Source organism: Peromyscus leucopus, chromosome 1 (assembly GCF_004664715.2).
Source record: "Peromyscus leucopus breed LL Stock chromosome 1, UCI_PerLeu_2.1, whole genome shotgun sequence".
Classification (NCBI taxonomy): domain Eukaryota; kingdom Metazoa; phylum Chordata; class Mammalia; order Rodentia; family Cricetidae; genus Peromyscus; species Peromyscus leucopus.
In genome coordinates this window covers 162417084-162687801 of record NC_051063.1, presented here as the reverse complement: position 1 = coordinate 162687801, position 270718 = coordinate 162417084, and the positions used below count along the sequence as shown (strand labels likewise).

Sequence of the window (270718 nt, the reverse complement as noted above, 5' to 3'; positions counted from 1 at the left end):
CTTTGATGAATATTTACTACTTATATGGCTATAGTTCTCAGCTCTGTTCTCTCTCTATTATATCTCCTCACTATATGTAAGTGGTCTCTGCTGATATATTTTGCCTATATCTCCCTTTTTAAAAATGTTATCATTTTTAATTTTAGGTGATGAGTGTCTTGCCTGCATGTGTGTCTATGCACATGTGTGTGCTTGGTACCTATGGAGTTCAGAAGAGGGCATTAGATCCCTTGGAACTGGAGTTACAGGTGTCTGTGAGCCACCTTGTATGTGCTGGGAACTGAATCTGGGTCCTCTGCAAGAACAGCAAATGTTCATGAGCCATCTCTTGACCCTCCATATGTCTTCCACTTCAGTGGAAGGGGCTGGGGAGAGCTCAGTTGTAAAGTGCCTGCTTGCTGAGACTAGAACCTGGCGCTGGGCAAACACTCTACTGCTGAGCCACACCCCAGGCCTCAAAAGAATATGGCAGCTACTTTTTTTTTTTAATTATTTAAATTTGGACAAACACCTTTACCTACTGAACCATCTCACCAACCCATGGATGCTGTTTAAGCCACTGGGTTTTTGGTGTTTTGGTCTGTGTCAAAGGCCGCCTAACACAGGGTGAGCAAACTGTTTCATCTATATCTGTGGACTTCACAGAGGAAGGAGACTACTGTCATTCTTGACATGAATGATCATCACCCAGATCACAGCTAAGATGCTATAGTCCTTTGTTTATTTGCAGATTCATCCACTCATTCATCTACCCATCCATTCATTCATTTTTTTCACCAGATATTTATTTGGATCCTGCCAGCCACCTAGGCTCTCTGTGCTGTGCATACACATGCAGTTGATAAGATGGTAAAATCGTGGCACTCATCTAGACACGATTGTGGTGGTATTGTGTTCCCCCAAATATTGTGCACCCTAATAAACTTATCTGGGGTCAGAAAACAGAACAGCCACTAGATATAGAGGCCAGAAAATGGTGGTACACATGCCTTTAATCCTAGCATTCCAGAGTCAGAGATCCATTGCGATCTCTTTGAGTTCAAAGCTACACTGGAAACAGCCAGGCATGCTAATAAGAGCCTTTAATCCCAGGAAGTGATGGCAGGAAGCAGAAAGGTATTTAAGGCATGAGGATGAGGAACTAGGCCTGGTTAAGCTTTGAGGCTTTTGAGCAGCAGTTCAGCTGAGATTCATTTTGGATGAAGACTCAGAGGCTTCTAGTCTGAGGAAACAGGATCAGCTGAGGAATTGGCGAGGTGAGGTGGCTGTGGCTTGTTCTGCTTCTCTCATCTTCCAACATTCACCCCAATACCTGGCTCTGGGTTTGTTTTTATTAATAAGACCCTTTAAGATCCGTGTAATACACGATGGCACATATCTGTAGTTCTGTTAACTTAAGAGGCTGAGACAGAAAGAGTGCTTGGCACCAGGAGTTTGAGGCCAGCATGGGCAATATACCAAGACTTCGTAGAGGGGTTGGAGAGATGGACTTTTGGCTAAGAGCACTATCTACTTTTGGAGAGGACCTAGGTTCAGTTCCCAGCACCCGTATGGCTGCTCACAATTGTCTAACTCCAGTTCCAGTGGATCTGATCTCTCTTCTGGCCTCTTTGGGCACTGCACACATATGGTACACATATATACATGCAAGTAAACACTCATACACACATCATAAAAAATATATAAATTCAAAAAACAAAAACACCTCATCTAAAATAAGATGAAGTTCACATAATTTAAAGTGCAGTTTTAGTGTGAGAATAGCCGTTCTTGATAATATGACACTGAACAGAATGCAGTGTCACACCAGCTGGATTTATGTCTGAGCCATTTGGGAGAACAATATCAAATTGGGGCTTCATCTTAACATGATAAATGAAAATAAATTCCAAATGGACTTGGGTAAAACGTGGGTATTCTATTATACAATAAAAGTGTAGAAGATGAAATAAATATTTAATAACCTCTTCTTACAGAAAGACTTTCTGTACTTCAAAGTGGGAGAATGAATTGCTAGGGAAAAGATGGATGCATTGGACTGTGTAAAGAGTTGATTTCCACATGTCCAAAAAGAACATGCTTAACAAGATAAAGTTAAAGTAATAATAATAATGAAAATAAAAATAATAATAGAGATTTGCAACAAGATAGGAAAAATGGTTAACATCCCAAATGTAACAAAGATAAATTGCTGTGAAATTAATAAAAAATCCACTAGCCCAAAAGAAAAATGGGCAAATGTAGGGGAAGATAATTCACAAGAGAAATATAAATAATTTCTCTATGCACAGATATTCAAAGTAGTCTTTGACAGCACATAGACCAGTGGTTCTCAACCTGTGGGTCATGACCTCTTTGGAGAAAAATGACCCTTTCATGAGGGTTGAATATCAGATATCCTGCATGTCAGATATTTACATTATGATTCATAACAGCAGCAAACTTATAGCTATGAAGTAGCAATGAAATAATATTATGGCTGGGTGGGGGGTCACCACAACATGAGGAACTGCTGTGGAATAATCCTCTTCCCCTTGCACACTGTAAAGATTTGCCACTCAAATTGGTTTAATAAAATGCTGATTGGCCAGTAGCCAGGCAGGGAGTATAAGCAGGGTGATGAAACCAAGAATGCTGGGAAGAGGAAGTGGGGAGGCAGGAGTTACCAGCCAGACGCAGAAGCACAAGATGAGAAAGCCATATTTAGAAAAGGTACCAAGCCATGTGGCTAAGCAGAGATAATAATTATGGGTTAAGTGTAAGAGTTAGTAATAAGCCTGAGCTACCAGCTGAGCATTTATAAGTAACGTTAAGCTTCTGAGTCAATTATTTGGGAAGTGGCTGTTGGGTATTTGGGAGTTGCTGGTTGATCAGAAACTTCTGCCTTTGAGGAACTGTATTAAAGGGTCACAGCATTAGGAAGGTGGAGAACCACTGACAGACTAAAAGGTCAAATCCAAGTTTACCCCCAGCGATATTTGAATGACGGCTACACAGACACTGAGACCATCCTTGTGAGCCATTGACAATGTGGTTCCCACAGTCCAGAGATGCTCAGGGGAGTGAAACCTCGCTCCTGGGACTGGGGTGTGAACAGAGTAGGCTGTTCTGGAGAAGATTCGAGGAACCCAACTACAAAGACTGAAATTGTTTGTGTTTTCCTGGAAGTCAGTCTCTGGAAGCAATCCACACACAGGGAAAAATCTCATTCTAAGGATGGTCATGTATCATTTCAAAATAATATTCAAATGACAACATATTTAGGCAGAACAGAACCCAAAGAATGTTTCTATATATGTTATACAGATAATATATAATATGTATTGTAAAGAACTGTGCAGTTCAACAGTAGCCATTTCCACAAAAGAGAGGCAAGAACCCCATGGCTACTCAGTCCATGGGGCCAGCTGCTTTAGCAGTCCCATCCTGAACTGATGGTGCTCCCGGAAGCACCGCTGGCCTTGAACTGATGGTGCTCCCTGAGCACCGCTGGCCTTGAACTGATGGTGCTCCCGGGAGCACCGCTGGCCTTGAACTGATGGTGCTCCCCAAGCACCGCTGGCCTTGAACTGATGGTGCTCCCCGGAGCACCACTGGCCTTGAGTCTGGGTCGGAAGCTGATGAAGCTGGAGTGTGATGGTGGCGGCAACCGATGCAACTGCTCAGGAGGCGAGCAGGGACACAGCGCCTCTCGTTAGGACCTCTTTATACACTCCTTGTCCTAGCTTGCTCTCTGTTGCTGAGATAAGTGCCACGACCAAAAGCAACCTGGGGAAGAAAAGGTTTTTTGGCTGACGCATCCTGATCCCTGTCCAGGGGAATTCAAGGCAGGAACCATGGAGGAAAGTTGTATGCTGGCTTGTTCTCAGGCTCACATTCAGCTACCTTTCTTACATAACCCAGGACCACCTGCCCAGGGGTGGCATTACCCCCAGTGGACTGGGCCCTCCCACATCAATCATTAATCAAGAAAGTGCCCCCACAGACTTGCCAAAGTCAATCTGATGGAGGCAATAACTCAGGTAAGATTCTCTCTTCCTGGGTGTCCCCATACACCCACAGATACACCCAAAGGTGTCACTCCTAGGTGACTCTAAATGACAGGGAGCTGAGAATCCAGACCAGCCATTACACACTGGTAACAGGCACTCAGCTTACCAGCCTTTGACAATGAGCCGTGAAGAGAAAAGAATGCTTTGCTAAATGGAATGTGGGCAAAGCTGGCTTTAATAAATTTAGAAGAACTGTTAGTGGTAGTGATTTTCATTTACACTCAAGAGCCCATAACTGTATAAGAAAGTATGGGATATTCCTTTACACTGTGTGAATATGTGTCACTGTGATTGGGCTAATAAAGAAGCTGACTAGTCAATAGCTGGACAGGTAGAAGTTAGGCAGGACTCACAGACAAAAAGAGAATACGAGGAAGAAGGGAAGGAATCTGAGACTCTCGAGAAGATGGAGAGAGAAGGAGATGAACTTGCCATACTGAGAAAAGATACCAAGCTGCATGGCAGAGCATAGATAAGAAGTATAGGTTAATTTAAAATGTAAGAGTTAACTAGTAACAAGCCCGAGCTATTGTTGTCCAGGTTGGCCTTGAGCTCCCCAAGTATTGGAGAATGACCCTGAATTTCTTCCTGCCTCTGCCTCCTGAGTGCTGGGAGTCTAGGCATGTACCACCACTCACCATTTCTGTGGTGCATTCTAGTCAAGTGCCAGCTCAGCTGCAGCTGGCCCTGGGAGTCCTTTCTGAGAGGAGATCTTATTTACAGACCTTTTCTTTCAATATATTATAAAAACAGTCATATTTTATTATAGCTGCACTTAATCTCTCAGTGTTTAATTTATAAATTAAACCTTGTTACAGATTTATATGTGTGGGAAAGTCATGGTATCTCTAGAGCTCATGGGCTGGCAATATGGCTCAGTAGGCAGAAGCACTTGCTGCCAAGCCTTAAGACCGGAGTTCAGTCTCCAGGGACCATGTAGTGGAAGGAAAGGCCTCCCTCGGGTGTCTTCTGACCGCCACACAAGTGCCACAGTGCACGCACTCACACACACACACACACACACACACACACACACACACGCACGCACACGCACACACACAGACACGCGCGCACGCACACGCACACGTGCACACACACACAGACACACAGACACACGCACACGCACACGCACACACACAGAGACACACGCACACGCACACGCACAGACACGCGCGCACGCACTCACACACACGCACACGCGCTCGCGCGCGCACACACACACATGCACGCACGCACGCACGCGCACGCACACACAGACAGACAGACACACACGCACGCACGCACGCACGCACGCACGCATGCACACACAGACAGACACACACACAGTTGGGGGAGAATAAGTAAACTGTAGCGTTGAATACTATTTCAGTTTCCAGGCATCTCCTGAGGTCTTGGGAAAGCGTCCCCACACAGACAAAAGACAGCTGCAGGGCAAAGAGTTGAGGGGTCTGATAGAAGCCCCATAGGTCTGCTTCCCTCTCTGGCCCCACCATCCCGAGGTGAGTGCCCTGGCCTGTCTGGGACAGGATGGCTCCCACCACGTGTGCACTGCACGCGGTAAGAACTGGAGACAGGAAATAGGTCCAACGCAGTGTACCACTCTTGCTAAACACAGATGAACTGAGAAATGAAATCTTAGCCTTAATTTATTCGGCCCCAAGGACTGAAGGGTTGCCTCTCCACTTACTTTCCAGGACAAAGAACCAGTGTATAACGGAGAGGTCAGCTCACAGGGGAGCAGCCAAAGGGGAGAAAGCTGTATTTCCAGGTTAATACAATTTGGGGAAAAATGACTCAGCTAAGTACAGCTGTGCACAGCTGTGCACACCTGTATTGCCAGCACTAAGGAGACTCGGGCAGGGCAGTGATGAGTTTGAAGCTATTCTGGGCTCTGTACAATGAGAGTCCATCTCAAAAAACAAAACCAAACAGGCAAAGCAGAGAGAAATTTAATGAAACATTAAGGCATGTAGTCTCTGCTTACAGTGATTTATTTTCTTCTTTGTATGTTGGTGTATTTTTCAAATAATGGGCAAGCATTGTTAGCTCTTTGAAGCTTTGCTCATTGTGATGGGGTGGGGGGGGGGCGAGTAAATATACAGCAAACAAATTTTAGCCAGGTATGGTGATGTATGCTTTTAATCCCAGCACCAGGAGACAGAGGCAAGAGGATCTCTGTGAGTCTGAGGCCAGTCAGGGCTACATAGTAAGACTCTGTCTCTAAATAAATACTCAGACATCTAACTCTGCATGAAGAAAGAGGTCATCAGTATATTCTAGTAAATTCTCTTTTTCTCTTTTTTAAAATTTGTTTAAGACAGGGTCTTTCTTTTTTAAATAAATTATTTATTTTTATTTTATGAGTGTTGATTGGTATTTTGCCTGCATGTATGTTTATGTGGAGTTACAGACAGTTGTGAACCACCATGTGGGTGTTGAGAATTGAACCCAGGTCCATCTGGAGGAACAGCCAGCACTCTTAACCAGTGAGCCATCTCTCCAGCCCCAAGAGACAGGGTCTTTCTATGCAACCCTGGCTGTCCTGGAATTCACTATATAGATCAGACTGGTCTCTAACTCATTGAGATCTGCCTGCCTCCACCTCTCGAGTGCTGGGTTTAAAGGCGCAAACTACCATGCTCAACTGGAAGTTTTTGTTGTTGTTGTTCTGTTTTTTTGTTTTTTGTTTATTTGGTTGCTGGGTTGGTTGGTTGCTTGGTTTGGTAGTCCCAGCTATTCTGGAATTCACTATCTGCCCCCCCCCCAGTGCTGGGATCAAAGGTGTGCAACCACCACAGTGGACTTTTTTTTAGACAGGGTATTGATGTGTAGGTCATGCTGACTTTGAATCATGGCAATCTTCCTGCCTCAGTCTCCTGATTGCTAGGATTGCAGACATTTGCTGCCACATCTGGCTCTGTTGGCCGTCAGATAGCTATTTGAGTCCTGATGGGAGGGAGCCCTCTCTTTCCTTAATATTTTACTCTCATATATATATACTTCCTAAACACCATAGTCTAATTTGGGCTATTTTAAAAGTCTTTGGTTGTTTTTTCTTTTTCAGTGCTGGGGATAGAAGCCAGGTCCTTGAGGATTCCTGGCCAGTATTCTTCCACTGAGCTACATCCTTAACCCCAAATATTGTGTAAACAGGAATCGCACTGTAAGAACTTTTTGCATATAGTTTCTTCTTCCATCCAACATTGTCTTTGCGAGATAAATGCAGACTGTGGTAAAGAGCTCAAGAGTGTTTATTCTGCTTACCATACAGTGTTCCATTGTGTGACTATGTCATGGAGTGTCCCTTTGTCCTGTGTGACTGTCATGGAGTGTCCCTTTGTCCTGTGTGACTGTCACAGAGTGTCCCTTTGTCCTGTTCCATTGTGTGACTATATCATGGTGTGTCCCATTGTCCTGTAATGTCGGTTGGGTTGGATGTCAGGTCTGTCCCTACCCATGGCACCCATCTGTCTAGGGTACAGATGGGGCAGGAGACTGAATTAATTACCCAGGAGCACAATGCCAATTGGTTTTGAAAGTGTCAGGTGTTGAAGAGATGGCTCAGTCAATACACTGCTTCCTGTGCAAGGATGAGAACCTGAGTTTGGATCTCCAACACCACAGAAAAGCCAGGCATGGGGGTGCATGCTGGTCATCCTAGTGGTGGGTAAGTGGGGGCAGACAGATCTCTGTGGCTTCCGGACTAGCCAGGCAAGCTCCAAGTTAGTGAGGAACCCTAGTAAGACGGAGAGTGATAGAGGTGGCCTAACACACACACACACACACACACACACACACACACACACACACACACACACTAAGCCGCTGATGTCCTTCAGCTTTTTATGATGTTCTGTGGCGTCACATCTTCATCATATCTGATGCTGTCAGATTCCACAATTTGTGATTTTGGGGGTAAACAGAGGGTGAGGTGTAGTTCTGTGTTTCCCACGGAAGTTGAGCATCTTTTCAAAATCTTTGAAATTCACACTTTCTTCATGCGCATTTTTTTAGGGGGTGGGTGGGTTTCGAAACAGGGTTTCTCTGTGTAACAGCCCTGGCGGTGCTGGAAGTCACTTTGAGATCTGCCTGCCTCTTCCTCCCAGGTGTGCGCAGTTGTCCTCGAAGTCCAGAAGAAAGTGTTGAATCTATGTGTGCATCATTTGTAATAATACCACTGGGATTAAAAACATTTACTTTTATTATTTTTAATCATGCATATGTGTGTCTTTGTGAGTGTATGCACATGAGTGCAGGCATCTTTGGAGTCCAGAAGAAAGTGTAGAATCCCCAAAAATGGAATTACAGGTAGTTGTAAGCCACCTGATGTGGGAGCTGAATTCAGATCTACTACAAAAGCAGTATGTGCTCTTAACCACTGAGCCATCTCTCCAGCTCTAAAAATGAAGTTTTGATCAGAGAAATGCAAATCAAAACGACTCTGAGATATCACCTTACACCTGTCAGAATGGCTACGATCAAAAACACCAACGACAGTCAATGTTGGAGAGGATGTGGAGCAAAGGGAACACTCCTCCACTGTTGGTGGGAATGTAAGCTTGTACAACCACTGTGGAAATCAGTATGGCAGTTTCTCAGAAATTAGGAATTGAACTACCTCAAGACCCAGCCATCCCACTTGGCATATACCCAAGGAATGCTGATTCATACCATAAAGATACATGCTCAGCTATGTTCATAGCAGCACTATTTGTAATAGCCAGAACCTGGAAACAACCTAGATGCCCGTCAACGGAAGAATGGATGAAAAAAATGTGGTACATATACACAATGGAGTACTACTCAGCAGAGAAAAACAATGAAAGCATGAAATTTTCAGGCAAATGGATGGAACTAGAAAAAATCATCCTGAGTGAAGTAACCCAAACCCAGAAAGACAGTCATGGTATGTACTCACTCATAAGTGGATTCTAGATATAAAATAAAGAACAATCAGACCACAACCCATAGAACCATGGAGGCTATATATATAGCATGGAGGTCCCTAGGACGACTGTGGCTTATAATAAATTTCGGTTTTACTCAATCATTGAAAAAAAAAATAGCCAAATGAATGGAAACACATGAACTATGAACCAAAGGCTGAGGGGCCCCCAGCTGGATCAGGCCCTCTGAATGGGTGAGATAGTTGATTGGCTTGATCTGTTTGGGAGGCAACTAGGCAGTGGGACCGAGTCCTGTGCTCATTGCATGAGTTGGCTGTTTGAAACCTGGAGCTTATGCAGGGACGCTTGGCTCAGTCTGGGAGGAGGGGACTGGACCTGCCTGGACTGAGTCTACCAGGTTGATTGCAGTCCTCGGGGGAGGCTTTGCCCTGGAGGAGGTGGGGATGGGGGTGGGCTGGGGGTAAGGGGAGGGGGTGGGAGGGGGGAGAACAGGGAACCCATGGCTGATATGTAGAACTGAATGGTATTGTAAAATAAAATAAAAGGAAAAAAATGAAGTTTTGAGGCTGTGATGTACTCAGTTGGCAAAGTGTGTACTCAGCATGAACAAGGCACGTGTAAAGTCAGGCATGGTGGTGCACACCTTTAATCCCCAGCACTTGAGAGGCAGAGGCAAGTGGATCTCTGTGAGTTTGAGGCCAGCCTGGTTGACATAGAGAGTTCCAGATCAACTAGTGCTATATAGTGAGACCTTGCCTCAAAGAATAAGAATAAAAACATTATAAAAACATTAAAATGACTGGGGAGTGTGACTCAATAGTAGAGCACTTGCCTAGCATGCAGAGGGCTTAGAGTCAAAGTCAATCCCACTTACACACACACACACACACACACACACACACACACACACACACACACACATACACAGTAGAATGTAGTGAATTCCCACACACTTGTCACCAGCTTCGATAACTGTCAACTCCTGGCCATTTGTTTTTTGAGACACAGTTTCACTATGGAATCCAGGCTGGCCTCAAACTCACAGCAATCCTCCTGCTTCTGCCTCCCAAATGCTGGGGTCATAAGCATGTATATAATGTGGGGCCAGCACAGAAATCGTTTTAAAAATGGTATCTATTTGTTTATTCATTGTGGGATGGGGGTGTTAGCGTGCATGTGAGTGCTGATGCCCCAGCACACATGAGGAGGCCACAGGACAACTGGAATTGGATCTCTTCTTCCACTGGGTGAGTCCTGGAGCTCCAACTCGGTTGCCAGGATTAGCAACTCGTGCCTTTACCCGCTGAGCCGGCTCGCCAGCCCTAGAAATCTTTTGAAGAGTGCAAATTCTCAATTTTTTTGGAGACAGGGTCTGTATAGCCCCAGCTGTCCTGCAACTTGCTTTGTAGACCAGGCTGGCCTCAAAAATCAGAGATCTGCTTGGGCTGGGATTAAAGATATACACCACTACACCCAGACTTCCCGATGTTAATTAGTCAATGTATCACTTTATTATAGTCAGTATTTGGGGTGGGGGTCTCGATGCAGAACTGTTTTTCTTCCTTAAAGTTACCTTGTTCTAAATTATCCTAAATTTCTCCCCTTTTCGTGTCGAGGTCCATAATCTACCTATAGTTAATCTTTGCGCTGGGTGCACATCGTCCACACGTGTGGAGGTCTGAGGACAACTTTCAGGTTCTCCCTTCCACTCTGTGGATCCTGGTCGTCAGACTTGGCAGCAAGCACATTTTCCTGGTGAGCCATCTTACCAACCCTAGTGGCATTTTTAACCGTTTGCCCAAACTGGCTTAGCCTGTTTTCTGAGAAGACCATCTTCCCTCCATTCAGGTGGCCACGTATACATAAAGATATTTCTAGACTGTTCTGTTTGGGGTCACCAAAAACCATGTCAATTTCCATAGCTTTACAGTAGGTTCCCACCCCACCAGTGTGTGTGTGTGTGTGTGTGTGTGTGTGTGTGTGTGTGTGTGTGTTCATGTATGTAAGTGCCCCAGCATGTCTGTGAAAGTCAGATGATAACGTTGGGTGTCAGTGTTTGCTTTCTACCTTAAGACAGCATTTTTTAAAAAATATTTATTTTTTTTCTTATTTTTTTAAAATTTATTTTGTAATTTAATTTTACATACAGCCATGAATTTCCCTGTCCTCCTTCCTCCAGCCCTCCCCACCCTGCGACCCCCTGCCTCTCCCCCCCCCACTCTCTCCCCAGCCCCCCCGCCCCATTCCCATCTCCTTCAGGGCAAGGACTCCCCTGGGGATTCAGCTCAGCCTGGTAGATTCAACTGAGGCAAGTCCAGTCCCCTCTTCCCTTCGCCCAGGCTGAGCAAAGTGTCCCTGCATAGGCCCCAGGTTCCAAACAGCCAGCTCATGCACTAAGGACAGGTCCCGGTCCCATTGCCTGGGTATCTGTGTGTGAGCCTCTGCATGAGAGTGAGGGTGCCCGTGGAGGCCAGAGATGTTGGATCCCCAGGATCCAGAAGTATAAGTGGTTGTGAGCCACCGACGTGGGTGCTGGGAACTGAACTCTGGTCCTCTGCAAGAGCAGTCCATGGGCTCGGCCATCTCTCCAGATGTCTCCTAAGACACCCTTTCTTGTCTGTAAACTTTCGGGGATCCTCCAGTCTCTGTCTTCCACCCCTCCGTAGGAGGGCTGCTAGAAGCACACTACCTCATCTGGCCTAACATGGGTTAGGGATCTGAGCTCTGTCCTCGCTCTCGTACGCCATCTTCCTGGCCCTCCCACAATGTCTTGGTATCAGGCGGTCTGATCCTCTGGCCTTGTTCTTCCTTCAAAGCATCTTTCTTGTACTTGATTCTACAAGTCTGTGTAAAATATAAGTCCCAAAGAGAAAAAAGCAAAACTTTCCATTTGGATCATAAAGACACCAAATACATAGGTTAACTGACATTAACCCAATAAAATGATATATCATGCTATTTATTTAGGTTTTTTAATTTAAAAAGTCTTTCTTAATAAAGTTTCTTTGTACAGGCTTTTCATCTAGTTTATTAGATTTATAACTAGGTATTTGACCATTTATGAATTTATGATCACATAGATGGTTAGTTTTCTCTGCTTTTGTTTGTGACCAGTACATAGCAATAAAATTGATTTTTGTATATTGATTTTTGAAACTCATTAACCTACTTAAATTCTGTTATGAATTTTAAGAAGTTAGTCTACTGAGACTTGTAAATTCTTCTATAACCCAAACCTATTATTTCTGAATAACGGTGCTGGAAACTTTCACCGTTTTTTCTGCTTTTGTTTTATGTGTGTGGGTGTTTGCCTGTGCATCTGTCTATGTGCCACGTGCATGCCTGGTGCCTGGGGGAGCCAGAAGAGGGTTTTGGATCGGCTGAGACTGAAGTTCCAGGCAATTGTGAGCAGACGTGGGTGCTGGGAATCAAACCCGGGTCCTCTGTAAGAGCAGCCAGTGTTCTTAACTGCTGAGCCATCTCTCCAGACCTCACCTTCACCTTGCTTTACGACAACCTTAAAGTGTGTAGGATAAAACCAACAGTCTTTCTCATGCCAATTCTCAGAAGAAAAGGGGTTAGCATTGAGCCATTAAATGCTTCAATATTTACATGGTAGTGTAAACTATAGTTCTCAGAATGCTAGTCATCAAATTAAGAGGTTCACAACTCTTCTTACTTGGCTATTATTAGTTTTGAAGCAGGGTCTCAAGTATCCTGGGCTGGACTCCAACTCACTATGTAGCAAGAAGGACTTTAAAATGATCCCCCTGTTTCTATCTCCAGATGTCTAGCGTTACAGGCATGTGCCGTTACACTCGGTTTTATAAGGAGCTGGGACCTGGGACCTTGTACATGCTAGGCAGGTCATCTACCGATCGGGCTACACCCTCAGCCCCTTTGCTGAGAAGTTTAATCATAAGTGAATTCATGTGATGTTTGCATCTGTTGAGGTAAGAATATGATTTCCCCTCATTATGCTGACAATGTGTTGATTTACATTAATTGGTTCTCTGATATTTAACCAAACTTATGTATATTTTTTATGAAAAGTCTTTATTACAGAGAGTTGGCTCAGCTGTGAAGAGCCTCCATACTTTCTCCTAGAGGACCCAGGTTCAGTCCTTAGCACCCATGTTGGGAGGCTGGGCAGCTCACAACTGCCTCTGTATCCAGCTCTAGGGGATCTTCTGGCCTCGGAAAACACTGTACTCAAGAGCACAAGCCCATATTCAGATACACATACATGTAACCAGAGATAATGAAGATGAAAATTTTAGTGGCTGGAGAAATGGCTCAGAGGTTAAGAGCACTGGCTGCTCTTCCAAAGGACCTGGGTTCAATCCCAGCACCCACATGGCTGCTTATAAATGTCTCTAACTCTTGTTCCAGGGGATCCAACGGCTTCTTTATCACCACTGTGGGCACCAGGCATGCCCATGATGCACAGACATGCAGACAAGATACCCATATACACAAATAATTAAAAACTAAAGTTTTATTAGCTGCATTAATTATACAAAATAATAGGTCTCATGGTACTTTCATATGTGTATTTGATTATACCCCATTCTCTCTTGACTCCTCCTGCTCCTGATGAACCTTCTTCTTCCCAGCCAGGCCTTTTATTTTATTTTTTAAGATTTACTTTAACAGGGCACAGTGGCACACGCCTTTAATCCCGGCACTTGGGAGGCAGAGGCAGGCAGATCTCTGTTAGTTTGAGGCCAGCCTGGGCTACAGAGTGAGATCCAGGACAGCCAGTCAGGGTATGTAGAGAGACCTTGCCTCAAAAAACCAAAAGAAAAAAATACAGATTTATTTTACATATATGTATTTTTTCATGTGTGTATGTGTGTGTGTGCATGTGCATGTGTGTCTGTGTGTGTGTGCGCCTGGGACCTGTGAAGGGAATTGGATCCCCTGCACTGGAGTAGGAGATGGTTGTGAGCCATCTTATGGTGCTGGGAATCAAACCCAGGTTTGCTGTAAGAACAAATGCTCTTAACCACTGAACCATCTCCCAGGCAGTCTTCTTTCGCTCCTTCCCCCTTCTCTCTTCCTCTTCCTCCTCCCCCTTCCTCCCTCTCCCTTCCCAGTGAGTGGGGTTACTTACAGGAGCATGGGCAGTGACTTTACCACTGAAGAAAGTATCTCCTTTCCTCAGCAACCATTAACTGCCATTAGTTCCTCAAGGAGGGGTGCAGCCTCATGATCCCCTCCCTCCTTCAGCGTGGAATGATGTCAGGGGCCAAATTTTTTGTACAAATCCTGTGCGGGTAATCACAGCAGCTGAGAGTTCCGGAGTTCAGCCACGTCACCCCTGGAAGACAGTGCTCCAGGACACTTCCTCCCACTCTTGTACTCCTCCCACCCCCCTCTTCAGTAATGTTCTCTGGGCTTAGAGGGGGTGACGCAGAGGTCCCATTTAGGCTAAGCATTTGGCGCTCAACTTGTTCTTAGAACTTGGATCAGTTATATCTCTTTGGTAAACTAGAGCTCACTACACACACACACACACACACACACACACACACACACACACACACACACAAAAGCTACACTGATCCCCAATTTACAGACATAAACATAGTTATCTAGAAGGCAATTTGGTAGGTACACCAAGTCCACTTGGCAAGACAACAATAGCACTTTACTTACTACATGCGATGCCCTGATTTTGAACAGGTGTTTCAGTGTGAATTCTTGCCTATGGAGTGGGCACCAAATCCAATGAGAAAGAGGTTGGTTACACACATAACATCACGCCACTATTACGTTTGTGGACACATATTGTTTGACAGATCTATGGTATAGCACACAGGTCCCACAGGTGAGTAAGGCTACTGATGACTCCTCTGCCCCAGCAGCCTGTACCGCAGCCCAGTCTAGTGCTAAGAAAGCAAACCAGCAGGAGGAAGCTTCCAACTCAGTTCTGACCTGGTTTCTCTACGTCCAGCAACAACGCGTGTGGTGTCTTCAGCAACAGAGTCTTTCCACACAGTTCTGGCTGGCAACCAGGAGCAACGGCAACAGCCTGTACTGTTTTGGGGGCCTCGGGGCCTTCCATGGTGAAGAACTCGTGGGGGTATCCCACACCTGGCATTGCAGTTTTACAGTCTGGCTGTGACTTGACTGTGATCTATTTGACTATCGCTGGTACCCCGTTCTCCTGGGGCTAAGGTAAAACAAGTTAGACATGCTCTTTCATCCTATGTATTTTCAGTATTTTTTCCTCTACTGAATTTTAGACTAGCCTTTTTTTAGAGCATTCATTTCTGTTAAATATATCCATTGAATTTTAATTTTGGTAATTGTACTTTTTGTTTCTAGAATTGCTTTTTTGGCATTCCCTTTGCTTTTTATGGTTTCTAGCTCACTGACAAGACTTTTTATTTTTTTTTTTAAGGCTTATTTTTACATTCTAATTATGTGTGTGCGTGTGTGTGTGCATCTGTGTGTATTGCATGTGAACACAGACATGCACGGAGGCCAGAAGAGGGCATCAGATCACTGCAGCTGGAGCTGCAGGCAGCTGTGAGCTGTCTGATATGGGTGCTGGGAACCAAACCTGGGTTCTCTGCAAAAGCAGTATGTGCTCTTAACTGCTGCGCGAAGGCAAAGATTGGCAAGATTTTTGGATTTGTGGTTTGTTGTTGTTTGTTGTGAGACAGGGTCTTAGTGTTGGCCTAAAATTTGCAAAGTAGCCGAGGAACTCCTGATGCTCCTGCCTTTGACTCCAGATGCATGCTCCGTCTCACCCAGTGAGTAGTGCCGGGGCTCAGGCACAAGGCTTGGTCGTTGTTAGGCCATCATTTGATCAGCCCACGGCTTCTCATTACTAGTGTCTTTGATGTTTATGGTTTTCATTTCACTAACACACACAAAAAATATTTTTTCGAGGCAAAGTCTCCCCATGTGACCCACACTATGGGGTCAACCTCGCAATCCCCCTGCCTCTGCTTCCTCAGTGCTTGGATTACAGATGTTCACCCCGGCACCCACTTGACCCTACTCACCTTCATGTGAACTTTGTGATTTTGTTTCTCTCGGGTAAACAGTAGTGGGATTTCAGAATCACTGGCGAGGTAAATACTTAGCTTTATAAAAACCCCCAAACCGTTTTTCCAAATGTCAGCTCTTTCAGCTTCCTGCCAGAGTGAAACTTCCAGTTCCACATCCCCGTTACCACCCAGTGGGTCAGCCATTCCAGTGGGTGTGTGGTGGCGTCTCTCGGCCTTCTCACTTGTATTTCCCTGGTGACTAACGATGTCTAATGCAGCTTCACCTCCCGCTGACTGGCCATTAGTGCCTCTCCTTCGTGAAGTGTCTATTCGAAACTCTTTCGGCCGCTCAGGTAAGGGCAGGCCTCGTAGCACACTCCTGGAATCACAGCACTTGGGAAGGAGAGGTGAGAAAATCATTTGTAGGCTGAGATACTGACCGAAAAAAACAAAACAAACAGGTAAGCGAGCGGAGTGGTTCTCTAATCCCAGCATTCCAGAGGTGGAAGCAGAAGGGACAGAAGGTTCAAAATCACCCTGGCTACATAAGTTCAAGGCCAGCGTGGGATACATGAAAAAGAAAATCAGGTTATTTGATTTTTTTTTTCCTTTAGTGCTAGAGACAGAATCCTAGGCCTTGGACATGGTTATTGAACCCTTTACCCCTGAGCTACACCACAGGTCTGTTGGTCTGTTTTTCAGAAGCTTCACAGGCTGCTGTAGGGAGGGTGGGTTGTGGCAGCCACAGAGCCGGCGGATGCCTGAGGTCTGGGAAAGTTGATTTTTCCATTCCGCAGCTCTGGCCTGCTGTTTAGAGAGGTTGGGCCATTTTACAAACCCCAGCCCAGCTTCCTGCAGCCCGGCACCATTGCAGAGCAGAGCCCACCAGAAGATTGCTTACACTGCCTCCCCTTCCTTCTCCCAGAGCGAGAACCCGACCCGCCATCGGGCCTGGAGACGAGCACGCCTGCTCCTGCGGCCTGCTCCTGTGGCCTGCTCATCTTCTGTGGCCTGCTCCCGTGGCCTGCTCCCGCGGCCTGCTCCCGCGGCCTGCTCCCGCCGCCTGCTCCCGCCGCCTGCTCCCGCCGCCTGCTCCCGCCGCCTGCTCCCGCCGCCTGCTCCCGCGGCCTGCTCCCGCGGCCTGCTCCCGCGGCCTGCTCCAGTGGCCTGCTCCTGCGGCCTGCACCCCCACAGTTGTAAAGGCATTACAAGATGTTGCTCCTGAGCTGGTCGTGGGGTTCACTCCTTAACATTGGTGTATGGATGTTAAAGTATGAGGACTGTGGGCTCAAAGCCAGCTGAGATACATAGAGTCCTGGGCTATCCTGAGCTACGTGGTGTGACTGTGTCTCAGAAAGGAAGGGAGAAAGGAAGGAGAGAGGGAGGGGAGAGGGAGGGAGGGAGGGAGGGAGGGAGGGGGAGGAGGGAGGGAGGGAAGGAAAAGAAAAAAAAGGCAAGTTATAGAAATGACTCAGTGGTTAAGTCTTGTTTTGTTCTCTATTCACACATGGCAGCTCACACCTGCCTGTAACTCCAGTTCCGGGGGATCTCACACACTCTTCTGAGGGCACCAGACATGCCATGTGGTGTACATGCGTACATTTAAGCACTCACACGTATACATAAAAATAAAATAAATCTGAAAGAAAAGAAGGAAGCTGGATGGATGGATGGATAGACGGTTAGGTGGGTGGATGGATGAATGGATGGATGGATGGATGGATGGATGGATGGATGGATGGGTGGATGGATGGATAGATGTGATGATCTGTCTTTTGGTCAGTGAATAACCTGTCCTTGGATCTGCGAAGGAGGCTCAGTTGATAAAGTGCTGGAGGACCTGAGTTTGATCCCTGGGACCCACATAAAAGACTGGGCATCGTGGCTTACACTGTGTTTGTAATCCCATAACCAGGGAGACAGAGATGGGAGAATTCCTGGGGGTCCAACATGGCCTACTTGGTATTTTTCAGACCAGTAAAAAAAGAAGGGTAGACAATCCTGAGGAATGACACCTGAGTTTGTCCTCTGGCCACACACCCCGAAGCACCCTCATGCACACACACACACACACCCCGACACACACACACACACACACACACACACACACACACACACACACACACACGCTCAGCCTGATCTTAGCTCACATCCCACAAATGTCCACCAACATCTCTCCCTTGAGACTCCTAGAACTTCCCATATCTTAGCAACAGAACCCCACCAAAGCCCAGCACCGTGCTTGCTCTGTTTTGGGTGGTGCCCCAGTATCTCGGCTGTTCCATTGCATGTGTTCTGGGGACAGGTCAGGCACGGCCGAGTGGGAGGAGGGGTCAGAAGGTCCCTGCTGGGAAGCTGGGAATGGGAGAAAGATTTAGGAAGGGCAGACCATAGCTCACCCCTGGACATGCTAACCCCCCACCCATGAGCGTTAATTAACCTGCTGTGAGTATTCACAATGTGTTAGGCACAGTTCTAATGATCCTCACAAAGTCCCAGGAGAAGCTGGCCTTGCATCCTTCTCTGATTCAAGTCCCCCCATTCTGCTCACAGCCAGAGGGAGTCTTGACCCCCAGCAGGTCCAGGTCTGCCTTGCCCATAGCCCGACTCAGGTCTCTAACTGTCCGTCATTCACCTAGCTCACACCCCCATTGAGAGGCCTCTGGGCACAGTGGGCCTCTTCCTCCCATTCCAGCTCTAGACCTTAGGAAGACACTTTTGGATTCTTCAGGGCCCAGACTCAGCCTGGCCTGGGCAGTAGTGGCCATGATTCTCAGAGACCCTCCACCCAGCTCTAGAGTCCCTCCCTCCCACAGTGGTGTCAGCTTCTGTCCCATGACCACCATCCAGCTTCCCCTTTCTCCTGCACCCTGGGTGCCCACAGAGTGTGACATGAGTTTGGGGGAGGGGGCGTCCTGCATCTGGCTCATGCCCAAGGGCTCCAACCTCAGGTTCCTCCTTCACCGGTTCCAGCTTAGGCTCCCGCCAGGGACTAAAATAGTCCCTGCCTCTTCCCCCCACGAGCTCCCTCCTCACTGGCTCCCAGCGGCTTCCTCACCCAGCAGCGCAGCCCGTCAGACCCAGTGGTCACCACATGGCCACCAGCTGCCCCACCTCAAACCCCGGCTCTGTCTCTGTGGTGTGCACATCTGTGACAGGAATCCTCACCCTCTGTGCTTTGCTGGTGTTCTCTCTCTGCCTTTCATCTTTTCCCCTCTGTCAGTGAAATGGCCATGTTTAGGTGCTGGGTCCCGGATCTGTCTTTGCTGTGTGGTTGTGGGCTACTGTCTTTACCTCTGTGAAACGGGGAAAAGGCATCTACCTCAGATAAATATTGGGGAGACGAGGTGACAACATTTGGGAGTTCTGTCATGAGTGTTCCTGCCCAGGACTCTCTTAATGATAGCCTGTGACCGTGACAAGGGTCTTGATGCTTACAAGACAGGTCAGTATTGGACTTGCTCTAGGAACGTCAGCTGGTAAATGGCCCAGCAAAAAAGTACGGTTTTACTCTCAATCTTGTGGACGAAAACAATCGAGGCCCAGAGAGGCTAAGTGACTTCTTCAAGGTTGCCCAGCCAGAAGAGGCTGAACTGCTTTCAATTCTTGTCAGCCCCTGCCCTCCCGTTGCACCTGTCCTCTGTGGAGATGGAGATCAAGGCCTGCTGTGAGTGTCCCTGGTCCTTTCTGCCCAGCCCGTGAGGACTGTGTATGGCACAGTCCCTTGGCCACATTCTTGTCATGTCTGTCTGTCCCTCCTCCCTGCTGCTGTCCCCTCCTCCCGCTGCCACCACCCACCTCAGACTTCCTCCTTCACTTGGTTGGACGTCACACCACATCCCACCAGCCGCTGGACTGTGGTGTCCAGTGCACGTCTGACCACCATGGGGGCCCTGGAGCCCTCCTGGCACCTTCTGTTGCTTCCTGCCCTTCTGACCGTGGGAGGTGAGTCGGGGGCTTCTGCCGCTGTCCTGTGTCTTCAGCTCAGGGCCAGGGCTGGGCAGAGAGCAGGAAGGGACAGGACAGCCGAAGGGGAGGGCTGGGCGGAAGAAGGTTCCTCTAGGGCCTCTGGGTCTCTGCCTGAGCTGGAGGCCCCACGATCTGGGACCTGGTAGAAGCATTGGGAGGGAAGATCTGAACCAGACACACTGACACAGACCCTGCACACTGGCCAGTCGCCCCTGTACCGGCCCCGGGGGCCGCGAGACCTACCTTCTCCCGAGTTCTACATCCCTGTCTGGCTGGGCCTCAGTTTACATCTTCTTTTGGATATAGAATCTCATATAGCCCAGGCTAGCTTCAAACTTGCTATGTAGTTGAGGATAACCTCAGTCTTCTGATTCTCCTGCCCCTGCCTCTCTCCGTTTACCTAATTTTTTTTTCCTCCTTAGGATTAAGTCCCGTCCAGGCCCAGAGTGGTAAGCCATGACACCCCCAATCTTTCACCCTTCCCCTCAAAGACTCCTCACGTCACCCTTCTAACCCTCTCTCTGCTAACACCCAGTCCCTGACTGTCAACCTATGTCGCCCTCCTCATCCTCCTGTGACAATTTCCCAGATTGCAACTGCTCTCCGGTGAGCCCGGGTGTGCTGGCTGGGATCGTGCTGGGTGACTTGGTGCTGACGTTGCTCATCGCCCTGGCTGTCTACTCTCTGGGCCGCGTGATCCCTCGAGGCCGAGGGGCAGCAGAGGGTGAGTGGGGCACTCAGGAGCTGGCCTGTTGGAAGAGGGGGTTGGGGGAACCTTTCAAGCTCACGGATACCTGAGGGCTGGGGATGGAAGGGCTGATTTGTTATTGTCTCTTCCCTTAATGCTGAGGACCCAGACAGGGACTCCCATTTGCACTCAAGCTCTTCCTACCAACTGAGATACTCCTTCAGGCCAGAAGGCTGGCGGCTTGTTCCTCTCTTACTTTATATATACATTAATTGTTTAATTTGAATAGTTTAGTGTCTTCCAAGGCCAGAAAGTGGTGCCAGATGCCCTGGACCTAGAGTTATAACGTTGGTGCTGGGAATTGAACTTGGGTCCTTTGCAAGAGCAGTACCCACTCTAAACTGCTGAACCATCTCTCAAGTTGCTCAGAAGGGCTGGTTTAATAACACTCAAACAGGAGCAGTGGTGGCACACACCTTTAATCCCAACACTTGGGAGGCAGAGACAGGCAGATCTCTGTGAGTTCGAGGCCAGCCTGGTCTACAGAGCGAGATCCAGGACAGCCAGGACTACACAGAGAAACCCTGTTTCAGAAAACCAACCAACCAAACCAAACCAAACAAAATTAAAAACCCAACAACAATAATATAGTCTCAATTCACAGCTTAGTCCATCTTTATACCCTGTGTCACTCTCTGTCCCTTTCCAGGGACCCGGAAACAGCGCATTGCAGAGACGGAGTCACCTTATCAGGTAAGAACACCAAATCTTTCTCTACCTTCACTCCTAGTCCCAACCCCCCCACACACACACACACAAAACCCTTTCCAGCACCTTAAGGTCCCTTCCCCAGCCACACCCCCAATCTTGAAAACAAAGGAGGCACCTGTCTGACATGTTCAATGATTAATCATGACCTCTATGCTCATCCTCAGATGTGTGGGAGCAAAGAGAGGGGCTCTGTCTTTGTTAGCCTTGCTTTGATCTGGGGGAAGCCTGGCCCTCGGTCAGACTGGGAGAAGTCCTTGGTGAGGCAGGGAATAGAATTTAGTGTGGGGTCTCTAAAGAGAGGAGCTCCACCGGTGTTACGGTGTTGCAGAAGCAGGATGTGAGCACTGGACATTCCTTTGAACAGCTGACCAAAGCTAGGCTGCTCAGAAAACCCCACACAAAACGTACAAAGTGATCCCAGAAGTTGGGAGGCAAGATGATGGGAAGTTTGAAGCCAACCTGGGCTATTTAGTGAGTTTGAGATTAGCCTGGGCTACAGAAAGAGACCCTGTCTCAAAAAAAGGGGTGAGCGTAGGGTGTCATACAGCATGGTGTCATACAGCATGGTGTGGTACAGCACGTGGCTGCCATTTGCAAAGCTCTTTATTTAATACCCAGGACCAACATAAACATTAATAATCATTAGCAGCTGTCTCAGGATTTCAGAAGCTAGGCAGGAGGACTGTGAGTTCAAGGCCAGTCTAGCATATATAGATAGTATCTCAAACATACCACACAGAACCGGGCATGGTGGTACAAGCCTGCATTGTCTGCACTGAGGAAGCAGAGGCAGGGGGATCCCTGTGGGTTTGAGGCCAGCCTGGTTTACCTAGAGAGTTCCAGACCAGTGAGGACTACAGGATGAAACCCTGTCTTGTCTTTTGAAAAGGAAAATAAATTAAAAGTGGAATGGGATGGGAATGCGGCTCAGACTACACTCATTTAGCATGCACAAGGCCCAGGATTCAACCCAATAAATAAATAAATAAATAAATAAATAAATAAATAAATAAATAAATAACAGAATTAATTCAAATGAAAGTAAGTCAAAGTTATGTATGTAAGCTAGAGACAGTGCAAGCAGTCTTTAAATTCATCCCTAAAAACCATAATGTAGTCAGTCACGTGTGTCAAGACTCTATTATGTGTGTGTATGTGTGTGTGTGTTTGTATGTGGTGTGTGTTTGTGTGTGGTGTATGTGGTGTAGTGTGTGTTTGTGTATGTGTGTGTGTTTTTGTGGTGTGTGTGTATATATGTGTGTGGTATGTGTATGTGGTATGTGTGTGTTTGTAAGTGTGGTGTTTGTGTGTGGTGTATGTGGTGTAGTGTGTGTGTTTGTGTATGTGTGTGTGTTTTTGTGGTGTGTGTGTATATATGTGTGTGGTGTGTGTATGTGGTATGTGTGTGTTTGTATGTGGTGTATGTTTGTAAGTGTGGTGTGTGTTTGTGTGTGGTGTGCGTGTGGTGTGTGTTTGTATGTGGTGTGTGTTTGTATGTGGTGTGTGTTTGTATGTGGTGTGTGTTTGTATGTGGTGTGTGTTTGTATGTGGTGTGTGTTTGCAAGTGTGGTGTGTGTTTGTGTGTGGTGTGCGTGTGGTGTGTGTGTGTATGTGTTTGTGGTGTGTGCGTGCGCACTTGTGCAGGAAGGCCATAGGAGGACTTCAGGCCTTATTTTTTAAATTGCATTTATTTTATTATTTATTTTCGGGTGGATGTGGGTGGGGGTGGGTGCTTATGCTTTGGCAGCCATGTGGAGGCCAACATGTGGGAGTCAGTCAGTTCTCTCCTTCCACCTTGAGGGTCTCAGACCTCTAACGCGTTGTCAAGCTTCGCAGCAAGAGCTTACCCCCAGCCATTTCCCCATCTCAGGACTCCTCCCTAACCTCGGGGCTAGGAGCGAGGGGTTAGGAAACTCTGGAGTCTGCCCCTGGAGCCACAGACCAGTGCCTTCTCCTCCCTTCTCTGGAAGTCGCCTTACCCCTGCAGCCAGCTCTACCCACAGGCCTCCCTGCTGGAGAAAAGTTTTCTTTGCAAAGTGTAAGATTCTTCAGTTTGATGCCCACCAGTGGTGGCGCACGTCTTTAATCCCAGCACTTGGGAGGCAAAGCCAGGCGGATCTCTGTGAGTTCAAGGCCAGCCTGGTCTACAGAGAGTTTCAGGACAGCCAGGGCTACACAAAGAAATCATGTGTCGGAAAAACAAACACACAAAACAAATAAAACAACCTCAAGTTTGACCACTTGAGGCTCAGAAGACTGAGGAGGCTGTCCAGTCCCTCAGAACCAGGAAATTTTAGGGCCAATGTCAGCCCAGCTTATTTATTTATTTATTTATTATTTATTATTTATTTATTTATTTAGTGGCTTGGTTGAGACCTACATGGGTCAGCACAAGCATCCTAATTGGAGAGACTGAAATGAAGCATTTGGGGGTGATATTACGAAGAGAATAGAACCAGCCAATGTGGTAATGGTGGGGTTGAGAACGAAACTAAAGACAGGGAAGCTGAGAAATATCCAAGCTGAAAGGGTGAGAAGGAGGCTGACAATCTAGGGAGCTGGCTGCCCAGGCAGAGAGAATTGCGAGTGTAAAGGCCTTGAGGCTGGGACTTAATGTCCATGCAGAGAAGTGGGGAACTGCGGGCATTTGAATAAAACCTGGATCTCTGTCATGATTTTAAGTTTGAAGAAGCTGCCAGGGACCTTGAAGGTCATTAGGAGGCTAGATTTCTTTGGCTTGCTGGGGCCCCTCCAATGATGGCCTCTGTCTTTTAGGAGCTTCAGGGCCAGAGGCCAGACGTCTACAGCGACCTCAACACACAGAGGCAGTATTACAGATGAGCCCACACTATGCCGACCAGCAACCTGATGCCTGAATCCAGCCATTCCTGATGCCTACTCAACATGCCCTCCCTGGGATACAGATCCACAGAGTGCTCCCCCCGAGATGTCTGACCTCTCCCCACTTCTGTCCACAAATAAATGACGGAGCAAAAACCATGACTGAATTATGCTACCTATGAGGGTAAACAGTGGGGCCCCAAGAATGCTCTAAATCGGGAAACAGCTACCTGGTTAGACGGCAGACTTTGGGAAGAACAGACGAGAGGCATTTGAATTGCTTTATTCCAGTCGGGAAGGAGTGTGTTCCCAGGCACCCCCTCGTGATCCAGGACGGGAGAGCCAGAAGTTGCAGAGGTCAGCTTCGGCCAGGCATGTTGATGTAGACTCTACTATCTTCTGGTGGATGGGGTAGAGAGAGCATGAAGCATGACCACCCACATCACCTTCCTGGGAGACCCCCTGCCTCAGGGGCTTCCTCAGGGGTTCCCCAGATACCTCCCCCAGGGTTTCCCAAGCACCTCCTCCAGGGCTTCCCCGGGGACCGCCTTTGTGGGACCCCCTTCTTCCCTAGGGACTGCTACCCACTCTCCAGGCCCCGCCCCAGTGTTTGGTCACCTTGGGCAGGCCCGCTGTGTGGGCGCGTGCATACAAACACCACTCCCACGATTATGAGTGACAAGACCGCATCTGCAGCCACCAAGCCTGCCAGGAGCGGCAGGGACAGAGGCCCACATCCTGAGCAGGAACCTGGGGGTTAGAGCCCAGACAAGCAGGCAGCTGAGACCGGTCTCTTTGCCGAGACCACAGGGCGCCCCTCTCCCCGCCCCCAGGTGCCACAGAGTGGGTAGATTTGGGGGGATTAGGGAGTAAAATGAGAGGGGGGAGCTAAGAGAGGCTGGGGAGTCACAGAACCACGAGGACTGTGCCCTGGGCACACCAGGAATCTGTTAAGGAGAGTCTCGGTTCCCATCACTCCAATTGGGTGGTGAAGTCAAGATGGACCAGAAAGGGCTGGGATTAAGGCAATGTCAGGAGCCCTCAGGGGAGTGCTGTGGGCCAGACTTCGGGACTGGAGGCAGCTGTTGAAGTTCATCCCTCACCTGCTGGCGTCTGATCTGCAGCCACTGTGGAAAGACAGAAAGTGGATAGGGGTCGGGGAGTAGTCCCCAACACGGGCTCAGGGCGGGTGGGATGCTTGAGACCTAAGCTCCACACTGGAGAGGTAAATGAGAAATGGAGCTTCCTGGAACGCAGAGAGTGACCAGAAAAGGGAAACAGAAGTGACCTAGCGGTGAGGAGAGTTCACAGCTCCACAATCCCACCCCCCACCCCCAAGGACCCAGACCTTGAGACACAGTGACTCTCAAGAAAGAAAAGGGCACAGGGAGAAGGCTTGTCCTCCGCACCCCGATATCAGATGGCAGCCTTTCTGTCCCCTCAAACCTTAAGTGCCCGCTTCACCTGGGAGCAGAAGCAGGAACAAGAGGTGGCCCGGAGGGGTCATGGCGGGCCGAGGACTGAAGGGATCTGGCCAAAGACTGTGGTCCTGAGAGGTCCTGAGAAGACTAGAGAGGGAGGAAGCCAGAACGGATGTCACTCTGCTGGTGACTGTGCTACATACTTCCTGTGTGGGGGTACATGTGTGTCCCTAAGACTTATTCTGGGGAACAAATTTGGGGGAGTCAGTGCCCAGAGAAGCTTCTGTCATAATTCGGGTGGGAGTAGCAGGTGGACCATGGTGTGGGTACCAGGGAGACTCTGGAAATATTTTGGAAGTAAAGCCAACAACATTTGGGGCTGGAGAGGGTGTGTGCTATAAAGGGGACCAGGGGTGACTGTAGCTTCTGGCCTGAGGGAGATTAGAAAGATGGAGAATTGGGTTGACAAGAGAGTTTGTTCGGAAGAGCTGGCTAAGGAGGGAGAGGGCTGCCTACGTTTGGGCACACTGAGTTGGAGATCCTGACAGAGCTCTCTGGAGATGTGAATGTCCACAGTTGGGTTTCAGGGACGCCTGGTCCTGACATGTAAATCTGAGAGGGCTGATAGCTAAAGGATGGCATTTAAAACCAACCGTAAGACTGAATGAACTCACTAACGAAGTGCACACACACACACACACACACACACACACACACACACTGTCGGCAGAGAAAGGGAACCAGCAGCCAGCTAGGGAAGCTGAGGGCAGAAGCAGGGGAGGGAGAGACCCAACACCAGGCAGAGTACTGAAAGCAGGAGAGAAATTTGGTCGCTGCAAATAGGTGCCAAGGAAGGTCACCAAGTGGGAACTGAGAATGTCAGTCCCTCCTGAGGGCTGGGAAACCCAGTTTGGTTCACACCTCTCTGTCCCAAGCACCCAGCAAAGTGTCTCTCCTCCATGCTAACAGAGTTTTTCAACTGATAGTGAGCTGGGCATGATAGCCTAAGCCTGTAATTCTAGCCTTAGGGAGCCCAAGGGAGGAAGGTGGCTGAGTTCAGGGCCATCCCTGACGTTTGGCATCCCAGGCTGGTCATGGCTATGTAGGAAGACCCTGCCTGCCTCACAGACAAGGAGAGGTGAAGGCACTTGGCGTGGGCTAGAGCCCCGGATCCACACGAAAGGCAGTGTTTCTGCAGCAGGCTGAAGAGCACACATTCTCTGACCTCCGGGGAGCTCACACCCAGCATTTCTTAAAAGCAAATATTAGAGCCGGACGTAGTGGCTCACACCTTTAAGTCTTAGCACTTGGGAGACAGAAGCAGGCGGATCTCTGTGAGTTCAAGGCTAGCCTGGTCTATGTAGTGAGTTCCATGACAGCTAGAGCTACATAAGGAGACCCTGTCTCAAAACAAAACAAAAAAGCAAATATTGTTGTTTGGATGTGGTAGCCCACACCTGTAATCTGACATTCGGGAGAGAGAGCAAGAGCGGCAGGCAGAGTTCAAGATTATCCTCAGTTACCGAGAGATCTAGGCCAGCCTGCGCTACAGGAACCCATGTCTGTCTGTTTCTCTGCCTCTCTGTCTCCGTCTCTGTCTCTCTCATACACACACGCAGAAATCAAAACTGAAACCAACGGGGGAGGGGGGTTATAAATGAAAGTTGACTCTAAAGAAGGGAAAGGCCACGTGGAAAGAGGGAGCGATTTAAGTCACCCTTGCCTAAGGACTTCTCCAGGAGGCCATGGGGTCCAGACTCTCCCCCAGCACCCAACAGCACTGCTCTGTCTATGCACAGCCAAGTCAAGGCCTCCAGCATCCCCTGGGCCAGAGACTCAGAATTCCAGGACCCAGTGTCCCCTTCTTCCTGGAGGCAGGACCCCTAGCACCCTCCTTCCATGGATCAAGGTGATCAGACCCTTCAAGGTCAGCCCCTCCCACTCAGAGACAAAGTTTGCTCTAGCGCTAAACCGGGGACTCCCAGAACTGTGGGCGGGGTCCTCTTTGAATGGGCGTGGTCAAAACCCCAATTTAAAAACTCGCGGGGATCCTGGCTTTAGATCGGGGGACCCGGCGGCGGCTCCGCGGGGGAAGCAGCGAGGCTGGCGCAGCGCCGAGGTCGCGGGCCTGGGGGCCCGCAATCTGCACCCAAGAATCCGAGAGGTAAGGATGGGGTAAAGCGGGGCACGCGACTTTCTGAGCGCTTGAGGGTTGGCTGGAGCATTAAGCTGGGCCCGGAGAGTAGGGGTGTCCTCAACGTTTAAGGGAGAGGGCTGAAGAGAAGCGGATGGGATTCTGGACTCCTGAGTCTTCAGAGTGATGGAGATTAAGAGGGAGATCTGGGATCTTGGGGTAGGGGGTTAGGGTGCAAGGGTTGGGAGGCCTGATCCTGGGATCCTGTAAGAGGACGAAGGGACCCCGACTCTTTCCCCCAAGGAGGGGGTTGCACTGTGGTTATGGTTGCAGATTTGGGTCCCAAAGGTCCGGCGTTAGACCTCTCCGGCCGGGACCTGCCCCGCCCTGGGATTTCCCAGAGCACCACCGGTGCAGGGACCCCGGGCGGGACAGGAATTCCCCGTGCGCGGGGATTCCACGGGCGCAGCGCTTCGCTGCGCGCCCCGCCTCCGAGCGGGACACCTGCAGCGCGAGTCTGGAGCGGAACTGGGAGATGGAAGATTCCCTTGCGTGAGCGCGGTGACGTCAGCGCGTGGCGTCCCGCCTCGAGGTTTCCGAGTCAGCCCCCGGCTTGCTTAACCCTTTGTGCGCCTGAGTCTAAGCCCGGAAACCTGAGCTGGGGCATTTTTCTCTTCTTGGGGCTTGGGAACCGGACTTCCAGGTCCTAGAGAAGGAGACTGAGGATCCGGACTCTTGGGTTCTGCATGAGAGGGTGCGGCATCTATGCGACGCATGGGCGGGATGGTGGGTCCCTGCAACTCCCAAGTCTGCAGAGGTGGGGGCCGGAGCTTTGCGACTCCAGATCTCCGGATTCCCGAGGAGCTAGTGGCTACTGATTTTGTAGACCCTGGCAGAGAGGATGGGACAAGAGTGGTGGCCCCCAGAGTAGCAGCTCATCTTTTTTTCAGTGCTGAGGACGGTAGGCACCCCTCTACCATCCACTGAGCCCCGCCCCGAGCCCCACATGTCAGATTCTAGAATAGAGAAATAATTTGTTGTTCTGAGGCAGGGTCCGGGGTAGTCCAGGCTGTCCTCTAACTTAGTATGAGATGAGCACGTGATCCTCCTGTCCCCACCTCGCGAGTGCTGAGATTGCTGGAGTGTGCCTCCACTCCTAGTGTAAAACAGACATTAGGAACCTGTGTATGCTTTTTCAGGAAGTAGAGATTAGCAGACCCCCAACCCTCCCCTCCAAGCCTCAGGAGCCTAGGTTGGGATTTTTTTACGGATGTGGCGATGCTTCAGAGGAGTGGGGTGTAGAGGAAACAGATGCTTCAGAGGAGTGCTAGCCTCCCCACTTCCTCAGTTTCCACTACGCTGGTGGAAAGTTGGGGCAGAGGAAAAGCGTGGAGTAAAAGGAAGGAAATGGCGGAGGCGGGCCCTGCACTCAGCATCTTCTATTGGCTTTGTAGTTCTCCGGCGGCATCAATGTGCCAGATTTTCCGCGCGGGAGAGAAAGGAGGGCGCCCACGTCCACTCCTCGCTGCCCACTGCTGCCGCTGAGGGTACATTTGGGTGACTTAAACATTCCTGATGACTTCCTTCTGCCTTCCCCCACACAGTGAGTCGGACTGAGCGCAGCCACTGCCCAACACAGACCGTGAAGAAGCTCCTGGAAGAACAGAGGCGCCGTCAGCAGCAGCCTGAGGCTGGTGGGGTTCCGGTGAGTCTCGGGAAGTCCGGGATAGGACCGCACACGCAGCCACGTGCGCTCCGGGGCATGGGAGTTGTAGCCCTAACTCTGGTGATCTACAGGTGGGGAACAGACCCGAATCTTCCAGATACATAAATTCACTCGTGCTTTCATTTTCTTTACACTTTTCAGGGCCACTTCTCCCCTCCCCTGGCCCAGCCACTGACCCCGTCTGTGAACGAGGCAGAAGCAGGTAAGAATAGAAAGCTGGTTCCCCGCCCCAACTTCTCTTAGACGCTTAGATACCCCAGCTCTTAGAACTTTGGGGACCGAGGGGTTCAGCCTTCATTGTTGTTGAGACACAGGAGAAATTTTGATGGACAGCCTTCCATAGTTGCACATGCCTGCTCCCAGCACTTCAGAAACTGAGCAGGGGAGGAGTGCCATTGGGTGTGAGTTCTAGGCCACCTAGAGCTATCTAAGACACTTTGTCCCCAAAAAGAAAACAGAACAGAAACCCCTGGGATTTCACATTGGTTTTCTGTAGCCCAGTAGTTTGCATATAGTCCTTAAAGGACCCAGAGTTCTGCGATTCCAGGAGTCCAGGTCCCAGCTGCTTCAGACCAACTTGTTGATTTCCAGGATTGGAGGACCCAGCTCCTTCCTCAGGGTCTCCAGTCCCAGCCCTCCAGGTTCCCTGACCTTGGGACACTCCAGGTTCACTATCCCTGGCTCAGGTTCACTATCCCTGGCTGTGTCTCCCAGTTTTGACCTTGGGACACTCCAGGTTCACTATTCCTGGCTGTGTCTCCCAGTCTCTGACCTTGGGACACTCCAGGATCACTATCCCTGGTTGTGTCTCCCAGTTTTGACCTTGGGACACTCCAGGTTCACTATTCCTGGCTGTGTCTCTGACCTTGGGACACTCCATGTTCACTATCCCTGGCTGTGACTCTGACCTTGGGACACTCCATGTTCACTATCCCTGGCTCAGGTTCACTATCCCTGGGACACTCCAGGATCACTATCCCTGGCTGTGTCTCCCAGTCTGTAATAACAGGCTGGTCCCTGCCCATCCTCTTCCTTTCAGGCCACACTCACTTCCCCACCTTCCAAGAGACCGTGGATTCAGGACCTGGCAACCTGGCTCCCCCTTCAGGCTTTGCAGACTGGGACCCCAGCACCCATGCTACTTATACAGACAGCTCTTGCCCATACTCTGCTGCTGAAGGCTTCCTGACTCCTGATTTCTACCCACCGTCAGACCCAGGGCGCCCAGGCCCATTTCCCCTGGGGATGGAGGTAAATTATACACGGGGACATATGCTAAGGGCCCCCAAAAAATTCCCAGTTGTGCTGAGCCTAGCGATCTAAGCCTGTCATTCCGACTGCTGGGGGCAGAAGCAGGATTGTAAGATGTAAGACCTGCCTGGGCTACAGAATGAGTTCACGGTTGCCCTGAGCGCGTTAGTAAGACCTCATCTTTAAATGAAAGGTGGAAAACAGAGAGTGTTGGGGAGTATTGCTCCACGGTCAAGCTCTTCCCTAGCATGCAAGAGGCCGTGGGTTCCCCATGAGAATCTCAGTTACATCCCTGCAATAGTCTACGATGTCAGGGGCTGGTTTAAGATCCCATCCCCCACCAGGTGTACTGGCTTATACCTGTGGTCTCAGAACCTGGGAGGCAGAGGCAAGAGGTTTGCCATTTTGAGCCAACTAGTTGTGAGTTAGAAGCCAGTAGATGGGCAACACCAAACAAACTCTGGTATTTTTGGAGGGGTTTTGTTTCATAATGTTTTGTCTGTTTTTTTCTTTTTTTCCTTACAGATCTTTTCCTTAAATATTATGGTTTCTGATTTTGTTTGTATGGATTTTCTGTGTGTGCAAATCTGTGTGTCTGTCTATATTTCTTGTACTTCTTTATTCCTGTTTGTTTTTGTCCTATTCTAGTTTGTTTTTATTTTATCTTGTTAGTATTACTATTTTTTACATGCCTGTTTGTATTCTAATGAGAGAGAGAGAAAGTGTGTGGATTTGGGGGAGTGGGAAGATAGGGAGGCTCTGGGAGGAACTTGGGGAAGGGAAACTGTAATCAGAATCTATTGTGTGAAAAAATTCTATTTTCAATTAAAAAAAAAAAAAACCAAAACCAACACTGTGCCTGAAGCATGGCTCTGGTAGTTTCTGATGTATCAGATTAGATGGGACTGAAGAAGACGGAAACAGGACTCAAGTGTACTAACTGATTTCTTGAATGAAAATAATACTTAGGCTGGAGAGATGGCTCAGAGGTTAAGAGTACTGGCTGTTCTTCCAGAGGTCTTAAGTTCAATTCCCAGCAACCACATGGTGACTCACAACCGTCTGTAATGAGATCTGGTTCCCTCTTCTGGCCTGCAAGGATACTTACAGGCAGAACACTGTATACATAATAAATAAATAAATCTTTTTAAAAAGAAAAAAAAAAGAAGAAGAAGAAGAAGCCAGTCTAGGCTGTATAGCAGAGCAGAAACAAAAACAAGCTAGGTATAATAGTATATGCTCATAATCCCAGCACTCAGACCACTGTGGCAGAATTGCTTCAAGTTCAAGGCTAGCCCGGGCTTCACAGTGATATCCTCTCTCAAAAGACAAAAGCAAGCAGAAAACAAAAAACTCTTCTTCCTTGTGGCAAAACTGAAGTCCCAGGGTTCAAAGTCAGCTCCTGGTCTCACCCATTTGACCAGGGGCTGTGTGCTGTGTGTGAGGAGAATTCTCAGCTGACCGACTCTTCCCACCCCCTCCCCGTACCCCTCAGGACTCTCTGGATACCCGGCTCTACACAGAACCCTCCCTGTCACAGGTAGGATCCTGGAGAGTCTCCAGCCTCCCCCCAGGATCTCCACAGTTGCCTCCATCCACTGGGCCCTCCCTGGAGACAGCCCGAGCTCACATACTGGCTTTGGGGCCGCAACAGCTGCTGGCCCAGGATGAGGAAGGAGACACGTGAGTAGAGGGGGACAGGGTGATCTACAGACTCCTGGCTTCTCTGGGCGGGCGCTCCTCTCATGCTGCCCCCACCCCACCCATCCTCAGGCTCTTGCACCTGTTTGCGGCTCGGGGACTACGCTGGGCAGCGTATGCCGCAGCAGAGGTATTACAGATGTACCGACAGCTGGACATTCGTGAGCATAAAGGCAAGGTGAGGGCCGGGAGTCCAGACTTTTGCACCTGGGGAAGAGGGCACCTGACTTTCAGAAGGGAGGACTCTGGGAGTCCAGGCTGATTTTATTGTGACTTACAGACTCCTCTCCTGGTGGCAGCTGCTGCCAACCAGCCACTGATTGTGGAAGACCTGCTGAGCCTGGGAGCAGAGGCTAACGCTACTGACCATCAAGGCCGTTCTGTCTTACATGTGGCCGCCACGTACGGGCTCCCAGGAGTCCTTTCGGTATGGGCAGCAGGCAGAGCCAGGGTGTCTGGGGTGGGCTAGTTATCCAGAGCCTGGTTTCCAGGACCAGGTTTAGGGAGACCCTTCCACAGCTCTCTTCCTCTTCCCCTTCTAGGCTGTGTTTAAATCAGGCATTCACGTGGACCTGGAAGCCAGAGACTTCGAAGGTGAGCTGATCATGGCCAGGGCTGGTGTGGCAGGCAGGCAGGCTGGCTGGTCAGGGTGGATGTCCAGGTGCAGGTTCCTCACTGTTCCATTCCACAGGCCTTACCCCCCTCCACACAGCCATCCTGGCCCTCAATGCTGCTACGCCCCCACCTAGCGTCTGTCCGAGGATGCTGAGTTCCCAAGCCCGAGACAGACTGACTTGTGTGCAGATGTTGCTGCAAATGGGAGCCAGTCACACCAGCCAGGTGAGCTTGGGTGGCAGGGGACGGGCAGGCCCATAGGAAAGTGTGAGCAAAGGGCCACCTGGATGCCCAGGGGCCTAACAAATGCTGGCACTGCCTCGTCTACCTGGGTAACCCTGAGTTTGTTCCTCCACTTCTCTGAGGCCTGCTCATCCATGTGGATATTATTGATCTTAGCTTCATCAAGCATGGAGTGACTTAGATCAGCCTTTGTCCACCCCCACCCCCCACCCACCCTTCTAGGCATGTATTCTTATTTTTTATATTTTACTGATGAGAAATCTGAGTCCCAAGGGTTCAGAAGTCCCATAGCTTTTGTGGGAATTAGACCCAAGGGATCAGGAATCTGACCCTAGAACTTGGCTCCTAATTACATTTTCTTTTTTTCTTTTTTTTTTTTTTTTTTTGGTTTTTCAAGACAGGGTTTCTCTGTGTAGCTTTGTACCTTTCCTGGAACTCACTCTGTAGCCCAGGCTGGCCTCGAACTCACAGAGATCCGCCTGGCTCTCCCTCCTGAGTACTGGGATTGAAGGTGTGTGCCATCACCACCTGGCTCCTAATTACATATTTAACCCTTTTGTACTGTCATAGTTATGCCTTCATAGGCAGGCTGAGAGAATTCCATATCGTTTCATTTTAAACATTAGTTTTTTTAGTTCAAGAGTTTTGAGCATAGGATGGAAGATGTACTGTACTACTACCCAGCCTATTTCCCCTTTGGCCCGTATTTAATAAATTGTTCTTCCAAAAACAGATTTGAACATGGGTTAATTGCAAAGACTGTCATAATGTGCCCTCGTGCCAGGATTGTGTCGGTGATCAGCAACCACAGCGACCCCCATCATCCCATCCTCTCGCCCGCTTTCCTTTCAGGTTTCAGTTTTTGCTGGTGCTGAGGATTTAACCCAAGTTCTAGTGCAGGCTAGACGAGTTCTTCACAAACCTATATCATTATTTATTTTTTTGTCATTACAAAAGGCACAGTCTCTTTATGTAGCCCAGACTGACCTCAAACTCAGCATCTCCTGCCTCAACCTCCCAAGTGCAGAGCTGATAAACTGCATCACCAGGGCCAGTCCTGTGCTGTCTTTGAGCAAATACAAGCCTGTAATTATTTCTATAACTATTTGTCCTTTCCTCCTTCCTTTCTTTTGTTTTTTTTTTTTCTTTCGGTTGCTGAGAGTGGAACCTAGAGCTTCCTCATGCTTATTACAGTGGTAGAGCCCCTGCCTAGAATCCCCCAGTGAGGGGCTGGGGTGTGGCTCAGTGGTAGAGCCCCTGTATAGAATCCCCCAGTGAGGGGCTAGGGGTGTGGCTCAGTGGTAGAGCCCCTGCCTAGAATCCCCCAGTGAGGGGCTGGGGTGTGGCTCAGTAGTGGAGCCCCTGCCTAGAATCCCCCAGTGAGGGGCTGGGGGTGTGGTTCAGTGGTAGAGCATCTGCCTAGAATCCTCCAGTGAGGGGCTGGGGTGTGGCTCAGTGGTAGAGCCCCTGCCTAGAATGCTCCAGTAGAGGGCATAAAAGCTGAAGACCCTAAGGCTCCTTGAAAGCATGTAGTAAAGTTTCATTTTAGAAAACTTTTTCCCCTGTAAAACAGCAGTTCTCAACCTATGGGTCATGACCCCTTTGCAGATCATATATCAGATATTCTGCATGTCAGATATTTATATTACAATTCATAACAGTAGAAAATGACAGTTATGAAGTAACAGTGAAATAATTGTATGGTTGGGGGTCACTACAACATAAGGAACGGTATTAAAGGGTCACAGCATTAGGAGGGTTGTAGATGAATTGCTAAACAGTCTTATTAATAAAAAACCTGGAGCCAGATATTGGGGCGAATGCTGAAAGATCAGAGGAATAGAACAAGCCACAGCCAACTTCACCTTGACAACTTCTCAGTTGATCCTGTTTCCACGAATCCTCAGACTGGAAGCTTCTGAGTCCTCACCTGGAAGGGTCTTAGCTGAACTGCTTAAAAGCCTCTAGTCCAGGGTCCTCTGATCTCTGCCTCTGGAATGTTAGGATTAAAGGCGTGTGTGCACCACTGTCTGGCCTCTCTGTCTAATCTAATGGCTGTTCTGTTCTCTGACCCCAGATAAGTTTATTAGGGTACACAATGTATCACCCACAGAAGGTTGAGAACAGCTGCTCCAAACTATGAAGGCCAGTGTCCTACATGGACATGTCTGCTGATTAATGCCTCCCAGCTCCAGTACTTAGGATACAGTACAGTGTGTATGTAACAGGGTGCATTTTAGTGTGTGCAGAGGACACCAGGTGACCAGGACAACTCCTAGCCCAGAAAGCTCCTTTGAGGGACTGGGAAAAGCATCTCCTTTTTTCGGAGACACTTGAACTGGAAAATTGTCATATTAAATGTGTAGTCCTATGACACATATGTTACAAATGGCCTCCCTTAGTCATGTCTTCCTACATAGTACACAACACATACATCTGTGCAAGGCACTCCTGGTGGCTGCCAGGGCTGTGGATGGAAGGCTGGCCTGACCTCTGCTGTTCTTCTCCTCCTAGGAGATCAAGAGCAACAAGACCATTCTGCACTTGGCTGTCCAGGCTGCCAACCCTACCCTGGTTCAGCTGCTCCTGGGGCTGCCGAGGGGGGACCTGCGGGCCTTTGTCAATATGAAGGTAGGGCACAGGCAGAGATTTGTGGGTGGTTTGAGATACAGTTGCAAGGGGCAGGTGAGCACTGGGGTCCTGTGAACTGTGGATGTGCAGGGGACAATATGTGGGGTGTGAAAGGATTGTGTATTCTGTAGTCGGGTGGCGGAGTGTGGCTGTGAAGGGTGACATGTGAGCTGTGGATGTGGCAGGATCCACAAGTGTGGCTTAGAGGACCCAGGCACTTGGATCTTTGTGGTTACAGGCCCATGGGAACACAGCCCTCCACATGGCCGCTGCCCTGCCCCCTGGGCCGCCCCAGGAGGCCATTGTGAGGCATCTGCTGGCTGCTGGAGCAGACCCAACACTGCGCAACCTGGAGAACGAGCAGCCTGTTCATTTGCTGCGACCTGGGCCGGGCCCTGAGGGGGTAAGCACTGGCCTGACTTGAGCTAATCGGGGGTCCCCCAACTGCACCAACACTGATTTAGAGGATGGCATCTAGTCTCAGAAGGTGTCCTCGGTCCCTGTCCACTCTTCCCTTCAAAGAGTGACCTATGCTGAGTACTACCCTCTGATAATCCCAACTCTTGAAAGACTAAGGCAGGAAGAGTGAGAATTTGAGCTAGCCTGGCCTACGTAGTTAGACCCTGTCTCAAAAATGAAACAAACAAACAAAAAACCCCAAGCGGTGACCTTTGACCTTAATGTCTGACCCTTTCTTCAATATGACAACTCCTTCTGACTCCCTTTCTTTGTCCTGTGGCCTTCAGTCCCCTAGTGAGACCTCTGAATTACTGTTCCCAACCCTGGATCCTAGCCTTAGATGTAATTTCTGACCCTGACCCCAAGATGTGAGCCCTGCCTAGCAAAACCTTCCTGGTTTCTGGGTGTCTACCAGAGTCTGAACACAGGTTCACTCCAAACCTCACATGGGTTTCAGTATATAGCCCAGGATGACCCCTGACTCCCAGTTCCCCTGCCTCAGCCACCCAAAGTAGTGGGGTGACAGGCATGGGCCTCAACCCCTGTCTTGACTTTAGACCTGTGGCCTTCCAACCCCAGTGACCCCACTCGGTTTCTCCCTTGTCGGTAACCCCGCCCAAGGCACCCCTCAGCCTCCCATGTGTAACCCCAGCCTTTGAAGGGCCTCCTGCGCCCCCACATACCTCACGCTACCTCATCTGTCCATAGCTCCGGCAGCTGTTGAAGAGGAGCCGTGCGGCACCCCCAGGCTTGTCCTCTTAGGACTGAAACCCAGAACCTGGACTGATTTTCCAGTCCCCACCGTCCCGTGGGACAGTCAGCGTATGCTCATGTCGCAGATTCGTGATAATATGTGTGGAATATCCTGCCATTAGGGTCTTACATTAAAACCCCAAAGTGGCACTGGGGGAGGTGAGCAGTCCCCAATATTTGGGGTCATGTGATACCTCCTCCCTCTACAAGGGGCTATCTAGATGATTTCTGTGAAATCGAGCCCACTTGACTGTTTCTGTGAAACACCCCAGAAATCTTTAACTTTCTCCTACTTGGATCAGCCGTGATCACCTCCCTAGACTCAGTCTTACACCCCCAGAAACTCCAACGGAGCCTCCACGGGGTTTGAGGCATCCCAGTACCCTCACATCAGCGCTCCTCCCCAGGATGTCAGAAAGGCCCTCCGAGATTGTCGTGCCCTGAGTTCTGACTGCACTGTCGTTTAGAACTCAGTGTCCCAGACCCCAGCATCCCCGCGGAATTGTTCCCCTTGATCTCTGTGTCACTGGAGCTCCCAATTAAACTCCGTTTGGCCTCGGGCTGTGTGATGTCATTCCAAGTGGAGGGCATTGGTGCGGGAAGGTGGTGGTGGTGACCCCTTGAAAGGCCACGTTTGGGTGATAGAAAGGCTAGGGAGTCAGGATCAAGACGCCATCAGATCTGATGCAGACATTAGGTTCTGGTTTTTAGATGGCCTTACCCTTCCTGCTGCTGACATTTGCAGGCATCTGGTGCCCAATCTCCTGTGTAAACTATTGAGAAGACAAGCTGGGTATGGTGGTGCACACCTTTACCCAGCACGTGGGAGTCAGAGGCAGGCAGGTCTCTGAGTTCAAGGCCACCCTGGTCTACCTAGCAGGTTCTAGGACAGCCAAAAATACACAATGAGACTGTCTAAAAACACTATGTTCCATCTCTAGCCCTAGCCAAAAGCCAACCAAACAAAAATTTTGGGGTGATGTCACACTCATATAATTTCATCATTCATGTTTGAGTCAAGTCTGGGCTATAGAAGGAAAAAAAACTTATCTCAATTTTTTTAATTTTAAAATTAAAAGGAAGGGAGAGAAAGAGAGAGGAAAGAAAGGAAGGGAGGGAGGGAGGAAGGAAGAAGAATCTTTGATTCCCAGGTTGTAGGTTTCTCCGCTGACACAATGAGCCAAATTAAAAGTAAAGGGCCAGGTTTAATCCGAGCAAAGCACTAAGGAAGGAAGGAAATCAGTTCTGGGGTATCATGTCCACTTCCTGCTCTAACCTAACTAATGACGACCAGGAGGTGATGTGTACAGTGCCCCAGGCCCCACGGCTACCTGTTACATTTAAACTCTGAAGTGCATTTTGCTCAAGCTCCCTGAATCCCTCAGCGGAATGACGCTCTGGCTCCTGGTAACACAGCCTCTCTTTCCTGGCCTCCCCTAGCTGAGGCTATTCCAGCCTCCTTACTGGTGTTCTCGCCCTGTTACATGCCTTCAGGCATTCTCAGCATCTGCTTCCAGAGACGGTACCTGTCAAACCAAGACAGGATCTCCACCAAGCCTGCTTCTCAGATCTGCCCTGGAGTTGTTGGTCTGTCTACTCCACTGAGCTACAGAGTCCCCTCTCCAGAGAGCCCCTCAACCCACCAGAGGCCTCTTGCCTGTGGACTCTCGTAGACCACAAACCAAGTCATATACAAGGGTCCCTTCTGTCACCTTGACTGGATTAGGAAACTTTTAGGAAAGGAAGGACAGCTCTGGGTGTGTCTGAGAGGGTGTCTCCAGAGATGAGGTGGTCAGAGCTCTGAGAGAGTACATGGATACACCCTTTGATAGATTCCTAATACAACGGCATTCCTGGGAAATGGCCAAAGGTCAGGCGGAATCTAGTTGGACAAATCCTGTCATTGGAGACATGTTCCTGCCCTGGCCTCTTCCTATTACCTCTTTTCCAGCTCCCTGTTAGCCATGAAGAGGCTTTTCTGCCATACGTTCCTAGTGCCTTGACAACTCTGACTCACAGTGGGTCTGTGGACCAGATTCTCTGAAACTGAGCCAAATACGTCCCTTAAGATGTTTCTCACAGGTCACAGAAGAAAAAAAAGTAACTACTACATTACATTAGTGCATTTTAAGGCCAGTGCAGCCCAGCATGGGGCATCAAACACTTACCTCACAATTGCCTGAAGCTTTGCAATCTGGACTGGGCTCAACTGGAAGCATCTTGCTTTGGTCACTCAAATGGCCAAAGTAAGCTGGAAGCTTACGCTAGAACCCAATACTGAATCAGTCACAGATGTGATAACTCAGATGAGTACTGGCAACTGTTAGATGAACCAATCTCTTCATGTGGTCCAGGAGGGCAGGCGGCTCTCTACATGGTGAGTTCCTAGTTAGGGTCACTATTGCTGTGATGAAACACCATGCATGACCAAAAGCATCTTGGGGAGGAAAGGGTTTATTTGGCTTACACTTTCATGTCCCTGTTCATCACTGAAGGAAGTCAGGACAGGAACCGGAGGCAGGAGCTGATGCAGAGGCCATGGAGGAGTGCTGCTTACTGGCTTGCTCTCATGGCTTGCTCAGCCTGTTTTCTTATAGAACCCAGGACCAGCAGCCCAGGGATGGTACCACCCACAATGGACTGGGCCCTCCCCCATCAGTCACTAACCACGAAAATTCTCTACAGGTTTGCTTACAACCTGATCTTATGGAGGTGTTTTCTCAGTTGGGGTTCCCTCCTCTCAGATGACAAAGCTAGCCAGCACAGTGAGTCCGGGCTCCAAGAGACAGCATCTTGAGAGGAAATATCCCTGCTTGCATCAGGCTTACCTTGATCTGCTTGCGTCAGACCAAAGTCACATGACTAAATCAGGCATGATGGTGCACTCCTATCATCCCAGCTCTTGGGAGGCTGAGGCAGGAGGATCAGGAGTTCAAGAGGATAGGGAAGAAAACTGGGAGGCAGAGTTACCAGGGCCAAGTGTTGTCTCCCATGTCAGCAGCCTCATGCCAGTGTGTGTGTTCCTGGATGTGGTGGTGTTGTGGCTGGCCCATGAAGAATCCATATGAATGTGCTGTATTTCATACAAGAACTTACCTACAATTGGGAGTTCTTTATACAGTCTATTGTGAGTTATAGTTTAGGGACCCTGTTTAAAAAATAATCCAGTTAAAGACGAAGGCTGTTTTAAGGGCACAAGGTATCAAAAGAGCAATGGCAAATACTTTAATGATGGTATTTGTGCTAGTCTGAATGTAATTGGCCCCCATATTCCCTTAGGGAGTGGCTTTGTTAGGAGGCGTGGCATTGTTAGGAGGCATGGCTTTGTTAGGAGGCGTGGCTTTGTTGAAGTGGGTGTGGCCGTATTGCAGGAAGTGTGTCAGTGTGGGGGTGGTCTTTGAGGTTTCCTATGCTCAGGATACTGCCCAGTGTCTCAGTCGACTTCCTGTTGCCTGCAAGATGTAGGACTCAGCTACCATCTACCTGAAGTCTACCATGCTCCTGCCATGATGATAGTGGACAGACTTCTGAAATTGTAAGTGAGCCACCACAATTAATGTTTTCCTTATAAGAGTTGCTGTGGTCATGGTGTCTCTTCACAGAAATAGAAATCCAAACTAAGGCAGTATTGTTTTAGAATTTAAATTTTATTTATTTATTATTATTATTATTATTATTTGATTTTTTGAGACAGGGTTTCTCTGTGTAGCTTTGCTCCTTTCCTGGAACTCGATCTGTAGCCTAGGCTGGCCTCGAACTCACAGAGATCCACCTGGCTCTGCCTCCCGAGTGTTGGGATTAAAGGTGTGCACCACCACTGCCCGGCAGAATTTAAATTTTTTAACTGTATGTGTGTGAAAGAGTATAGATGCCCATGGAGGCCAAAAGAAAGCATCAGATTCCCTGGAGATGGAGTGCACATGGCTGTGAATTAACACAGATGGGTATTGAGAACCAAACTGAGTCTTCTGGAAGAATGAGAAGGTCTTTTAACAGCTAAGCCAGCTCTCCAGCCCCTAACAACAGCTTTCTAAAATTAATAAACAAAGGCCTGGCATGGCAGCACATGATTTTTATTCTAGCACTCAAGAGACAGGAGCAGCAGATCTCTGTGAATTCGAGGCCAGCCTGGGCTACAGATCAAGATCCAGGACAGGCACCAAAACTACACAGAGAAACCCTGTCTTGAAAAACCAAAAAAATAAATAAATAAAAAATAAAATTCATAAGCAGGGCTGATGGGATGGCTCAGCCAGTAAAGGGGCTTGCTGCCACCAAGCCTGATGACTTCAATATCCACACCCAGGACCCACATCAGGGAAGGAGAAAACTGACTCCTCCAACTTCCCATATAACTGTGGTGTATGCTGACGTGCACACATTCGAGTGTGCCTGTGTGTGTGCGCACACACATACACACACACACACACACACACACACACACACACACACACACAAAATAACCAGACATTGTCATTAGAATATAAAATTAACTAATTAGATACAGGGTCTCATTATGTAGCCTAGAACTTGCTATGTAGACCAGGCTGACTTTGAGCTCACAGAGATCCACTGGTCTCTGCCTCCTGAGTGCTGGGATCAAAGGCGTGCACCTCAACACCCGACTTAGAATGTAAACTCTATTAATCATGTATGGTTGTGAGGTGTTTTTTTCCCCCTCCCGGCATTGGTGGGGAGTGTGTGCCTGCCGCCTCTGGGTTTAATAAAGATGTGACTAGTGTAGGACAATGATGCTAACCAAGTTCTCTGATGCACCATGGTGTGGTATGCAGCACACATTATCACAGGGGTTCCCTTTTTACACTTGCTTGTGTCTATTTAATATACAAGACCTGTATTGACATGGATATTTTATGAAGAGCCTCTGCTAACTCATAAGGCCTTTGGGAGAGTTAGAAATAGATACTCCCTCCCCAAGCCATCTGTCAGAAGAGCAGGACTCACTAAGGCAGCGGTTGGTGTATGACTGCCACCTGCTGGGCAGTTGGGTAAAAAAGGAAATTTATCCTGTTCAGGAAGAGAAAGGCCTGGAATTCGGCCATGCACTTTTTAAAATTTATTTATTTACTTGCTAACTTACTTACTTACTTTTTAAATTGGGGCCTAGCACAGGGTGGGCACCATGAAAACATGGTTTGGGTTTTTGTGTGTTTTGAGATAGGGTCTCAAGTGCAGGCTATTGTCAAACTCACTATGTAGTGGAGAATGATGTTGAATTTAAAGAAAATTTTTATTGGGATTAAAGAGCTGGCTCGGTGATTAAGAGCACCAACTGCTCTTGCCAAGGACCTGGGTTCAGTCCCCAGCACCCATACTGTGGCTCCTAACCATCTATAACTCCAGTTCCAGGGGACCCGTGTCCTTTTCTGGGTTCTGCTGGCATCACCACAAATGTGGTTTCCACACAAACATGCAGACGAAAGACTCACACAAATACATAGAAATAAATATCTTTAAAAAGATTTCTTTATTTACTCACCCGGGGTTTCATGTACTCTCAACTGGTCTGGAAGCTGCTACATAGCTGAAAATGTCCTCTCTCTCTCTCTCTCTCTCTCTCTCTCTCTCTCTCTCTCTCTCTGTGTGTGTGTGTGTGTGTGTGTGTGTGTGTGTGTGTTTGATACACACCCTCTCTGTGTAGCCCAGGCTGTCCTGGAACTCACTATGTAGACCAGGCTGTCCTTGAATTCACAGAGATCCACCTGCCTCTGCCTCCCGAGTGCTGGTGTGTGCCACCTTGAACTTCATCTACTGTTACATTTATTAATGTGTGTATTTACTTATTTGTGTATATGCCTGTAGGGGGAGTAGGGGTGTTAGAAGCCAGCTCGTGAGAACTGATTCTCTCCTACCATGCAGTTCTGGGGGATCAGGTCATTAGGCTTAGCAGCAAGCACCTCACCCCACTGAGCCCTGTCACGCACCGACCTTGAACTTCTGATCCTCCACCTCCCAAGTGCTGGGATCGCAGGCAGGTGACACCATGTCCACTTTATACAGCAGTGGGGGTTGGGCTCGGGGCTTCGATGCGTGCTTGGTAAGCACTGAGGCCTGAGCTACAGCCCCCAGTCTCTGCTTAATGTTTTAAAAGTCACTGGGCGAAAACTTGCTAAGTAGCAGGTACTGTTAAAATACCTCCATGCATCACCCCTGACTCCTCTGAACAGCTGTCTTGGGACAGGGGACAGCATGTGGAGAGGGCTAATCCTAACATATCACAAGCTGGAGTGTGAGCATTCAGCAGGTCCTGCTGGGACACTGGAGTGGATTGCCAGGGCCTGGAAATGTAGCTCCATGGCAGAGTACATGACTAGTATGCACAGGTAGACCTTGGAATATCCACTTAGGAGACAGAGGAAAGTGGATCTCTGTGAGTTCGAGGCCAGCTTGGTCTATATAGTGAGATCCAGGACAGCTGGACCCTGTCTCAAAAAAATTTTTTTAAACAAGCATGCATATATTTCCAGTCCTTCATTCCCAGGGCTGGAAGGTTGGAATGGGTGCGGTGTTGACTGTAAACAGAAGGCTGGAGAAGGGCCTTGGACATGGCTTATCGGGTAAAGGTGCTGGCCTCCAAGCCTCCCCAGGACCCACATGTGGAAGGCAGTTCCTGCAGGTTCCCTTCTCACCTCCACTCACACAGCGTGGCACGCATGCCCCGCCACGCCCCCAATTTTTTTTTTTTTAAGTTTATAGTGGGAAAAAGAACCAGAGGAAAGGGAAAGAGGGGGCTGAGGCGGATTGTCCACCCTGACGACTCTGAGCTTGGAGTAGCGACCCATTCAGCACCACGGAAAGCTCCTCGGCAGGCTGGAGGGAAAACCGAGCCCAGGCCTCTGGGTCCCGCCCCTACGCGGTCGTCTTTTCCACAGGCCCCACCCAGATTTAAAGCACCCACATCCAGGTTTGTTTGGTTTGGTTGTTGTTTTGTTTTTGAGACAGAGCTTCTCTATGTATTCCAGGATGTCCTGGAACTCTCACAGACATCTGTCTGCCTCCTGAGGGCTGGGATTAAAGTTGTGTGTCACACCCACCCCTCACCCAGTTTAAAGACCTTCAGGAAGTCTGGGCCGAAAAAGATGAACAGCCATCCTCCAACAGAAACACGGGACGGCCTGGTGGTGGGGAAGACGACTTTATTGGGGTGTTAGTGAAGAAGCATGGGATGGATTCCGGGGAGCAACACACAGTGGGACCCAGGTGGTGGTCACCTTAAGGAACAATAAATTAACATAAAATAAATTAAGGTGAGGAGGTCCCTTGTAGGGCGGAGCTGGGAACTTTTAAGTGGGGTGGAATTTGGAACTGGGAAAGGGGAAATAAGAATGAATTTGTCAAGTTCTCCCTCCCCCACCGGAGGCTGGGAGTTGGGACTGAGGGCCAGGAAGAGGGCAGTCTGGGCTCAGCGGAAGGCAGCCGGGGTGGGGTCAGGGGGTGGGGTCAGGGTCGTTCCTCCAGGAAGCGGTAGGTGGGGTTCTCATAGCCATGCCGCTGAAGTTCCCGGAGCTGCTGCTCCTCCAGGGTCAGCATGGGGTCCACCTGCAAACAGGGAAGGGCTCAATGCACGGACTGAGCTCACTGCACTCCTAGCCCACCATGATGGCTACACCTCTCACCTCCACCACTCCATGGCTGATGGTCCCGTAGGGCTTCTTCTTCCGTAGAAGCAGCAAGGACAGAACTATGAGTGAACCCCCTCCAGCTCCCATGATCAGCAGACCTGACACAGCCTCTCGGGATACTCCCGTCCCGGCGGGGGCCTGTGGGAGAGGAGTTGAGACCAGGAGTATCACTGAGGCCCACCAGGAGCCAGGGCAGCTTTGGAGGACACAGCCTGGACGCGGACCTCTGAACCCCCGCCCCCCAGGCTCAGCCTCCTCTTACCAATTCATCCCGCTGGATATCTGATGAGTGGAAGGGGAAGCCCCTTGGGACAGATGCATTCACCTGGGGAGCAGATGTCACTACCCTGTTTTATGACCCCAAGGCCCAGGAGGGTATTTCTGCACCCAGCAACACTCAGTCCACATCCCCAGCAAGCTTCCAGAACCTTCCCTCCCGCCAGGGTCCAGAGCCTCATTATCTCGGGAGACTGAGGTCCCGCTTACCTTTTGCTCATACTGCTCCGGTGGGGACAGCTTCTCTTTCCCAGAGGAGGAAGAATCTGGATCTGTGGACCCCACCCCACCCAAGTCACATCTCAGGGGTTCGGACACCTCCAGAGGGGTCAGAAAGGGCACCGACCCCACCCCAGGAGGCCTGGGCTTCCTGCTGTATGCAGGCCTTTCCCCTTATGGCTTAGGGCTCAGTGGGATTTAGTGGCTGGGGTCTCTGCTGTGTGACACTGACCTTTTGGAAGGGTCACTGGGGTGTCTGCCGGCAGGAGGAGACAAGATGATGGGAGAAACGGTCAAGAGAGGAAGTCATGAAAGGAAGCGTAGAGAACCCCCAGGACCAGGAACCCTACAGAGGCCCCACACCCCCAGAGATCCCTCCTTACTCCTCCCCGCCCATTGTGGTGGCACATACCCCCAGACCTTGGAGAATTAGAAAGAAGGTGGCATGCTGGGTACGGTGGTACACACCTCTGCAACCTCAGCACTTGCAAAGCTAGGCCATGAGTTTGAGGCCAGCCTAGGCTAAATGGTGAGTTCTAGGTCAGCCTGAGCTACAGAGTGAGAGCCTGTATCAACAATCTGAGAGCTGAGTTGGGCCTCCAGGCACATGCCTGTCATCTCAGCGACTAGGGACGCTGAAGTGGTAGCATCAAAAGTTCAAGGCCTGCCCGGGCAACTTAGACTGTCTTAGAGGAAAAGCGGGGAGGGCACAGAGGGCTGGCGCTGAGTGGAAGAGCGCTTGCCTAGTGTGCACAAAACCCTGGTTCCTCAACGGCCTCCTCCTTCAGGCCAAGGGCTCCAAGGCTGCAAAGGAACCGAGGCTTGACTCCCAAGGCAGCCAGCCCTTCTGTACCCAGGTTTACTCACCATCCTTGGCTTCCGGAAGCCCACTCTTGTCCTCACTGCTGCTTCCGGGCACAGAGGCCTCCAGCTCACTGGGACCCAAGTGTTCCGAGTGGAGAAGCTCCTCTGAGGGAACATGCAACATGCGGAGAGATGGCTGAGGTGAGTATAACACCACAGTGGTGCAAGCACAGGGCACCCTGGCAGTGGGGGGGGGGAGACGGCAGACGGCAGAGGTGGTGTCCTGGCAAACAGCCCTAAGTGTGACCTGCAAGGTGGGCAGCTGGGGGAAGGTGGCCCCAGCGGGAAGATGGGGGGAGCTAGGCCTGGGACATCTGGAGGGAAGTCACAGCCCACTGAGGGCAATGCAGGGGATGCTTTCTGGTACTCTCGATCTGGTGTAGGCTCAGCTCCCTCTGTTGAATCTGGATTTGACTTGAGACTTACTCTAACAACAGAATATCGGCTCAACAATCCAGGGGTGTAGCTCAGTGGTACACACGCCTAGTGTATAAAAGGCCCTGGGTTCCATTCCCAGTAGTATCCAGTTAGTTAGTTAGTTTCTTTTTGAGACAGGGTTTCTCTGTGTAGCCCTGGCTGTCCTGGAACTGGCTCTGTAGATCAGGCTAGCCTCAAACTCAGAGATGTGCCTGCCTCTGCCTCCCAAGTGTTGGGATTAAAGGTGTGTGCCACCACACTGGGCACTATCCAATTTTTTGAGGTGGGTAAGGCCAATGCATGCCTTGATCCCAACACTGGAGAAGCAGAGGCAGGAGGACTGTGAATTTGAGGCTGGCCTAGCTACATGATGAATTCCAGGTGGCTAGCCTCAGTTACAGAGCAAAACCTTGTCTTAAAAAGCCACTGGGTAGTGGTGGCACACTCCTTTAATCTCAGCACTCAGGAGGCAGAAGCAGGTGGATCTCTGTGAGTTCAAGGCCAGTCTGGTCTACAGAGTGAGCTCCAGGACAGCCAGGACTACACAGAGAAACCCTGTCTCCAAAAAACAAGTAAACAAACAAGCCAAAGGCTGGGGATGTGAGTTATGGGAGAGCATTTGCCTAGCAGACACACAGTCCTGGGTTCCATCTGAAGTACTATATTTAAAAAAAAAAATCTCACCAGGTGTGGGGTTACAAGCCTGTAACCCCAGTACTTGGTAAGCAGAGGCAGGAGGACTGCTCAAAGTTCAAGGCTAGCCTGGTCTACACAGTGAGTTTCAGACCAATCAGTGCTACAAAGACCCTGTCTCAAGAAACAATGAAAAAAATCCAACTGTAAAATGACCTTACCACCAAAAGAACCTGAGCTGAGTCCAGACCAGGGATAAGGACTCCATTTAAATAAGTGCAAAGAAAAAAGGCTCTTAATTAGAACCACCGAGTTCTATTGTGATTTAAGTGAAGAACATGGGGTGGAGGGTTGGGAGTCAAAGCTGGCCCTCAGAGAACTGAACTCCGCACAAAGGCAATGGGCACTCACGGATCTGGGGCCGCAGCTCCTGCGCCAGCTGAGGGTTCTGGTCCAGCAGCCCCAGGCTCTGATTCATCCGCTCTTCAATCACCTGGAGGTGCGTCTGTACCTGTGGGAGTGTGGAGGGTGAGGTGGGCGGTGCCCGGCTGGAGAAGAGCAGGCCGAGAGGGGTTCCATGGAAGCCAAGGAAATAGAACTGTAGACTAGACAGGAAGTGCGGCACAAGGGTCAGACACCCAGCCACGGGAGGCGGTGTGTGTGTGTGTGTGTGTGTGTGTGTGTGTGTGTGTGTGTGTGTGTCCGAGGAAGGAGAGCAGGATCCAAAGAGAAGGAAGAGATGTGTAAGAGCAGGGCCTCTGGGAACCGGAAGCATGTGTGTACCTGAAAGCGCATCTGCTGGGCCTTCTCGGGATCCACGGCGGCCACGTGCTGGTAGTGCCTCAGAGTGTGCCTCTGTTCCTTCTGCTCTGCGCGCAGGTAGCGCCTCAGGGCCGCCAGAACTCGCTCAGCCTGTGGGAGGGAGCAGGGCTGTCTGGGCCGATCCCAGCTCTTCTTCTCAGCGGCTTGCCCTGAGCCCTCCTTCCATACCTGAGGTGGGTCGCCCTGCAGCGCGGCCAGGAAACCTTCCAGGGCAGCTCGCCGCTGGTCGTTGATCAGCGCGACGACTCTGGTGGCGTGGGTCTCCACCAGGCGCTGCCGCTCACCGGACACTTGCTCCTCCAGGGTCTGCAGAATGGACTGGAAGTGCTAGTGAGGGGTGAAACAGTAGGGGAGAGAGGGGGACTGGGGTAAATGTGAGTCGAGGGCAAGCAGGGTGGGCCTCAGTGGGTCTCCTTCCTCCCCGCGCCCATCTGGGGCGGGAGGCTCGATGGAAGGATGGGATGCAGGATCAAGCGGAGTTGGGGCGCGGCTGGCCCACGGGAACCGGCTTGAAGGTGTAGGCTGTAAGATTAGGTGGGAACAATCTGAAAACAGAACTGGTCAACTTAAGGTGTAAGGGAAGCGTCGGGCCGCTCCGATGGAGAAGACAGGCTGGGCCTCCACAAGGCGGATGGGCGAGGCCCGGGACTGGAGGCTGACCTACAGGAGACAGGCTGGGCCTCCAAAGGCGGATGGGCGAGGCCCGGGACTGGAGGCTGACCTACAGGAGTCTCCTTGGGTAAGTTTGCACAAGACAGCGGCAGTGAAGCGGAGCCAAGCAAGAGTTAGGAAGCCGGGTTTCTCAGACAGGGACCCAGAGAAACAGGAGGCTCCATTTGAGAGAGGGGTCCAAAGGCAGCCCTCACAGGGCCTGCTGACAGCGGGCACCAAGCCCCAGGCTCCATCCCCAGCAGGGGCAAATGGGAGGGGGCTGGGGGGGCCAAGGTGAGTAGGAAGGGGTTGAAATGGATGGAGTGGCCCCTGTGGTGGACAGAGGCATGAGTAGGACTCAGAGGAGGACATCCTACCTCATTCAGGGCCTGCCTGTCGGCTTTGGGCAAGTTCTTCGACTGGTTGTCGGCCATGGCCCACTCACGCATCACCTGGGAGTGAGCAGAGGGACTTCAGGATCCCTGGAGCTACCCTGGTCCCACAGGGAGCCCCCCACCCATCTCCAAGGCTCAAGAAGATGAAGATCACCTAGTGCCTCTGGACTTTGGATTCCCAAGAAGGAATAGCCAGAGGATTCTTTTTTTTTTTTTTCTTTTTTTTTGAGACAGGTTCTCATGTAGCCCAGGCTGGTCTCAAACTCATGTGTTTGAGGCTGGCCTTGAATTTCTCATTCTCTTGCCTCAGCCTCTCATGCGTAAGGATTAAGGCACATGCAGTTATGCCCAACCAGCTCCCAGGGAATTTCAAGTGGATTGTGCCATGGACACTAGTGTCTCTAGTGTCTGGTGGCATTTCAATGATCTGCTAGGTGGGTAAGTAATCCAGCGTCATCCTAGAGAGTGGCGTTGGGTACTCTTTCAAGGCGGTGTCAATAAAGAATTTCCCAAGCCTTTAATCCCTGCACTCAGGAGGCAGAGGCTGAGGTAGGCAGATCTTATGAGTTCGAGACCAGCCTGGTCTACAGAGTGAGTTTCAGGACAGCCAGGACTACACAAAGAAACCATGTCTTGAATAAAAAAAGAAAGAAGAAAGAAAGGGAGAGAGAGAGAGAGAGAGAGAGAGAGAGAGAGAGAGAGAGAGAGAGAGAAGAGAAAGAAAGAAAAGAATCTTCCTGTGGAGTCATGTGGTGATGCTGGGTTTCCTGGTATCGTCACCTCATTAATCTGGCGCATCCTACGCTCCTCCAGGTCCATCTTGGCCCTCAGGAAGCCCTCATGCTCGCTGATTTCCCCAGGCATGCCAAAGTAAACATCCACACCATCAGTGGGCCTTGGTGTGGGAGTGCCTGCAAGACAGGGATGAGGCAGGCCAGTCACTTTTCCTCCCCGAGGAGTCCACTTCCCAGGATGCACCAGAGACGAGCAGGCATGCAGTCTAGCCACGGTTGTTATCTGGCATCATGGTTCCAGGCCTGACCTGCGTCGGCAAAGTTCTGGGAGCATTGCCAAAATGAGCCCCCTCTTCCCATCACTCCTTTGCAGTCCCCCCCCCCTTCATCACGGACTAATCTACCTCTACCGTATCCAAAGCCACTGCATCTCTTCCATTTACCCAGTTGTGCCCCTCACTACTGACGCACCCCCACGCTCCCCCAAACTGCCCTAAACACAAATGGTGAAGAGAGCCCAGGAGACTACCTCACCTTTGCTGACCATGGCAGGAGTGTGGGAGCTGGGAGGTGGGACTCTTTCCTTCTCCTCCTCCTCCTCTTCCTCAGCCTGAGGGGGCTCCACGAAGTAATCATCCACTGGCTGAGGGAAGGATTCCACCTCTTCCTCATCCTCACCTCCCTCTGCTCTGCCCCCCAGGGGCCAGGACCGGGTAGAGGGGTCACTGAAGGACAGAAGACTCAGGCAGTAAGATCCCCAGATAGGCTCCCAGGCTCCCATCCCCTGCCTCAAGAGCCATGGGGAGGGGATGGAGAGTCCGCTGTCACTCACCCAACTGCCATCCCGGAAGGGTTGGTAGTGGCCGGAGCGGGGCAGCATACATACTCCACACCTCGGAACCGATCAGAGCCGCAGGGCAAAAGCATGCCAGAGCCGTGCAGGATGAGGCCCTGGGAGCTGCAGGCCTGCAGGAAGACAAGGCCCAGAGACCAGAAGGGCCTGGTTGGAGGGTGTGGACAGGGAGCCTGGAGGCTGTGTTCCAGAAGGGAATGAGAGATCCCTACGTCCCAATCGGAACTCTTGGGTTCTGGAAGGAAGGGCCCAGATTCCTAGGTCCTAGGGTTAGGAGACAGGCAGAATCAGTCTCACCTCCTGCGCCTCCTGATGCCTCCTGCTGGAGCTCTCACACTGGTCCATGCGCTCCTGGTGTAAGAACCGACAGCCTTCAGGCACTAGCAGGGCCTCACTCACGAATTCACCAGCTGGGGAGTGGGAGACACCAGAATCATAATACCCCAGCCCTGCCCTCATCCTCAGGGGTGTCTCTGCCTGACACCCGGACTCATCTCTGGGGGACTCCCACGTCACCTCAGTTCCCGTCCCCCAGCAGGTGACTCACGCAGGCAGTGGAAGGGTACGACCTCACGGTGGGGGTGGGCACATCTGCCGCTTCGGGTCCCACCACACCAGCGCTCCATTGGGATGGCCTGTGCAGCCTGCTCCACGCGAGCTATGTGTAGCTCTGGGTACATCTGTGGGCACCAGGAAGTGGAATCAACCTGCTGCCACCCCAGCTCTCGTTTTGCAGGACTAGGGACCCAACCAGGGCTCCACGCTCGCCAAAGCAAGTGCTCTATCACTGAACTATACGCCCAACCCTCTTTTTATTTTGAAACCGGATCTCGATAAGCGTTCTACACTGGCCTTGAACAGCCCGAGTAAGCCTTCAATTTGCGATCCTTGGCCTCTCCAGCAGCTGGGATTACTATACTCAGCCATTCCCTTGTCAGTTTTCTAGTGTTCATAAGGACCCCCCCCCCCCAGGTCTTCCTCTCTTGTCTAAAGAACTAACAGGTAGCTAAGCCTCAGGTGCCCTCCTTAAGTTCACCATTCTCAGGAGGTCTTGGTGAACGAGGCCGGTTCACGAAACTCAACTTCTCCAAGCCCATTTCTCAGGGCAACCCTGCCCCTCAATCAGGTTTCTTTCTTAAAATAGCCCTCTCTCGTGCCCTGCCTTCCTCTGTTTTGCTTCTAAGTAACTCTTCTCTTTGTATTAGCTCCGCCTTTTCATTTCACGCCTCCTTGGAACCCACTCTCATTGGGCTCCACCGCTTCCCGCATCTTGTTGGTCTAAAGCTCTTTTTATCTAAGCCCAGCCTCTCCTTTGGCCACGCCCACTTACACTCCCACTTTTTCTAAATAGCTCCACAGATTCCTAAGCCTAGCCACTCTTGAGCCGATCTTGATCAGTCGACGTTTTTGCAGTTTTTTCCTCCTCCTAATATCTCAAAATAGGTTCTGCCCTGGCCCCGCCTCGCCTCCTCGCTGGACACAGACCCCGAACTTGCCCAGGCTTCCCAGATCGTCTCACCTCCCTGGACTCGGCCTTTCTCAAGTCTAGCTTCATCAAAGGGCGACCCCGCCCCAGCTTGGACCCACTGACCACTGACCACGCCTCTGGCCGTGGGTCCCGCCCACCTGTCTGCAGTACTCCAGCACTCGCTGCGGGTCCAGGAGACAGCGTCGTGATCGCTGTGGGTCTGGTTCCCAGCGGCCGGTGCGCAGGTCCCGGTGAAGGGTTAGACGCCCACATAGTCCAGCCACCTGAGCTGCCCCTGGAGCCTGGGAGTGGAGGCAGATGGGGCAGTGAGGGGCCGGGGAACACTGGCATGCTGGGTCATCTGGTCCCTTGCTCCCTAAAACCCAGATGGACACCTGCCCCTAGCACCAGATCCTTCTACGCTCTCCTGGGTGGAGGGACCGTTCCCCGGGAAACAGATCCCGTGGGGCGGGAGCGCCCCAGCTCTCCCGTTGCTATGGTGAACCCGGATCCCCACCCCCCGGGTTTCTCGCGGCCTTGTAGCTGAGAAGACAGGCTCCGCCCCCGCCCCTGCTTCTTGGTTCTAGAGCCCGAAGGGGTTAAAACTTGAATCGTGGGGTGGGGGGCAATCCAGGCGTTCTGGCCCCTCCTCCCCGCCCCCCCCCCGTCTCCAGTTCGGGTTCCCATTGAGGGGGTGCAAAGACGAAAGGGCCTGGCTTCCCTGAGGGCCTTGCACATCAGGCCGTAAGGACCAGGGAGCTATATCCGGATTGAGTAGTGGGTGGAGGCCTGGACTCCTGGGTGTTTGGGGGGCAGGGGGCTCATGTGGGTCCAGAGGATACAGGGACCCGGATCCTTAGATCCAAGCGCCTGCTGCCTGGTGGGTCCCACGTTCAGGTGGGCAGGGCTTGTGGCTTTGTCGGCTTAGCAGTGAGCTGGATTTCTAGGGCCAGGGGCTCTTGGAAAGACAGGTCCGACGATGCGGGTGGGAGGGGGCAGGGAAGTGGGACGATGGAGGAGCCCAAGAAAACCTAGAGTTCGGAGAGCATGGGGCAGGCACCTGGCTAAGAAGGACAGCGCTTTCGGCGGTGGCCGTGCCGCGTCCCGGTCCAGAGGCCCGGTCCCGCCCCTTCCCCCATCCCCAGGACCCGGCCGGGCCTCACCTCGGCCGCGCTGGGGCTCCCACCGGCCAGGCTCCCGACGGCGGGCTGCGTGCGCAGAAGCAGCAGCGACAGTGGCAGCAACAGCGGCAGCGGCGGCGGGCCCCGGCGGCGGCCCTGGCCGCGAGCGGCGGGGCTGGCGGGCCCATGTCCGGGCCTCGCGCCCTCACGTCCCCTGCTCTCCCGCCCGGCCCAGCCCGGCCCCAGCGGTGACAGGAGCTCCCAGCGCCACCGCCACCGCCGCTGCCGCCGCCTCCTCCTCCCGCCGCCCCCGGGCTGCGCCGGCGCCGCCAGCCCCGCCCCGCGCCGGCCCCGCCTTCCCGGCCAGGACAATAGCGTGGCGGCTCTGCGCACTGCGAGGCTCGGGAACCCCGGGAGGGAGCCTGCGCCATGCCCCAGCCCCTGGAGATTCCAGGTGTCACACCCCACGTTAAGGCCCAGTCACGAGGCTCAGTCCTGGGCTCAGTCGTTTTGGACTCTGAGCTCTCCCGTGGGACTTCCATCCTCAGCCTTCTCTTCTGGCAAACCCAGACACCCACTATCAGCTTTGTCCTCCTCCAAGGATGCCAGAATCCATCGGAGGGGGGTGGGGGGTGGGGGGTGGGGAGCGGACACGGGACCCCTCCATAAATTCCTCTCTTGAGATCCCAGGAATACAGACCTCCAAAATGTCCCCAGTCAAGAACATAGAAGAGGAGTGTGAACGCATGCCTGTAATCCCAGCACTTGAGAGATGGGGGCAGGAAAAGGGAGTTGGGGGCTAGCCTGCCTACCTGAGACCCAGGCTCAAAAGACAAAACAGTAACTTAGAACTGGTCTCCTCTAGGCCTCTTCTGTCTCGGGATCAGAGAGAGACCAAGTCTCCCGCCCTTTCATCCTCAGACCTAGGAATTCAGTCTTCCTGCCCTAATTGCCAGGTGTCTGGACCTTCAAATTCTCCATCCAAAAACCCTTTCTTTAAAGATGACTTAGGTCAGGTGCTGAGGACCACGGTGTGGAGCCCCGCATTCCCACTCACTCTAAGGGCTCACTGTTTTGTCTCTCAAGTAAGTGTAGAATGTTCTCTTTTCCCTGACCAATGGAGGCAACCCAGCTCTGTGTGGACATCTAGGTGTGTGTCTTGTGGGAACCTGCCCACATTCGTCTGTCTTTTTGTTTTCAACTGTGTGTGCATCAGTGTGGGTGTGGGTGAGGCAGGGGTGTGTTATTAAAAAAGTCTAAAGTAGGGTGGTGATGTACACCTGTAATCCCAGTGAGTGAGTGTGGGGGCTGAGGATGGAAGATCAAGAGGTCCAGGTTAAACTCTACTGAGAGAAGAATCAGTGGTTAAAACACTAGCTGCTCTTCTGGAAGACCCGGGTTCAGTTCCCAGTACCCACACCGTCTGTAACTCCAGTTTCGGGGGATCTATCACCCTCTTCTGGCCTGGGGGACCAGGAACATAAATGGTGCACAGAAATACATGCCGGCAAAACACCCACACAAGTAAAACAAAAGTAAGAAGTCTTTAAAAAACAAGAAGAAATGAAAGTGCCTACAGTAGTAAGCAGCTAGCAAGACCTGAGAAAGGACTTAGGACTCTACTCATGACTCCCCGCTGCTAGGGTGGAGGGAGGGCTATAGGACAATTGTCATGGGCCTCTTCATTCATGGAAAACCCAAGAAGACTCCTCCAAGCACACTTGCCTCTTTGCCTTTTTTTCTAATTAAACATAAATATTCTTAGCCCAAGAATCCCCTTTTATCCCTTTTTTTCTTATTTATTTGTGTTTAAAGATTTATTTATTAAGTATACAGTCCTCTGCCTGCATGTACACCTGGAGGCCAGAAGAGGGCACCAGATCCCACTAGAGTTTGTAGTGAGCCACCATGTGGTTGCTGGGAATGGAACTCAGGACCGCTGGAAGAGCAGCCAGTGTTCTTAACCTCTGAGCTGTCCCTCCACAGACACACACACACACACACACACACACACACACACACACACACACACACACACGCCTTTATCTCTTTTATTCTCACCCCATCTCCACTCCTTGGATTTAATCCTTTCTCTGTCTTCAAGGAAGGAATCAAGAGAGTGGTCATTCTGAGTTCTCATAGAATGAGCAGCCATATTGGCTATACTTTTATTGGCCAAAGTTCCCCTCCCTGGGAAAGCCAGGACTGGGTGTGGGGAATTATTTCTTTCATCTTGACTTGTCTTGTGCTATCATTATTCTTGCTGCAGATGGCCATTTTCAAATATCTTCTCTACTGGCTAGAAACGCCTTCCATCCATGCCCTAACTCCCATCTCCTCCCGTCTTCTGTCCCTCTGCAAAGAGTTTAGTCGCCATCTTGAATGTCTTTCTCACGGGAGAATAAATGGGTAAAGTGGTCATATTGCTCCCGCTTGGAGCATCCGTTTTGGCTGAGCTGACTCTGCATCAATGATGCTGACATTGTTCCCCTCCTTTGGTACTCCATTTTGGAGGAATAGGTCATCAACTTGTCCTGATTTCTCAGAAAGCTGGACAGGACATGACGGCAGGTCGAAGATCTCAAGACTCTTCAATTAGAGAGATGTCTTCACACGTGAGTCTGGAGACGCTGGTGGCTGGGTGGAGACAAGGTAGCGTAGGGGAAGGGGGGAGTCCCAGAGCTCAAATCTGGGGGTCCAAAGGATGTGGGTTTCATGTAGCTGGTGAAAGCGCGGGGATGAGGCGTGGTGAGGTAACCGGCCCGTGCTCTGTACAGTCTGCAGGGGGGTATTAAGTCCAGGTGTGGCTTGAAGTCATAGTAAGTAGGAGTCCCTGGCAGTCCAATCGGAGAGGAGGGTGGCAAGAAGAGGCCTCCTCCAGGGGCTTCCCCAAGGCTAAGGCTCACACTGACTCCTCGAACCTTGTAGTAACCGTTGGTTGGATCCTGGGGAAGAAGTGAGACTTGGTAAAGAATGTGAGGGTATAAGAAGGCAAGAATCATGGGTGGACAGACACACGGAGCTACAGACAGACCTAGAGAGAGGCATGAAGGCAGAAAGCAGAAAGAGCAGGAGCAGAGACTCTGAGACAGAGAGAGCTAGGCACATAGACCGGCAGAGACAGGAGAAGTGTTGACTTCCTAGAACAAGCAAGGTCGGGCTGAAGTTGGGGGAGGAGGGAGAGAGGGAGGGAGAGAGGGAGGGAGGGAAGGAGGAGGCAAAGAGGGAGGGTAGATTTCAGGTCAAGAGAAAGGCATGGTCAAGTATAGACAAGAGGCTTTAGCTGGGGCTAGGGATGTAGTTCAGCTGGTAGAACGCTTGTCTAGCATGCTCAAGACCCTCGGTTCGATTCCCAGCTCAGTGTGGTGGCACATGCCTTTAATCCCAACACCCAGGAAGATAAGCAGGAGGTCAAGATCATTCTTGGCTACAAGCGCAGTTTGAGGCTAGCCTGAAATACACGAGACTCTATCTCAAAGAAAGTCAGGGAGGGGCTTTAGAATGGGGGCCAGGGTTGGAACCAATGCCTCTATCCTGAGATAGGACTTCAAAGCGGGACTGTCTTTGGGGAATGTGATGCTAGGGTGGGACCTAGTTGGAGGAAGGCAGGCAGGCTCCTGGCTGGCAGAGAGCAGCCAGAGGGACACCTAGAGGCATGAAACATGGCTGACAGGGAAAGAAGGCCTGGAGACCAAGGAGAAGTGATAACACAAGCCGAGGCTGTGGAGCCTGTGCCCCGGTGAGCTGGCTCAGGAGAGTCCAAGGTAGCTCTTTTTTTTTTTTTTTTTTTTTTTTTTTTCAAGACAGGGTTTCTCTGTGTAGCCCAGGCTGTCCTGAAACTTGCTCTGTAGACCAGGCTGGCCTCAAACTCACAGAGGTCCTCCTGCCTCTGCCTCCGAGTGCTGGGATTAAAGGCGTGCGCCACCAGCTGGCAAAGGTAGGTCTGAAGGCGAGAGAATCGAAAGAGGAGGACAGCGGCGGCAGAGCAGCAGCCAAGTGTGGTGCTGAGGTGGGAATCTGGTTTGTAATCCCAGCACTCCAGGGGCTGCAGGAGGAAGACCGCCCGAGTCCAGAGCCACCCTGTCTCCACAGAGATTTTAAAAACCTGTGAGTGGGAGGAGGTGGAGACTCAGTGACTGATGGTGACCCCCCCACCCCCCCAGTACTCACCGTTGTCTCCAGAGCCTCCTTTTCATCAAGAATCAAGTCACTGTGCTCAGTGTGCACAATGGGACCCTGAGGTAGGAAAAATAACACAGGCACTGGTCAGAAGATCATCCTATTCCCCTGCCAGATCCCAAAGGCCTTCCTTTGGAGGCAAGGCTGAAGGAGAGACATGAAGGCTAGACTTAAGATAATAAAGAAGGCTGTGAGGGCATACGGAGCAGAAAGGATACCTGGTCAAGGTATCCTTTGCAAACATATTTGCAATTGTGGGGATACTGTGGATCTAGGGTCATCATATTTAAGACAGGAACCAAGCTGGGTACAATGGTGCAGGCCTTTAATCTCAGCACTCAGGAGGCAGAGGCTGGAGGATCTCTGATTTGGAGTTTATGGAGTGCTGGGAACCGAACCGAGGCCTTGAGCATGCTAGACAAGCATTCTACCGGCTGAACTACATCCCTAACCCCAGTTAAAACCCGTTGTCTATACTTGATCATGCCTTTCTCTTGACCTGAAACCCACCCTCCCTCATGTCCCCCTCACTCCCCAACTCAGCCAGGCCTTGCTTGTTCTAGGAAGCCAGCCTGGGCTACAGAGCGAGTTCCAGGACAGCCAGGGCTACACAGAGAAACCCTGTCCCAAACAACAGCAAAAGGGCTAGGGCTATACTTGAGCTTGAGAACGGGTTAGACTAGGTTGTTATTTTGGTCTGGACGCAGAGTCGCATGGACACCCAGTGTCTCACCCGGTCTTCTCTGCTGCCTGTCTCCTCCTCGGGGCCACGTGAACTGGAGCCGTCACTGCTTCCTGGGATCCGGACCAAGTTCTTTTTCTTGGAGAAAGAGCCTGAGGCCCAGGACGGTGAGAGGCAAGTGAGGTCATATTTTGTGAAGACCGATACTTGGGAACAGAGCTGACTGGGCAAAATGGGCTAGGAAGGCTGGAAACCAAGGAGAACCCCGGCCTGGGAGAGATGGAAGGAGATGGGGGGGGGGGCCCTGAGGAAACTGCAGCCAGGGAACTTGAACCTGGGATAAGTTGAACCCTGTGCAAGCTTAGGGAGCCAGGAATGGAGCCAAGTCCCAAGGCCAGGCTGATACTTGCCATGGCGCCAGCAGCAGAGGACCACTCCAGTGATGACCATAAAGAGCGTGGTGGCTGCGGAGACTGCTCCAGCCACAATCCGCACAGTGGGCAGCAAATCTGTAAGGAGCAGGTGGGATGTCCTCAGAGGGCTGATCTGAAGGCGGCTAACAGGGAAATGGGCTCGGGGCTTGGGTGTGGGACCCCTGGGTTCAAAAGGCTGCCAAGTTTGGGATCCCCAGATTTGCAGTGTGCTAGGTTTGGTGTCGAGGACTGGTGAATTTGGGGAGTCACAGTTGAGATCCCCCTGGCCAGTCACACCTGTAATCACAGCACTTGGCAGGAGGGCTGCCGGTAGTTCCAGGCCAGCTAGGGCGAGCTGAGACCCCAGCTCAATAAACAAAACACCAATAATAAACAAACAGGGCTGGCAAGACGGCCCAATGAGTAAAGGTGCTTACTACCAAGCCTAAAGGCCCGAGTTCAATCCCGTGGACCCACAAGATGGAAGGAGAGAACTGACTCCTACAGAGTTGTCTTCTGACTTCTACATATGCACTGTGTCAGGAGTACGCCCCTCCATAAACAAACAAACAAACAAACAACTAAATAAATAAATGTAAGCAAGCACCCTAACTTTAGGGTTGCTTAGAACTTGAGAGCTGGGGCTGGAGAGATGGCTCTGAGGTTAAGAACACTGGCTGCTCTTCCAGAGGTCCTGAGTTCAATTCCCAGCAACCACACGGTGGCTCACAACCATCTACAATGAGATCTGGTGCCCTCTTCTGGCCTGCAGGGATACATGCAGACAGAACACCATATATGTAACAAATAAACCTAAAAAAATAAAAATAAATAAATAAAAACGAAAAAAACTTGAGAGTCTTCTATTTTCCAATTTCCCAGATTTGTGGGTTCCTAGTATGGAATAGCCTTTCCACTTAGGGCTCTGTATTTGAGAGAATTTCTTGATCTTTGGGTCTTGTGATTCAAGAAATTCATACTTTTTTTTTATAGTAATATTTAGTTTTATTACAGAGTTTTTGGCGAAAGTGAGAGTAAGGTCTTGCCAGTTGAAGTGGCCAGTCCAGTACTGAAGTGAAAGTAAAGAAATTAATAAGGATGGGTTTTTTTATTTTTATTTTTTATTACACTTCAAATGTTACTGTTTGTACATATATGTGGGGAGGGGCATACTACAGTGTAGGAATGGAGGTCAGAGAAGAACTTTTGGGTATTGGTTCTCTCCTCCACGTGGGTTCTGAGGGCTGAACTGGGGTCATCGGGCTTGGTGGCGAGTGCCTTTACCTGCTGAGTCATCTCACGGACATAGTTTAGAGACTCACTAGGTTTGGGGAGTCTTTGCATTTGGGAACCTTATGGTTTGCTGGCTTCAGTCTTGGGAATCGCTGTGTTTGTGGGATTCGGAATCCCCAGGTTTCGGGTCTTTGGGTCAGTAACTCACCTCTACGGCTCAGGTGGACCTGTGTTCGCCCCTCACCCAGGCGGTTCCTGGCGGTGCAGTTGAAGACCCTGGTAAAGTCGGACTCCTGGGTCCCGGAAATGTGTAGCACAGAAATAAGACCTGGGCCCTGTCCTCCCTCCACTTCCGGGACTGAGAAGGCCTCCACCAGAAACCTGCCTAGTGAACCTGACTCCAGGAAGCCCTCGTCCCAAGACCAAACCTGGGAGCCAAAAGAAAAGGGAATTAATTAGAAGCCTGGGGAAGCATAGAGGAGCTGGTGGGGTGTGGGAGACGTCAGTGTCAGGAGTGGGAGGGTGGATATTAGGGATGGTGTGTCAGAGGGGTGAGGGCTCTTTTCCTTACCACGGAGTCCGGGGCGGGAGAAGCAAACACCACACACTGGAGGCGAGCAGGGCCCCTCAGGAAGGCTGGCGCAGGGTGAGGGGCCGTCACTACCGGGGGAGCTGGAATGGAAACTCTGCACCATGAAGCAGAGGTCTCGACCTCCCCAAACCCAGTTCTGAATGGGGCGAGGTCAGACCTGGTCACTGTGGTTTCACCCTTGAAAAACCAGGCCACACCACTCTACAGACTAGGATAGACCTGTCCCCCCCCCCCCCCCCCACACACACACACTTCAACAGTTCCAGCTCCAAACCTCAGTCCCACAGCCTATAACTTCCTTCCTGGGCCACGCCCTCTCGGCCCACCCCCTACTCCGAGACCCTTGGGGTCTCTCACCATTCACTGTCAACCTCGCCTGCGCGGTGCCGCCTCCCAGACCGGAGCGCCGCGGCTCAGCCCTGCACACATAGTCGCCCGCATCCTCCAGCGCCACGGATGGGAGATGCAGTGTGGGCCCCGAGCTCAGCACCTGGCACAGGGAAGGGGCATCAGAGACAAGACTCGGGGAGGAATCCCAGCCCACTTCCAACTACCGCCCCAGGTCCCAAATCGGACTTCACCTGAGAGCTGCCGAGGCGGGTCCAAGTAATCCGTGGAAGTGGGTTCCCTCGCCAGGCACAGCTGAAGGAGGCGTCTTTCCCTACGTCCACGGACACGGACTTTGGCTTTGCCTGCAGAATAGGTCCATCTGGAGGAGAGAGAGGAGTGGGGTGGAACGAGCCCCTGACACAGGATCCGCCAGCTACTCCAAAACACTAGCAGGTACAAGTGTGGGTCTCCGGGCAACACCCGCCACCTAAGTCCGCCACCACAAACCCCGCCCCGCCTCGCTTAGAGGTTGATCTGGCCCAGCCAAACCTCGCCCTGCTCCCTGCTCTAGCCCCGCCACCGAGCACAGCCACGCCCACCTCGGCCACACCCACGGCCCCGCCCCTGCTCACACAGCACTTCCAGCGCGGTGCTTCGGTTGGCGCTTCCCACCGCATTGCTGACCTCGCAGGACACCGGCTCTGTCAGGAACGTGGCGTCTGCTACGACCTCCAACCGTGGCCCACGTGCCCCGAGCACCGGGGATCCCCCCTTTGCCCACCTGCGGAGACAGTGGCGATATTAATATAGCCCATCCTATCCCTCCTCAAGATCCCATACCCTGCTAGAGACAAAGGGCGTTTGTCGTCACCTGTAACCGGTGACAGGAGGCTGGGCAGTGGCTTGACACCGGAAAGTCACCTTCTCTCCCTCCTGCACAGTCTGGGGCTCAGCAGACAGAGTCACCACTGGGGGATCTGTGAGAGGAAGGCAGGGAGGAGCTGGGCTTTCGGTACCGATCCCCCAGGTATCTCAGGGTGTCCTCCTCCTGCCCTCGCCAGCTGGGTCAGACCCAGGAGTCAGGCCCACCCGGGTCTTTCCCGGACCACCTGCACTCACACTGAAGGATCAGTGTAACGGCTGTGTCCTTCCCCGTGGGCAGGGCCTGGCTCCGGGCTCTACAGATCAAGGTGGCTCCATCATCGTGACTGGAAGGCGTCAGGAATAAGGTGTTTTCCACTGTCCCAGTGGTCTTGTCCTTCAGTGTGGTCTGGAGGTGATCGATAGGCAATAATTATTTCTTTTCTTTTTTGGACAGGGTCTCACTTTGGAGCCAAGGCTGGCCTTGAACTCATGACCCTCCTGCTGCAGTCTCCTGAGTGCTGGGGTTACAGGTGTGTATTACCACACCACATACGGTTTCATCTATAGCTTACACGGGTAGTGCTTACAATGTATTGGATACTTTTAGACATTTACATGCTTTATTTAATTCTCTATATTATCCTAGGAGGTACTGCTACTATTTTCCCCATTGTATAGACAAGGAAACTGAGAGACAGGGAAGTTAAAGACCACAGACAAGAGCAAGCGTTAGCACATGACTGAGCCGGGAAGTCTGGCTCTTGACCTGAATCATATTTCAACCCTGAATGGCTGCCATTCTCCCTTTAGTGATCAAAGTGGACCTTGAGTCTCACTGAGTGAACAAAGAATGGCAAAGAGATTTAAACCTGGTGGAAGGTGGTCCCATCCAGCCGGATCCCATCCCGGAACCACAGTAGTTCAGGGGCAGGTTGGGCATCCCCTCGACTCCGACAGGTCAGATTCCCAGGAACTCCAGCAACCAGAGACACTTCGGGGCCACCGAGAACCTGGGGGGGTTCTGGAGGGACTGTGTGGCAGATCTGGGGTCAGAACTGCATCCTGGAAGCAGAGCCTCTGATCCTCTCCGCTCCACCCACCACTCTCCTAGGGTTCCTAGACCTCCCAAGTAGTCCTCCACTCCCCACCCACCCCCACCCCACCCGGCTCCCAAAGCACAACGGGCTGGGTCCTCACCCATCACATGCAGCTGGGCAGGCCGTGATCGGAGGCCCACTTGTGAAGCCTGGCACTCATACGTTGCTTCATCTTCCAGTTCCACAGGCTTAATGTGGAGGTCATGATGGCCACTGGCTGCATTCCCTGATATCCAGTACCGGGACCACCCTGAAGACAGAAGAGACCATACATAATTCTGAACTCCTGGCCTCAAGTCTCCATCTCCAGAATCCCACCTCAGGGAGCAGAGTCAGAACACATTCCACGCTAAAACACCATTAACACATCCGGGCTGGGGGCAAGTGTGGTGGTGCACATCTTTAAATCCCAGCACTTGGAAGCATGAGGCAGACATATCTCTATGAATTCGAGGCCATCCTGATCTGCATAGGGAATTTAGGCTGGCCAGGACTACATACTGAGACACTGTCTCAACAACAACAACAAATAAACAACAACAAAACAACAAAAAAAGCCGGGCGGTGGTGGCGCACGCCTTTAATCCCAGCACTCGGGAGGCAGAGGCAGGCAGATCTTTGTGAGTTCGAGGCCAGCCTGGTCTACAGAGCGAGATCCAGGAAAGGCACAAAAAACTACACAGAGAAACCCTGTCTTGAAAAACAAAAACAAAAACAAAAACAAACAAACAAACAAAACAAAAACAAAAAAAGCTAGAGGGAAAAGCTGGGTCCAGAGAGATTCTAAGCCTCCTGCCAATTTATAGTCGCCACAAATTTGGGAGTGAAAAAATCAGAAAGGAATACAAGAAAGCAATTCCCATCAAAGTTAGCTTAAGCCAGGTGTGGATGGTGCATGCTTGTGATTCCAGCACTCAAAAGGCTGAGGCAGGAGGATCTCGAGTTTGAAGCCAGCCTGGGCTACAGAGGGAGACCCCCAACTCAAAGAAGGAAACAAAACAAATAACCAAGAAAAAAATTAGATAAAACACTACCTTTCGCCAACCACAGAGGAAAGTTAATGGGGGCGGGGCTTCTGAAAAGCTCACAATAGCGTGTGCATTAATTACATGTAATTATTGGTAAACTATCTACGCATTTATATGATGTTTTAGAATAAAAATGATAGTCCCTAAACACAAGAAATCACATCCCCCGCAAAAAACAATCATTTTAAAACTCGGGGTTCCCAAATGTTCACTGGGAGGCCACCCACCAATCTCCAAAGTAGAAACTGTCAGAGGCAGCCCATGCCCAGCCCCCCGCCATGCTGCCAGCCCTTCCCAGAGTGGAGACCAGACTCACCTGGAAGGTCTCTTTCGCCCCCTAGAGCCAGCCCATCCTTAGTCCACTGCACGAGCCCCCGGTAAGCGCCCAGAGCACAGGGTAGCCGGGCTTCCTCCCCCAGCAGCACCACCACGTCCTCTGGCTGTTGCAGGAAATGGGGCGATGGGCCTAGGAGAAGAGGGGACGGTACAGCTGTGCTTAGGTCAAGAATCCCCTTATGCAGGACCCAGGGGGTCCAGTCTCCAAAGCCCTCCTTCCTCAGATTAGAAGCCCTGGCTTCTAATCTCTCACACCCAGGAGTAGGCGCCCTTAGCTACTTTTCCCAATAAAGGCGGACAGATAACCCTCCCTGCTCCCTCCGGGGGTACCTGCAAGTCCTCTGAAGCAACAGAGGAGGGCGAGGAGGGCGGGACCCAGCATTCCGAGTGTGTGTACCCCAAGATCCCGCAGACTTAGGGCTGCACTGGTCCCCTCCAACTTCTTCCTCGACAGCACGCCTCTCACCACGCTGGACTGGAACCCCTCTCTGCACCCCACTCTCCCCACCCCAGGCTGGAAGATCCTATGTCTGGCTTGGAGTCCCCGAAATCTGGCTCATCCGCCGCCTTCGATGCTCAACACCGCGGGTTGCACGCCCTAGGTCTGCGAGACCCGCGGGAGGGCGGGATCCTACTCGTCCCGCCCCCTGGATGCCCGCCCTCTTCCCATTGAGAAACTCCGGCCGCTTGAGTGCCGAGACTGTGGGCGCTCCGGCTCGCGGTTCGCGCAGCAGGAGGGCGCCCCTGTGTTATCAGGGGGTCTGAGAGCTGGACCACCTGGATCCAAGGAGGGGACCCTGTTCGAGTTGGACACCTGCGCCCTACTGAGGCTGAAGGGGAGGGCGGGCACGAGGAGGAGGAGGAGGAGGAGAGAAGAGAGTGGAAGAAACTTGCTCAGCCCGGACTCAGGAGGGACTGAGCTGAGTGGAAACCGAGCTATAAATGGGAACCCCTGGGACTTCGCCAGTTTCCGTGCCCTGGGGAGGCGGGGCCCAGGCTCCCGTGAGCCTGCGGGTCGAGGAGAGGGCAGTCAGGTGTTGAAGAACTACTTGGGAACCATGAGAAAAGAGGGATTCAGCTCCCCACTTCCCCAAATACCCACCCCACCCCCGCGCTGCCTGGTTATCGCTACAAGCCTAACACACCCTAAGATGTAGGAATCCAGCCCCGCCCCCCGAGTTCCTCTTTTCCCAGAACTCAGCAGTACCCAGCCATCCCCTCTCTCAGTCTAGCGGTCCCGGGCCGCTCAGAGTGGTTGCTGGGCGACGGCTGGGAGGCGGCGGTACTCGGGCTCTGGCGGGCAGGGAGGCTGGGAACCGCGCAGCTTGTCCTGACAGCTCCGGGGCAGCCCAGCTGGGGCGTTCCCACGCTGCGCAGCTGGCGGAGCAGGTGGGAGGGACCCTGAGCTTACTAAAGGGGCGCGCTGGGGGCGGGGGGGGGGGGAGGCTGAGGTCCCAGGTCTGACATTCCTGGACCTATCAGAATTAAATGACCTTGAGGGCTCAGACTGGTGTGTCTAAATGTCAGAGGGTTGGCCTTCAGGGAGAGGGCGGTTCAGACCTCTGCTGGCTGAGAAGCTGGTGGACCTTGCAGTCTGCAGTATGGCGCAGTTGGGCCAGGTTCGGGATATCTGGTCTTAAGTCTTAGAGCTACTGGATTTAACAACCAATCTCATTCTCACTCACTCCCACTGGCCCGGGAGGATTGGAAAACCAACAGACGGAACAGCTGTGCTGAGTCCTATAGGAGTGTCGGGGAGGGGGCTGGGGGGCTGGAAAAGAAGGTCCTGGGGTTCTAGCTCTGGGGGAATCTGGACTCCCGGCTTCTGTGTTTTGAAATAGGACAGGCTTGAGTCTTGGGGAGGAAGTCAGGTGACGAGGCTGTTTTCCAGACACCTGATATAGCTTCCCTTTCCTGGCACTCTGGGGCCACCGGCATGGAAAAATGGAGAGCCTGGAGTCCCCAGAGCGTTCGGAGAAGGAAAACAGCCAAGGTTGAGTGTAGAAGGTGTGCACTAATTAAAGGTTCCAGCAACTGACAGCTCTACACCTTGGCCTCCAAGGGTACCATCTGGTAAAGGCCCCGTGGCAGACCCTTCCTCGGTTGGGTCTGTATGCAATCCGTTTCCCAGGAGGTGCTGAGGGGCTAGAGAAGGGAATGAGGAAGGAGAGTGATGAATCAATAATGGGGATGGGTGGGAGAGAAAGACCAGAGGGCTCAGCCTTGGTAGATAGCTGGGGGGGGGGGGGCAGGCCAGATGCCTGGGCCGCCTCCTGGAGGAGGAGCCGTGGTGGGGTAGGAGATTTGTAGGGAAGACAGAGGGGGGATGGGGGGTTGGAACAGTTGCAATTCCTTCAGGAGATAAGCAGGCAGAAGGGGCTTATCCCTGGCGGAAGCAGCTGTGCACCCGGGTTGGGAAGGCAGGCCAGCCAACATATGGTTCTAAAATTCAAGGATCAGAATCAGGCCTAGAGCCAGGGAACTGCATAAGAAAGGCACGGAGATAGGCTGACGGCACGCTGTAGATACTGAGTTCCTGTTACTGAGTGACAGTGGGGGAGGGCAGTAAGAGTGACAGGAATGAGAAGAGGAGGGAGAAGAGGGGGGGCGGAGGAGGAGGAATCAAAGAGATGGAGAAGAATAAGAAGATAAATCACCTTGGCTGGAGAGACACACAGAGAAAGGAGGAATGGCATTAGAACAGGACCCTCACACAGCCTTGGGACTCAGATGTTCCGGCTCCCAGAGACCCCACTCTGTGTTTAACTGTGTCACCAGATTTGCCCACACCGAGGTCTGTGGACACAGTCCTACCAGCTGCCCCAGTACCAGACATTCCAAAAATGTTCACAGATGGAAATCCACCCTCACCGTCCCTGGAACACCCACACTCTCACACCCACATGCACACAGTTGGCTTCCCTCTCTCCCACAGTCTCGTGGTTTCAAACACACTCTTGCACTTTCACCAGCAGAAGTGTCTGATGTCACCGAGGGGAAGAAGGGACTTGCCACAGTCTGGGATGGCGGCTGGGGCGGGGGTGGGGTGGGGGTGGGGGGTCCTTCCCACCCACACAGGCCTGGATCTGCCTCCCATCCTGAGCTGGGAGGTAGCTCTGGCATACCTGCTCTCCCAGGCAAGGCCTTGGGGTCACTGGAGCTGGGGAGGCACCAAAGAATGTTCCTGGCATGTGCTGACAGGGGATTTCATTGCTCGGCTGGGCAGACTCAGGAAAGACTTGGGGGAAGCGGCAGGGTGCATTCACACTGGGTCCAAGAAATGGCTCTGGTGGCTCCACTCTGTGACTGACTGCTTTGGCTTTCTGGGTTCAGGAGCTCCCTGGACCCCAAGTATCAGTGAGCAGCCAATCCTGTTTGAGTGCCTGTGAGTGGGTGAGAGGAAGATAGTAATAGATAAAGAGAAACAGAGACTGTCAGAGGAGAAAGAGAGAGAGAAAGGATGCATTTTTGAGTGCTTGGGGTTGGAACTCAAAGAACCTTTAACAGGGCAAGCTTAGGGCAGAAAGGAGATTCTGTGACAGAAAGTCCAGGACAGTCAGAGACGAAGATGGGAGTCTAGGGAGAGAGACAGAGACTGGGAGAGACAGAGACAGAGAGACAGAGACAGAGACAGAGAGAGAAGCAGGGAACACAGAGAGGCTCAGACAAGACAACAAGCCAAGTGGCTGGCAATGGGCACTAAGGGAGCCACCGTCAGAGGCCCTGGGGTGAACCTAACACACAGGACTTTCAGCATGACTCCCCTGCTGCTCATGGGACTGCTGACCACAGGTGAGTGCAAGACTGGCCTTGTATTGCCATGTGGCCCTCAAGTGCCACCTTTGTCTCTTAGTGTCAATCCTCTGTGTCCCCAGGCCTGGCCCAGTCATCAATCCCTGCCTCCGTTCCCCGGGGCTTTTGGACTCTGTCTGAAAACCTGACTGTGGTGGAAGGGACAACGGTTAAGCTGCCGTGTGGGGTCAGAGCCCCTGGCAGTGTGGTGCAGTGGGCTAAGGATGGGCTCCTTCTGGGTCCAAACCCCAGGATCCCAGGCTTCCCAAGGTACAGCCTGGAAGGAGATCCTGCTAAAGGTGAGAGACCAGAGCCTGAGATCTTGAGCCACCAGCAGAGGTGTGGCCCTGACCTTAGGGACTCCATCTCCAGGGGAATTCCACCTGCTTATTGAAGCCTGTGACCTCAGTGACGACGCAGAGTATGAATGTCAAGTTAGCCGCTCAGAGATGGGCCCCGAGTTTGTGTCTCCCAAAGTCATCCTCTCCATCCTAGGTATGGGTGAGAGACTCCCCTCCAGGGCCCTTTTCTTCCCTCCCAACCAGAAGCCCAAGCTCCCGTGACCCTCCCTGGGTGGTCTCATTTCCTGAACTCTTGCCCAAAACCTCCACATATACCTCTGAGCAGTGGCTAACCCCAAACCCTTTCTCCAGTTCCCCCCAAAGTGCTTCAGTTGACGCCTGAGGCAGGAAGCACAGTCACCTGGGTAGCTGGGCAGGAGTATGTGGTCACCTGTGTGTCTGGGGATGCCAAACCAGCACCTGACATCACCTTCATCCAGAGTGAGTGTGGGTGGGAGGGAGGTGTTCTTAGGGGCCCCCCAAATATGTCACTCCTGAGTACCATCCCAGGTAATGAGGCCAACATGGATGTGCGGGATAAGAAAGGGATACTGTGGGGAGACACCCAGGAGAATGCAAGACTGCTGACCTGAGGTAGAGAGAGTGTGTCAGCACTAGGGTGAGCTATGAGTGCCAATGGCCATGCAGGAGTGAGATGCTGCAGACAGGGTGGGGGTGAGGAGGAAGAGAGGCCCATGATGCAGCCCTGAGAACCCTGGAACTCAGGGGGTCCTGAGTGTGTGTGAGGACAGAACTTGCACCCCAGCTTCTTGTCCTCCAAAGCCGATGGGGGGCGGGGGTAGGGGTGCTGTGTCCTCCCTGAGGACTTCCAGGGCCTGCTGCTGGATCTGCCTTGGAGAAAAACCCAACATCTCTCAACTCAGCTTTCTTGTTGCCCCAAGGTGGACAAGCTGTACTGGATGTCTCCTATAATGTGAATGATGGGTCCAAGGAGAAGCTCTTCATCACAGAGGCTGAAGCCAGGTGTGCAAGCTGAGGTTTTTTCCCTGTACCCTGACCTCCAGGTTATCCCACATGAGTTCCAGGACCCAGTGATGCAAGTATGGAAACAAGTTGTAGGAATACCTGGGACCCAATGCTTCTCCCTGACTCCCAAAACTTCTTGATGGTAACCTCAGTTTGTAGGTATTGAGTAAAAACATTTAGGCCAGGTGAAGACCTTGGGTACTCCTATTCTCATTGTTGAACCTCCAAATCTCTCCCAGGGCAGTCCGGATCTTAGAATAAATCAGTATGCACACTTGGATTTGGGATGCCCTCCTCTGTATCCTGGCTCCCTAAATTTCAGACGATGACTCTGATTCCAGAAACCTCTGTTTCCAGGGTGACACCCCAGAGCTCCGATAATGGGCAGTTATTCGTCTGTGAGGGGTCCGGCCCAGCTTTGGACGCTCCCATCAAGGCTTCATTCACCATGAATATTCTGTGCAAGTGAAGGGTGGGAGGAGTTGTGGGCGTGGAGGATGGGCATCCCAGGAGGATTTGGGAGCACGGGGGATTCAAGAATGGCAGAAAGTTCAGGCATTGTCACCAGCCATGGTGTCATGTGCCTATAATCCCAGCACCTGGGACGTGAAAAGATAAGGCCAGCCTGGGCTGCTGAGGACTGGGCAATGCAGCTCAATGGAAGAATCCGGCCCTGGATATGCAAGGACCCAGATCCCAAACCCAGCACCGGAAACAAAAGCAGACCGTCAGGAGAAATTTAAGATATTATTATTATTATTATTATTATTATTATTATTATTATTGTCATTATTGTGCATGCATGCGTACGTGTGCGTGTGCGTGTGCGTGTGCGTGTGTGTGTGTGTGTGTGTGTGTGTGTATACACATGGCAAGTGGAGAAGTCAGAGAACATCTTTCAGGAGTTAGTTCTCTCCTTCCATCATGTAGGTTCCAGGAACTGAAGTCAGGTCCTTGGGTACATTGGCAAGTATCCTTACCTCCTGCTCCATCTCCCTTGCCCACAAGAGGAAATTAAAAGCAGGTTATGGGACCCAGAGAGAATAGATGGGCTTCCCAGGCCCACTGAGTGTTCTCTGCTCTCCAGTTCCCCCAGGACCTCCTGTCATTAATTGGCCAGGCTTGGATGAGGGGCATGTCCAGGCAGGGCAGAACCTGGAGCTGCCCTGCATGGCCCGAGGTGGAAATCCTCCTGCTACCCTGCAGTGGCTGAAGGTGAGGGTGGAGGCTGACATGAGGGATGGAGAAAGGACGGGGACCAGGAACTGGTACTGAGACAACTAAGCTTGCTTCCGTGTCCAGAATGGTGAACCAGTGTCCATAGCTTGGGGCACAGAGCATGCCCAGGCAGTGGCCCACAGTGTGCTGGTGATGACTGTGCGCCCTGAAGACCATGGAGCTCGGCTCAGCTGTCTGTCCTACAACAGCGTATCTGCAGGGACCCAAGAGCGAAGCATCACACTGCAGGTCACCTGTGAGTCCAGCTCTCCACCTCAGTTCATAACCAGAGAGCCCTCTGTGCCTTCACGGCAGGCCTATCTGATGCCAAAGACCTGGTCATCAGTCCCCACCCCCATCCGTCTGGGTTGGTCTGTGAAGACCCCCACCTACACTCCCATCTCTCCTTGTGCTCTGTCATTCAGTTCCCCCCAGCGCCATCACCATCCTGGGATCTGCATCGCAGTCTGAGAACAAGAATGTGACCCTCTGCTGCCTTACCAAGTCCAGTCGCCCACGGGTCCTGCTGCGATGGTGGCTGGGTGGTCGGCAGCTGCTGCCCACTGATGAGACAGTCATGGATGTGAGGATGTGGAAGATGAGGCTTTGCCATCCCTTGAGGCCCTGGACCCTGAAGAGCCCAGACTGAGGCCCCAACTCCTGGGCCTCACGGAGGAGGGTGGGAATGCTTTGGGGTCTGCTGGACCCAGGCCTCTGCTTCCATGGGTGAGGGCTTCTCAGTCCCTAAATCTGAAGTTTGCTCCTTGCTAGGGCCTGCACGGTGGCCACATCTCTATGTCCAATCTGACACTCTTGGTGCGGAGGGAGGACAATGGCTTGTCCCTCACCTGTGAAGCCTTCAGCGATGCCTTTAGTAAGGACACCTTCAAGAAATCACTCATCTTGAACGTGAAATGTGAGCCCTCGCCTAGAGCCCAGAGAGTCCTCAGGCTTCACAGATGTCACCCTGAGGCTCCAGCCCAGACAAACATGTCTTCTCTTTCCCCATCTCTCACTAGACCCTGCCCAGAAGCTGTGGATTGAGGGACCCCCAGAGGGGCAGTACATCCGAACTGGGACTCGGGTAAGGCTGGTGTGTTTGGCCATCGGAGGCAATCCAGACCCTTCCCTCACCTGGCTTAAGGTAGGTTCCAAGCAAGAGTTCCCCCTTCCTTCCTCCCTTCTTCCCTTCCTTCTTGTCTTCTTTTTTTCTGTTTTTCTTTTTCTCTTTTGCTGGTGTGTGTGTGTGTGTGTGTGTGTGTGTGTGTGTGTGTGTGTGTGTGTGTGTAGGTGTAGCATAAACCTCAGGTGTGTGCAAGAGCAAGCACACACACACTTTACTGACTGAGCTATCTCCTTAGCCCCTATTTTCTTTCCGAAGACAAGATATTATGTAGCCCTGGCTAGCCTAGAACTCACTCTGTAGACCAGGCTGGCCTCCAACTCACAAAGATCCGCCTGCCTCTGCCTGGATTGAAGGCGTGCGCCACCAACCCTGTCCAGCCCTACACTTTTGATACTCTCGTCCCCTCCACTCCCTCGGAACATGGAGAAACCCACATTTCTTGGAAAATGCTAGAGATTCTGAAAAGACACAAATGCCATGAGAATTAATTAAACCCCAAGGACATTCCAGAAAATCTGGAAAAATAATTCCAAGATGAAAGAAGGAATTTTGAATTAAAATTTTAGAGATAAAGCAATTATAATTCCATTCATATTAAAGAAAATTCACTTGTATTAAAATTAATATTAAAGAAAATAAGGAAGAAGGGAAGAGAGAGTGATGGAGAGAGAGAGAAGGAGGGAGAGAGGGAGGGGCGGGGGATCTAAGGGGTAATATTGGAATTAGGGAAAAGGTCAGAGAGTGGAAAGTTTCTGAAAGTTTTAAGTTTTATTTATTACTTTTGATGAATATTTTGCCTGCATATATGTCTGTGAACTACATTCATGCCTGGTCAGAAGAGGGCTCAGATCCACTGGAACTGGTTGTGAGCTGCCACATGGGTGCTGGGAATTGAACCCAGGTCCTCTGGAGGGCAGCCGGCGATCTTAACTGCTGAGCCATCTCTCCAGGCCAAGAGCGGTGTTTAAGAAAAATAACTGTCAGGGTGAGGTGGCTCACTTGTTATCCTAGCATTTGGGAGGTGAAGGCCGGAGGATGGGGAGTGCAAGGTCATCCTCGGCTACCTTGGAGGTCAACCTTGGCTACATGAGATCAGTCTCAAGTAAACCAAGGCAAAAAACAACAGAGGCAAAGGAAAGTGAAAGACTCCTGTCTTGGGTCTGGGGATTTCAAGGGAGTTTCCTGGCTCGCAGAGTTCTGTAAATATCACATTTATGGGTTTGGGGGTGTGGGGCCTGTAGCAGGCAGGGGGCTGGTGAGGTCGGGGGTGGGGGTGCACAATAGGCATCAGGGTCCCCAAACCATCGAGGCAGGCAGGAGAGACTAGGACTGGAGATACTCAGTTCCAGTCCTCACTCCTTTAAGGTACTGGGGTGCTGGTTCTTGAGGGAGCCTTTGTCACACAAAGGCCCTGTCTGGGCTGGCCACCCACCCTGTTTGGGTCCTCAGGACTCCCGCACGGTGAGCGAGCCTCGGCAGCCCCAGGAGCCCCGGCGCGTGCAGCTGGGCAGTCTGGAGAAGTCTGGCAGCACGTTCTCCCGCGAGCTGGTGCTGGTCATCGGACCCTCAGACAATCAAGCCAAGTTCTCATGCAAGGCCGGCCAGCTCAGCGCGCACAGACAGTTGGTGGTGCAGTGTGAGCGCACAGGCCGGGCGGGTGGGGAGTGTTGCGGAGGGAGCGGTATAGACTTGTAGCTCTGGCTCCTCAACCTCTGACTCTCTAATCCACTAAGTCCCCCCAACCAACCTGACCATCCTGGCCAACTCATCCGCACTGCGCCCGGGCGATGCCTTGAACCTGACCTGCGTCAGTATCAGCAGCAACCCCCCAGTCAACTTGTCCTGGGACAAGGAGGGAGAGAGGTGAGCTTACAGGACGTCCCGTCTGGGTTCCGTCCTCTCCTCTCCCAACCTGCCCCTCTGTTCCTTAAGCTACTGTCCTAGGACCTTGTTCTCACATCTGAACCAGCCCGGTCCTCACCCGACTTGGGAAACTTGCACAGGCTGGAAGACGTGGCCGCACCACCCCGGAGCGCCCCGTTCAAAGGCTCCGCTGCATCCAGGAGTGTTTTCCTTCGAGTGTCATCCAGAGACCACGGCCACCGGGTGACCTGTCGGGCTCACAGCGTGGCACTTCACGAAACTGTGAGCTCCTTCTACAGCCTCAACGTTCTGTGTAAGTGCGCAGGCCCGTCACCGCCCCTCCCGCCCGGATACCTTGCAAACTCCCGCTAAAGGAGTCTTACGGCTAGCCAGAGGCTGTAACTTCCCTAGCCTTCATCCTGACCTCAGGCTGGTACCACCTCCAACCCACGCTCTCCATCCTCAGCTTCACCCTAGCTGCTATCCTTTTGCAAAACTGGATCTTCAATTGTCAATTTTTAAATTTCTTACTATGTAGTCCTGGCTGACCTGGAACATGAACTTGCCGCAATCCTCCTGCCTCTGCCTCTGCCTCAGGAGTACTAGGATTGCAGGCTTTAACTACCATGTGGCTCCGCACATTTTTGCTGTTTTGTTGTTGTTGTTGTTGTTTGGTTGGTTTGGGGTTTTGTGGGGTTTGTTTGTTTGTTTGTTTGTTTGTTTGTTAGTTTTCGAGACAGGGCCTCACTGTGTAGCTCTGTCTGGCCTGGGACTCACAGAGATTCGCCTGTCTCTGCCTCCCAAGTGCTGGGATTAAAGGCATGCTTGGGTTTTGTTTGTTTTTGTTTTGTTTTAAATTTTATTTGATTGCTGTGTGTGTGTTCCCGATTGCCCGTGCAATGGCGAGGGGGTGGAGGAGCTTAAGGAAGCTAGCTGGTTCTCATCTCCACCACGGAGTTCCGGGGTTTTGAACTCAGGCCCTCGGGTCTTTCAGTAACCTCCCTTTCCTGCTGAGCCATCTGGCCAGGTTTTAGCTTCTATCCAGAGCCTTGTCTCAGATCTCAGCTATAACACTTACCCTGTCCACTACCTTAGTCCTAGCCACGACCCTAGCTTTGACCCTTGAACTCACGCCTTAACTCTCTCTGGAACCCAACTTTACCAACACTCTTGACTTCCTGGGGCGCCCCCACTGAAGACCCTCCAGAGTTCCTGGGGGAGCAAGTGCTGGCAGTGACCGCGGTGGAGCAAGGCCAGGCGCTGTTGCCTGTCTCGGTGTCTGCTAACCCCGCCCCGGAGGCTTTCAACTGGACCTTCCGAGGCTACCGCCTCAGCCCAGGTGGGGTGTGGACCTGGAGAAGGGTGCAGATTCAGGAGGATGGGCGAGCCTTCCAAGCTCCTTACGCTGGCCTTCCCCAGCTGGCGGTCCCCGCCATCGCATCCTGTCTGGCGGAGCTCTGCAGCTGTGGAATGTGACCCGAGCTGATGGTGGCATCTATCAGCTTCACTGCCAGAATTCAGAGGGCACCGCCGAGGCGCTGGTGAAGCTGGACGTGCATTGTGAGCTCCCTCAGAAACTAGGAAGAGAGGGTTTGGGGAGGAGCTAGTTTTACTGTAGAAATCACGCCCACTCAAGGGGCCTTGCTCATCCTGGAGTCTCCTCCTCCTCGTGAAAGGACCGCCCAACCAGGGATAACTACCCACCCTAGAGCCCTCCCCTTCGGAAAGCTCTTGCTTTGATGGCTAGGGAGACCCCAGGTGGAATCTGCATAGAGAGGGGGCTTCTTACTTGGGATCTCCTCCATCCAGAAAACTAAGTTCTCTTGAACCCCACTCCGACACTGTTCTGGTACACCCCCAACCCCACCACACACACACACACACACACACACACACACACACACACACACACACACACACCAGACTCTAATAATACAGAGTATAAAGAGGGTGAGGATCGCCTCACCGCTCGGAGAATCCCCCTCCATAAAGGGTAAATTGTATCCACCTCCATGCCATTCCTCTAAGACCCCCTCCTCCTGGAGACCCCCTCCTCCTGGAGACCCCCACCTCCTGGAGACCCCCTCCTCCTGGAGACCCCCTCCTGTCAGGGCCTAAGCGCCTTCTCCAAGCCCCTGTCTCCCACTAGATGCTCCCACCATCCGTGCCCTCCAGGACCCCACTGAGGTAAATGTTGGGGGTTCCGTGGACATCGTCTGCACCGTTGATGCCAATCCCATCCTCCCAGAGATGTTCAGCTGGGAGAGACTGGTAAGTACCTCGCCTTTGGAGGACGGAGGTGGAGCTAGCAAGAGGGAGCCTCTTGGCTATGAGTGCCTTGGGAGTGGATGCCACGAGTGTGAAGCCATATGTGACTATGCTGGTTAGGATAGCTTTCAAGAGCTGGTTTTGTTGAGTGTGAGTGTGTGTGTGTGTAAGTGGGTGCATAGATGAACAAAAAGTGGGTGGGTGAGTGAAAGAATGGATGGATAGGAGGATGAGCGGTCCCAAGCTTGATGGAGACAAAAGAGTGGATAAGTAGAATTAGAAAGGAGGTGAGTGGGGATAAGTCTAGAATGACGGCTTCTCTGAGAGAAACGTCAATGGGGCGGGGTATGAATAAGTAAGCAGGTGCACGTATTTATGAATGTGGACACAGACGAGTGAAAAATGTCATGAACGAGCGCTGCGAGGTGGATAGCTTGGCGCCTGGAAGGACGGCAAACAGGCACACAGGGCGGACGAGGTGGTGCAAGCATGACGATGTAGGTTCAATCCCAGACCCCACGGCAGACAGCGGGAACTGATCCTCAGAAGTAATTCCCTTGCACGCTGCTGCACACATGTGCCCATGCTCACACGCATACATCATACACACACACCCACAATTAATAACAAAGAGTGTTTGAAATTGTAAAAGAAAAAAAGCAAATGGTTTGTTGAACTGAGTGGATGGAAAGATAAATGAATGGGTAGGCAGATTTTGGGGTTTTTTTGTACATTTTGTTGTTGCTGTTCTAAGTTTATTTATTGTGTGTATGTATAGTGCATACGTGCTATAGTATGTGTGTGAAGGTCAGAAGATAAGTGTGAGAATCAGTTGTCTCCTAACAACTGGGTCCCAGGAAGCAAATTCACATGATTATGCTCAGCCCGGGTGTCTTTACCCACTGAGTTGTCTTCAAGGCCCATTGTTTTTGAGACGAAGTTTGATCAACCTTCCTAATGCTACGACCCGACCCTTTAGTACAGTTCCTCATGCTGTGCTGACCCCCAACCATAAAATCATTTTGTTGCTACTACATAACTGTCATTTTGTTACTGTTATGAATTGTAATGTAAATATCTGATATGCAGGGTGTTATGTGACCCCTGTGAAATGGTCGCTTGACCCACAGATTGAGAACCACTGGTGATGTAACCCATGTTCTCAAGCGTGCTATGTAGCTGAGGCTGTCCTCAAAGAACTGAATTACTCCTGACCTTCCTGCCTCCAACGTTTAAGTGCTAGGACGACAGGCCTGAGCTACCATTCTAGGACGTATATATTTGAGAGAGGGTCTTGATAAGTAGTCTAGGCTGTCCTAGAACTTGCTATGTAGCCCAGGTTGGCTCCGAACTTGGGATTCTCTTGCCTCTCTCTCCCAAGTGCAAGTAAACCACCACATGCAGCCCAGTCAGTTTATTTTTTAGTGCTTGAGACAGAATTCAGGGCATTGAGCATGCCAAGCAAATGCTTTTCCACTAAGCTGCACCCTGTCTGCAGAGGGTTCCAAGCGTGATGAGTGTTTAGACAAATGTATGGATGGATGATTGGCTGAACTGGTGGATGAACGGATGGACTAGATTAATGGTTGTGTGAGTGACAAGAAACATCCCCATCTCATTGACTTTGTGCAGGGGGGTTGTAGTTGGGAGAAGCTGCTGGTGGGATACAGTTTGGGGGTGACCTGAGGACAGACTGGGGACAAGCTCCTGTATCTTGGGATGCCAGGGGGAAGATGAGGAGGATCTGAGCCTCGATGACATGGAGAAGATGTCAAAGGGACACACTGGGCGTCTGCGGATTCACCAGGCCAAACTGTCACAGGCTGGTGCTTACCAGTGCATTGTGGACAATGGGGTGGCCCCAGCAGCAAGAGGGCTTGTCCGTCTTGTTGTGAGATGTGGGTACCTTCAGGGTCTGCCCATCACCCACAGCTCTCCCATGCTCCCGCATTCCCCATACTGACCGTTCAACCTGTCCTAGTCGCCCCCCAGGTGGATCGCCCAACTCCCCTAACCAAAGTGGCTGCGGCTGGGGACAGAACCAGCTCAGCCACCCTCCACTGCCGGGCCCGAGGTGTCCCCAACATTGACTTCACTTGGACCAAAGATGGGGTCCCTCTGGATCTCCAGGATCCCAGGTGAGCCTGGGTATGGCCAAGTGTTACCCTAGCTCCGGTCATCCAGCCCTGGTTTTTCTTTCTGAGTCCCACCACACCTCTCTTCAGGTACACAGAGCACAAGTACCACCAAGGTGTTGTCCACAGCAGCCTCCTGACCATTGCTAATGTGTCCGCAGCCCAGGACTACGCCCTCTTCACATGCACAGCCACCAACGCCCTCGGTTCAGACCACACCAACATCCAGCTCGTCAGCATCAGTACGGTGGGAGCGGCTGGGGGATGTTGGGGACTGCTCTTTGCCAATTTCCTGGTTGGCCAGAACCAGGAAGTGTTTCTGATCTTTGGGAGGTGTTTATGCACGAGAATGGAGTTTTGTTTTGTTGAAACAAGGTCTTGCTATATAACTCAGATTAACCTCCGGCTTGCTATGTAGCCCAGGCTAACCTCAGGCTTGCTACGTAGCCAACCCTGCCTCAAAATGGCCACCCTTCTGCCTTCACCTCCAGAGGGCTGGATTACAGCTGAGCGTCACCAGGCCTGGCTGGTTTGTTTTATTTGGTGGTAGTTGGGGTGGGGGGTGTCGCAAGATGTCAGATCCAGGCCTTGAGTATGGGGTAAGCTCCTTATCACTGAGCTACACCTTAACCTGGGGATGCCCCTCTTTCTACCGACTGTGGAGATACTAGATGTGTGCCTCACTGGCTTCTCCCCACCTTCACACTGAGTGACAACCACCTGTGACTCTACAGGTACCTGGCACACAAGCAGCTCACAGATACACATGCATACACAACCCACACACAGAGAATTAAAATAAATACAAAAATTTTTTAAAGTTCACCAATACTGAATCTGAACACTCCAAGTGTTGCTTCCCGAAAAGTGCTCAGGGAGGGCAGTCCTTGCCACAGCGGCTTCTTCCCTCCTTACTCGGTTGTCTGAGACAGGGTCTTCCTGTGTGGCCCTGGCTGGCCTCGAACTCACAGAGATACGCCTGCCTCTGTCTCCCCAGTGCTGGATTTAAGGTGTGTCACCACACCGGGCTTCAAACAATTTTTTATTATAGTCTATGTATTTATTTTTGTTGTGTGTACGTGTGTGGGAACAACTTGTGGGAATCAGTCCTCTTCTGTCACCATAAGGATTCCACGGATGGAACTTGGGTCACCAACCTTGATAATAAGCAGCTTTACCTACTGGGCCATCTCACTGGTCCAAATGATTTAAATTTTTTAAAATTTATTTATGTATTTTTTAATGTATGAGTGCTCTGTCTACATGCACACCTGCATGCCGGAAGAGGCTGGATGTGGGTGTGGGAACGAACCTTGATCCTCTGGAAGAGTAACCAGTGCTGTTAACCACTGAGGCATCTCCCCAGCCCCCTGGAGGTGAACTTACTGAGCACAGCACCATCCGATCCAAATCATTCTTAGGAGACTCTGGAGGGAAACTTCTAGACCCCTTTTGTACTCCTAACAATGCCCTCCCTTCTCTCCCAAGGCCGCCCTGACCCTCCTCTGGGACTGAAGGTTGTAAGCACGACCCCTCACTCGGTAGGGCTGGAGTGGAAGCCTGGCTTTGATGGAGGTCTGCCTCAGCGGTTCCAAATCAGGTGGGGCCTCCACCGAGGCGGGTGAAGCGGGCCAGACAGTGGAGAGAGACACTTGGCTGAACTGACTGTTCTCACCACGCAGGTACGAGGCCCTGGAGACCCCAGGATTCCTCTACGTGGATGTCCTGCCACCCCAGGCCACCACCTTCACACTGACTGGACTGAAGCCTTCTACACGATACAGGATCTGGCTGCTGGCCAGCAATGCCCTAGGGGACAGTGGATTGGCTGACAAAGGGATCCAGGTCGCCATCACTACTCCAGGTGGGAAGAGGCAGTCCTGAGCAGGGGAAAGTTTTATGTTGTTTTGTGGGTTTTGTGTGTGTGTGTGTGTGTGTTTTACAATGTTGGGGGATGGTAGAGCAAAGTAGACAGTTATTTCTCCTACTCACAGATGAAAGAGCTGGGGCCCAGAGCAGTTAGGAAAATTGGCCAGGGGTCACAGCTAAGAGGAGCTGGAGATAAGCCTTGAACTCAGGCGGATGTGATTTAGGGACCAACTTTTAGCCACTGATCTGTAATGACTGGGGAAGGAGGAACTAGGGGGATTTTTGTTTTGTTTTTGAAACAGATTCTAACTGTGTATCTCTGGCAACTCAGAACTGCTATGCCTAGACCTCACAGAGATCCACCTGCCATTGCCTCCTGAGTGCTGGGACTAAAGGTGTGCGCCCCCGCACTCAGCAGAAAATAGTTTTGAGTGAAAATAAAACATAAAAAAGAGGATATAGCTGAGTCAGTGTATAACATAAATAACATAGCATATTATCATATCATAGCATGAATAGTTTATATTATTAGAGTTAAAAAAAACAAAAAAACAAAAAAAAAAAACCAGTGGGGCCAGTGAGATGGCTCAGTGGGTAAAGGTGCCTGCAGGCAAGCCTGAGGACCTTAGTTCGTTTCCCAGGATTCCCATGGTGGAAGGAGAGAACTGATTCCCACAAGTTGTCCTCTCCTCCACATGTGCCTCCCACCCACACAAAATCAATAAGTAAGTAAATATAAAAGACAGACAGACAACTGCAAACCAGAAAGATGACTGGTCAAAGAAGACCTAGTTAAACCAAATCTGACATCGGGAAGAAGACAAAAGAATGAGCAGAAACAGCCAAAAAAAAAAAAAAAAAAAAAAAAAAAAAAAAAAGTCAGGGAAACCCAGTTCTTTGCAGAGATCCAGAGAATTTATAAAACCAATCAATGCGCGGTGGCGCAGGTGGATCTCTGTGAGTTCAAGGCCAGCCTGGTCTACAGAGCGAGATCCAGGACAGCCAGGACTGTTTCACAGAGGAACTCTGTCTCAAAAAAAAAAAAAAAAAAAAAAAAAAAAAAAAAAAAAAAAAAAATCGAGGCCCTCAGTTAGGGCCCAGCAACACAAGAAAATGACCAATGAGAACACTGAGATCTGACAGATGTTGCAGCGCATGCGTTAAGTCTACACGACTTGGTTTACAGAAGCCTGAAGCTTACCACTTCCCGGTTTTGTAGCCTTAAGCAAATATCTGTTTCTAAAAGTAGTTTTTATTTGTGTTTTGTTCTTTGATTATTGAGACAGGATCTCAGTCTGCAGCCCAAGCTGGCCTGGAAGTGCACCCTGCCTTCCAGGCTGGCTTTTCACTTGTGAGCGCTGGGTCTGCCCTATGAGCCACCGTCCCAGCTGGAAACAGACTTTCCTCCCAGAGTTCTCCACCCAGGTTTCTGGAAGGAGGTTCCTCTCGCTCTTGTGAGGATTAGAGGAAGTGACGTTTCTTATGTGCTCTTAGACTGTGCAAAATTATGACCTGAATGTAAAGGAGACGTCCCGCTCTGCTTCGGCTTGCTTTGCCGGGAACGCCCCGGTTCTGTCTTCCTCTCACCGACCAGTGTTCCTCCTGGTCTCCCCCACACCCCGCCATGCGCTCCTTCCATTCCAGTCCTTACCCTTGAATACTAAAACACAAACTATGTCCACCTCCCTCGCTCCAATGTCTAGTTCATACCTCTGCTGTGGAACTCCGACAGAGACGAATACCCTTAATTTTTTTTCCAAATTCATTTTTTCTGTTTAAAGACATTCTTGATTTTTAATTTTTTAAGTATTATTTATTTTTATTTCTAAAAATTTTATTCGTGTGGGTGTTTTGCCTGCTTGTATGTATGGGCACTCTGTGTGTGCTTACTGCCAGCCAAGGACAGATCCCCTGGAATGGGAGTTACAGAAAGTTGTGAGCCACCATGTGGGTGCTGGAAACTGAACCTGGGTCCTCTGGAAGGGCCTGCTGAGCCGTCTCTCCTATTGTCCCATTTTTAAATTAGAATATAATTACATCATTTCTCCCTTCCCTCTCCTCCCTCCAACCAAATTCACGGCCTCTTTGTCTTTCATTATTATTGCTTCTTACATATCTACATATAAATGCATAGATATATCTAAGCTATTTTAAGTGTTTTTTGTATGTATGACCGATTGTGTGTGCATTCATGTACACAAGCAAACATGTCACGGCATGCTGTGGAGGTCAGAGGACAAGGTGCAAGAATCAGGTCTCTTCTCCCACGGTGTGGATCCAGGGATTGAACTCAGGTCATCAGGCTTAGTGAAAAGCGCCTTTACCCACTGTGCCCCCCCCCACATCCTTTTTATTAATTCAACAAGTTGGTGATTCACACTAAAAGAACATATACACTATAAAACACTAGTTAATAATTCATTGTTATTATTGGCACAGAACTGCTGTAATGTATCGTTGTCTTTAAAACGTCACAGAGAGGGCTGCGGAGGTGACTCAGTCACTAAGAGAACTGGTTACTCTGGCAGAGGGTCTGGGGTTGGTTCCAGCACCAACCACCTGAGCACCAGTCATGCCCATGGTGCACACACATACACATAGGCACAACACTGATACACATTTAAAAAAATCTTTAAAAAAAAAAAGCCAATAAAATAAAATGTCCCTAAGAAGCCTCCCGCCATTTCTGTGATCTTTTAAGTCAGCTGAAGAGCTTAAGACGTGGAGGCTCCTTCGGGCTTATCCGATTCCTGGTATTAATTTAATCTCTCTCCACCCGCAGGCCTGGACCAGGCTCCTGAAGACACAGACCACCAGCTGCCCACAGAGCAGCCTCCAGGCAAGCGCTCCTTCCCTGCGCCTCCTCTCCGCTTCTCTTCACTCAGTCTCCTCCCTTGTGGTCACCGCTGCCAAAGACTTAGCTGAATCCCTGCAGACCCCCATGTGTCCCGTTCCGCTCTTCTTGCTGGAAGCGATAGCTTTTCTCCTTTCCTGAGCAATTCTGCGATCACACCCGGGGCCGCGTCTCTGCATGCCATATCAGCACTCTGCGGATGAGATGCATCCGCAGACCCACTCTTTCCTTTTTGTTTTTGAGACAGGGTCTTGCTATAATTTGTAGTAATCTTCTGACCCCGGCCTTCCAAGTGCTGGATTTACAAGTACGAGCTATTGTGCCCGGCATAATTTGATGCTGTGTGTGTGTGTCTCCTCTTTTGGGAATGCAGAGGCCTGAGGACCACATTGGGTGTCCTCACTCACTCTCTGCCTTGGTCCCCTGAGACAGGGTCTGTCTGTGAATCTAGAGATCTCTGTTTTATTTTCTTAGGATGTAATAATCATTACTATTTACTTTTTTAAGGTGTGTGTAAATGGCAGGTGTGTGGGGGTGCCCACAAAAGCCAAAAGAGGGCATTGGATCCCCTGGAGCTGGAGTTACAGGCAGTTGTGAGCCACGCAATGTGGGTGCTTGGAATCAAGCTCGGGTTCACTGAGCCATCTCTCCAGCCCCCTCTGTCTGATGTATTTTAGCTAGGCTGCTCTGCTAGCAAACCCCAGAGAGCCTATCTCCATTCTGCAACACATGCACACACACACACTTGCACACATGCACTCTCTCATACATACACACTCACATGGGCTCTCTCTCTCTCTCTCTCTCTCTCTCTCTCTCACACACACACACACACACACACACACACACACACACACACACACATGCACATGCACACACCATAGCCAGCGTTTGTGTGGATGCTGGAGATCCAAACTCTGGTCTTCGTGCTTGGACAGCATGTGCTCTCTCTCCTGCACCGTCTTTGCAGCCCTATCTTAATTCTAAAACCATCAGCTAGCCAGTGCTCGCCTACACTCCCTGCACTCAGAGGCTGACATGAGGATCACAAGTTTGAAGTTAGTCTGGGCTGCATATCGAGACACTTCCACCCCCAAAAGAACAGCAACCACCAAAAAGAACTGGCCACATCCACGCTGTCACGGTGAGGTGGCTGTATCAGTTAGCTTCAGCTGTGTGACAAACTACCCCAAACACGGAGCTGCTTAGCAACATACATTTCCCATGATACTCTGAGTCTGCTGGGACAGCTCTGGCCTGGACTCATTTAAATCATCTCTATGGTCAGCTGACCACTAGACTGTGACTGATCTCAGATGGCTTCCTCCTCATACGATTTCAGTCATCTGGCTCAAGGTTAGGACAATGGAGGTAACTGCTCCTTAGAGTGCCCACATGGAGATGGCCAGGGCTCCAAGAACAGCGAGAAAGGTGAGCTCTGATAGCTCAAGCTTCGAATTCTGTCATATTAGCCACTGCCCCCACTGGCAAATGGCATACCTTAACATGGAGCCAGTGTAGAGGGGGATTCCTGTCATAGACAGGGCTCTGTGGAGGTGGAGGGAGGGCCTGCTGCTAACAGTTTGACTTGAGGAAGAAGCCATCTGCCTTTGGGTGGAAAGTATGGTCCAGGGACTGGGGAGATAGCTCAGTGGGTAAACACTGTCATACAGGACCTGAGTCCAGCTGTGACCGGGGGCTGGGAAAGAGGCAGGTGGACCCCAAAGGCTTGATGGCTAGCCAGCCTGGCTAGCAGCAGCTCCAGGTTCAGTGAGATGCTGTCCCAAAAAAACAAGACAGAGGATTCAGTTCCTGGCCATCAGATGGCTCACAACAGCCTGTGTCTTCAGCTTCAGAAGATCTAGCGCCCTCTTCTGGCCTCTGCAGGCACATGCATGCACTTGAGAGAACACGCGTACACACTTTCAAATTCAAGTAAATCTTTCTTTAGGGCTGGAGAGACTGCTCAGCAGGAAAGAGCCCTTGCTGTTTTTTCCAGCAGACCCAGGGTCAGTTCCCACCACCCACATGGTGGCTCACAGCCCTCCATATCTCCAGTTCCAGGGGCTCTGCCCCCTCTTCTGGTCTCCTGGGGGCACAGCACACACATTGTGTACATACTTACATACAGGCAAAATATTCATCCACATAAAACAAAAATAAATCTTCGTAAAAATTAAACTGGGAACTGAAGAGATGGCTCTGTGGTTAAGATCACTGGCTGCTCTTCCAGAGGACCTGGGTTTGACTCCCAGCAACCACATGGAGGCTCACAACCACCTGTAACTCTAGTTCTAGGGGATATGATGCCTTCCTCTGATCTCCACACACATGATCTGCATACATATGTGCAGGCAAAACACTTAAACACATAAAATAAATAAACTGGTATATATGTATATATATATGTGTGTATGTGTCTGTATGTCTATATGTGCATGTGTATATATGTATATATGTTTGTGTATGTATACATATGTGTGTATGTATGTATATGTACATATGTGTGTATATGTATATGTTATATATATGTATATGTGTGTATTGTGTATATATATATGTGTGTGTGTATATATGTATGTTTTTAAAAAATAAGGCAGAGAGCAATAGGGGAAGACACCCAACACCGACCTCCAACTTCCACATGTGGGCAGCCGCACATGCGCACTCATACATATGCTCCCACACATTACAACAGATCACTTTTTTAAGAACGGGTGGAGCTGGGGTCATGGCCTGTTTGCCTCTTTGACCTTGGATCGCTCTTGCCATCACCTGACCAGTCAGCTGACAGGAGGGCTTATGAGGAGGCAGGCTTTGCTTCACTCACGGTTTTGGAGGTGTCAGTGCGCCATGGTGGGGCGCAGCTCAGGTCACACCATGGCGTTCCCAGCCGGGGTGGGGGGTGCCACCCACCCTGAGGCCTGACCCTCCGCTCTCAGTTAACCCTTTACACTGCGTCATCACACCTGAAGTGCGCTGGGGCACCGATCTTCAAGGTGACTTAGGCACAGTTAGGGCCCGGCTTTCTCAGAACCCAGCTCCCAGCCTGCATCCAGGCGTCGGGGTTCACCAAGGGGCGTCTCCCGCCCCCAGGACCCCCGAGGCTGCCCCTGCTGCCCCTGCTGTTTGCGGTCGGTGGTCTTCTCTTGCTCTCCAACGCCTCCTGTGTTGGGGGACTCCTCTGGCGGAGAAGACTGAGGCGCCTGGCTGAGGGTGAGGAGAGACTCCCTCACTACTGGAGACTGGAGGGGTGGGACCCTGGGGCTTCTGCACAGCACAGCTCTGCCCAGGTCCGGGACCCTGGGGCTTCTGCACAGCACAGCTCTGCCCAGGTCCGGGACCCTGGGGCTTCTGCACAGCACAGCTCTGCCCAGGTCCGGGACCCTGGGGCTTCTGCACAGCACAGCTCTGCCCAGGTCCGGGACCCTGGGGCTTCTGCACAGCACAGCTCTGCCCAGGTCCGGGACCCTGGGGCTTCTGCACAGCACAGCTCTGCCCAGGTCCGGCCCCTGGGGCTTCTGCACAGCACAGCTCTGCCCAGGTCCGGCCCCTGGGGCTTCTGCACAGCACAGCTCTGCCCAGGTCCGGGACCCTGGGGCTTCTGCACAGCACAGCTCTGCCCAGGTCCAGGAGGGCGGAGTCTCTGAAACCCCTTTTCCTGTTTCTCTCAGAGGTTTCAGAAAAGACAGAGGCGGGGTAAGCGGGAGAGGCTTGGGAGTGCCGCGGCAGGGGTGGGGTGGGATGGGGGTGGGATGGTGGGGAGGTGGGGGGTGGGGGGTAGGGGTTTGGGGGGCAGGCTCAGTACCAGCTTTCATCTACTCTTTCTTTCTTCCTGGAAGGTCGGAGGAAGACCGAATCAGGAACGAGTATGAGGAGAGTCAGTGGACTGGGGACCGGGACACGAGAAGCTCCGTGGTGAGTGAGGCCCCCCACCCCAATCCCACCCCCACCCCCACCCCCACCCCACTCCACCCCAACCCGGCAACCTCCAGCCTCAGCTCCAGGCTGATCATTGTCATCTCCTGGAACCAGCGAGTCAAGGGAAATGACCTTGTCTACTGGTTTTGTGTGTGTGTGTGTGTGTGTGTGTGTGTGTGTGTGTGTGTGTGTGTGTGACAGGCTAGCACAGCGGAAGTGGAACCACATTACTACTCCATGAGGGACTTCAGCCCCCAGCTCCCCCCCACACTGGAAGAGGTGTCCTATCCCCAAGGTGAGTCATAACCACACCAGGACTCCCCGTTTCCAGGTACTCTGACATCTGATAGTCTTCCTTCCAAGCTACATCAGTTACTTTTCTGTATTACTGTGACCAAAATACCCCCAGAGAACAGCCTGAGGAGGCCAGATTTCTATTGCCTCACTTCAGAGGGTTCTATCCATGGCTGCTTGGCTACAAGCTTGTGTGGTGAGGATAGCTGCTCATTTCATGGTGGACAGGAAGCAGAGTGAACCAGACAGGAAGGTGACCAGAGGCAAGAGACTCCCCACCCCAAGGACACATCCCAGTGACCTACTTTGTTCAGCTAGCCACACCCTCCACTGAAGTTTCCAGGACCTCCCAGACCTCTAGCAGTGGCTTGAACCTCCAACATGTGAGCCTTTGAGGGAGATATTTTCCCATCCTAACCCTAATGTCTCCCAACTCCAGCCTTCACAGGTACTGAAGATGAAGACATGACCTTCCCTGGACACCTGTATGATGAGGTGGAGAGAGCCTATGGCCCACCCGGGGTCTGGGGACCCCTCTATGACGAAGTCCAAATGGTGAGGAGATTCTTATCAGCAGGTTGTCTAGGCTGGAAGCCCACCTCCTACCGTGTGTCAGTTAAGGGTACGCCACTGTGACAAAGAGGCCCAGCCTCGATGCAGTGCCAGGAAGAGCTACATGATACATCCTGACCCAGGAATGGTGGCACATGCCAGAGAGGAGGAGGAAGGGGGGTGAGTTCAAAGCCAGCCTTGTCTACATAGTGAGATTCTGTCCCCTCCAAGTGAAAAATGAGAACTTTCTTCTCACATAGCTGCCCAAGTGGAGTCCTGCTGTGCCCGGTGATTTAGAATCCAGAGTTCTCTCCCTGTATTCCCGCCATTTTCTAACACACCCATTGCTGGGGGCTGCAGGCATAGGTCAGTTTACCAAGGAGATGGGAGGATCAATCAGCTAGAGGAGGACAGAGAAAGAAGGTGCCAGAGAGACCCAGAAATGGTCACCTGCCCCTCTGCCCTCTGATCGATGGGAACGTGATCCCAAGGCTCCGTCTAGCCACAGGCTCTGGGAGTTGTTGTCTAAAGTTCTGCCACTGTTGGAGAAGGAAGGGATAAGTTGCCTTAGGCATCTCCACCACACTGGCTAAGCTGCGCGAGAGAAAGAGTCTTTGAAAACTAGTTTATTTATTGTCATGTGTGCATGCACAGCGTACATGTGAATGTCAGAGGACAGTTTTGTGGAAAGCTTTGTGTGGGTTCTGGGGAATCAAACTCATGCCACCAGACTTTCATGACGTGTGCCTTCGCCTGCTGAGCCAACTTGCTCCTCTAAGGAAGAATTTTTTGATCCACTCAGCTGAAAAGCTACATGCTAGAATCGTCTATGGGCACAACAGGACTCAGAATTTCCCCTAACTGTTTCCTGTAAGAGAGCCAGCTTTCCATCCTGTTAGATTTAAAATCTTCAAAGAAAGAGAATGTCTCTTTTCCAAGTAATTCCCAATGCACGGTGCTGGCACACACTGATCCACCTTTGGCCAGATGCATTTGTTGAACCAACCACTGAGACACGATAGAATATATCATTTGGTTTTGGAGATTTTGTTTTGAGATAGGACTTATACAACCCAGACTGGACTCAAGCTTACTATGTAGCTGAAGATGACTTTGAACTCCTGATTGCCCTGTCTTCATCTCCCAAGTGCTGGCATTACCTGTGTGAGCCACCACATCTAGCACATTATTCCATTTGGATAAGCCTGGGTCGGCGTTCATCTACGGGGCCAGAGGTTACAGGCCAGCATTGTTCAATACGCTGGGCTGAGAGTGGGAGAGGGTAGAGAGCCCAGAGTGAGTGAGGGTGGTGGCTGGGCAGGTACCAACGACGGGCAGGCACCTCCACCTCCCTCCCACCCACTGCATCATGCCAAGGGAGATGAGAAACATGCCTAACGTTCAAACTGAGCATGGTGGTACCTGCTCGTCTTCCCACACTCAAGAGGACTAGGAGTTCAAAGGCAGCCTGGGCTGCATATCAAGACTCTGTCTCAAAAAAAAAATCCATCAAAACAAAACAAAAAGCCGGACTCTCCTCTGAGCCTGACCAATACCCCAGCATCTCTGGGCCGAGGATTTCCCTTGGTGTCAACCCAAGGTGTGGACATGAGTTCTACTGTCCCAGCTCGGATGACAGGGCTGCTGAAGCGCTGTCCGTGGTGCTGGACCGTGTGTTTCCTGGGAAACGCTGGTGGAATACTCTGGGTGTCTGCATCGGGTCCAGAGAATGAATATTTGGGGCTTTGGAGTACATATAGCCTTCCTCTAAGCTATTCACCGCTGTCACAGGGTAGAAGTAATCACAGCTCATGTGTATATGAACGCTCCAGGCTGTGTTCCAAGGAGACTTTATATTTGGATGTTCAAAGTTGAATTCTAGTTTGTGTTTGTTTATTTTGTTTTGGTTTTGAGGCGGTTTTTTTTTGTTGTTGTTGTTGTTTTGTTTTTTTGAGACAGGGTTTCTCTGTGTAACAGCCCTGGCTGTCCTGGAACTCACTCTGTAGACCAGGCTGGTCTTGAACTCACAGAGATCCTCCTGCCTCTGTCTCCAGAGTGCTGGGATTAAAGGCATGTGTCATCACCTCTCAGTAAATTCTAGTTAATTTTTTCTAATTAATTTTTATACAGCACAAATACTATCATTCTCCAATTTTTCCTGACAATTTATAATTATCAACCATCTGCAGCTCTTGATGCAGATGAGAGCCTCCTGTTTACCTCATGTTTGCCTCGTGTTTGCCTTGTGTTTGCTCTGGGATTTGCTGAACTACACATGCCTTTTCCCTGAGTCCTAGAACAGAGCACACCCCCAGAAAGGGCCACCCTCTATGACCTTCCCCCACTTAATTGATTATATGTGTGCATGCATGTGCATGTGTATGTGTCGGTCAGAGGGCAGCTGGTAGAGGTTGGTTCTCTCCTCCCACCATGAGTCCTGAGGGTTGAACGTGGGTTGTCAGCTTGGTGGCAAGTGTCTTTGCTTTCTGAGCCATCTCACAGTTTCATACTTTTTAAAAAAAAAAAAAATCCAGCGTCTCACTGTGTATCAAAGACTGGCCTTAGACTGGCAATCCCCCTGCCACAGTTTCAGAGAGTGCTAGGATCACAGTTGTGTGTCACTGCACTGGACTGTCTTTCATTTTGATGGGGAAATGTATTAGGGGCTGTGAGACAAACAGAGGTGAGACTCATCCTGAGATGCCAAAGCTGACATCATGAGGGTTGTTCTTATTAGTCACTTTATTATTATTTATCTATCTATTTCTATTATTTATTTATTTATTGAAGCAAGGTCTTTCTCATTCTGTAGCCCAGGTTGACCTTGAACTAATGACAATTCTCCTGCCATGACTTTCAAAATATTGGGATTACAGGCTTGAGCCACCACATCTGGCTCTCAGCTATCATTATTATTATTATTATCATTATTATTATTATCATCATCATCATCATTATTACTGGGTATTATTGTTTTGCTCTGTGTTGTCTATCTATCTATTCATCTATCTATTTATCTATCTCACTATGCAGAGGCCAATGTAGCTCTTAACTCAAAATCCTCCTGCCTCAGATTCCTGGATGCTAAGATTTATAGGCAGATGCTACCATACCCAGCTTTAAACCTCAATTATAGAGAAGACCCCACCCACACAGAGAAGTGATTATAATGAACCATTTTCATGAACTCCTGTCTGCTTATCTTCTAGCTTCAACAGAATCCACCCTCACCCCACCTTGACTGTTCTCAAATTCCACTTTGAGACAGATAGACAGATAGAGAACCTTTTTGAGGTAGGGTGGGTCCTTGTTATGTAGCCCTGGCTGGCCTAGAAGTCACTATGTAGACCAGGCTCTCTTCAAACTAAAAGCAAGAGCCTCTAGGACACTAGAATCACAAGTATGATCCACAATAGTTTATTTATAATGGTTTCTGGCTTCATTTTGGTTTCAGCAGCATGGGGGGGGGAACATTGCCCAGAAGGCCTTGTGCATGGCAAGCAAGTGTGCTAAACCATTGGGCTTAAAAGGAATCTCATAGGGATGTGTGTCCCCCAAAACTGCAGTGATATCCCACATTGCATCTCTCTGTGGCTCTGACTCCACTTTCTTGCCTGTTAGGACCCCTATGACCTTCGCTGGCCTGAGGTCAAGTATGAAGATCCGAGAAGACTCTATGAGCAGGTGGCAGAAGACTTAGGTGCTGCGGAACCTAACTCTCTACCCTTTGAGCTGAGGGGACATCTGGTCTGAGACTCTTCGTGACACCCGTTTCCGACAGCCACTGTATGTCTTGCTCCAGTGGCCCTGTGCATTCCTGTCCTGCTGAGCTCATTCAGTGAGCCCTGTGTGGTGCTAACACATGGTTACTTTTCAGGGGAAGACATGAAGGAAGGCGTGTGAGTGACAAGAAGATTCAAGTTGACATCTGGGATAAGCAAGGCTCCTTTTATAGGAATGAAACTTCTCCGAAGGAACAGAGCCACTGGAAATGACATCTGAACAATGAGAATCTATTTTAAGAATCATTATACTTTTCAAAAGTAAAAATTTTAGAAGTAGGAAAGACCTATTAAAATCCCATTCAGAGCCTAGGGATGTGCTCAGTGGGAGGGTGTGTGCTTTGGCGTGTGTGAGGTTCTGGGTTGCAGGCTGCAGCCAGCCTTGGCGTTACACACACAAGGCTGGGCATGGCAGGCCACCCCTATCATTCTGGCTCCGCAAGATGCTGGGGCAAGTTCAAACACAAGTTCAAAGTCAGCCTGGGCCACTGAAAGAATAGGGGCGGGAGAGATGGCCCGGGGAGTCAGAGCTCGAATGGCAGCTAATGCTCTGAGGACCTGAGTTTGGTTCCCAGCACCCACATCAGGTGACTCACAATCGCGTCCCTCCAGCTCTAGGGAATCTGATGTTTTCTTCTGACCTCCATGGCACCTGCATTCATGTGTACATACCCGCATATAGACACACACATATACACACAATTAGAAATAAAATAAATCCAACCTGTGTGGCGATCTACATCTTTAATTCTAGCAATTGAGAAGCAGAGGCAGGCCGGGCAGTGGTGGCACATGCCTTTAATCCCAGCACTTGGGAGGTAGAGGCAGGCGGACCTTGGTGAGTTCTAGGCCAACCTGGTCTACAGAGCGAGATCCAGGAAAGGCTCAAAGCTACACAGAGAAACCCTATCTCAAAAAATCAAGAAGAAGAAGAAGAAGAAGAAGAAGAAGAAGAAGAAGAAGAAGAAGAAGAAGAAGAAGAAGAAGAGGCAGAATGATCTCTATAAGTTTGATGCTCACTACTTAGTGAGTTCCAAGCTACATAGTGAAAACTTAACTCAAAACAAACAATACTTTTAAAAGCTTCAAAATTAAGAAGTGTGCTGTGGAGGTAGCGTCATGATAGAGCCTCTGCCTAGAATCCCCCAGTGAGGGGCTGGGGTGTGACTCAGTGGTAGAGCCCCTGCCTAGAATCCCCCAGTGAGGGGCTGGGGTGTGGCTCAGTGGTAGAGCCCCTGCCTAGAATCCCCCAGTGAGGGGCTGGGAGAGAGGCTTAACGATAGAACTCTTGCCTGACATGCACAAGACCCTGAATTCAATCCCCAGTATAGCAAAAACAAAAGCCCCGTTCCTTTTGAGTTTAGTTATATGTGAAACAGCTAATAATAATGATAGACCATTGCCAGATTTTAGCTGTTGTTTTATTTTCCATAGTTTGTGAAATGTATAAACTGACAGCAAACAGGAACAGAATCCAGCAAAAGAATATAGTTGTGAAAGAATGCACACTTATGGTTTCATTTATGGGCACAGCTTAGGAAGCATGCACTAATGTATACTAAGGATTAGATGGTATGGTACCTTCCATTTATTTTCAAAATAAAAAGATGCACATTTACAGAGACAGAAAAAGATAAGGTCAAACTTAAATGCTGACACTGGAGGAATGTGGGCAATACAGAATCAAAATCAAAATTAAAGACTGGATGTAATGATGAACGATGACATCACAGAAGCCAAGAGCATGGTGTGCAGCTGGGCCTCGGGGACCATGGAATTCTAGGTGTCCTATTTTGAGGAAAAATACCACACATTTATTTATTTATTTATTTATTTATTTATTTATTTATTTTGTGTGTATTGTGCATGTGCATGCTCGTGGGCTTAAGAGTGTATGCCACCATGCACATATGTGAAAGACAGATTTTTTTTGTTTGTTTTTTCGAGACAGGGTTTCTCTGTGTAGTTTTGGTGCCTGTCCTGGAGCTCACTCTGTAGACCAGACAGGCCTCAAACTCACAGAGATCAGCCTGGCTCTGCCTCCCGAGTGTTGGGATTAAAGGTGTGCGCCACCACCGCCCAGCCAGGATTTATTTTTATTTTTAAATTATGTGTAGTATCTACAGCTGATCTTAGCCAAAAGGTTGAGAAGCGATATGTGTAGCATCTGTATTTCTGTATGTCTGTACACCATGTCCCCAAGGGAGGGAAGAGATACCCTGGAACTGGATTACAGACAGTGGTGAGCTGCCATGTGGATGCTGGGAACTGAACCTGGGTCCTCTGCAAGAGCAGCCAGCACTCCTAACCACTGAGCAACCTCTCCAGCCCTCAGATGACAACTTCTGAGAGTTGCCTCTTTCCCTTGGGCCCTCAGTCTTGGCAAAGTGCTTCTACCTCCGGCCCATCTTGCATGCCCAGGACTCATGGGCTTTTTCTCTTCCAAACCTACTACAAAACAACAGTAATCAAAACATTCTGGTGCTGGCACAAGGACAAACATATACATTATTTCATTTCTTTATTTTATTCCAGAATATTCTATGGACTAGACTAGAAATCCAAGACATAAGCCCTCTTATATATGGCCAGACATTAAAAAAATTACTTTTATTTTACATGTATGAATGCTTAGCCTGCACATATGTATGTGTGCCATGTGCATGCTTGGTGCCTGAGGAGGCCAAAGAGGGCGCTGGATCCCTGGGGACTGGAGTTACAGATAGTTGTGAGCTACCACATGTGACTGAGAACCAAATCAAGACTGTAAGAGCAACAAGTTCTCCAAATTGCTAAGCATCTCTCTAGCCCTGGCCAGATGTTTTTTGATAAAGGAGCAGTACTGAATTATAGGCATGCACCTCCATGTCTGCGCATTAAAATAACACTTTGGGGGTGGGATAGCCAGTGAGCTTATAGAACACATGGTTTTTGCATGGCTGAGATTGGTGAAGAAGGGACCAGCCTATTAATGAAGCAAGAGCAGATGTTTGTGCAATTTCCATAATCTCCACCAGGGGGGCGGTACTAGCGCATTTGAAAAGACCTGCTCTAGCTGGGGCTTGTTACTCATATGTGGTGCACTCTGGAGGTTTGAGTTAGAGCTGGGGTGAGACTAAACCTGGTGAGGGGGTGTCTCCTATAGGTAAACCGTCCCTGGCCCCAACATCAAGGTCAGAGGCCATGCCAGCGTTGAGGCAGGATTCCAGGAGTATGTTAGTGGGAGGGACCTTCTCGAAACTCATTTCCCCACAAAATTTTGTTCAGGAATTTCCCAGGAGACTAACGTGGTGGTACACTCCCCTTATCCCAACCTTTGGGAGACTGAGGCAGAAGGATCATGAGTTCCAGACTAACCTGGACTATATAGTAAGTTACAGGCCAGCTTAGGCCTCAAAACAAAACAATCCAAGAACCTCCCGCTCCAACCACTGAGCAGCCAGCCCACTGAGTTATGTGCATGCAGGCAGGCACTGGACGCTCCCTGAACAGCCTCTGTCCATCTTCCTCACACTTGTTCTCAGCTTAACTGGTTTTTTAATTAATAAATTTATTTATTTATTTTATGAGAATGTGGGCCAGCACACACGCCACAGAGTACATGTTCTAGTCAGAGGACAACTTGTGGGAGTCAGTTCTCACTGTCCACCTTGTGGGTCTGGAGGATTGAACTCCAGACTTGTCGACAAGCTCCTTCACCCATTAAACCATCTTACTGGCTCTATTGTATTTATTTACTCTCTCTGGATGTGAGTGTTTTGCTTGTATGTGCATCCAGAGGTGTCAGATCTCCTGGAATGGAGGTTTCTGAGCTGCCATGTGGGGACCAAACTCAGATCCTCTGGAAGAGCAGCCTGTGCACTTAAACATTGAGACACTAACTTATTTTTTATTTTTTGCTTTTGATTTTCTTTGGCTTTTTGAGGCAAAGTCTTAAGGTCACCTTCCCGCTTCATCCTCCTCAGTGCTGGGATCACAGGTGTGCACCACCATGCCTGGTTCATTTTCCAGTTTCACACGCCCCGGCCCTAGCTCAGTGCCGCCAGAGTGTCAGGATGCTGTCTTCCTCCAGAGCCATATTTATTCCCACCTCCTTGTTTTGATGTGTCTGTGATCCCCACAGGAGTTGCACCCAGTGAAAACTGAAGAGTCTGTGTCATCCTCAGGGCTCACATATTAAACACACACACACACACACACACACACACACACATCTTGGGCATGGTGTTGCATGCCTGCAATCCCAGCACTTGGGAGGCTGAGGTGAGACAGAAGAATTGCTCTAAGTTCAGAGCCTGCTGCGGGCCACAGGAATATAAGAACTCAGCTGGTTATGGCAAAGTCACTACCTGGAAGAATCAAGGATTTCCTCCAGAGGAAGCCAAATTCCAAGGAGCTTTTGGTGTTACTTGGCTTGTCATTTATCAGCTGTATTCTGTTATGAAAATCATATGTGCCTTCATAGTTTTCCCAATTGGTTTTTCCCTAAGAAGGGCTAAGGTATGGACTGATCACTCTCTAGACATACACATTCCAGGTATCTGGAGAACAGCCTCAGGGAAAGGCTTTCTCTGGAATCAGATATCTCCCTTAGCCACTTTCAAGGACTAGCAGTAATAACAGTCCATATGCTAGTCTCCTGATTTAAGGTAAATTCCACAAGGAGACACCACCTAGGTCAGGTGGATGTTAAGTAATAGCTTTACACAATTTAGCTTGGACCCTCTTTTCTTACATCCTTACTAACTTTATAGACCTCTAACTCCTTACCCAACCACTTCTAGGAATATTTAGATAACCTTCTGTGCTGACAGCTATACTCAGCCAGAAGCCCAGTTCAAGCCTCCCTGTAATTATCGTCATTGGCAGCATCCGGCCAGGTCCATCCCCAGATGGAGGAGAGTACCTTATCAGAGATACCTCTGTACTCTCTAAGAACAGACTTAAGTATCCGGGCTACCTGTTTGAGAAGGCCTGGCAGATGTGCCAATTAAGCTTAACTTTCTCCTTTCCCAAATCTTACCTCCAGTTCCAGATCTCCCTTAACTATCACCAGAGGCATCTAGCTGTACACAGGTTGCCTAGCGACTGAGCACACTTTCCCCCACCCTGCAGAAAAATGGCAGATAGCTTGGACAGATAGGAGCCACAGGAAAAAAGAAGACAGATTTATTTTCTCCCATTGGCCTAGCAACTTAATGATTCTTAACATTTTCTACCAATCACGTTTAAGATTATAGTTGAACACATAAGAGCCCTCTTCTTAGATATTACCTGAATTTAGCCTGTAGTTAATTCATTTCCCCATTGGTCACTTCCCTTTGGGGTTGCAAGTGATAATTAATGGTTATTGCCTCACTGTGTGATTCTTATCACCCCTCCATTTGACCCTGGAAGCCTGGCTTTGCACTGCTAAGGGAATACTGCTTGTAAGTGTATATATACCAGGACTCCCAGGGCACGTGGAGGACAGAGAAGAGAAAAGAGAATGAAAGAACTAGATGGGTAAGAACTTGAGAGGAACAAACTGAGATGGGGAAGAAGTAGATTGAAGGGCTAGAAGAGAGGACTAGAGGAACGAGATGGAAGATGAGGAAGAGCCATATGGGGAAGAACAAGATGAGAAAAAACGAGATGAGGAGAGAGAAGGAGATGGGAGAGGAGATGATATGGGAAGGAACAAGATGGATGAGAACCTAGAAGGGGCAGAACTAGACGAAGGAATTAAGATAGAACTTAGAGGGGATCGCAGACAAGTGCAGAGAGAAATCAGGCTAGAAATGAGCTAAACATGAGAGCAAAATATAAGCTTGTAACTGACACAGAATAATAAAGTATATGGACTAAGGAGTTTCGTGTACATAGATTCATTTCTTCTCATCAAAGATTAATTATCAGCTGGTTGTAGATTCTTCCCGGACCCTGGGAGGGGACTATCGAGGGGCTGGACTCCCATAGTCCACGATAAAGGCCGGCCTGGGCTACACGGTGAGGCTGTTTTGTTTGTTCGTTTAAATACTCTAACGGGGCTGGAGAGATGACTCTGGGATTTATGATCCCCGGCTGCTCTTCCAGAAGCACCCATGTCAGTTGACTCACAGATGCCTGTCACTCCAGCTTCGGGTGGATCTGAGGCCTCTCGATGGGTACCTGCACGCGTGTACACAGACAGACACACGTGTAATTAAAGTGATTAAAAATAGTTCTTTTAAAAAAACCACTCTAAGGGCAGGCATGTCATTGGATGAAAGGGCTTTGCAGGGCAAACCTAACAACTTGGCAAATAAGAACAGTTCAGGGCTGGAGAGATGCCTTGATAGTTAAAAACCTGCAGCGAGGGCACTCAAGTTAGGTTTCCCACACCCACATGGTAGGTCACAACCTTCTGTTAGCTCCAGCGCCAGTGGATCTGATGCCCTCTTCTGGCCGTTGATGGAACTGCATGCATGTGGTAATCAGAAGTCCGTGCGGGGGGGGGGGGGGAATCCTCATATAAAAAACAAATAAAATTTAAAAAAATAAAAGAAAGACTTGGCAGTGTATGAATATCTCATTCTTTTCATTGCCCGAGTTCCTCTTCCTACACCTCGATGTCATCATCCAGTCCCGTTTGGTGGATATTTGGGTCGCTTTCACTTGGGGTTAGTGTCCTTACGGTCATTTTTCCTGATGCCCATGTTCAAGTTCTGTAGGCTGCATGTTTAGCACGGGTAGCGGGGCTGTGCAGTTGAAGTGTATGCAATAACTCTACTGCTGCTCCCTGTAAGACGAAATCGCTGCAACCGAAGACAACTTGAACCCCAGTCCCCTGCTCCTGAGTCAAGCTGCTTATTCAGCAGCGCAAGTTGGGCGCCTGAGATCTGTTGTCCTGTCAGGCTGAAGGTTATTGGGGGCTGTCACTGGGGGGTTACCTGTCCTGTTACTGTTATTCTGACCTCTGTCCCTAACCATTAATTATTAACCTCCCCCTCCCAAAGAGCCTGCTATCCTAAAGACTTGCCCAGTTAATGAGTCACTGCCCCCCAGCTGGGCAAGGGGCATTTGATAGACCTGCTTTCTGCCCCTGGTGTGGTGTGTGACCAGGGACTTAGCAATGCTCTGGACACGTCTGCCCCTCTACGGCCTCTCCAAGCCCTCTACAGGTGGCTGGAAGCCCCTGCTTTTTGATGGTGGGGCCTTCCATCTCAAGGGCACGGCAGAGCTGGCCCGGGCTTGGCTGGTGCTTCGCCTATGCGCCTGGCCCCCCTTGGTCACCCATGGACTAGCGGTGAGCAGTTGGCACACGGCCGGGCCTGGAAGTTGCCCACACCGGGCTCTGAGTCCTCACTCCCTGTCACCCAGGTTCAGGCCTGGTCTCAGCGACTCCTGGGCTCTCGGCTCTCGGGCGCACTTCTCCGAGCATCCTTCTACGGACAGTTTGTGGCCGGGGAGACAGCAGAGGAGGTGAGGGGTTGTGTCCAGCAGCTGAAGGCCCTGGGACTCCTGCCTCTGCTGGCGGTGCCCACAGAGGAGGAACCGGACTCCACTGCCAAGACCAGGTGAGTAGAGAGAGGCGGGGTCCAAGGGAGGAAGGGATGAGGACAGGAAAGGGGCTCGCAAGGCTCTGGAAGCTGACCCCCACTGGCCGGACAGTGAAGCCTGGTATGAGGGGAACCTCAACACCATGCTACGTTGTGTGGATTGGTCACGAGCTCTCGTGGACACCTCTGGAGCAGCCAGAAACAGCCTCATGCAGCTGAAGGTGACGGCGCTAACCAGCATTCAGCTTTGTGTAAGTGACGAGAGGGACGGGGACACAGGTGTGGCCGCCCACCAGGCCACCCTCACCATGCCAGCCACCGTCCCATTTTCAGAAGGAGCTGTCGGCTTGGATCCAAAGGCCAGCCAGCTCCTCGGAGCTGAGCCCTGAGAGGCTGGCAGAGGCCATGGAATCAGGCAAGGTAAGGAATGTAAGTGGCTGTCACTGAGGATATGGTTGACATGGATAAATATGGGTCACATGGGGTCCTAGGGGAGGGGTTTGGGTGAGAAGCTTTCCAGAGGAAGGATCAGGACAGCAGCACCTTCTCCACAGAGGTAGGGACATGAGTATTTGGCTAGCTGCTGAGCACAGCACTGTAATCCCAGCACTTAGGAAGCTGAGGCAGGAGGATTAAGTCCCTGAGGTCAGCCTGGGCTACATAGAGAGACTTGTCTGGAAAACACAGAGTCGAGAGATGGCTCAGCAGTTAAGAACACTTGTTGCTCTTGCAGAGGACCCAGGTTTCCAGCACCTACATGGTGGCTCACAACCACCCATAACTCCAGCTCCAGAGAATGCAGCTCTCTATCCCAACTGCAACGGACACCAGGCATACCTGTAATGTGCATGCAGACATGCAGACAAAACATCCATATAATAACTTAAAAAGAACTATACATGTGTTTTTGGTGGTGGCGGCGGTTTTATTTTTAAGACAGGGTCTTGTGTACCCCAGGCTGGTCTTGAACTCCTGATCTTCCTGCCTCCACCTCCCAACTTGCTAGAGATACCTGCGTGTGCCCTTGTGTCTGGTTTAAAGAAAATATTTTTTAGTCAGTCAGCAGCTACACTGGCGTGTGCTTGCTGCATGTAAACTCTGATAAGACCAGTGAGGTTTTCCTTTTGTCTTGTTTTGTTTTTTGAAGCAGGATCTCGCCACGTGGCCCAGACTGGCCTGGAACTTGCAATCCTCCTCCTCAGCCTCCCCAGTCCTGGGGTTACTGTTTGCTGTCATGCCTGATCCTGATGAGGTTCTTGCTTCATTCATTCATTCTTCCATTCATTTATTCCTTTGTATTATTCCAATATCTTATTTATGCATGTGCACATGCAGTGTGTGTGTGTGTGTGTGTGTGTGTGTGTGTGTGAGAGAGAGAGAGAGAGAGAGAGAGAGAGAGAGAGAGAGAGAGAGAGAGAGAGAGCATGCATGTGCAAATGTGGAGGTCAGAGGTGGCAAACAGATATATTCCTCTATCACTCTCCATCTTTCTGTTTTGTTTGAGACAAGATCTCTCTGCACAGCCCTGGCTGTCCTAGAATTCTCTATGTAGCCCAGGCTGGTCTCAAACTCACAGAGATCCGCCTGCCTCTGCCTCCGAGTGCTGGGATTAAAGCCACACCTGGCTGTCCCATTTTATATTTTTAACAGGTGCTCTCACTGCCCCTGGAGCTCACTGTGATGGCCACATTGGCTGGCAGAGAGCCCCAGGATCCCTTGTCTCCATCCCTGAAACTCTACTAGGATTACAGACATGCTGTTTCACCTAGGTTCTCACGTGAGTGCTGGGAAGCAGAACTCCATCCTCATACCTGTCCAGCACGAACTTACCCCCCAAACTATCCCCTTAGCCCCTGTGGACACTTTTTTCTTTTAGCTTTTTAAAGCAGCCATTGGCTCTGAATCTTTTTTTTATTTACTTTTCTCTCACACCTCCTGATCACAGTTTCCCCTCCCTCCACTCCTCCCAGTCCCCCCCCCCACACACACACCTTCCCTCTCCCCTACATTTCCCTTCAAAACAAAGCAGGGCTCCCAGGGATATCAACCGAACAGGGCCTAACAAGTTCCGATAAGACTAGGCACAGACCCTCATATCAAGGCTGGACAAGGCGACCCAGTAGGAGGCAAGGGGCCCTAAGAGCAGACAGAAGAGTCAGACACCCCTCACTCCCACTGCTAGGAGTTTTGTTGAGATTTTTGGCATGACAAATGTATACTGTTTTGAGGAGTATATTTTCCTAACTCATTCCTTGAGACAGGGTCTCACTATGTAGCCCAGCCTGTTCTGGAACAGACAATCCTCCCACCTCAGCTTTTCCAGTGCTGGGATTACAGGTATTTGCCACTGTATCTGACCTCCTTTTTACTATTCTATGTGTTTGAAATTTTTCATAACAAAATGTTAAGAAGCAAAGCACAGCTGTGCACATCTAGATGAGAGGCTGATGTGAGCAGATCTCAAGTGTATGGCCATCCTGGACTACATGGTGAGGTCCTGTCTCCCCCCCCCCAAAAAAAAAAGAGCTATGGAATTTCCCTAGAATACATCAGTGAGGGGCTGGGGTGTGGCTCAGTGGTAGAGCCCCTGCCTAGAATCCCCAGTGAGGGGCTGGGGTGTGGCTCAGTGGTAGAGCCCCTGCCTAGAATCCCCAGTGAGGAGTTGTGATGTGGATTAGTAATATAGAGCTTGCCTGGTCTTTATCCTCAGCACTGCAGAGAAAACATTTAAAAAGTGAAAAGTTCATTGTGCAGTGACCACCCACACACTTGGCCACCTTTAATGTTTAGCCACACCATCATCCCCGTAAACTGCCTTCAGACTCCAAAATCTGAGGGTCCTCAAGTCCCAACATGCAAAATAGCACCATATTGGCCTGTACGCTGTGCACAGACTCTCCTGCACTTTAATCCTCTCTGGGTGGCTGGTCACATCGAGTGCAGCATAAATGCTCCATACTCAGCCACTCTGCAGCGTGGGTAAGGATGTGTCGAAGTGTCTTTTTCTGGTGCTGTGATAAAATACTCTGGTTGTTTGGGCTTCCTAATGTGTGGTGCAGTCCATCATCCGAGAAATGAGGGCAGCGGGAGGTCATGGGGCATCCAGGATCAGAAAGCAGGGTGCCACAGCACTAGCTTCCTGCTGCTCAGCTCCCTTTCTCCATTGTGCAATCCAGGGTCCCCACCAAGGACCATATGCCACCTCTGTGGGTGGATCTCCTCGCCTCAACACAAGATAATCCTCCACAGACATGCCCAGAGCCTGCTCTCCAAGACGACTCTAGATTCTATCAATCTGACGGTGCTAACCATCTCAGGGAATAAGGACAGCATATGACTGTCTGTGCTCAGTGCAAATGCATGGTTTTTCATTTTAAATAAATAGTTTTATTTTCAGTGTGTGTGCACCACGCGTGTGCAGTGCCCTCGGTGGCCTTAAGAGGGCGGTAGGTCTCCAAGAGCTAGAGTTACATGCGTTTGTGAGCCTCCTGCTGTGAGGCTGGAAACCGGATTCCGGCAAAGCAGGACAGATTCTCTCCAGCTCTGCAGTGCTTTTCTGAATATTTTTGACCTGTCATGGGCTGAATCCATGGAAACAGAACCTATAGTTTGGGAGGGTCAACCGCACCTGCTTAAAATCTGACCTGTCTGCCCATGAATCCGTCCTATGTTGTGACACATTTCGACGGCTGACATCAGTTTCCTCCTCTACCAAGGGCTTCAGTCTGTGAAGGGCACAGCTTAGAGCTTCCTAATTATTTCAACTAGTTTTGCCTTTTGGGCTAAAAAATTTATGTTGAATGAAAACTACAAATCGAAGCAGGTTTGGTTATAAGCACCTTCAAGCCGGGCGTTGGTGGCGCACGCCTTTAATCCCAGCACTCGGGAGGCAGAGCCAGGTGGATCTCTGTGAGTTCGAGGCCAGCCTGGGCTACCAAGTGAGCGCCAGGAAAGGCGCAAAGCTACACAGAGAAACCCTGTCTCGAAAAAAAAAAAAAAAAAAAAAAAAAAAAAAAAAAAAAAAAGCACCTTCAAACCCAGCACTGGGGAAGCAGAGTGGGGAGGAACAGAAGTCGGAGATCATCATTGCTACACAGTAAATTCTAGGTGAGCCTGGGGGCCAAGTGGGGGGAGGGGCAGAGATGAACTTCAGCAAACACACACAGTAGGACCACACAAATCCCCTTCCATACATGGACCCTTCCCATCGCTGCAGAATTCTCCATCAGTCTGAGGATGAGTTTTGGGTTTGTTTGATCTTTTCTTTTCTTTTTTTCACTTATTTATTTTTTTAGGTTGTGTCTCATATAGCCCAGACTGGCCTTTCACTCACTTTGTAGCCCAGGATAGCCCTTAGCTCCCGATCTTCCTGCCTTCATCTCCTGACAACATTACAGTGTGCACTGCCATGCCTGGTTTATGAGGTGGTTCTATTTCTTTTCTGAGACTGGATCTCTTCTTGGCTTTTCTCTCCCTCTTTCTTTCCTTTTTTATTACCTTAAAATTCTGCTACATTTATTTATTCATTGTGTGTGTGTGTGTGTGTGTGTGTGCGCGCGCGCGCGCGCGCGCACACACACACACACACACACACACACACCAAAGCATGGAGTGGAAATCAGAGCACAGCTTCCAGGACAGCAGCCAGCCAGCTGTCTCCTTCCACCGCAGGGGTCCTAAGACTTGAACTCAGGTCATCGGACTTAGCAGCAGCTCTTTTCAGCCACTGAACCATCTCACTGACCCTCTTTCCTTCTCACTGGATAGATCGGCCCAGGTTGCCTCAGCCTCCCAAACTTCAAGATTACTGGCGTGTGTTACCATACCCTGCGAGTCACTTTTCTGATTTCCCACAAATTCACACGCACGCACACACGCACGCACGCACGCATGCACGCGCACCTTACTGGTGGGAGAGAAGACTCCGGTCCTGGCGGGAGCCCGCAGTTCTGAGCAGTCTCCCATTCCCTGATGGCCCTTAGAACCTCCAGCTCTCCTACCTCAGCGCCGAACAGAATCAGCACCTGCAGGCCTCTCTCAGCCGCTTGCACCGCGTGGCACAGGTAACGTGTGGGTGGCCTGGCTCCCCACCCCCTGGACGCCGCTGGCCCTGACGTCTTTCTCTCCCCCTCAGCATGCCCGGGCCCAGCATGTGAGACTCCTGGTGGATGCTGAGTACACTTTCATCAACCCTGCACTCTCCCTGTTTGTGGCTGCCCTGGCCGTGCGCTGGAACAGACCTGAGGAAGCCGGCGGGCCCTGGGTGTGGAACACTTACCAGGCCTATCTGAAGGTTGGTGACATGCTCTAAAAGGCTGTGGGTGGGGACCCAGCACCCTGACCCTCCTGAGCCTGCCTGTGTGCCCTGCAGGGAACGCACACACGGCTGGAGAGGGATGCCGAGGCCGCACACAGGGCTGGCCTGGCGTTTGGGGTGAAGCTGGTCCGAGGTGCCTATCTGGACAAGGAGAGAGCCCTGACACAACTCCACGGGAAGGAAGACTGCGTTCAGCCTGACTATGAGGCCACTAGCCGAAGGTAGGGCAGAGCTGAGAGGCCATAGGAGAAATGATAACACTACTAATGTGTCACAAGGCTGAGGAGGAAGCCCAGTGGGTGTCTTAGGTGGGGCTTCTACTGCTGTGAGGAGACACCATGGCCATGGTGACTCTTACGAAGGAAACATTTCACTGGGGCTGGCTACAGTTCAGAAGTTCAGTCCATTACTGTCATGGCAGGAAGAATGGTGTGTGCAGGCAGACATGGTGCTGGGGAGGGAGCTGCCACATGGTGATATACAGGCAACAGGAAGTAGACTGACTCACTGGGCATGGCTTGAGCATATATGAGAACTCAAAGCCCGCCTCCACAGGGACACACTTCCTCCAACAAGGCCACACCTCCCAGCAGTGCCACTCGTTTTGGGGGCCATTTTCTTTCAATCCAGTGCAGTGGGTAAAGTACTTGCCACATGAGGTCCGTGTGCCACGGAACACATCTATGACTCCAACGCTCTGGCGTGGAGACAAGCAGGTGCTACAGGCTCACCGGGGTCAATGCAGCTGGAACATTGATCTCAGGTTCAGAGAGAGACCCTGACTCCAGCAGTAAGGTGCATACAGCTGGAGGATGACATCCATCGTTGACCTCTGCCTTCTACATGTGCGTACATAGGGAGCGTGTGTGTGTGTGTGTGTGTGTGTGTGTGTGTGTGTGTGTGTGGACACACACACACACACACACACACACAATTTAAAAAATAGCATGTAACTCTTCTTTTGAGGGAAAGCAGATTGCCTAAGCCTGACAGTCACCCTACCACTGAGCCACACTCCAGCCCCTCACTGGGGGATTCTAGGCAGGGGCTCTACCACTGAGCCACACCCCCAGCCCCTCACTGGGGGATTCTAGGCAGGGGCTCTACCACTGAGCCACACCCCAGCCCCTCACTGGGGGATTCCAGGCAGGGGCTCTACCACTGAGTCACACCCCAGCCCCTCACTGGGGCATTCCAGGCAGGGGCTCTACCACTGAGCCACACCCCCAGCCCCTCACTGGGGGATTCTAGGCAGGGGCTCTACCACTGAGCCACACCCCAGCCCCTCACTGGGGGATTCTAGACAGGGGCTCTACCACTGAGCCACACCCCAGCCCCTCACTGGGGGATTCTAGGCAGGGCTCTACCACTGAAGAATATTCTCAGTTCTCCTTTAACTTTTGTTTTTGAAACAGACTCTTGCTAAGTTCCCTGGGGTGACCTTGAACTCACTCTGTAGCACAGGCAAGCTTTGAATTTGCAATCCTCCTGCCTCACTGTCCAAAGTAGCTGGAATGGCAGGCTGCACCGTGTAATCTTTCACTTGCTCATCACCTGCCACGGGGCTGTGTTCCAGACATCTTGTGTGTGTGTGTGTCCATGTTACTTCCTTTCCAGGATATGGGAACCTTGTTTCCCATCTGAGCCGCAGCGTCCTCCTTCCTCCTCCTTCACCCCCCAGCCTCCAACCGCCCCCAGCTCCCCGCTCTCCTGGGCATCATCATTCCGTGGCTGCTTCCCCATTTGTGGGCCCGGGGTTGTTACTAATGGCTGTAGGTGCAGTCATTACACTTCTCCATGCTTGACGAATCCTCGACAGAAGCAAGTTAGGGAAGGAAGGGCTGGTTCTGACTCATGTTTGCGGGGTCAGAGTTCACAGTGTCAGGGCGCTATGACAGCGGGAGGTAGCTGGTCACATCGCATCTGCAGTCAGGAGGCAGAGAACTGGATGGGGTGTTTGTTTGTTTTCAGGTTTTTGTTTTGTTTTGTTTTGTTTTTCCAAGACAGGGTTTGTCTGTATAGTCTTGGCTGTCCTGGATCTCACTCTGTAGACCAGGCTGGAACTCACAGAGATCCCCCTGCCTCCGCCTCCCAAGTGCTGGGATTAAAGGTGTGCCCACCACTCCTGGCTTTTACTTTCTCATTTTTTCAACCTGGTACCACAATACATAAAATGGCGCCACCCGGAGCATTCAGGGTGTGTTGCAGGGTGGGAGGCCTTTCTTCCTCAGTTAAACTTCTGTGGCAATGTCATCTCAGACATACCAAGAATGCCCTCTTATACATAATTCCACATCATGCCATGTTGAGAATTAAGACAACCAACCACAGGGCTGGCGTGATGGCTCAGCAGGTGGAGGAGCATGCCATCAAGTCTAATGGTCTGAGTTCCTCCCTGCAAGCTCCGTGGTAGGAGAGAACCAACTCCTGTAAGTCGGCCTCCACAGTATGCTCTAGAACACACACACACACACACACACACACACACACACACACACACACTGAATAAAATACAATTTAAGAAAAGAGTCCACCCATGCTGCAGTGACTAGTCTGGGTAAATGCCATCTTGGGCACAGATGTGACTTTGCTGTGGGACAGTCATCAGGCCAGCAGCGTTCACGGGTGGCCTTTAGAAGCACATGCTTGTCACCCCTGTCCACGAGAGGCTGAGGCAGGAGGATTGGGCTACATAGTGAGACTGTGTCAGAACTCACGGAAACCCTGCTTCTCACCCCAGCCTCCATCCTGCCTCCTGCTAAGGGAACTCACCAGGTAACACGAGAGGGAAACGGCTCTGAGGAGCTGTGCCCGCAGAACAGAGGAGGCAGGAATCCTGTCCCATGGACTTGGTCCTCATTCCCTAGGGAAGCTGAGCAGAGTCTCTCTCTTTAGTTACAGCCGCTGTCTGGAGCTGATGCTGCGCCGCGTGTCCCAACATGGTCCTCTGTGCCACCTCATGGTGGCTTCCCACAACGAAGAATCTGTTCGCCAGGCAACTAAGCGGTATGAGGTTGAGGGATGAGAAACCAGGGCTCCTCAGAAGCCCCGTCCCTTTCTGTGATAACGAGACAGTGATGGGAAGGGTGTGGGCAGGGGGCAGGAAGAGTCCAGCGAGGGGGTGCATGGAGGGAATAGTAAAAACATTTATTTAATTCCAACCTGGCATGATGATGCACAGCTGTTGTTCTCAGAAGGTCCTCAGAAGGCTGAGGCAGGGGGCTCAAGAAGGTGATGCCAATCTGGGTTACAAAGTAAGAATCTTAAAAAAATAAAAATAAAAAAATTAACCCCTTCTATGCTGTGTATGTCCTATAGGCTCCGAGGTGACAGGGCATTGTCCCTTATTTACTGAGACATGGGATTGCTAAGGACTCCAGAGGGCAGCTGAGGCTCAATGGGTGGAAGTCTCAAGAGAGCTCCTGAGAATTGTTATTGATTGATTGATTGATTTGATTTTTATGTGTGTGTATGTGTGCACCCATGAATGCAAGTACCAGGGAAGGCCAGAAGAGGGCGCAAGACTCCCTGGAAGTGGGAAGAGCAAGAGCTCTTTACTAAATTTCATTTCATTTATTTATTTGTATTTTTGCTTGTTTGTTTGTTTTTCCAAGATAGGGTTTCTCTGTTTAGCTTTGGAGCCTATCCTGGAACTCGCTTTGTAGACTAGGCTGGCCTGAAACTCACAGAGATCCACCTGCCTCTGCCTCCCAAGTGCTGGGATTAAAGGCATGCACACCACTGCCCGACCTATTTTTATTTTTAAAATGTTATGTATTTGGGTATTTTGCCTGCATGCCTGGTGCCTGCAGAGGCCAAAAGAGGGCTTCAGAGCTCCTGGAACTGGAGTTAGAGACAGTTGTGAGCTGCCATGTGGGTGCTGGGAGTGTCACCCAGGTCCTCTGCAAGAGCAGTGGGTGTTTCAGCCACCGAGCCAGCCCTCCAGCCCTGCAGTGGTTGTTTGCCATTGAGTTTGAGGGTAGAGTCATTTCTCAGAACCTGTGGAATTTGTTCAAGGACCAGTCTCCATGGGGACCAAAATCTTCAGATGCTCAAGTCCCTCATACTGGATGATGTACTATTGAGTAGTTGCATATGAACATCCTCCTTTGTGCTTGAAGTCATCAGGCTTATTTCTAATACCTAGAATAATGGATGCAGGCACTACATAAATAGTTACACTGTTGAGGACAATCTAAGGGAGACACCTGGGCAGCTCCCTAGCACAGACTGATCCACCCTCATATTTGATCCCTGGCTGAATCTGTGGGTGTGGACCTGTGGATCCAGCTGGCCACCTGCTCTTCCTCCGTATTTGGATTCTTGGGTGACTGACTTGCTCTCTAGACCTAGCCACTGTCTGGATTGATAATGTGACCCCTTCTGCAGCATGTGGGAGCTGGGCATTCCTCTGGATGGGCCTGTCTGTTTTGGACAACTTCTGGGCATGTGTGACCACGTCTCCCTGGCACTAGGTATGTGAATGACCCATCCCTCCATGCCCACTGACCCCCACCCTCTTCCTCCCATTCCCTGTCACCCAGATCCCTCCTGCCGTTTCCAACCTTATCTGGCCCCACTCTCACAGAGAACCTGCAGCTGGCTCCTCCCCCAGCTCCTTCCGGACAAATCAGCATTCCAAATCTGAAGCCCCTGCAGGGCTGTGCCATGTCTTCTCTCCTGATTTGTGCTGGTTCTTGTGTATGATGCTATCTTTCCTGCTGTTCAGGGTCCTGCCTGCTGCTCCCTGAGGACTAGACCAGATTCCTTTCTTCCTGTGGGGTATTAAGGGTGACAAAAGCACTTTATTACTGGGAAGATGGCTCAGTGGGTAGAGTACCTAACATGCAAGCCTGAAGACCTGAGTTCGAATTCCCAGAACCCATGCCAAAGCCAGACAGCAGTGTAAATGTCTGCTATCCGAGAATAATGTCTATAGGAATGGGAGGCGGAGGCAGGAAGCTGCCCAGAAGCTTGCGACCAACTAGTCTAGTTTTATGCAGTGCAAAGAGGGCCTTCTCACCCAAGGTAAAAAGGAGAGGAACGGCCCCCACAGGTTGTCCTCTGACCACACACACACACACACACACACACACACACACACACACACACACAACACAGAGACGTTATTGTTTTCAAGATCACTTGCTCTCGATCCACACTACAGTGTTTTTTATTGTTTATTTACTTACTTGGTTTTTGAGACAGGGTCTTGTTATGCAGTCTTTGCTGGCCTGATCTCCCAAGTAGACCAGGTTGGCCTCAAACTCACAGAAACCCTCTGCCTCTGCCTCCAGGGGGCTGGGGTTAAAGGCATGCACCACCACATCGGGCCTGAGGCTTCTTTCAATAGATATCTTGATACAAATTGAGGTGGCCAGTGTGTGAACAAGCTGGCCCATGACCACAGCACAGCCGAGCGGGGATGAACGCTTCTGGCTTCTCTGGGCCTAACACACTCTCTAGGAGTGTTGAGAGGTGGGAGGTGACTTCTCACAGACGCTCTCTCAAAAGGTACAGCTGTTTCGATTCTAGCTTAATATGGGACAGAGTTCTTCTAATGCCCAGCCCAGTCAGGCTCCCACGGAACGACATACATGCTAGGTTACTCAACATGAATCGAGGAACGAGTGGCTTCCTGTGTCCCTGTCTCTCTCTGAGTTTCTACTGTCTTAATTCTTGAATTAGTAAACTTGCTCTCTTAGCAGTATCTTAATAAACTGAGGGGGTTTTTTGTTTTGTTTTGTTTTTAGCCAGGTGTGGTGATGTAAACCTGTAATCCAGCACTCAGGAGGCTGAGGCAGAAGGATTTGGGGTTGGAATTGAGCCTGCGCTACATAATAAAAGCCAATCTCGTAACAACCTACAGAAAGGAAGGAAAGGAGGAAGGGAGGAATGGACAGAGGGAGAAGAGGAAAATCATTTCTTTTAAATGTTTGCTGTTGTGTGTCTTTAGTAGTGAATTATGTCTAACTCACCTAGTCTGCCGTGTTCTGAGCAAGGGAAGCAGCATTTACTGCTGATGCCCAGGAACCTCTCTGTCTCTGTCTCTGTCTGTCTCTCTGTGTCTCTGTGTCTCTCTCTGTCTCTCTCTCTCTCTCTCTCTCTCTCTGAGCCCGCACTCTGCCAATACTCTTCCCAACAGGACAGGCTGGATATGTGGTCTATAAGTCTATTCCCTATGGCTGCCTGGAGGAGGTGATCCCCTACCTGATCCGGAGAGCCCAGGAGAACCAGAGTGTGCTGCAGGGTGTCCGCAGGGAACAAGCCCTGCTCGGCCAAGAACTGTGGCGGAGGCTGCTGGGAAGGAAGGCCTAAGGGTCACTCCGTCGGCACTGTTGGGGCATGTGCTCAATAAAGGTCCCGAGACTCTGCCTCTGCCTGTGCTTCCCTGAAGCTGCCTCCCTGGAGAAGGGTTGATCTTGACCTCTAGCAGAGCTTGGCTAAGCGGGGGCATGTCTGAAACTCAAGAGATCTTTAGTCCTCTGTGGTGGGATGCTCCAGCACTTGGGAGGCTGGGGCAGGAGGATCATTAGTTCCAAGCCAGCCTGGGCTACATAGTGAGGAGAAGCAGGAGGGGGAGGAAGAGGAGGAAAGAGGGAGGGGAAGGGAAGGGGAGTCAGTCTTTAGATGACCCAGGGTGGTGATGACTTGTGGTCATCTCTCCTTCAGTGAACTCGGTCAGGGATCTGTTCAAGAACTCTTTCCATCTCAGAGGCTGTGTACTAAACGACACAGCTGGAGAGCAGACACTGATGAATATGTAAATCCTGGGCCAAAACCATGGGTCCAGGAGGGTGGACCGTTCCTTCAGCTAATAAGCATTGATGAGCAGGCTGGGGAGAAGTCTCCATCAGTAAAAGGTCTGATGCATATAGCAGATTATCCACGGCTATTGATAAAGGAACTATTTATTTAAAAAATTATATTGAAGAGAGCAACTCACTAACCAGGATAATGCTAATCGATCACAGAGTCCTGGAAGGCTGATGGCCGGTCCCACACTGCTTCTGCTGCCTGAGTCAGTCCCAACTGTCCAAGCCCACAAGGGAGAGAAGAGAAGGGGCCTGGGTATGCACCCCTCAGGTCTTAAGCTAGCTCAGAGGCCATGCCCTAGGGGCTGTTACCTCAAGGTCATAGGTGGAACAGGTACCCACTACAGATGCACAAAAATATGAGGGCCTGAGTTTAATCTCCAGCACACATATAAAATTCCAAGCATAGTGGCACAGGCTGAGACCGGCAGATACTGGTCAGCTGGCCTGGCCCAATAGGTGAGCCACAGGTCCCAGTGAGGGATGCTGTCTCAAAAAAGAGGGTGGCACTGGGAAGCTTAGTTTGGGTTTTCTATTGCTGTGAAGAAACACTGTGACCACATCAATTCTCATAAGGAAAACATTTAATTGGGGTGGCTCACTTACAGTTTTAGAGGTTCAGTCCATTATCATAATGGGGAGCATGGTGGCCTGCAGGGAGATGTGCTGGAGAGTGCTACATCTTGCAGGCAACAGGAAGCCGACTGACAGATTGGGCGGTATCCTGAGCATAGGAAACCTCAAAGCCCACCCCCACAGTGACACACTTCCTCTAGCAAGGTCATACCCACTCCAGGAAAGCCACGCCTCCTAATAGTGCCACTTCCTATGAAATTTTGGGGAGGCCAGTTACGTTCAAACTACCACAGACACACAGGCTGGAGTATTACAGGTTCAAGGCTAGCCTGGACTACAAAGTGAGATACTGAAAGCTGTTAGGGTCCTGCACCTTGAGAGCATTCTCCAGAGTCTCAGAAAAGATGCTACCATTGGCGGATTAATCTGAGGCATTGTCTAATAAATCTACATACACGATACTCTTTAGTCCATATGCTTTATTCTTCTGAGTCAGTTTTTTCTCTACACAGCTTCTATTCTGCTCTCATGCCTAGCTCCTTTCTTGCCTGATTTCTCTCTACGTTTATCTGCTGTCCCCTCTAAGTTCTATCTTAATTCTCTCATCTTAGTTCCACCCCATCCGGGTTTTCATCCATCTAGTTCCTTCCCATCTTAGCTCCTCTCCTATCTCCTTCTCTCTCATCTTGTTCTTCACCATCTGGCTCTTCCTCATCTCTCATCTCATTCCTCTAGTCCTCTCTTCTAGCCCTTCAATCTAGTTCTTCCCCACCTCAGTTCATTCCTCTCCAGTTCTTATCATCTAATTCTTCCATTCTCTTTTTTCTTCTCCATGCCTGCTCTGAAAATAAAACTGCCTTTTTATCCCTTTGGCCCTTATCTCTCCAAGCTATCTCTGCTCCTGCTGTTTCTGGGGGTGGGGGGGAGTGTGCTCGGTCGCTAGGCAACCAGGCTAGGCAACTTCACAGCTAGATGTACCTGTAAGTTGGAACCCTTTAGTTCTGAGTTAATTGTTAAGGGTGAATCTAAAACTAGAGATAAGACTTTGGAAAGGAGAAAGTTAAGCTTAATTAGCACATCTGCCAGGTCTTCTCAAACAGACAGTCTGGATGCTTAAGTCTGTTCTTAGAGAGTCTGTGAGGTATCTCAGATAAGATACTTTTGTCCATCTGGGGATGGTGCTGGCCAGATGCTGCTAATGGCAATAATTACAGAAAGGCCTGCAATTAGGGATCCTGTCTGCGTTACTGCACAGGGGTTATCTAAATATTCCGTAGTAGAGGGGAAATTGTGCCCAATGGATGATGGAAAAGCTACAATAGCACATGAGAAATTCATAGCAGGAAACGGCTAATAATCAGAAGCCAGTATCACCACGACTCCTTGAGCCTTAGCCTCAGCCTCTGGAAGAGTTCTTAATTCTTCCAGGTACAGCTTTGGCATAATCAGCTGAATTCTTACTTCATTTATTTTTAGGGCCTACAGCAATGAAATTCTATCTCAAAAACACAAACAAGAACTAAGGACATAGAACATTAGTAGAGCACTTGCCAACAATCCCCCAGTGAGGGGCTGGGGCATCATGGCTAATGGAAGAGCATGTGCTTAACATACACAAGAACTTGAATTCCATCTCCAGCACTGTAAATAATAATAAAAGTTACCGAGATGGAAAGGAGGTGGGGATGGTGGCGCACGCCTTTAATCCCTGTACTTGAGAGGCAGAGGCAGGCGGATCTCTGAGTTTAAGGTACAGAGCAAGTTCCAGGACAGCCAGAGCTACACAGAGAAATCTTATCTCAAAACAAACAAACAAACAAACAAACAAACAAACAACAGCAACAAAAAGGAAAACCCACAGAGAAATGGTACAGATTAGGAGTGAGGACATAAGGGTGGAGGGATGCCTAGGGCTTGATGGTGTAGCCTCCGACTTGGTCTGTGCTCCAGCCAGAGGCAATGAGGAACCCTGGGGGTTACTGGCAGAGGAGACATGCGTCAGGTTCCACGACCATGTGGAGGGTGGGCCAATGGAATGCAATGATGCCAAGCAGTGATCTCTTATTTTGAGAGGTAGGAATGAGACCAAGCTGCATCCTATGAACAATCGAGGCAAAGCTCCTTGATGCAGACCACGTAAGACGGCCATCTAAAACTGAATGAAGCCAGCCCAGACTAGAGGAGACCAAATTGCTCACTCAACGCAAAGGTCAGTTTTACTGACTTTTTGGCAAGGGGCAGGGATGGGTTAGGGCTGGTTAACTGCCCATCAGTCAAGGGTTTTGACTTGAAAGGTGTGTTTTTGAGTCAGGATCCCAGAAGTTGGAAGGTAGAGGCAGGAAGGAGGGCTGGGAGTCAAGGTCACAGTAAATTTATTTATTGATTGATTTCATTTACTTATTTATTTAGTGGTTTTTTGAGACAAGTTTCTCTGTGTAACAGCTCGGAGTCCTGGAACTCACTTTGTAGATCCGGGCAGCCTCAAACTCACAGTGATTTTGAGGCTAGTTACGGCTTTATGCGCTCTCCCCTGTCCCTTCTCATTTTGTCCACAAGCAACCTGGCTTGTACTTGGCGGGTTGATACATGGTCAGCTCTGTTCGGAGCTGCTGGGGTCAACTTGCTAGATGTCCTGGGTTCATGACAGGGCTAGAGGATGGTCAGAGCTTTCAGGAACACAAAACAGACACCCACTCCAATGCGCCACTGGCCATGTGCATCCTGTGTTATAGTCTTGAAGACCCAGTTGTCAAAGGAACAACATGTCTACATGTAGAGTTGGGTAGGGAGTCTCATTCAAAATTTGAGGCAGGAAGGGGTCAGACATGACGTGAGGGCAGAGATGCCAAGCCTTACACACACACACACACACACACACACACCCGCCCCACTCATCTATCAATTATATACAATGTCCAGGAAAGAGTCCATGTTTGCTGGGTGTGATAATGTAAGCCTAAAATCCCAGCACTAGGAACTGAAACTGGAGGCTGCAAATTCAAGGTCAGTAGGCAGTACCTAGTGAGACACTATCTCAAGCGTGTGTGTGTGTGTGTGTGTGTGTGTGTGTGTGTGTGTGTGTGTGTGTGTTTGAGCAAGAGCAGCCTTCAACTTTTTTGGTACTTACTTGTTTGTTGAGATGGGGCTATACTGTGTAGCCTAAGCTGGTCTTGAACTCCTGGCAATCCTACTGCCTCAGATTCCCGAGTGCTGGGAATACAGAAATGAGCCAGTAAACCTGGCTCAAGTGTCTGCGGAGCAACCAAGGGCGATTGTTACCATAACCCCAGGTCAAGGGCGTTAGCCTCAGTGGAGTTAGTGGGAAGCTGTGCTGGTCATGGGGGCTCGTACTTTGTAAACACCCTTGTGTTCTGTGAGTGCTGTGGAGAGAAAAAAGGAAGCAGAAGGGAACACATCGTGTTCAAATTGGTAACCGGTTAAGGACCCAGAATTTGTCTTCTGTCTCTTTTCTGTGGTCCCCATCTGCCTGTTTCAGAGCCTGGAGAAGCTAGGAAAAAGTGAGGACTGAGATGGAAGGAGGGAGCTTAGAGAATGGGCCCCGGGTCAGGGATGTGGGGAAGGGGGCAGGAGCCCGGGAGAAGGCACAGTGTGGGGATGATTCGGAGGCTAAGGCCAGGTGGGCTTAACGGCCCAGGGGATGTCTAAAGGAAGCCATCCCGGAGGGCGCTGGGGTATGGGGCTCGGGCAGAGGCTGGAAATAGTCATGGGGTGGGTGAGCCTGGGAAGACAGTAGTCAGGGATGAGGAGCTAAGGTTGAGAGGGTCCAAGAGGGTGCGGCTGGGAGCTGGAGAGACGGCTGAGCGGTTAAGAGCACTGGCTGCTTTTCTGGAGGTCCCAGATCGATTCCTAACACCCACATGGCGGTTCACTAGCCTTTAACCCAGCTCTAGGGGGTTCTATTCCCTCTTCCGGCCACGTGGGTACTAGGCTCAAATATCACACACATAAAATTAAAAAAATAAGAGACACCGGCCAACTTGAAGTCCTGGAGCAGGCCAGGGGGGAGGAGAACCAGCTGAAACCTCCTGAGCCGGACATCTCTGTCCCTTCCGCTACAGGATGGTGGGGCGGCTTCCCAGGGAGCTACTGCGCAAGTGCAAAGTGGCAGGAAGCAGCCAGTGCACATGCGTACATGCGCCTAGGATTCCCGCGCAGACTGCCGTGGTCGCTGTACCACTTGTCACGTGACAGTGACAAGCGCGCCCAACGGTAGGTGCCAGGCTCTCTGGGCCAGAGACCAGGTCCAGAGCTAACTGGGCCTTCAGCCTTTCACCATGTCCACTTCATCTCCACACTGCACCCCAGCCCACCTTTCACTCAGACCCCATCTCTCTTGTGGAAACCCAAGACCTCCCCAGCCCGCAGGCCCCACCGACACCCTCCAGAGCCGCCCCCAGGCGCAGATTCTGCCCGCAGGCCTTGAGTTTCCCTGGAATGCCCACCCTGCCCTAAACCTCCCACTGTCACTACCGATCCTTTGAGCTTCCGGTGTGCGGCTCCCTAACCAGGCCTACCAGACACCTCCCTCCCCATCAGACCCTCCCGAATCCCCTTCTCAGCTACACTGCTCCCCACTTTCAACTAGCGCTTTTGTCCTTCACCTCCAGTCTGCCCTCAGGAGCCTTTCTGGCTGACCCCATCCCAGGAACTGACTGCGGCAGGAAGTGAGCCGCAGATGCATTCACAGACCTCACGCTTCCCTGTGGAGCTGGGCTCCGTGAGGGATCCAGATGCCCAGGTGGGCCGTCTGCATCGCCTAGCTCTAGCTGGAGGCCCATGCTGGGGCCTGGCCAGGCTCCTGCGCAGAGGTGAGGCTCCAGCTGTTGGTGCAGTGTGGGGAAAGAGCCAACCAGCACCATGGAGCAACAACTTCAATCGACTGGTTCATAACTGAGTGCCAGGGCCCTGTGTTGTCGCTGCCACCTGTTGTGTGCCAAGATCTATGGTCAGAGATAGGGTATAGGGTGTATCTGGCCTCTGGATGGCTGGGCACAAAGTGTAGCTGGTGGGGAGGGGTTTCACTGGATGGGATAGGGAGTCTCACGGTGTAAGCCATTCCCCCATTTCTGCAGAAAGCTGGGGGAAGAGACCCTTGGGAGCTGGGATGGCCTGGGCAAAGGCCCTGAAGTCAAAGTGATCTGGGCATGTGTATGAACAGCCAGACTCAGGGAGAAGAGTGTGAAGAGGTATTGGGTCCAGATAATAAAGAGCCTTCGAAGATGTATTGTTTGATGTTGGGTCGTAGGTGCCATAGTAGCAAGAGAAACTAACCATGATGCTAAGCCTTCATTTTCCGAAGGAACAGGGCGGTACAGCATTCTTGGAAAAGACCCAACTCCGGTTACTTTATTCCAACAATTACAAGGTTAATTGGGGCTGGAAAATGTTCCACCTGCCAAAGTCAACTTGCTGTTGCTGCCCATGAGAGCAGACAACCCACACACATCTCAGTCCCTTTTGATTATGGCTTAAGAACTCCAAGTCTGCCAGGAGTGTCTTAGGACCAAGGTCGGTGCAGCTGCGAGCTCTCACATAGAGCAAGCACCAAGGGCAGACTCTCCAGAGAGACAACTCTTCAAGGTTTACACAGCCTCAAAACAATTTCTCAGCCTCTGCTGATTAACCCAAGCATGGAAAAGGCTTTGCTGAAACATTTCTCTCAAAGCCAGGCACAGAGGCTTTCCTTACCTCCACTACAAAGATGTGGAGGTGTTGATGGATTTTGTGTATGTTTGTTGGTACCAGAAGTAGGAAATTCACATTTCAATGAGCACTCAGCAGGTTCACAATTTTCACTCATTTGTGTAAGTCGATTGTGTATCTGACCACTTTCTAGGCTTGCTTACTAGCTCTGATGGTTTGCTGAGTCTTAAGATATTTCTCTCTCTTAGTTGAAGAGGGAGAAAACATCCATCATGGTGCACACGTCATTCTAGTTCTCAGGCTGAGGGTGGACGATAAAGACTCCAGGAGGAGCCTGTGCTAATGAGACCCTGTCTCAAAAGGAAATTATTTTTTATATTTAAAGAACTAAATCTGTTTTTGTACTGAGTATCATGCTTGCTGTTGGGATTTATAATTATAATAATAATTAGTAATTCCCACCTAAGTTTTCTGAAGGTTTTTTTCTCCCTAATTATACACATGTACTAAATTTCATCAACTTCACTTTTTTCTTTTTTGCATTTTTTTTTCAAGACAGGGTTTCTCTGTGTAGCCCTGGCTGTCCTAGAACTTACTCTGTAGACGGGGCTAGCCTGAACTCACAGAGATCCCCCGCCTCTGCCTCCAAGTGCTGGGATTGAAGTGTGCACCACCACTACCCAGCTAACTTCACTTTTTCTATATCTACAAAGTTAAAATGTGATTTTTTTTTAACCCCCACTGGTGCTAGGACTAGAACCCAGTGATTTATTCATGCTAGGCAAGCGCTTTGCCACTGAACCATGCCCCCAGGCCCTCACTAGGGGATTCTAGGCAGGGGCTCTGCCACTGAGCCACACCCCAGGCCCTCACTAGGGGATTCTAGACAGGGGCTCTACCACTGAGCCACACCCCAGCCCCTCACTGGGGGATTCTAGGCAGGGCACTACCACTGAGCTACACCCTCAGTCCAGGACATATAAATCGTGTCCTTTAACCCATGAAGGTCTGTTACATTGATGGTTTCTTATGTGGAAGCACATCTGCTTTCTGGGGATAAGTCAGAGTTACTCAGGTTTCTGCCTGTATGATCATAAACAAAATCTGTTTTTAGGGGCTGGAGAGATGGCTCAGTGGTTGTGAACATTGGCTGCTCTTCCAGGGGACCTGGGTTCAATTCCCAGCACCCACATGGCAGCTCACAACTGTCTGTAACTCAAGTTCCAGTGGATCTGATTCCCTCACACAGACATGCAGATCAAACACCAATGCACGTTTAAAAAAAAAAAATCTTGTTTTTAGTTTTATTTTCTGGTTCTGGAAACTGTCATCCAGTTTTGGAATTAAAGTCAGGGCTGACCTTACCCTCTTAGTGTATTTTTGATTTGGAATAACTTGTGTGGGATGATGTAGTCTTGGCAACAATTTGTGTTTTTGGAAGATGCTTTGAGACACAGGTTGAGAATAAAAAACCAATTAAGATGTTGTTGCAGAAGATGATGGACAGGCTGTGAGTAAAGCGTGAGGCAGAGAATGTGGTGTTGAGAGGTTGGGGAAGGGCCACCTTTGGCCCCTGATTTGACACCTCCGGCGTGGGAAGGATGACTGTTTTCATGGCAGATGTTCTGGCTCTGTGGAGTTACTTCTAGTGCCCTGTGTTGAGGGCTAGTTCCAGGACACAGAAATGGACACAGGGATCAAGGCCATGGCTAGGACCGAACCAGGGGCCAGGGTGGAATGGATGGAGAAGGGGCAGAGCAGGCCCCAAGCCAAAGGGAAACCGTGGGGGCTGGAACTGCCTGGAGCCCTTGCCACGGTGCTAGGAATGTGACTCGGTCGATAGAGAGCTTGTTCATGGTGCTCAGTGGTCGGGTCCTCCGCCCTATGTTAACCAGTCGTGGTGGCTGGTAAATCCCGGCACTGAGAGACAGGAGGAGCAGAGAGGTTCATGGTCATCTCTGGGTACATACTGAGTGCCAGTCTAGCCTGGAATACATGAGGTGTGTGTTGTCTGGTGGCCTGCGAGACTTCCGGGAGTATGGAGTGAGCACAGCCTTAGGCTTTGATGTTCCCTCAGTTGTCCAGGTAGATGGTGAGAACTCTGCTGGGCAGACGGGGCTCTTCCTGTCCGCACTACTGGGCCATACTTCTATTGTGCGTCTCCTACTGGCCTCTGGTGCCAACCCCAACCAGTGAGTAGACAGACCCCAGCACCCCAACACTCTGAGGGCACAAAGCCCCTTCCAGCGTCTGGTGCCTTCCCTGGCCTCTGGGTCTCTTCTCACTCCCCAGTGACTGTTCTCATTCTGGTACCTTCCAGAGCTCACAAAGATCCTCTCACCCCTCCCCCACTGACCCCCTTGAGTTCTCATGTAACCCACTTCCCAGGACTCCTCCCATCCTCTCAGCCTCCATCCGGCTCCCTTTCCCCTGTCCCCCTCACCTCCCCCACCCCCCCACCCCCCACCCCCGCCTTTCTTCATCCTCTGGTTCTGTCCTAGCCGCTGCCTCGATGGCAGCACACCTATGCATGCAGGGGCCTTCTCGGGCCGAGGGTTGGTGTTGTGGCACCTGCTGCAGGCAGGAGGTGACCTGCGGCTGCATGACCAGCAGGGTCGTACACCACGAGACTGGGCTGAGCAGGGTGATGCCAAGCAGAGCTGGGAGGTGAGTAGTGGCCAGGGTACAGTGGGGTCATCAAGGTCAGTGGTTGCTCCTGGTCTAACCCTGTGCCCCACCCAGGTGCTGGAGCTATTACAATGGTGTCGTACCCACATGTCAGCCCTGGTGCAGAGCGGGGAGTTGGCGCCCACTGTGTCCCTGAGTCGGTTGCAAGCTCTCTCTGGACACAGCCTGTGTGGCTCCCTTCCCTCATTAAGACTGGCGCAGGCAGACAGGTAACAGCCCTCACCCTTGAGCCTTCAGGGCAAGCACACCAGTGACCCCATACTTACCCCCAGCCTGCCCTTTATCCCAGGGCACTGAGGCAAGGGTGGATGAGGAGATCCCCTCTAACCCCAGGCTTGGGGTTCGGCCAGGTAAGAGGGAGAGGAGGGGAGATCAGGGACCCCTGCATTCTCTTGGTGCTCAAAGCCCTGCTCTCTCCCCTCAGCTGAACAGCCTGCAGCCACCGGCACTGATGATGGGCATCCCACTGATAGACCCCAAGGAGCTAGCGTCAACCCAGGGTGAGCCTGACCGCACCTACGAGAGCAGTTCTCAGACCCTCATGGCCAAGTGAGAGCCCCTCCCATGCCCTCGGAGAGCCCCTGCCTCCTGCTCCCTCACAAGGAAGTCCTGCCCATGTCATTCCCCTGCTGCCCCTTCTCCAGCCTCCTGTGGAAGGGCCACCCCGTTACTGTACGGCAGCTGAAGACCCCTGAAACTCACCCCGATGTGCTATTGGCTGACCTTCAGCACTGCAGGTTACCAGCCCCAGCTGACCACAGATTCCAGCAGTCCATAGCCAAGAGGATGTGGTACTGCCATAGTTGTAGTTAAGCTTTGGTTCTGTGCTAGCATCCAGCACAGAGCCCTCCAGCTGTGATGACACCCCCCTCCGCTGGGCACCAGAGTGCTACCCAGAAAGGAGGAAGGGATGAGAGGGGCCTTAGGCTGGTATGGTGGGCGGGGCCGGCTCTGCCACTGCCAGGCTGTGATGGAGGGTCTCAATGTTTCCTGCATGGTGACTGGTGAGACAGTTCTCCCTCCCCTTGATCATTGGGGCAGATTGTAAGGACCCTCTGCTCCCTCGCAGCATCCTACACCACCCTGGCCTGCTGCTGCTGATGGCACTGAGCCCCTCAGAGGACCTGTCCAGACTGAGCCTGCTCTTTGAGCCAGTGTGGCTGGGCTCCCTTTATTTCCTACTGCACTCAGCAAGACCGGTTGCCGAGGGTTCCCAGGGCCTGCCGGGCCTGCGGCCAGGCTCTCTGCTGCTGCAGGTGGTGGAGGCCCTGTTGTTCCTGCAGTCCCGCTGCTGGGCCCATGGTGGCCTCAGTTCCCATGCTGTGCAGCTAGTGCGGCCAGGCCTGGCCAAGGTTAGCCACCTAGAACACGGGCGTCCACTGAACCAGCCTAGGCTGCAGTCCAGGTGAGAGCCTGCCCCCATGTCTGCCCTGTGTCCCTCCCAGCAGCCTCTAGTTCACTAGACCTTTTGGCCTCCCCAGGCTGCCACAGGATTACCCCCAGGGAGACCCAGGTCCAGGGCTTCCCCCACCCCCTGAACTGTACCCATGGCTGCCACTTGAACTGATCCGTGGTGACATGCCAGCCACTACCTCAGATCTCTACAGCTTCTGCATCCTGACCCAGGAGGTCTTCACTGGTCAGTGACCCACCCTACGCTTGCACCCCACCCAGAGACATCCCACTAGGGTGGGTCTCCTCATGGTGCCTCTTCACAGGAGAGCTGCCGTGGGCTGGGGGAGAGGGGCCTGAGGTGAAGGCCAAGCTGGAAGCAGGAGAGAGCCCGGCACTGGACACCTTGCTGCCAGCCCCCTACCAGGCCTTGGTTCAAGCTGGCCTGGGCCTAGAGCCTGCTGACCGCTGGGGCAGCTTGCAGAGCACTCGGTACCTATTGCGAAAGGCCATGGCCAAGGTACAGGAAGGGCAGAGTGGCATGGGAACTTATGGAACCCCAGGCAGGGCTCATGTCACATCTCACCCCCTTCCCACAGGAATCAGCACCCAAGGTCAGCTCCCCAGTAGAGTGGACAACACCGTCTCCTGTAACCCTGAGTTCCCTGCCAGGTTAGAGGGTGCAGATGATGATGGGGTGTTCTGGACACTATGGAGGTGAGCATCAAATTCCAGCCATCTGGCCTGTATCCCCAGAGCATCTGTACCGTGAAGTGACTCCCAGGGCCAAGGCCAGATCAGGGCTCGTGCTCCCTTTCCCAGACCCTTCCCAGGTAGGAAGCAGGGGAGTGGTCTGGTGACCAAAGGAGGTGTGGAGGCCCAGACAACCATGCCAGTTCCTTGCCCTTGTTTTCTGCAGGCCCTGGAGACTCCCGAGGTCACAGATGACAGGAGTGTCCAGCAGAATGCAGCCTGGGACTCGGGCAGTAGCTTGACTCTAGGCAGCAGCCTCAGTCCCAGCCCCAGTCTTCCTCTAGGCCCCAGCTCTGGCGTGGAGCCCAGCCCCAGCCCCAGCCCCAGCCTGCACAGTTGCCTGGAGCCCACCTCAACAGTACGGCTACCCCAGTACCCTGCTACCCTGCAGCCCCGCCTCCAGAAGTCTGCCAGCTTCCTCCTGACCCAGCTCCCTCCTGACCCGACTCCCTGAGCAGCCCTGCTTCCCCTAAGGCCCTGCCCTGCGCACCAGCCCTTAGCCAGCCTCTTGCTGGGGACCCAGAGCTCTGAGGAGCAGTGTGAGGGGAAGAGCTGCAGGGGCAGCTGGGGCACTCCTGGGCTGCTAGTTCTGGACCCTGCCCTGCATGCTGACCAACAGAAAGGCTTCAGTGCCCAGAGAGCTGCTGCCAGGAAGGCCACCTAAAACCCCCGGGCTCTGGGGCTCCGTGACAGCTGGTGGCAGCTCACCCTTTCCTCCTGCAGAAGCCTGAGAGTGAGGCTAGTGAGCTGACGGAAGGCACTCTCTTGGACAGCCTACAGGAGTGAGATATAGAGGCTGTGGTGGGCGGCCCAGGCCCCTCCCTCAGCCTGAGCTAAGCCCAGGTCTGTCTGCCTTACTGCTGCCCAGGATGGATCTGTTGGAGGAGATCATGGCAGAGCTGCAGAATAAGTGCCACCTTGAAGACACACCCAGGCTGAGCCCCACTCTTAGCCCAGACTCGTAGGGTGCCACAGCTCTCCCTTGAGTCATTACCCTACCCCTTCCCAGGACTGACCCCATCCCTCAGTGTCTGCCTCAAAGCAAAGAAAGTGGTAAGGCCCCCCCAGCTCGTCTCGTCTTCATTCACTGGCTCCAGCAGCCAAATTTCTGCCATTTTTATTCATTAATGTTGTCAGGTGGTTTAGTGGGGTGCATGGGAGAGGTGGACAGGGACTTTCCCCACCCCTGTGCAGACAGCAGGACGGGCTGAAGGCTCCTGGAGAGAGGAGGAGGAGGACAGGGTATCAGCCTTGTTCCTCCCCAATTTGTGCAAGGGCCCCCAGGAGGGGGATGGGGGATGGTCACACCCTGCAACTCAGGGTAGGGATACAATGATTTTGGGTTAGGGAGCCACATCAGAGCAAGTTACAAAGTTAGAAACCTGGAGTAGGGGGCGAGCTCAACAAAATACAAAACAAAGGATTGACCAGGCCAAGATCCAGTGGGGGGGGGGTCTTTTCCTGACCCTAGCTCAGCAGTAACTTCTGGTCTGTCCTTCTGAATGTAGGGTCCAGCTGGGTGTGGGATACGGGGGAGGGGGACCAGCCCCCTCCCCTCTATGTCCTCCATTTCTGTACAAGGATCCTCGGAGCTCGCCTCCCCTCCCATAGGCTGGTGGAGCTGCCCTGTACAGCAGGAGAGGCTCAGGGGAGCCCCAAGGTCCTGGCACCCGATGGGGGGTACGAGGACCCCAAGGGGCTCGCTGCTTCTGGGGGAGGCGGGGAACAGGGGGCCCAGGATCTGAACGGCTTCGGGGGTGGGCAGGAGGAGAGGAGGAGGAGGAAGAGGCAGGTGAGGGGCCCCTGGGTCCTAGGGCTAGGTTGACATAGAGGGGCTCAGGCCGGGTAGGGCGCCGGGCAATGTGCTGGGAAACTGAGTGGCTGAGGCGGTCAGGTGGGAAGCAGGAGGCGGGCGGTGGGTAGCTGAGTAGGAAGTCGGGGGACCTGTGGAGTGGTGGTGACTGGCCAAGCATGCCATAAGAGGCATTGAGCCTGTCGGGGGGCATGGAGCGAAATGGACTCCAGGGCCGGCTGGGGCCAGAGAAGGAGGTCCCCTCCCCTGCTCCAATCTCATAGTATAGATTCTCTCCCCTGTCAAGTGCTGAGGGGGTACCCAGAGAGTTCCTCCAGACTGGGGCCGGGGAGCTAGGTGGGAAGGATGGGGGACCCAGGGAGTACAAGCCTTGTTTGGGGACCCCAAGGAAAGGTGGCAGACACTCCCGGGGGGTTGAGAAGAAACTGGGGTTAGAACCCTGTGAAGGGACAGAACATGGGGACTGGGCTGCCATCTCTGGAGCATCCCTGTAAGCCCCACTTGCCCTGAGCTGGGCACTGACCTGGGTAGGGCCTCTGGGACCCCTCCTTGAGGTTCCCAAGGGCCGCTGGCTTCTTACCAGGCTCCCATCACTTTGTTGCCTTGGGAGGTAAGGTGGGGGACCTGGAGCCCAGGCACCTGGATGGGCTAAGGAGGGAGGGTGTGGCCCACTCCCTGAAGCCCCGACAGGCTCCCCACCCACCTCTAGGGATAGTGAGCGGCGGAAAGGGGAATGGGGAGCAGGTGGGGTGGCCCCCTGCTCTTGTTGGCTCTGTTGCTCTGCCACCTGCTGAGCCCTCTCAGCCAAAGCCAGGGCCATGAGGCGTGCTGGGTTCTTGGGGGGTGGGGGTGGAGCCCCACCAGGGCGCAGCAGAGACAAGGGTGGGGGCAATAATGGTGAATCCATGCCAGGACCTACAATACAGAGAGGAACAGGAAGGAGGTCAGCTGGGTCCTGGGACAGCTTGGGGACTAGTGTGAGTGAGGTCTACTGAACAAGACTCACTGCACTGGCCTGGAGCTCCCCGGGGACCAGTTGGTGCTAGCTTGCTGCTGATCTCCTGCTGGCAGGTGTCACTTAGCTGGGCCTCAGCTCCACGCAGTAGCAGGGGGATGAGATGGGGGCGCAGGCCTGGGCTAGGGCTCAGCGCGGGTGTTGGGGTGACTGGGGCAGGTGTTCCTCCAGCCCCCAGCAGTTCCAGGACAGCAGGTGGCACTGATACAGCCAGCGGCTCTGAGATGTCCAGGGCAGTGGGCAAAGCAGAGTTGGTGGGCCCGTGGGGTGACAGGGCCTGTGGGGTTGCCCGAGGTGGGAAGGCAGAGGCAGAGGCTGGAGGTGCTGGGCTGGCAGGAGGTGCAGGGTCCCCTGGGGTAGGGCTGCTGCAGCGAAAGGTAAGGGGATCAAAGTCGAGTCCCCGAAGTCCTTCCAGACAGCGGGGTGGACTGAAATCCAGCTCATCGCCATCATCTAGCCAGGCTGATGTGCGGTGTGAGGGGGACCCAGAGAGTGGCCCCAGACCAGCTGCTGAGGACTCTGAGGAGGAGGAGGAAGATGAGGAGGAGGAGGAGGAGGAAGAGGAGGACAGGCTCTCACAGGAGCCAGCAGGTGCTGGGCCTACAGGGAAAGCATCACTGCTGGAGTGGGGTCGTCGCAGCCGGTGCAGCCTCTGGAGGCCTGTTGGGGAGGGGGTGTCACAGTTAGAGGTGAGAATCTTACAGATACATCCGTGAGGACAGGATACAACTTGGCGGGAGGACACCCAGCCTGACTCAGAAAGAGCTGTTCAGACCATGAGTGGTAGGACAAGGTTCTGAACTGGTCAGACCCAGAGCAAGAATGGGTCTGGTGACTGCATAACCTATGAAGCAGGAGAAGGAGAGGCTAGCCCGCTCTCTACAGGGTGCCTTGGAAAGCCACTGGCTCTTCTGATCCTGTCAAGCTGTGTGCTGACCCTACCCAACAGCAGCTTCACTCTTGGCCATCTGCCAGAGCCATCTCCCACACTGTGAGTGTGATGGGGATTGCTGACAAGAACCGCCAAAGCCACACACACACACACACACACACACACACACACACACACACACACACACACACACACACACGACAGAAAAAGAAAGCAATGGGAGGAGCTAAGTTGCACTGGCCAGCTGTGTCTGTGTGTTCTGAAAATCAAGCTGCACATGCAGCATGCTTCCCACTTCCCACGTTGCCCACAGATGCTTCAAAGCAGCTGGGGCTGAGCAACGAGGTATTTACATATTTACATACATATGCACCTGTGTGGGAGTGAGCCTCCAAAGTGAGGGTGATGGCTGTCAAGAGGATGCCTCTGGTCAGGGCAGCAGCAGGGAGATATAGCGGCTCTTTTAATTGCATCCAGGGAGTTTGGGGGTGTTTACAATATTATTTAAATATTTTCAAAACGAATGACTGAACAAAAGGCCCTGTATGAACTAGTGAATACAGTGTGTACTATCAATAGCAATTTATATCTAACGTGTACCTAAAATTTACCTAGCTTACACCTGAGGCTTCTAGAAGTTTTAAAAGTTTAAATCCTTGCTAGATCTGGTGACTCACACATGTAATCTCAGTTCTCAGGCCCAAGGCAGTTAAGAGTTGTGGGGCCAGCCTGGGCTATACAGCAAGTTCCAGGCCAGCCAGAGCAACACAGCAAGACCCCACCTCAAAACAGTAACAAAACCCCCCAAAACAAAACAAAACAAAACAAAACAAAACTCAAGGTCCTCTCCCCCAATCTGAAGAACAACATTTAAGGGTGAAACCAGGGCCTCAGTTCCTCCTCTCTCAACTTGGGCACGTGTAGGGCCACCCTGTGCTCACCAGCCCCGCTGGCCTGCGATGACAGAGACTCCTCACTTTTGGCAGATCTCAGCGTGACAGCGTCAGGTCTGCTGCCTGCAGGGAGAAGAGAAGTCACCTCCCCCTCCAGCACTATAGCCACTCCCACCACCCACAGGCCTCAGCCTCTGACCTGAAGGCTCGGGTGGTGCCCGGCTGCCACCCAGCCAGGGCAGGGGCTTCTTCCGGGGTATGCTGGGGCCCCGCCCCAGAGCAAAGAATGTCTTCCAACTGCTACCCCCTGGCTTCCGCTGTTTCTCCCCTCGCTCTCTTTTCCTTCTGGAGTGCGGGTGAGAGGTAGGCAGTCTGAGAAACCAGAGCCTCCCAGCTAATCCTCCCCTCTCCGGCACCCACCCGACCTCCTACCTTTCCACTGGGGAGGCTGGGGTCTTGGGAGTTGTGGGCTCAGTAGGCGTTCCGAGACGGCCCTGGGTTCGTGCCTGGGCTTCCTCCAGTGTCAGCAGGCGAGTGGAGGGACTGCTTCCAGCAAGGGACTTGGGTCTGGGAAGGAGGCAGCGACCTGGAGAGGTCGGAAAGGGGACAATTATAAGCTTTGGGCCACTTGAGACGACAGGCAAAGCCAAGCGCCACAGCCCAAGCCCCGGCCCCGCAGCGTGCCCACCCGGGCTGGCAAGGCAGGGGCCGGTGTAGATCAGGCGGGAATGGGGGGCAGCAGGCAGGTGAGGAGGAGGGTGAGGCAGAACGAGCTGATGAGAAGGCAGCTCCCAGCAGCCAGCGAGGGCAGCGGCTCTGGTCAGTTACCTCGGGCCAGAGGGCCCTCCGACGAGCAGAATCCTGACTGGGCTGGGGTCCCGGGCAGGGCAGGGAGTCTGGGCAGGGCCAGGGTGGGGTCAAGTCTGGGGACCTCCCACCTCCTCCCAGGTGGACCCAAGGCCCCAAGCGCCCCCAGGAGCTATAAGGGGTGAAGGAAGAACGGCGTCCTGGCCAAGAAGTGGGGATCCTGGGCGTAGGAGCTGAAATGAGAAGGAGGGGGGGCGCGGGGAGGGATGGGCCGGGGTGGGGTCCTCAAGGAGCTGGGGGGGAGGTCTAGTCAGTGGGGTAGGGGTAGGGCCAGGAGCCCACCTGCCCTCCCACTGCAGCCCTGACACTGAGGGGCAGTAGCCAGGACGTCAGAGGATGGGCTGGACATACCTGCAGGGTCCAGGCCAGCAGAAGTGAAGGTATCACTGAACAGGACCTCCACGTGGGTGAGCAGGAACTCCACCACCACCGACTGCACCCGGACCTCACGGAAGGCTGCTGCCCCGCCCAGCCCCACTGACTCCAGCTCCATAGACCTGGAGGCGGGCAAGTTAGGCCACCTACCTTGAGCCTGATTGACAGGGGCCGGGTGCCAATGGCATAGATCACTGTCCTTCCAGCCAATAGTCTTGATGTGGTAACAGCTAGAATTGGGCTTTCATCTCCCCCCAAACGTGCTTCCTCCCTCACCTCCTCCACCTCAGTTAGTCCTGAGTACCCACGTTCAGTCTGTCAGCAAACCGCCCATTGCACCTGGACCTCCAAAAATCTGCTCAGGCTCTGGCACCCCCTTCTGCCCTCATCCTGCTTAGTGTAGTTTGGGAAGTATTCCCCAAACGTCCACGCACTAAAGACGTGGTCCCCAAGGTGGGGATTTAGGAGATGGGGCTTTTATGTCACTGGAGGCATGTTCTCAAAGACAATCATGGGGTCTGGCTCTCCCCTAGCCCTTCCTGTGTTCTGGCCATGAACTGGCAGTTTTATTCTGCCATGAACTCCCACCATGTTGCCCTGGCACAAGCCCAAAGCAATGGAGTCATTTGATTGTGGACCGAAACCTCTGAAACTTGTTCCAAAGCAAATCCTTCCTCTTTGGAAGCACTGCTATGGGCATTTTGTTACAGTTACACAAGCTGACTGACACATTAGCCCAGTCTCCGTTCTCCCATGTGGATGTCACAGTAGCCTCTTCCTGCTCCAACAGTCTTTCCTCAGAGAGCCTATGCCCCCGAGTCAGGCCCTCCCAGCTTAGAGGCCTGCCTTGGCTATACTTCAACCCACAAGGAAGTCTTCACTCTGACTTACAAGTCTGGTCTCCCATCATCTGCAGCTTTGCTCATTCCCTCAACTGCAGCCCAGCAGATCTCCCTGAGATTCCTCCAAATCACCAGCCCATCTGCCTCAGGTGTGTACCCTGCCCCCTCGGCCTGCTCCGATTCTCCCCAGATGCTCACATGAGTCCCACGTAGGTCTTTACTCAAGTGTTATTTTATGAATGGAGTCTACCCCCTCGAGGGAAGCTTACCGTAGCAGGTTGGGTGCCCAGACAATGGCCAGGTTGCGGGCATGCATGCTGGTGTTAGCGCTGTGTCTTGCCATACGGGCCAGGTGCCTTAGCAGGTACTCTAGGGTCCTGGGGACAGAGGCCGTAGTGGACAGCTGCTCACTTCAGTCCCCTGCATCCCTACTGTAGTCCCTCTTGACCCTGCCCACTTACCTGTAGTGCGGTGGAGGCAGCTGCTGGATGACGTCATGCACTCGCACCAAGCGTTCTTCCTCCCCAGGCACTGACATAGCCTCCTGAGGTGATGGACAGACATGATGGTGCTGGGCCACATGCAGCTGGCCCCTCTGCCCTGGCCAGTCCCTTTACTCACACTGAACTTCCCATAGAGCTGGTAAGTGAGCAAGGGGTTGGGCAGTTCCCGGAAGTAGAGCTTGCAGAGAGATGACACACTGTGGATATCTTGTAGGAAGGCAGGGCCAGACAGCTCAGGGATCCTCTCGCTATCAAACTCGTGCCTGAGAATCCCCAGGTCAAGGAGAGGAAGGTGTGTTTAACCTGGCTCATCAGGCCAGGTCCCTACCCCTACCCACAAGTCCCACGGATGGATACAATGCTCTTCCCTAGGCCCTGTGCAGGGATCCAGAAGAACCTTGCTCAATCTCCCACTGCCCCTGAGTGGCAAAGACAAGGGAGCCCCAGTGTTGGAAAGGGGGCATTGAGGCTCGGGTGCATGATGCCTCTGCCTGCAGCTACCTAATGCTGATTCCAGAGTCCAGCTCTGCTGCTACCAAAGGCCGCACGCTGTGCCATTCTCAGAGCTCTAGCCGGCCCCTGGGAAATGATGACCCCAGTGCCCCGCTCACTTCTCTGTGAGTGTCCGCTGCTCCCCTCTGTGACTCCACTCAGCCCTCACCGTAGTCTCTGGTGGCCCCGTCCTTGCCCTGTTCCTTCCCACCTTGATGCCTCCTTGGCTCAGACCCTTCTGGTGGTTTAAGTCCAAACTTTCCTAGGCCCTGTCCAAAGAGCTGGGGTGCGGCTCACTGACAGAGCACCTGCCTAGAAGCACCCGAAGGGCTGGGGGAATGGAGTGCTTGCTTGGCGTGCACACAGTCACCCCAGCGCTGACGTGCAGAGGCCCTGCATGTGCTGCCTGGCCGAGTCTCAGTACTGCCTCGGCTTTTTCCCCTGGCACGGGTGCTAGCCCCTGCTCTCTCTCCTCTTTCCCATGAGGTTGCCTCCTTCTCCCACTACTCAAGACTACAAGTTCTCCATCCTGGTTGTCTTTTGTGGTGGGGGTGGTTTTTCATTTTGTTTTGGTGTTTTGAGAAAGTCTCTTACACAGCTCAGGCTGGCCTAGAACTCCCTATGTAGCCGAGTATGACCCGAATCCCTGACCTCCTGCCACTACCTCCCAAGTGCTGTGATTACTGGTACAGCACTATTCTTTGCTCTTTCTCCTAGTTTATTTTGACCCCCACTAGCCCCAATCGACTTTTCTCCTTACACCTGTGTCATTCACTGTGGGACCCCAGCCCTACAGTCAGTCTTGGCCTGTAGTGGGGTCCATGGAACTGACCCTCTGAGGATGCTACTTCTATGCTCGCCTTCCAGCGCTAACCTGGCTGTCACCTCCTCAAGGGAGCCTCAGGTCACCGTTGCACCGTGCCTTCCTAACTCCCAACAAATATGACCCTGGCATGTAGCACAGGGCTGGGACAGAAGGTGCTACTAAGTGCAGGCTGTGGGTACTCACCGAAGCCTCTGGATGTTGGAGGACACGCCTGAGAGCCGGTAGATTCCATCCACCACACCATGGGCCTCAATAAACTCAGAGCAACATCGCAACACTTGGGGCACTGGGAGAGAGGAGCAGGGTCAGGGCCAGAGCTGCATCTGAGGCAGGATGGGTGAGAGATGCCAGGCCTTACCATCCTGGCCAGAGTTGCTGAGATGCTCTCCAAGATCACAACCAAATACCCTCTGCCGCAGGATTCCCCGCTGGCGCAGCCGCTGGCGGGAGGGCCGAGAGCGCATGAAGGTGCGGAGGAGTCCTGCCAGCTTCCCACGTGGCCGGGGCACAGCTGTAGGGGCAAAAGCAGACCACTCAGAGTCAGGAGTGCAATTGATTTGGTGAGGCCGGGGCAGAGACCTGATCCCTTGTTTTCATTACCTGATGTCAAAGAAGAGATGCCCTGAGGAGCTGGGATGCCACCCAGGGGACTGTCAGCATCTGTGGGGTAGATAATAGTAGAAAGGATAGGTGGTAGGAGGGGGGGGCGCCCACTCTCCGTGGTACTTACCTGCCTTTAGGCCAGGGCCGGGCCTCTCTGTGAAGAGCTCCACACACTCACTGGGGAAGAAACCAACCTGAGGAAGGACCACAGTCAGTAGTTCGGCCACCCTGGTGGACAAAGTGCTCTACTGCACATGTCCACCTCACCCAGCTCACCTGGAAGCCCCGTTTGCCCCGCCACCAGCTCCGATCCTCTGTAGGTGGCATGTCGATCACTGAGACAATGTCTCCCACCTGGGAATGGGTAGAGGAGGGATTCAGGAATGGCAGGAGAAACAGGGAGCACAGGTAGAGTCCGCTACTGCCAAGCCTCACCTCAAAGGACAGCTCATCTGGTGCCTGGGCAGTGTACCGCTTGACCACATGAGCAGCAGCCACGGCAGGGATATTGAGGGAGGCCTCTTCACTGAGGAGCAGGCGCCGGCCATGGTTGTCCAGCTGAGATAGACACAAAATGTGGCAAGGAGACGTCAGAAGAGGGTAGTTGGTAAAGTCACACAACTTTCCTTCATGTCCAGTGAAGCCACCACCTGTCCCTAAGACTGTCTGTCAGTCAAAACCATTGCCCAAACACCTAGATTCTTATTTCCTCTTTAAAAAAAATGCTGCAGAGATGGCTCAGCAGTTAAGAGCACTTGCTAGAGGACCCAGGTTCAGTTCCCAGCACCCACATGGCAGCTCACAACTGTCTGAAACTCCAGTTCCAGAGAATCTAATGCCTTCATCCAACCTCTGTAGTCAAAACACTTACTCACATAAAATAAAACAGTTTTAAAGCTGACAAAGTAACAGCAACAGCAAGAAAGAAGTTGCTTCTTCTTCCCCACCCCTGACTTATCCCAAGACACTCCTGTCCCCAAAGCCTCCATAGATAGCTGCACTTTCATCCTTCTTAGCAGACACTGCACATTTTATCCAAAATTCATCAAGTATTTTAAGTTACTGTCAGCCAGATGTACGTGAATCACAAGCAACACATTTCTAACTGGCATACCTTTAAATCTCCACAGCCACCCAACTACACACACACACACACACACACACACACACACACACACACACCTACCTTTCTCTCGCAGGCATGCACCCACACAGACACTAAAATAATACCAATGCCTCCTCCCCTCTGGCTTTCTTCTTTTCTGTGCCCACACACTCCCAGACTGTTCCTTGTGCCTCAGACACCTCTCACTAGATCCTAGCTCCAGGTTTTCCATGTCAGGCCCACCTCCATCCAAGTGAGCACAGGCCCACAGTTGAGGTTACTGTCCACCAGTCCTGACAGGGTCTCCAGGTATTGCAGCAGCAATGGTACCAGCATCTGGGAGCAAATTGCCAAGGAGAGCTCCTGTGAATGGATGAGGATAGAGCCTACTGCCCTCCCACAGGGCCCAAGCTCATCTCTCAGCAAGGCTGAAATCCACCCTGGATGCCTGGGCATGGCTCAGCTGCTAAGTTCTGAAATACTGTCACGCCACACTGAGCTAAGCTCTGGAGTGAAACTGATGTGGCCATAATCCTCAAACCAAAGGGACCCTCTAATATCTTGTTCTAGTTCTAAGGCTTCTCCATTCTGATTGGTTGGAACTCAGATCATACGACTGCAGCCTTCCAAGTGCTGAGATTACAGGCTTACACCAGCATGCCCAACTCAAGAGATCTGTACTACTTCCCTTGCCTTGCTGGCTGCACACATAACTAATGAGGATACCTTGGATGGCTCAGGCAGGTACCTTTGATGGATTGAGACAAGTAGGTTACCTGGGCAGCCCTGGCGCCCTCTGGGGGTGGAGGGAGCTCTGGGAGGCAGGAAAATCTCCGGTCAAATATGCACCGGTGGAGATGGGCATCCAGGGAACGGAAATCATCATAGCTCCGGAGAACTGGCCAGGAGCGGCCCTGTGGGGGCAGTCAGGACAGAGGGTACAGACTCCATTACACAGAGCTGAGGACTACAGTGGCTAGGCCCTCAGGCTAGAAGAGAGGCAGGGGCAGCCTTACCTGACAGGTCACCTGTACCCCAAACACCAGCTCATTTTCTCCAGAGAGGTTAGGGCCTTCACGCTCTGGAGACAGCAGGAGCTGCAGAGGGAAGCACAAACCAAAGAGAGGGCTTCAGTTTTGCCCCAGACCTAACCTTTTTTAACTGGTTCCCCTCTTGGACCTCTACAAGGACAAGGCCTGGCAATATCACTGTCTGGGAACAGAGCCCTGGCATGGAGCAGATACCTAGCAGGAAATTGCTGTGGAAGAACACATAGAAGAGTAAATGATGAATGAGGGAGCAGTCCTCCTAGTCAGCTCAAGCCTCTGTTTCCTGCTAGTGTCTGCTCAAACATGCAGGTGGCCGGGGCTCAGGGATGAGCTTCAGAGCAAAGTGGCTGCTAGCAGTTCACCTGGGCAGAAGTTCCCATACCTGAATGTGGCCAAAGTCGACATTCTCATAGTGGAAATGGGCACAGTCAGCCAGCCGGGGGAAAGGACCTCGAGGAGCTGAGAGCCTGGGAGACAAGCAAAGTATCAGCCACCGCTTTCTCCTGGAGCTCCCTTCTCTCCTAAGATAAGCCCCCTGGCATCCTCTCACCTCTTCCCAGCCTTCCCCTTTGCTCCAGGTCCCCCTGTAGGGGGTACAGGCTGCACTGAGCCTTCCCCCGGGCCATCCAGGCTGTCAGTGCTGCGGGCCTGTAGAGCAGAGAGAAGAATCAGAGGCCCCCAGAGATGGAAGCAGGGACAACGGGAGCATTGTTATCTGCCAGCTTGGGCCTTGAGCCTGGAGGCTCTACACACTGTCCGGCAGCATGGGGTAAAAGGGTAGGTCAACAGGAGATGAGTGCTGGGCTGTAGGGCAGCCTCCTTCTTCGTGTGTGGTCTGGGATGAAGGACTGAGGTGCAGGGACCAAGGGTGAGCGGGCAACAGGAACGAGAGTATGCTGGTCCTGTCTGTGCATGTTTAAGATCCTTCTATCACAACTACAAGGTCCAGTCACTTGCCACTGTCTGGACCTTCACGATCCACATTAGTCTTGTGCTCCCAACCTCTCCCCTCCTGCCAGGATGGTTTCCTCAAAGTACAAATGTGACTGTTTTTTCCTACATTCCGCTTCAGTGACTCTCATGCATTCTGGATGAAGTCGGAATTCTCGGGTCTGACAGTCACGCTTCCTTGAGCTGGGTTCTGTTTGCCTCCCCAGCCCTGCCTCTACCCTGCTGCCCCATTCTCAGAGCTCTGAACTTTTCAGAACACAAGTGCCACCTTCTCCTTTTCCTTCTCTGCCTTTGCAAAGGCATTCCTCAGACCGGAACCTAGTTCAGCCACCCTGTCACCAGGTTCTCTCCTCATTTCTCAGGTCTCACCTCGTACATGTGTTCCTCCAGAAAGCCCTCTCTGTCCATTTAGGCTGTTGCACACATTTTTCTCCATCCCCTGGGCTTCCTCCATCCCAGGGTAGGCAGCTGTACCTGAGTTTATCCATCTCACTCTTAGAAGCCTCTGGCAAAGAACTCAACTCTCCCACTGGACTCGGACCTCCCCTGAAGCAGGGCCCCAGACAGAGTTGGGCAGAGTTGGAACTGTATGTAAGATTCCACTCTGGGGCCTGATATGCAGTGTCAATCCAGCTGCACAGCATAGACCGGGCAACATCTGATAAGTTAACCAGCTGCCAGATGGGGATTCAGGGATTTGCTGGACTGGGCTTTTCCCTCCTCCATGTCCCTGCAACCCCGAGTTCATCCCTGGGTCTCACCCTCAGAGTCTGTCCCCTGCCAGCCCATGAAGCTCCCCAAGGCAGGATGTGATCTGACTGTTTCTGTGCCTGGAGCATGGGGCCTGCACAGAGGAGGTCTCAGTGAATGTCTGTGGAGTGAGGGAATGAATGGATGGCTGAATGGGAGCAGTATGGTGGGAAAGGAAGACATGGAGGAGGGGAGATGAAGACAAGGAGATGGAGAAGCCCCAAGGCTCAAGTGGAACGGAGGCACGATGTTGGCCTCTAGGGTAGAGTAAGGCGGGAGAGGATGAGATAAAGGTTCAGATCGATGTCGGTGGGAGGATTGCGAGCGGGTGGCATGGGATGAAAATGGAGAAGGAGAAGAAAGGGGTCAGGCAGGGGATGGAGTGGGATGGGGGTGGGGCTCAGGAAGGAGAAAGGGGCTGTTGAGAGCTGGAGGTGGTGGTCGGGAGGGTGGCTGAGGATGAGGATGCTGAGGAGGGCGCTGGGACGGGGGCTGGTTTCCAGGAAGCCTCAGCAGACGCCTGCGGACTGGGGGGACGCTCATGGGGCGCGGGTCCTTCCCTGAACCAGCCCCCTCTTTTCTGAAGTCCCGGTCCTCCGCCACTGTCACCCCCTTTTCAGGGCCCGGGAAGGGGGGAGGGGAGACGCGCGCCGAGGGGGCGGGGTCGAGGCCCGGGCTGCGACCCAGGACCGGACCGAGGGGGGGACCAGGGGGACCGCGACGGAGGGTGAGGGGCGGCGCGCGGGCCGCGGGCTCGGGCGGGGCCGGGGGCGGGGCGCTCAGGGCGGGGCCGCGCGGACAGACTGGCACGCGGACAGACAGACTGATGGCCCCGAGGGCCCCTCACCACCATGGTCGCGGTAGCCTCCTCAGACCCTGGCGGCTTTCGAGCCCTCGTTCGTAATCCTCGCCGCCGCCGCCGCCGCCATGGTGACACAAAGGGGAGGGCGTGAGGCGCGCGCGGGCGGCCGCAGGCCCCGCCCCTAACGGCTGCCGGGGGCTCTGGCGCGCGCCCCATGAGGGGCGGGCCAGCGGGCACGCGGAGGCCCTTCTCATTGGCTCCGATTTTGGCCTGAGCGGTACGCCCCGCCCACAAAGCGTCTGATTATTGGCTGGGAGTGAGCCTCCACCCCCGCCCGGCCCTGCCCTCCAGTCCCGCCCCCCGAAGTTTGACAGCGCCACGCCCACGGCTGCTTGGCATTGGCCGTCAGCGCCCTCCGGAGATACAGCCGCGTATTCTTTATGCTCTGCCGCTGCCACTTCTCTCCCTAAGCAGTCCGCCCTTTCCCTAGTCCGCGTCCGCGGTCGCTCCTCGGACGTGCTCCGGTGGGTTCTCTGACGGTCATCCCTCAGGCAGCCTTTTCGAAGTGTGGGTCCTCCAGTGCCCACCCTGTCAGTCCTGGTCCTGACCCCACCCACAAGCTTTTTGATCTAGCTCACCCAGCCTGTGTTCCCACCCTAGGCTCTGCGCGACTGGGCCTCACCCCATCCCTGGACATTTTCCCTTGTTTCCCCCATATTCGCTTATGACGGGCCAGCCTCTCGTCTTTGACTCCTTTTTTTCTGGGAAAAGCTTCCGTATGGAAGGCTAGAGCATCCATGCCTCTCAGAAAGCCAGGCGCAGTCTCCTTTTTTTTATACAAACGATACAGGAGCAGTGCTCAGAAAGCAGCGCAGCCACACCCTTTCCGGAAGGATGCTTTCACTGATGAGGACCAGAGAGAAAGCAGCGCAGCCACACCCTTTCCGGAAGGATGCTTTCACTGATGAGGACCTGAGCAGGGCCCTCCTCTCGGGAGCACGCCGTCCCTGCTCTTTACGTTCAAAGACTATGATCATTTAATTAGGGGATACACCACTAATCAAAACAAGAAAAAAACACAGCCTTACCCACATGGAAGCTCAAACCTCTTCCGGCAGCCTTCTAGTCCTCCCTTTCAACTTGATCAGGATGTTATTATAAACATCTTTCATTGTTCCTTATGTCTAAACAGCTACTTCCTTCTTGATTCAATCAAACGTGCGGTTTGTTCAAAAAGGCTGAAAACACATATTTACCTTGTTTCTGACTTAGAGAACTGACTGCTAGAAATTCATCCCATTTCTCTTCATAAATACATATGTCAAAACAAACCTGATCATATAGTCGCCATCGTTTTATTTATGAAAAGTTCCTAAGATATGGCAAGTTGACACCCACATATCCACCAGGTAGATCTTAACATGTTTACTATATTCCTTTTAGCTCCCATCTGCTTATTTATTCACCCATCCAACTCATCTTTGGGTGCATTCAAAGTAAATTAGGCTGGGTGTGGTGGCACACACCTGTAATCCCAGCACTTGGGATGTGAAGGTGGGATGCTCAGAAGTTCAAAGCCAGGTTTGGCTACATAGTGAGTTGGAGCCTGGGCTATATATGACCCTGTTTCAAAAGACAAACAAACCATTACATCCATACCGTCCTGAGATGTACCTGATTTCATTTTTTAAAAAAACAGTATTGGTATCTAAGTATTTCAACAGGAATTTTTTTGTTTTGTTTTGGTTTTTAGAGACAGGGTTTCTCTGTAGCTTTGGAGCCTGTCCTGGACTAGCTCTGTAGACCAGGTTGGCCTCAAACTCACAGAGATCCGCCTGCCTCTGCCTCCCGAGTGCTGGGATTACAGGCGTGCGCCACCACCGCCGCCGCCCGGCTTTTGTTTTGTTTTGTTTTGAGACAGAGTTTCACTATGTATTCTTGGCTGGCCTGGATTTCCTTATGTACGACAGGTTGTTTTTAAACTCACAGAGATCACCTGCCTCTGCTGGGATTAAAGGTGAGTGCAACTATGCCCAGCTAGCATACATCTCCTTAACTAGAACTCAGTATAATTTTCTTTTGGGAAAACCCCCTGTGGTAGTTTGAATGAAAATGGCCTCCATGGGCTCGTGTTTGAATACGTAGTCCCTAGTTAGTAGTACTGTTTGGGAAGAATTAGGTGTGGTCTTGCTGGAGGAGGTGTGTCACTGGGGGTAGGCTCTGAAGTTTCAAAAGACTCCCATTCACTGTGTCTCTCTGTCTCTGCCTCATGTTTGTGTCTCAAGATGTGAACTCTCACTGCTGCTCCAGGGCCTGCCTGCCCGCTGCCACGCTCCCTGCCATGATGGCCATGGACTCATCCTCTGGAACTGTGAGCCCCAAATCAACACTTTCTTTTATAAGTTGCCTTGGTCATGGCGTCTTATCACAGCAATAGAAAAGTAAAATATGGACTGGAGAGATGGCTCAGCAGTTGAGAGCACTGACTGCTTTTCCAGAGGTCCTGGGTTCACACGGCAGCTCACAACTGTCTGTTAACTCCAAGGTCTGACACCTTCACACAGACATACATACAGCAAAACATAAATGCAAAATAAAATAAAAATAAATTATTTAAAAAGAAGAGAGACCAATACAGAAAAAAGAAAGAAGAAAAGTAAAACAGCCACATACAATGAAATTCGCCAGTCTCAAGCTGAGCTCAATGGGGGCACCCTTGTGTGTTTCATGCCCAGTATAACAACTGATTTTTTTTTTTCAGCAGAAGGTCTCACTATGAGGGTATCCTCAAAGACAAGATCCTCCTGCCTCAGACTCCTAGGATTACAGGTGTGTACCACCACATCCAGCAATCAGATTTTTATTGCATATTCTCAAAAGCATCTCTAAGTCAGAGAAAATAGAAGAAACGGGAAAACAGGTGGGCAGTACCCACTTTTCTAACTGAAGCTGCACCCCTTTGGTTGTGTTCACTATGTTGAGGGGCTCAGTTTCAAGGAGAAGAGAAGGGCTGTCCCCTGGATGGCACGCGTATCAGAGAAGGGGCAGATGTGTTTATAGTGATGACAGGTTCTCAGTGGTACAGGCAGGAGGTAGCCCAGGCCAAGGGGAGGGCAGGGAAAGAGAACACAAAGTCGGGACCTGCCAGGTGACTGACTGTGTGTGTGTGTGTGGGAAGGGGGAGTCGGGCTTTGGTGCTGAGCAGGGAGAACAGCTGAAGAAAGTGAAGAAGGGGAGCAAACTCTGGGAATAGACCAGGAATTCGAGGACCTGTGGATGGAGATGGCGACCGGAGAGGGAGGGATGGCAGCAGGAATGGGATATGTACTGCTGTCTAACGCGGGTGCTGCTGCTGTTCTCCTCCTCCTCCTCCTCCTCCTCCTCCTCCTCCTCCTTTCTTTTTGTACTGTGTTCTGTCTGCATGTATGCCTGCAGGCCGTAAGAGGGCACCAGATCTCATTACAGACAGTTGTGAGTCACCACGTGGTTGCTGGGAATTGAACTCAGGACCTCTGGAAGAACAGCCAGTGCTGTCAACTTCTAAGTCATCTCTCGAGTCTCAACATTGATGTTTCTTAACACAGATGACAGTGCCTTTTTCTCCACCTGACACATAAAAATCCACTTCTGGGGTTGGGGATTTAGCTCAGTGGTAGAATGCTTGCCTAGCAAGCACAAAGCCCTGGGTTCGGTCCTCAGCTCCGAATTAAAAAAAAAAATCCACTTCTGAGTTACATGAGTCAGCTCCCCCCCATATTACCTAGAACCATGGGTTTACACACACACACACACACACACACACACACACACACACACAAAACCAGAAAGGAAATGTTGTTTTGTTGGTCAGGGGAGGCAGGGAAGGGGTTACATTTCCTTATTAGCACAATCAGCCTTTCTACAACAATCCATTTCTTAGAGATTAATAGTAAACTGGAAAAATGTTAATTGGAGACAACTTTGTGTGTGTGTGTGTGTGTGTGTGTGTGTGTGTGTGTGTGTGCGCGTGTGCGTGTGCGTGCGCCCCACAGCTCGTGTATGGAGGTCAAAGGACTTTGAATATAGGTTCTTGCCTTCCACCTTGTTTGAGACCCCGTCTCCACGGGCCAACTGGCCACTCAGCTACCTTTATGTGGGCCTTCACACTTGCAAGTACTTTATCTTCCCAGCCCAGGAAAAACAGAATTTTCACAATTCAAAGTCTCCTGGCATCAAAGAAGGCTCCTTCCCTCCTCAACCGCATTCTTGGGGACCTGGGAGGTGAGCTGGCTGGAGGAGAGGAAGATCCTGGTTCTTCAGTGTGGTTCAAGAGGAGGGATAATCGGGCATCCACTTTCCTGGAAAAGACCAGAAGGTAGACGCTGGGGCGTGTACTCAAGATAAGAATCTGGGCTTGTGGGTGGGGTTCTGGAAAGGGGCTAGGGAGAGGCAGGCACCCAATAGGGTTGTCATAGCATCCTGGAGGAGGGTCACCTTTTCTGCTGCCGGAGTTCTTCCCTCTGAGCTCTTAGCACCTGCAACACTGGGTCCTCCTGAAACTCGCTGCCGTCGGAATCTGAAGAGTCAAAGGCTCAGCTCCAGGAGGAGGACACATGGTTTGGGACCACCATCAAGATACCCAAGGGCCCAGGAATCCTCCTCACCTTCCGCAGCCTGCAGAAGTCGGGCGGCCTGGGATAACAAGTCCTCGGAGGGGGCGTGGCCTGAGGCAGGCGGGGCGGTGGTCCAAGCATCACCAGCTCCCGCCTTGGGAGCGGCCGTCTTGAATTCAAGTGATTGGACCTCTGACAGTGTGGATGCCTTTGGGGTTACAGCCGGCTGTGGATCCCTAGCTTCAGCTGAGAGGGTGACTTTACCTTTCCGAAGCATCGACCCGCCCGTAGAGGACTCTGTCTGGGACCCACGCTGAGACTTGGATGGAGGGGGTGGACCTTTGGCTTGAGTGGGTGTGCCCTTAACTTTCCGGGATTCTGCCTCACATGGAGGCGGGCTCTCAAGATGAGGGGCCGTGTCTTCCAAGTTGTCAGGGAACAGCCGAGCTGTCACTACCTGTCCCAGGGCGCCCCTGAGGGGCGAACTGGGACTCTGAAAAGCTGCGGTGTCTGGACCAATTGTCTGCCGGCGCGATGAAGCGCTGGCCCTCCGAGGTTTGGGACTCAGCTTCTTGGGCTGGGCAGAACCACTCATCTCTAGGGTAGTTGGCTCCCGAGGGGTGTCAGCTGGTGGGAGGGTGGGAGCTGGGGGAGCAGGGGTGGGAGCCCAGGGAGGTAGAGCAGAGGCTGGGGGCACTGGGGTGGAGACCGGGGGAGCCGGGGTGGGAGCCCAGGGAGGTAGAGCAGAGGCTGGGGGCACGGGGGTGGAGACCGGGGGAGCAGGGGTGGGAGCTGGGGCAGCTGGAGTGGTGGTAGGGGGTGCTGGGAAGGAGGCCACGGGAGCAACAGTAGAGGCCAGCAGTGTGCTAGGAACCATACCGAGGGATACCCAGGGGTTGGCTTGGGGGGCCCAGAGGAACCCCTGAGGGCTGGGGGCCCAGATGTGTGGAGAGGGCGCTGGAAGAGGAGGCCTCTCCACATAGAAGGCCTGTGGAGGAGGGGGCTGGGCCACAGTGCCCCATGGTGGAACACAGTTAGGCTGGGTCCCCTGGGAGCCAAGGTTCACTGCAGGGACAGGAGGAGTCTGTAGATAGAAAGAGGTATCTGAGACAGGAAGGAAGGGTGGGAGGTCCTCTGTCACCTTCAGGTATCCCTTATCACGGTCAGGCTCTCTCCTCCAACTCACCTGAGTGGCGAGGGCTGGGGTCCGAGGCAACACCCAGGTTCCATCACCCTCAGCTCCTCGCGCCTGTTCAAGCTTCCGCCGCTGCCGCCATTGGTATAAAATGTCTTCCTCAGGCCGAAGGGTTGCCTGGGAGGAGGCTGGGCGGGGAGCAGGGATGCTGGCCTGGGATGGCCCTGGGGCTGCTGGGGGCGGGGGTGGAGAGGAAAGGGCTGAGGGAGCACAGCCTTGTTCAGACAGGCCGCCCAGACACCACCAACTCCTTTGTGAAGTGAGAAGCAGGCAGGGCAGAGTAAGATGGTTGGCATTCTTTTTTCTTACAGTTTTGCTTGGTGGCCTGGGCTGGGTTCAAATTGGCAATCCTCCTGCCTCAGCCTGGGCTTACAGGCAAGTGTCAGCAAACTCAGTTTGTGATTCTATTTGTATTTTTCCTTACTTGTTTTATTTCTTCTGTGAATCCTTTGAACTTGGTCACTTTCCTCCCCGCTGTTCCAAGCGCTCAGAGCAACCACAGGACCCGTTATCATCCCAGAAGACAACGTACTCTCCATGCGCAGAGGTCTCCCGATAGACAGATGCCTCACCAGGCCTCCAAGGCCCGAGGGACTGACCCTCGCCAACCACACTGCTCCATCTCTGGCTCTTGGCCTGGTCTCACTGCATCCCGGTCGGTCTCTGCCTCCCGAGTGCTGAGACTGAGGGCGTGCCCTCTGAAAAATCTGTTTCCCTGTAGCCTGCGAGACAGTCTCACATAGCCAATGTGGCCTCACTCAGTATGTAGCTGAGGTTGACCTTGAACTCCTGATCTTCCTGCTGGGGCTGCAGCATGCCCCACCATCCCCAGCTTCATGTCTGAAGTTTTTACCTTCACCCGTTCTCAGGCTCTAGCTAAGCTGCATTGATGTATGCAGTTTAGATGTGGGTTTGGAACAACACACCAGACTGAACACGTGAGGACTCAGCCAAGCCAGGTGGAATTGCCAAATAGTCAACTTTTTTTTTTTGCCTATAAAAAAGTCCCATTTGGTTCACTGTGATTTTCCTTTTTTTTTTGGGGGGGGGGGGTTGACACAGGGTTTCTCTGTGTAGCCCTGGCTGTCTGGAACTCACTCTGTAGACCAGGATGGCCTTGAACTCACAGAGATCCACCTGTCCCTGCCTCCTGAGTGCTGGGATTAAAGGCCTGCGCCACCATGACCAGCTGGTTCATTCAATACAAAGAAGCATGCTGGGCGTAGCAGTGCACTCCTGTAACCCCAGCCCGAGGGAGACTGAGGCAGGAGTGAGTGCCACAATTCAAGGCCAGCATGAACTACACGAGTTCCAAGCCAGCTGAGGTAGCACAGCAAGACCCTGGTTCACAGAAACAAGACTAAAACCAATCGAGTATGACTGTTTCGTCTAATCGGTGCTAGGCCTCTGATTTTGGAGCTGACTGGCTAGCAGCAGGGAGTACGGCAGGCCTGCCACACCCGACAGCTACTGCTGACAGGCCTGTATGAAGGGACTCCCATGTATTCACTCATTTCATCCCCAGGATACGCGTGAGTGGGGGTCCAACTATTCCTGGACCCCAGTTAAACAAGGCCCAGGGAGGCCAGAGTCACGCAGCCAGTAAGAGGCCACGACGGGAGTCGAACCTGGCTACCCTCAATCCTTACCTCCCGACACAGGTTCTTTGGGACTAGAACTCTTGTTGGAATCCGGATGGAAGGTCACAGAACAGGGAGAGAGGCCATCGGAGCTGACAGGAAAGGAGGAGCTGCTGGCATCACCGGGACTGAGGGAGGAGGAGGAGGAGAGGGAGGCCTTGCTGCAGGGAGAAGGCACCAGTGAGTGAGAAGAGCATCGGCCCAGTGGGGAGGGAGATGAGGGGGAGGGGCAGCACCTGCGCTTCAGCAGCCTGGCCGCCCTGCTCTGCAGGCTCAGCGTCTCCAAGTCCAGCAAAGAGGAGTTCCACGTCTTCAGGTTCTGCACAGCGAGAGGGGCTAGCTAGTCCCCGTGCCAAAGGCTGCCGGGAAAGGGACTCTCTACAGAAGGCCCGGGGACCTGTGTTCCACCTGCTACTTTCCCGTGGCAGGGACGCTTACAATTTGCTTCTCTACCTCAGGAAGAGAGGCTCACTTTCTTCTTTTCCTTTTGGGGTTTCTAAGTCATGATCTTACTTTGTAACCCAGGCTGGCCTTGAACTCTTGATCCTACTACCTCAGCCATGCCAGTATTGATGGCTTAGTGGAGAAAGTGCTTTCTGTACAGGTCGTAGACACACACACACACACACAGAGAGAGAGAGAGAGAGAGAGAGAGAGAGAGAGAGAGAGAGAGAGAGAGAGAGACTCAAACACAGACATACAGACACACACTACATTTAAAATTTAAAATTTAAAAAGGGGACAGGCCGGGCAGCGGTGGCGCACGCCTTTAATCCCAGCACCCAAGAGGCAGAGCCAGGTGGATCTCTGTGAGTTCGAGGCCAGCCTGGGCTACAGAGCGAGATCCAGGACAGGAACCAAAACAAAATGTAAAAGGAAAGATTGAACCTATCTCCTTGACCAGACCTGCCTAATCAAAGCATCCTATCCAACAGTTCAGTGATGAACTCAAAGGTGAGTGAATGAAAGACAGAGATAACTGACTGCTCTTCCAGAGGATCAACCCCCACCACACTCTCCTGCCATGGACTGAACTGCTGAAACTGAGCCAACACCAATCCTCCCTGGCCTGTCAAGTGTTTTGGTCACAGGAACAGGAACATAATGAATATGCATGCACATCTACTTTTAGAGTTCAAAACTGCATTTAACTAGCAAATCCTTTTGTTAAACTTTATTTTATTATTTTTTTGAGATAGGATATCATATAGCCTATGGCAGCCTCAAACTCCTCATACAGCTGAGGGTGACCTTGAACTTCTGACCCTCCTGCCTTCATCTCCTAGGTGCTGGGATCCCGGCTGTGTGCTACCAGGCCTGCTTCTATTTGGTGCTGGACTTTCTACCTGCTAGGCAAGCACTTTCCCAAATGAGCAACATCTCCATGCCCACACATCTCCATGCCCACACATCTCCATGCCCACACATCTCCATGCCCACACACCTCCATGCCCACACACCCTTTTTTCTTTATAATTCCTTAAGTTGGTCCTTGTCTCTAAGTCTGTGCCAGGGCTGCTGCTGTCAACTCAGGCACACCAGAGAGGGAGACAGTAACAGTGTCACCTGCTTTACTTTCTGAAGAGGAGCTGAAGCCAGAGATGCACTGCACATCCCCGCGGGAGATGGACCCGTCATAGCGGATCCTCCTTCAGGTTCACCGGCTCCTGCTGGGAAAGCTCAGCTGAATCACGGGGACCAGGAAGAGCGGTGCTGGGTACTGAGCAGGAGAGGTTTTAGGTACCTGCTGCGAGGTAACTGCTCGTGTCTGATGACTTGGGCTTTAGCCACCAAAAGTCAGCTGGGGTCGGGCCTGCAGGCTGGCGTTCCTCTCGGCTCGTGGGCTGAGCTTGGCGGAACCTGTTTATGTACCTGTGAGCATCGGGGGATGAGAAGCAGAGGAGTAATAGTAATTACCACGACAGCAGTAGCCATTGCTCGTTCTTCTGTTTATCAGGCACCAGGGAAAGTCATGCTCAGTGGCCCAGATGAAAAAAACTCCTTTGCCAGCTGTGGTGGCACCGGCCTTAAATCCCAACACTAGGGGATGAGGGTGGGGTAGGGAGAGGCAGACAGATCTCTGAGTTTGAGGCCAGCCTGGTTGATAGAATGAGTTCAGGAGAGCCAGGACTACACAGAGAAACCTTGTCTTGAAAAACCAAAAATAAACAAACAAAAACAAAGAAACAAAAACAAACAAATAACTGCTTTCTTCAAATCTACCAAAAGCAAGTACTTAGCCTTAAATATCCATTTCTCTTTCTTATATAGTAATGTGGTTTTTTTACATTTTATTTCTGTGTACGCACGCACGCACGCACGCACGCACGCAGGTGCACACTTGAGCAGGCATGCTACAGTGCACATGTGGAAGTGGGTCCCAGGGACTGACCTTAAGCTGTCAGGCTTGGTGGCAAGCGCCTTTATCCACTGAGTCATATAGCCAGCCCAATTTTAATTTTTTGTTTTTTTTTCTTTTTTTGAGACAGGGTTCCTCTGTATAACAGCCCTGGCTGTCCTAGAACTTGCTCTGTAGGCCAGGCTGGCCACAAGTGCAGAGCTGCACCTGCCTCCGCCTCCCGAGTGCTGGGCTGTCGGGCTGTATGCGTGCTTTTCCACACTTGACGTGTATAGGGTGGCACACACATCACAGAAGACAACTGTGTAGCCAGCTGCAGGCTTTGTAGCAAGTGCTTTTACCCACTGAACATCCTGTTAGCCCCTTGTTTCCTGTGTGTTTCTTTCTTTGCTTTTACACAAGCTATCATTTAGCTTAGGCTGGTTTTGAACTCACTATGTAGCTGAGAGTGACCTTGAACTTCTGAACCTTCTGCCTCTACCTTCGAAATGCTGAGACTATAGGCACACATCACTCTGCCTGATTTAATGTGGCTTTAGGGATCAAACCAAGGGCACTGTGCACACTAGACAGGCACTCTAACATCGCCAGCCAGATTGGTTCTTGACCAACAAAGAATAAGGGAGTATGATTCTGGAAAAGTAATGCCACCGAGAACCATTTCTGACCTATGAAGGAAAGGACAACAATAAGACAGACAGAACCTATGTTCCTAACACCTTAAATAGGGGCTGCAATGTCAGCCCTGGCTGCTTCTAAATATGGGAGAAATAAATGTTACCATGGTTAAGCCGTAATTAATCCAGGACCTTTGTGACGGAATCTGAACCTCCATCTTTCAGATCCAAGTACTCACTCTATGTTGGGTGTTCTTATAGATGATTATACAGAGGGACTGCGGATTCAAGACAGGCTCAGTGCATGATTAATATTCCCAACTCAAGGAAGTTGAGACCAAAGCAATACAGACAAGAAGTTAACAGAGGCAGGATTTGAACCCAGGCGGTGTAGCTCCAGACCCCTCAGTACACACATGAAGTGCCTGGTCCTAAAGAGTACTGCAGAAACAGCTCTGTCTCTGATAGTTATTATGGGATGCCTTCTTCCTCCCTTTAACCCCTTATCTCCCTCCCCCCTCCCCCCGGCCCCCGGGATTCTGGTACTTACTTGGCTACCACCGAGTCCCCACTGTCAATTACGGTGAGGGGTGGAGAGGTACTTGGTCCCTCGGTGCTGAGTGGGGAAGGGGTCCCAGAACTGGACGGCCAGGACGCCTCCGACAGCTCAGGGGAATCGGTTGCTGTGGCCTTGGGAGCTTGTGGCCTTTCAGACCTGAATAGACCCGGGATTTAAATTGGGAGAAAAGACAAGAAGAAAAAGTCAGACCAGAGGGTGACCCCTGTGGGCAATTTTTATACAGGCAGTCCAAAAGAGAAGCTGCCCACACTGTTACCAGTGGAAGGTAAGGGGGTCTGTGGTCGGGGATGCAGCTGGTAGAGCTGGAAATGGGATGGGCACCAGCAGTGGGGTAGGGGATTTCTCATACTCTCTCATCCCCATTCTCATCACATGACTTCCTACCTTCTAGTGGTCACTTCCTGCTATAAGTCTAAGGCACAGAACTTTACCTAAAGCTCAAGGTGTCCTCACCTTGGGGCTCCAGCTTTGGCTTCTTGATGGCCAATAGTGTTGTCCACCCTGGGGAACATTTCCAAAGGTGTCTGGGATAGTGAAAACTGACAGGCTACGGAAGAAGCACAGCATGTTAAGAGGAGGACAGAAGCTGACAATCCCCACGGGTTGCTGGAGGAGATGGACTACAGCTGCCACGAATCATCACTCTGTAGTCAAGGCAACGTGAGTAGAGGCATGATTCCCGTGACCTCTTGAAAGAGACTGAGGAGAACCTAGAAACTGGTAATGGTAGTTCTCCACTCTGGATCAGGCCTAGGAGGAGCTTTTATTATTTATTTATTTTTAAGACAGGGTCTCACTCTGTAGCCATGGTTAGCTTTGCACTTGAAATGATCCTCCTGCCTCAACCTCTTGAGTGCTAGAATTACAGATGCTTTAGGAGAGGACTTTCAAAATCATGGACTCGTGCCAGATACATGATGTTCGCCTGCAATCCCAGCACTCAAGTGGCTGGGGCAGGAGGATCCAAAGTTCCAGACCGGGGGGGGGGGGGGGGGGGGGGGGGGGGGGGCTGGCTCAGTGAGTAAAGAACATGTGGACCCGAGTTCAAATCCAGAGAACCCATGTACAGCCAGATGTACTAGCACAAGTCTGCAATCTGAGTACTCCTACACTGAGGTGGGAGGTGGGCACCGGAGAGTCCCCCAAAAGCTTGTGGGCCTGGAGTGCTCAAAGGTGAACATCAAGAGACCCTGTCTTAACAAGGCAAAAGACGGAGTTGGCACCTGCCGAGCAATCACAATGCCCTGGGTTCGGTCCTCAGCTGGGGAGTGGAGGGGATGGGGTTGGGGGTGGCGAGGGGAAGAGGATGACAGGCAAGGTGAAAGATGAGGACAGACACCCGAGGTTGTCTGATTTCCACATGATGCACCCACACTTACACACAGAAACAGATTCACTCACACACAAAGGCTACATAGAGAGATCTTGTCTCAAAGCAAGAATAACATGTTATGCCGGGCCGGGCCGGCCAGGTGCGGTCGCCTTTAATCCCAGCACTCGGGAGGCAGAGGCAGAAGGATCTCTGTGAGTTCGAGGCCTGCCTGGGCTTCAGAGTGAGTTCCAGGAAAGGCTCCAAGCTACACAGAGAAACCCTGTCTCAAAAAACAAACAAACAAACAAAAACCAAACCAACCAAACAAACAAAGAATAACATGTCATAGCTTTATGGTTTCCACTCCCGGCTAACAGAATCAGTGTCAGCAAACAGGCTCTTAGACACTGCATCTTCTCCACACCATCCAGGCGATTTAAATAAAGATTTATTTATTTTTGTGCATATGGCTGTTATGCCTTCACATATCTGTGCACTACGTGTGTGCAGTGCCCTCAAAGGCCAGCAGAGTGTCGAACCCCCTGGAATTAGCACATTACAGATGAATGAGAACAGCCATGCAGGAGCTGAGAATCGAACCTGGGGCGTCTGGAAGATCAGCCTCTGCTCCCAAACTCCAAGCCCTTTCTCCAGCCCCATCCAGGTAAAATATAGTCTGTTGTGTTGTATTGTTTTGTATTTTTTTAACTGACACATGTAAATGGTACACGTTTATGAGGTACACAGTTATGATATTTCAATGCATATATACAATGTGTTACGATCAAATCAAGGTAATTAATTTCCATCTCTTTAAACATTTTCCATGAAGCCCATTTCATGAGTTCCAATTAAGACCACGACTAAAAAAACAAGTAATTCATTAGCCAGGCGTGGTGGAGCACGCCTTTAACCCCAGAACTCAGGAGGCAGAGGGAAGAGGATCTCTGGGTTCAAGGCCAGTCGGGACTACAGAGTGAGTTCCAAGGCAGCCAGAGCTACACAGAGAAACCTTGTCTCGAAAAACAAACAAATAAAAAAAGTAATTTAAAAAGACACAAATGGAAAAAGAAGAACGAAAACAACAAAAGAGAAATAGACAAAAATAAAACAACAACAAAGAACCAGACTAAACCGTACACAATACGTTTCCGGTTAAACCTGTTAAGGGGAGGGGTATGGGGAGGCACAACACCCAATGAGGGACGGGGTACATGGACTACAATCCCCATGATTCACCGGGCCCCTCCTAAGAGAGAAAGTTCAAAGACAACACACATGGATGTCTGGGTAAATTTGGAAACCAACAGACTCAATTGTCAAGTTTCTTTTGGACTCCCTTAGGGCCACCCAGAGAGAACAAAAGTCATGAGATCCCAGGGATGGGGAAGTTTACGGCTGGAGCGCCCAAACCTGCGTAGCATCTTGGGAGTTGTAGTTCCAGTACGGTTGGGCCGGAGACCCCAGGCTCTAGCAAACCCATGTTGCCTTCCCCGGGCTTTCTGTGATCTCTGAGAGAGGGACCAACTTCACCTGCAGTCCGTCCCGCATTTACCTCAGCCTCAGTGCCAGCTGAACCCCTTCGCGGGACAGCCCGACGCCTACCCTCCTCGCTTAGTAACGCTGTCAGCTCCGCCCTCTTTTGGGCGGGGACCTCCGAGATAACCAATGATAAACTAGAAAATAAAAGTAACGGGAAAGGGGGCGTTCCCTCGTGACTGGCTGCAAAGCTGCAGAGAGCGCGGGTTTGATTGGAGACGGGGGGAGCGTGCAGCAGTAATTGGCAAGACTGTGGACCAATTGAAAGGATCGGAGGCTGGGCTGAAGCTTGAAAGAGAGCCAAGCGTGTTGGCTTTCACAGTCCCTTTTTTCTAACCGCCAGAACTGTAGCGGGAGGCCTGGCTCCAGCCTAACTACTGTTGCAGGGCTAACCCTTCTGTCTGTTGGGCCGGCAAACCTATCCTGATGGTCACCTTAACCACTTTCATCTTGCTGCTGAGCAGCTGGTCTCACTCCGTGCCAGGCCCGGGCTCCTGGCCCAAGCAGTGGGATCAAAACGAGCTATTTCTGGCCCCGGCGTGCAGCCCCTCGGGGCCAACCTGGAGTGTTCCTGCTCACGCCCCTGGTCACTGAGCACCCGAGGCTGAGTCAGAGGCACAGAATTAGGCCCGACCTGCTCTGGGGTAGGGTCTGTTCTGTGTCCTCCTGACAGCCTGGCGTGGCTGCCGCATTCTCCAGGAATCTGTTAATAAGACTGGTGCGTCATCCTCAGACCTGCCAGCCCGGCAGAGATGTTAAGAGGACCGAGAACCCTTAGCTGGACTTCTCGGGGCCCGGGTTCCCAACTGCCATAGTGGTTCGCCACACCTCTAAGGGTCTGCCTCTTAGCTTCCCCTTCTAGAAATGGAGAATGACAGTTCCCTGGTGTCCTTTTCCAGGCATCCAGCAGGCGTTTAATAACTAGCCAAGTCATTATTGAAGTTTCTAAATAAGGCATACTAATGGCCGAGTCTGGCCTCCATCCCAGTGTCCCTGGGAGGCCCGCCGCGGGGGCCGCACTGGGCACAGTATAAATCGGAGAGTGCGTGCGCTTGGGCACTCGGAGCCCGGGCTGCAGCGGAGAGCAGAATGGAGATCCCCGTGCCTGTGCAGCCTTCTTGGCTGCGCCGCGCTTCAGCTCCTTTACCCGGCTTTTCCGCTCCGGGACGCCTCTTTGACCAGCGTTTCGGCGAGGGCCTGCTTGAGGCCGAGCTGGCTTCACTGTGCCCTGCCGCGATCGCCCCCTACTATCTGCGCGCCCCCAGTGTGGCACTGCCCACAGCACAGGTGCCAGGCCTGGGGAGAGGGACAACCCAACTACAAACAAGACTACGGTCTGGTTCGCTCTGGGGTGGGGGTGCGGGAATGTCTGTTGATTTTGAGTTTGGGGGAGAATGGCACGCTTTAGTGGGCCATTGGGGGTCCTCTGAATGTGGTTATTGTTGCCCTGAGGGGTGAGGACGGAAGGACTAGATCACTATCTGAGGACTCTTGATGACTGAAGGAGGCAGGTGCCCCGGGAATCTGGGGGAAAGGACAGGGAGTCCTGTAGGGTCGGAATGCCCTGAAGGTTGTGCATGTGATGCTGCATTTCCCAGAAAGGTCCGGCGATTTGATGGAGGGGGTCTTGAGCACTTTAAAGCAGGGGAAGGGTATCCATAAATGCAGAGGGTACAGGAGGTCCCATGACCTGAGAACTCTGGCGACGGGGAAGTGACGTCTTGTTTGCTAGTGTGAGGTCTCGTAGCGGTAATGAGGCTGCTGTGGAGGCAATGACATGGGGTGGGGATACAGGTCGGGTACCTAACTTGGTCACCCTATGAATGTGGAAGCCCAGAAGAGGTGGACTCAGTGTCTACAAGGGGAGGGAGGAGGCCAGTTATTTATGTGAGGTTGAGGTTCTGGTGACTCGAGAAGGGGACTGTCCTCGGCAGCACTGGAACCTACATGGGGAAGGGGTGCTGAGTCCCAGAAGCCCAGCCCCGACCTGATGAAAGTCCCACACCCACGCCTGATGTGTGCAGGTGCCCACGGACCCTGGGTATTTTTCCGTGCTGCTGGATGTGAAGCACTTCTCACCAGAGGAAATCTCTGTCAAGGTGGTCGGCGACCATGTGGAGGTCCATGCACGGCATGAGGAGCGCCCGGTAGGCCAGCAGGCCCGATGGGGCAGCAGGGCTGGGCAGGAGGGTGGGACGCTCAAGCCCATTTTTCTTGCCCAGGATGAACATGGATTCATTGCTCGAGAGTTCCACCGCCGCTACCGCCTGCCTCCCGGCGTGGACCCTGCTGCCGTGACCTCGGCACTGTCCCCTGAGGGTGTCCTGTCCATCCAGGCCACACCAGCAGCGGCCCAGGCCCCACTTCCACCACCACCTGCTGCCAAGTAGGGGTCCGGGCATGACAGGACCGAACCTGGGAAGCCTCTTTAGGCTCCCTTTTAAAAGCCGATCTGACTCCGCCGCCCAGCCAGATGTCCCAATCGCTGTCAAGACAGTTCCTCCCAACCAAATCTAGTGTCCTCCCCGCTCCCCTAGGACCTTTCCACCCCAAACCCTACCTGGGCCTTAGGTAACCTAGGCACCCTCCCTAACCTCCCGCCCACCAGCTTTCAGGCCCCACCATAGTACCTCTCTCGGACAACACCAACACCATCCCGCCCTCTGCCCAGACTCCCACTAACTGACCCCATGTGGGGCTTACGCCACCACTCAGGCCTCCTCTTGCACTTCTAAGTTGTAAAGCACCGCACTGCAGGGTACAATGAGGACAGGCCTCCCCCATTCCAGACCTGTCACCTGTCACAGTGACCCCTGGGCTAGCCAGTCTGACTGACTGCATGGGCCTTCCTCATCAGAACATTCAGGCCTGGTCCACCAGACTCTAGATCCTGTCCCTGCAACCTAACACTCCTCTGCCCCAGGCCATTTTAAACTTGAAACTCCAGGAGCCTAAATTCCTGAATCCTGTTCTGACCTCCCAATCCTTGGACGGCTATTCCCAACCAATCAGGACCCCCAAACTCAAATTGTACAGACACCTCAACTTCCCCAGATGTGACAGGCCAATGAGCCAGAGCCCCTGAGTTCCTTTGTCCTGACTCCCCATCTGCAGCCAGATATCCTGGGCACCACCACCTCCACTTCCCCTGTAAGACCAGTCACACCTTCATCCCCTGTCACCTCTTCCCTTCCTATATTCAGTCCCCAATAAATGTGCTAGAGATTGTCAATTGCCTCATGTCTGGGCCAGGAAGGATGGGCTGGCCAGTGTGGGTTGGGGGCAGGTTTATTGGGGTGGGGGAACTGGGAACATCACTGTCGATCATACATCTCCCGCAGGATCTTCATACTTTCTGAGTAACGAAGCTGGTTCCGATGAGATGCCTCCTTCCATCTAGGGAGGTAAAGGAGGATTTAGCAATCGCTGCCGAGGACACGGGGGCAGGGAGCAGGGACAAGGGCATGCTCACCTCTGGCGGATGCGTTTCCAGCGCTGCATGTTGCGATAGATGAGCGTGGAAGGAGAAGGTTCAGGCTCGGAGGGCTGCGTGGACAGAGAGACCCAGCTAGGGGGCCAGGCCCTAACCCCCAACATAGGCCCTGAAGCTCCAGGCCAGCCTTGGATACCTACTTCATCGTCAGGGGCACCCTGGGTCTCAGGCTGCAGTGGGGATGGAATTCGGGATCTGCAGGCATCTCCAAGTGGTCCAGGGGCTGTGGGTGGAGGCAGCTTGTACACATCACGACTTTTGCTGTTGATGGCCTCTGAACCCTAGGGAGACGAAGCCCCATTATGAGGCCCAAGAGTCAGAGCAGAGGGTTGAAAGTACATGTCATCCCTCCTACTTTTCCCAGTGACACGGACATGAGGGTCTGCCCAGAAACCTGTACTTGGAAGAGTCACAGCAGAGGGGCACATACTTTCACCAGCTAGAGGATGGTCTTCCTGTTCTAGGGACCGAGTCTTCTCGTCAGCCTGAGAACCCTGGGCTACCCTTAGCAAGCCCATGGAATTCCATCTCTACCTGTCAGCCCAAGGTGGGGGTCAAGATGCCTGCCTTAAGGAATTGTCCAGGGGGTGCCACATCTACTTTTATCTTGACAGAGTCAAGTCATACGTCTGTCCCAGAGATCCCTGTCTACCCTCTTAGGCCAGATGACTTCCAAACCCCCATTACCCTCCACCCAGCTCATGGGGTCCACATTTGCTCACCAAGGCCCCATCTGGTAGCCACATCTGTTTGCACTAAAGATCCCTGTTTAGCCTTTTATTTCTTGGAATCCCTGTTCCCTAGGAAGCCATATCTATCTGGCCTAAGGACCTCTGTCCACGTTCCTCACCTAACGGCACAGAGCTGTGTCCCTACCAGACTCTCTATACATTTAGGGGCCGAGATCATACCTATCTACCACTGACGGAGGGGGAGTTCTTGAGCCTAGCCACCCACTGCTCTCTCTGGCCTCTGGGTCATCCCACCTCCTCATCCTCAGGCAGAGGGGGCAGTGGTGAGCTGGGTGACCGCTCACGCTCTCGCACTGAGGGACTGTTGCGCATCCAGGCACGGCAGATGGGGTACAATGGTGTGTTCTCACTGAACTGGGCCAGATCCACACTCCGGTCAAACAGCTTGATCACATATGTGTCTGGGGTGGTGAGGTGGGACATAAATGAGCACCCTTATTTAGTCCCTGGCTCCATGCCCACCCTCTCGGGCCCCTGCCTACTCACTGGATCTCTGAGGACCCCCCTCAGTCAGCCCATCGTCCATCTCCCTCCTCTTCTTCCTCCGCTGGTGGGGGAAGCGGGCAGATGGCCTGTGTGGTGAAGGTGAGTGTCAGGCCTGGAGCAGGGACTGGGGACCTTAGGGTGGGCTGGGGACACTGCCACCTTACCTTTTGCCAGTGGCAGCGATGGAGCAATCCCTGCAGGGAGAGACAGGGCATCAGCAGGCTGAGCCTTGAATGAGCAGCTGCCCAGCACCCCCACCCCAAGGCAGAGGCGATGGGGTTCAGTAATGGAGCATTTGCACAGAGAGGAAAAAGCCCCGGGCTGCAACCCTAGCACTGAAAACAAACAAAAATGGACACCCTGGGGTTTACTGGTGCCCCTCAGTCCTTGTATCCCCCAAACAAGGTGTTATCCACTCATGCCACAGGTATCTCTGTCCATATAAGATGGTCAGGACTCAGGAGGGAAAAGTTACCTAACCAAACTCTCAGGTCCAAACCCCATCAAAACCCCTTACTTGTTGTGTGTGTCCGAGGGCGTTTTCCCAGCGTCTTCATCCAGACGTTCCCTGGGAGCAAAACAGCACTACTGGCCTGGGGTACCAAGGGCCCAGAGCGTGACGATATTGAGTAGTCTCCCCCGGGAAACACCTTCTCCCTGGGTCAGCCTCTAGGCTCCCATCCAGATCCCCATCACAAGCAGAAAGTCCAAACACAGTTCTCACCCTTGTCTCCCAGGCTGGACCAGACCCCTACCTGTCCATGTGACTCTTCTCCAGGAGACACTGAAGAACGGCATCCAGCTGGTTCCGGGCTTTGGCCATCTCCATCTCTGAGGGCAGAAGGTGCAGAGCAGGAGTCAGCCCTCTGTGCACACCCCACATCCTCTGTGGCAATCCTATGGTCTGGTCCAGGTCCCCTGAAAGCAGCCTTAGTGCCACTCAGTGGAGAGACAGGATGAAGACAGAACTGGGCAACTGAGCCTTAGGCAGGGGTCAAGAGTGAGGCTGCTTCCACTCTCCATACTGTTGGCTTCTCCTTCAACACAACACCAAACGAAGAATCTGTGATCTGGATGTCTTCCACGGACAGCCCTTAGGGTCCTTCCACTGGACCCTCTACTAGGTCTCTCTCTCTCTCTAAATCGACCCCTGCTTCCTGAATCCACACCGTGAAGAGTGACACCAGTCCACAGGCTCCTGGACTCACCAGGGATACTCCTTTCCCGTCCTAGTCTCAGACCGCCTGGCGTCCTGAGTGTCTGCCCATGTCTTCCCTCCCCTCGTTGCCCTCTCCTCCCGCTCAGCTCCCAGCCTCAGCTCCTCTCCTCTTCCGATCCACTTTCCACGATGCAACAAAAGAACCTTCCTAAAAGAAAGCCAAGCCTGGCTAGGCATAGTGGCATGTCTGCTATCCCAGAACCTTGGATGCTGAGGCAGGAAGATAAAGAGTTCAAGGCCAGCCTCAGCTACATGAGACCCTGACTCAAACAGTAAGCAAAACAATGAAAAATAATAAAAACAGACAACCAACCCCAGCATAGAACTCTTCAGGATTCCACAATCCTGACCCCAGAAAACAGCGTCTGTCCTCAGGCTGGTCTTTCCAAGCTTACCCTTGTCCTACCTACATAGTTGTAGTGAGGCTCCCTCGCTTTTTTAGATATAGCATCTCTCACTAGGTAGCCCTGGGATGGCTTGAAATTTGCTAACTAGACCAAACTGGCCCTGAATTCAGAGATCGGTCTGCTTCTTCCTTGCATGTACTGGGATTAAAGGCATTTGCCAACACAAACTGCCCGCCCCTCCACTATTCCACCCAAGTTTTGTTGTTAGTGGACTGTTTGGGTTTGGGCTTTTTTTTTTTTTTTTTTTTTTTTCATTTTGTGGTACACCTTTACCAACTCACTCTTTGGTTCAAAAACCTCCCTAGACCACCCATTTCCCTCAAGGAAAAGTCAACAATCCATTCCTGGACCCACAGGTGATCCTCCCCTTCACCTCTTTGCCTCTATCTCTTCACCGCCCCAGCCACCCTCACCTCCCTGCTGCTCCCTCGGCCCCACTGTCCACTCCCTCACACAGCCACTTCCTCCCACCTTGTGTATTTTCCCATCGTGTGGGTCTTATGATGCCCAGGCAGACCATGAAGTCCTGGGATCCAGTTATTGTCTAGTTTGGTTAGCTGTTGCTGCAGGGCTTCCCCACCAGGGTCTACTTCTTTTTCAGGTCTGTGGATGGAGCCTGGAGCCTAGTGCATGCTGGGCAAACAGTCCGCCACAGAAGTGCGCCTATACCCGTCTTGTTTTAGGTCACATCATTACTTACTACGGACCACCTTTTCTCTCCGCACCCGCTCCTCACTGCCCTTCACCATGCCATTCTAGGGCTCCTGTTAGGCTCCCCGAGGCTCCGTTTTCTCATCCGTCACACTACCTACACCCTAAGGTTACTGAATACAGCAATTGAGAATTGATTCCCCATATTTCAGGGTCATACCCCATTTGCTGATTCATGACCACTGCCAGAAATAGGAAAACTGAAGTAGACCAACAAAGGACCCTTCTTAGTGGTTCAGGACCCCGAGGTTTTACTACCATCACGGGGCCGGAACCACCACCATTCAATCTCAAAGCTACTTAGAACAGCCCGGGATGGCTTGAGGGTGGCCATGCTCCGTGCGTCTGTCAGATGGGCAGCAGAGAGATGTCACATAGTTCACTTTCCCGCGATAACCCATGTCTCTCGGGTGGCCTGGATCACCAGTCCTCACCTGATTTCTCCACCTTCACCTTTACCGGGAACATGGTTCGGGTCCAGGTCTAATTCGCTGGATCAGAAAAACTTAGAGGAGGCAAGATTCACAAGCCAAGGCGGGAAGTGGGCAGGAAAAGGTCAAAGGTAAGTCTGGGCACCACTGGTCCCGGGGCCCGAGCACCTTCCAGTCGCGATTGCCTGGGCTGCCACTTCCCTTCTTTCCCTTCTGTAGGCGGGCCCCTTCGGCAGCCGCTATTTCCCATTAGTTAATGAAAACGTCAATTCCATTCGCTGGCCAATTGACAACCTGTACCATTGGCTCCCCAGCCTTAAGTTCCACCTTCCCGAGGCCCTGTTTCCGGAAACAAACCAACGACAACCCAGGCAACTGGGGAGGGCGGGGGTCGTATAATTCAAACTTCCAAGGCGCAACAAGGCGGTAACACCGCCTGCACCGCGCGGAGCACTGTGGGAAACAAAAAGGGTCGGGTATGGCAAGGCTTCTCGGGATTTGTGGTGTTATGTTTTAGTACCGTCCATACACCCATTTACAGCTTTGAACTAACATAGTCGGTTGTCACCGAGATCCCTAACAGGAGACCTATCTGGAGTTGGACGGGCTCCTTTCTTACGGAGAGCTCACTAGGAATCAATTACCTGCTGCTGTCTTTTTTGAGCAAAATCTCTTTCATTTGAATATGAAGAGTGCTGGGTATTCATCCAGACATGGGGAGGCTGCAGTGAATAAAACAGGCAATGTTTTAGCCTTGCCCTGATGTGGCTTATCTTGTAGAGAATAGAAGATGGTCAGTAAATAAACCGAAAATTCTAAGTGAAATGTAATAAGAACGAAAATATGCCCTAAAATAGTCATGGGGAATATCAAGGTAGGGACTGAGATTTTATTATATCATTATTTATTGATTGATTGCCTCACTCTGGCTCAGTCTAGCCTGAAACTATATAGGTAATCCAAGCTGGCTTTGAACAATACCACCCTCTGCTGGGTGTTTTTTTGTTTGCTTGTTTACTTGTTTACTTGGGAGGGGTGGGGGTGGGAGGGGCACACATGTGCCATGGCACACCTGTAGAGGTCAGAGGACCATTTATGAGATTTGGGCATCAAACTCAGGCCAGGATTGGCAGCAAGCAAGTGTCCCTACCCAGAGTCATCTCACCAGACCCTCTGTTGAAATTGTATTTTATTGTTTTGGGACAGGATATCAGTATACAGCCCTGGCTGGCCTGGAATTCACAGAAATCCACGTGCCTCTGCTTCCAAGAGCTGGGATTATAGATATGAGTCACCCAAATCATGAAATTTTAAATAGGAAGATCAAGGGGCCAGAGAGATGGTTCACTGGTTAAACTCAGTGGTCAAGGGGACCCGGGTTTGATTTCTACATGGTGACTCACAACCATCTGCAACAGCACTTCCAAAGGATAAGATGCCTTCTGCCTCCAGACACCTGTGCGCGCGCACACCTACACACACACACACACACACACACACGTGTACACACACACACACTTACAAATAAAGAAAGAATAAAAATAGGGGCGTCAAGGAAGCTTTTCTAAGACAGCTCTTAGATATGTCTCTTGCTGTAGACACTTCCAGAGTCTTGGCTCAGATGAATTCTTCCTTGGCAGACAATACTAAAACACACAATACTAAGTATCTTGTTTGGTTTGTCATGCTGGGAATTGAACCTAGCATCTTTCTCATGCTAAATAAGTGCACTACCAGTATACTACACCACTAAACTACACCCCAGTCAAGAAAGTCGGGGAGGGGTGTTGTTTCTGTCACACACACACACACACACACAAACACACACACACACACACACACACACACGCCCCTCAGCGTTTCTCTGGGTATCAGTCCTGGCTAGAACTTGCTTTGTACACCAGGCTGACCTCAAACTCAGAGATCCACCTGCCTCTGCCCCCTGAGTGCTGGGATGAAAGGCATGTGCCACAACCACCTAGCTAAGAAAGTCGTTATTTTTAAATTCACAACTACCAGTACAGGATAGCAGCCCCTAGAAGTGGGAGCATCATTCTTTTCTCCTTCATCTGTAAGACAGGATTCCTAAACAGGAAAGTTCTTATTTCAGAAGGGTCTGGTGGTAGTCAATGAAACAAAAATTCATACAAATGTGTGAAGCACTGAGCCTAACACGTAACACATTCGGTATGTGCTTTTCAATGCTGGCAATCGTTTATGCTTCTACCTCCAAAAGATCCCAGGAAGTCAATATTTAAAGTTAGGGTCATTTATTGGGGCAGATGGGAAATGGGGGACAGACAGTCTTCAGGGTTTCAGAAAAAACTTAGAGCAAAGAAGCCCATCCTGGGGGAAAGCCAAGATCACCAACCAGCTTCTAGAGTTGTTAGGGAGTGCCCAGGGGAATGGTGAAGGAGAGGTAGTCCCCAAGAGCACCCCAGCGGGGCCGGTAGATCTGGAAGATGGTGATCCAGGTGGTGAGAATAATTACCCAGAAGAGGAAGCCCACAGCTGAGCGCCAAACATCTATAATGAAGAACAAGAGTGAGAAGGATTGGCCTCCCCCAGGCCGGCCCTTTTATCTCTGCCGCAGACTTCCCTGGGGTCCAAGAACTCACAGCCTTTGATTTGGCTCTGCTCTGTGTAGGCTGGGGCAAGGAAGGCCTCTCTGAAGAACCAGAAAATATTGACCAACCAAAGAAAAGGCAGGAATGCAAATCCACCTAGGGAAAAAAAAATACCCACACGTGGTCACACGGCAATTAAACCCCCGCCTTAGAAGGCCCATTTGGAAGATCCTCTCCCACGTTCAACTGGAGACCTTCCGCTATTAGGGGTTCCGGGGTTATGCCTCTCGTCTACGGATCCAGGAATTCCTTCTCTGGACCCAGGCGTTCATTCTTTCTCTCTTGGGACTCAGAAACTGAGGCCTCAGTTTGCTTCTCCCTGAGGTCTCTCTTCTCGCGGACCACAGTCGACGCTCCCCCTTAGAGCCACGAATCCAGGTCCCTATGTCCTCTAGCCTCGGGGTGCTCCAGTCCAGTCGCCACTATTACCCGAAACTCTAGGGGGATCGGCCTTACCGAGATAGTACTTCCGGCACAGGTTCAACTTCTCCTCATTGGACACCCGCTCCAAGTTCATCGCTGCGCTGGAGCTCGGTGGTCCTAAGGGTCTGCAGACCAAGGCAGGCGACAGGCGCAAGCTCCCGAACAACCACGCCCCTATTACGACAAATTAGATAAAGGAGGGTTAGCTACGAGCAGGGCACCTCCGCTGCCTCGAACAGGCGAAGACAACTCACAACTCACCAGTGGAGTTTATCCCTCCTGCCCGGGGTTCCTCTGCTGTTTCTAACTGCGGTCGTTCGCGGGAGACGCCGGAGGGTTCCGTGGAGTTTGTAGTCTTTTTTTTTTTTTTTAATTTCCCCTGGAGGCTACGTTGTACGCATGCGCTGCTAGGAAACTTGCGCACGATCGTCGCGGAAGGCAAGCTGGCCTCCAACACGCGTGCGCAGTCACGCCACAGGCAGGGGCAAACTACACTTCCCAACGCTCCTGAGCCACGGAAGTGACGCAAGGAGCAGGAGCGTTGGAGTGTTCGGGTAAAAATGGCTGAATATTTAGCTTCGATATTCGGGACTGAGAAGGACAAGTGAGAATGGTGAAGGGAGTGGCCTGTCGGGGAGCCGGGGCACTCGGGTCCCCGTGGGCTGGGCGGACAGGGCAGTGTTCGTGGGATGCCCGGCCTTCCCGGCCCCCGGTTTACCTCTGTCTTTGCACCTCTTCCAGGGTTAACTGCTCTTTTTACTTTAAGATTGGGGCCTGCCGGCACGGGGACCGGTGCTCCCGACTCCACAACAAACCGACTTTCAGCCAGGTGAGACCCAGACTCATGCCTCCCCGCGCTTCATCTGCTGCCCATCATCCCGGGGTCCCGCCTCTTCCGGATTCCTAAAGCCAATCCTCTCCCTCTTGCTTTCTGACCTGGCCCTCTGAGTAGACCCTTCTTCCAGGGCCTGGGCCACGCCTCCCTGTGCACAGGCCACGCCCCTCGGCTGTCCAGGTAGCTTCTTAGGAGCAAGCATCGCCGACAACTCCAGTAGTTCCCATCTCACTCCCCAGTCTCACACCCACTCTGCATGCAGCCCTGCCTACTAAGCTCAGGCCTCTTTTAAATTTCGTTCAGACCATAGTGCTACTCAACTTGTACCGGAATCCACAGAACACAGCCCAAACCGCAGATGGATCACACTGTGAGTAAGAAACCCGACAGTTGAGGGGCTGGGCAGACAGCCCCTCGCAGTCTACGCCCTCATTTCACCCTCTGCCCTGCCTCCAGGTCACGTGAGCGACGTGGAGGTGCAAGAACACTATGATAACTTCTTTGAGGTGAGAGTTGCCGGGGCGGCTGGGTTTCCTGTGTGCCAGATCTTAGCTGAGCCTTTTCCGTCTTCTGCAGGAGGTATTCACGGAACTGCAGGAGAAGTACGGAGAGATTGAAGAAATGAATGTGTGTGACAACCTCGGAGACCACCTCGTGGGCAACGTCTATGTTAAGGTGCCTGTTGCCCCCTGCTTAGCGCCCAGAAGTGGAAATATTTCAGTGCCTGGTAGCCACCACTGAAACCTCACAACCTGAGGACTGTCGCTAAGTCGAGACCAGCCTCAGAGCTGGCTAGTCCCCTGAAGATCTTGAATTCCACAGCCCATGGTCACCCACTTTCCCCTCAGTTCCGCCGGGAGGAGGATGCAGAGAGGGCTGTGGCTGAACTCAATAACCGCTGGTTCAACGGGCAGGCTGTGCATGCCGAGCTGTCTCCCGTCACCGACTTCCGAGAGTCCTGCTGCCGGCAGTATGAGATGGGGTATGGTAGTGAAGAGTGGGCTGCGCATCAGAGTTCCAGATGCTTGAGTGTTTGGTAGGAGGTTGTCAGTGATGATGGCCTCTTCTGTCTGTCCTTAGGGAATGTACCCGAGGTGGCTTCTGCAACTTTATGCACCTGCGCCCCATATCCCGGAACCTGCGCCGGCAGCTCTATGGGCGAGGACCCAGGCATAGGTACCTCAGGTCCAGCTTGCCAAGTTCTCCTCTACCCTGAAATGAATCTTATTCTGATTTTGTAGGCATACCATTCCAAGGCTCTTGTGCTCTAAATATAGTTTGGAGCCCTGCCTGAAGAGTAGTACCTTAGTCTCAGTGCCCAAAACTGTGTGAACCCCAAACCCAAGACTAGCCTGAATACCCACCCCTGAGTACCAATCCTGAAATGACATTAACAACCATCCTATCCCTGAGAGACAGGCCTGGAAAAATCTTTACACCACTCTTAACTATTCCTACCCATCTCTGTCCACTCCTCTTCCCACTTCCCAGGTCACCTCCAAGATCCCATACAGGCCACCGTCCCCGAGAAAGAAACCGACGCCGTTCCCCAGACCACCGGCATGGTCGCTTCTGAGACTGGTGCTCTTCGCCTCTTCCTGTGCAGGATCCCTTCTCAAAGCCTTCTTCACTTTCCAGCTCCATCATCCCCAGGCTTCAGAGCTTCATGATACAATCTGTTCAACAGAGTAACTTCCTCCTCCCATCCCTTCTCTAATAAAGCTTAGGAAGTTTGTCTAACAAAAGTCTGTGGTTTCCTTCTACCCCCACATCTAAGAAAAAGTGCATGCCAGCCACAGCCTCAGTAGAGCAACTTGGAACCAGCTGTGAAAGGAGGCTTGGGGTCTAGGTCTGCACCGGTAAGTCAGGACTACTTTTGTACCCAAAACCTTGGCTTGTCCATTCTAGGTGTCTTTTAGGGAGAGGTGGCAGGTTGGAGGATTCCTAATAGAGATGGGGATTAGAAAAGGAGGGGAAGAGAGGTGGTTGGGGACTGGGAAGAGTCTGCAGGAGGTTAGGCCTGGACATCGGAGCCTACCACACCACCCTGAGATGAAGGCACCAGTACTTAAGCCATTGAATTGAGTTTGCCATCTTCTAGGTACTGTGGTGTTCATTTTGTGGTTTGTTTAAATTGGCTTTTGAAGCAGGGTCTCACTGTGTAACTCTAGCTGGCCTGAAACTCTCCATGTAGATCATGCTGATCTTAAACTCAGAGATCCTCCTGCCTTTACCTTCCAAGTGCTGGAATTAAGGGTGTACACAGTACGCCTGACTACTGTGATGTTTTTAGTCGATTGATCAACACACACACACACACACACTGCCTTCACCTAGAGAGGCAAGTTCTGTTACTCCATCTTAGAGATGAAAATGAGAAGGCAGGTCCGTAAGGAGAAATAATCTGACGATCCACATCCAGTTCTTTTTAGGCCTTGTGGGCCTGGAGTTGGGTAGGGGGCACACCAGCTCCCAAGAAGGCCCTGGAATCCTGTGCCCCACATTCACCACTTCCTTCTGGCCTGGATTTCCTGGAAAGTGCTGCAGGCTTTGCTGAGATGGGGCCCAGATACCTTTTCTGGACAGCCACAGTGGCAGTACTGCTGATTTGGGCTGCTTCAAGGGAAGTCTCTCGGTTCTGCGGCCGCCTTGCCTACTGGAACCCTGACAACAAGTGCTGCAGCAGCTGCCTGCAGCGTTTCGGGCCCCCTGCCTGCCCTGGTGAGCACTAGATGGTGCAGAGATAAGGGGCCTAGGAAGTGGCAGGTCCTTGCTGGGCCTGGCTGGCGTGGGGCTTGTTTGGGGAGTAGGGGCGCTGAGTCTTAGGCAGGTAAAACTGGGAGGGTGGACGGAGTCTGTGCAGAAAGGATAGGTTAGGATGGGAACACAAAGCCAATTTTCCCTGTGAGTGGGGAGAAAGGGCTTAGGTAGACGTGAGTGTGGGCGGTGCTTGGTAGAGTGGGTGGGGAAAGGGGTGGGGCCTCCTGTGGATTTGAAGCGGGATGGAGGGCCTGTGCTCAGATGTACCTCTGGAGCCCATGTCTCCTAGACTACGAGTTTACGGAAAACTGCGGACTGGATGACCTCGGCAACACCGTAGCTCAAACTTTCAGAAAGTGTTCTCCTGGGCATTGCAACCCCAATGGCACCGAGCTGTGTCGCCCCTGCAGCAGCGGAGCCACAACCCCTGCACGCATGGAGAGCCACAGCAGAACCCAGAAGCAGTGTAGAAAGGTGCTTGACGCCTGGGCTCTGGGCCAGGGCTTGCCTGAGGTAGCTGTGGGTTCCATGGGCAAAGCTTGGGTCAGTTGGGGAGCCTCACTGAAGGAGATGGAGAGCACAGCAGAATCCCCAAGTGGAGTGCCTTAAGGGGGAGGGGGAGGTGGGGGGAGGAGAGGGTGTTCCACTTAAGGACCTAAGGAGGCGTGGGCTGAGGGGCCCTAGTTTTACTCTCAAACCTGTCCTCAGAAACCCATCCCTCCCAAGGAGGTCTGTCCTCTGACAACTGAAGAAACGGGAGTCTCTAGCTCCCCAGGGCCGGGGCAGACAACCATCCCTGAGACCTCCGCCCTGTCCTCTGTGCTGCCCCTGACGGCACCGTTGCTGGTGCTCCTGATACTGGCAGTGGTCTTGCTCCTTCTGTTCAAGAGAAAAGCCCGTGCCCACCCCTGTCCCAGCTTGGCTTTGGGAGACCCCAGCACCTCTGCACGCTGGCCCTCTCCGGGCTCCCTGGAGGTATTGGGAAGTAGGAGCACTCGCAAGACATCTCTGCTGCAGCTCTCAAGCCGGGGTTTGTAGGGGCAGCCCTGCCCAGGAGGGAAGGTGACCTCGAAGCTCATCCTTCCTCCCCTTCACTCCTCCCTGGTTTTCCAGAGCTTCAGAGCCTGGCCTCACAGCCCCTGGCTCGCCTCCTGGACGAGCTGGAAGTTCTGGAGGAACTGATCATGCTGCTGGACCCTGAGCCTGGGCCTAGCGGAATCATGGCTTATGGTACCACACGACACCTGGCTGCAAGATACGGGTTGCCTGCCACCTGGTCTACCTTTGCCTACTCACTACGGCCCCATCGCTCACCCCTGAGAGCCCTGATTGAGATGGTGGTGGCAAGGGAGCCATCTGCTACTCTGGGACAGCTTGGCATACACTTGGCCCAGCTAGGGCGGGCAGACGCACTGCAGGTGCTCTCCAAGCTTGGCTGAGTCAGGGCTTGCTGGGGATTGCTACTCAGTCAATAAAGTGTCCCTTGAAGCCAGTGTCTGCTATCCTCATTAAAGGGGTCTTCCTGAAGTACAATCATGATGGGGCCCCAAGCCAACAGACACCCTTCTTTCCTGTAAAGGGTCCATTCCAATATGAACAGGACCCTATTACCTGGCCACTCTTGGAGTCACTGACTGTCTGTACTGAACTTGTGCAAAAAGGTAAAAACTAGCACACTTGCGATGATGGCTCCACAAACCCTCATTTACTTTTTTATTTTTTTCTGTTTTTTTGAGACAGGGTTTCTCTGAGTTAAGTCCTGGCTTGTCCTGGAACTTGCTCTGTAGACCAGGGCTGGCAAGATGGCTCAGTGGATAAAATGGCTTACCACGTAAGCCTTCAACCCTGAATTACATCTCTGGTCCAGTCCTCGGACCTCTATGGGCATGCGACAGCACATGCACACACACACACAACCACCACAATAATAAAATCATGGAAACACCACCTCTCCAAACATTGACAGACTTTATTGTGGGGGGGGATTCCCACCTGGGACCCCACCCTCTTAAATAAAAAAGTGCATAGAAAAGAAGGGATTTAGAAACCTTTGTACAATATCTACATCCTGGGTCCCCAGGGCAGGAAGGAGGCGATGGCTGGGTGGGCTGGAGGCAGGGCTCTTGCCCCTGTATGCCCACATCCACCATGAACAGGAGAGGAGGAGGGAGACGCTGAGAGACTAGGGAGCCACAGGCCAGGGTGAGATGGCGGCGGGCGGGCGGGCGGGCACCTGAGGCATCTGGGGCAGCCCCGGACAGCCTCAGTTAAGGAAGCGACGGCAGCGCTTGGCGCCACAGTTGCAGGGCAGCTTGTTGCTGGCATCCTCGATGGGAAACTTGTAGTCATAGGTGAGCTCCTCACCTCGAAGGATGCGGCGCAGGGCAAAGATGACAATGTGCTTCTGGCCTTCCACATGGATGACACGGGAGAAGCAGTTGGGCTCACAGGAGTGGTTGATGAAGCGGGCAGCATTGCCGTGCATGGTGGCATCTACCACATCAAAGTCATCCATGCGGAACATGTAGCACCCAATACCCTACAGGGATGGGAGGAAGGCAGTAGCTGCTTGTCCTGCAGGTCAGCCCACGAACACTCACCTCATAACCTTAAGGCACTTACCTTTCCATCATAGAACTTCTCTCGCTTGTCAGTCAGGACAGACCGAATGACAATACCAGAGTACTCAATGACCATCTCACCAGCATCGATGTTGCGTTTACAGAACAAGCCTCGTCCGTGGATAGCTGATCTACAGGGCAGAACGTGCCATGGGGAATTCAGGGGCAGGGGGACAAGACACCGGGCAGCTCCCTATCGTGGCACATATCCGTGCACCCAAGGGATACCCCCCCCACACACCCCGGCAACCCCACTAACCTGTAGACACCCACAGCCTCTTTGGACGTCTTTTTGAGATGGCGAAAGCGCATGGCCATGGGAAGCTCCAGGCTGGTGGCACGTCTGGTAGGGGAGAGCAATACCATATAAGTTGGTACCCAGGAACAACACCCTCTTTAGGGCCCTTTCAGACCGGACCCAGGACTCCAATTGCTCTGCATACCTGGTGGACCGAAGCTGCACCTCATCCTCTTCTTCGTCGCAGGTGGCCCCCTCAGGGAGGACCCGATGCTGGGAAGCCAGGAAGTTGAACATGTCAAAGGTACACTTCCTGCAAGTGGGAGGAAGGTAGGAGGGTCACAGCCATCCCTTCCAAGAGATGCTGCCTAGCCGTTTTTTGATCTGGGTCAGTGTTGCCAAGAACTATAGGCTGAAGACAGAAGAGGAGGTAGGTGGGACTCCACTCTTCTGACATGAAGTCTACAGATTACTCTTCCAGTGGCCTAGTGTCTCAGTTGCAATCTTTCTAGACTTTCTTCCCAACCACTCACCGGAGATAGACCTCTGCTCGGGCAGCCCCGTGGGGATTCAGGGGTGGCTCCTCCTGCCCCTCTCCCTGCTGGTGGTAGCGGAACTTATAGTGCTGGCAGCGCTGGGCCCCAGGCAGCTGCTCAGCCAGGAAGATGACAGCATCGTGGTGGATGCCCAGGAGCCGTGCTCCACTCATTCCTGAGAACAGGAGGGGGGGACGGGACACATGGCAATCGCACGGAGGGCCCACGTTGCCCCGCTCCCAGCATTCCTCGGGATACCTCTTACCACTGAAGGAGAGATGCCTGAGACGTGCATGCCCTCGAGCCTCTTGCACTTTCTCAATCAGAGTTCTCCACGCCCCTGGAACGAGGGCCAGAGCAATCAGAATGAGGTCTCAACACTCCCCCTGGGCTGCTGTTACCCCCAACTCACCCTCCAAGCTCTCTGCCTCCACACTGAAGCCGTCATCACTGCTGATCTCAAAGCGCAGGTGAGGACCAGCTCGTTTCGGAACCTGGTTTTCCTTGTCCTCTGGGGATGGAGGCTCTTCCTCAGAGCTTGAGGCCTCCCCTGCTTCCATGGGAAGGTAAGATTGGAGAGGATCACCTTCCTGACTCAAAAGCCACTGCTGCCAGGATAGCAGTGTACATATTGATCACAGCACTGGGGGGGGGGGGGGGGCCCAGCCTGGTCTACAGAGTGAGTTCCAGGACAGCCAGGGCTACACAGAATGAGGCCTTGTCTCAATTAAAAAAAAAAAAAAAAAAAAAAAAAAAAAAAAAAAAAAAAAAAAAAAAGACCCAGTGCCCCTGATTCCCAACTGATACTAATCTCTCTCACCCCTGGGCACAAACAGATACAGGGGACAGATGGCCCTCCTCTTGGGTCAATTCCTTAGTGGCACTGCTTTGGACGTTCTAAGGGGCCTGGAAAACTATTCCACCCTAGAGCAGCCGCACAGAAGTATGAAGGCCCGGGTTCTGCAGGCTCACTGAAAGCCAGCCCAACATACACACCCATACACCTATGATTATCCTGTTTCTAAAACAGACTTTATAGATCCTGGAGAATTACTTATATGAAGTAATAAATAAATAATGGGGGGAGCACTAGGAACTGAACCTAGAGTCTTGTATGTGTGAAATAAACATTGTATCACCAATCTACATACCCAGGTCAATATACAGTACATGTTTATAGATGTTAAAATATGTAAGATTGGACATAGACATTCAAGTACACTCTATATTATAAACTAATGGTTCTCAACCTGTGGGTTGTGACCTTTGGGGTCACATCAGATATTTACATTATGATTCACAATGGTAGCAAAATAGTTATGAAGTAGCAATGCAATAATTTTATGGTTGGGGGTCACCACAACTTGAGGAACTGGATTAAAGGATCACAGCATTAGGAAGCTTGAGAACCACTGTTATAAACTATTTAAGGGTCTTCTTGGGGACTGTCTGTATTTAGTTTTGTTGAGACAGGGTCTCACTACATTGTCCAGGTTGGCCTTGATCTCCTGGACTCAAGAGACCTTCCTGCCTCAAACTCAGAGTAGCTGGGATCACAGATGTACACCACCTTCAGTCACACTGTGAAGATAAAGCCAACAGGGCTCCAGATACAGCGGACAATGTGACAAAGGAATGGTTAAGGGCAACCCTGAGGTCTGGGGTTTGAACACAGTAAAGGTAAGATTACCATCAAGTGTCATGGTGAGGATAAGGAACACTTTGGAGTCAAAGTCAAGGACTATTTGGGACATGCTAACTTGGAGCTCTCTCACAAGAATATCCCCGGCAACTTGATGGTGGAGATGACAGACAGGAGAAAGCAGAGAGCAGGCGCCCAGCCCAGGGACTAGGGCTGGGCTGTAAAGTGATGTGGGAGCCATCAGAACACAGACAGGATTAAGAGCCTCCAAGTCCCAGAAAGCAGGTTGGGGGAGACACACAAACCAAGGCCCAGGCCCTGAGTCATAGAAACGGAAGGGTGAAACAAGGGAGGCATGATCAGGCGAGGGGACAAGGCGGGGTCCTGGAAGCTAGGGCAGAAAGTGCTTTCAGGAGGGAGGCTAGAGCACACGTGTGCTGCTGCCAGCCTGTGCACTGCACACGAGGCCCACTCACCACCGTCTCTAGGACAGGCAGGGGTGGGCACAACAGCAGGAGGGAACCATGACACGGGAGCAAGACCCACACGCCAGTCAATCACCAGAGCCTTTCTCTGCCAATCTGTCCAACACCCTCCCCAGCCCTAAGTCAGACAGCCCTGACCCCTGCTACACAAGTCAGGTCATCTCCAGGCCTCAGGCCTTCCATTAATACCCCCTCCCTACTTCATCTGCTGCTCCCTGAATACAGGCACAGCCACAGCCACAGCGCCCTTCCCCATTGTTCCGTCTCACACGGCTTAGCCAACAGGCAGGGTACCTGGCCCGTAGAATGGCCATGTCTGGGTCCCGAAGAACAGGAATGTGCCCATCACCATCACCATCACCCCCTCATGCCAGGTTAGGCAGCCTTAGTCCACTTGGCTCTAATCTGGTGCTCCCAGGCTAGCTCTCTACTGAGAACCCAAACACTTGGACAGGGCTGGGTCACTGCAAACCCAGCTTGCCCCCCAGCTTACTTGACTGTTCCATTGAGTGACCCCAGAGACCACCAGAGAGCCTCTTACTTCCAGTCTCACCAAGTCGAGCAGACAAAAACCACTTGAGCACCCACCTGGGATCCAACCTGCAGGTATACCTGCCCGGTTTTTCTCCTACCCCGGAGCCATCTGCTCAAAGATGATCACTATTCTCCCATGTCCTTCCTTTCCCTCAACCGCTACCCTTCCCCCTCCCCTCAGCTTTGAAGCTGCAGCCCTCATAGCCTCAAGCTCTTTGACCTGCTGCCCTCCCTCCTCCTGATGCTTAGCTCAACTTCTTGGCCAGCTGCCTGGGTGCTGCTCTGGCTTCTCACCAACCACTATCTTCAACATCCTACCCGCCCCATGCCACCTGCTCATGCACTCTGCCAATCCAGGACTCACAGGCCTGGTCTGGTGGCTCACTGTGGCAGGTGACCTGCTGACAACCCCATCCCTGGCCCCTGGAACACCGGACTCTTCTGGTCGTCCGTCCTATTGTTTCTGCCCCTCACTTGGGTTCTAGGGCTCAACCCTTCCTGGGTGACCCCCTTTTTGACTTTACTAGTCACTAACTTTGACCCCAACCATTAGAGGCACCCCTATAGCACCCCACAGCTGCACAAAGCCCTGACATTTGAGCTTGTACATGGAACTGTTTTTCCTTGACGTTTTCTTTTTGTTGAGAGGGTCTACTGCTGGATCTGATCAAAGCCGGCTCAGCCTGCACTGCCTGCATTACAAGCATACATCACTAAACCTCCTTTCTTTTTTTCTTTCTCTTTTTTGGTTGTTGCTTTTTTTTTTTTTTTGAGACAGGGTTTCTCTGTGTAGCCCTGGCTGTCTTGGACCTTGCTCTGTAGACCAGGCTGGCCTCGAACGCCGAGGTCCGCCTGCCTCTGTTCCTGTGCTGAGGATTACAGGTGGGTGCCGCCACCACTGCCCGGCCACTAAACCTGATTTCTAACACTACTTCTGTTTCTGCCACAAGGCCAGGAGTTCCCTATGAGTAACTGTGTAACCCTAGCACCTAGCTTTGGGCTTGTACCCAGAGTGTATGCTGGTTTTGTCTGTTTCTGGTGTTAAGAGAATGAGCCCAAGGCCTCAGGCCCTGGTGTGCACTGAGTTTCTGAGTAACCAATTCAGGTTCCGTCAGTCACCACTGAGCCAAACACAAGGAGGCAGTGAGGGAAATGGTGATCTCTACCTGAATAGTGATGCCACTGGGACTCAAAGAGTAGGTCTGAAGAACCATCAAGGCCCCGGGCAGAACCTTCTGGAAGTGGCAGCAAAGGGCACCGGTCCTGAAGGGGCCTGTGAAGAGAGACCTGTCAGGAGGCAAAAATTACTGGGGAGGAGGGGGACCACAGCCTCCAGGGAAGGGACCTGGTCACTCACCCAGGGCTTTCCTCCTCAGGGGGCTCCCCAGGATTGTTTAAGTCCAGAACCCCACGTACTGTGGGCGTCTTCATCCGCACGCGGCTGAACCTGGAAGGAACCACAGAAGGCCCAACTGCCTTCTCCTGCCCACCTCCCCTACCTGCCACATCAGCCTGGGAGCCACACTTACCCACTGCCACTGATCCCTGGCACTTGGTGGGCATCCTCCAGGGATTCCCCATCTTCATCCAGCCGGGGAGCTTTGTTTGGGGGAGGTACTGGAGGGGATCGGCCAGAGAAGGTGGATACCCTCTTGACCCGGATGGCCTGGCGTGGTGGGCTGGGAGGCCCACTGCTGAACACCAGTGTTAGTGGGGGTGGGGGTGGGGGTGGGGCAGGCCGGACCACTCCTACCCCTACTACTGGTAACACACTGAGCAGAGGTCCTGGGGGCAGAGTCCAGGAGGTGGGGGCCGTTGGGGGAATGATAGGGGGCAGAGGCGGCTGCTTTACTGGGGGTGTGACAGGATCACCCTCCCCAGCCATCTTCACAAATACTTGTCCTAGCTTGTTGACAAGGATGATCTTGGATGTAGCAGGTTTAGGGGGCTCTGGAGCAGGACCCAGACTCAACACCCGAACACCCGGAGCCCCAGGGAGCCAGGCAAATGTCCGGGTAGGGTCAGCTGAGCTAGCAGACAGGACTTGTGGGGGCTGGCTGCCATTAGCCAAGGGAGGTGCTGAAGGGAGAGACTCCTCTCTGGGACCAGCAGCCCCCTCTCCAGGACCCCCTAGGTTCTTCAACACAAAATCCACAATTTCTGAAGGCAAGTCTTCAGGAGGTCGGGCTCTGTCCCCTGCTGCTCCGAGGACTCCACCCCGGCCCACTCCTGGTCCTGAAGGAGGAGTCCCCTGTCCCCGAGGTTGCTGGACAGCCTCTGCCTCACTGTCTGTGCCATCATCCACTCCATCCAGCTGCTCAATTCGGGGTGCTCCAGGGAGGGAACTGGGAGCCAGGGCAGGGCCAGACACCACCGTCACAGGGAAGTGGACGTAGTGGGTGGTGGGGCTGGCCTCCTCCTCTGAGCTGTCCCCTGGGCCTGCCTGGCTGCTCCCCGCTGCCCCAGCAGCTACGATCTCTTCCTGGAAGGGCTCAGTCCCCAGCAGGCTGGCTGCAAAGTCCAGGTCAGCAGCACTTAGTGCTGACACCACCTCCATGTCTTCAAAGTCTGGGCCCAGGTCTTCAGGGGGTGGCAGAGGAGATGGGGCCAGGTCAGGGGGAGCCAGCTCCCCTGAGGTAGGTGTGAGGGCTGTGACTGAGGTAGACAGGGGCACCCTGAGCTGAGGGGAAGTTCTGAGAGGAGAGGAGGTCCGCCGGGATGGTGGTGGCCTGGTGGCCAGAGGGCTAGGACGGCGAGATCGCCTCGGGGGAGCTGGGAAGTCCGAGTCTCCCACTGTAGGGATGTGGTGGGTCAGGGAAGATGGACTTCCTGTGAAGGAAAGGGTCAGTATCAGCCAGCAGCTCCACACTTCCTAGCTCCACTCATTCTTTTTTTTTTTTTTTTTGAGACAGTGTTTCTCTGGGTAACATTCCTGGCTGTCCCGGAACTCAGAGATCTGCCTGCCTCTGCTTCCTGACTGCAAAGAATAAAGGTGTGCGCCCCCACCGCCCGGCTTCTCTACCCACTCTTGGTACCATGTGCTTACCTGGGGAGGGCAGAGGACCGAATGAGACGCCCCCTAAGGGCCTCCGAGACGGCGAGTAGTTGGGCACTTTGATCCGAGCCCCTGAGAAGGAGCGGGGGGTGGGAGGAGGGCCAGCGCTTGAATCTGTCCCAAGTGGGGGATCCAGATTCTGAATGGGTGAGTGGTGTACAGGATCTCCAGGAATCAGGGAATCTGCATCGGGCAGGTCTTCATGATTGGGGGGCTCTGAAAAGGCAAGAAAATTAATTAGGAGAGGTGGGGGCTCCATACCCCAGACCTCCCAACACATGCCCCTTCAAGTCTGTGGAGAGACGACTCAGCAGTTAAGAGCACTTGCTCCTCTTCCACAAGACCAGAGTTCATTTCCCAGCAACCATGTTAAGTGGCTCACAACCACTCCAGCTCTCGGGGATCTGACCCGTCTGGCCTCTGTCGGCTCATGTACACATAGTCAAGGAAATAACAACCGTTATTGTAGAGACAAACCATTCCCCTTGTACAAAATGCAGTAGAGTCTGTGACCTTAGCAAGATCAATCAAACGTTACAAGAGCACACAGCCCTTAGAAAGCCAGCTAGGAACACTCCTGGTTCCCTAGAACTGGAAGCCCAGTGCTCTTCCCTCACTTCCTGTGAAATGCTGAGCACAGCCCCTGGGGATGCGTCAGACCAACTACTACTGCTTCTGTCAATCCAAGAAAGGGAAGAATAAATACATCCTCAAGTTTCTCAAGATAAGGAGAGCACGGGGGTAGGGTTAACAGCTTTGAGAGGCCCCATTTAAGGAATAGGGTGAGGCAGCACCCAAGTGCTACCTGAGGAAGGGGTGGGGCTATGCACAATGGTCTGGTTCTCCTCTGCTGTCTCCAGGTGAACCGGCTCCTCCCTTGGCCCCCAAGGGCGATACTCTAGAATTCGGCACCGATACCAGCAGCGCCTCCGAGCATCCACTGTGCTCCAGTACAGGCGGGAGCACCTGGAGCAGAGACGTGGGACAAGAGAGTTAGAGAAACCTAGAAACCACATCCAGCCCTGGAGTCCTCCTCCCTCCACCAGCCCTGGAGTGCTCACTGATAGCCAATGGGGAAGAGCCGACCCTCACAGTCTGAGAGATCAGACAGGGTGCCCAGGGAGTTGATTCTGATGGAGCCTGCGGTACAAAGGAGAGGTCAGGCAGGGTAGGGCCAGGTAAGGTCAATAGTATGGTATATAAGAGAGCAAGTGGCTCACCAATGAGTATATTGATGACATCTGGTTCAAGCCCAGTCAAGAACTTTCGCTTGAAGTTGATGCCCTCAAAGTCCACATAGACTCGCCGGAGAACATCAAAACCGTCAGGGGTCACGATCTCCTGGGAGGCAAGAAGCAAACGGGGGTTGCTGGATTAGCAGAAGGTAGAGGAGTGTGAGGGCAAAGCTCTGTAGGCAGGGACACAGCACTCAAGGGCTTGGCCTATAGGACCACAGGGAAACCTGAGACAATAGGGGAATGGGCGGCTGATCCCAGCATCCTGGCCTACCTTGCCATCTAGGAGGTCTGTGTGTTTCTGGCAGAAAACCTTCTTGTCGTCCTGGAAGATGCAGTAGCTGGCCCGGGCACACATGAAATGGAAGTTGCTGAGGCAGGAGGACAGGCAGCAGCCCACTGTAGCGCCAGGCTTCAGGCAGAGCTCACAGCGCTGTGGGAGGAAGGGACTGCTGAGTGAAGACTGTGGCTCAGCACCACTGATAATCTGCACAGGCCCTGGCTGGCCTAGCATCTGACACAGCTTCCCTAGCTGTACCCAGGGCCAGGGGCACACCCAAACAACCTCAGAAACGTCCAGTGACATCTGGAGAACTATCAGCTCTTACGGATTGGTACTTCTTCACACTAGCCATCACAATAGGTCCTGCCAAGGGCAGAGTCTTCTCTGAGACTCCACCCAGGGGCACACAGTGAGGAAGGATTCTTTCTTTTCTTCCTTTGTTTTTTTTGAGACAGGGTTTCTCTGTGTAACAGCCCTATCTGTCCTGGAACTCACTCGTAGATCAGGCTAGCCTCGAACTCCCAGAGTCCGCCTGCCTCTGCCTCCTGAGTGCTGGGATTAAAGGCGTGAGCCACAATGCCCAGATGAAAAAAGGATTCTGAAGCTGACTTGAGTGGGCCGGAGGAGACTGCCTAGTAAGAGGGAGATGGCAGTGTTTGGAAGGTGTCCTACGAAGGTACCATCAACAAGGTGTTTAATTTCCATCTCTTGGGATACAGGCCTAGATCAAAAGTGCTGCCAATCATCAGTGCCAGAGTCTTGAGACAACCAAATGGGCACTGAGGGAGCCAGACAAGGAGCACAGGCCTAGAATCCCAGCACTTGGGAAGCAGAAGCAGGAAGATTACATTTGAAACCAAACTGGGCTACACATTGAGTACCTGGATAGCCAGGGCTCAGGACTTAAGTCTCCAAAAAAAGGAGGGTGGGGAGGGCACTGAGAATACAGCTCAGTGGTAAAACACTTACCTAGCACATGTGAGGCCCTAATTTCAATTCCCAGCACAAGAAAGGTACCAGGGACCAGTAGTGGAATGGAAGGACATGTCCATGTAATAGTTATACACTGAAGGAAGTACCAACCTGTGACCCCCGAGAGCTGCCCACCTTCCCGGGCCCACGCGCTTACCATCTGCCTTCCTCGAGCAACAGCAGCATGAACATTCTTAAGGGAGCCGTCATTCTCCTCAAACACTTCAGCTGACCAAATGGCACAATTGACATGTGTCCACTCGTTCTGCCCAATGTAGAGGAGCCGCCCTGCCTCCTGTGGGGAAAAGAAGAGGAGTGGCATTAAGGGAGGTGAGGGTTTCCAAAGACCAGGCCCTACAACCCAGAGCTTGCACAGGAACCTTTACCTTGGAGTCAGCATCCCCATACTTGAGACAGAGTGCACACTGACGGGGGTCATCCAGGTGTGAGAAAGCAGCTGGGTCCTTGCTCTGGGAAGCTGCAAAGGATGTGGGAAAGTAAACCTATGAGTCAGGAGCTAGAACGTGGCCAACCAATCAGGTTCCAGCCTCTGCTTCCTAGTACCTGCTGAAGGATCCCCTGGAGGTTGCCCAGATTCTGGGCTCTCTGATTCTTGCTGTCTCCATTGAGCATAGACATGGTCCAAGGATGGGGGCAACACGGCATTGGGGAGGACTCCGCTGTGGAGGCAGGGTTAGCATCTGATGTGCTCAACAAAGGCAATTCAACTGCAGCCCACCCACAGTATAAGCCTCAGCACACCATGACTCCTTTCTTCCAGTCTCACATGGATTTTTTTTTTCTCCCAAATAAGCTAAGCTCCTCTGTGCTAGTTAGATGTGCTGTTCCTCATGCTCCTGGAATACTCTGCCGCTCAGCTTAGGTTTCACCCTTCCAGGACACTTTCTCTGATCCCTAGACTTGAGCAGCTTATCTGTCTAGGCTCCCACAACCTCTTGGGCTTCTGCATCACCACACTAACCACCTGGGCCATCAGTGCTTGCCTACTCTCTGAAACATGAACTTCCCAAATGCCTTCAAAAAGCAAAACAGAGGCTGGAGAGAGAGTTGACCGGTCAGGAGCACTGGCTGCTCTTCCAGAAGAACTGGGTTCAATTCCCAGCACCCACATGGCAGCCCACACCTGTCTATAAGTCCAGTTCCAGTGGATCAGACACCCTCATACGGACATACATGCCATACATACAGGCGATGCACATAAAATAAAATCATTAAAAAAAAAGCGCAAAGACAGAGCCACTACACACACACATCTTTGCTAGTCTAGAAATCACGAGGAAAGCTTGCCCTGGCTCCACCACCCTCCTCTCCAGCCTTTTCCCAAACCCTGCTCCTTTTCCCAGCCCGATCCCTGGAATCCCAAGTGCCCTTGCTTTTGACCTGACTCCTTGGTCCCCCTCCAGCTACTCAGCCTTGCTCACTTCGGCAGCCGGGTACTCCGTCGCCAGTACTTAGGGTCATGGGCGTCAAACCAGCAGAACGCAGACTCTAGCAGCTGGGAAATGGGTTAACAGGATGAGAACTGCCTTCCCTCAGGAAGAGATGGGGGCAGGCTCTGAAGGACACATTGTTGTCCCCACTGTCACTCAAATCATTCTCTAGCTCCACCCCAGCATTCACCTTCAGTAGGAGTCCTTTCATCTGGCTCCCAGCCCGGCGCTCTGGGGTCTCTCCTTCTTCTGAGTGCCTCATCAGGATGGCCACCACGTCTTCCATGAAGCTGTGCTGTAAGGGAGTTTCTTAGCGTCTGAGCCCTTACCCCGGACTCCAGCCCCAGCCCAGCTCTGCCCTCTTTCTCATGGCAGCCACCTGCTCCCCCCAATGTCCCACTCACCACAGACTTATAGTGGCCTTCCTCAAAGCGCTGTCCCACAGCTTGCAAATCGCAGGGTCCTGGGTGGAGCTGCTTCCCATCCTGCCCACACTACAAATTCAGGAAGTCAGAAGGGCTGATGCCGAGCCCAGCCCCACCCACCCTGCCTCTCTCTGGGGCCCTCCAGACCTGGGTACACAGCAGCAATGGGCCTGCCACCTTGGAGCTCAGCAGGCCCTGGAGCACCTGGCGCAGGCCTCCCTGCAGGGCTCCACTCAGAGCCTCTCTCCAACGGGGCTGTGTTGCCCCAGCGCACGGCCCACATGTATACAGCACCGAGTCTGGCAGCCCAGAAAGGATCTCGTAGTCTTCATCTAGAACAGCCGATGACAAAGGAGACAACAGATTGGAAAGATTTAAGGGCTCCCAGGATCCCACCTTAGCCCAAGGACAGGGAGTGTACCTGCCATCCTACAGGCCTGTGGTGGGGAAAGGGTCCCCCAAGGGCTGAACCTGGGCTCTTAAGCATTCTTCTTCTCACCTGAGAGTCCCTCACACTTGGCATGCACCCAGTGGTCACACTGTGCGCACTGCATCATCTTGCTCTCATAGTCATTGTCTTCATAGCAGCGTGTGCAAATTGGGCAGTAGTTCCCTGGGGGAAGAAGTCAGAGGTACAAGTCAAGAGCAGCCAGGACTGATGTCTGCTGAGTCATGGGCAGATGCCACACACACCTCTGACAACCACACAAGCTACTTCCACTATGGCCTTCAGCCTAACAAGCTGTCTGTAGACAAAGCCTGTTTTCTCTGTAGCCAACACCTCTCCAAAAGAAACAAGACTTTGCTAGATGTGCTGGGTGACCGAAGGACAAAAGCACGGTCTCCAAGCTGCCCAGTGGAAGCCTGGGGTTCTTCCAGGAGGGCTCTAGCCCTCCTGGAAGATCAAGAGCACAAGCAGAGCCTCGTACTTCTCAGAGTGGCTCTGCTTGTGCTCATGATCTATATACTGGAGGACTCTGCTTAAAGGGTACTGAATCAAAGCAAAAGTTCTGTAGCTAACAGCTGGAAATCTGCTGGACTCTCTTCCTTCGGTGCTGGAGGCTGAGTGGGGTCCTAGTCCAGCCTGGCCCATTCCACCATTGCCCCCCAAGCCCTGTTCTCCTACCAGGTCCCACCTTTCTCATAGAGCTCCGTGCACCTGGGGCAGAGGCTGTAGTCTCCAGACCACTCGACGTCCCAGTTCTTGCCTGGAGTTGCCCCACAGCTCTTACAGCGCACACAGGCTGAACAGATCTGGGGGAGCAGGGTGATGTTAGAAGAACTGGACATGGGCTGAAGCAGACTGACAGGTGAAGAAAACAGTGCAGGACTAGTACAAGGATGACGGTAAGACAAGGAGGAAGAGGAGGAAAGAGGGGCAGAAGTGGACCTCAGGGCAGGGCAGGTCCTGTCAGGCTGGGAATCCTGAACCCATGAGCTCCTAAAATCCAATTCTTCATCTGCAGCTTGTCTAGTTGTCTACTCTGCCTATCACGTTCTCAGAGTGACGTTCAGCCCTTCCATCTTTACAAGAGCTTCGGCCTAGGTTAAATCTAAGGGCAGAACAAGGAGGATGCCAGAGCAAGGAACATGGGCTCATCTCTCACCCAGTGGCGCCGTTTACGTGTGGCCCGAGTCGGGTAGCTAGGTCCTAGGCATGCTGGGTGGTAAGCATGGCGGCAACGTTCACATTCCAGGAGGTGCTGGAAGACAGTGGAAGAGAAAGCGGTGTTAAACACACAGCATAAGGATACCTCCCCCCACCCGAGGCCTCTACCTGCCCTAGGCTGCCAGTGCCCACCTTGGACCCACGGCCTTTGCGCCCACAGACATGGCAGAACTTGCAGCGCCGGCAGCACCAGGTGTCTCGATGCTGGGGCAAGGGCCGTTCTGCCTCTTCCAGACAGAAGGGGTGGAAAGGATCACAGCAGACTTGGCAAAAGACCAACTAGGAGGAGTAAGGAAATGACGGACAGTCTGAGGCTGGACAGTCAGGGGATGACCAGACTGGGAGGCCAGGACTGCCTTTCTTTCTTTTTTTTAAAAAAAAAAAAGGCAAAGTACCCACCTCGTGGAGGCCTTTGCTAGCACACAGCAGGCACACCATCGGTGGACCCCCCGGCACAGAAGTAAGCACGCTGAGACCACCCATGAGCCATACATTCTCTAGGTCGCAATCCTCCTGGGTGAGAGAGGAAGACAGGATTGGAAAGCAGCCAGGAACACAGGTCGGATCCATGCTGAAAGCTGCTTACTCTTGATACAGTCAACAAGTTTCTTCCACCACAGGCTCTACAACCATGCCCCAACCCTGTACCTTAAAATCCACTCGGACCCGGTGCACACCATCAGGGGACTTCTGCTTTCCAGTCCAGCCGTTGGGGAAAGAGGCAAAGGGGCCAGGGGCTAAAGCATCCTAAGGAGGGACATGGGGTTGTCAAAGGATGCCAACCCCACCCCTCTGCAGACTCCTCTCCTCACTGGCCTCCCCCAACCTGCCAGACCCTGCCTTTTGCCCAGAACCCACTTGGCTTTCCAGAAAGGCAAGGCCTGCCTCATCCCTCAGGACCTGTCCTCTGGTGAGGACACACCACGACACTCAGGTGTGCCCATCACCCTGACTTGCCAGGTAGCTCCTGGAGAGCAGGAGCCATGCCTCACACAGGGCTTGGGGTTCTCGGAGCGGGCCGTGCTGACCTTGTCCAGGCGCCTTCGGGCCTTGAGCTGCAACACAGGCTGCAGGGTGGGTTTGCGGGGCCGGCTCTGCTCCTCAGGTTCTAGCACTGGCAGCTCTAGGCAGGACACAGGACAGCTGACCCTTCCCATGCCAGGCCCTCCACCCCTCTGCACCTACGACGTCCAGGGCTTCCTCCAACCAGGGCTCACAAGGAAAACCTTCAGTGAGCGCCTCACACCAACCGTGTAGGCACGTCCCTAGAACTACTTCCTCCTTTGTCCCCAGCTACCCTCCTGGACAGACCTGGGATCCCTGTCCCTTCTGAAAGGCAGAGAGCCCTGAATTCCACCCCCAGAGTGTCCAAAAGGAAAAGAGACGTAAGACAAGCTCACTGAGAACGCACCATGTTCTCTGGGGGTTCGACGTCTTGGAGCAGGGGGACCCCCGGGCTCTGAGTCGTCCGAGTCCTCGAAGACATCATAGGAGGGCCGCTGTTTGACGCAGCGTCGGGCTGACTTGCGCTGCAGTAGGAGGGAGTCCTGCTCCTCGGGCCCGGGAGTGGCCCCCACCTCCTCCCGGGGCCCCCCAGCTCCCGCCCCCCGGCGTGGGCCTGGAGGACCAGGGGAGGCCTCAGGAGATTCATCGGAATCCCAGGGCAACAGCGTCTTCACTATCGTCCGGCCTGTGGGAACAGGGGACCTGGTAGGATTTGAACTCAGCAAGGGCCATGGGCACCAGGACAAAGCAAAGCCACAAAGTGCTGCACAAGAGGAGGAATGCAGGAGAGGTGCAAGCTTTGGTAGAGAAGGACACGTAGCAAATGCAAAGGCGGGGCAGGGAGCAGAGACGACGCGGCCTCTGCTGTCATGCACTACCCCTGCAAGGCTTGTGAAGAAGCTCTTCAAACATCATTACCTTTCTTCGCTAGCCGCTCCATCTTGCGAGCCTCTATCTTGTCACACTTCCGGTATCTGGGGAGGGGAGCAGCACGTCACCAGGGTAGGGGACTGGTGGTCTGGGGGAAGAGAGGAAGCTCTCCACAAGGGTGCCAATCCCACTGCTCCGGCTGGGCACAAGAGGGGCTGGGGCAGGAGGCTCAGGCGACCGACAACCCCAGACGGGACCAGAGGCCACGCTCCAGCTACTTACACACAGCACTGCTTCTTAGTGTTGGGGCCCCCAAACTTAGGTTTATCCAGGCAGTTGACACAAGAGCCACAGTCTTGCACACGCAGGCAACCCCGGCAGTGCCCGCAGCGAGCCATTCTCATCTTCTTGCCATGGTGGTGAGATGGCAGCGACCGCCGTGGCGTGTGGGCCAGGGGCCCTGCAGACCCTGTAGGCTCCAAGTCTCCCCCAGGCCCTGTGGATTCCACCTTTTCCCGCTGGGATCGGGACGGGACACTCTCCGTTTCTGATGCTGACGATGTATCTATTGTAGCAGGTGGAGGGGAGATAGAGCCACACAACACTAGGTATCCTACCTCATTTCCTGCTTCTCCCTCCACCTTCCCACGCTGACAGGCTACAGGTTCCCAGGCACTAACTGGGGTTGTCCAAGACCAACCCCCTCACCCACTGAGCCCCACCAGATCCCTCTACTCGGCTCCCTGGTGCTCTTGCTCATGCACAAACCTTGTCCTCAAGCCTCCCACTACACAAGTCCCCTACCCTCGGTGGCAAGGTCCTGCCGATCCCGGAGAGGGAGGGCACTGAGTCGGGGTACATCTTCAGGCACCATGGCCCGAGCCTGACCCAGGGCCACAGCAGCATGACGGCAGACATGTTTGATTCGGGGGCCTTGCACAGGTGACTCGGGGCCCTGGGAGAGGAAAGACCAGGAAAGGTGTGGGAAATGGCTCCCTACTGTCAGTGCTGCAGCCAGCCTTCTTCAGAAGACCCTCCTCTCACTGCATACCGAGGCTCCATCTCTCTTGGCCTCTATGGGTTCTTCTTCAGACTTGACACAGCCTCTGTCTGGGGTCTGTTTGACAGTCCCCACAGCCTCCTCGATTGGCACTGTAGTCGGGCTCGGCTGGTGGGGGAAATAACAGGGTTAGAGGCTGCCAAGTGAGGACCCGTGGGGACGGGGACAGGAGAGGGAAGGAATGGGACTAGGGAACAAACAGGTGGAAATACAGGGGAACTGGTCCAGTGTTCGTGCTCAACACTGTCTAGGGAGACAGCTGCACAGACTGAGTGCAGGGGCCTGCTCAAAGCACCCCACTCACCGACATTGAAGCTGCTACTTTCTGCTGTTGCTGCTGATCGATCTTGAATAGCTGCACCTTAGCTCTCTTCAGAAGGCTGAACATTTTCTCCTCCACCCCCGACAGCGGCAGCGGCCCCACACTTGCAACACGGGCCTTTTCCAGTGGTGGTGTGTGCTGCGGTGATGGAGGTGGCTGCAGCTGTCCCTGTGGCTGTACTTGTGGCTGCTGTGATGGTAGTGCCTGGGGCAGGAGCTGGGTCTGCAAGGCCTGTGAGGGCTGCTGGAGCTGAGCCTGAAGCTGCTGCCCATTGCTCAGAGCTGGAGCCCCATTGGGGGGCACCTCCACCTTAACAGGAGTGGTTACCACAGGGACGAATCGAGGCAAGCTGAGGTGGTTGGTCCGCCCCACTGCCCTAGGCTCAGGCTCAGCTGGAGAGTCATCAGCAGGAGGCAGCTCTGGCTCAGGGGCTTCAAGAGCCCCAGGAGGAGGAGGGGTAAGCACCGATTCATAGATCTTCAGGTGGGCTTCACTGGGAGTAAACTGAGGGGCCCGAAGGAGCAGGGGCCTCCGGGAGGGAGTGGCGGGGGTAGGTGGTGGGGATGGAGCTAGCGAAGATGGGGCTGGTGGAGGAGCAGGCGGGGGCGGCGGCAGCTCCCGGGTTAGTGAAGTCCAGCGAAACGTGGGTTCCCTTAGGATAGACCGTCTCTTTTCAGGGAGCGGGACTGGGGGAGATGGGGGAGTAGGGGCACGAGGTGGAGAGGGGACTGGTACTGGCTCCTGGGGAGCAAGAGGGGACGTTGCAACAGGAGGTCGAGCAATAGAAACCTCCACCTTTGGAGGCTTGGGAGGGTCTTCGTCCATAAATCGCCGGGGTGTCTTGATAACACGGGAGGAACGGGCACTCACCACAGGCATAATAAACTGCCGTATATTCTTCAAGAAGGTGGTACTTTTGGGGGCCACAGTAGGACTGTCTTCCAGAGGGCTTCCTGTGGTGGTGCTGGGGTTTGGAGTGGGAGAAAGGGTGCCCTCTGGTCCTGACCGAGCAGCTTCCCGCTCTGCCCGTTGACTAGGAGTCAGGGGAGGCCGGCCCCTCTTCCTAGAGCATGTAGCTGGGACAAGAGGAGGAGACTCTTCTTGCTTCTCTGAGGCTGGGTGTGGGGGAGGGGATGGTGGGGGAGGAGAAACGGGGGGTGGCAGAGGGGATGCTGGAGGTGGAGATACTGAAGGGGGTGGGAGAGGAGGTGGTGGTGAAGGGACTGGAGGAGTCAAGGGTGGTGATGGCAGCTTCGACTCTTCCTTCTCTTTCACTAGCATCCCTTCTTCCTCAGCCACAGCTGTCTTAGTCTCCTCTTCTTCCTCTTCTTTGTCCTCCGTGTCCTCTTCTTTTCCTTCCTTCTCTTCTCCCCCCACCTCCTCCTCCTCCTCCTTCTCCTCCTCCAGTTTCTGCTCTGGCTTCTTCCAACAAGAGCCCCCTTCCTGTTCATCTTCATCTCTTCTTTGGGTGGCATCCTGCCAGCTTTCTCCACGTTGACCATGACTCTGACCTGATTCTAGTCCTTGGGACAATTGTCCCAGCTTCACTTTTTTGGCCTTTGAAACAAACTTGATCATAAGGGGAAGTCCGCCTCGGCCTCTGCCCCTGCCTCCACGGCCTCCTCTCCCAGGCTGTCCTCCACGTTTGGGGGTTCCAGGTCCTGGACCAGGTCCCTCCTTGCACTTCCAGCTGCCAGTTCTGTTCTTTACTGGAACCACAGGAGGCGGAGGCTCAGGTTTAGGGATTGTCACAGCCGCTTCTGGTACCACTACTGCTTGCTGCTTCTTCCGGCAGGGGCCTGCTGGCCGTCCAGGGGGCCGTCCCCGAGACCGACGGGGAGTGGAGGGCTCACATGCTCGGCTCCGGGGGGCGTGGGGTGCCTGGGCCCGCCGGAGAAGTTCCGTCAGTGCCTGCACCATCCGCTCTGTGCCCTCCTCGCCCCGTTTCCGAGAAGGGGTCTTTGGGGGGCCAGGAGCCACATCTGCTAGGCGAGGAGGAGGAAGGGGGGTCGTCTTATGCTTTCGGCCCCGACCCCGGGGGGCTCGACCTAAAAGGAGAACAGTTGTGGGGAGTTGGGTCAAGCTGGCCCTGAGGACTTAATAAAAGCACCCCAGAAGGGCAGGGAACTAAGTCTTACTTGTCTGTGTCCCCCAAGGCCCAGGCTAGCTTGGACTCTGAACACAGAACACACTCAGTCACTGGTGGAAACTAGGTGAACACCAAAGAGCTGACACAAAGGGCCAAAGCATTCCCGTACACGAGAGAGGTAGAGTTTCCCCATCACTCACCTCGCTGGGATCGGAGCGCAGAGCGCAGGGAACTGGGGGCCACATCTTCATCTGAATGAAAACCCTGAAACTCCTGATTTAGGGGACCAGGGGTGAAGGGGAGAAACAGCAGTCAGTGCCAAAACCCCGGTTCCACCTGGGCTTCAGGTGTTGAGGATATAATACTCAGCTTCCACCTTAATGTACTCCTGCTTATTTACCAAAGAACTTACAAGACTGAGGCCAGGTCAGAGGGAATGAAGGTACTATGCATTCTTGAACCAGACCATACCAGCACAGCCATCAGTGGTTCTCTGGCCCAGAAGACAACACTCGAGGCTCTCCTCAAGTTAAGCAGTAGGCATTATAACGAGGGCTAATTCCAACTTAATACAAAGTAGGCCCTTCATTTACACCCTTTTAGGGCACTCCTAAATGGGAATGGGGAATGTGGGGGTGGGGAATGAAAGGTGGAGCAGATGGTTTATCATATTAGAATCCACTCTGAGCCCTCAGAGGACTACTAGCTCTCCTAAGCAATATAATCCACACACTCCTCCTTTTCCAAAAGGCTGAGAGGGATAAATCATGAGCTGCACTCACTCCAGACTCAAGACTCAGCAGCAGTCTATCCCTCTTCAACCTGTGCCAGAAGTCTCCACTCTACCTTAGAACCAGAGAGCAACGGGGACACTGGTAAAACCCAGGGATGTGTCGCGGGTTATAAGGCCCCAAAAGGCAGCCTGCAAGTAAGAGCCCATGAGGCTGTAGCCTTGGTCCATTAGGGCCACGCTGCTGCTGTCAACCACCACTGGTCGGGCATGCAATCAATCCCTGTGGCCTCTTCACCCACTCCTCTCCTGCTCTGCCATTGCTACCGCGAAAGATCAGCTCAGGACACCAGCAGGGCTTGCCTGGAGCCCAGGCGTCTAGCTGCAGTCAGGTTTTCTCAGACCACTTTCAAAGGCCCTAGCCACCCCAAAGCTCCACGCAGCTTGCTTCCTTCCATGCTTATTTATTTCCAAGAGCCCCGAGAATGCCACTTGTCCACAACACCCTTCGGAGCTATCCGGAGCCCTGCAAGCCCCTGGCCTCCGCCCCACCCCGCGCAAGAGACGCCTCCGACCGCCTCACCTCCTCCTCGGACTCCCCGTCACTGCTCTCCTCCTCCGGCATGCAGCCTCGGTTCGGGCCCCAGCCCCGGCCCCGGCCGCGGCCCCGGCCTCGCTGAACGCGCGGACCAGCCCACAGACGGCGGAGCCGGCGCAGGCCCCGGCGGAGCCCCAGCAAACGGAGCAGGGCCGTGTCCTCCCCGGGCTCGGCTCCTCCCGGCCCCGCCGCGCCGCCGCCGCGCCGCAGGGTTACCCGCACTCTTTCGGCTCCGCTGCCTCGGCCGCCGCGGCCCCCGCCCCGCCGGAACCCCGCGGCCGGCCCGGAAAGCGGCCCCGTGCGGAGCCAGGCCCGGGGCAACTGCCGCCGCCCGCCGCCGCCGCCATCTTGGCACCGTGAGAGGGGCCGGGGAGGCGGGGGGAGGGGCGGCCCGTGCGCAGGGTCGGGGGGAGGGGAGGAGGGGAGGGGCGAAGCGGGGCGGCTGCGGCTCACGACAACAACCAGCGCCGCTGCGGGGCGGGCAGGAGCCGGGGGCTGGGCTGGCCACGCGCGGGGCACCACGGGAGCAGGAGTCCGGGCTGGACGCCCGTCACCTTCAGACCACACCTGGAAAGCAGACCCCGCGTCGCGGCCTGAGAGCGGGAGGCGCAAGGACCTCTGGGAAATGTAGTCCAGACGGCCTTGCTCCTTCCGCCCACAGCTAGGGCGCGAGAACTGGGACTACGGGGTCAGCCACAGAGATCAGGAGAGCCAGTTCCTGGTCTCGAGGAGGTGTGGTCCCCAGTTCAGACTCCTCCCATTGTTCTAGTCGGAACTAGCGGCCTGCATGGACTACCATTCCCAGGGTACCGCGGGCTTCGGACCCTGGGAACCCGACAGACACCGGCAAACGAAGTTAGCCACTGCGCTAGGCGTGGGCTGAGGAAAGGGCGGTGATGTTGGGTTAGGCTCATTTCCAGGCGCAATTCCGAAGCCGCATTGCACGACGCGGAGGGGAGATGCTAGAAAGGCTGGTCCCCCGTCCCTTGCTCTCAGGGAGAGCAGACGGGTGACCGAAACCACGAGCTGAGCCTGGGCTCTTCTCCAGCCCTGCCGTACGCGAGCAGTGAACTGTTGTGGAACGCACCTGTCTTGGAGGCCTCACAGCCACCCTCCCCGTCCCCCAGGGTCTGTAGTGCCTTTGCGGCGTGCTACCTCGGGAATTATACTGAATTCCCCAGAAATAAAATGTCTGACCCTCTGTTCAGTGGGCGAATGCCCAGCAGGGGCCGCTACAGGACAAGGGGCAAGGGTTGGACACCCCCCCCCCACTGCCCACCCTCCCCCAACCCGCACAGACGAAAAGTCTGGACTCATCCTGACTACAGAACACAGGAAAGTCTTTATTATAGTGATGAAATTGATAGTCCACAGTTTACTCTTCACTCCGGCCAACTTTAAATGTCTTTGACTCGGACTCGCCGCCAGCCGGCCGAGACTTCTGCAACCCTCACTCATCCGGAGAGGGTTCGTGGTTCCTGTCCCGCAGCGCTTCTGTCAAATTAGCCTGGCAGCCCTAGAGACAGGCTGAGCCCGCCCGCCCGTCGTTCATTCTGGGTTGGACGCTCGTCAAGCCAGGGGAGCTACCAACACTCGGTCAGGTGGCAGAGGAGGAGGAGGTAGGATTCCCGGGAGAGATCGAGGCCCGAGTCGGCCTCGAGGAAGAGTAGAGGAAGGTGGAGCGTATGGTCCATCCAGGCGGCAGCTGGCTGGGCGAGTGGCCGCGCATGTGCGCCTGCATGGAAGCCAGGCTGGGGCAGCCAGCCCTGCACAGAGGGCAGCGATAGGGAGCAGCCCCATGTGTCCTCAGGTGCTTGGTCATGGCCGAGAAATCCCGGGAGCGCTGAGGACAGAGGCTACAGGAGAAGGGCTTCTCTCCTACAGGCGGAGGGGAGAGCCAGAGAAGGAAGAAATGGGCAAAAGTTGGCCAAGCTAGGGGTGCGTCGAGCCACGGGGCAAGGAGGAGCTGGCAGACCAGCGATGGGAACACAAATAGACAAATTCACACTGGGCAGGATGCCCATACCTGTGTGGACTCGGTAATGCGTCTCCATCTGATGCTTGAGTGAAAACCTCTTTCCACAGACAGAGCAAGAATAGGGCCGAGAGCGAGCGGGAGGGGGTAAAGGTGGGTGCTGGTGAGATGGGCAGCTCAGTGTGTGATCTTGAGCCACACGGGTTGCCAGTGTGCCTGTGTGGACAGAGAAGTCAAAATGGCATGACCAGAATCCCTGAGGCCGAGTCAATACATCCAGGCAAGAAATGGAGAGCTTTGCTGGGGCAGAGGCAGCAGTTCTCCTACCCTGCTTACCTGTGTGCCCTGGCCCAGACTCTTCTATCTCCCAAGGGCTGAGTTGTTCAGGGCCCTGGGGAAAGGATCCTGCAAGGAGAGTGAATTGGAGGCCCTGCTAAGGCTGGACTCCTGGAGCCCAGCCACTGTGCAGAGGCCCTGGACAGAATAAGGGGCTTACCTGGAGCGGGGCTGGAGGAGGCCAGCTGATTCTGACTCCAGAGACCTTTGGAGTGACTCAAGGTCAGTGGGATCCTGGATGGAGAAGAATTACAGCCTTGGCGAAGCCTGAGAACCTAACCAACTCTGGCCTCTCTCATGACCAGAATATTTCGCTGTCTCCTTAACTCAGGAAATGTCCAGAGATGTGGTACCCTTCCACCCTTTCCTGCTGCCTCTCCTGAGCTCCTCCCTCCCAGCCTGGAGATCTTCCACTGAGCCCTTCACTCACCTCTGGTCTTGAGGCAAGACCTGCCAGGCCGCAGTGATGGGGGTGCTAAGGGAGAAGGGAGTGCCATAGCTGGGCGGCCACAGGAAAATGCTCCACAGGCTAGGTTGGCCCTCTCTACACCAAGGGGCCTCAGCCCACCAGGGCCTGGGAATGAGGCTGGTTAGGAGGGAACCTGGTGGGGAAAGAGGACCAGGGCACCCACCGAGACACTCCTCAGAGCGCTCAGGACTCTCTATACCTCGTATGGCCTCTCCTTGCTTCCTTTCTGCTCCCCTGTGGCCCACGGGGGCTGGGCTGAGGGCCTCCTCTGATCTCATCTTCCTAGTTATCCCTGCCCTCTCAGGGCTCTCTCCGGCTGCTTTGCGCTTATTTAGCATCTCCTGTTCTCTCCCATTACTTCTAAAATCCTTCTCTGGCTTCTGTTTCTCTCCAGGACCCCCAAGTCCTCTCTCAGACTTCCTCCTGAGTTCCTCTGCCTCCTGGTGCCTCTTCAGTCCTGGCTCCAGCTCATCTTCACTCTTGTCCTTTTGAGCTCTCTTGCATGCCTCTTCCAGGGCCTGCACCCCCAAGGCTCTAGCTGCCTCTTCAAGGTTCCCCAGCTCCCCAGGCTGTAGCTCTACACTCTCTCCATACACAAAGGTTAGAAGCTGAGCAAAGGTAGAAGGGCTGATGCCTTCAACCAGAGCCCACCGGCCCCTGCAGCCCAGCCTTGGACTAGCCCCTGCTAGCACCAAGCTGTGAGCAGGGAACTCCAGGCCCCCTACAGTGATCAGGGTGTCACAGAGTGCTGGCCGAAGCCTAGCAGCTAACTGCACCAACCTATCAGAGCCATAGGGGCTGATCAGTCTCGTGGGGGTCTGGGGCATGGCTCCTGGCTAATCTACCCGTTTCAGAAGCTCCGAAAGAAAAGTCACAATGGGGGGTCCATGGCAGAAAGGGGAGGAAGATACCGCAAATTCTCAGGCCTGTGGAGGGGAAGGGAGAAAGAGTGAGTCTCTGGTCTTAGATTGGAGCTGTGTGTCCTGAATGAGTCAAACTAAGTCAGAGGCAAGGTGTGGGGATATGGCAGTAGAAGAATCCATGCTGGGTCAGGTTTGGGGCCTAAGGAGCAAGAGCCAGGCAGTTAGCAGAGGTATCAAGTAGTGGGTTTAGCCAACTCAGGCTGCAAGATTTTTGCTTCCCCAGGCTCTTTTGCAGGGAAAACCCTCTGAGCAGCCTGGGCTTTTCCTCACTTCGCACAAAACCTGGCATTAATGGAGTAAGATGAAAGAGCTCATAAAGCTTGTGGGTCCCCCCACCCCCACCCCACTGTGAGCCCAGAAAGCCAGAGCAGGCAGCAAGACAAGTCACAGAGCAGGAGAGCAGGCTCTAGGGTGTCACTCTCCAAGGCTGACATGTCCAGAAGACATCCTCAGAGAAGGAGTTAGGAAGCCCAGAGATTCCTGTCCAGTGATTGAGAGCCACAGCACAAGTTTAGAGGCGGCTGTGATGCCTGTGGAACTGAGAGAAAGGAAGGGGAACCCTGAGGAGGGGAAGCTATCTCCTCTCAGAATGAGCCTAAAGCATGGTTTGATTTCTGTTTTTATAAGCCAAAAATGAAGACCAGAAAGTGCCCAACAAGTCAAGAGTTTAATCACCCACAAAACCATCACACGGGCCTCCCAGAATACTGGAGACGGAGGTGGAGAAATAGCCCAAGTGTCTTGGCACCTAGCAGGCCTAGCCGCCCGCGGCGTTGCAGACGCTCCATGAGTGAGGGGCCCTTGTAGGAGGGAGGGCTACTACTTGGACACCTTGGGGTGAGTGGTGCAAGGTGGGACGGAACAGAAAGGCTGGAATGGAGGAAAGGCTTAGCACTCACCTCTGTAGCTGCCTCCTAGCACCTAGCACCGCATGCTCTCTACTGCTCTTGGGGCTCCCCTCTAGCTAGCTCCACCCCTGTCCTCAGTCATCCCAAGTATCAATCTGCCACAGTCCCCCAAAGGGGTGTGGCTTTATACCTCTGTCTCTGCCTGAGACCTACAAGAGACTACCATCTACTTCTGACAACCCGGACAGTTCCTCACTCTACCTCTACCTTATTAGACGTGAATTCGTGGGGCCAGGAACTTTGGACTAGTCCGAGTCTCAGCCTCATCTCTGCCATTTACTAGTTGAATCACCTTGGGCAAGTCATCTCTCTGAGCCTCAGTCACCTCATGCATCAAATATCAGTGATCTTTCGAGGTGCGTGCGCAGGGGGAGATGAAGTGGCATTCATGAGGAAGTGGTCTGTGAGTTAGCACAATACTCGGCTGCTATTAGTTCTGTCTCCGAGGTGAGAGTCGCATGGAGGAGCTGGGGACCATTTCTGATACCTCATAGTATAAGGACAGAAACAGAATTTGAAGCACAGGGGAACCGAAGGCGGAACCTCGTCCCTCCCTCCCTGGCTTAGTACATTAAGCCCCTCTTACTCTGTGAGGCTGACCCTTGTTCCCTGGACCACAGCAAGGACAGGGTGTGTGTGACTCAGATCCTCCCAGCAGACTCTGAGGGGGGGCAACCCCAGGAAGCCTGTGGTGGTCTTCGAAGAGAAAAATCTCCTTTTCCTGGGCTGATGACAAATGACATTTCTCTGAAATCAAAACCAGGGGGCTTCTTTCACTTTCTGCTCAAGGGGTCAAGGTCCCTGGAGATTTCCGTCTCTTTTCACACTTTCAGACTCTCTCTCTCTCTCTCTCTCTCTCTCTCTCTCTCTCTCTCTCTCTCTCTCTCTCTCCTCTTCCTGTGTAGCTCAAGGTGTCCTTAAAATCTCTGTCCTGCCTCAGCCAGTGTCACCATACCCAGCTCTGGTACTCTTTCAGATGAGGAAGGGATAAAGCCTTCGAGACTCAAGTTTCTTTTTCTGTTGTTTTTTCCATTCCATCAATCTGATCCTTCAGCAGGTCATTTCATTCACTTAACAGATATTTTGGGATATTCATGGATTGTGTCTGGTGTGTCATATAGGTGCAATAAATAACTAGGAGAGAAACTAGCCAGATGTCGATAGACCGCTGTGGTGACATGAATCAGTCTGAGTCCCCATAGGTTTCTCCCTAGATTCCAGCCCCCTCCTAGACCCAATCAGGTAAGATTAGCTTTTCTCCCTTTGGCTCCAGGATCCAAGGTATTCAGACCTGCCTTCGCTACTCTCTCCCTCCAGACCCAGGATGCCTTCCTTCCCTCTGGTCCTAGCTAGGATGCAGGCAGGTGTCAACCCTTCCTAGATCAGACAGGGTGTGTCGGTGGGTGAGGCTGGTGAAGGGGCAGCAGGGTGGAGATAGGGGAAGATGAGTCAGAGCGAAAAGGAAAATGCAAATGACAACGTTGTTCATCTGCTCCTCTGAATGTTAAATATTTTCCATTTCTGAGCCTTCTAATTCCTAACATCGCACACTTGGGAACACACTAGACACTCCTATGTCACAGACACAAAGTGCACTCCTGATAGGTGTGCAAACACAAACTTTCATCCAACACCAAACACATGGGCTCTAAAAACAAGAAGTGAGGCAAAGGCACAGTGGTAGAGGGAAAGGCGCTGGGGTCTGGCAAAAGCCTCATCACCCAGAGGAGGCAGCCCCTCCCCTCCCCTCCCCTCCCCTCCCCTCCCCTCCCCTCCCCTCCCCTGCCAGTGACTCAGCTGCCCCACTTGTGTGCTTTACCCACTGATGACCAAGAAGTGGGGGCTGCTCAAAGTATCTCTGTAAGCAAAGATAGTTGATGGGGGTGACAGTGAGCTTTCAGGGTACTCAAAGGGAGAAATGAGCAAGGGAACTCCCGCTGAGTAAACAAAAGCCCCCTAAGAATAGGAAACCCCATCTTGCCTCTCACTTGGTGTCACCCATGCTAAGGCTATCCCCCTTAGAGGTATTGACAGGGTCTTTGAACCTGAGCCCGTATGCTGGTGACACTTGAGGCACTCCCTAGCTTCTTCCTACATGGAAGGGCAATCCAAGACGTTGGGCATTAAGCAATGACAACAGAAACCCTGCAGCGAGCACTTGGACTGCCAAGAGTAGGGACATGCTGTTAGATCCCAGGCCACTGGGTGCCTTTCTCGCTATCCCAGACAGTTAGCCACCTCCTCGGCTGCTCTCCAGCTCTCTAGATACAGTTAAGAAGCGGTGCTGTTCTGTGGCCTTGCAGACTCTCCCTCTCGCCATTACAATACAAGGTTATCTAGTACCTGGCTCCATGTAGATCCCGCTAGACTAAATCACATGGTATGAAACTTCCTGTTACTTCATAGAAACCTATACAAGTCAGAAAAATCCTCGGGGATCAGATGGTTTTTCTTCAAGACCCCTATTATGCTGAGACTCTCTCCTAATGAAGTACCTCTCTAGGATATTTTTTTGTTTGTTTGAGACAGGGTAGTTTTGTGTAGTTTTGGTGCCTGTCCTGGATCTCGCTCTGTAGACCAGGCTCGAACTCACAGAGATCCACCTGCCTCTGCTCCCAAGTGCTGGGATTAAAGACGTGCACCACCACCGCCCAGCTCTAAGGGGTCATTTCAAAGTTTGATCTTTTCTCAAGCTAACCAACCTGCTGCATCTGGCTTCTGATTTATAACCTGATTCAGTTTTCTTGGAACAATTTTTCCTCTGATAAAAGTGACACTTGCTGGTTGGTGGTAATCCTAGCACTCAGGAGGCTGAGGTAGGAGGATCATGAGTTTGAAGTCACCCTGAGCAACATGAGACACTAGGAATGAAACAACAAAAACTGTCCCCATTTTCTGCTTCCCAGGCTCATGCAAAGAGCATCATCTGCCACCATCACCCTGGGGCAGAGTCAAGGAAGGACAGGTTGCCGGGCGGTGTCCCACAGCTTTAATCCCAGCACTTGGGAGACAGAGGCAACAAGATCTCTGAGTTCGAGGCCAGCCTGGTCTACAGAGCAAGATCCAAGACAGGCACCAAAATCTACACAGAGAAACCCTGTCTCAAAAAATGAAAGGAAGGAGGGAGGGAGGGAGGGAGGGAGGGAGGGGAGGGGAGGGAGGGAGGGAGGGAGGGAGGAAGGAAGGAAGGAAGGAAGGAAGGAAGGAAGGAAGGAAGGAAGGAAGGACAGGTCAAGAGTGTGGTGATATTTTATTTGTGCTTTAATAAAGCTTGCCTGGAGATCAGAGGAAATAGCCAGCCATTTTAAGTAAACAAAGTCAGGCAGCACACGCCCTTAATCCAATCACTTAGCAGGCAGGGTCTCTGTGTGTTCAAGGCCACACTAGGAAACAGAGCCAAGCTTGGTGACACAGGCCTTTAATCCCAGTACCAACCATAGAGACCTGGAGGTCTGTATAGACAGTGACAAGGAAGTGAGGTAGCCTGGGCTAAGAGCCAATGAGAGGGCAGAACAGCAAGGCAATAAAGGCGTGGGTAAGACAGGAAGTAGCTCACATTTGGAAGCTGCAGAGCTGATGAAGTAAGGTTGGCTGGTGGCTTTTCCTATTTCCCTAATCTCTAAGGCTTTCACCCCTATATTTGGCTCCGTGTTTTTTATTTAATAAGACCATTTAGAAATTCGTCTACACAGGAGAACACAGCCTGTGTCCAGGCAGAGGCTAAAGAGAATAGATAGGACATACGATTGGAAGAGAATTATTTGGGAAAGAGACACATAATTGCCTCCCTGTTTTGTTGTTAGTTGTTTTGTTTTGAGATAAGGTCTATCGCCCAGGCTGGCCTGGAACTCACTCTATACCCGAAGCTGACCTCATGGAAATTTTTGCCTTTCCTTTGCCTCCCAAGTGCTGGGGTTTCTAGGAAGGAGCTATCAAACCAGATTCCTCTGTTGTCTGTAACACCCATATTACTGAATCAAACTTGAGGTCTGACATTTTTATTCCTACTGATAGGATTGGCCAATGACAATACAGGGACCATGTGTGAGGTGTTCAGTGCACACAGCCTGGATCTAAAAACCAAAGATTCTATATACATCACTGTATTGTAATGCAAAACGCAGCTTAATGTAACAATGTCATCAGAGCAATACAAGTACTGATTCTATTTAACTATTAAACTTAGACTATCACAATATGCCAGCGTGGTTGTTCATATGGAAATGTTCTCTTTTTATCCTCCCCCACCCTTTTTTGTTTGGAGACAGGATCTCACTGTGTTGTAGCCCAGGCTGGTCTCCTGTCAGTCCTCCCACCTCAGCCTCCCAAGTGCCGTGATTATAGGTATCACACCTCCTTTTTGTCTCATGGGTTTTAAATACTGAGTCCACTCCCCAAGCCAAGCCAAACAGATTCAATTTAGAAAAATCCTGTTGAAGCAAAAGTCTTCCCAGGAGCACATCCCCCCCCCTCCCCAAAGCAAGGTTCCCAAACTCTCCACAGTATTTACATGTATTAAGACCAATTATCCAAATCTGAGAACTTCTGAGCTGTTCACTATTCAAGTACACCCCGCTCATACCAGAGCAGAGAGACACCTGGGAATTTGTTCCCTGCTTCCCTTAAACCAGCACATGGGAATAAAGGAAAAAATAAATAAAAGGAAAAAAGTACTTGCACTCAGCATAACCCAAGAACAGAATATAGTCAACACGGGGGGGGGGGGGGGGGTGAACCTGGGTCATGAGACCCGGTGATAGCACACTTTGTGTGGATTAGGTGACAACGATCTGGGCTAGCCATCGGAAACCACAGGCACCTCCACATCTTCACTAACCTCTCCCCAAATCCTCAACCTCCTTATGGGGGCTGCTTCAAGACGAGGACCAAATATCAATACTCACTTAAACCCAAGCAGAGGGCCGCACTCTAGCCTTCTTGGGCTTTGTCCCCTGTGGGCTGAAGAGTCCCAGGGCATCAAGGAAGTGCCCACTTGGGTACTGAGAGAACCCCACACATAAACCCACCCACACATCCCTAGACTATAATCTGGGAATCCAGAGCCCAGAGTTTACTGGACCAAATGATGCTAAGCCCACATGGACCTCAACTGTCCGCTCCTGAGAGTGGACTATCTGTGAACAGATGCATACTTGAGGGCCCATGTTGACTGGAGATGGATGTGCAGGTTAGTATACGAGACTAACATGCTGGTCAGTGGCGGCATACACCCTGGCCAGCACTTGGGAGGCAGAGGTAGGAGGAATTTTAGTTTGAGGCCACCCTGGTTTACAAAGCGAGCTCCAGGACAGCCAGGGAGGGCTACACAGAGAAAACCTGTCTCAAAAAACCAAACAATAGTAAGTTTAAAATTAAATTAAAAAATGAGATCAACAGCAAGCATGGGAAACAATGGGTGTGGTCTTGCCCAGAATCTATACATAGTACAGGAGTGTGCTTTACTTCAGTGGTTCTTAGCCTCTCAGGATCTCACCATCCAGACATAGGAGCAGCCCTTTACATTGAACATTTAGACACTAATACCATTCTACACATGAACGGAAAACAAGATAAATCCCACAGATTGCTCTGAAGCCCATGCCTATGCAGGTTAATATTTTAACCCCACTGAATACACACAAGTGCATACATTTCCTTATGATTTTCCAGAGCAAACGGACCATGGAAGTCCAGTCTTCCATGTTTACATCCTGGGTGTACCCTGAATTACTCTGAGAACTTTAACACCACTGAACAGCGACGCGAAATTAGGTGTCAACACACTGCCCCACAAGGGTAAAACAAAACCTCAGTGAGCCAGGAGTGGGAACGCATGCTTATAATTCCATCACTCCAGAAGTTGAGGCAGGAAAAGATCATAAGATTGGAGTCAGACTAAGTACATAGCAAGCCCCTGTCTCAAAAAAAAATAAAATAAAATAAAAGATCACCAGTAAAGATGATTCCCTACAGCATAGAGGATCTCACATAGCTCCCCGTCACACGCCAGCACAACTGCTCCTTGCTTATAGCTCAAGCCACAGATCCCATCAGGGAAATATTAATTCCTATTGGGCAACAGGTTGGGCTGGGATTTAAAGGCTTCCTCCCCAGAACCTCCAGAGAACCACCGGCCAAACGTCCTGGTCATATTGTCCAACCTGGACCCAATGCTGAAAACCCCTGAGCAGCGCTTCAGCCTAATGTCGGGAAAACAACCATGTTCGCAGCCTGGGGAAATGGCCCCGACAGTTTCCCCGTGGGCTTTCAACCTCATGAACACCGACTCCAGTCCGAGCTGGGTCCAAAGCCCCCAGAACACTTCCCTCCACGCGCACACCAGTGAACTGCAAGCTCCCGGTTTGCCCACCTCGGCAGAGGCTGGCCTCGGGGACCACCGGCAAAAGTCCGAGGGCACGCTGCCTCGCCTTCTGCCCAACCTGGGCCCACGACCTAAAGCCACTGCGCATCCTCGACGACGTCCCTCAAGGACACCCCCACCCCAGCCCTAGCAATCTCTGGGCTGGGCCCAATATCAAAGAAAGCCAGGAAGAAAAGCCACGGCACTCACCAGTTCGGTCTCCTCCCACATCAACCTCACCCACTTGGAGGGCAGCACAGGCCGGAGTGGCCGTTAGGAAGTGGGGCTCGACGCCAGGCCAGGAGCTCGAGGCCACCCCTCCGCGGCTTGGTCCTGAGGCAGGCGCTGATTGGCTGGAGCTCTGGCCCTGCTCTTTCCTTATTGGTGCCTGTTGGGTGCCGACCAGCCAGTCAAGCGCCTGGTTTTCCACTGCAGCTGATTGGCCGCGGAGCTCGGGCCGTGAGTCTGATTGGTCTGGGTGGGGGTGTGAGCGGCGAGGCGTGAAGCTGAGATGACATGTGTCACCAAGCAGCCGACAGTGTGGATGGGCTGGATTTTGTCCTTTTCTGCCCTCCCTACTGACCTTTCTCTGCCACTGTTAATGGCCGTGGAGGCTCCTTCCACACAAACTCAAGGAAAACCCCATCTTTCTTTATGCCCCGCTATTTGAACACCTCCAATCTGAAAACCCAGGCTTTCTCTCAACCCCCCACATGTGGAAATTTACAATGCACAGGGAAGATGTTACCTAACGCAATGAGAATGCGTCTTGGTAAGTGCAAAGTCCAAATAAATAGAGCCAGGCATGAAAGAGAGGAGAAAGATTTATCTTCTGCAGCAAATGAGGAGAACACAGGAATAATTTCTAAGGGGGTGTTCTTCATCAAAGAAGGGATGAGGAATTTATTAGGGAGGCTACACATACCCGTTTTGGGGATACACTGTGGAAAGGGTACGCTCCTACATATACCTAGTTTGTACCATAAAATTTTACCTGAAAACAAAAAGAAAGGATCAAAAATAAAACAAAAAACTTATTTTCACTCCGGAGACAGATCTCTATAAGCTTGATGCCGGCTTGGTCTACATAGCACGCGCTAGGCCATCCAGAGCTACATAGTAAAACTCTGTCCCCGTCCCCACTCACAATCTCTCTGTCTCTCTCTGTCTCTCTGTCTCTCTGTCTCTCTGTCTCTCTGTCTCTCTGTCTCTCTCTCTCTCTCTCTCTCTGTGTGTGTGTGTGTGTGTGTGTGTGTGTCCCACATGTGTGCAGGTGCCCTCAGAAAACAGAGGTGTCGGATCCACTGGAATTACAGGCAGTTATGAACTTCGGAATGTGGGTGCTGGAACCAAACTGAGTGCTCTGGAAGCGCAATATGCTCTGCCAACCACCGAGCTATCGCTCCAGCAATACAAGGCTGTTCTGAAGGTGCGACAGCACTCACCAGCATTAGGCCCTTGAAGGGATCTGCTCTGCCTTGTCACTAACAAAGTGAGGGGAAGTAGGGCGTTGGAGAGCCCCCTTTCTTGCCTCTTTTCCTAAACCCCCATGGACTGGATGACGAGCGTGTCCTGGCAGGGAAGATGCCGGCTGTGGGTGTGGGTAGCAGCGCCTTGACCCACCATGATTGGCCTGTTTCAACAAACACTTCCATACTACTCTGTTGAATAAAGCACTTGTAATTCTCTCTGGCTCGACGGCCTGCTGAGCCAGCAGCCATGAGTACATTGCAGCGCCCAATCCCTGGATCTCGGCCAGGAAGGCACCTTGCACAAACCAGTTCTGGGCCCAGCCTGCGGTGGCACCGCTCGTTGGCTGGTCCCGGTACACAACCAATGAAACACGAGGGCGCTCTCAAAGGGGCAGGCCTTGATCTGCCGCTGCCGCTCCTGATTGGCTCCGAGGCTGCTCTCGCTGTTGATTGATCAGGGGGCCGGAGGCGTGGAGCCTGCAGCCTTTCCCGGCTGGGCGCACCTCCTTTCGTGGGACCTACCGAGGAAGAGCTGAAAGGAGGAGACGTGGGGATGGGTGGGATGAGTATCCTAAAAAGAGCAGCACGAGGAAGAGCCTGTCTCAGTACCCACAACTGTTAGCTGCGAGGTCGGAAGGAAGCGCTGTGGCGTTAGCAGCGGTTGATCCAGCCCTCTCCACAGATCGCGTTGTGCACCTCTATAGAGTTAACCTCTGAAGGTCAGAGAGGTGATCATTGTCTCAAGTTACACAAGTTCAGTCCCTGTTCTGTGAGAGGCCTGCCTTCGAGCTACATCGGGTTGAGTGGAGAATGGTGGAGCTCGCCTGTAATCCCAGCATTTGGGAATCTGAGGCAGGGGGCCAGTCTGAGATCCTGTCCCAGAGAAAAAGAGAGACAAACTAACAAAACACTACATTATGATAAAACAGAGTTGACCTTGTAGATGTGTAATAGGATCCGATGTGGCCCTTATAGTCTCGTGGTCTGATTTGCCTTATCTACAAATGGGGGTTTATGGTTTTTTTCCTGCTCTAATATTTATTGACCTGTCTCTTGCTTTTAAAATTTACTTTTACTAAATCTTTGGGAATTTTATACATGTACAATTTAATCATGTCGCTGACTCCTCACCCACTCCCACCCTTCCATCCCAGGAGGATGTGGGGGTCCTTGCTTTCCTAACTTTTCCCTTGAGACAAGGTCTCTCTCTGTTTCCTAACTTCTCCTTCTGCTTTTGGAGCTAGGCTCCCAGCCCGTAAGTCCCAGCAATCCTCCTGTCTCACCCTCCTATGTCCACCACATAGCAGTTGGGTTGTGGGCACAGCCTACCACTGTTGTTTTTTTAAACAAAGGGCTCTAAGGATTTGAACTCTGATCCTGCTTGTGCCACTGAGCAGATCTCCCTAGTTCCAGGGATTAGGTTTTAGGCTGTTTGGCTTTTAGGCTTGGATCTAGTCGTGAAGAGTTGGCATGATCAGATCCTGCCTCAGAAAGAGGGAGAAAGATTAAATTCTCCCAAGCTGCTTAAGGATGAGGGCAGGAAGAGTGTCATCTTTGGTCTCCAGCTGGTGGCACTATTGAGGAGTAATGGGATCATGAAAGCACTAACTTCAATAATGGATTAATCAGTTGATGAACTCATGGATGAAAGGGCTATTAGGCACTGGGGCCCAGTTACAGAAAGTGGGTCACTGGGGTGTGTCTTTTGGATCTCTCCTTTCCCCTGATCAAACTTAGGTTGTTAGACTCTCATGGTTTGAATAAGAAATATCACTGAGTGTGGTAGCACTCGGGATGCAGAGGCAGGTGCATCTCTGTGAGTTCAAGGCCAGCCTGGTCTACAGAGTGAGTTCCAGGACAGCCAGGATTGTTACACAGAGAAATCCTGTCTCGAAAAACCAAAAGAAAAGAAATGTCCTCCATAGGCCCTGACATTTGAATCCTTGTCCTCAGTTGGTGGGGCTGTTGGGAGAAGTTACAGGGAGGGAGAATGTAAGATCTCTCCTTCCATTTCCAGTGTCTTTTAAGTTGGAAATGCAATGTCTCGGCATCCTGCTCCAGCCAGCATGACCACTCTGCCTCCTCTCTGTGACTGATTCTTTTTTTTTTTTTTTAATTTTTTAATTTAACTTTATTTTATGTGCATTGGTATGAGGGTGTTGGGTCTCAGGAACTGGAGTTACAGACAGTTATGAGCTGCCATGTGGGTGCTGGGAATTGAACCACGGTCCTCTATAAGAGCAGCAGGTGCTCTAAACTGCTGAGCCATCTCTCCAGCTCCTCTGTGACTGATTCTTATCCCTTGAAACTATAAGCCCCAATAAAGTGTTTCTTCTGTCAGTTGCCTTGGTCACAGTGTGTTACCACAGCAACAGAAAAGCACTCAACACCGCCACAAGCTCTGCTACCTCTGAGCCATCTTACTGGCCCGCGTTTCTCTCTTCTGTTTTTATGGTTCTGAGGGCTTTGGGCAGGCTAAGCAAGTGTTATATGAGGAATACAACTCCTAGACCCGCCCCTCTTCTTAAAAGAGGGACAGGTGTTATTATGTAACCCAACTGGTTTCAGACTTGAGATCACCTGTTTTAGCCTCCCAAGTGCACCACACACCTGGCTTTGAAAGTAAATTTTATGAAGGGAGAGACGGGTCTGATTCATACTCTCTTGGGTCCTCAAATCCTGGAGCAGTGTTTGTTTGTTTTGAGATAGAGTCTCTCTATGTAGCCCTGGCTGTCCTGGACTTCACTATGTAGATCAAGGTGGTCTTAAATTCACAGAGAGATCCACCTGCCTCTGAAGGTATGTACACCTCCCCGCAACTATTTGTTGGTTTTTTTGAAATAGGATCTCCTGGTCTATGTAGCCTAAGGTGGCCTCAAACTCCCTATGTAGCCCAGGCTGGCCTTGGCCTCCTGATTCTCCTACCTCTGTCTCCTGGATCCTGCATTAAAGGTGTGTGCCACCATACCTGGCCAGTTGTTACTTTTTGAATCTCCTTGTGATAATATGCATTTGCATGCACTTCTAAGTGAATATCCAGAACAGGTTCACAGAAGCGGAACTGGTTGGGTAAAGGGATGCAAGTGGTACATTTAAATGAAAAACAACAACAAACTCACTTTCGTGGGTGAAATAGAATTGGGGTTTGCCCTGCTTGGTTGCTATGCACCATTACGCTCCGCAGGGTAGGACAGGGAGATAAGCATGGGGAAGTGGCGAGGGACCAAGCCCCACGGACCCTCCGTGTCAGGTGAGGAACTAAACGGTGTGCTGAGGTGCCACAGCTGGCGAGAGGTGAAAGAACGATGCGGCCCCGAAAAGGCTGGAAGGCTGCAGGAGGAACAGACACCAGGTGGCTACCCCTTCTCCTAAGATCCCCGTTCTGACCTGGCCCACACCTTTCTGCTCCCCTCTTACCCAAAGGCACTGGTCTCTGGGCAAGAAGCCAGGAGGGAGAAACCTGTCCTTCCAGCCGGGGCTGTCTCGGTCATGCCACACTGCTGTCTGTCCAGCTGAGCCACTCAGCAGGTATGAAGCAGAAGCAGCCAGAAAGGGTGGTGGCACCCCAGGACAGAAATGGGGGTCTGCCTGCCTGACCCCGAACCCCAGAGGCCAGATTCACTTCAAAGCTCCATACCTAGCAAGGCCTGGCCTGTCTGAACTGCTTGGAGCAATGCTTAGCAGAATAATTCCTCCTCCCATGCACACTGCACAGTACACCAGCAGGGGCATACTTTTTAGCGTTTTAAAACCTAAGTGTTCGGGACTGGAGGGATGGCCCAGTGGGTACAGGGAACTGAGTGCAGATCCTCCGCACTCATGCAAAAGCTGGGTGTAGCTGCAGGGCGCTGTGGCGGGTGAAGACAGGAGCATAGAGCCCAGCGAACAGGTGAGCCTGAGCTTCTGCGAGAGAAGACCTCTCTCAAAAGTACTGTGCAGAGCAATAGAGGGGACACCCAACATCTACAAGCCGCAGTAGCCGGGCAGTGGTGGCGCACGCCTTTAATCCCAGCACTCGGGAGGCAGAGACAGGGGGGTCTCTGTGAGTTCGAGGCCAGCCTGGTCTACAGAGTGAGATCCAGGACAGGCGCAAAGCTACACAGAGAAACCCTGTCTCAAAAAACCAAAAACTAAACAATAAATAAATTAAAATAAATAGAAAAACAAAACAACCACAAAACCAATGGTGTCCTGTGCTACAAGACGGTAACTATTATAGTCGCCATTTTGTAGCTGACACAGTGAGGCTCAGACAGTTGGGTGGGACTGGTGAGAATCCAGGGCTGCCTCTCCTAGAGAATCCCAGTCACACGCTAAGTCACGGCGAACTTGCTCAGGAGGACACCTGCTTGAAAAGCCGAGTAGCACGGAATGCCCCATTTCCTTGATGTGGTTACAGGTTAGTCAAACATGTGCCTAGAGATGGAGACAAGTTTCATGCTTGGGACTACAGAAAAGCCGGTTCAGCCAGTCAGCTAGCTGGGTCTCTTCTACTGTATTAAAATCTGGAATGTATCACATCTCTATGGTGTTTTGAAAATTCTGATTTGAAGCTAGCCACAGTGATGCAGATCTGTAATCCCAGTACTCAAGAGGTGGAGGCAGGGGCATCAGAGTATGATGCTAGTGGTACCATGACTCAGTAGGCAAAGAGGAGCTGAGTTCAGAGCTCACACTTTAGTAGCTCCAGCGCTGGGTAGGTCAGAGATGGGAGGATTGATGAGGCTCGCGAGCCAGAAAATCTAGCCTGAAAAAAATGTTGGGCTCAAGGTTCAGTGAGAGACCATGTCTTAAGGGAATAAAGTGAAGCACAGAGAAAGACAGGTGACCTCTGCCAGGTGGCGGTGGCCAATGCCTTTAATCCCAGCACTAGGGAGGCAGAGGCAGGTGGATCTTTGTGAGTTAGAGGCCAGCCTGGTCTGCAGAGTGAGTTCCAGGAAAGGCGCAAAGCTACACAGAGAAACCTGTCTCGAAAAACCAAAAAAAAAAAAAAAAAAAAAAGACAGATGACCTCATCTGGACTGAGTGTGTGTGTATATGCATGAGCACGCATGCAAGAAAGAGAGAGAGAGAATTTCAAAGCACTAAGTCTGACGTTCTCGGAGGAAGCTTGTCTAAGAGTGAAGCTGGTTTCTGGAAACCTAGACTCAACTCCTGTATCCAGACATGCCTGCAGCTGGCCATTCTGAATCAATGGCATGAACCAATAAATCCCATGTGATGCTTCACCAATGCCAGGTGGATATCGCCACTTCCTTCTGAAGTCTTATTCACTCACCCTTGTCTCCAAAAGAAAACAAACCCAGGCTGGGTGGGGTGTTGCATGCCTGGAATAACAGCATTCTCAAGGTGGAGACAGGAAGGGGAGGTGACTGTGAATGACACCTGTAATCTTCTCCAGAGGGGATCATCTTGGCCTCCAGGCTAGCCTAGGATACATATAAATCCAAAGACTGTCTGGGCTTCAGAGTAAAACTCCCATCTCCAATAACACAGAAAACAGAGTCATCTACTCATTCAGCCAGCCAGTGTTTATTAGACATACGCTGGGTGATGACGGAGACCCCACAATGACCACAGCAGAATGTGTCCCTCCTCTTTCAGCAATCTAGGTCTACTAGAGCTTATACAAGCTACTGAGCAACAACGGCTACACCTGCAAGAATTTCGGAAGCCACAAGAGAGGTGCATGATGGGTTGTCAGGAACAGTTGGAAGGGCCTCCGAGGACAGGACATTTTGTTGTCCCTAGGAAGATGAACCAGATCTGCCAAGTGACACAGGGCCACAGGGGTCCAGGCCCACAAAAGCAGGGCCATAGGGGTCCAGGCCCACAAAAGATGGGCCACAGGGGTCCAGGCCCACAAAAGATGGGCCACAGGGGTCCAGGCCCACAAAAGATGGGCCACAGGGGTCCAGGCCCACAAAAGCAGGGCCACAGGGGTCCAGGTCCACAAAAGCAGGGCCACAGGGGTCCAGGCCCACAAAAGCAGGGCCTGGAGCACAGCTAGGGTCCAGGGCCTGGGGCACAGCTGGGGTCCAGGGCCTGGGGCACAGCTGGGGTCCAGGGCAGCTCCCACACCTACAACAGGACTTGGTATTGCAAGAAAGAAAGATGGAGGGAGTGGGCAGGGGCAAGTTGTGACTGAGGTACATGAGGTTGGGGTGGGAGGAGCTTGAGGAGGTCCGGGTGCGGCTGAGAGGCAGGATCTTCAGGCAGAGGTGAACACATGGCCTCCCCCTCATCTTCAGAGAGTGGTGTAGAAATACATGGCTATCAGCATCACAGGGAGCTAGGGGGGCAAATGATGGGATTGGGCAATCCAGTCCAAACCCGCTTGTCTCCCCCCAGCCCACACCCACACCCCTGGACACCCGCAGGTCCCTCCTCCACAGCCCACAGGTGTCTCCTTTCTCACTGTCCACATCAAGATGGCGAAGCCGAACCACGATATGCCCCAAGTGTAGCTGTCAATGGCATGGCCGATGTGCTCGAAGCAGCCCTGGAGAGAGAGACAACAGAGGTTCCCTGAGTGGCAGGATGGCAGGCATGCGTACAAGGCCTGGCTCCAGCAACTGATGCCATTCCTGTTGCTGCTCTCAATCCCAGCCAGCCAGCTGCAGACATCAGGTCTGAATCAGAGTATTTGTGCATCCTGCTGACTCATACAAAGAGCTGGGAGGGCCAGGGAGAAGGGAAAGGAAGAGAAGGCCAGCGAGGAGAGGCTGGAAGACAGATGGACAGACAGACAGAAGGGGGGAAGGGGGAATCAGAGCAGATGAATAGACGGCCGCAGAGGGCAAAGGGACACACCTTGGTAAACAAGTAGTCCACGTGGCCCACTCGGCAGCCTTCTCCATTGATGGGGATGAAGTTCCCTGTCCGGCGGCAGCACAGAGGGGGCCAGGGGAATTCCACTTCTGGAGTGGCTGCCCGGAAGGCTGATGTGTAATTCACCCAGTCCATGGGGCCAGATGTGCCACAGCATTCTTGCTGTAGGAAGAGCCAGGTTTAGGCTGGGGCTGAGGTCACAAGTTAAAGAGAGGCAGATGGACATTTGACACAGCTGGACCCCACTCGTTAGAGTCCTGGACTCTGTGTGTGTGTGTGTGTGTGCGCGCGCGCGCGCGCGCGCGCAAAGGCTGACAGGTTTGGCCCAAGCCTACATTCATTTTCTTTTAAAATTCTTTGGTTGATAACTCTTTTGGTTGATAATTCTTTGGTGCTGTCAAAATGACCCCAAACACTAAATGGGGCTGGGTGGTGGTGGAGGGACAGTGCAGGGAGATAGCCCAGCATTTAAAACCCCTGATGCTTTTCAAGAGGATCCAAGTCCAATTCCCAGCATCCATGTTGGGTGGCTCACAACCCCCTGTAATTCTAGTTCCAGAGGATTCCATGTCCTCTTCTGACCTCTGTGAGCACCCACACACACATGTCTAGACATACACACAGACACACATATGCACATAAAAAAATTAAATCAGATTTTACAAAAGCAGATTTGTGGCTTTTCTCAGCCCACCGAGTGGTTTGTTGTTGTTTTGGGGACACGGTCTCACTATGTAACCTAAACTGGTGGCAGCCTGCCTCCACCTCCCCAAGTGCTGGAATTCTAGGGGTTTACCACAATGCCCAGTTCAAATGGGTATTTAACCAGAAGCCCTTGGGTGGGCACCCCTCAACATGGTGCAGTTTCTGGGCCACTGCGTGACTTGGCCTGAGCTAGGATTCAACAGCTGCTTCCTCCTCCTCCTCCTCCTCCTCCTCCTCTGCTTCCCTTTCTCCTCCTTCTTTTTCTTCTGCAATATTATGTTGGATGCATTAAGAGTCCAGCTTCCGCCGGGCGTTGGTGGCGCATGCCTTTAATCCCAGCACTTGGGAGGCAGAGGCAGGCGGATCTCTGTGAGTTCGAGGCCAGCCTGGGCTACCAAGTGAGCTCCACGAAAGGCGCAAAGCTACACAGAGAAACCCTGTCTCGAAAAACCAAAAAAAAAAAAAAAAAAAAAAAAAAAGAGTCCAGCTTCTGAGCTAGCTATCGGTGTATTGTGTCTCAGACCTGGAATCCCAGAACTGGGAAGCAGAAGCAGAAGGCATGAGGATCTCAAAGTCATCTTTGGGTGTATAAAGAGTTCGACACCAGCCTGGACTTCAGAAATTTTTGTTTGTTTGGTTGGTTTTTTTTTTTTTTTTTTTTTGGTTGGTTTTTTCGAGACAGGGTTTCTCTGTATAGCTTTGCGCCTTTCCTGGAGCTCACTTGGTAGCCCAGGCTGGCCTCGAACTCACAGAGATCCACGTGGCTCTGCCTCCCGAGTGCTGGGATTAAAGGTGTGCACCACCATCGCCCGGCTGGTTGGTTGGTTTTTTGAGACAGGGTTCCTGGCAGCCCTGGAACCCACTCTATAGATCAACTCACAAGATCTACCCACTGGGATCAACGCGTGTGCCACCTGTTTAGTTAGAGCCTCCAGCTCGCCCCTGCAGGTTCCAGGAACCTCCCTGTCTCTCTCTCAGAGAGTCTCTGAACAAAGGAAAGGTGCCAAAAGGCCTAGTTCGGCATTCTTGATGACTATTGCTCCCCTGATGCTACCCACCTAAGCGCTCCGCTTTTGACCATACTTGGCCACAAATCCAGCTCGTGGTGGACATGTCATCACCCTTCACCTACAATCTATAAAACATCCCGCCTTAGCTGGGGCACTCGAATTCTCTGGCCTCAATCTCTGGACCAGAGAAACGGCCTCAGTTGCTTTGCCCTCAGATGCCTGTTGTTACACTTTTTCAATTCGGCTTGCTCTGGCTTACTGCATCAGCAGAGAAACTTATTATCGGAGGACAGAAAACCTATTGGCACCATTCTGGACTTGACCTCTGTCTTAAAAATGAGTGGTAAGCAGGGTTGGAGAAATGACTCAGAGGTTAAGAGCACAGACTGCTCTTGCAGAGGAAATGGGTTCAGTTTCCATCATCCACATTAAGTGGCTCACAACTACCTGTGACTCCAGCTCCAGGGGATCTGATGCCCTCTTCTGGCCATTGAGAGCACTGCATACACAGACAGCATGAGAAACACTCACACATAAAATTGAAAAATAAAAATCCCTTTTTTCTATTTTTAGTGTGTGTCTCTGTGGTTTGCATGTTTTTGCACGTGTGTGGTTTGCACATGTGTGCACATGTATGTGGAGGCCTGAAGTTGATGGAAAGAAGCATCCTTGGATGACTCTTCCATCTCCTTTACTGAGGCAGTGTATCTCAATCAGACCCAGAGCTTACCAATATGGCTAGTCTAACTAGCCAGCTTCTCTGCGGTGTGCCCTGCCTCCACCTGAGACTGGAATTACACCCTCAGCCCGCTTTATCTGGGTTTCGGGCAATCTGATTCTGACCTTCTCACTTGTAGATGAGGCACCTAACCACTGAGCCATCTCCCCAACCCGTAACATACATATTCTTTAAAAATATAATAAAGGAGCTCATCATGGTGGAACAGGGCTGTAATTCTAGCTACTCAGGAGACTGAGAAAGGATCACAAATTCAAGGCCTGCCTGGGCTACATAGTGAATTAAAGGGTAGCAACCCTATCTCACTCAAAAAGTCAAAAAGTCAAAAAGTCAAAAAAAAAAAACAGAGGGCTGGGAAGTAGAGTAACAAATAGCTAAGTGGTAGAGCCCTTGGCTTGAATTAGTAAGTCCTGGGTTTGGTCCCCAGCAAAACACACACACACACACACACACACACACACACACACACACACACGCTCAAGGTCAGCCTGGCTCCCACACTAAAGGTCACTATCATCATCCACTGTCAGTGTCTCAGCGCGGGCCCTGCCACCCACCGACCTGGTGGTCCTAGACAGTCTGCTGTCTACAAAACCATAGTGACCAAAGGCCCCCTGCCCCGCCTGGGCCCCCAAGTGGATGTCCTCACACATTCACTCTGCCATCACTGGGGGGTGACCACAGAGCCCGACCCACCTCAATCATGACCTGGTCCCAGAGGCGGGTGAGCTCCTGGCCCTGGTCGCTGTCTGCACTGTAGAAGGTCAACATTTGCTTGGTGATCAGGGACGGGTTGGACACCATCTGAGGAGGGAGGACAGGGAAGAGCAGGAGCCAGCTGGATAGGGATGGAGATCCACTCCCCTCTACCCTCCCAACTCTAGGGATGCCCCCCCCCCGCCCCGCCCCCGGCCTCCACTTGGCTCACATAGTCACGGTGGGTGTAGGATGTGATGCAAGAGGCACACTCAAAGATGTAGACGATGAGCATCAGCAACAGGTACTGTGGAGAGAACGGAGGCAGCCCATGGCAGAGGCCAGCTGGAGGCCATGCCTAAGAGCCTCGGGCCAAAGGGCCAAAACAGAGGTGACAGGTTCTCCTTGTGCAGACTTCCCTTGTTAGCCTGGAAATCACTACATACAGAGCTGGTTTCAAATCCATAGAAATATGCCCCACCCCCTCCTGCCCCGAGAGATGGAATTAAGGGTGTGCCATAATACACAGCCCCAAACAGAACTTTTGTTCAGGGGAGAGTGCTACCTAGCATGTATAAGACTCTGGGTTCCCTCTCCAGCAGTGTACACACACACACACACACACACACACACACACACAATAAAAAACAAACAAACAAAAACACAGAGGGACTAATTTTGAAAAAGTAGTGTGTGAGGTGGAAGATTGAAAACTTGAGACCAAGCTGGTCAGTGATGGCGCACGCCTTTAATCCCAGTGCTAGGAAGGCAGAAGCAGGTGGCTATCTCTGAGTTTGAGGCCAGCCTGGTTTACTGAGTGAGTTCTAGGACAGCCAGGGATACACAGAGAAAGCCTGTCTCCAAAAACCAAAAAGGAAAATAAAAATCAAAAGCAAAGAAGCTGTTCTCAAGGTGTCAGCATTTCTGCTCACACAGGGCGGGCACTGGAGATAGAAAGGATTAAGGAGATTTTTTTTTTTTTTTTTTGGTTTTTCGAGACAGGGTTTCTCTGTGTAGCTTTGCGCCTTTCCTAGAGCTCACTTGGTAGCCCAGGCTGGCCTCGAACTCACAGAGATCCGCCTGGCTCTGCCTCCCAAGTGCTGGGATTAAAGGCGTGCACCACCACCGCCCGGCAGGAGAATGTTTTGCAGTGTGCCATGGCCTAGAGGGCAAAAGACATTAAAAGGTCAATATAACTCAGCAGTACAGTACTTGCCTAGAATCCATCAGTGATGGGCTGGTCGCTTGTCTAGTACACCCAAAGCCTGGGTTCCTTCCTCAGAAAGGCACGGTGTCTTTATATGTCACATACAAAATATACTCAGATATTTACAGAAAAATACCTGGACATCTAGATTATGGTTCAAAATCCTTTGGGGAGGGGCTGAGAAGTGGCTCAGGAGCTGAGAGAGCAGCACACAAGGAGGCCCTGAGTAAAGCCCCTGCACCCACACCAGGACTCACACCACAAGTACCTTTAGTTCTGGGGCACCTGCTGCCCTCTTGCGGCCTTCACATGCACCTGCACTCACGTGCACATACCCACAGACATATACACATTTAAAAACATGAGCCGGGTGTGGTGGTGCACACTTCTAATCCCAGCACCGGGAGGCAGACGCAGAAGGATCTCTGAGTTCAAGGACAAACTGGTCTACAGAGTGAGTTCTAGGACAGTCACAGCTACACAATGAGGAAAAAAAAAATGAGGAGAAAGACAAGTCAGACATATTTTTAAAAAGTTAGAGGTCAGGCATGATGGTGCATGCCTTTAATCCCCGAACTTGGGAGGCAGAGGCAGGAGGATTTTTGTGAGTTTGAGGCTGGTCTGGTCAACACAGCAAGCTCCAGGACAGCCAGGACTCCATAGAGAGACCTTGTCTCAAAAGAATCAACAAACAAAAACAGTAGCTAGGTTGACTTCCAGGCTTTGATTAAACTGTTATGTCAGAAAGCTAAATATGTGATCGGAGGGTGGGGAGGAGGGCCGGGAACATGAGAGAGGGGCTGGGTGTGGCAGTGTACACCTGCAGTCTCAGCACCTAGGCAGAAGCGGCAGGCATCTGTGAGGAGCTTGGTCCACACAGTATGTCAGAAGAGGGGATGGGGGGATAGGAGGAGGAGGGAGTGTGAGGAAGTCCTTCCATCAATAGCCCCATCTTATACATAATAAAGGCAAACTCTCCTCAGCCGCTCCCCTCCCAGCCCCTACCTGTACTGTTTTCTGACTGCTGGATAGATGGCGCCCGCTCTGACCACAGGGCCTTTGCTCATGCTGCTCTTGAGTGCACACTGAGCTCACTGCCCCTCCCCTGCTTTTCTCTGCTGCTGCTGCTGGATGTGGGTTTTCCTCACCCTACCCAGGCTCCCTTGTTTCCCCAGACCAAGGGTGTTTTTGCTGTGCTTCTTGTCCAGTAAACACTTATTGACTACATAAAGTTCCTGGGAGGCTAAAGGACCCTCCGCAGCAGAGGAAGCACGGAGCTGTTTGCACAGGACATCTGCTGCCCAACCCCAGGGAGAGGCAGCGGCTCCCCCCTGGAGCTTCCTTTTCTCTCTCTGGTAAATGAGCTTAAAAGCACAATATCATATGGCTTCTGGGAAGACCGAGAGAGCCCATGGCCTAAACTGCTTGCTATAAGGGCAGGGGCAGGGGATGTGGCAGGGATTAAAAGTGTGGCCCCCCTGGGGGTGGCGGTTCATTTCAAAGCAGGCTTGGTTTACACAGTAAATTCAAGGTCAACCAAAGCAGAGTGAGACCCCATCTTAAAACAAAACAAAAAGGCGGAACACATCTCTAATCCAAGCATTGAGAGGCTGAGGCAGGAGGATTGTGAGTTGGAGGGCAGCCAGGGCTGCATAGGAGACTTTGTCTTAAAAATATGAAAGCAGAGGCTGGAGAGATGGCTTAGTGAGACCATGCGCTGCCCTTGCAGAGGTCCTGAGTTCAGTTCCCAGCACCCCCATCAGCATCCCACCGCCACCTGCAACTCCAGCATCAGGGGATCCAACTCCCTCTTCTGGTTTCCTTGGACAGCTGAGCAAGTGTGCCACACATATGCACACTCATACACTAATAAAACACAAGAAATCTTGGGGCTGGAGAGATGGCTCACAGGTTAAGAGCACTGGCTGATACTGAGTTCAATTCCCACAACCACATGGTGGCTCACAACTCTCTGTAATGAGATCTAGTGCCCTCTTCTGGCGTGCAGGTGTACATGCAGAGCACTCATACATTAAAAAAAATATAAATAAATAAAATAAAATAGAATAACTCTTAAACAGGAGCTAGAATTGCATCAAGAGCTGGTTTGTTCTGGTGTAACTGGGCTGTGTGGTCCTGTATGGGTGACTTCCTCTCCCTGAATCTGTTCCAATTTTTTGTCAAATAGTGTAGAGGTGATGACATTTCATCACAGGCCACGTGACATATTTGAACTAATCTGTGTAAAGTGTTGAGCTCGGGTTATATATTGCATGCTTGTTAACTGATAGCTGTGTTATTATAATTCACTGTTATTGCAACTCAGGACCACAGACCTTGGAGACCAAATAGTTGGGTTTCAATTCTCATTATATTATTGGGAATTCTTCAATGAGGGTGATGGTAGAAACTAAGTTATGGGGCCAGGGCATGGTGAATGAGATGGTGTTGTGAGGTCCTAAGTGAGGTGCCATCCAGGAGTCACCCTCATGGCCCCTGCTGTCGCCCGTGACTGTGATGACCACTTCCACCATCCCCAGCCTGGGATCTCACCGCGAGGATCATGGACCGACGGCGGCAGAGTGCGGCTCCTACACCAAAGCTGGCCACCACGAAGAAAGAGAAGCCGCAGAAGATGGCAATCCAGGCGCCAGCGAAGACATCATCCTTGCCTGAGACGCCCATCAGTGGGTACACACGGTACTGGTCAGCTGTCACCCACACTGTCTCGGCAAACAGGGCCAGGCCTGACAACTGGACAGGAAAGGTTAGCGAAGTATGCCTGGGGCCAGCAGTTGGGGTGTGAGTCTCCAAAAGCACTTCTTTCCTGGTCCAGAACCTGCCCGTGCCCTTGGGGTAAAGTGGGCTTGGAAAGGGCCAGCCACATCTTTATGAGCAGGGATGGGGTAGGAAGAAGCCAAGAAGGAAGAAATAGGTCCAGCTAGAACCTCAGCCCCCACATCCCAGGTGCCAGTGGCTTCAAAGACAAAAGGAGATGCCACATGCCAGGCTTGGCAAGCAGGGTGGACATAGGAAGCTGCCCTATTGGCCTGCCGTGCTTCCTGGTGTGTCCCTAGGACAGGATTGGACAGGTGGGCACAGCTATACAACACCTGCGTCAACCCCTCCATCGATCAGTTCATCTGACAGGTGCACTGTCCCAGGCAAGGCCAGAGCCATCTCACGGGCTTTTTCTCTGCAGCACCATGACAAGGGGAGTGGAGGCCCCATGGCAGAGCATGTGTGACTGTCCAGATGCCTGGAGCCTGGCATTCTGTGGTCTTATATGGAGCAGCCTAGAGGCCATGGGAGCTACTGAAGGACATATAGCGGTGAGCCACACTGGAACAAGAAAATAGACTTATCTGTTTCTGTCTGCTGTGTTTGCTGAAAGAAATACCAGAAAGACTAGGGCATGTCTCTCAGCTGGCAAAGGGCTTCTCTGGCATGCAGAAAAGCCCTGTATTCAGTTGCCAGCCTTATAGAATCTGGGCCTGCTGGTCCATACCTATAAGCTCAGTAGAGGCAGGAGGATCCAAAGTTCAAGTCTATCCTTAGCTGCATAGGGAGTTTGAGGCCAGGCTAGACTACATGAGAGACCTTCTCTCAAAAATAACAAAAAAGGGGGGGGGGGCTGGAGAGACAGCTCAGGGGTTAAGAGCACTGCCTGCTCTTCCAGAGAAGTCCTGAGTTCAATTCCCAGAAACCACAAGGTGGCTCACAACCATCTGTAATGAGGTCTGGTGCCCTCTTCTGGCCTGCAGGCATACATGCAGACAGAACACTGTATGTATAATAAATAAATCTTTAAAAAAAAATAACAAAAAAGAAACAAAGATCTGGTAACTACAAGGTTGCCTTACCATGGGGACAAAGAGTTAAAAACTCTGTTATCTATAAAGCTAGGCATGGTGGGTGGCACAGGCCTTTAATCCCAGCACCTGGGGGGCAGAGTAGAGGCTGGTGGGCATGTGAGTTCTGATATACGGAGAAACCCAGTGTCGAAAAACAAAAAAAAAGAAGAGGAGGAAAGAGAAAAAGGAGAAGGAAGGCAACTTCTGTGGGTGGGCTTTTGTTTGTCGTTTTGGTTTTTTGAGACAAGCTCTCAGGATGTAGCCCAGGGTGGCCTACCCTCCTATTGGAGCTGCCTCAATACTAGAGGTGTGTCGATCACACAGGGCTATCTGTGATATTTGTGATGGTGATAAAAGCTAACAATGTTTTGTTTTGTTTTTTGAGACAGGGTTTCTCTATGTAACAGCCCTGGCTGTCCTGGAACTCTCTCTGTAGATCAGGCTGGCCTCAAAGTCACAGAGATTCACCTGCCTCTGCCTCCCAAGTGCTGGGATTAAGGTGTGAGCCACCACCACCTGGCAAAAGCTAATACTTGTAATGGATTACTGTGCACTGAGTGTGTGATAATCAGTATTGTTACTGGCTGTGGTACCGACTTCTCAGGACCATGCAAATAATATACCACTTGCTGCAGGCCACAAAAAATATATGAAGTAGGGATTCAGCTGATTATGACAAAGCTATACCTGGAAGAATTAAGAACTCTTCCAGAGGTTGAGGCCAAGACTCAAGGAGTTTTAGTGATATTGGCTTCTGATTATTAGCCGTTTCCTGCTATGAATTTCTCGTGTGCGATTGCAGCTTTTCCATCATCCATTGGGCACAATTTCCCCTCTACAGTGAAAGTGTTTGTGTACCTTTCTCCAGCTGTGCTACACCAGACACAGTCAAGATCCCTAATTTCAGGCCCCTCTGTAATTATTGCCATTAGCAGCATCCGGCCAGGACCATCCTCGGATGGAGGAAAGTATCTTATCTGAGACACCTCCCAGATTCTCGAAGAACAGACTTAAGCATCCAGACTACTTGTCTGAGAAGGTCTGGCAGATGTGCTAATTAAGCTTAACTTTCCTCTTTCCGAAGTCTTATCTCTAGTTTTAGATCTTCCTTTAACAACTAACTCAGAACTAAAGGGTTTCTACTTACAGGCACATCAGGCTATGACTCAGGCTGCCCAGCCACCCAGTGCACTCCCCCGCCCTGCCAGAAAACGGCAGGAGCTGAGATTGCTTGGACAGTTAAGGGGACCAAAGGAAAAAAGAAGGCAGTTTTATTTTCACCCATGGCCTAGTGACTTACAGGTTCTACAGGTTCAAGGAACCACTTCTATGAATACAGTTTGAGCACATAAACCCCTTTGCTTAGATATGAACTGAATTTAGCCTCAGGTGATTCATTTCCCATTAGCCACTTCCCTTTTGGGTTGCAGATGATGGCTGGCAATTACTGCTCTTTGTGTGGATCTTATTGCCCTGACTCTGCGGGAATTCAAGCCTGGTGACCTTGCCTCGGCCAGAGCATTGGTGTTGCATGGGTATATAACTGTAGACCTCAGAGACTTGACAGAACTAGGTTGAAGGACTAGAAGAGAGGACTAGAAGGATGAGATGGAAGGTGAGGAAGAGCCAGGTGGGGAAGAACTAGGTGGGGAAGAAGGAGATGAGAAAGACCAAGATGGTGCAGAACTAAGACGAAGGAGTCAAGACAGTCTTAGAGGGAACAGCAGGAAGATGCAGAGAGACTCAGACAAGTGAGGAGCCAAGTGTGAGGGCAGAGAAGAAGCTGTGTGGAGAGAGAGCTGACTCTGAAGAACAAAGCGTATGAACTAAAGAATTTCGTGTGCGTAGATTTGTTAGAGAATCCCTCCGATTAATCCACCGCTGGTAAAGTCTCTTCCAGGACTCTGGGAGAAGGCAATGGGGGGGGGACCCCAGTAGCTTTCCTTAACCACTTAGACAGACTCCAATCTAAAACCCTTAGTCCAGGAACTCACTGTAGGCTCAGGCATCCCTGTTGTGCCTCTTGCTAGGATGAGAAAGCTAGCACAGGGCGACAGGCCTGCCGGCCCGAAGCAATGCAAAAGCATCACATGATTTTCACTGAGCCAACATCAAGGGCTGAAGAGGCGGCCTGTAGTTAGGAGTGCTTATTGCTCTTCCTGAGGACTGAGTCTGGTCCCCAGAAGCCACATCAGGTGGCTCTCAACCAGCTGGAACTCCAGCTCCGGGGAATCCAATGCCCCTCTGGCCCCTAAGGACACCTGCACTCACCTGCACCCACACACACATATATTCACATTTATTTACTTATTTTGAGATGAGGTCTCTCTCTCTAGGTAGCCCTGACTAGCATGGAACTCATTACGTAGACCAGGTTGGCCTTGAACTCACAGAGATCTGCCTGCCTCAGCCTCTCCAGTGCTGGGATTAATGACATGGGATACCACAATGGTTAGGTACACATACTTTAAAATAAAAATCTTGGGGTGAGTAGGGAGTAAATTGAGAAAGTTGGGTAAAGGGGTGCTGAATATGACCAAAACACACTGTATGAAACTCTCAAATAACAAATAAAAAAATAAAATATCTTGGCTAGACATGGTGGTGCATACCGCTAACCCCAGACGTACGTAGATCTGTGAGTTCAAGGCCAGCCTGGTCTACATAGAAATACCCTAAAAAATAAAAGGGACAATTATCTCTGGATGTGGTACATGTCTTTATCCCAGCACTCAGGAGGCAGAGGCAGGTAGATCTCCAGGAGTTAGGGGCTAGCCCAGTCTACTTAGCAAGGTCCAGGCCAGCCAGGGCTACATAGTGAGACCCTGTCTCAAAAAACTGAAAGCAGTCACTTTGTGATAATAGCTACCATATGTTTAAAAATATTATTTATTGTGTGTGGGTGTGCATAAGAAAGAGTGCAATTCCTTGAGTGTGGAGGTCAAGGAGTTGGGGATTTAGCTCAGTGGTAGAGCGCTTGCCTAGCAAGCGCAAGGCCCTGGATTCGGTCCTCAGCTCTGGGAAAAAAAAAAAAAAAAAAAAGACAGAGAGCACCTTGTGGGAGTCAGTTTCCTCCTTCCACTACATGGGTCCCAGGAATTGGACTCAGGTCCTCAGGCTTAGCCACTGAGTTGTTTCAAACGCTGCATGATTTTTTTTTTGTTTAATGTAAATTTTGTTTGTGGTTCCACACTCAGTGCGAGCACCTGGAACTAGCTGCCTCTAACAAGCACCCAAGGTGGGGAAGGGAGAAAGGGGAGGGACAGCCTTGTTCTTCCTAGGTGTTACAGTTTTGTTTTGTTGTGACTGAGTCTTGCTGTGTAGCCCTGCCTATCCTGGAACTCCCTACAGAGGCCAGGCTGGCCTTGAATTTACAGCCACCCCCCACCTCTGCCTCCTCAGTGCTGGGATTAAAAGTGTGGGCCACCCACCCAGCCAGAACGGTTAGTTTTTAAAGATTTGGTCTCCTGCAGCCCAGGCAGGTCTTCACATCTCTATGTAGCTGAAGCTGGCCATGAACTCTCTCTCTATGCACTTCAAGTGCTAGAATCACACCCAGCTGCTTGAGCCCTCCCTCCCTCCCTCCCTCCCTCCCTCCCTCCCCTCTCGGAACATAGTTTCACACTCTGATCTAGGTTGGCCTCAAACTCCCGGCAGCTCTCTGGCCTCGTCCTTCCAAACGCTGGGATTACAGGTGTGTACCACCATTCCTGTCTATCAAGCATTTCTCGCAAATTGTGGATGAGTCTACAAGAGCCGCCAGGGCTCAGGTACTGACAAGGAGGACTGAGAACAGGTTCCTCCCACCCTCTCTCTGTCTGCAAGGTCAGGAAGCTGGGTTCCCTCCAGGCTGCAGGGACTAGAAACTACAGCAGATAGACTTGGGTCCTCATCCCCACCTCAGGTTTGGGGTTGTCACCCCCCCACGCTCCCATGCTCCCCAGAACTGGGGCCTCACCAGAATAATGATGTTGCCTACCACCAGCAGCCCCACCACCACAGGAGACCCCTTCTCTTCCTCTGTTGCTGCAGAAGCCATCTTCCTGCTGGGGAAAAGGAGCAGGAATGAGACAGGACCACAGTTGGGAGGGAGGGAGACCCAGCAGACCCTCTTCTCCACGCCACACTCCGGCCATCAGGGGATGCTCACTTGCTGAGGAGCCCAGGCCGAGACCCACATGCCCCGAGTCCCAGAGCCTGGCAGCGAGCCTCCTACGGAATAAGGAAGCTGGGCTCTTACTGGGCACTTGTTGCTCTCAGTTCCCATGCCCTGTCAATTCCCGGAACCCTCCTCACCTTCAGTGCAGAAACCTCTCTGGCCAGCCCCACCCACGGCAGCTCCCTATATAAGCCCAAACCCCTCCTTGAGCCAGTCTCCAGGAGGGGGGACAGGGCTGAGCAGGCTGACCATGATGGGAAGACAGATTGTATGAACTCCCTGACACTGAGTGATTTACAGACCTGAAATTCAGGCTTGTGCTCATGACCGGCCACTGGGGCAAGGGAACATATGTACCCAAGGCCTCTGGTTCCCAGGCTGCCGTGATGCAGGGGTGGGGGTAGGGGGCAAGCTAACTGCCCGATGTGCCGCCCTTTCCCTAGGGGTGACATGGGCTTTCCTGGGAGCAGGGGTCAGATCCGTGACAGATCCTCCTGGAAATACAGATCAGAATACTGCCTTCTGCAGCTTTCTGAGGCCAGGAGCCCAGAGGGAGGACCAGAGAGAGACCCCCAGAGCAGAGGAGCACGGAGCAGGCCCAAGGCAGGGCAGTGGCAGGGACCGGAGAGGACAGGCATTGGTTTGGGCTGCAGCAGCAGCAGCAGCAGCAGCAGCAGCAAAGAGGATGGCGCTGGACATAGCTGGGGGTTTGAGACAGGTGTATCTATATGAAGAGGGAGGAAGGAATGTACTAGAAGAAGGAAGGGGACATATGCAATGGGCTTGGCGGCACACACACACACACACACACACACGCACGCACGCACACACACGCACACGCACACACGCACACGCACACGCGCACACGCACACGCACACGCACACGCACACGCACACACACTTCTTTAGGCTGAAGAACAGAAGGGATCTAAATTCAAGACAGACAGAGTAAGTGCACACCTGTAATTGTAATCCCAGTAGTGGGGAGATACAGGCAAGGAGGATTATGGGTTCAAGACTATCCTGAGCTTCATTGGCAAAGGGGTTGGGGGGATGGACAGAGAGGGGGAGAAAGAGTGGGAGGAGGAAGAGTGGGAGGAGGAGGAGGAGGAGGAGGGAAGGCAGAAAGGAAGGGGAAACAAAAGAAAGAAACATATCTAGCTTAAATCCTGCTATCTCCTAGTGCCGCGCGACTATGCGCACCCCTGCATTGTGCGTGACTGGGTCAGGGGTCCCAGTTGGCAGCGTCCGGGAAAGCGCCGGAGGTTCGGTGGGAGGACAGAGCCCGAGGTCTCTCTGATGGCACCCCCTGGTGGTCGCTTGAAGCAAGGGCCCTGGCCCAGAATTTCTCCAGAGTTTTTGTTGAGTTTTCTCGGCTGGCAGTCGCTTCCCTATTGCAGGAGAAGCAGGCAAACGAACAGCGCTTCAAATTCCCGTGTGAAGACAGGGGGTTAGGCGAGAGTGGGAGACCGGGGCAGGAGAATCTCAGGTTCAGGATCACTCTGTTATTCGGCTAGTTATACGGCCCGCTTGTGTTACAGAAGATCCTGCCTTGGCGCATGCCATTAATCCCGACAGAGGCAGGAGGATGGATCTCTGTGAGTTCGAGGCCAGCCTGGTCTACAGAGCGAGATCCAGGACAGGCACCAAAACTACACAGAGAAATCCTGTCTCGAAAAACAAAAACAAACAAACAAAAAATTTTATTTTATTTTATGTTCATTGCCTGAATGTATGTCTGTGTGAGAGTGTGAGCCCCTGGAACTGGAGTTGAAGACAGGTGTGAGCTGCCATGTGGTTGCTGGGAATTGAACCTGGGTCCTCTGGAAGAGCAGCCAGAGCTCTTAACCACTGAACCATCTCTCCAGTCCCAAAATTGTTATGTTGCCAAATCCATCATGTATGGCTTTGAAGATCTTTTTGTTTTTGTTTTTTTCCAGACAAGGTTTCTCTGTGTAGTCCTGGCTGTCCTGGAACTCACTCTGTAGACCAGGCTAGCCTCAAACTCAGAGATTCGACTGCCTCTGCCTCCTGAGTGTTGGGATTAAAGGTGTGTGCCACCACTGCCTGGTATTTTTTTTGTTTTAATTAAATTGTATTTACTTATTTTGTGTGTGTGTCCATTGTGTGTATGTGGGGCTGAGAAGACAACCATGTGGGTCTCATGATTCAGCAGGTAAAGGTACTTGCCACCAAGACTAATGACCTGAATTCTATCCTTTGGACTCTTAGGGTGGGAGAGAACTGACTCCTGCCAACTGTCATCTGATTTCTACCCTCAGGCTAGGGCACACGCACACACCTCTAATATTCACGCATGTACACACAAACACACAAAGTAAGTGTAATAAAACATACTAGCCGGGCGGCGGCGCACACCTTTAATCCCAGCACTAGGGAGACAGAGCCGGGGGGGATCTCTGTGAGTTCCAGGCCAGCCTGGTCTACAGAGCAAGATCCAGGGCAGGCTCCAAAACTATACAGAGAAACTCTGTCTCGAAAACACCAAAAAAATAAAAAATAAAAATAGAAATAAAAACAAAACCCTAGAGCACAGGGCTGGAGAGGTGGCTCAGCAGTTTAGAGCACTTATTGACTTACTGCTCTTGCAGAGGACCTGGGTTCGATTCTCAGAACCCATGGTGGTGGCTCAAAACCATTTGTATAAGTCTAGTTGCAGGGGGATCCATGCCTTCCTCTGGTTGTCAAGGGCACATACACGTAGGCAAAATAATCTGAACTTTTTTTTTTTTTAAGTAACAGGGCAGAATGGCTGGGAGCATAAAGGTGTTTGCCCTGTGAGCCTGAGTTCGATCCTGAGAACTACGGAAAGATAAGAGACAAGTGACTCTACCAAGTTGTCACCTGACCCCCACGTGTCCACACACACATTATACCACATTTAAAACGAGGGAGGGCTGGAGAGACGACTCAGCAGTTAAGAGTACACACTGCTCTCCAGAACCTGAGTTTACGTCCCACCACCCACGTGGGCGCTCACAACTGCCTGTAACGCCCCCTTCGGGGAATATGCTGCCCTCTCCTGGCCTCCACAGGCACATACAAACCCTCACACACAAAAGTAAAGATACAAGTGTGTATGTAATACAGCCACTCAGAAGGCTGAGGCAGGAGGACTCCAAGTTCAAGGCATACCCGGACTTCACAGTGAGTCCAAGGTCAGCCTGGGCAATAGCAAGATCCTATCTCAAAAAGCAAACTAAAAAGGAGGGGATGCTTGAGAGATGCTCAGGAGTGAAGAGCACTCACTGCCCTTGCAGGTGGGCGTGTACATACATCCCCAGCACCAGTTAGCATGCAGCTCACAACCACATGCAACTCCAGTTCCAGGTTCAAAGCCCTCTTCTGGCCTTAGAGGGCATTTGTGGCATGTGCACACATACACATACATTTAAAGAATGTGAGTACAGCTCAGTACTTGCCTAGAATCCCCCAAAGAGGGGCTGGGAGTATGGTTCAGTGGTAGAGCCCCTGCCTAGAAACTATTGTGGGGCTGGGGTGTGGCTCTGAGTTCAACCCAGACCAACAAATCAGTTCTCATTGTCCCTCAGGGCCTGTGGTCCTCCTGCAGGCAAGTGTCTTTGGAGAGCCCACTCAAGGCTGTTATCCTCAGGACATGCAGCATCTCTGTTCATCTCAACAGACACGAGACAGGGCGAGAGGCCCTGCAGTCACAGGCTTTCTAGCAGCCAGGCTGACCCGATACGCTGGTGTGCGGCAGTCCCTGAGGATGGAGTGCTGCCATCTGACTGTTTTGTTTGTTTTTCAAGACAGGGTTTCTCTGTGTAGCCCTGGCTGTTCTAGAACTCACTCTGTAGACCAGGCTGGCCTTGAACTCAGAGATCTGCCTGCCTCTGCCTCCCAAGTGCTGGGATTAAAGGCATGTGCCATGATACCCCACTATAAATAAATCTTTAAAAGAAATCTACTCTTCATTGTAAAAATAAGAAAGATAACCACTGTGAGGCCCCTTCTGGGCCAGGGCACGCCAGCTTCTTGTCCAACCATCCTATATACACAGTGCACAACTTTTCCAGTCAACTTTTATTAGTAGTTGCATGATTCAGGGTCCCAGGGCAGGGACCATCATATACCCAGGTCCCCTTTACTATCTGGGGAGAAGGACAGAGAACAGAGGAGAGGTGGGCGGAGCCAGGTCAGATCTTCCCAGGAAATGTGCCTTCTGCTCTGCGGTCATCCCAGGCTGAGACCTGTGGAAGATAAACAGTGTAACTCCTCCTCCTGTGACAAGACCACATTCCCTCCCTTTAGCCACGGAGGCATGTGGACAAAGCACGTGGCCAACGGAGGACCACAGGTGCCTGTTTTGTGCTAACCACCGTTCCAGAGTATCAGCAGTGACTTGGAAAGACAAAACTACTACTCTTTTATTTTTCAAGTTTTTTGAGACAGGGTTTCTTTGTGTAGCCCTTGCTATCCTGGAACCAGGCTGGCCTTGAACTCAGAGATCCACCTGCCTCTGCCTCTCTAGTGCTGGGACTAAAGGTGTGGGCCACCACCTTGGACCAAAACCACTATTCTAGATGAGCTGACAGTCTAAGGGAAGAAGAGGCAGGGAACCCCAGGATCACCTGCAGAGGGGAACTGCTCTTGCAGAGGCCCCCAGTTCAGTTCCCAGCACTCACACTGGGGAGCTCACAACTACAGGGAGCTCACAAGCCAGTGCCAAGTGATCTGATACCTTCTTCTGGCCTCCTTGGGCACCTGCACTCACATGCACATATCCACACACAGAAACAGACATAACAGAACAGTAGTTTTGTTTTGTTTTAAGATTTATTTGCCGGTTGTTGTTGTTGTTGTTGGTAGTAGTAGTAGTAGTAGTAGTAGTAGTAGTAGTAGTAGGGGCGCACACCTTTAATCCCAGCAATCAGGAGGCAGAGACAGCTGGATTTCTGTGAGTTTGAGGTCAGCCTGGTCTACAGATAGTATTCCAGGATAGCCAGGGCTACACAGAGAAACCCTTAGGTGTGGGGTGGGGTAGGGAACGCGACAAAAAAAAAAAAACAAAAAAAGAAAATATCTCCATGTAGGCAAGCCTGTAGGGCATTTTCTTAATTAGTGATTGATGGGGGAGGGCCTAGCCCAAAATAGATGGTACCATCCTTGAGATGGTGGTCCTGGGTTCTATAGGAAAGCTGGCTGAGCAAGCCATGAGAACAAGCCAGTAAGCAGCACCCCTCTGTGGCTTCTGCATCAGCTCCTGCCTCCAGGTTCCCGCTCTGACAGTTTGCTTTTGATGTTTCACCACAGCAATAGTAACCCTAACAAGACACTAGGCATTTATGGATAAGGAGGCTGGTCTATGTTCTAGTACAAACGACTAAGAGCGCTGGGTGGTGGTGGCGCAAGCCTTTAATCCCAGCACTTGGATCTCTGAGTTCGAGGCCAGCCTGGTCTACAAAGTGAGTTCCAGGAAAGGCGCAAAGCTACACAAAGAAACCCTGTCTCAAAAAACCAAAAACAAATAAACAAACAAACAAACAAACAAACAAAACAACTAAGAGCTTATGTAGTCCAGTATCAAAAGATGCCAAACAAAAGGGATCTCACTGTTCATCACAGATGCTGAGCAGCATAAAAAAGGATAGAAAGGCCCACATCAAATTGTTAACACTCGCACGAACTAACACCACTTACAGTTAGTTATTAGTGATGTTTTACACTTGTGAGTGTGTGTGCACATGTACGTGTGGGCGGGCGGGCGGGGACGACAGCTGAGGGAGCTGGTTCTCCTCTCCCACTGTGTGGGTCCCCGGGATCCAATTCCGGTTGTCAGGTTTGGCAGGAAGCACCTTTATCCACTGAGCCATTTCATCTCACGTTCATTTGTGAGAGGTTGAGTCAAGGGGCAAGAGCGTGGACGAAGGAGACCGCAATCTGACCACAGGGACTAGAGCGCTTTCCGGAAGCAGCAACGGCCCATCAGGAACCTATTTACCCACCCCAGGCAGCACCAAGCTCTGCCGTTTGCAGCAGGCTGGAGACAACAGCACCTCTGCTGTGCAGCTGCAGTGCTGACTGGCACAGGACTCGCCTTCCCAAGGCTGCCTTCATCTGGATCCCACTGTGCAGCTGCAGCGGTGACTGGCACAGGACGCGCCTTCCCAGGCTGCCTTCATCTGGATCCCACACACCAGCTTCACTGGCCATAGTCCATAGCGCTCAGATTTTTCAGTCACTGGGTTTACCTTTTTTTTTTTTTTTTTAAGATTTATTTATTTATTATGTTTTGTGTTCTGCCTGCCTGTATCCCTGCCCACCAGAAGAGGGCGCCAGATCTCATTACAGATGGTTGTGAGCCACTATGTAGTTGCAGGAACTGAACTCAGGACCCCTGGAAGAACAGCCAGTGCTCTCAACCTTGGAGCCACCTCTCCAGCCCGACTTTGTATTTTAAGGAGCGGTTCTTTTTTTCTTTTTTCTTTTCTTTTCTTTTTTTTTGGTGTTTTCGAGACAGGGTTTCTCTGTGTAGCTTTGCGCCTTTCCTGGAACTCACTCTGTAGACCAGGCTGGCCTCGCACTCACAGAGATCCACCTGCCTCTGCCTCCCGAGTGCCGGCCAGGCCTGTTTTACCAGACTCAACCTAAGGGTGTTGTGGGATATTTGTACACTGTGTGAAAACATATTGCTGTGATTGGGTTAATAAAGAGCTAAATGGCCAATGGCTAGGCAGGAGGTGTAGGCGGGACTTCCAGGTAGAAAGAGAGGAAGTAGGAGATGAATTGAGGCGCAAGAGACGCCAGGAGACATGGGAGAAGCAGGATGGGCGGTCCGGGACAGAAGGTAGACTAATAGACTTGAGTTCATTTAGGTTCTAAGAGCTAGTTAGAAACAAGACTAAGCTAAGGCCAAGCTTTCATAATTAAGTCTCTCTGCCATTATTTGTGAGCTGACGACCCATAGAAATATCCGAGTACACAAGGGTTTTTGTTTGTTTGGTTGCTTGCTTTTTGTTCTTTTGAGACAGGGTTTCTCTATGTAACTCTGGCTGTCCTGGAACTCGCTTTGTAGACCAGGCTGGCTGTGGTGGCACACACCTTTAATTCCAGCACTTGGGAGGTAGGGCGGGTGGATCTCTCAATCTCTGTGAGTTCAAGGCCTATGTTCTTAACGCTGAGCCATCTCTCCAGCCCCACCCCACCCCCTTTTTGATTCTCAAACGTTTAAAAAAAAAAAAAAAGCATACAACCAGGTGTGTTTGCTCGGACCTGCAATCCCAGCACTCGGGGAGCTAGAGGTGGCCAACTGTGGTGAACTTGGGGCCAGCGGCTACACGATAAATTCTACACAAGCCTGAGCCTACCTGAAGCCTTGCTCAAAAAAGGGAAAACACAGAGTGTGAACCATATCTGTATAAAGCTGCAAACAACAGGAGCTGGAGAGAAGGCTCAGCAGCTGCTCTGCCAGGGGACCCAGGTTCAGTTCGCAGCACTCACATGACAGCTCACAGCGTCTGTGACCCCAGTTCCAGGGGCCCCAACACTCTCTCTCACACAGACATGCAGGCAGGCAAAACACCAATGCACATAAAATGAAAAGAAAAAGTTGCAAACACACATACCACCACCACCACCACCAGTGGAGGAAGAAGAGTAAGAAAAGAATAAGAACAAGAATAATAACTTTATCTAGTTACTTTTAAAAATTCTACAAAAAGCTAAAGTTTTTTTTTCTTCCTTATTTTTTTTTTAAAGGGAAACTAAATGTTTTCTATTAGGGAAAATAAAAGATGACTGGCAAAAATGATTCAAATGGAGATAATATAGGTACTGATCTTTGCCCCCACAAACACATATACTAAGATTAGAACTGTCTTAAACACTTACACACACACACCACACACACACACACACGTGTCTAGGGAGATGGCTCAGCGTTTCGACCCCAGCACCCATGTCAGGAAGCTTACAACTGCCTATACGTCCTGCTCAGGGGATCTGACCCTTGGGGCCACCTCAGGCACCTGCACTCACCACTAGCACACATAATACACATAATTAAAAGCTGAAGATTCTAAAAATAACGACCAACCTACAGATGGGGCAGGAGTGATGACCCTGGGTAAGAGCACGTCAAGAGTGGAGTTTAGTCTCAGAACCTGTATCAGGAGACTCCTGACCACCTGGGACTCCAGCTCCAGAAGGCTCCATCTCCTCTGGCCTCCATGGGCACCCAACTCAAATGCATATACTTGAACACGTAATTAATAAAATCTTAAAAAACAAAACACAAACACACAAGCCAGCCAAACAAACAAACAAAAACACAGACTGGTCCAGCAAGATGGCTCAGCAGACACACACTTTTTAAATTAAAAAACTAAACAACAACAACAGCAAAATCAAGAGCAGAAACAAAACCTTCGTTTTACTTACTAAGGATTGGGAATTAAGGGGTCAGGACTACTGGGCATGTCTAAAGCACACTTCCTGGTAACCTAGCCACCATGTACCTAAGATCATCCAGAGAGAAATCTTGGCGCTTCAGATAAGAGGGTATGCCAGAAAGGTGAGAGGAAAGTGAGGCTAGCCTGGTGATAGGCACCTGGAATCTCAGTACTGAGAAGGCTGAGCCATCAAAAGATTGCTGTGCATTTTCAGTGAGTACCAGGCTAGTCAGAGCTACCACCCTGAGAGCCAAAACTGGGGGCTGGAAAGATGGCTCAGTAGTTAAGAGCACTGGTTCAATTCTCAGCATCCACATGGTGGCTCACAACCACCTGTTACTCCAGTTCCATGGGATCTGATGCCCTCTTCTGGCCTCCATGTGCGCCAGGCACACACACATATGGCTCACAAACATACATGTAAGCAAAAGATCCACATCTAAAAATTAATCATTTTTAAAATTAAAAAACTAAGCAGAGGCCATGGTGGCAAATGCCTGGGAGGTAGAAGCAGGCGGATCTCTGAGTTCCAGGCCAGCCTGGTCTACAGAGTGAGTTCCTGGACAGCCAGGGCTACACAGAGAAACAACCAACCACCAACAACAATAAAACAGAGGCTGGAGAGATGGAGACGGCTCAGAGTTTAAGAGCAGCTGCTGTTCTTAAAGACCTGCACCCCCGTGGCATCTCACACCCATGGGTAACTCGAGTTCTGGGGGATTCAATGCCTTCTTCTGACCTCTGCAGGTACCAGACCTGCATGTGGTGCACAGGCAAAACACCCAGACAAAATAAAATAAATAAAAAAAGAACAACTAGGATGTCTTAAATATGGCCACCAAAAAAGGAACAAAATTAAAAGGATTTATATATAATTTAAAAATATTTTTTTTTTTAGCCGGGCATGATGGCACACACCTTTAATCCCAGCACTTGGGAAGCAGAAGCAGGTGGATCTCTGTGAGTTCGAGTCCAGCCTGGTCTACAGAGTGAGTTCCAGGACAGCCAGGACTGCTACACAAAGAAATTCTGTCTTGAAAAAAACCAAACAAAACAAATGTGTATGTGATGTGTGTGTGTGTGTGTGTGTGTGTGTTTGTTTATGTACCAAGTTAAAAAGGGTTGGGAAAGCAAGCCCCAGTGGAAGCTGGCATACAACCCAGTTGGTAGACTGCTTGCCTAGCATACAGGAAGCATGGCATCCACCGTAGCACTGCTTCAGACAGGGTGTGGTAGCCCATGCCTGTAACCCCAGCTCCCAGGAGGCTGAGGCAAGATCTCAGGAGTTCAAGGTCATTTTTGGCTACGAAGACATTGGCTACATAAGACTCTAACAACAATCACTACCACACAGTAGGTCAAAGCAAATCACAAAACAGAGTATCCAATATGAGAGGCTAGAGAGATGACTCACCAATTAAGCATACTTGTTGCTCTTACAAAGGACCCAGTTTCGATTCCCAGCATCCACATGGTGGCTCACAACCCCCTGTAACTCTAGTTTCAGGAAACCAAACACCTTCTACTGATCCCCACATGCACTAGCACATACATGGGTGCTATATATTTACACACACACACTTTCTAAAAAATGATGGGTCTCAAGTAGCCCAGGATGACCTATAACTTCTGATCCACTTTCTGAGTGCTAGGATTTTGGATGTGCTACCACCACACTGAACTAAAGTATCATATTTTGATTCTAAGACACAAGTTTTCAGTTTTTCTATTTCTGAAATAGCATGAATGTTATAATCACTTCAACAATTCTCATAAAAATCGAACATCTCTCCATGGCTTACAGTCAGCAGGGTCCTCTGATTTCATGAAAGAGGGGATGTTGGAGTATTAAATATTGATTAAAAAGTCTGACCATATTAGTGCTAGAAGCACTGTCTCAGTGGGTCCTGATGTTGTGAAGATGCCTACTGAACAGGCAGGGCAGAATGGTGCAGCTGAGATCTGCTCTAGAGTACTTCAGAAAAGGGCAACCCATATGAAGAAACGAGGCCTGGCGGTGCATGGCTATAATCTTCGCACCCAAGAGGCTGTGTCATAATCCTCCTCCCACACCAGCCTGGCCTACAGTGCAAGACCCTGAAGGAAACTGTGGGGCCAGAGGGAAAGTGCGTGCCGGGGGGCCTGACAACCCGAGTCTGATCCCTGTAAAGGTGGAAAGGAGCCCGGCTCCATGCAGCTGACCTGTGACCTCTGATCCCTGCACGTATGCAGTGGCACACCTGTCCCCGCCCCCATATCACATGCACAAAAACACATCAAAAACAAACTAACACCGGGCGGTGGTGGTGGTGGTGGTGGTGGTGGTGGTGGTGGTGGTGGTGCATGCCTTTAATCCCAGCACTCGGGAGGCAGAGCCAGGTGGATCTCTGTGAGTTCGAGGCCAGCCTGGACTACCAAGTGAGTTCCAGGAGAGGTGCAAAGCTACACAGAGAAACCCTGTCTTGAAAAATAAAAACAAAAACAAAAAAACTACAAAGATGGGGGGGGGATGCTGTGGGGGAGCTGGAAGACGGAAGAAAAGGAGATCTGTGGTTGGTATTTAAAATGAATTAAAAATTTCTTAGTAAAGAAAAAACTAAAAAGAAAAGTGGGAAATTCTGAGTCACTATTCAGGCTGGATGGGGGTGCATGCCTTTGATCCCAGCACTGGGGAGGCAGTGGCAAGCAGACCTCTGTGAGTTTGAGGTTACCCTGGCCTACAGAGCGAGTTCCAGCAGTCAGGGCTACACAGAGAAACCATCTCAAAAACAAACAAACAAACAAAAAGAAGATTCTATTTTTAATTATGTGTATATGTGTATCTGTGTATGGGTCTGTGCACAGGGGTGCTGTGTCCTTGGAGTCCACAGGATGCCCTAGAATTACAGGCAGCTGTTACAGATATGGGTGCTGGAAACCCAACTTGGGTCATCTTCAACAGGAAACGCTCTTACCCTCAGCCTCTTCTCCCTACTTACTCGTAATTTACACTCTCATAGCACAAGGGCAAGGGGGCAGGATAGAAAAGCGATGCTTCTTCTTTTTTCCTTCTGTTTTTTGATTTTCAAGACAGGGTTTCTTTGTGTAGCCCTGGCTGTCCTAGAACTTACTCTGCATACCAGGTGGGTCCCAAACCACAGAGACTGCCTGCTTCTGTCTCCCAAGAGGGCTGAGATTAAAGGTGTGTGTCACTACTGTCCTTCGAAAGTCCATGTTTCTACAGCGCATGGCCAAGGCAGCAGATCTAGGAGTGTGGTCCTGGGCTGAGGGCCCTAACTGTTACCTCCTCCTTCTCAACAAACACAGAAAAATGAAGGGCAGGGAAACCCACGGATCTGAGTGTAGAAGCCACAGGAGACAGAGCGCTCTCCTCGGCAAAACCAGGCTTTGTCCTCAAATTTCAGTTAACACTCACTGTGCGTAGAGCACATACTATGTGCTCTCTATACACACCTACTCCCACGGCCACTCTAAAAGTCATTACTATCTCTGTTGTCTCTACAAGGGACAGCGTGTCTAAATGACTTCCCAAAGTCATACAGCACCCAATGGTGGTGTCAGTGACATTCCATGGTTGGTCCTACCTTGGCCCTTAGATGAACTCTCACTAGTCACCATATTCCTCTCTGCTAGGTCCCCACCTGAACACCCAAGGGTCCCACTGGAAGACACATACCCACGATACGGGACAGAGGGATTTGTACACACGCCGGTACCACTCACACACGGAGACGTCACCCCCCTTTGCGTTCATTGCCTTCTCGCAGCGGTGGAAGTCTGTGAAGAAAAGAGATCTGGGATCAATCCAGACCGAATGCATTTTTGAGGAAAATTTCCCAATACTTTTGGCTTCATGATTGGTTATACACACAGAGGGACGCAAATCCAAAAGTACACCATAAAGAGCTGTACACACCCTACCTGGGTAGTTATATTGCTGCTCATTAGAACATTCTGGAGCCAGGAATGACAGCAAACTACGAGGGACATACGAGGATTATGGAAGTCCAGATATGGTTAGGAAAGGGGGAGCTGGAGGGGCTCCTATTCGTTTCATTTTTTATTTTCTGAGGGAAGGTCTCACGACTCAAGTGTGGCAGAAGCGTTAAAATGTAACCACCTTCAGTTAGTGGTGTCATGCCTCTGGTGAAGAGGGAAGTGTGTTTCAGACCGGGCACTAAGCAAGCAGAGACCAGAGTGATGGCAATATTATTGTCTACATGGACCGTGATTACAGGAGTCACTTCTGAATTAATCGTTTATATATTGTATTCACTTGTATGTTGTGTGCATGTGTGGCATACACACAAAATGCATACATAATTCTTCAAAGAAATTATTAATGAGACTAAAGTCTGTGACCTTGACAGCTAGGATGAGGGGTCTGGGCCCTCCAGACAGTATATCCAGAGTGAATGGATACAAGGTAGAATGCATGAGACAAGAGTATGTAGAAGATGCAGGCAAGATCCACACATGTTACCCTCCTGCCCTGGAACTCTGCTTACCCAGGTAGTTCTGCCAGCAGTTCCTGGTCTGGTTCTGGTTTGGGAAGCGGCTGTCAAAGGGGGCGGTTTTGTAGTTCTTGATTTTAGTCTTGATGTCTTCAGCCATGGTGATGACTCCTGGACACAAACAGGGCGGGCACATTGGCAACCATTCTAGGGGTGCCTGGGCATGGGGATGTCAGAAGAAGTCCAGACCAGAAGGATGGGTTGAATGTTAACAAGCTATTACCTCCTCCTTCTCAACAAACATGGAAAGATGAAGGGCAGGGAAAACCCACGGATCTGAGTGTAGAAGCCACAGGAGACAGAGCGCTCTCCTCGGCAAAACCAGGCTTTGTCCTCAAATTTCAGTTAACACTCACTGTGCGTAGAGCACATACTATGTGCTCTCTATACACACCTACTCCCACGGCCACTCTAAAAGTCATTACTATCTCTGTTGTCTCTACAAGGGACAGCGTGTCTAAATGACTTCCCAAGGTCATACAGCACCCGATGGTGGTGCTGCATCCACCATCATCAAAAACAACATTACAAGGATTTTTGATGTCACACACTCATCAGGGGTCTGATAAACTCATCAACTTTTCTCAGACTATGGCTAAATGCATTGCAAAATTGCTTAAGATGACAAAAAAAAAATTGGCTCAAAAGATTTATCAACAATTGGAGGTAACCTGGAGTGAAGACAGTGGTTTGTGACACTCGCAACTAGAATGTGTCAGGAGTCTGTGATTATGACTGCTGACAAAGTCCCACAGAGCGTCAAATTCATTAGTTACTGCCTCCATCCCTAATGGAAGTAAATGGTACATTTCAGTCAGAGGTTAATGAAACCACCATGCAACTCCCCCATATGCATTCAAATATGTTAGCGCCTCGAATTGACTCTGAGTACCCACGGCTTTAAAAAAAACAAAAACCAAACAAACAAAAAAACCACCCCTTTGATATGCCTGAAGAGATGACACAGTCAACATCACCGAAACTGAGAGAAACGGTCTATTCTAGAGCATCTGGGGGAGCTTGGTACCCTAGAAGTACACAGGCCTGTGTCAATTCAAGTGGCCCAACGCAGTGGGGCACCCGGGGCAGTAGAACAGATTTGGACAGGCAGGGTGGGGACAGGGGATTTAACAGACCCAGCGTCGGAAGTAATTTTGTGCAGTATCTCGAGTTTTGAGAGTTGATCAAAGATGATGCTGAGGGAAAAGGAACGAGACAAGGCGACAGGCTGTGGCCTTGGAACGCGGGTGGCCACGCCTGTGAACCCGCGGCTAAAAGCACCACAATTTACTGGGTCCCAATCCTGACCGCCGTACAGCGGAGGCTAAGGCGCTTCTCACTCCAGCCCCAGCGCTGTCAGCGGGGGTAGTGGCAGGCCCTAGATCGCAGGGCTGCAGGATGGAGTAAGTTCACAGAGGCTGCTCAGAATGAGACCTAGCATGGAGAACGAAGGCTGTAATGGTCAGCTCCAAGACCCCGGGCCCGAGACCGCCACGGCGGCCGGAAGCATCTTCCCGGCGTTAGGGAAGCCCCAGGCCGCTTCTGCGGCCCGGACTGGGTCCCCCGGGATCCCGACCCTAGGCACTCACCTAAAGACTGCCCTGGAGCAGCGGTAGTTCAATGTGACCCTTAGCAAAGACGCCAATGTCAGACAGGAAGCGGAATTTCGGCTGGCCGGAAGCTGAGAGAGGAGGAGCCGAACTGAGTCCTCCGAGCGGCTAGAGAGGCCACGGGAGGCGTGCCCAGAAGCGGCTCCGGCCACGCCCACTCCCAAAGAGGTCCTATTGAGCTAAATTCCTGTTCATTATTGTCGCTGGTCCAATCGGGATCTTGCATTGCGCTGGACAGGCTCGTGAATTCTAATTACGGGTTCTTGTCACCTGCCTATCCATCCTTCCCGTAGGAAAAAGACAGTCGTGGGACTGACTGTCTGCAGAGGGGGAATGGGAAAATGTCCCAGAGAATCTATTTGTGTTTTGAGACAGGATTTCGCTAAGTAGGTCAGGCTGGTCTCGAACTCAGATTCCTATGTGCTGGGATAACAAGCGTGAACCGCTATGCCTGGATTTGAAAGTTATTTTCATTCATGTATTGTCGGGTATCCCCCAGAGAAGACTGCTCGGACATAGGTTAAGCCAATGGAAAGTTTTTTGTTTTTTGTTTTCCACTGAGAAAGGGTTTCTCTGTGAATCAGTCTTGGCTGTCCTGGAACTCACTCTGTAGACCAGGCTGGTCTCAAACTCGGGCCCGCCTGGCTCTACCTCCTAAGTGCTGAGATTAAAGGCGTGCACCACTGCCGGGCTAGAAAGTCTTTATTAGCACCACAGGAACTACACTGGGCGTTCACGATCCCAGAGTAGCACTAAGCCTTTTTTCAGGCTGAGTTGTTTTTTATTTTGTTTTGTTTTCTTTCTTTTTTGGTTTTTCAAGACAGGGTTTCTCGGAGTAGCTTTGTGCCTTTCCTGGAACTCACTCTGTAGCCCAGGCTGGCCTCGATCTCACAGAGACCCTCCAAGCTCTGTCTCCCGAGTGCTGGGATTAAAGAGTGTGCTGCCACCACCCGGCCAGGCTGAGTTTTTAAGGACAAAAGTCATATTCTGGGTTGGCATACTTGAGTTACAAGAATAGTTAGCCAGCCTGGCAATGGTAGTATATACCTTTAATCCCAGCACTTGGGAAGCAAAGGCAGGTAGATCTCTGAATTCGAGGCCAGCCTGGTCTGCAGAGTGAGTTCCAAAACTTGAAAAACTAAAAACTAACCAAAACAAACAAACAAACAAAAACAAATAAAAAGGCAGCCAAAAGAGGGGCTACAGAAGCCAAAAAGCAAGGTTTGTACCTTTAGAGATTTCCCAGAACTATGGACTTTGATGGATTAGGTCTTTGTTTTCATTTTGGCAGGTGGTGCTGTCTACATGCTGAGTTTTGCAGTGTGGATGATACTTCTAGCAGATAGTTAGTTGTACTAAGATCTGGGGGGCCTACTAAGGTCTGGGCCTGTTACACATTCGAGAAATATTTATTGGATGCTTACTCCTTATCAAACACATCTACAAAGAAGGCACTGCTGAAGAAAACACAAACTCCTTACCTTCCTAGATCCCGAGATCTTTGTTAAAGGGTGAAAAATGAGCAAGTCTATCCTATGATTTCAGTCATCATTGTATCAGACACCACTCCCTGTTCATTACTGTCCCCAAACCTCAGAAATCACATTTACACATTCAATAAGCTGAGAGGCCCAAACCCAGAGCCCTGTATTAATTTTAAGAGACTTTGGGAATTAAATGTTGGGTCTGATGGAAATAGTTCCATGGGAAAAATGGCTACTGTATCATTCTTGTCGTGGATTTTTTTTTCTGTTTCCAGAACCTTCCTCTGCCACATGCAGCCCAGGTTCTTCTTTCTGGATTATTATCGTAGGTCCATTCCATGGCATCTCAGCTTCCTGCTGTACCACAGTAGGCACCCTCTGCCATAAGGATGAAGTTAACACCTCCGTTATTCTATGCCCTTTCCTCAGCCAGATCTCATGCCCTGGCTTCCGGGAAAGTCTAAAAGCATAGCCCCTACAAATGACTGTCGTCTCCCCTCTCCCCACTCCCTGCACCCCAGGCACCCTCCTTCAGCCGGCTTCCCCCAGATTTTGCACTTGTTCCATCTTCTGCCTGTAGATGGCTCCTCTTCCGGCCTACTTTGAGGCCTTGGTTTATAAATCTCTGCTGAATGCTTAAAATTTGTATGCAAATGAGGGGCAGTGAGGGGCTAGAAAAAGATGATATCAATAAAGAGAACTGCTTTCCTCCCTTTCCATAGTCTGGCCTCTGAAGTTTCCCTCATTAATGCCTTTTTAGCAAATTGTGTGTGTGTGTGTGTGTGTGTGTGTGTATGTGTTTATATGTGTATGTATGTATGTGTGTGTATGTATATGTGTATGTCTGTGTCTGTGTGTGTCTGTGTATGTGTGTCTGTGTGTGTATGTATGTCTGTATATGTGTATGTATGTATGTGTGTATGTGTATGTGTGTGTGTGTGTATGTATGTGTGTGTGTGTGTGTGTGTGTGTGTGTGTGTGTGTGTTGGGGGAGATGCACATGCCACTGCACATGTGTGGAGGACAGAGGACACCTTGAGGGAGTTGGTTCTTGATGGAGTTTCCACCATCTAAGTCCCCAGGGTCAAATTCCGGTTATCAGGCCTGATGCTGAATACCTTCTAGCTCTAGAAGCCATTGATTGAATATTGATTGATGGCCTGTTCACTCAGCGGTCTCACTGGCCCTACACACTGTCGTGGATGCAGTCTCCAGACCTAACTGGGGCAGGAGCCTCTTTCAACATTGTAATTATTTTAGCCAACATTGTAATTATTTGTGGAATTAATTTGTGTACACCTCCGTTCCTTTCAGCATCTTCCTAAAATCCTGATCTCTTACACGCCTCTGTGGCACCTCAGTGCACTGGAAATCAAGACACCCTGGCCTGTGGATCCTCTGTAAAGTGACCCCTCCCCACCCATATGCATATATCGAACAGCACTGTAATACCAGCACTCAGGAGGCAGAGGCAGGTGTATCTCCGAGTTCAAGGGCAGCCTGATCTACAGAGTGGGCTACCCAGAAAAACCTTGTCTTGAAAAACCAGTAAATAAATTCTTAGGTAAATTTGAGGATAAACTATTGTCAAGCTCTAACAAGTCCAATTTCTTTAAAAATCCCTGTACCAGAGAGGCACACACAGTAGGCCCTATGGACTTCTTACCCCAAACTAATGTCCAAGTCCAGAGGTGCAGAAGATGCTGAGGGGAGTGCTGGTGGGACCTTGATACCTAAACACCTGAGGAGAGGCAGGGAGGGGGCTGGCAGGGAGGGGGCTGGCAGGGAGGGGGCTGGCAGGGAGGGGGCTGGCAGGGAGGGGGCTGGTCTTGGTAACAGATGGATTCGCAATGGGAGGGGCTGATCTTCATTCCTGGGTCCTCTTAGTGGGGGAACTAAGACCCCGACAGTCTAGGGACTAAGGGCATCAGAATCCAGGCTCATAGACTCTGTGAAAAACAGATAGGGGTCAGATACCTGAGTCTGGGTGGAGATCCCATATAGAAGTGTCAGAGTGCACATTTAGGTTCCCTGACAGGTATAATCAGTGTCAGTGGAAAAGAAGTGGACAAGTAGGCACGTTCGACAGAGTGTTTTTATTGGCTTTCCGCACCTGGCAGCTGCCCCATGCTATCCCGACAGGGAAGGACCGGCACACGTCCCCCGAAGCGGTACGTGTACTTGCGCCCACCGCTCTTGAGCACGATATCGCGGCGGTAATAATAGCGCAGACCTCGGCTCAGTTTCTCGTAATTCATTCCCGGCTTCCTCTTGCGCTCACCCCACAGCCTGGCCACCTAGGACGCAATCCAGAGGTCAGAGGGGTGAGGGGGGGTGCTTAGCCACTATGGGTGGGGCGGGTCTTAGCTGTGATGGGCCGGGGAGGGGGTGGTTGGGAAGAGGGGGGTGGGGCCGAGGACTAGGTTAGGCTCATCGCGGGACTAGGTTGGATTTGCCGGGCCTAGGGCGCTGTCTCACCTCTTTGGGGTCGCACAGCTGGAACTCGCGGCTGTTGCCCGTCCAGCGGATGCAGCTGCTGCGCGCTCCGTCGTGGAGCAGCTCCAGGAGGAACTGCCACAGCTGAATGGGACCTGCGAGGTAGAGAGAGGCAGGTGAACGCCAGGCTTCTCAGACCCAGAACACTGCGCCGAGACGACCCTGGGAGTCGGGGAACCTTCAGGTCGAAGGATAAAAGGTTCAGGTTCTCTCGATTTAGGACCCAAGAGTTTAGCTGTGTCCCTCCTCGGGCGTCTGTGAGTTCGGATCCCTCCACAGTAGAGACCCAAGAGCCAGTTTCAGGCAACCTGAGCCCCATCTAGGAGATTCACGGGTTTGGTCTCCCCACCTCGAAGACCCAGGCGTCAGAATGCTCCACTTTCCTCTTTCATAACCCAGGGGCCTACCTTCTTGTCCCCTTGGTCCCTAGAAAGTCACCAGTGTCCCTTCACCCCTTCCTTGCTAAGTTTCTCGGTACATAACCCCCGCCGCCCCCTAGCTGCCAATTTCTCCAGAGTGTCCAGGCGCCATCCTTATCCGTTTGACTTCACCTTCTCTGCAGTTTGCAGGCTCTTACCTCGGTGGTTAGTTTTGGGGTAGCGAGTCAAGGTGGCCCGATCAGACTGCTGGCTCGTTTTGGAGGGTGTGGTGAATGCTGGACTCTGGTACTCCTCGCAGGGGATGCTGCAATCCTGCAGCCCAGTATTCCACGAGGTGTAGTCCAGACCCGCAGACCCGCCCCACGACATCGGACAGTCCGAAGGCGCTTCCCCGCCCAGGCCATTGTCCCAATAGGTGGCGCCATCGGTGCCCACCGAACAGTCCCAGCTGGCGGTGCCCCAGGCGGCGGGAGGGTGCGACCACGAAGGGGCCCCTCCCGCCGAGGTGGCAGGATGTTGGCCGGTGGCCCCTTCAAAGCCAGCGAAGGGGGTGGGGCTTGTGCCTGGAGGGGCGGGGCCTGGCGTCTGTGAAGCACAGCTCCACCCGTCCGAGGTGTTGCACCCCAGGTCAGTCCAATCTTGCGACCACGGAAGGGGGTGAACAACCGGCTCTGTGAGGAGGACAGACCTTAAGTGAGGGGAGCCCAGCAGTCTTGGTTCCCTGCACCCTTGGGAGTTTTAGGGGGTTGGCGCTTTATACAGCCTTGAGGATGTAGGTGTCCCTAGTCCTAGTCCCGCTTCTCTAAACTCAGCTCTGGTGTGTCAGGATCTGGTTCCTCTCTTCTCACATCCCCTTTCCTACACACTCACCTGCCTCACAAGGTATTTCCTCCTGCGGTAAAGCGGGGCTCCGGTCCAGCTCTGGGAACCCTAAGTTGGACAAGACAGCGGCTGAGTTTACGGATGACGTGAGCAGTGATTTAGGGTCCTTGGCCACCCACCCACGCCTCCTTCAACCTCAAGAGTCCAAACATGCTACCTCGTCCCTGCCAGCCCCCTCAGGCCTTCTTCTAAAGAGCCCAGCTTCCCCGTCCCCCCAGCACCCCGGGGGTCCCGCCCGCAGCCACCTTTCCAGCAGTTGTCCACTGTCATCGGTGTGATCCGTGTGTCCCCTTGCAGTGCCCCGTCAGGGAAATAGAAACCAAATTCCGCTCCTTCTGCGGGCAACAAAGATGTTCAGGCCGGGTCAGGGGTCGAGAGGCCTGCATCCTTGGACCCTTGCATACGCTTTGTCCCAAGCCACAGCAGCCTACCCAGTCCCGTCAGCTTGTCCCCAGGAGGCACTTCCTGCAGTGACGCTTCGTCGTAGTTCCACAGGTCCATGGATGCTTGTTCCGGTTGTTCTGGTAAAGACAGGAAAAGTTCCAAGGGTAAATGGACAAGCTAGTAATATGTAGGGACCCAGGAGCCTGATTACAACCCTCGTTTCTCTCAGACCCAGGACTCCAGACTTCTGCGACCTCCTTCCCCAGGAAATAGAATATTGGTCCCCAGTCCCTTCTCCCTCTCTCAAACACTTAAACCCCAGGCTCCCAGCGTCTGGAAGTTCCCAGGTCCTTCCTAGTTCAGATACCCAGGCATCCGTCCAGCACCCGGTTCGTTGTGGCTCACCTCTGGCAGGTTCCTTCTCTCCTAGCCAGGGGGGTCTCAGCCCCATTTCATACCATGCTCCCTTCCCGGGGGGCCTGAGTAGGGGAGGGGGGAATTTTCCGAGACGTCAGAGCTGGGGGTCGCAGCCCGGGTCAAGTTGCAGGGATGGGGGCGTGGCCAAGCTGCACCCCCTGCTTTGGGGATGCACTGGTCCCTGGAACTGTCCCCTTTCGGGGATGAATTAGGCTTGGAAAAGGATTGGGGGGACAGGGGCAGTGCAGGGCTGGGGGTGCCGAGGTCTAAGGGGTGCTTACGGGGTAGTTGGGATGGGGTGAGGGGCTTGGACAGGTTCCCCGTCTTGAGGATTTGGTGCCGTGACATGAAAGGTGGTGGGGGAGGAGGGTCTGGGGTCAGCTGGGCAGCTCTGGGCTTATCTGCAACAGGAAGAGGGATTTCCGGCCAGATGCCCCCTTTCCCTAGCATCAGCCTACGTCACAATCGGCAGGGTGACAGACAGATGGGTGGGGTGGGGTGGGGGGAACCCAACCCTGAATCCCTACCAGGCACAGTTAGAGCGAGTCTCCTGAATAGTGGCAGTCATAATCAAAATAACATCAGCGTGCTATAATAATAGTAAGAGTAACTACTTCCGTTAAATGAGGAGGCATACACAACAGGCCTTCATTTAATCTTAGGAGGGAGATGTTTTCATAAAATGAAGGGGGAAATTGAGGCATGCTTTCCTCTCATATTTCTTTCTGTCAAGATCCCACGTCTTTCTGGGCTATAGCAGTCCCTGACAACTGGGAAATGTTGAGTATGAACTGAATGTGAGTTATTTCATGTAATAATTTTATTAGAATTATTTTAATTTTTGGAAAAATTATTTTGTATATTTTTCCAAATGGTAGGCTGGGAAAGATAGCTTTATTAGAAAGTGAAAATATTTAGGGATGAAATGTTTGCAGCTTGCTTCAAATGATTCAGAAAAGAATCACACACACAATGTGCAGATGTATATACATATTTGGGACATAGCTATACCGAAAAGTGTGTGTTTGCTTGTTTTTTAAACTGAAACTCAGTAAGTAGGTGTTCTGTCTGTCTGTTTTGTTTTAATTTGCTAAGCCTGGCAAACCTTCCGTAGCCTGGCCTCAGACACTGTACATGTGCCCATTTTCTAAGTAAGTACTTACTTAGTAAATATTAATAGGTAAATATTTAGTATTGAAATATTTGAAGCCATTTTAATATTTGACTTTAATATTTGTAAGTAAATATTTAATATTAAAAGCATTTTTATTGCCAGATATGGTAGCATATGCCTTTAACTCCAGCACTAGGGAAGCAGAGGCAGGCAGATCTCTGGATTTCAATACCAGCCTAGTCTATATAGTGAGTCCAGGCTAGCCAGGGCTACAAAGTGAGACTTTATTTAAAAAAAATAATAAACAAATAAATATAAACTTTTTAAATAATTTATTTATTTTACGTGTATTGGTGTTTTGCCCACATGTATGTTTGTGGTGAGGGAATCAGATCCCCTGGAACTGGAGTTACAGACAGCTGTGAGCTGCCATGTGGGTGCTGGGGATTGAACCCTGGTCCTCTGGAAGAGCAGCTGGCACTCTTAACGCTGAGCCATCTCTCTAGCCCCACAAATGTTTTTCTTTATTCGTGCTGGCAAGTGCTCTCTCACTTAGCTGCATCTCTACCCCTTTACCCTTAACTTTATTGTTGTTGTGTGTACCAGAACATGCACGTGGAAGTCTGAATAGGACAACTTTGTGGAGTCAGTTCTCTCCCAGCTCTGCGTGGCTCTGGGGATTGAACTCAGGTCCAGCCTCGTGTGGCAAGCACCTTTAGCCATGGAGCCGCCTTTGTTTTTTAGTATTTCTATTTTTTCCATTTCTCCCTCCTCCTTCTCCCCCTCCCCCCTCCCCTCCTCCTCCTCTTCTCTCTCTCTCTCTCTTTTTTTTTTTTCCATAACAGGGTCTCACTATGTTGCCCCAGCTTGCTCCAAACTCACAGACATCTACCTAAGTCTGCCTCCTGAGTGCTAGGATTAAGGCATGTGCCGCCATGCCTGGCATTGCTTTTTTTTTTTTTTTGTCCCCCCCCTTTGTTGTTGTTGTTGTTGTTTTGAAACAAGGTTTCTCTTTGTATCCTTGGCTGCCCTGGAACTTGATCTGTAGACCAGGCTGGCCTCAAACTCACAGAGATCTGCCTTCCTCTGCCTCCTGAGTGCTGGGATTAAAGGTGTGCAACACATACGACTACATGGCAGGTTTGTACTTTTATTTCATGTGTGTGTGTGTGTGTGTGTGTGTGTGTGTGTGTGTGTGTGTGTGTGTGTGTGTACACTGTTAGAGGTCAAAGGACACCTTCTGGGGGTTAGTGCTCTCTTTCCTTTCCGCCATGTGGCTCCTGGGGATCAAACGCAGGTCATCAGAAGTGGCCACGATGTGTCTCTCCCTACAGAGCCATCTCACTCACCCTTGGTGTTTAGAAAAAGGATTTGATTATGCAGCCCAGGCTGGCCTCAAATGGAACCATCGATGTCCCCTCCTCCTTCTTCCTGGGTTCTGAGATTATAAACATGCACCACGATGCCCAGCAAACATTTTTTTAAAATTTATGTGTACGAGTGTTTTGTCTGTCTGTCTACCATGTGTATACCTGGTGCCCACGGAAATCAGAAGGTGGCACTGGATCCCCTGGAAATGGAGTAATAGATAGCTATGAGCTACCATGTGGGCACTGAGAACCAAACCCAGGTCCTCTACAAGAGCAGCAAGTGCTTGGAAACACTGAGCCGTCTCCCCAGCCTCCTGCCCCCAATCTTTTTAGAACACTCTTCATAACTGACACAGCCCCTTTATTCTTCAGAATTTTGGAGGGTGAGGGAGGCATCACTGCTCTTGTATTTTGTAGAAAAACTGAACCTCAAGAGAACAATCTTTTGGGGCTGTGATTGGATCTAGTTTGAGTGAGCCGTGAGCCCCTGGGGGATCCTCCAACCCCCCCAATCCATCCATCCACCAGGGGCCTAAAGGGTCCCGGTGTCCTTGCCCCAGATTTCCTTTCCCCGAATCTGGCCTCTCCTGTCTCCCTCTTCTCTGATTGTGGTCCCTAGCCCTGGGTCCCTGTTGTACTAGCCTGAGGTGAGGCCTTGTCACCCTGTCTCCTGACAAGTGTCTGTCTCACTGCTGAGTGTCCCTGTGTCCTCCGTCTCTCTGTACCACGCTAGCCACTGTACTGTGATAGTTCTGGCTCTGCCTCACCTCCCTGTCCCTGTCTCTGCCTGTTGCATCCTTTCTCTTGGGTCACCTTTTCGTCTGCTCCCTTACTCCGTTAGTTGTGGGGAGAAGGGATTCAGGGTAGGAAGGGCTGGCTGGCCACCGGGAGAAGGGAGTCTAAGAATTCTGGGGCTGAGTGGTCCATTCCAGGTGGCAGGGGGCTAAAGGGCATTTCCTGCCAGGGAGGGAGGCCTCACCCCTAGGGCCAGACTGGAAAATGTGACGTCAGAGAGGGAGTTGTAAAGTAAGGGGTGTGGGGACACAGGAACAGAAGAAATTTGACACCTCCAGAGTCGTCTTCTAGAGAGGTTTGGGATTCTCTCTCCACTCTCGCGGAAGTCTTCCTTAATTTGTTCCCCAGTTCAGGGCTCTGATGGGTGTGTTTCTGGGAGACCTCCACACCTTCTTCCTACACTCCAGGCCTGCACCTCTGCCTCTGGCTTGGGCCTCCCCAGCTTCTATACGGTGGTTGGCTTGGGCATTTCCTTTCTGAGCTTTTCTTCCTTTCTTTTTTCTTCTTTTAGAGACGGTCTCACTTTGTAGCCCTGGCTAGCCTACACCAAGATATGTATAGATATGAGACCAGGCTGGCCTCAAATTCATAGATGTCTTTCTTTCTGCCTCTGCCTCCCAGTGCTGGGACCACCACACCAGCCAGTTTTGTTTTGTTTTTTCTGAGTCTGGGTCTCATTCTGTGGAACCCCTGGCAGCTCTCCTGCCCCAGCCATAAACATGTATGCTATCACCCCCAGCTCAGGAATTCCATTTTGTAGGCTTTTAAACAGGGTCTTGCTGTGCAGCCCAGACTGGCCTTGAACTCATGGTGATCCTCCTGCTTCAGCCTCCCAAGGGCTGGGCTTCTTATGCTTCACCAACTCAGGCATCAGGGCTCTAGTATCAACCTTGGTTTGATGCCTAAGCTTTGTCTCAGCTTCCTGGGTTCAGTGCTGTCTTCAGAGGAACATCTGAGCCTAGGCCTGGTGTCCAAGGTCTAGAGGACATTCTTCAGGCTTGAAGCTAGGGACAGAGCCAAGATGCAGATGGCTAGTAGGTTTGCAGAGGGAAATAGAAGTGGGGACCCAGAAGCCTACAAGAGATGCTCCGCAGAGGAACACCTCAAGTCCACAAGGTGAGGAAGAGTGTGAAGTCTCAGCTAGACATGGTAGTACACACTGGGATCCCAGCACTTGGAAGACTGAGGCAGGAATGCCCAGTTTGAGGCCAGCCTGGGTTACAAAGCTAGCTCATGCCCAGAATTCTGCCTCAAAACATCACCTTGCTGGGTGGTGGTGGCTCATGTCTTTAATCCCAGCACTCGGGAGGCAGAAACAGGTAGATCTCTGAGTTTGAGGCCAGCCTGGTCTACAAAGAATTCCTCCTTCAGGATGTGTGTGTGTTTCCTCAGGTTAGTTCCTGGGCTTCCCAACCATGACCTGACCACGTTCAGGCCTGTCTGGCTTGGGGTCCATGGAGACAGTGTATCATGAGCTCTAAGAACTGTAGAAAACCACAGAATCCCCAGCATTGCCTAGATCCTGGATAGATAGAAGTCTATCATGAGGTGCACTCTGGAAGGGCAGGGCCTAGATAACCCAATACCCTACTTCAGTGCCAAGAGCACAGGCTGGAGTTAGAAACATGGACCCAAGCTAGGCTTGGCTTTGACCTTGTGGCAGCCCTTCTTCCTCAGACAGAATGGGCCACACTAAGCACACACTTGAGATTTTAAGAGGTCAGTGGGTAGAGGTAAGGCTCTGATGGTAGGGACCTATCTCGTACACACAAAGCCCTGAGCTCAGTCCCCAGCACCCCCTACACTTGGTGTGGTAGTGCATGCATGTAATCCTGGAGAGTGGGTTCCTAGCCCAGGTCGGCCTCAAATGCTTGTTCCTGCCTTAGCCTCCCAAGTGCTCGGGTGTAGTTGTGAAGCACATCCAGGTTTGAGGCCAGCCAGGAACATGAGATCCTGTTAGATGACCAGTGATCCCTGGACCTCACAGGGTGGAAGGAGAGAACAGACTCCTAGAAGTTGTCCTCTGACTTACAGACACACACACACACACACACACACACACACACACACACACACCCAAAATGCTTAAAAAAAATCAAAAACAAAAGAACAGGCACATACTAGAGGCTTGACATTATACATCTGAATGTTTGCTGGGCAGACTTGGGAAGCCCCCACCTCTCAGGTGGGGTGAGCTAGGTCCTATCCGCTGACAGTTTCTAAGCCCAGTCAGGGATGGAAATGAAGGTCAATTTATTGAAACTGGTTTTGGACAGGTGAGTGAACAGCTGGGGTTTCCCACAAACATCTGTGAGGAGGAGCTAGCGCCCGGCTGGGTGGGAGCGGGTGCCAACCACAGACCCTATCTGAGGCCCAACTTTTTCTTTTCCTTCTGCTTCTTGCGGACCACATCGAGGTTCCGGTCCTTCCACATGCTCTTGCGAAGCTTGATGGGCCGCGAGCCCACGTACTTCCCTGTAGAATGGAGGGTTCCAGGTCAGACTTGGGAGGTCAGGCTTATGTTAGGTGTCTACCACACCCTCTATCCCAGGACAGGCCTCACCCACCGTTCATCTCCCGCATGGCTCGCACATAGTCACTGGGGTCCTTGAAGCTCACAAAGCCATAGCCCTTGGTTTTGCCTGTGCGCTTGTCACGGATCACCTTAGCCTTCAGGAAGGATGGGAAACGGCTGAAAGCACGTGCCAAGATGTCATCATTCACCTCATTGCCCAGGTCGCCGCAGAAGATCCGGAAGTCATCTGGGATTAGGAGAGAGAAGAGGTCAGAGCATCCCCAAGGGCTCTTCCTTCTAGCCTCAGTCTCTGCCCTGGGACAGTAGTAACTGCCCTTCCCCACCGAGGCAGAGGGACCAACTGCTGCCAGTACTCACACATCAAGCAGAGCTGGGACAAGTTTGGGCATCTGGTTCCAGTCTCCAGCACCCCATTTTTCAAACAGGTTCTTGTTATGTAGTAGCCCAGGCTAGTGCTGGCTAGCCTTGGTGTGAACAATCACACCCAGCCAGAGTCTACACCTTAGCCCCTAACTGCACAGCCTCTCCTCACCTACAGTGCTCACTTTCTTCTGCAGCGAAGCCTCAACTGTCCCAGCTCGAGCCATTCTTGGTCCTTTGTGGCCCTGCCACTCACCAACCTTCTGGCTCAACGCCGCACTCTTCCTCAGCTGGGCTGCCTCTGCAAGTCTGCTCTAACTCCATACTGACACGGGAGCACACTGCCTGCCCCTTCTCCAAGGGGACCTCACCTAGCATTCTCGGGCTCATCCCAGGGCCCACACCTCTACTGGGCATGCTCTTAAATCGCTGCCTTCTTCCTTAGAAATAGGGATGTGAGGCCTGCATGACCAAGTAAACCGTGCCAGGCCGCAGCAAGACTGTCGCAGGAAGGGAGGCAGCAGCCGAGGGCTGGGGTGAAAGGCAGTTTGCTCTGGCCTCAGCTATGGCTGAAGCTGCCTGCCCCATGGTTTCCATGGTGATTAAAGACACTATTTATGCCAGGCGGTGGTGGTGCACCCCTTTAATCCCAGCACTTGGGAGGCAGAGCCAGGTGGATCTCTGTGAGTTCGAGGCCAGAATGTTCTACAGAGCGAGATTCAAGACAGGCACCAAAACTATACAGAGAAACCCTGTCTCAAAAAACAAACAAACCAAAAAGATACTACTTATGAGTGAGTTCGGCTACCCCAGGAAGAAATAGTCTGACAACCCAGAGAGCAGAATTTTTTAGCAAGGCCATTGACCTAGACACTTAAAAAAAAAAGGTTGCAGAGGTGTACCCTGAAGCCAAGTGTCCACAAGCTGACCCCAACGCTAACTTTTTTTTGGAGGGTGGAAGGAAGGGTCTCACTATGTAGACTGACTGGCCTTGAACACACAGAGACCCACTGGCTTCTGCCTCCGGAGTACTGGCATCAAAGCACATGCCACCATGTCAGGCCAGCTAAAACATCTTTGAGGGCAGGCGCTCTTCTCACTGCTGACAAGACCCGCTCTTCCTACTGAAGACGACAATCTGGGCACGGTCTGCAGGGGAGTTCCAGCAAGCAGAGCTCCACCAGATCCTCCCCTGCCCACCTAGCTGTATGGCCATGAACCTGGGCCAACACGAGGATGCTGGCTGGGATCTAGACACCCTCTATCCCCATAGTTCTGCATCAATGACTACTCACTTCTTATGGGTGTAGGACTTAGCTAGCAGTTAGCTTCTTTCTTTTTGCCTTAAAAAAATACACATACACACTTTTTTTTTTTTTTTAGAATAGGGTCTCACTATGTAACTATGGCTGACCTGGAAGTTGTTAAGTATGCTGGACTTGAACTCACAGACATCTAGCTATGTAGCCCTGGCTGGCCTGGAACCTGCCATGGACACCAGACTGGCCTTAAACTCCCAAGATCTGCCTGCCTCTGCAGTGTGTCACCATACCTGGCCTAAGATTTCTTTTTTTCCTTTTTTTTTTTTGCTTTTCAAGACAGGGTTTCTCTGTGTAGCCCTGGCTGTCTTAGAACTCACTCTGTAGACCAGGCTGGCCTTGAATTCACGGAGATCCACTTGCCACTGTTTCATGACCTCTGGGATTAAAGGCATGTACCACCACACCCGGCTAGATTCTTATTTAAGTATGTGTGTCAGTGTCTGTGTCTGTGTGTGGGTAGGTGCACATGTGAGTGCTGGTGTCCCTGGAGTCTACAAGAAAGCGTCAGACCCCCTGGAGTTGCAGTTACAAGCAGTTATGAGTTGCTCCAGGAGGGAACTGAACTCAGGTCCTCTGCAAAAGTAGTACATACTCTTTAACCCTGAAGCGTCTCTAGTGTCAGCCTGTTTCGATTTCCCTGCAGTACTGGAGATGGAACTCAGGGTTCACATACGCTAGGCAAGTGCTTCACCACTGGGCTACAGGCCCAGGCTCCATAGGCCAGTTTAACCCAAGAGAACCAGGAGAGGCTGGGTAGAGTGAAGCACACTTGTCATTTTAGCGCTTGGGAGGTTGGCATAAGAGGATGGTGAGTTCAAGATTAGCCTCAGCTACGTAGAAGACCTGGTCTCAACACCAAAATAAATAAATAGTTACTGTTATTTTCTTGGCTGTTTTAATAGTATCATGACATGAAAGAATGTCTTTCTTAGGGGTGAGTACTGAGGTACTGGCTAGGGATGTTAAGCAGTTGGTAGATTTGACTGTATTCCTGGGTTCTATCCATAGCACTGCATAAGCTGAAGAGTGGTGGCACATGCCAGCACTTCAGATGTAGAGGCGAGAGTCAGAAATTCAAGGTCTTACTTGGCTACGTAATGAACTGGAGGCCAACCTGGGCGACATGAGGCCTTGCCTCACAAAACAACGAAGTAATAATCTCACTTCTTGTGTCAAACAATAAGGAATGAGGGACACAGCTCTGCGAAGGCAGGGTTCCATGGTAGAATGACTGCCTAGCACAATGTGCATGGCCCCGAGGTCCATCCCTAGCATCGCGTGCGTGCGTGCGTGCGTGCGTGCGTCCCCAAAACTGTTAACTGTGGAATCTTGTATCACTGTGTGCTTCCAAACTGAAAATTCAGATGCCTTTGACTCAGCAGGCCAGGTCCCCAGGAGTAAGAGTCTGAAGGCCCTAGTACCACACTGGACACAGTAGCTCACACCTCTAATCCCATCACTCAGGAGACTGAGCCAGAGGACTGAAGTTAAGGACAGCCCAGGTCACAGAGAGAGATCCTGTCTCAAATGGAACCAAACCAAAGCCCCAGAGAACAAGTATGCCCACCACACCCCACCTGAGAGGAGTCCTGCCCTCCAGGCACTGTGGAGTCACCCTTCTTCGCCTTCCCTGTTGGTGGCCCTGAAAACTCAGTACAGCCTGTTCCTGGATGGCTGATGTCCAGCCTCTCACTTTGGTCCACTCACCAGCATCCCACTCCAGCAGGCTGGGGTCCTCCCAGCTGCTCCCTGCTGCTGTGCGGATGCAGCGTTTCAATTTCTCTGGCTTTCCTTTCTTCTTGTCCTCACCCAGCGGCTCTGGGACCTGTAGGGGGCAGGGATGGGTGTTGGGAGCCTTGTGCTCTGTACTATCTCCAGTCCTGGCATCTCCCATTCAAGTGCTACATACACTGCCAGATGTGGAGTGTGAGGGCAGCCTCCCCTTGTCTACACCGACCACCCTCTGCCTAGAGGGCTGTGTTGCTGTGTGGAAGCTCATGGGCTTCTGCTTTCCCCCAGCCCCTCAGTTCCCTTGCTGCATGGTCCATGCTTACCTCTAGGGCCATGAGGCCAGGAGGTGGTTCAGGCCGAGGGGGCCGGGGGCGTGGGCGCAGGGACAGGAGCTCAGGAATTCGCAGTGGAGGCAGCAGGCCACGGACCACCTCCAGTGGGAGGGGCAGGGGCTCAGGCTCAGGCAAGGGCATGGCTAGGGCCAGCGGGAGGCTGGGACCAATGACTGCAGGGCCCGCTGGGGCTCCTCCTGCCCCCACAGCCACTGCAGCACTAGCTTCCTCCAGCCCAGCTGCTGCGGCCACTACTGCCTCTTCCTTCTCCTTCAGGCCTAACCCAAGGCCAAGGCCCAGCTCTCGGGGAGCCGCTGGCTCTTCCTGTGGGCAAGGGGAGGGTGTGAGGAGCGGGCAGCTCACAGGCTCACATCTTACTAGCCCACTGTGTACAAAGCAAGGGTCTGGGAACCAGGGAACAGGGAGCAGAGAAGTATAGTCAGTTGGCCAGAGAGAGACAGGCAGCAAGGGAGACAGACACAGGTGAGTGCACACAGGGACGAAGAGGGAATGAAAGGAAACAAACACACGGAATAAGCCACAACAGGTGTTTCTCTGCTCGGTTTTGTTTTTTTTACCCCTCAGACAAGACAGGGTTTCTCTGTCTAACAGCTCTGGAAGTCCTGGAACTGGCTTCGTAGCCCAGGCTGGCCTTGAACTCACAGAGATCCGCCTGCTTCGGCCTCGTGAGTGCTGAGATTAAAGGTGTGCACCACCACCGCCCGGTTCATGTGTTTCTCTTTATAGTCTCTCCCACACAGGAGAAAGCTGGGCATGGTCCACAAGCCTCTACCCTCCTCACTTGGGGGGCTGAGGCAAGAGACCTGTAAGGCCCAGGTCAGCCTGAACTACAGAGCAAGTTCTTGTCTCCAAAGAGCAAAGAAAACAAAGATTTTTGTCACACAAAGAAACTAAACAACAGAGGTATAAAGACACGGAAAAAAAGTCGGGGAAGGAGAGACGTAAATATAGTGAGTCAGGACTCGGAGCCCCTACCCAAGGTAGGGGAATCTATAAAGGTAGGAATCAGTCCCCACTTACCAGGGGAGGTCTTAGAGCAGCCATAGAACCCAGGGGTGGTCCAGGGGCACGAGCCATTGGTGGCAGCATCATGGGTGGTCCAGGAGGCCCAGGCAGAGGGGGTCCAACCAGAGCCTGGTGTGGGGGCCTCAGGGCCATAGGTCGGGGGCCACCTGCTGCAGAAGAGAGAGCAGAATCTGTCAGGGTGTTAGTGGGGAAGTCCCAGGGCTTGGGGGAAATTGCTTGGCAGGGATCATGACCCTGGCCCCTCACCTGCTCTCTGTAGCACGTGGGGGACGAAGGCTGGACGCAGGATAGGGGCCCTCTGAGGGGCCACAGCTGTGGGAGAGAGAGATGGGGGTGTCATGGGGGAAAGGGACACTTGGGGCAAGGTGTTCGTGAAGGTACTCTCCTGAAGGAGAGGCCGGGGACCCTTCTAGATGAGGTGGTCCTGCCATTGCTTCAATCAGCAAACTGATTTGGAGGGTTTCCTGTGGGCCCAAGACTGTTGTGAACAGCACTAGGAATCCAGCAGACCACAGGGTCCAGGGAGTTCTGGGTCCAGGATAGGAGGAAATCCAGAGAAGGGCAGCCCAGGGAGCTGTCAGAGGTCAGAGCACCCTAACCCAGCCAGGGGACTTGAGGCCTCCTGGAAAAAGGGACCCATGAGCTAGGACCTCAGGAAAATTAAAAGTCAAGCAAAGTGTGAAATATCACTGCCAAGGAGAGTATATATAAGGAAAACCTTTCCTCTCAAGTACAGGTGGTATCTCAGAGGAAATGGGGGGTTGGGGAGTCCCAAGAGAAATACTAGGAGGCTGCATCAAAGCAGCCTTCCTGGCTGACCAATAGTATTCTCCTGAGGGCACAGCAGGTTAGGAATCTGGGCAGGGTAACCAGGTCAGATTTTCACTTTGATAACTTACTAAAGAACAAATATTAACATTCACCAGATATCATCAGATTAAAGAAAAAGACAGGGAAAAAAAGACATGCCCGTAAATGTAGTACTTGGGAGGCAGAGAAAGGGCTTATGTTTGATGCCAGCATGGGCTGCATAGCAAGGTCTTATTTCTAAGAGCCAAGGGCTTGGATGCAGCTCAGTGTAGAGCACACTTGAAGCCCTAGGCTCATCCCCAGCACAACAACAGAGTAACAGTATTAACAAACACAATTAACAGACTTTTACATCCAACGGAGAACAAACACCTCATCACACATTCTCACAAGTAAGGTCATAAAAACTGACAGTATATGACTGTGTGCGCGCATATACACCTGAATGACCAGAGTGGGAACTATGAGCAACGGCTGGTAGACAGGAAGGTTTGAAGGCTACAGCTGAGTGACAAGAAGCAGAAGAGAGAAGGTTCCTTGACTTTCTCTGACATCTCAGCCATGCTTGGAGCTCCTGAGTGTGGTGGGTGGGAGATCAGGATCTCTAAGCGGCCAGGTCACAAAGGGTCCTGACCACTAGTGAGTCACCTGGTGCTAAACATTTTGTCTCCCCTCATTAATAGTATGTCACGCTTATTATGTGACAAAAATCAAGAGTTCAGCCCTTCACAAAATTTGCTTGTCAGAGGAAGCAAAAGGTGGTAAGCATAGTAAGCAAACTGGAGAGCTTGCTGGAAGGCGCTAAAAGTTGGGGAGACACTGTCAAGGTTTCCACTGGCGAGTGACAGGAGAGGGCTGGGACTGAGAACAAACTGACGTGAGACAATCGGGAAGTGCACGGTCAGGTGTGCACTGTCTGAAGACGTCATCAGAGCGGAGAAAAGCAGATCTGGGCAAGGAGCTGGAGTTTCTCAACCTAAACTAGTGTGCCTGGCCAAATGTGGGGTCCTGGTCCCCAACCTACCTGCTCGTCTCAGGAACATGGCTTCTCGAGCCTCAGGACTGTCCAGGTGACTGCGATCAGCAGGGCCAAAGCCAACTGTGGGGAGGAGAGAGGAGGATGGTGGGAGGCCAGCTCTGAGCATCCCTTCTTACCACCCAGCCCGATCCAGACCCTCCCACTTTGTTACTTACCTGGGCCCACAAAAGGAGGGCCTCCCACCATGGGAGGAACTACTGTGGCCGCAGCAGCTGCCCGGGCCTCCAGGGTCTGTTGGACCTATTGGGGAGAAGGAGGCCTGGTTCAGAGTTGCCAATCAGCTCCAGCTGGCTCACCCTGGCAGGTTGAGACTTCTACCCTGTGCTTTATAGGCCTGGTGATATCAGGCTCTGCTACAACGTCCCTTCATTGGGGCTTCTGGAGTCACTAAGTAAATCTATTATTATTAATACCTTCCAGGGTCAATTTCTCTGACTCAGCTTCCCTATAGTACTGTCTCTCATCCAAGGAAAAACCAAGTCCCTGATTCAGTTCTGAAATCAGGCGTGTTCAGGGCAAGGCTGCACACCCCACAGCACTATCTCAAATACTGTCCAACTTGTCATCCCTGTTTCCCACATCCATCTTACCTAGATTATTAGCCTCTTCTCCATCTCCTAGAATGTACCTTCACTTCTGTAGTCTATTATCCAGATAGCCAAAGTCATCTGTAAATTGGACCTTTATCACACTCCTGCTTAGAATTCTCTAGTAGTTCCTCATCTCAAAAGTAAAAGTCAGCCGGAAAAGTAAAAGTCAGCTGGGGTGGTTGTGCACGCTTTTAATCCCAATGCTCAGGAGGCAGAGGCAGGCGGATCTCCAAGAGCTTGAGGCCAGCCTGGTCTACAAATGGAGTTTCAGGACAGCCAGGGCTGTTACACAGAGAAACCTTGTCTCAAAACCTGCCCCACCCCCTCAAAAAAGTAAAAGCCAAGATTCTTTCTTTCTTTCTTTTTTTTTTTGGTTTTTCGAGACAAAGTTTCTCTGTGTAGCTTTGGAGCCTGTCCTGGAACTCACTCTGTAGCCCAGGCAGGCCTGGAACTGTACGAGATTCACTTGCCTCTGCCTTTTGAGTGCTGGGATTGAAGGCGTGTGCCACCACCGCCTGGCTAAAAGCCAAGATTCTTAAAGAAGCTCACAAGACCCTGCAAGATCTAGCTTCCATCACTGTCTTGATCCTCTCCACTTTCCTTTTTGCTCACTCTTCTCTGGCCTTTAACCTTTCGGCTTTTGCTTGAACACTATGACAATTACAGATGTTGTCTCAGGATCTTTGCATGGACAGCTGTCTGCTGGGGGATAACATTACTCCAGACAGCTGCATGGTTTCATTAACTTGTTTATATCTTTGCTTTACTAACACCAAAACAAAAAGGCTGACTTCCCTGACTACTAATAAAACTTTGCCCTTCTTACCACTCTGTAATCTCTCTCTCCCTACTAAAATGTAAATGCCAAAGAAGCAAGAGTATCTTTTCTATTTATTTTTCTATATGCCCATTGCTTAGAACAGAGCCTGGCACAGAGGAAGCAGTCAAGAGCTGCTTTTGATAATTTTTGTTTTCTCAGTGCAAGGGGTTGAACCTATGTCTTTGGCATGCTAGGCAAGAGATCCATCACTGAGCTGCACCCCACTCCACTTACTAATTGCAAACAGAGTCAATACTTCTTTTGCTGGCATTTATTTAAATAGTTCCTCCCTGTTTCTTTCTTTCCACTAATCATATAAATCTGACTGTTAAGCACCTGGAATATTATCAATGAGACTTGGGAATGATTTAATGAAGTATACATTTTACTATTTTTGTGGTAGTGGTGGGCTTAGAAACTAGAGTTTTGCACAAGGTACATATGTGCTCTATCAGTGAACTACATCGCAAACCCGTGAGTATACATTTTCAAGAGGTTTAGATAGAACACTGTATAAACTGCAGAAAGTTTAGATAGTTACCGGCACTGCAGAAAGTCCTACCAGACAGGATGCTGCAGAACAGATGCTTTCAAAGGATTAAATATACTCTGCCTTGCATCCCGAGTTCCTGGCACATGAATTATTTGTCATGCTAATTAATAAGCCAGCCAAAATGTCACTCGCTCCCCATAGATAAACCGTTATTAGGATCAATACATTGTGTTCCCCCGACTCATAAGCTGTAGCTCCCGCCTTACTTGCTGGTACGTGTTGGTGGCGATAATTGGGCGGATCACAGGAGCTGCTGGGACCTGCATGGCTTCTACCGTGGGCACCGCAGGCACAGCAGTTGGGATTCCGGTCACCGGAGCTCCCAGGACTTCTTGCTCAAACCTGAGGGAGCGGGACAGACACCATAGGTCAGATCTTCTCCCCAAGGCTGGGGCGCTGGGCACATCGCGACAGCGCCTCCATCCCAGCCAAAGCCTCCCGCGCACGTCTCCATGCCCCGAGTTTCTCGGGTCCCACGGCCCCTTATGGAGCCGCATCTCAGGCCTTGGAAGACCCAGAGACTCCAGGGCTGAGTGGGTTTGCCTGGAAACCGCTTTTATTTCTCCTTCTCAGGGCCTTACAGGGCCATTTCCGCCTCCATTTCTTTCAAGCGTTCCTCGCCGCTCTTGCCCGGGAGGCCGACACCAGGCCCCGGGACCACGGGCCCTCCCGCGACCGGGAGTCCCGGAGCCGGCCCCGCCCCTGCCATCGCTGATGCCGCCGCCGTCGCCGCTCCTCTCAGCCGCCGCCGTGGATTCTACGGTCGGGCCCCTCAGGGTGGGAGCCGGCCGCTGACGTACGGACTAGCGCGACGGATGCGCGGCGTGACGCCGTAGGCCCAGGAACAGGGGCCAATGAGATATGGCCACACCCCCAGGGAAGTACAAGCCAATCAGAGTGTCGGAATGACGGGCCCGGAAGGGTCCTGCCTCTGTCGGCGCGCGGCAGAAGGGGCCGGCCACGCCCCCACGGGGGAAGGTAGGCGAATGAGAGCGAAGAACGTCAATTAGACCCACCCCGCTGTGGAAGTTCCGAGCCCGTCCAGAAGTTTGTAAACACCGCCAAGTCGGTCTCCTGACCAGGCGTCAGGTCGTTATTATTTTTTTACGACTGGCTTCATGTTTTCCTTTTGGGGTTTGGTTTGGTTTGGTTTTTGAGACAGGGTCTGGCGCTTGAGCCCAGGCATGGAACTCACTTGGTAGCCTAGGTTGTCCTCGAACTATTAGGAATTCCTGCTTCAGCCTTCCAAGTGCTGGAATTGTAGGTGCGCACCTTTTATGCTAGAGGTATCTAGAGAGAATTGAAGTTTTTTTGTTTGTTAGCCACTTCTGTCTCCCGACTGCTCCTCCAAGCCCGCTGACATTTTCATGAATTCAGGCTCATGGGTCATTCCAGTTTCCTTTGGTTTCACCTAATGTCCCTGTTCTGTTCCAGCATCTCACCAGGATGCCACATTCCCGCTCCATTTAGTTGTTGGGCTTCTATTGGGCTCTTCTTCCCTGTGACACGTTTGAGGAATGCTGTTAGGTGTTTTGTAGCGTGTTCTTTATTTGGGATTTGATGTTTTTCCCCTCGTCGTTTTTCTGGTCATGCTCTCTGGGGGAAAGGCCACAGAGGGTAAAGTAGTTTTCTTCTCAGAGCCCTAGAATACAAATTATACATATGGTTATCACCTGTCGCTTGGATGAGGTCTTATTGAGCGTTTCCACTATAGATTTCCTTGAAAAAATGCTTTTCTGTAATCTAGAAGGAAGACACCATCAAGTGTAGCCTTGAGAAATAGGGAATTACATGTCACTTTTTGATGCAGGGTCTCTATATAGCCCCAGGTTAGCATCCTCTTGTTTCAGTCTTCTGAATGCAGGAACTGTGTGTGCCACTTTATGTGACTTTGCTAAACCTCCTTGAAAGAATATATACATAATTATTACAAATTTTAGTGGAAGATTTCTCTATTGTCACCCATTTATTCAATCATTTTGTCAATATAGACTCATGAAAATTTATGATTTAGGTCATAATTTTATATTTTAATTTTTTGGTGTTTGGAGACATCTTGCTGGGTAGTTCTGGCTGGCCTGGAACTCACCATGCTGACCACAAGTCACAGCAGTCCTCCTGCCTCTGTCTTTTGAGTACAGATAGAGACCACAGGTGTGGAACCACACCTCAGATGGTGGCGGGGAAGGCCAGAATACTTCATAGTGCCGTTGTACTGTAACCCACTGTATCTGGTTGTACCTTTTAGAAGCTCGTGATGGTAGGTTGCCCTTGGTGATGCCAATTCCTGTCTCATCATTTAAAAAAGTTGGGCACAGTCCTACAGAAACAGGGAATCATGTGCTACTTTTTTATGTGTGTGTGTGTGTGGGGGGTTGGAGTCTCACTGTGTACCCCACATCAATCCCAACATCTGTCGTCTCTACCTTCCCAGTGATGGGAACACAGCATACCTCCTCACTGGGCAGTTTTTCTTTCTTCATCTTTGACTTGTGAGAGTGCCATAGGCCTGTCTTGGCCAGTTGTCCTGAAGGACTTCCTTGCTTTTTGGCACAAAATAATTCCTCTACATTTTGCATACTTCTTTCCCCAGGCCTAGAATCAGTCATTTCGCCTGGATTCCTGACTCTTTTTGGTCAGAAATGGCACCTTGAAACCACAATCTGGGCGCCAAGATTGTTTATGTGACTGGTTTTTTGTTTGGTTTTTTGAGACAGGGTTTCTCTGTGTAACTCACTCTGCAGACCAGACTGGCCTCGAACTCACAGAGATCTGTCTGCCTCTGCTTGGGATTAAAGGTGTGTGCCACCATCAGCTACAATGTTGTCATTTATAATGAATGTTTTAGGAAAATTAAGTTGCATTTCTAATGCAAATACAATATTGTAAGGCATTTACATTGTATCCTTTTGTGAAACATTTAAATAACACTTAATTGTGTGTGTCCATGTGCACACCATAGCGCACATGGTGGACAGGAGACAACTTGCAGGAGCTGATCTCTCCTCCCACTATGTAATTAGGTCCCAGGGATTGAACTCAGGTCATCAGGCTTGGAGACCAGTGTCCTCCCTTACCCAGTGAGTCAACTTACTGCCCCTCGTCCAAAGTTTAGTAAGTGTTACTGGGATATGTGTAAAGTAAGATGACAACAGATCATTCTTCTCAGATAAACTACAAATAGCTCGGACTTAACCATAAAAAAGAAAAACTGTACTAACTGTCAAACGCTGCTGGAGTCTGAATCTGAAACGGCCCATACAGGTTCGCGTTTGAATACTTGGTCCCCAAGTGTCGGTGCTGCTTTGTGAAGTTAGTGAACCTTTGGGAGATAGGACCTGCCTAGAAGGAGTGGGTTGCTGGCAGTGAGCCTTTGGAATTCCTGATTCTACTCAATATTCTGTCTCTAGCTCCATCATGATACAAACAAGCAACTCCTTCAGCTCCGTCTGAGTTACTTCCGCTGCCATGCCCTCCCTCCCAGGATGCACAGGAGCCTCTCAAGGAGCCGGAACGAGCCTCTCTTGGGTTGTCACAGCGTTTAGAAAAGGAATTGAGACAACCTGGTCGTACAAACACTGAGGTGTGGCTGGTGGAGGCTCCTGAGTTGAAGGCCAGCCTGGGCTATATTCATAGCCCATCAAAACAGGACCCTAGGGACACTCATCTCCTGCACTGCATAGGGCTCTATTCGGGCAAGGCACTGAGCTGCTACAGGCACCTGCAGCCGTTCTGATTCACCTTTCTGGCAAAGCTCTGCCCTGGAAGTCTCCCTTCAACCCCGACCCTACTTAATGTCTCTAGGGCAGTTAGGTTCCGCTGTGCCATACTGCCATTCACCTTGCCAGCTGGCTAGCTCCCTCTCCTAGGCCACTAGGTCCCAGAAGGCAGGGGCTTTGGTTCATTTGATTTAATCTGCTGAGGAGGAAAGCAAGCGAAGCAGCCACTCTAAGGTGTATGGTCCAAAAAAACCCTTCCTCTTGGTTTGAATGGAAGGGCATGGAGAGAACTGGGAAGAGCCACAGAATGGCAGCCAGAGGGCACTGACGGTCTGTGCCAGGACAAAGCTGACAGAAGCAGGCAATACTTTCTTTCAAATGCTTTATTGAGGGAGGTGAAGTTTGGGGGTTAAATACTATTTATTTTTGAAATAGGACCTCTCACTATGTAGCCTAGGCTGTCTTGGAAATCGCTGTGTAGCCGAGGCTGGCGTAGAAATCAACAGGCGTCCTTTCCCCGGCTCCTCGGCCTCCCCAGCAGACAACGGGCTCACACCACCAGGCTCACTTGCAATTCTTGACTGCTCCTGGCCTCCTCCTCATTTGTATGGCTGCTGCAGGGCTCCCCGGGCCTGGGCCCAGCGCAGCTGCCACTGGGGCAGGGACAGGCCCTGGCAGAGCTCCCCAGAGAGGGCGGCTTGGCCTGGCTGCTCCCACCTGAGGAAAGGAGCGCTGTCTGAGGACAGCCCCGTCCTCCAGACCCTGCCATCACGGTAGCTCTGGCTGTGAAGCGGTCAGTTCCCCGTGCCCCCATGCCCCATCTCACCAGTCCCCCACCAGCACTTGCAGCTTGGGGATTTGCTCCAGTGCCTGTCCCATCAGGTCGTCCAGCTTCTTCAGGGCCTGCCCCATGGCCTCGTTCTGCTCCTTTTCTTGGGACGCCTGGATCTGCAGCAGCTCTGGAGGTTACAGTGGGGAGGCAGCTCATGCCCTGTCTCCAGGGTCGCCATCTCAAGGATGCCACCTTCAAGGCTTCAACCTAGACTTTCCTGCCTCCTACTCTCTGACACACACTCAGCTGCCTCAGTTTCTTTCTCCTCTCTGGGGCCTCTTTCCTAGGCTCCAGGCCTTACTCTTCCATTCTGCTCACCCTCCAGTTAGCCAGAAGCTTCTTCCTGAGTGTCTCCCTCTCCTGCTCAGAAGTCTGCTTCCAGGCTCCCCAGTGCCCTCCAGGCAGAGTCCAGGCTCCTCGGCTCAGTTTGTGACAGTTTGCATTGTGTGGCTCCTAACTCCAGGGCCCACATGAGACACCATACTTTTTCTTTGTTTCTCCTTCTGTTCTTTCTCTATGTGGCCCTGGCTGGAGTTACAGATGGCTGTGAGCTGCCATGTGGGTGCCGGGACTGCACCAGGTCCCCTGTAAGAACAAGTGCTCTTGACCACGAGCCATCTCTCCAGCCACCACCGTTTTTGAGAGACAGGTCTTTCTACACTATGCAGGCCTGGCTGGCTTGGAACTCACCATCTCACACCGAGATCCTGCTGTCTCCGCCTCCCCAGGACTGGGATTAAAGGCGCGCACACCACTCCCCACCACCACGCCTCCTTTTATGCAGTGCGGCTGTGGGCGGTGTGCACACCAGGCAAGTAGTCTGCTCCCCGGGCCTGCCTTCAACTCACCGTCCTTCCCTTTGGGAGACATCCTTAGCCCTCCCAGCATCCTTTATCCCAAGGCCCTTTCACCCCGCTCCAACCTTTCACTCTTGCAGATGGTGAATGGGCCTAGTCCCTCTCCACATTCCAGAACAGAACCCCACTGAAACCTAATGCAGAAAGCATCATGGTCACTGCATTCCCTGTCTGTGACATCCACCGTGACTCTTACATGTTCTTTGTAAGGCCTGCTGTCTCTGAGAATTCCCTGAGTTGTGGGCTAGTGTGGCAGGGCTCACAATGAAGCCTGGAGTTGGGACTCTGAGGGCTTGCTGATGAGGTGACATGGGGGTTAGGGAGCCATGGGAACTACGCCTGATTTCTGCCAGATGAAGAGGGCAGGGATCAATTAGAGAGGGGAGGAAGCCAGGAAGGAAGGGGACACAATTATTCTTTAGAGTAGAGGGACCTAAGAGTTGTTACAGGTATATTAGGAGTTCAAGATAACCACGAGGCCAGGGGTGGTGGTGCAGGGCTATCATGCCAGCATTTGGGCAGTTAAAGGAACGGATTGTTTTTCTGAGGCCAGCTTAGGCTACTTACCCTGTCTCAAGAAACAACAACAGAATACACTCTGGGCCATCAAGGTGGCCCAGCAGGTAAAGGTGTTTGCTCCCGAGCTTGACTTCCTGAGCTTGACCCCTGGGACCCACATGGTGGACAGAGAGAACAGACTCCAACAAGTTGTCCTCTGACCTTCACAAACGTGGCACACACACACACACACACACACACACACACACACACACACACACGCACACGTGCACACGCACACACTAAAAGGAACATTCTGATGGCAATGAGTGAGTACTTGGCAAATGGACAGGTTGTACAGCTTTTTAGTTAGCTCCACATCTGACTCTCTAGGTTCATAGCCAAGCTCTTGCTGGGAGTGGTGGTAGAGGCCTTCCTTGGGAGGAAGAGGCAAGAGGATCTTAAGTTTGAATGCCAGCCTGGGCTACACGGTGAGATACAAACCAAAAAAATAAAAGCAAACCAGCCACCCTTCATCCTGCCATGTGGCCGGGCTACTGAGCCTCGTGCACCTGCGTCCCCTGCTCTGTCACTGGGGAGAAGAGCACCGACCAGAGCCAAGAGCTTGCTGTGCAGCGGGAACAAGCAAGTGTGTTTCCAGCACACTGTGGTGTGTGGGGTTCTTAGCACTTCACAAACGGAAGGAATGCTGGATCTGAAAAGCCAACGTACCCTGGGTGGATGGTCCCAGAGGCAGACTGGTCTTCACGTGAAGGAGATTTCCTCCTTGGAGACCCAACTGGTCTTGGAGAAACAGAAGGTCTTGGCGGAGAGAGACAGCCTTTGGAAGGAGTAGCTCGGGTGCCTGGGGGCAGGGGAGAGATGGTCATCTTGGCCGTAGAGTTGGGATTGGAATGGGCAAGCAGGTCACAGGGCATGGGCACTCACTTTTCCTACAGGCAGCCCCAGGGTATGGCTCAGCGAGATGAGGCTGGAACCCCTTGGGGTAGTGGGGTGCAGCTGATGGATGGATGGTAGGATCCTGGATAGCGGCTTCAGTCTGCGGGTAGCAATTAGAACACTAATAGAACAGCCTGATTTCTAGAAGCTCTGGGGAGACAGGGGCTTGGAGGTGGGGCTAAGGACTGGGAGACCAGACTGTGGCTGATGATACGGGGTTAGTTTTGAGAGTCTGGGGACCCTGGGCTGCTTTGGTGTGCACGTGCATGTGTGTGGAGGCCCAAGGTGGATGTCAGCTGTCTTCTTGCTCACCTTTATTTTCTGAGAGTGTGGCTCCCCTCTACCTGAACCTAGCCTTAGAGTTACTCAGGTGAATGGTGTTTCATCAGGGAAGACGGGGCTGGCCCGGCCTCACCCTTTGGCATGGTACCACAGCAGGGGACCCAGCAGAATGTGGGGCAGGTGTTGGGCTTCTTCCTTCAAGCAGCGGATCAGTTCCTGGCTCTGTGGTGCCACTGCTTCGGAGGTGGGAACAACCTTCTGCTGAATCAGAGTCAGCACCTGTGGGACGGAGAGGGTGGATGGGGTGGGCTGGGCTCACCCTCCCTAACCAAGCCTTGTCCAACGTTCACCTTACCTCCTCTGGGCCCCTGCTCAGACGGGTCTTGATGACTGAGTTTCCCTTGATGACCAGGCGGATCTGTTCCTGGGTCTCCTCCTGGGAACGAGGAGGCCCATGACACTAGCTTCCTGTTCTTCCCACTGCCCAGGGCAGCCCACCCCTTCTTACAAGGTGCAGATCCTGCTTCTTCATGGGAGTTTCACCCTGGGTCCCTCCCCACAGAGGCCCAGGTTGTTTGTTCACCCCTCCCCTCCCTACCCCTTAAATTTTCTTAGATTTATTTATTTTCACTTTATGTGTAAGGGTGTTTAGCCTATATGGTTGTCTATGTATCACATGCATACTTGATACCCACAGAGGTAGAAAGAGGGTATCAGATCCCTTGGAATTGGAGTTCCAATTATGAGCTGCCATGTAGGCATTGAACCCAGGTTCTCTGGAAGAACATCCAGTATGTTTTTTTTTTCAAGATAGGGTTTCTTTGTGTAGCCTTGACTGTCCTAGAAGTAGCTCTGTAGACCAGGCTGGCCTCAAACTCACAGAGATCCTCTGCCTCTGGAGTGCTGAGATTAAAGGTGTGAACCACCACCACCACCACCACCACCACCACCACCACCACCACCACCACCACCACCACCACCACCCAGTGCAGCCAGAACTCTTAGCACTGAGCCGCCTGAGCTCTGGAGGCCCAGTTCTTGTTCTCTACACCTTACACCTCCACTCTGACCCTCCTGCAGGCCCAGCATCTCACCACCAGCTGACGCCACTGCAGGATCCGCTGCTGCTTGGCCAGCAGCTCCCGAAGCATAAGTTGCCGGTGCCCAACCGCGTCCCCCAGTTCCTGGCTCTGGGCATGAAGAGCTTTGAGCTCTGCCCACAGGCCACTGCACCTAAGTCCCAGCAGCAGCATTTTCCTGGGGCGTGGTGAGAAATTGAAAGAAAGCAAGGAGACTGGCAGCCACACTGGGGAGATGAGATCTTCAGGGAGGCACGAGGAACCCCAAACATAGGAAACAAGTGCCAAGAAGGGGAGGAAATGAGGGGGGCCCCAGGGTGGACAACATCCAGTATCCCCAGCCTCCTGGGAGAGGGCCACTGCTGAGGGAGCCTCTTTACCTCTCACTGGATCCCAGAGCGCGCCTCTCCACCTCCTCCACGAGGCTCTGGAGGCGGCCAGTCAGGACTTGTCGCTCACCCAGGAGGGCACTCCTCTGGGTAACTAGTGTACCTACAGCCTGCCAGCCTTCCTGGGGGTACAAGGTCTGTGTGGGCATGGTCCATGGGCAGAGGCATTCAGGGGGTCTTAGGAAAGTGTCTCAGGGTTACCTGGATGAGATGAACGGAGGATGGCAGGGCCTGGATGGAGTTTGATGGGTCTGGGGCCTGGGGCCTGGGGCAGGGAGGGAACAGCTGAGGGAACAGCCCTTTATTTTTGTCTGGATGAGTGTCGTGGTCTCAGTCTTCTCCTCCCCTCTATAGGCTGGCATTCAGTCCCACCCCAATCGCAGGCTGCTGCCTGCTCCTAGCTATAACAACATTCACCGCCCACCTGGACATCACCTCTTCTTTGAGCCCATCCCCACCACACCGGGACCAGAGCTCTGTCTCCCGCTCTGCAGCCAGGTACGTCAAGGCAGCCAGGATGTGGCCTGCAGGGTGGTTTGTCAGCAGTGTCTGGTGGGGACAGGTGGGAAATCAGGGCAGGATGGTGGCGCCGGGATGCAAGCCAGGGCTCCAGGGAGATGACTTATGGCTAGAGGATTGGGGGTCGGCAACTGGAAATTTCCTCATGGAGCAGGAGGAAGTACCCTTCCCTGAGAGCCCTGCCCTCTTACCTCAACAGAGCTCAGCCACTGCTGATGGGAACTTCCGAAGTGGTCCTCACGAGGGCTTCTGCGGATTTGGGTGAGGGGACAAAGAATATATTAGGATACATCAGTTACCCTCCATCACCACTACATGTAAGTAGGAGCTATCATTGTCTCCACTGGACGGATAAGGAAACTGAGTCCATATGTGCTTATTTAGGTTTGAGGTCCCCCATTATCTGAACTTGCTGTCCTGGGAGCCACTACAAGTTCTGTTAGTTCTTGATCCTTCATCCTAATTAAGTCTCCTCACCAGAGCCCCTCCTCTCCCCACCCCCAGCTGGGTAAGGGCCTCCTCTGGGTCCTAGAGCCTCAGGCCTGCCTACCTCAAACAGCCCTGATCACCTGGCTGTGGCGGCCTACGGTGGGTCTGCGTCTTCCTCATCCCACCCTTGGAGCTCACAGGACATAACCCAGAAATCCAGTCTTGGGTAATTTATAAACCAGCCATCTCCTGCCCCTCACGCCCAGGGCCTTCCCAGGGTCCTGGAGCCTGTGAACACTCACGGGATGCTGCTTCCCCTGGCCTGAGGAATGAGAAGGTTCTGCAGGAACTGAGTCCGAAGGGAGCAGGCTGTCCGGACATCACGCTGGGGGAAGAGGATGGGGCGTAAGTGGGTTCCAGGCCTCTGCTTGACCCCTGACTCCTCCCAGCCCCTACACAGCCCAGGACTCTCACCAACACCTCAGGCTCTAGGGCTGGGGCTGCTGACACCGGAGGTCCAAAGGTCACTTCCACTTTGGCTTTCCTGGAAGGAAGAGTGTAACTGGAATGGGGTTCTAGGGAGAGCAATGTGCCCCTCTCCTGCCTGGCCCTCATGCGCTGTCTCTTGGCTACTGTCATCTCCGACATCAGACTCCTCATTGGTCTACGGTCCACCTCTTCCTGTCCCCTCTGGTCTGACAGTGGTCAGCAACCCTATTAAAATCCGGGGAAGTCAGGCACAGTGGCTCATGCCTGAGATTCTAGCCAGTGGTTCTCAACCTTCCTAGTGCTGTGACCTTTTAATACAGTTCCTCATGGTGTGCTGACCCCCGATCTTAAAATATTTTGTTGCTACTTCATAAATGTCATTTTGCTACTGTTAGGAATCAGTGTAAATATCTGTGTTTTCCAATTGTCTTAAAAGGTGACCTCTGTGAAAGGGTCTGCCAACGCGGGGGAGTTGCGACCCACAGGTTGAGAAACACTGGATTCCAGCACTCAGGCAGTTGAGACAGGAAGATCGCTGAAAGTCTGAAGTCAACCTGGGCTACACGGTGAGCTGCCAGTGGGTGCTGGGAATTGAACCCAGGTCCTCTGAAAGAGCAAGCAGTGCTCTTAACTGCTGAGCCATCTCTCCAGCTCCTTGGGTGACACAGTACCGTGGGAGCCAGCACAGCTGCTGTGATTACAAAGCAAATTTAAGGCCAGTCTAGGTAACTTAGTAAGACTTTGTCTCAAATTTTATACAAAGTAAAAAAAAGGCAGGTTGGGGCTGGGAGAGATGGCTCTGTGGTTAAGAACACATATTGTTCCTGCACAGGACCTGGGTTTGGTTCCCAGCGCTCATACCCAGTGGCTCACAACTGCCTGTAACTCCAGCGCCAGGGGATCTCATGCCTTCTGGCTTCCATGGGCACCAGCATGCATGTGGTGCACAGAAACTCACACAGGCACACACATACACATAAGCAAAAACAATCAATAGATCTGCAAACAAGCAAGAGGGCAAGGGCTGGGCGTGGGGGCGCACACCTTTAGTCTCAGCACTCGGGAGGCAGAGGCAGGTGGATCTTTGTGAGTTCAAGGCCAGCCTGGTCTACATAGACCCTGTCTAAAACAAAAAGCAAACAAACAAAATGTAAGGGGTGTGGCTCAGCAGTAAAGCACTTGTTCAGTACATGTGAGGCCTGAGGTTTAATGCTGAGTACCACCACAGCAAACAGCTGCATGGGAGGAAGAGATGGGTCAGAAGCAAGGCCTTCTACCCTTCCAGAGGACTTGGGTTGGATTCCCAGCACCCATGTGGCAGCTTTCAGTTCCAGGGGAGCCAATGCCCTCTTGTGGCTTCTGAGGGCACCCGACACACGCATGGTGCACAGACATGCATGCCAGCAAAACACCCACATACATAAAAGAAAAGAAAAACAAAAACATGTACTCTTAAAAAAACAAAATACCCCCATGACACTAAGGAGTGTCATGACACTTTTCTATCACACTCAGAACAGCTGGCAGACATCTGAGCACTTTCCATGAAGCTGATTCACCTAATTCTTATACTAACTAGAGAGGCTGAACATTGGCACCATTCCATAGATCTGAGGAACAGAGGCACAAAGAATACTTCGCCCAAGATCATGCAGTTCTAAGTAGCCAAGCCAGGGCAAGTGGGGTTTCAGAGAGAAACTGCAGTGCCCCCATGGCTTTGCCCACCTCTCCCGCTCGGCCTCCTCATACGTCCCCCTGGCCAGCTAGGCGTGGGCTACTCCTGGCTGTCCATTCCCAAGCTGAGCTCTGGACTCTAAGCTTGCTATGGAGACTCCTCCCCCAACTTAAACGTTACCCGTCTCCCTTCATCATACGATCCTTCACAGAATTTATCTCCTGAGGGATCTACCTGAAACTATGAGATATTTCTTGGTTACCATCTGCCTTCCATGCATGAGGCCATTGGCTACAGGAGGGTGGGACCTAGTCTGTGTATTCGGGTGTTTCCTCAAAGCCAGTGTCCTAGATATCTAGTTGGCACCATAAATCCGGGTGCCCAAGATAATAGAACTCCTTGTCCTGATGGCCCTTACGTTACAGCTGGATGATGGAAGGGGCCAGGCAGAGCACCGGGGTCTCTGAGGAGAATGTCTGACCTCCCTGGGGAGGCTGCAGCCCACCTCTGCATGTCCTGCAGGCGCCTGAGCTGATTCTGCAGCCTCTGCATGGGATCTTGCAGTCCACGTTGCTGTCTTCGTACTGCCCTGGCTTGGGCCTGGAGGAGAAGAGTTCGACGCTGGGTGTCTTTCAGGCTCTGCAGTGTCTGTGCCATGGCCACGTCTGTGGGAGGAACAGGGTGACGGTCAGCACCTCCCTCGTCCGGGGTTTCACTGCCCACTGGGCTGGCCCCCCGAGTCACCCTGAGCTTCAGTCTCTTGATCCACCAGCTCCAGACTCTGGTCTAGCCCTTGGACCTCTGCACGCAGGCGGGCCACAGTGGCTTCCAACTCCAACTTCTGACAGACCTGATGGGATCAGCACAGTGTCAGAGGCTAATGCTTGGACTCACTGAGGCTCAGCCTGGCTGGACCACCTTCTGGGTGGCACTAGGATCGGCTCCCGGGAGAGTCTATCTGGCTCTCTCCCTCCTGGGATTACCTCACCATCTTCTTGGTTTTCTGTGTGGCGACGCCCACATCTCTGTCAGAGGCCTTTTCTTATTTTTATTTTTATTGAGACAGGGTTTTTCTATGTAACTAGCTCAGTTAAACCTCACAGTCCTCCTGCTTCAGCCTCCAAGTACTGGGATAAAAGGCAAGTACCACCACACCAAGCTTCTGTCTTAGTCTTTAAAAAAAAATGTGTGTGTATGTGTGTGTGTGTGTGTGTGTGTGTGTGTGTGTGTGTGTGTGTGTATACGCGCATGCATCACATGCATACAGGTGCCAGTGGAGGCCAGGTGCTGAATCCTCTAGAACTGAAATCACAGTTGGTTGTTAGCCATTTGCTCTGGATGTTGGATCTGAACTGGGGTCCCCTTCAAGAGCAGCAAGTGCCCTTAATTGTGGAGCTATCTCTCTAGTGTCCTCCTAGTCTTGACCTCTTCCTGTGTCCCTTGGCGGCTCCCAAAGCTGTCCTTTCTCCGGTGCTGTTTTTCATTAAATTCAGTAGCTGCCCCTTAAGCAACTGGGGCAGTTGCACCTCCGAAGCAGTTCGGCCAGTGCAGCCGTAGCCAGGTGGGAATTCTGTTCCCTCAGGCACCGGCTCCATCACGGCCACTAAAGGGATCTTATCTAGATCTCCTCTATCCCTCTACGGAACTCAGGATTCAAAGGTTAAGGTGAAATTCTGCTCGCTCAGAGAGCTGAATAGCAAGTAGCTATCAACCTCCTGACTGCAGGTTAATTTTATTTAATCAAGCAAATGTAACACATCTTTGCATTTTTATTTTTTTAGAGAGTTTCTCTGTATAGCTTTGGAGTCTGTCTTAGAACTCACTTTGTAGACCAGGCTAGCCTCAAACTCACAGAGATCCGCCTGCCTCTGCCTCCCAAGTGCTGGGAAAGGCGTGTGCCACCACCACCTGGCCATCTTTGCATCATTAAACAAATATTTCACAGCATAAACAAATATAACACATCTTAAATTAATATTCCACAACACCCCATCTCCTCTTAGCAGCTTATTTATTTATTTATTTATTTATTTATTTATTTATTTACTTACTTACTTACTTACTTACTTTTACAGGGTCTCACTGTGTAGCCCGGGCTGGCCTTACTTACTTACTTACTTACTTACTTACTTACTTACTTACTTTTACAGGGTCTCACTGTGTAGCCCGGGCTGGCCTTAGGCTCACGGTGATCCTTCTGCCTTCTCCTGAGTGCTGAGGCTACAGGGTCTCAGCGCAGTGCCCTCCTCTTGCCAACACAGGTGCCCCATGTCTATGTTCTGTTGCTCTCTACCCTACTCAGCTTGTGCCTGGCTCCCCCTGGACTACAGCCTCTGGGAGCACAAAGATCTGGGCTGTTTTGTGACACAGTGTCCCTGACAAATCCAGCCTAGAGCAAAATATTTGCAAACTCTTTTCTGGTTGAAAGAGAATCTTACAGCGCGGGCTTCTCACCTTTGGATTGTCCTGATGGCCGTACCTAAAGAAATGAGAGCATAGTTAGATGGTCGGGGCTGCCAGGGAAGAAGGCAGGAAGCAGAGGCTGTGGATGAGCATGGCGACAGGACTGGGGGAGACAGTTAGGGATGGCTTTGAGAAGCAGTTACCAGAGGAGGTTTCCCCGGATCGTCTTGATACTCCTGCATTGGAAAGACGGAGGGTGAGGAGCTGCTGGGGCCTTGCCCATGCCTTCCTCCCCCCCTGGCCCCTCCCTGCACCAGCTTGGTTTACCTTTGACTGTGCACATGCTGCACGATGTAGGCCCAGATGTCAGCCCCCTGACCCAGACACAGCCTGCGGAGACACAGCAGAAGGTACGCCTGGGGCATCACCCAGGAGGAGGAGTCTCCACCATTCCCACGGGTATGGTGGTGGAAAGTCCCAAGAGTTCCCAGTTCTGGGAAGAGAGGCCAGTGTCCTGGGGTGGGGGTGTCACCGAGAGGGTGGGCTTCTCACTAAGTGTGAGGGGCTTCTCATTCCACAATGGGGTTCTCTTTCTTCTTACAGGGGTGGGTGTGAGAGGTCCACACTCAGGAAGTGATCTTTCCTAACAGGGTCATGGGTCACTGTTCCCACAGATTCGGTCCCCAATAGGACGGCTACTGCTAACCACCCGGTGTCATCTTCGCTTAGGGGAGAGAGGCAAAGGGGGGTGTTGCGGGGGCCCCTTACTCTGCAGGTCCTGTTTTCACACTGTGGGTGGAGAGGGGCTCCATTAACGCTTGGACCATGACCACAGGGGTCAGGGATCACCACCTGGGCTCCTCACTCAACTCCAAGATTCTGTTTGTGGAGAGACCACTCCGGGTAGGGTGCTCTCATCCTCGGCGGGCTGGGGATCTCACTCCTGGAGGCTCACCTGCGCAGCGTCGACTCCGAGGGGCGGGCCGCTCGGGGCACCTCCATCTTTTCTGCGGCCCAGCAACTAAGTTCCCGCGCTTTCTGCGTTAGCTCCATGGCTGTCAGAGAGCTCAGGGGCAGCCGCAGCTTCCCGCACTCGCTTCAATCTTGGCGCCCACATATGACGTCACGAGCGCGACGCCGAGACGTCGCCGGCTGCCAAGCCGATTGCTGGTCCTTGCTTCCAGGTCTTGGAGCAAGGCGGCTTTCCATAGCGGCTCTTCAAGCCCGAGTGCGGCTTCCAGGGAGCGAAAATGAAAAGGACGGGTTGAGGTGCAGACGCCCGCTTGCTCTCTTTTCTTCTTTCACTCCCTGCAAGAGGCAAAAGGTCCTGAAGGCTTCACTTTATTTTCTTGAAAAAATGGACCTGCACGCGAAGAGGATGAGTGTAGGTTCCAGAATTCCCTTCTCTCCAAGTCTGGCGTGTAGACAAAAGCCCGCATCCCCTCGGGGACTTAAAAAGATAGCTCCTACTTGCTAAAAGGAGTCATTCTCCTAATCTTTGGCAAAAAGGGACGTATGGCTGTTCCATTAACCTATGCCTGTGGCGCTTATTATCGTGCCGGCATCTATGCTAGCCTCTAGGCTCTCTCTGTCTCTACTCACAAGTACCCGCTGCAGAGTCATCCTGGCTGGCATATCCCGTCCCCTACCCTAGACCTCTCCAGCCCCTGAGTTTCACGTCCCTTCTCCCTAACTCAGCCATTTGGGTTCCTCGCCCTCTCGGTTTCCATGCGCTTTCTGGGTCCTTTTGGCCTCCTCTTTCCTCTCTTCTCTTCCTCTCTCGCTCTCCTCCTTCCCCTCTCTCTCCTGGCCCAGTCTATTTTGCTGGCCATGTTCAGTCTGAACTCTTCTAGATGTCTCTTCTGGCTGTTCTCTCTCTCTCTTGTCTGTAATAAAACTCTTCTCAACCATACCCAGGAGCGGCCATGTCTTCATTTTCATTCACTGAGAACCAAATGAGGAGAGACAATAGATTTATTGCTTATTTTATTAATTTTTAATTTAACTTACTTTCACATGTACTTTAAGATATGTTAAATTTTATTTTATGAGTATTGGTGTTTTGCCTGCATGCAGTACTTGCGTTGGCCAGAAGAGGGCATCAGATTCCGTGAAATTGGAGTTAATAGATGGTTGTGAGCTGCCTTAGGGGAATCAAATCGGGATTCTCTGGAAGAGGAGCCAGGGTTCTTTCTCTCTCTCTCTCTCTCTCTCTCTCTCTCTCTCTCTCTCTCTCTCTCTTCTCTCTCTCTCTCTCTCTCTCTCTCTCTCTCTCTCTCTCTCTCTCTCTCTCTCTCTCTCTCTCTCTCTCTCTCTCTCTCTCTCTCTCTCCCTTCCTTCCTTCCTTTCTCTTCCTTCCTTCCTTCCTTCCTTCCTTCCTTCCTTCCTTCCTTCCTTCCTTCCTTCCTTCCTTCCTCTTCCTCTTCTTCTTCTGGTTTTTCGAGACAGGGTTTCTCTGTGTAGTTTTGCGCCTTTCCTGGATCTCACTTTGTAGACCAGGCTGGCCTTGAACTCACAGGGATCTGCCTGCCTCTGCCTCCCGAGTGCTGGGATTAAATATGTGTGCCACCACTGCCCAGCCTTGATAAAAGTTTTTAAACATTTCATAAATCACCTAAATAGAAGTTCATGACAGAAATCAGTTAAAACCAGATAGTAAAGACTGACGAAATTAATGGCCACTTCCACTTCTAGCTAAGATGGAAGAATAGGAACCAGATTATATTGTCCAAAGTTTTTTTTTTTTGTTTTTTTTTTAACTTGGAAACATTTCCATATAATGTTTGACACAGAAATCATCAAATAGAAGTATACAATTTTGACAGGAGGCAGTACATTTATAATTTATGACCCCAAATGTATTTATAAATTAGAAATGGAAAGATCTACAAATGAAATTATGAAGGTTCACCAAAGTCATTTAATCTGTCAGTTTCTCATTCATTTTTATGTCTTAATAATATTCTATTGTATGAATAAGTCACATTTTATTTCTCTCCAGTATTTGATAGCTATTTGAGTTGTTTTAACTTTTTTACTATTAGCAACACACTGCTGTAAACCTTCATGTACATGTTTCATAGGTGCACATTTTCAGTAGTTTGAGGATATATTCCTAAGGGTAGAATTGTTGAGTAACAGAGTAACAATGTTTTGCATTTTGACCAACCACCAAACTGTTTTGCCAAAGTGGCACACCATTTTACATTCTCACCAAATCCTTGTTTTTAAGGCTCTGATTTTTATACAAAAGCATTCAATCATTCTGTCAAACCAAACCAGGAAAAGTAAGCTATAGTTCAGAGCTGTTCTATTCCATTTACTATGCAAAGCCATTCTTGGCTTTTGCAACTCTCAGCCCTTTTGAATATTCTTGCAGTGTTCACCTTTTCCTCCACCACTTTTTTTTTCTTCTTTTTTTCTGGTTGATTTCTATCTATTACAAATGTATAAAAAAATCCTCCATCAACGCTGCTGATAGCAGCAGAACCTTGAGAAATATACCTTTCGTTTGCCTCGGAAAAGGAACACATATTGTACTGTAAAGTTTATAAAATTGGCACAAAACATTGTGATAATGTTACAATACCAGTTTTAAGAGTTCAGTGACTAATGGGGAGCTGATGGGATACATGCAGAACTGTGAAAGCGATCTCACTTAGCCAGCTGTACACGTAGACTGTAAATCTACATTCAGATCATTTCTGAACTAAGACTATCATCTCAGTTTATCTGTTGAGGTCAACCAGGAAACCCTAGAATATACCTTGATTTTTGCAAAAAAACAAAATAGGGGGAGGGGTTTCTTCAGCATTTCAGTCCACGAGTAACAGTATCCTAACAGGCAAAGTGTTCTCTCACTGTCAACATAGAATGAACTGCTGCTGGAGGTCAACTTGGGCTTTAATTTGCATTAGCACTTACATGCATAGTAGTCCAAGTTGTTGACCTCATGACTTTAAAAAGTAACTCTAAAAAAGTAAAATGGCCCTTCTTGGAAGACTAAAGAAAGACATTCAGCCACAGTTGTAAAAAGTCTCATCAAAACAATATACCCTTTTATGAATTATGCCTCAATTAAAAAAAAAAGTAGCCCCAAATAAGAAGCAGCTCTGAAAAAGAAAATATAACTTAAGATATTTGAAAAAAACAAGGTGAATACAGGTTCAAAAGTAATTAAGATACATTTTCTTGAGGCTATCTAGAATTAGGCTTTAAAGAATTCTACCATTTCAAGTTTACCACTGGTTACTAGATACCTATTTACAAACAAGATGTTCACCTTTTTTGTTGCTTTATCAAGAGAAAAATCTACCTTCAGACTATGAGGGTGGTGATGGGAAGGGACTAGAAAACAAGATTTAAACAATCCCATGCAAATATCACATTTTTCAAATGGAAGAACTCCAAACTGCACTAGAAGTTCCAATCACTAAGACACTTTCCATTGAAATGATTTAAGTACAACTACATGGCACCAAGGTTTAGGCCTAATATAGGCCTGACAACCAAGTCCTTGTTTTCTGGAAGAAAGGCCTCAAAAGTCCCACTCAATTCCATATAACAATACTTCAAAGATCAATTAGGTTTTCCTTTCCTTAATAT

General features: G+C 51.7%; 23 protein-coding genes across 39 annotated transcripts; 9 read left to right on the top strand and 14 right to left on the bottom strand.

Moving 5' to 3' along the window:
- The first annotated feature begins 15906 nt into the window (after positions 1–15906).
- On the top strand, positions 15907–17334 carry LOC119087381 (inverted formin-2-like). Its single transcript, XM_037202438.1, has 2 exons — positions 15907–16316; positions 16889–17334. The coding sequence occupies exons 1-2, from the start codon at positions 16229–16231 to the stop codon at positions 17161–17163; spliced, it is 363 nt and encodes a 120-aa protein (XP_037058333.1). The 5' UTR covers positions 15907–16228; the 3' UTR covers positions 17164–17334.
- A 2202-nt stretch (positions 17335–19536) lies between these two features.
- LOC114681639 (transmembrane immune signaling adaptor TYROBP) lies at positions 19537–24391 on the top strand. The gene is made up of 5 exons (XM_028855239.2): positions 19537–19908; positions 20355–20381; positions 20522–20656; positions 21330–21373; positions 24167–24391. The coding sequence occupies exons 1-5, from the start codon at positions 19848–19850 to the stop codon at positions 24230–24232; spliced, it is 333 nt and encodes a 110-aa protein (XP_028711072.1). The 5' UTR covers positions 19537–19847; the 3' UTR covers positions 24233–24391.
- An 88-nt stretch (positions 24392–24479) lies between these two features.
- On the bottom strand, positions 24480–25852 carry Hcst (hematopoietic cell signal transducer). Of its 2 annotated transcripts, none has more exons than XM_028855241.2 (4): positions 25697–25852; positions 25336–25359; positions 24851–24982; positions 24480–24628 (listed from the first exon to the last, which is right to left on the bottom strand). In XM_028855241.2, the coding sequence occupies exons 1-4, from the start codon at positions 25737–25739 to the stop codon at positions 24591–24593; spliced, it is 237 nt and encodes a 78-aa protein (XP_028711074.1). In that variant the 5' UTR covers positions 25740–25852; the 3' UTR covers positions 24480–24590. The 2 variants fall into 2 exon arrangements, with proteins under 2 accessions (XP_028711074.1, XP_028711073.1); XM_028855240.2 differs by having other exon boundaries at positions 24480–24631; positions 25697–25850.
- Positions 25853–27718: 1866 nt separating this feature from the next.
- On the top strand, positions 27719–37726 carry Nfkbid (NFKB inhibitor delta). Of its 2 annotated transcripts, none has more exons than XM_028855304.2 (12): positions 27719–27817; positions 29392–29492; positions 29655–29715; positions 30553–30764; positions 32260–32447; positions 32538–32643; positions 32746–32892; positions 33008–33059; positions 33157–33305; positions 35838–35954; positions 36193–36357; positions 37122–37726. In XM_028855304.2, the coding sequence occupies exons 4-12, from the start codon at positions 30759–30761 to the stop codon at positions 37173–37175; spliced, it is 984 nt and encodes a 327-aa protein (XP_028711137.1). In that variant the 5' UTR covers positions 27719–27817; positions 29392–29492; positions 29655–29715; positions 30553–30758; the 3' UTR covers positions 37176–37726. The 2 variants fall into 2 exon arrangements, with proteins under 2 accessions (XP_028711137.1, XP_028711136.2); XM_028855303.2 differs by lacking the exon at positions 27719–27817 and adding an exon at positions 28375–28541.
- A 6580-nt stretch (positions 37727–44306) lies between these two features.
- Positions 44307–53742, bottom strand: Aplp1 (amyloid beta precursor like protein 1; the record flags this gene model as incomplete). The annotated part of the gene is made up of 17 exons (XM_037209934.1): positions 44307–44726; positions 44804–44947; positions 45072–45134; positions 45296–45357; positions 45537–45563; positions 46172–46273; positions 47630–47729; positions 48002–48130; positions 48209–48367; positions 49069–49143; positions 49867–49997; positions 50355–50545; positions 50653–50786; positions 50971–51083; positions 51221–51353; positions 52300–52443; positions 53305–53742. Coding segments are annotated over 17 exons (2244 nt in total), but the record flags the coding sequence as incomplete, so codon positions are not given.
- A 1646-nt stretch (positions 53743–55388) lies between these two features.
- Kirrel2 (kirre like nephrin family adhesion molecule 2) lies at positions 55389–65041 on the bottom strand. The gene is made up of 15 exons (XM_028855279.2): positions 64347–65041; positions 63997–64146; positions 62753–62902; positions 62425–62585; positions 61811–61961; positions 61563–61668; positions 61324–61472; positions 60943–61070; positions 60719–60851; positions 60341–60441; positions 59978–60197; positions 58534–58632; positions 58175–58275; positions 57433–57498; positions 55389–56207 (listed from the first exon to the last, which is right to left on the bottom strand). Exons 1-15 carry the CDS (start codon positions 64396–64398, stop codon positions 55872–55874), a joined length of 2103 nt encoding a protein of 700 aa, XP_028711112.1. The 5' UTR covers positions 64399–65041; the 3' UTR covers positions 55389–55871.
- Positions 65042–67073: 2032 nt separating this feature from the next.
- Nphs1 (NPHS1 adhesion molecule, nephrin) lies at positions 67074–91642 on the top strand. Its single transcript, XM_028855299.2, has 30 exons — positions 67074–67808; positions 67892–68107; positions 68181–68303; positions 68462–68590; positions 69052–69133; positions 69494–69597; positions 70224–70351; positions 70439–70610; positions 70780–70937; positions 71126–71270; positions 71374–71498; positions 72930–73116; positions 73214–73343; positions 73484–73656; positions 74542–74682; positions 74763–74903; positions 75493–75614; positions 77338–77509; positions 77593–77749; positions 77837–77988; positions 79235–79346; positions 79429–79610; positions 82398–82454; positions 85566–85685; positions 86144–86168; positions 86312–86387; positions 86592–86685; positions 87124–87239; positions 90858–91022; positions 91114–91642. Exons 1-29 carry the CDS (start codon positions 67709–67711, stop codon positions 90987–90989), a joined length of 3771 nt encoding a protein of 1256 aa, XP_028711132.1. The 5' UTR covers positions 67074–67708; the 3' UTR covers positions 90990–91022; positions 91114–91642.
- Positions 91643–98034: 6392 nt separating this feature from the next.
- Prodh2 (proline dehydrogenase 2) lies at positions 98035–110229 on the top strand. Of its 3 annotated transcripts, none has more exons than XM_037202277.1 (10): positions 98035–98285; positions 98360–98556; positions 98651–98789; positions 98872–98967; positions 103521–103601; positions 103673–103831; positions 103910–104076; positions 106751–106861; positions 108245–108330; positions 109609–109994. In XM_037202277.1, the coding sequence occupies exons 1-10, from the start codon at positions 98112–98114 to the stop codon at positions 109632–109634; spliced, it is 1236 nt and encodes a 411-aa protein (XP_037058172.1). In that variant the 5' UTR covers positions 98035–98111; the 3' UTR covers positions 109635–109994. The 3 variants fall into 3 exon arrangements, with proteins under 3 accessions (XP_037058172.1, XP_037058171.1, XP_028711188.1); XM_037202276.1 differs by lacking the exon at positions 109609–109994 and adding an exon at positions 110001–110229 and having other exon boundaries at positions 98036–98285; XM_028855355.2 differs by lacking the exon at positions 109609–109994 and adding an exon at positions 110001–110229 and having other exon boundaries at positions 98037–98285; positions 98872–98958.
- A 4547-nt stretch (positions 110230–114776) lies between these two features.
- On the top strand, positions 114777–122810 carry LOC114681678 (inactive serine/threonine-protein kinase TEX14-like). The gene is made up of 18 exons (XM_037209879.1): positions 114777–114883; positions 115326–115329; positions 115410–115476; positions 115875–116075; positions 118988–119102; positions 119412–119577; positions 119653–119807; positions 119888–119948; positions 120023–120147; positions 120243–120335; positions 120668–121003; positions 121080–121237; positions 121317–121510; positions 121590–121662; positions 121747–121823; positions 121910–122101; positions 122467–122525; positions 122612–122810. Exons 1-18 carry the CDS (start codon positions 114777–114779, stop codon positions 122706–122708), a joined length of 2280 nt encoding a protein of 759 aa, XP_037065774.1. The 3' UTR covers positions 122709–122810.
- Positions 122811–122835: 25 nt separating this feature from the next.
- Positions 122836–135711, bottom strand: Arhgap33 (Rho GTPase activating protein 33). 4 transcript variants are annotated; one of them, XM_028855247.2, is made up of 22 exons: positions 135567–135711; positions 134731–134840; positions 133569–133666; positions 133401–133485; positions 132986–133066; positions 132746–132883; positions 132213–132305; positions 131300–131422; positions 131141–131218; positions 130992–131058; positions 130862–130921; positions 130620–130772; positions 130445–130547; positions 129062–129206; positions 128902–128984; positions 128710–128817; positions 127575–127720; positions 126789–126942; positions 126556–126701; positions 126405–126479; positions 124563–125231; positions 122836–124471 (listed from the first exon to the last, which is right to left on the bottom strand). In XM_028855247.2, exons 2-22 carry the CDS (start codon positions 134806–134808, stop codon positions 123216–123218), a joined length of 3939 nt encoding a protein of 1312 aa, XP_028711080.1. In that variant the 5' UTR covers positions 134809–134840; positions 135567–135711; the 3' UTR covers positions 122836–123215. The 4 variants fall into 4 exon arrangements, with proteins under 4 accessions (XP_028711080.1, XP_028711078.1, XP_028711081.1 ...); XM_028855245.2 differs by having other exon boundaries at positions 134731–134813; XM_028855248.2 differs by lacking the exon at positions 134731–134840.
- A 3633-nt stretch (positions 135712–139344) lies between these two features.
- Positions 139345–149478, bottom strand: Proser3 (proline and serine rich 3). 4 transcript variants are annotated; one of them, XM_028855297.2, is made up of 11 exons: positions 149372–149478; positions 146958–147051; positions 146475–146639; positions 144693–144820; positions 144515–144618; positions 143185–143267; positions 142958–143109; positions 141300–141481; positions 140165–141197; positions 139995–140076; positions 139345–139858 (listed from the first exon to the last, which is right to left on the bottom strand). In XM_028855297.2, the coding sequence occupies exons 2-11, from the start codon at positions 147014–147016 to the stop codon at positions 139717–139719; spliced, it is 2130 nt and encodes a 709-aa protein (XP_028711130.1). In that variant the 5' UTR covers positions 147017–147051; positions 149372–149478; the 3' UTR covers positions 139345–139716. The 4 variants fall into 4 exon arrangements, with proteins under 4 accessions (XP_028711130.1, XP_028711125.1, XP_037057996.1 ...); XM_028855292.2 differs by lacking the exon at positions 149372–149478 and adding an exon at positions 149230–149365; XM_037202101.1 differs by lacking the exon at positions 149372–149478 and adding an exon at positions 149230–149365 and having other exon boundaries at positions 142958–143076.
- Positions 149479–150386: 908 nt separating this feature from the next.
- Positions 150387–152587, top strand: Hspb6 (heat shock protein family B (small) member 6). Its single transcript, XM_028855260.2, has 3 exons — positions 150387–150642; positions 151380–151502; positions 151578–152587. Exons 1-3 carry the CDS (start codon positions 150445–150447, stop codon positions 151743–151745), a joined length of 489 nt encoding a protein of 162 aa, XP_028711093.1. The 5' UTR covers positions 150387–150444; the 3' UTR covers positions 151746–152587.
- On the bottom strand, positions 152581–157819 carry Lin37 (lin-37 DREAM MuvB core complex component). Its single transcript, XM_028855259.2, has 9 exons — positions 156858–157819; positions 154842–154917; positions 154604–154654; positions 154251–154280; positions 154087–154172; positions 153835–154001; positions 152989–153129; positions 152828–152901; positions 152581–152751 (listed from the first exon to the last, which is right to left on the bottom strand). Exons 1-9 carry the CDS (start codon positions 156889–156891, stop codon positions 152670–152672), a joined length of 741 nt encoding a protein of 246 aa, XP_028711092.1. The 5' UTR covers positions 156892–157819; the 3' UTR covers positions 152581–152669.
- Positions 157820–159107: 1288 nt separating this feature from the next.
- Psenen (presenilin enhancer, gamma-secretase subunit) lies at positions 159108–160329 on the bottom strand. The gene is made up of 4 exons (XM_028855284.1): positions 160166–160329; positions 159938–160078; positions 159473–159577; positions 159108–159380 (listed from the first exon to the last, which is right to left on the bottom strand). The coding sequence occupies exons 2-4, from the start codon at positions 159996–159998 to the stop codon at positions 159241–159243; spliced, it is 306 nt and encodes a 101-aa protein (XP_028711117.1). The 5' UTR covers positions 159999–160078; positions 160166–160329; the 3' UTR covers positions 159108–159240.
- A 69-nt stretch (positions 160330–160398) lies between these two features.
- Positions 160399–162484, top strand: U2af1l4 (U2 small nuclear RNA auxiliary factor 1 like 4). Of its 2 annotated transcripts, none has more exons than XM_028855282.2 (8): positions 160399–160508; positions 160646–160733; positions 161043–161109; positions 161196–161245; positions 161316–161414; positions 161588–161721; positions 161820–161915; positions 162231–162484. In XM_028855282.2, exons 1-8 carry the CDS (start codon positions 160465–160467, stop codon positions 162313–162315), a joined length of 663 nt encoding a protein of 220 aa, XP_028711115.1. In that variant the 5' UTR covers positions 160399–160464; the 3' UTR covers positions 162316–162484. The 2 variants fall into 2 exon arrangements, with proteins under 2 accessions (XP_028711115.1, XP_028711116.1); XM_028855283.2 differs by having other exon boundaries at positions 160425–160517; positions 160671–160733.
- A 103-nt stretch (positions 162485–162587) lies between these two features.
- Positions 162588–164987, top strand: Igflr1 (IGF like family receptor 1). Its single transcript, XM_037202313.1, has 4 exons — positions 162588–163460; positions 163789–163973; positions 164208–164529; positions 164613–164987. The coding sequence occupies exons 1-4, from the start codon at positions 163298–163300 to the stop codon at positions 164936–164938; spliced, it is 996 nt and encodes a 331-aa protein (XP_037058208.1). The 5' UTR covers positions 162588–163297; the 3' UTR covers positions 164939–164987.
- A 463-nt stretch (positions 164988–165450) lies between these two features.
- Positions 165451–185666, bottom strand: Kmt2b (lysine methyltransferase 2B). The gene is given in 38 exon segments (XM_028855232.1): positions 165451–166038; positions 166122–166251; positions 166380–166463; positions 166564–166671; positions 166892–167069; positions 167160–167234; positions 167307–167447; positions 170722–170828; positions 170913–171002; positions 171085–172384; positions 172602–172826; positions 173416–173576; positions 173672–173750; positions 173831–173951; positions 174120–174278; positions 175258–175395; positions 175487–175578; positions 175665–175780; positions 176543–176616; positions 176742–176846; positions 176956–177045; positions 177124–177308; positions 177476–177589; positions 178113–178230; positions 178584–178679; positions 178778–178924; positions 179045–179158; positions 179294–179392; positions 179674–179768; positions 180057–180335; positions 180569–180624; positions 180803–181085; positions 181325–181475; positions 181572–181688; positions 181885–183950; positions 184192–184264; positions 185305–185582; positions 185585–185666. Coding segments are annotated over 38 exon segments (8202 nt in total). The 3' UTR covers positions 165451–165762.
- Positions 185667–186641: 975 nt separating this feature from the next.
- Zbtb32 (zinc finger and BTB domain containing 32) lies at positions 186642–196584 on the bottom strand. Of its 2 annotated transcripts, XM_037202275.1 has the most exons (7): positions 196502–196584; positions 189922–190677; positions 188061–189025; positions 187791–187864; positions 187631–187699; positions 187346–187510; positions 186642–187197 (listed from the first exon to the last, which is right to left on the bottom strand). In XM_037202275.1, exons 3-7 carry the CDS (start codon positions 188924–188926, stop codon positions 186917–186919), a joined length of 1455 nt encoding a protein of 484 aa, XP_037058170.1. In that variant the 5' UTR covers positions 188927–189025; positions 189922–190677; positions 196502–196584; the 3' UTR covers positions 186642–186916. The 2 variants fall into 2 exon arrangements, with proteins under 2 accessions (XP_037058170.1, XP_028711139.1); XM_028855306.2 differs by lacking the exon at positions 189922–190677 and having other exon boundaries at positions 196502–196582.
- A 6689-nt stretch (positions 196585–203273) lies between these two features.
- Upk1a (uroplakin 1A) lies at positions 203274–217138 on the bottom strand. 2 transcript variants are annotated; one of them, XM_037202337.1, is made up of 8 exons: positions 217102–217138; positions 216764–216851; positions 211505–211705; positions 207977–208051; positions 207745–207852; positions 204577–204756; positions 204182–204265; positions 203274–204055 (listed from the first exon to the last, which is right to left on the bottom strand). In XM_037202337.1, exons 2-8 carry the CDS (start codon positions 216842–216844, stop codon positions 204011–204013), a joined length of 774 nt encoding a protein of 257 aa, XP_037058232.1. In that variant the 5' UTR covers positions 216845–216851; positions 217102–217138; the 3' UTR covers positions 203274–204010. The 2 variants fall into 2 exon arrangements, with proteins under 2 accessions (XP_037058232.1, XP_028711113.1); XM_028855280.2 differs by lacking the exon at positions 217102–217138 and adding an exon at positions 216956–217008.
- A 3872-nt stretch (positions 217139–221010) lies between these two features.
- On the bottom strand, positions 221011–231606 carry LOC114681644 (cytochrome c oxidase subunit 6B1). The gene is made up of 4 exons (XM_028855254.1): positions 231500–231606; positions 229905–230021; positions 229073–229173; positions 221011–221196 (listed from the first exon to the last, which is right to left on the bottom strand). Exons 2-4 carry the CDS (start codon positions 230008–230010, stop codon positions 221143–221145), a joined length of 261 nt encoding a protein of 86 aa, XP_028711087.1. The 5' UTR covers positions 230011–230021; positions 231500–231606; the 3' UTR covers positions 221011–221142.
- Positions 231607–235081: 3475 nt separating this feature from the next.
- Positions 235082–237959, bottom strand: Etv2 (ETS variant transcription factor 2). Of its 3 annotated transcripts, XM_037202310.1 has the most exons (8): positions 237845–237929; positions 237552–237625; positions 237194–237283; positions 237008–237097; positions 236751–236810; positions 236078–236551; positions 235483–235595; positions 235082–235301 (listed from the first exon to the last, which is right to left on the bottom strand). In XM_037202310.1, exons 2-8 carry the CDS (start codon positions 237595–237597, stop codon positions 235101–235103), a joined length of 1074 nt encoding a protein of 357 aa, XP_037058205.1. In that variant the 5' UTR covers positions 237598–237625; positions 237845–237929; the 3' UTR covers positions 235082–235100. The 3 variants fall into 3 exon arrangements, with proteins under 3 accessions (XP_037058205.1, XP_028711062.2, XP_028711063.2); XM_028855229.2 differs by lacking the exon at positions 237552–237625 and having other exon boundaries at positions 237845–237959; XM_028855230.2 differs by lacking the exon at positions 237552–237625 and having other exon boundaries at positions 237008–237094; positions 237845–237959.
- A 5119-nt stretch (positions 237960–243078) lies between these two features.
- On the bottom strand, positions 243079–252851 carry Rbm42 (RNA binding motif protein 42). 2 transcript variants are annotated; one of them, XM_028855272.1, is made up of 10 exons: positions 252564–252851; positions 252189–252324; positions 250175–250259; positions 250005–250079; positions 248417–248482; positions 248165–248340; positions 247115–247447; positions 246768–246885; positions 243410–243604; positions 243079–243317 (listed from the first exon to the last, which is right to left on the bottom strand). In XM_028855272.1, the coding sequence occupies exons 1-10, from the start codon at positions 252689–252691 to the stop codon at positions 243205–243207; spliced, it is 1425 nt and encodes a 474-aa protein (XP_028711105.1). In that variant the 5' UTR covers positions 252692–252851; the 3' UTR covers positions 243079–243204. The 2 variants fall into 2 exon arrangements, with proteins under 2 accessions (XP_028711105.1, XP_028711106.1); XM_028855273.2 differs by lacking the exon at positions 248417–248482 and having other exon boundaries at positions 248165–248319; positions 252564–252813.
- A 3215-nt stretch (positions 252852–256066) lies between these two features.
- Haus5 (HAUS augmin like complex subunit 5) lies at positions 256067–267229 on the bottom strand. Its single transcript, XM_028855287.2, has 19 exons — positions 267069–267229; positions 266441–266503; positions 266317–266349; positions 266165–266189; positions 264455–264560; positions 264216–264375; positions 262021–262090; positions 261849–261931; positions 261309–261366; positions 261023–261147; positions 260800–260863; positions 260590–260720; positions 260225–260387; positions 259486–259566; positions 259264–259409; positions 258837–258948; positions 258621–258753; positions 256528–256660; positions 256067–256418 (listed from the first exon to the last, which is right to left on the bottom strand). Exons 1-19 carry the CDS (start codon positions 267164–267166, stop codon positions 256301–256303), a joined length of 1902 nt encoding a protein of 633 aa, XP_028711120.1. The 5' UTR covers positions 267167–267229; the 3' UTR covers positions 256067–256300.
- Positions 267230–270718: the final 3489 nt, after the last annotated feature.

What these genes read in the sequence shown, in the direction of transcription:
- LOC114681644 (XM_028855254.1), bottom strand. Translation starts at nt 230,010, where the DNA reads ATGGCTGAAGACATCAAGACTAAAATCAAGAACTACAAAACCGCCCCC. An exon ending in CTGCTGGCAGAACTACCTGG is followed by an intron (nt 229,174 to 229,904) that starts GTAAGCAGAGTT and finishes TTTTCTTCACAG; the next exon opens with ACTTCCACCGCTGCGAGAAG. An exon ending in CCCTCTGTCCCGTATCGTGG is followed by an intron (nt 221,197 to 229,072) that starts GTATGTGTCTTC and finishes TATCTTCCACAG; the next exon opens with GTCTCAGCCTGGGATGACCG.
- Hspb6 (XM_028855260.2), top strand. Translation starts at nt 150,445, where the DNA reads ATGGAGATCCCCGTGCCTGTGCAGCCTTCTTGGCTGCGCCGCGCTTCA. An exon ending in TGGCACTGCCCACAGCACAG is followed by an intron (nt 150,643 to 151,379) that starts GTGCCAGGCCTG and finishes TGATGTGTGCAG; the next exon opens with GTGCCCACGGACCCTGGGTA. An exon ending in CACGGCATGAGGAGCGCCCG is followed by an intron (nt 151,503 to 151,577) that starts GTAGGCCAGCAG and finishes TTTCTTGCCCAG; the next exon opens with GATGAACATGGATTCATTGC.
- Prodh2 (XM_037202276.1), top strand. Translation starts at nt 98,112, where the DNA reads ATGCTCTGGACACGTCTGCCCCTCTACGGCCTCTCCAAGCCCTCTACA. An exon ending in TAACCAGCATTCAGCTTTGT is followed by an intron (nt 98,790 to 98,871) that starts GTAAGTGACGAG and finishes TCCCATTTTCAG; the next exon opens with AAGGAGCTGTCGGCTTGGAT. An exon ending in AATCAGGCAAGGTAAGGAAT is followed by an intron (nt 98,968 to 103,520) that starts GTAAGTGGCTGT and finishes GATGGCCCTTAG; the next exon opens with AACCTCCAGCTCTCCTACCT.
- Rbm42 (XM_028855272.1), bottom strand. Translation starts at nt 252,691, where the DNA reads ATGGCAGGGGCGGGGCCGGCTCCGGGACTCCCGGTCGCGGGAGGGCCC. An exon ending in CCACCAACACGTACCAGCAA is followed by an intron (nt 250,260 to 252,188) that starts GTAAGGCGGGAG and finishes TCTCCCCAATAG; the next exon opens with GTCCAACAGACCCTGGAGGC. An exon ending in CCTGCTGGAGTGGGATGCTG is followed by an intron (nt 243,605 to 246,767) that starts GTGAGTGGACCA and finishes TCCTAATCCCAG; the next exon opens with ATGACTTCCGGATCTTCTGC.
- Nfkbid (XM_028855304.2), top strand. An exon ending in GGCTCCCAGGAGTCCTTTCG is followed by an intron (nt 32,893 to 33,007) that starts GTATGGGCAGCA and finishes TTCCCCTTCTAG; the next exon opens with GCTGTGTTTAAATCAGGCAT. An exon ending in CTGGGCCGGGCCCTGAGGGG is followed by an intron (nt 36,358 to 37,121) that starts GTAAGCACTGGC and finishes ATCTGTCCATAG; the next exon opens with CTCCGGCAGCTGTTGAAGAG.
- Igflr1 (XM_037202313.1), top strand. Translation starts at nt 163,298, where the DNA reads ATGGGGCCCAGATACCTTTTCTGGACAGCCACAGTGGCAGTACTGCTG. An exon ending in CGGGCCCCCTGCCTGCCCTG is followed by an intron (nt 163,461 to 163,788) that starts GTGAGCACTAGA and finishes CATGTCTCCTAG; the next exon opens with ACTACGAGTTTACGGAAAAC. An exon ending in GCTGCAGCTCTCAAGCCGGG is followed by an intron (nt 164,530 to 164,612) that starts GTTTGTAGGGGC and finishes CTGGTTTTCCAG; the next exon opens with AGCTTCAGAGCCTGGCCTCA.
- LOC119087381 (XM_037202438.1), top strand. Translation starts at nt 16,229, where the DNA reads ATGTCTAATGCAGCTTCACCTCCCGCTGACTGGCCATTAGTGCCTCTC. An exon ending in AAACTCTTTCGGCCGCTCAG is followed by an intron (nt 16,317 to 16,888) that starts GTAAGGGCAGGC and finishes TCCTTCTCCCAG; the next exon opens with AGCGAGAACCCGACCCGCCA.
- Zbtb32 (XM_037202275.1), bottom strand. Translation starts at nt 188,926, where the DNA reads ATGCCCCAGACCCCCACGAGACTGATCAGCCCCTATGGCTCTGATAGG. An exon ending in GTCTGGGCCAGGGCACACAG is followed by an intron (nt 187,511 to 187,630) that starts GTAAGCAGGGTA and finishes CTGTCCACACAG; the next exon opens with GCACACTGGCAACCCGTGTG. An exon ending in GCATTACCGAGTCCACACAG is followed by an intron (nt 187,198 to 187,345) that starts GTATGGGCATCC and finishes CTCCGCCTGTAG; the next exon opens with GAGAGAAGCCCTTCTCCTGT.
- Nphs1 (XM_028855299.2), top strand. Translation starts at nt 67,709, where the DNA reads ATGGGCACTAAGGGAGCCACCGTCAGAGGCCCTGGGGTGAACCTAACA. An exon ending in CATCCAGCTCGTCAGCATCA is followed by an intron (nt 77,989 to 79,234) that starts GTACGGTGGGAG and finishes TTCTCTCCCAAG; the next exon opens with GCCGCCCTGACCCTCCTCTG. An exon ending in ACTGAGGCGCCTGGCTGAGG is followed by an intron (nt 85,686 to 86,143) that starts GTGAGGAGAGAC and finishes TGTTTCTCTCAG; the next exon opens with AGGTTTCAGAAAAGACAGAG.
- Etv2 (XM_028855229.2), bottom strand. Translation starts at nt 237,911, where the DNA reads ATGTCACGGCACCAAATCCTCAAGACGGGGAACCTGTCCAAGCCCCTC. An exon ending in GGACAAGCTGACGGGACTGG is followed by an intron (nt 237,098 to 237,193) that starts GTAGGCTGCTGT and finishes TGTTGCCCGCAG; the next exon opens with AAGGAGCGGAATTTGGTTTC. An exon ending in GGAAATACCTTGTGAGGCAG is followed by an intron (nt 236,552 to 236,750) that starts GTGAGTGTGTAG and finishes TCCTCCTCACAG; the next exon opens with AGCCGGTTGTTCACCCCCTT.
- U2af1l4 (XM_028855282.2), top strand. Translation starts at nt 160,465, where the DNA reads ATGGCTGAATATTTAGCTTCGATATTCGGGACTGAGAAGGACAA. An exon ending in ACTATGATAACTTCTTTGAG is followed by an intron (nt 161,246 to 161,315) that starts GTGAGAGTTGCC and finishes CGTCTTCTGCAG; the next exon opens with GAGGTATTCACGGAACTGCA. An exon ending in TGGGCAACGTCTATGTTAAG is followed by an intron (nt 161,415 to 161,587) that starts GTGCCTGTTGCC and finishes CTTTCCCCTCAG; the next exon opens with TTCCGCCGGGAGGAGGATGC.
- Proser3 (XM_028855292.2), bottom strand. Translation starts at nt 149,299, where the DNA reads ATGGGTTTGCTAGAGCCTGGGGTCTCCGGCCCAACCGTACTGGAACTA. An exon ending in GGGGACTCGGTGGTAGCCAA is followed by an intron (nt 144,821 to 146,474) that starts GTAAGTACCAGA and finishes CGATGCTCACAG; the next exon opens with GTACATAAACAGGTTCCGCC. An exon ending in GAGCAGTTACCTCGCAGCAG is followed by an intron (nt 144,619 to 144,692) that starts GTACCTAAAACC and finishes GAGCTTTCCCAG; the next exon opens with CAGGAGCCGGTGAACCTGAA.
- Arhgap33 (XM_028855247.2), bottom strand. Translation starts at nt 134,808, where the DNA reads ATGCTCCAGGCACAGAAACAGTCAGATCACATCCTGCCTTGGGGAGCT. An exon ending in CTGTGCTCACTTGGATGGAG is followed by an intron (nt 131,423 to 132,212) that starts GTGGGCCTGACA and finishes TGTCTATCTCAG; the next exon opens with CTGGACAACCATGGCCGGCG. An exon ending in ATCGCAGGCCAGCGGGGCTG is followed by an intron (nt 125,232 to 126,404) that starts GTGAGCACAGGG and finishes CCTCCCCAACAG; the next exon opens with GCCTCCAGAGGCTGCACCGG.
- LOC114681678 (XM_037209879.1), top strand. Translation starts at nt 114,777, where the DNA reads ATGGAAGGAGGGAGCTTAGAGAATGGGCCCCGGGTCAGGGATGTGGGG. An exon ending in CAGCCTAGGCTGCAGTCCAG is followed by an intron (nt 121,004 to 121,079) that starts GTGAGAGCCTGC and finishes TGGCCTCCCCAG; the next exon opens with GCTGCCACAGGATTACCCCC. An exon ending in AACCCTGAGTTCCCTGCCAG is followed by an intron (nt 121,663 to 121,746) that starts GTTAGAGGGTGC and finishes CTGTATCCCCAG; the next exon opens with AGCATCTGTACCGTGAAGTG.
- Kirrel2 (XM_028855279.2), bottom strand. Translation starts at nt 64,398, where the DNA reads ATGCTGGGTCCCGCCCTCCTCGCCCTCCTCTGTTGCTTCAGAGGACTT. An exon ending in GGTCCACCTGAGCCGTAGAG is followed by an intron (nt 58,633 to 59,977) that starts GTGAGTTACTGA and finishes TGCTCCTTACAG; the next exon opens with ATTTGCTGCCCACTGTGCGG. An exon ending in AGGAGGCTCTGGAGACAACG is followed by an intron (nt 56,208 to 57,432) that starts GTGAGTACTGGG and finishes CTTCTTCCCCAG; the next exon opens with GATCCAACCAACGGTTACTA.
- Psenen (XM_028855284.1), bottom strand. Translation starts at nt 159,998, where the DNA reads ATGAACTTGGAGCGGGTGTCCAATGAGGAGAAGTTGAACCTGTGCCGG. An exon ending in GTGCCGGAAGTACTATCTCG is followed by an intron (nt 159,578 to 159,937) that starts GTAAGGCCGATC and finishes TTTTTTCCCTAG; the next exon opens with GTGGATTTGCATTCCTGCCT. An exon ending in GCAGAGCCAAATCAAAGGCT is followed by an intron (nt 159,381 to 159,472) that starts GTGAGTTCTTGG and finishes TCTTCATTATAG; the next exon opens with ATGTTTGGCGCTCAGCTGTG.
- Hcst (XM_028855240.2), bottom strand. Translation starts at nt 25,739, where the DNA reads ATGACCCCTCCGGGCCACCTCTTGTTCCTGCTTCTGCTCCCAG. An exon ending in GTTCCTGCTTCTGCTCCCAG is followed by an intron (nt 25,360 to 25,696) that starts GTGAAGCGGGCA and finishes GTCTTTCCACAG; the next exon opens with TGGCTGCAGATCAGACGCCA. An exon ending in ACACAGCGGGCCTGCCCAAG is followed by an intron (nt 24,632 to 24,850) that starts GTGACCAAACAC and finishes CCCATCCACCAG; the next exon opens with AAGATAGTAGAGTCTACATC.
- Upk1a (XM_037202337.1), bottom strand. Translation starts at nt 216,844, where the DNA reads ATGGCTTCTGCAGCAACAGAGGAAGAGAAGGGGTCTCCTGTGGTGGTG. An exon ending in TGGACTACTTGTTTACCAAG is followed by an intron (nt 204,266 to 204,576) that starts GTGTGTCCCTTT and finishes CTCTCTCTCCAG; the next exon opens with GGCTGCTTCGAGCACATCGG. An exon ending in TCGCCATCTTGATGTGGACA is followed by an intron (nt 204,056 to 204,181) that starts GTGAGAAAGGAG and finishes TTGCCCCCCTAG; the next exon opens with CTCCCTGTGATGCTGATAGC.
- LOC114681639 (XM_028855239.2), top strand. Translation starts at nt 19,848, where the DNA reads ATGGGGGCCCTGGAGCCCTCCTGGCACCTTCTGTTGCTTCCTGCCCTT. An exon ending in TGCCCTTCTGACCGTGGGAG is followed by an intron (nt 19,909 to 20,354) that starts GTGAGTCGGGGG and finishes TTTCCTCCTTAG; the next exon opens with GATTAAGTCCCGTCCAGGCC. An exon ending in AGGCCGAGGGGCAGCAGAGG is followed by an intron (nt 20,657 to 21,329) that starts GTGAGTGGGGCA and finishes GTCCCTTTCCAG; the next exon opens with GGACCCGGAAACAGCGCATT.
- Lin37 (XM_028855259.2), bottom strand. Translation starts at nt 156,891, where the DNA reads ATGTTCCCGGTAAAGGTGAAGGTGGAGAAATCAG. An exon ending in CCCTCGGACACACACAACAA is followed by an intron (nt 154,281 to 154,603) that starts GTAAGGGGTTTT and finishes CTCTCCCTGCAG; the next exon opens with GGATTGCTCCATCGCTGCCA. An exon ending in AGGGTGCCCCTGACGATGAA is followed by an intron (nt 152,902 to 152,988) that starts GTAGGTATCCAA and finishes CTGTCCACGCAG; the next exon opens with CCCTCCGAGCCTGAACCTTC.
- Haus5 (XM_028855287.2), bottom strand. Translation starts at nt 267,166, where the DNA reads ATGGAGCTAACGCAGAAAGCGCGGGAACTTAGTTGCTGGGCCGCAGAA. An exon ending in ATCCGGGGAAACCTCCTCTG is followed by an intron (nt 266,190 to 266,316) that starts GTAACTGCTTCT and finishes TCATTTCTTTAG; the next exon opens with GTACGGCCATCAGGACAATC. An exon ending in TCTGGGACCATCCACCCAGG is followed by an intron (nt 256,661 to 258,620) that starts GTACGTTGGCTT and finishes TGTAACCTCCAG; the next exon opens with AGCTGCTGCAGATCCAGGCG.